The sequence below is a fragment of the Lacerta agilis genome, chromosome 15 (genome assembly GCF_009819535.1).
Source record: "Lacerta agilis isolate rLacAgi1 chromosome 15, rLacAgi1.pri, whole genome shotgun sequence".
Taxonomy (NCBI): domain Eukaryota; kingdom Metazoa; phylum Chordata; class Lepidosauria; order Squamata; family Lacertidae; genus Lacerta; species Lacerta agilis.
The window spans coordinates 14,546,604-14,790,396 of NC_046326.1; the positions used below are offsets into that span (position 1 = coordinate 14,546,604).

The following is a 243,793-nucleotide window of genomic DNA, read 5'->3' on the forward strand; positions in this document are numbered from 1 at the left end:
AGGTGAGACTTCAGGCTTGGCCAGCTGAGCGGTGGCTATCCTGTCCAAGTTCTCAGAAGCAAATCAGGAGGTGAAGAGGCCTCCATTGTAATTTGTTAGGGAGCAGATTGCTGGAATGACCCATTACCTAAAGTGCTAAATGGCGAATTTCTGCCTCTGGGCTCATAGATCTTATTTTATGCTGTCATATTTGAATGTGGGTGGTGTTGCAGGGTGAGGAGGACACCAGACTTTCATTTTACATGGGAGTTCCAGACAGAAAGAGTGAATTCTAGCAAACCAGGGATATTTTCAATGCTGAAGTCACACAGACAGACCACGATACCCTGCCAAGGGTTCTCAGGTTGCATTCTCAGGTGCTGAAATCTAAGTGGTAATTACATGATGAGAAAACCCAGGAGACATAGTGGGAAAGAAGGATCAGAATAGCTGATCAGGATGTTGCATGTGTGAACACCTTGTTTTGTCTGATGCTTACCAGATGGAAGCCAGCCTTCAATGCAGTTATAGTTTTCCAGGAAACCAGTGCTATGCCTTGGAGCAATGAATGCAAATGGAGTTGAGGTTGATAACTCCATCAATCAAGACCAACTTTAGTTCGAAGTAATATGGAACGTTTGCTTCAATCAGTAAATTGGGGGGGGAGGGGAGACGCATCAAGGATGTTCATTAGCTCTAACCCAAAGGGGTGATGGGATAGGATCAATGCAGATATGTGCATGTGTTGCACAGAATATCAAATCTGGGAGGCAGTAAACCTGAAACTTAGGGCTGTGCGATATAGCAATGTATCATCCAAAACCGGTTTGAAGTCCATATCGTGATATCGGTTTCATAATTTTTGATCTGGCAATATATTGCGAATCATGGTGTGTGTGTGTGTGTGTTATGCAAAAATCACCATGTCCAGCCTTTGCTCCAAGACATGGGATATTTAAAATATAGTCAAAACCAACAATTCATGTTTTGCTAGATAGGTACATGATAGGAGCTGAAGCTCACAGAGTTTTTCTATAGGTTTGCTAGAGAAGATTCTGTGTGAGACACTCCTGTGCCCTAATATTCCCCTACCTGTCTGGGCATGTTCTTCCTCTCTTCTTCTTTCCATCTCTTTCCACATTGCCAGCAATGTGGAAACATCTGCAAAGTCTGAGACTACATTTTAAGCTAGACTTAGGGTAAGTACTTCTTCATAATTGAATTACCATTTTAAGCCTGCCTGAACAAAGCTGCTGTATCTGTTACTCTTCAACTCTTGGTGAGTAAATGTTAATTTTTTTTACTTTTTACAAGAAGGTTTGTGTTGTCATTGTTTTAAGGGGCAGAAAAGAGGGAAATACCAGGAGAATTCAGTCTGCCTTAAAGCATCCTGGATTACTTACTGGTAAACTAAAAGGCTAGAACAAGCCTAAGTTACCCTTTAAGCTGCAAAGGGATGGCACTCTGCTGAACTCACAAACATGAAGAAGGAAAGACAGTATCTAATAAATAACGTATATCCTCTCCTAGCATCTATTTATATCACAACACAAGACCTCCAGGGTGGGAGGCAAGATTCCAAAGGAAGGACATGCCACAGTTGAGGGGCAATAATTCCTCTTCATATCTTTGCAGTCTTAGCACGGACCAACATATTGAAAAGTGCTATGTCTCCAAGGACTGTATGGTGCAGGAGCTGGGCAACAGCAGATTCATTCATGTCCTGTCTATAAGCTTTCCAGGGACTTCTAGGTGGTCTGCTGCTAGAATCAGAAAGTTGGACTTAATGGCCCTTTTGTCTGACCCCAGCAGAGCAGGACATATATTTAACTTGCCACAGGAGGTGAAGAAGGCCTGTGCACTATGCTGGTGCCAAGATTTTTATGGCTTTGGAGGTCATAGACCATGCCTTGAACTGAGCCTGGATGGCAACAGGGCACCAGCATAGCAGGTGCTGTCTCACATACTGTACACATTGTGCTGCATGTGACCCACCCCTGTTGTGAACCACTATGGATGCCCAACTAGCAAAGCCAAATACTGAGGAACTTGTGCTGAGTTCTGCAACGTCAGTACTCTTCAAAGCTGGCCTGAGATAGAAGTTGGCTATTGACCCTGCTGCTGGACCTGCCAGGTTCCTCTAGGCACAGTGCGATTTACCCTTGCTCTCTGCCATACTCTCCATCCAGGGTGGTAGTAGTGTTGGAAATAGTCTTTATTGAAAACAAAGGTTGGTAATCCTAGAATAAAGGTCCCAGTGTGTTTTGCTCTTGGTGGAGGTTCTGTAAAACACATTACAGCAGTTGATGCTAAAAAAAAGCACAATTAAATTCAAAAGCAGGGGTGAGGAACCGGGGAACCTCCAGCTACTGTTGGATCATGACTCCCATCATCCTTGACAATTGGCCGAGTTGGCTGGGGCTGATGGGAATTGTAGTCCAACAGCATTTAGAGAGCAACGAGTTCCCATCCCCTGCTTAAAAAAACCCCAAAGAAACCCTGATCACGCTTCTGCAACAGCTGCACCACTCACACTTTGTGCTCCTGGATCAACAACAAATCTGTAAGCGTCAGAAATGTTCCAGCAAGCAGGTCGGGTTCAATGAACAGGCTCCCCTCAGTTCCTCTACACCCCCGTTCCTCTTCCTTCTCTCAAATGCAACCCAGTTTTTTTCTCATCAAGACTGTGTGGTGCATTTTTTTTTGTTCTGAACAGAGTTTCCACTGAATTTTGCTGTCAGAAAAGCATGCTGCAAATTGCATCAAGTGTAGGTGAAGCTCTGAGCAATCCCCCCCCCCATTAACTTCTATTGCTTCAGCATCAGAATGTGACAACAAGTGGGCCATATATTTCTGCTGCCCAGTCTCTTGGGAAACAAACTTTGGTGGAAAATCTGGACATTCTTGTTTAGACAAGGCATTAAAGGAGAGGAAGGAGAGAAATTAAATGCAAAGAGAAGCAAACAAGCAAAACAATCATCTTTGGGTGATGAGAGAGAGAGAGAGAGAGGAAGGGGGAGGTTTTCCATCCATTCTACAGTGACAGTAGGCATCGGACATTTTCTGCATCCTGCGTCAGCACCTCAGCGGGCAAACCAAATGAAAGAGTTCCTATCCAGGCCAGGAATAAAAGGTCCATTGAGCCATCATTCTGACACCAGACACGCTTTCCTGCTGCTGATACCATCTTGTGCTCCAGCCCCGGCTGCAGCTGCATTGCAAACCTCTCCAGCATGTAAACACTTATTATTATCGCTTCTGCTGAGCAGCCCATAATGTCTGTCACTCTCTAATCCCTTCCCACACTGCTGCCTTCAATCCTGCCAGGCGCTGACTCTTTATTCTGGGCATGATTGGTTTTAGAACCCTATACAGCCATGCATTCCTGTCAACATCTATGAGCTGCAAATATGGTCCGTGATTTAGTCAGTCCATAATATACAGGCCGGCACCAAGGGATGGAAAGAACCACCATTAATGTGCTGTTCAGATTGTCACCTTTCCCATTTTTATTTTTATTTTTTTACTAGCGCTGCTGCTGTGCCTTTAACAGAACCCCGCCACACAGAAACAGAGCATGGGAAAGTAATATTAACATGGGAACTGCAGATTTCAGCAAGGGAAGGGCCTGATGCTCAGCAATGTATAGAAAGGCCTCCTCTTCAAAATTTAGCTGCAAAAAACGGGAATAATTGTAAAAGCATTTATTGTGATTGCTTTTTCTCATGGAAACAATTGCAGTGTTATCAACACAGATCAATCCTGTTCCATACTCTATTTCTTATCTGATACACACACACACACACACACAGAGAGAGAGAGAGAGAGAGAGAGAGAGTATATTTAAAAAAAAAACCTAAAAGGATATGCATTGTTTGCATGCATTATATTCTACACAGTTTAGTTTCATTGTTTGGAACAAGGATAGCCTGGCTGGTGCCCTTCCGATTTTATTGGACTCCAACTCCCATCAGCCCCAGCCAGCACAGCCAATGGCCAGGGATGGTGGGGGTTGGTGTCCAATTCCTGAAGGTGCTGGCTACCCCTGGTTTAGATCAATAGTCACCCATTGAACCACTGGTCTGGCGAGAGAGATGCATGCGCTTTTGAAGCATGGTCTGAGGGTAGCTGATGCAGCCACCTTGCACAGCTCTGCATCTGGTCAGCACCTGGATGGGAGACCACCTGGGACCTTGCATGATGGGTGAATGGGGGAACCTAAATGTACACCAAATAAGCAAATGATCTCTGAAACACAAGGGGAGAGGACTCATCCTCTTCAGCCTAGAAGGCTCCTGTCTCGTGGGTTGGTAGTCTGACTTGCCCAGCCAATTTAAATGGCTGGACCAAAAGCGCCCCAATGTCATGGGTACCAGTGAAGGATGAAGGTCTCTTTTTAATAATGAGGGGAGGCAGAGATAAAGTCAAGACAGTGGTTGGAATGAGGAAATCCAGGTGTGCCCTGTTCTCCTGAATACTCCACAGAAGGAAACAATGGAGAAGCAGGCAGGTACTGTATCTATCCTGCTTTCCCTGTCCTTGAGAAGGAACCTTTTTCAGGCAGAAGGGATGGGAAGGCATCAGAAGGCAAATGAAGAGTTATCATCCCGACAGCTGTCTTTTGTGGACAACTTGAAAATTGCAGGGGGTCATGGTGAACCACCGCCAGCATAAAAACTAGCAGTTTCCGGAGAATCATGTCCCTAAGCCTGGTACGTGTTAAATCCAGGCCCAGTCACAATGAACTCAATCTCTGTTATGGGGGGAGTCAGTCCCGTGCAGTGCCAAGTACAGATATCCTTAACCTTTCATGGAGAACTGTGGTCTGCAAACCATTGAAAGCCTCTGGGCCAGGAGAAACCGCACCAAGCTCTTTTCCCTGTACCATCTCATCAGGCAAGTGTCTCGGAGTACCTTGTGGGCATCAATCCGTCTTGAAAGACAATGGAGTGCGCCTCTGGGGATGAAGTCAAACCACTGCATTAGCAGCACCAAAGTGACCTCCCCAGGGCAGTATGTATGCAGGTCTTTGGGCTGCCCAGACAAGAAGATCCCACTCTTGGCCTCATTGATGTAGTCCAAAGGAAAGCAGAGCAATGCTAATTAGAGGTACTGTGTCCTCTGAAGCAGCCTGCAGGTTCCCTCGCAGTTCCTTAGGAAGCTGCCTTATGCTGAGAGTACTGGGCCATTTGGCTCAGTATTGTCTTCACTGACTGGCAGCAGTGGCTAGGTCTCTCTCAGCCAAATATGAGGAAGCTAGAGAGTGAATCTAGGGCCTTCTGCATGCAAGCAAAGCAGATGTTCTACCACCAAGCTATGCCCCTTCCTGCAAACGTAAGATTTACATACGTTTTTGTGCTGCATCTGATCCGTAAAATTTTGCACTCGGCAATAAGTAAACATGGGGTACTTACACAATGCTGCCAGTATTCTGGACTTTTATTTCAGAACTAGCCTTCTGGAGACTGGTATGCGTGCTTTTGCTATACATCTGGGGCAACAGAAGCAGAAGAGGGCCTCTGCCCCTTTTGAGGCAAGCTGATTTCATGTAACTCGAAGGACACGGCGTGACGGTGTCTTAAGGGCTTCTGAGCGCGAGTTCGTATCTTTCCTCGGACTTTATCAGGCTGTGTTCCTTTTTGCTCCAACCTCACAGCTCCCAGCCCAGCTGGCCCCTTATCTGATCAGCAACTGTTTCCCCAAGAAAATTAAACTGACTTAGCCTGCTAACCTGAGATTCTTGGCAGGGCCAGTCAACTGTCTGCAAGAACTTCCTTCGGAAGCAGGCTGGACAAACAAAAAGATCTGAATCTGTGCAACAATCGTTGGTTTATATGTGGTTCTACTGCCACCTGGCGGTAGCATGTTGACAGATGCTGCTCTTTCAGGGCAAAAACATTGAACGTGGGGTTGTTAAATGCAACCGGAACAGATTTTTCGCTTCTGGTGTGAACCCAGATTTGCAGTGTGCATTGGAGGGAGACATACTAGCAAAGCTTTGTGAGCTTGCCCACCCGCTCATGTATCAGATGCCTTACGTTTTGTGTTTGTTTTTTTAATGGCAGATGCACTCTTATCTTTGCTAGGGGGCTCTGCCCCCCTGCTCAGTTTGCTGAGCACCCCGTTTTCTGTAGAGAAGAGAGATCGTCTGTTTCAAACACACAATATATTGTGAATGCAGCCTTTACCGTGAATTATTGCGCACGCTGAAACACTTCTTGAATGCATAGGAAAGGCAGGAAATGAGTTGCAGAAATTAAAAAAAAAATGTATTTATGTGTGCAGGACAGGGGGAATGTTGGGTGTGTTTAAGGGGGCTTGGTGATGAGCTATGGAGCCTCAATGGGGCAGGCAAGAGTGGTGGAGAGGGGAGGCGGAGAGAAAGAGAAAATATGTGGGGTGTAAAATCCTCCTGCTCTTGAAGGGAAAATGTGAGGCTTGTGGGGAGAGGAGAGAAGCGGCTTGTGATGCAGCCTCTGTGTGGAGAAGGGAACATTTCTGTTCAAGTGAATTGCCGCCTGCCTGGCAGTGGTAGTCACGCCACAGACGCCTCCCCTCAGTCTTTCGGGGCTTCCCAATGCGGCAGCGTTTGGTTCTCCCCTCTCTCGCTTCCTTTCAGGCCGGCTGGGCCTAATCAAAGGAGGCAGTTGAAGAAACTGTCACCCTCTCTGATTTCCTCAGCCCTGGCAGCTGCTCTGGGGATGTAACGGCTGGATGTGGGCAACACTGCCACCAGCCCAGGCCCTGTCATTGAGCCCCAGAGCTGGTCATCCACAACTGCATTCCAGACAGTGGTGAAATGGACTGGGTTGTCCAGCCCTCAGCTCAGCTGCTAAACCAGGATGTGCTTTTGAGTGAGTCATGCAGGGAGAGACTTCACGGAAGTAATTCTGGGGATCCAGGCTGTTTGGTGCCAGCGAAATGGGGAGGGGTGTCGTTTTTTATAGGGCTTTCCCATGGGGCTTCACACAATACGTACCAAGCATCTTGGTAAGAAGGCCTGCCTGAGCTCTTCCCTCTGTGTGTGTGTGTGTGTGTGTGTGTGTGTAGAGAGAGAGAGACTGACAGGGAGGGCCAGCTTCGAGTTACACATGCACACAAGAGCAATAATGTGATGACATATCAGAGCAAATATTATATAGATGGAAATTATTTCACCTTATCTCCAAAATTCACAAAGATTATTATTTTTTAGGCTGCAAAACTGCATCATCATCATGTCAGGATTTGCCAAAACTCTGTGAGGGTGGGGAAGCTATACTGGTCCTGAACACAAGTCGGGACCCTGAAGGGCCGCCCACAATACTGTACACTTTTTAATGCTTTGTGGGGCAAATGTTTGCCTTGCCCCGGGCTCTGGCAACCCACACTATGCCACTGGTGCTCTGTAAGAGCCAATGCTTTTTTCCTTTTTTTAAAAAAAAATGTTTAGGGTACTCCCATTTTCCTACTCATATTGAAAGACTGCCCCTCAATGAGGCCAAACTTAGATTCACAAAATGTTTAGGGGTATGCGTACCCCTGCACCCCCCCCCCCAGAAAAAGCACCTGTAAGAGCAATAAGTCCCTGGGATGCTTACTGCTGGTGCATCTCCATGACTCCTCAGCCTTGTAGCTCCAACCCTTTGTGGGCCAGCGCGCCTGTTGGGGAGGGGTGGAGGTATGTAGGCGATGAAGTGGACCCCAGCCAATGTCATCACCTGCAATGTAGGGATCAGCCTTATAATGAGTGAGACCATTGGTCTTCCTGCCATAGTATTGTCTGCACTGACTGGCAGCACCTCTGCAGGGTTTTAGGGAGGAATCTCTCCCAGCCCAACTTAGAGATGCCTGGGGTAGGAGCTGTGACCCCCCCCAAGCAAAGCAGATGCTCTACCACCGAGCTAATTTTCCTTTCAAGCTCAAGTTGAAGCACTGCAATAACTTTCAGAACTGCCATCTGTGCTACTCTTTTATTTATTCGGTCTGTGATGTATTTTTAACATTTTAGAATTGTGTTGGGATATTTTTGTTTGGAAACGGTACTGCAAGCCACCTTGAGGGTCCTAACGGGGTTGAAAGGTGGGATAGAAATCTCTTAAATAAGTAAGTAGATAAGTAACAAGCTTTTCCAGAACTGCAGGGGAAGGAAAATGTTGACTGAGCAGACATGTTGTCATCCAACTGCCTGCTAGTTTGCAGGTGTGACACTCACCTTAACCCTCAACTAGTTGCAGGCAGCCTTTTATGTGCAGGTGCCTTTGGCAAAAGGGCAGCCGGTGGTGTCTGTGTGATGCTCTGGTGCTTTTGCATTTAAAGTTGTATACACATGTATGAGAGTCACTCAAGTATAAAGCAATAATGGTGAGTTGCTGTTGTCCACGTCTGCCTGTCTCGAGAGACAATGGAGTGCACCTTGAGAGTGCAGATGAAGTCAAACTGCTGCATTAGCAACACCAAAGTGGCCTCCCAAGGATTCAAGGCTGGGCGGTGTGTCTGGAGGTCCTGGACTGCCCAGAGGATAAGACCCATCTCTCAGACTCACTGATGTGGTCCGATGGAAAGCAGAGGAATGCTTTTGGCACAAACCTACTGGTAGCTGTAGGAGTTGCTGGAAGGGGATGTACAAGAAGACATCATTCAACTGCCTTAGGGCCTCCGCTCTGAATTTGTGTAGGGTTTACTCCTTAGCCTTTTCTTCTCCCGAAGATGTCCCACAAGGCAGTGGTTTAGGATCAGGGTTTTCCTTCTTCTGTAATCTAGATGGGCTACCTTCCCAGGTTGACAAACCTCACTTTCCTCTACAGCAGGCCCGTCCAACTCCCAAGAGACTACGATCTACTCCCAGTATTAAAAAAATCTGGTAGTGATCTAGTCAACAGCTTTTTTGGGGGGAGGGGGAGAGATTGACCAGAGTTGTTGAGCTTTTTAAAGGGGGGATTACATAAGTCGCTCACCTAGAACTCTGCTGCTAACAAACACGCATGGCACTAAAGCCAATCATCGTATTCCCAATCGCCAACAGAAATCGCCAACCACCCACGGAACGCAAAGGAGGGACAGAGAGAGGTGGGAAGAAGAAGAAGAGTTTGGATTTGATATCCCGCTTTTCACTGCCTGAAGGAGTCTCAAAGCAGCTAACATTCTCCTTTCCCTTCCTCCCCCACAACAAACACTCTGTGAGGTGAGTGGGGCTGAGAGACTTCAAAGAAGTGTGATTAGCCCAAGGTCAACCAGCAGTTGCATGTGGAGGAGCGGAGACACGAACCCGGTTCCCCAGATTACGAGACTACTGCTTTTTAACCACTACACCACACTGGGAGGGGGCAGAGACATTCATTCCCCAGTTCTTTTCATCCCACGATCGATAAGGATCGCCAACAGAAATCGCCAACCACTCACTGAACGCAAAGGAGGGACAGAGAGAGGTGGGAGGGGGGCAGAGACATTCATTCCCCAGTTCTTTTCATCCCGCAATCCATAAGGATCCAGCGATCAATCAGAATCACCCAGGGATCTACTTGTTGATCACAGTTGACCAGTTGAACATGTCTGCTCTACAGCATGTGCAGAAACCGCCTTCTTGAGCACTGGACCCACTATTAGTTCCATCCACTCAATCCACTGGAGCCTGTCTTTGCGTGCAGGGGAAATCCCTAACTCCCTGAGGATTTCAGACCCATCAGCTACCATTACCTGATTTAGCAGTCCAGTCAAAGCTGTTCCTGGGAATAATCATCCCTGACTATTGACATCATCTGAAGGGCCACAGGTTTCCTATGTCTGCTTTACTGGGGTTATCTATAGTATTTATTTCTCTAACTGCCACCAGGTGGAGATATTGCTTTATTTAAGTAGCTCCATCAGCAGACAGTTAAAAGAATCATATAACACAATTCAAAGAAATTTCAAGACACCATGAAGAATCCTAGGTGAGTCTTGGTTTTTCAGCAGCACCTAGGGATGAGTTTAATGAGAGTTATTACCATAATTAGCATGTCACTATGTAGGTCCTCTAAATCATTATTTACTATGGTTTCAGAATTCCTCTCCTTGGAGTCAAGGCAGCTGATGAAACTGGCCATCTGGCCTCAACCTGTAAGTTTTGACAAGGGAAAACCATCAAACACCCACAGCCATCACAACAGTTACACTTGCAGTTTGAAAACTATGAAGGCTCCGCTATGATCGGCACCAAAATGAGATACTGGCCAGCATGAACGACGGCAGCGAGGGTATTATATGCACAAAAATAGGGAGACAAGGCTATACTTACAAAAGAAGAGTGGCAGTTGAATTGACAGAATATGCCGAATTGGCAAATCTAACTGTGAAAATTAGAGACCAAGAAGTGGCAGATTTTAAGGAGGACTGGAAACTTTTTGTAGAATATTTAAAGAGTCATTGTAAACATGTTAAAGGACAAGTAGGGTTTGAATGAAAAACAGCAGTAAAGTATATATTTGGGAATAAACAGAAAGGACAGGGCATATTTCCCCTTACTTTTTAGGAGGGAAAAAGTGCGTTTTATGGAGCAAAACATATGCAGCAATATTAGAAATTATGGGGAAACCATAGAGGGGAAGTCAAATGGTAATTGATTATTAATTGGAAGTATGTTTTTGGTATTAAATCTGAAAACTTTTGAAATTTATAAATAAAATTCAAAAGAAGAAGAGGAGAAGAGATCCTGGCCAGCATGGTTAGAGCTTTGTTCATTTAATGTCTGTTAAAATATCCTACATTGACCAGCCAGTGTGGTGTAGTGGTTAAGAGCGGTAGACTCGTAATCTGGGGAACCGGGTTCGTGTCTCCGCTCCTCCACATGCAGCTGCTAGGTGACCTTGGGATAGTCACACTTCTCTGAAGTCTCTCAGCCCCACTCACCTCACAGAGTGTTTGTTGTGGGGGAGGAAGGGAAAGGAGAATGTTAGCTGCTTTGAGACTCCTTCGGGTAGTGATAAAGCGGGATATCAAATCCAAACTCTTCTTCTTCTTCTTCATTATATTGCATAGATATTCCACTAGATGGCAGCTAAGCCCTTCTGAATAATATCCCCGTTTCTCAGAAGAGGTTTATAGAAAATCAAGTTTTTTTGTGGTGGAAAAAACCTCCCTTTTCTACTTGCTGGTTCCTTTATCCCAGTGGCTGTTATGACATTAATTATGTCCCAGATCTTATACAGTTTCAAGGCCTGCTTTCCCTACTTTAGTAATTATGCCACAGGCTACAGGTCCATTAATCTGGCACCTTGTACCACCAATGGGACTGTGTAAGGATATTAGGCTGCTGATGGCCTAAAAGCTGCAGTGTTTCCTGGCACATGGCCATGATCAACAGGAGAGATGTTTGGATTGCAGGCAGAAAGCTCGGTCCAGGTAAGCATACCCTCCAAATGTCCCGCTGTTCCAGGGACAGCCCCAGAATTACGAAAGCCATCCTGGTTTCTGATGTGATCTTGGAATGTCCCTGTTTCCCCTGCCGAGCTCAGGGAGGAGGAAGAGCGGGTGCTTGTTCTGAGCATCAGTGGTGGCTTCAAGAGAGCATCCCATGGCCTCCACTGCCGGCCTCCTCCCTTGCGCAGCTCATAGCAGCTGCTGGAGAGCGAGCAAGGAGGAAGAGAGGCTGCGGCCACCAAGGTCCAGCCCTGTGTGTCACACTGGCTCCGAGGGCCGAGCAGGGGGAGCAGAAAGGGGGGGACACTGCTTTGTGCAGCCCCATCCAATCTTGCTGCTTTCTAAAATTGATATATTGGTGTGTGTTTTGCTTTTTGTAAATCTACCAAAGGGGAAAAAAATAATAAGTAGTTTTCTCTAACCCTCACCCACTAACCCTTTTCACCTACTCCTCTCACCCTCTCCACTAGCAGCTGCTGCTCTCTAATTTGTTTGTTTTTAAAAAATAAAATATGATGCCAAAAGGTTTACTGCTTTGCTGTCAGTCTCCTGGGGTGCCAATCATACGGAAGCAATTAGTCAAAACTTCATTAAAGGAAAGAGGGGGAAACATTAAGGTGATTGTAGCACTCAAGTGATGCATAAGCTGGAACCATAATTCACCAACACTTAATGGCGGTTCCCCTGCAGATGTTCTTTTTATACAGAAATATCAGCTTACCACTTAGAAAAATTAGCCCACTGAAGGCTATCAAGCTTGGGGCACACTCTGTGGGACATTATAGGTTGGCTGAGCAACAAAGGGATGGCAAGCAGAGATGGAAATGGCTTCATAGGGTTGTAAGGAATTGGATTTTGTTACTTGCAGATCTGTGACTTCCTTGCATTTCAAAACTGCAAGTGAAATACTAAAATACATCACAGTGGTCCCCTTGCATGCTGGGTACTTGAAGTCCTCTGCTTAGCCCTTTGTCACTCATTCATCATTCGCTTTTGGGGATTTGTCACAGCTTCAGCGACAATGCTAAATGCTGTCACTAATACTCAAAAGTGTCCATCCACCAACAAAATAAAAAGGGAAATACACAAGCGTGCATACCGGTATTAATGCTTCCTTACCAATTAAGATACATTAATGGCACTTAAAACAGCTTAATTTGGGTTGGACTCTCCCAATGATTAGGCTGTGGAGCAGACAGATCCTGACAACAGGCAATCACTGGACGAATGTTTTTAACAGCTTTTAAATTTTTTTTAAAGTATTTGTATTGATGTGTTTGTTTCACTGGGCTCCTTTGGGAGGAATGGCAGGACACTAATTGAATAAATAATAGTAATATTGTACTGAAAACTCAAAGAGTCTCCATCATACTTTTGGAAATACATGTTCTCCAGACTCAAGCATGCTTTTCCCTTGGGGAAACCCAACATGTTGTAACCTCTAAGATTCACCATCAACCTTCAGCATGGGAGTTTATGAGAGGACTGCAAGCTGAAGAAAGATCAGACTTTTCTCTTTTAATGCCTTTCATTTACGAGGCACAGGGCTCCTTTGTTCCTGCAGTTCATGACTTTTCCTGTGCAAAAGCTTAGATCTTGTCTTCCAAATCTCTTTGAAGAACAATAAAGCACAATATATGTTTATAATGCACATGGATACATATATCTGAAGGGGGGCAAATGTAATCTTATCTGGAGCTGGCCTCACAATAAAAGGAAAAGCAAGGAGGCCTGGTATCTGAAGGGCTGACCCCAAAGGCTTGTAATGGAGACATCTTTGAACAGAGGTCGAGTGATGAGTTGGCACATACTATTCTAAGTTCACTTTGAAGATGAAGGGAGAGGAAAGGCGATTGCATATGGACAGCTTAGGAGCAAGAAAAGCAGCCAAAAATTGAAGGTGACTTGGCCTATTAACCTTTGCTGAAGCAACTGGGTGGGCCTTGAGTGCAAGGAAAACTCATCAAGCGACATATTTCCCATGCTGTTATGCCATGTTACAGCAGAGACTCAGGTGTTGGGAGGTCAGGTAAGTGCCGCCACCCCCACCCCCATGCCATCTGCTACTGGGTTTACAATTTACTGGTCTTCTCCTTGTTTTAAGCCTAGGATATGCTTTGAGAAGATGCTCTAATCCACTACAGTTTTCAACAAGAGTTGCTTCCATTTAGTCTTTTTATAAACGGTTCTTTTCTTCTTCTTCTTCTTCTTCTTCTTCTTCTTCTTCTTCTTCTTCTTCTTCTTCTTCTTCTTCTTCTTATTCTTCTTTTGCCAGGATAGGAATAACACCCCCTATGTTTTCCTTGGGGATAGTCTGCTTCAGTTCCCCCATCCAGTTCTCCTGACCAGTGCTTATCATTGTTAATAACCATTTTGCCGGTTGGATCAATTGAGTTCTCCGAACAGAATGTTTGGGTTATTTTAAATTGTGTTGCTTTAATAGCTAGGTTCATTCATAACGGCGTTCCCTGGTGGACTGAAGCCCCGGCCTTCTCCTATTTTTCCGTGTGGTTTTACACAAGCGTAGGCCGCTACGTGAAATCTTTCTCTTCAATTCCGCCTGAAAACATTCTGCGTGTATTTAAACCCAGATGGCCTTTTTCCTGTCAAAAGTATTAACTGTCAGAGCAGTAAATGCAGCTGCTTGCTACATTAGGTTTTGGATTCTCTGCACTTAGAGATGGAACCTTTAACCCTCTGGAACTAGGAGGAAAACATTTAAACAAAATACTTAAAGAGTTGACTCAGATTATCCTTTTTGTAGTGGAAATGCTGCCTCCTTCCCACCACCACCACCATCGGGTTGCATTCAGCATTCTCTGTCCGCTAGCAAGGGATCTCATGCTTAAGAGGGAGTTTTAATGCTGAGCGACACAGAAATCCAGTGCAACAGCTGCACTAATAGTTAAAACTCATGAACTAAGTTACCAGGAATTTGCTTATGCGTTCTCTTGCACAACTACCGTACTGGCCTGAATATAAGCCACACCTGAGCCGCGCCTTTAAAATTCAAGGGGGTGGGGAGAGAAAGACAATACAGTGGTACCTTGGGTTAAGGACTTGATTCGTTCCAGAGGTCCGTTCTTAACCTGAAACGGTTCTTAACCTGAGACGCACTTTTCGCTAATGGGGCCTCCTGCTGCCGCTGTGCCGCTGGCGCGCGATTTCCGTTCTTATCCTGGGGCAAAGTTCTTAACCTGGAGCAACCACTTCCTGGTTAGCGGAGTTTGTAACCCAAAGCATCTGTAACCCAAGGTACCACTGTACCCAAATATAAGCCGCTCCCTTAAAATTCCGCAGGCACTCACACCCGTTCCGTTTTACCGTATGTCTGTTTCAGCAACGATATCGTAAAAGCCAATTTTTGTAAGGTTGCAAATTTAAGCCACACTTTAACTTTTTCATGGTTGGAATTTGGAGAAAGAGTGCGGCTTATATTCAGGCCAATACAGTACATTCCACTTGTGCAAAATATTTCAGCAGTGGAACAAATATACCTGAAATATACTTGGAGTCCAGTGTGAATTTCATGCTCTTTATTCAGCTCATAGTAGTGAGGAATACAGTTCCCCCAAAACGTTTGCTTTATATACACTATTTACACAATGGGCCCCACGTGATTGGCTAATTCCGGGATACTCCTGTATGCCAATCGGAGTGCGGATTCACTTCCACCTGGAGCTGGATTGGGTGGCTCCTGCAGACCAATCAGACTGCTGCAATCTCAATCCTATTGTTCTGGGACCACTCAGACTGCTGCAATCTCAATCCTATTGTTCTAGGACCAATCAGACTGCTGCCTTTTGGATCCTATTCAACTCAGTACATAACAATACCACTTAGTGAATTTAACTCAATGCTACATTGTGTCTAGAGCAGCTGTCTACCAGCTCCATCTAGTATGCCGACTGAGACCCTACCTGCCCGCAGACTGTCTCGCCAGAGTGATGCATGCTCTAGTTATCTCCCGCTTGGACTACTGCAATGCACTCTGCATGGGGCTACCTTTGAAGGTGACTCGGAAACTTCAACTAATCCAGAATGCGCCAGCTAGACTAGTGACTGGGATTGGGCGCCAGGACCATTTAACACCAATCCTAAAGGACCTTCACTGGCTCCCAGTACATTTTCAAGCACAATTCAAAGTGTTGGTGCAGACCTTTAAAGCCCCAAATGGCCTTGGCCCAGTATACCTGAAGGAGCGTCTCCACCCCCATCACTTAGATCCTCCTCCTCCAAGGGTCTTCTGCTGGTTCCCTCACTGCAAGAAGAAAAGTTACAGGGAACCAGGCAGAAGGCATTCTCGGTAGTGGTGCCTTCCCTGTGGAATGCCCACCCTTCGGATGTCAAGGAGATAAATGACTACCGTGTTTCTCATAAAATAAGACATGCCTATAAAATAAGCCATGGCAGGATTTTTAAACGTTGAGAAATATAAGCCATACCCCAAAAATAAGCCGTAGAGATACCTGTAGGCACAGTTCCGGTTGGCTCCTGGAAGTGGGTGCTGCCGCTGCTGCAAACCCCTCCAAAACGCTCAGCAACACGTGCTGCGTGAAGCCCTGAGCCATCGGAGCTCGGCAAAAGCAGGAACAACGTGCCGCTTTCAGCCCCAAGCCCAGGAGCAGCAGGAAAAGCGCTCCACATCGAGCCCCAAGCCACGTGGAGTCCCAAGCCGGCAACAGCAGGAGGAACGCTCTGCTTTCAGCCCTTAGCCAGCGGGACCTAGGAGCAGCAGCAGCAACACCCGGGAGCCAGGGATTTGCATAGGTATTGTGTTTTGTTTGCTTGCTTTTGTTTCAAAGGCTTTCCCTGAAAGGCTAAATGGAAGAGCTGGCAGAACCATTAAGAAAATCCTTTGCTGCCTCACACTGCATAATGGTACAGCTGGCCCTGGGATTCCTTGAATGAAAAGGGGGATATTGTGTTGGAAGTTTAGCTTTTAACCTTCAGGCTGACTTGTGAAGCCCAGTTGCAATTGCATGCAATTGCTTTAACCTCCAGGGTACCGATATTTTTGCTTGATGCAAGCTGTAACTGCATGCAATTGCTTTAATCACCAGGGTACTTTTGCTTGGTGCAAAAGTAATATTTATGCATGGTTGATGCAAGCTGTAACTGCATGCAATTGCTTTAATCACCAGGGTACTTTTGCTTGGTGCAAAAGTAATATTTATGCATGGTTGATGCAAGCTGTAACTGCATGCAATTGCTTTAATCACCAGGGTACTTTTGCTTGGTGCAAAAGTAATATTTATGCATGGTTGATGCAAGCTGTAACTGCATGCAATTGCTTAATCACCAGGGTACTTTTGCTTGGTGCAAAAGTAATATTTATGCATGGTTGATGCAAGCTGTAATTGCATGCATGAAAGTAAAATTCTGTGTGAATAAATGTAGTTTGCTGTACCATGCCAATGCTTACCAGTAAAAAAAAAAAAAAGACATCCCCTGAAAATAAGCCATGGTGTGTTTTTTTCAGGAAAAATAAATATAAGACGGTGTCTTATTTTCTGAGAAACACGGTACATAACTTTTAGAAGACATCTGAAGGCCCTGTATCAGGAAGTTTTTAATACAGTCGTACCTTGGGTTACGTACGCTTAGGGTTGTGTACTTTTCGGGTTATGAACTCCGCTAACGCGGAAGCGCAACCCAAAGCGTGCGCGATTCACGCATGCGCAGACATGTTTTTGCGGTCTGCGCATGTGCAGAAGCGGTTTTTCGGTTTTCTTCAGTTTGGCACGCACAAACCAAATTTTTCAGGTTACGTACTTTTCGGGTTACGTACAGCGACCCGGAACCAATTAAGTACGTAACCCGAGGTACCACTGTATTTGACATTTTACTATGTTTTATATACGCTGTAAGCCATCCAGAGTGGCTGGGGAAACCCAACCAGATGGACAGGGAATAATAATAATAATTACATTGGAGGCCAATAGCATCATTGTCATCATCGTCTAAGATAAAGTAAACTTACAAAATTATTCTTACTCTTCCAAGTAAGCTTACAAAATCATCCATTTAGGTGGAATAACACAATGCCACAACCAGGCGGTTTGGAGGGGAATTGTCACTACTGAACTGGATATTTGCAAATAGTTGAATTATTCCCATATTATCCCATTCAAATTGGAAATTCTGAATGCAAAATTGTATCACAAAACCCAAGACCATATAAGAACACTCCACAAACTTTCCACCATTAGTTATTAATATATTGCATGCCGTCAAATATATCAGAAATTGAATGCCAGCTCAAGTCACTGAATATATCAGATACTAACCACCATTGCATGTCAACAGACAACTAAGGTCAAATTTTGAATGTTGTTGCCTGGTTAGTTTCAAATACTGTCCAATACCTAATACCTGTTGCATGTCAAGCACTGCCAAATAGCCAATATTTAATTTAAATATAACTGAATATCAAATGCAGATCCTGTATATTCAAGTTATTCATAAACTATCCAGCCAATATTTGACATCAATATTCACTGTGTTTTTGGAGGAAAGAACTTTCTTTCTACTGTAGCCTTGTGAGTGATGACCAGTTTCCTTAAAATCTTTTTGTATAGGCACCTTTAAAAGACATCTCCAATCCTTATACACTCAGTCCAGTATCTCTCCCCCCGCCCCACCATGCTGGACTGTTTCTTTTTAATGAACCACAGATGATTCAATAGAACCAGTGTGGTTGACCCACTGCGGCCCTCTAGATATTGCTGGACTACAACACCCATCATCCTTGTCTATTGATTATGCTGGCTGGGGATGAGGAGAGTTGACCAATAACTTCTGGAAAGCCAACCCTGCAGAAAGAGGAAACGGCAGTAGACTTAGGCAGGGAAAACATTTGCTACAATGGCCCCCTGGATCCAGTTGGTTTCATCAATAAACTTAACCCCATCAGTGAAATTTTTTGATGACTACTCAGCACTCATTGCACTTTGGAAGTCGTTATGTCGAATGAGAGTCAAGAAACCACATGAATATCCCTCTGGAGAGCTTGTGTGTAGGGAGCATGGACCAAATTAGGTGTGATGCAACCATTACACTGTGTGAATGGCTTTCAGAAGTGAAGGGGTGGGGAATCTGGATCAGAACCACAAACCTGCCTATCTCCCACCACTTTGCCTGCAATTAACTTTTTTTTTTAAGTGTTGATTGCATGAATGGCATCGCATTTCATTTTGAGAAAATCTGTTTTCAAACACCTCTTTTGTCACATTCACACTTGTAGGTGTAAACTTCAAATAAAATACGATTAGGTGTATAGCTTTAAAGCACATGCACTCTAGGAAGAAGCCCTTGGCAGCCTAGGGTGGTGATGAGCAATGCATAAATGACAGCAGGGAATGGGTGCTCATTTGAGCGATCAAACACTTATGTTTGATCAAACACCAGTGCCCATTGAGATGTGCATGGTGAGAGGCAGAGACAACTCATTCTAGTTTTGTCCCCATCCTCCTTTCTGCTGAAGTCTACAAGGGCCACACGCACACTAAGAACGGGGAAGCTGATAGGCAGTGCCAGCCCCTGGGTTGGTTGTAGGAACAAAACCAGGAAAGTGAGAGCTGCCTGAGGTTGTTGGGCCAATGCCCCGTTTGCCCTAATGGAGCAGCCTCTGCTGTCAACCACTCAAATGCTTCACTGTTGAACACTTTCCCGTTGAATATTCATGCACCTGTTACCATAGCCACCTCCTCTGACCAGGTGCGTCTGTCATCACTGCTTCCTCGCTACCTTGTCCCTGCCTTCTGCTGCTTCCAACTGCATCATTACTGGTTCATTGAGAGGAAAGAGGCCATAGAGGGTGCTGGGAGTGTCAGATTCACATTAGGGATTCGGCATCTTGAGGAAATACTCTGCTGGGGACTGGGAATGCCCACCTGCAATTCAGTATGTTATTTTCACTGATGAATGCTTTTTAATGCACACTTCACCCTAATACACACGCTTCCATCTGTCTGTTTTGGTTAGAAAGAACGGCAGATTTCAAAGGGTGGCTGAGTTTCAGTTCCCATATCATTTCCGCAGTTGCCATATAATTTCCACGCTGCTGCTGCTGCTGCCTTCGTTGCCTCTGCCATCAATGCCAAGGTATGTTTTTGGAGCAGAGAGAGATGGTGGATGAGGGGTGCAAGCACAATTAAAGTAGCTGGGGGCAGGGGCAGAGGAAGGGTTGTGTGGTGGGGGCGGGCCACCCCACTCCAGATGTCACCACTGGGGGTGACAAAATGCCGGGCGGCACTCCTGGGAGTGACATGGTGGCTTGGGCGCCCACAGGCTCTGCACTGCCCCGAACGGTCCGCCCATCGCCTCCCCCTCAGCTGTAGGGCGGCTGAGTGGAAGGAGGCTGGCAGACTCCTCAGAGGCCCCACAGGGCGTCCTGCCCCAGCTTGCCCCACCCCTGGGCGCAGGGCACGCACGCTGCCCCAGGCGCCCAATCGGCTTGCTCTGCCACTGGTTGGGGGGGGGGCAAGCATGGGGAAATGGCGGAGGTTATGCTGGATGAAGATGGGAGCAATCAGCTTGATGTGGCCATCACCATTCCACTCACCAGAAATTAAAACACATACATAGGTGATTACACACCTTTCTCAAATTCTCCTTAGTACCAGCAAAACTATATCCTCCAGATGGAAATACTCCGGCATGAGTATTTCAACAGATGTCAAGAAGCCATGACTCTGCAGCACATGACTTCTCAGTGGTAAGGACGGGGGAGAAATTTTGGTTTAGTTCCCATTTTAATGTGAACCTATTTCATTTGCACTTCTGGAAACTCAGCGCTTTTTTCAGGGAGTACTCAAGGGTACATAGTACCAGCACCTCTTTCTTGTTGTTAAAAAGTGTGGAACTTACTGTAACAACTTGTGGTGAGTACTGGCACCTATTTTTCTAGGAAAGAAGCACTGCAGAAACTATATGGGAACTGAAAACCAGCCACCACCTGAAATCTGCAGTTCTCTCTAACCAAAACAGACAGATGGAAGTGTGTATATTAAGGGGAAGTGTGCATTAAAATCAAAATAACATGCTAAATTGCATTATATTGCATTATATTAGGGTGAAAGTTCTTACAAAACAGCACTGGGGGAAACTGCATATAAAATGTGTATATTAGAATATATATGCACTAAAATGCTGGTGAGAATTCATGAGGACTCTTTAATGAAATGCAAATTGTGGGGATACGTGGCGAAAACTTAAGACTGGGAAAATAAGAGTGAGAAATCAAGTGTAACTACAGCTTGTTTACTCACTGCTGCCGTTTGGTGGCATAATAGTTTAGCTGCAGCCTCTTCCCAAACAGGTTTAGAGCAACTGATTGGATGTTACATCCCAAAATAGCACAGGAAAATACCTACTTCCACAAATCGCCTGTATTTCAGCTGAAAGCTTCTTTTGCACAGGTGCATTTGATAAGTACAAGCCATGTGACAGATTCCAGATGTTCTTGTTTTGATTATGTATCGTGTGGTTTTACTGTATATCGTGATTTTATCCTGTGAACCGCCCTGAGACCTTTTGGTATAGGACGGCATACAATTTTTTAATAATAAGGAATAAGTGATTCTAAGGTGTTCAGTGTCCTCTTATATTAAAACCGTGCCCCCCTTTGCCAAATCCACAGCCTGCATGTTTGTGACTCATAATAAAGTACATAAGCTTCTGCAACCTTCTGCACTGTATCTCTTTGTGTGATGCTCTCTTTGGCCCTCAGGAACTGTTCTAAGACTGAGAGCAATGGAGAGGATTCTGAGGGTTGAAGGTCAGAGTAAAAAGGAGCCATTTGTGGAGAAGAGAGTAGCAGCTGCCTTCTGCACTCAGGCAGAGCATTTGTTCATCAGCGGTTCCACTGCCACAGTGTGTGGCAGAGCCCTAGACACCCAACACTTACACCCCAAGGCGTATGCAGAGTGACTATGAATGTTCACCTTAGCCTAACTCCATCCAACCCTGCCCTTTTTATTTATGTAGCACCATCTCTGTATAGGGCATTTTGCAAAGATAAGTTATGAGAGGCCAGCAACATACCATGAGACAACAGAGGAAGGGAGAAATGAAAGCAGCATGTGGTAGGCAGGGGAAGAATTTGCAGTCAATTCAACTGCACACACTTTGCCTTCACTATGGTGATGGGGGTAGCCTGTGACCCTTGTCCAAGTGTGGTTGAACCACAGCTTCCATCACCATCACCATCACCCATGCTGGAAGTCAGAGAAGAGACCCATCACATCTTGAGGGCTACTGACTGCCCAGCCCTGGACTTAACTTATGGGGGGACTCGGAGGGTGTGGGAAAAGAAGATCCAGGGGAAACAGAAGGGAAGTAACATAGGGGCTTCGGCTCCCCAATAAAATATTTAAAGGAGCTGGATCACCCCCTCCAAGTTGATGGGCACTGCCATTCAAGTGGAATGCGTGCACAGTGCCATGTGATTGATTATGCAGGGGCTTACCTGGGACCCCCGCAATATTTTATTTAAGTTGGCACCCCTGGGAAGTAGAGAGTAGGCAGGGGTGAGGAGAGAAACAAGGAATAGGAGTGAGAATAGAAGAGAGAGGGGCCATCCTCTCCTGCCACATCCTTTGAGAGCCACTGTTTAGGGAAGTTTTTAATGACTGATGTTCTAATGTATTTTTGATTTTTTGTTGGAAGCCGCCCAGAGTGGCTGGGAAAACCCAGCCAGATGGGTGGGGTATAAATATATTATTATTATTATTATTATTATTATTATTATTATTATTATTATTATTATTTTCAGGAGCGTGGAATATTTTGAGACAAACCGGGCATGTACCAAAGGGATGGGCTTCACTTTGAATCATTTCTAGACTGCAGGTGCTTAAAATAGAAATGGGGCGGGTCTCATTAGGCACTCTAATAAGGGGGCGGGCTAATGAGCCTAATTAGCGTTAGGGTTTGTTTTTAATTACGACACGGCGCTGCTGCTGTTGCTGCTGTGCCACAAGCCTCTGTACCCAAGCAGAAGTAATAGGTGCCTCTTGTGATCTCTCGGCTGACGCTAATTAGCCGGATAGGCCGCAGCTGCAATTACTACAAACCTTGAATCAGCTCGGAGAACGGAGGCACCTAATTAGCCCTGAATCAGATCTCCCTCCGTGGTGGAGGAGCAGCTTTTCTCTCGCTCTCTCGCTCTCTGACGTCTCGCGGCGTCGCTTTGCTGGTCCCAGAGACTACAACTCCCACAAGGCCCTGCAGGGACCGGCGGCCCTTCCCGTGCTCCTTTTCGGCCAATGGAACGCCGAGCGGCCTTGTTGCCAAGGTTGGATGCCGGAAGTGAATCCGGAGCGGTGCAACTGCCCTGGGTAGCCATGGCAACTGCAGAGCCGCGCGCCTGGTTGCCTGGGCCCGGCGTTCGCGCTGAGGCCCCGCACCGGAGCGGGGTGAGGAGGGGGGACGCGGAGGGGGCCGGCAGGCGGGCGGAGGGCGCTTCGTGGGGCGGGGAAGGCGCTGCAGGGCCGCTGTCGGAGGCGGTTCCTCTCCGTCCGCGGCGCGGGCAAAGGAGCTCGCCTCTGTCTGCTTTTCGTTCCTGGGCAGCCCGGCCTTGAGGGCCCCCAAGCAGGCAGCGAGGATAAGGATGAGGGTGGGCAGGAGGGGGTGGCCCGGTGCCTTGCTAAGGCGGGAAGCAGGGCCGCTCCCTGATTAGTGGGCTCGGTGGGAGGGTGGCCCGCTTGCCCGCCTTCCTTGCTCTGGCAGACGGTGTCTTTCTTCTTTGCTTCCGGGTGGTGCCTTGCAGGTGTAAGCAGACTCCGCTCCGGGGATGGCCATGGCTGCGCCTGCAATACGGATCGGCGACCAACTCATTCTGGAAGAGGACTACGATGAAACCTACATCCCCAGCGAGCAAGGTGAGCGAGAGCGCCATGAAGGAGAGCAGAGCACCTAGAGAGGGGCCTGTGGCTCCAGACAGGAGCAGGATGACGCACCTCCAGGTGGTGATGGAGGAGGGTAGCCCTAGGTAGCTCCTGAGCACGGTTGTCAGCCTGGCCGGCCTGATGCTTCTTTTCTCCTCTGCAGAAATCAATGAGTTTGCTCGAGTGATTGGGATCGACCCGGAGGTTGAGCCAGAGCTGATGTGGCTGGCCCGAGAAGGCATTGTGGCCCCTTTGCCTGCTGAATGGAAACCTTGGTAAGGCAGAGCTGCCCGTCCATCCCTATGCTGCTCTCCCCCCCCCCCGCTGCTGCATTTTGGCTGGCTCATGTTACACTCCACAGAGCCTGCTAAAGCAGGTGTGACTTGATCCAAGCTAATGTTAGGTTTGGAATGGTGAGGAGCAATATTTATTTCAGCAGTGGAATTAAGGCCCAGTCTGTATATGTTGCAGAATGAGATGGCAGAACATGGGAGGAGGGTGTCATTTTTGTTCATGTTCATCTATATCTCTGTGGCATAAAGACCCCCAAAGCCCACAGTCTGTGAGTGTAAACGAATAGTGTATGTGCAAATAGTATGTGTGCATCACAGAGCAAGGTTAAAATTTAGTCTGCTTCCTTCCTTTGGTAGATCTTTTTCTTTCTTGCTTTTTAGCAGTGAGACTTTATGTAAGGGGACAGTCTGAAAAACAACAATCACCCCTCCCTGCTGTTTGAAGTACAGAGTACCATTCTGTTTAGTTGTTCTGCTTTGTATAGACCCGATTTCACTTGCAGACTACACACAGGCTAAGTGGGAATCAAAGCTGAGTTTCTACAGTTGTGATATGTTTCTATAATGTGCATCTGGGTGGTGGCTCATGTAGGTGTTGCGAAGGGATGATGCTCAAATTTCTCCAATATGGGTTACAGATTATCCTAAGCCATAAGCACCCTTTCAAACAAATCTTTTCTGGCTACATTTCTAGAGCATAAACCTTCCAAACACTGTACTAGCTGCTTTGGACCTTCCTGATAGCTGTGGGGAGAAAGTGTAATCACATCACGTATTCTTCCTTGGGAAGAATAACCATTACATTGGGAGGCTCAAAGGCAACTGTTAACATCTAGCTTTTCTTACAATTTCACTTGCCTCTCACATAGGAAGGGCCACTTCCAAACTATTAGTGGGTTTGGGGGGGCCTTGGCAGTCCCTTCAGATTAGGAAGGCAAGGATATTCTTGAGCCTGTGTATGTATGCGTGCACACACATGTATGCATGTATATGCGGCTGCTTAGATTCCATGTCCATCTTCAGCCAAGATATCACAGGGGACATCTATTACTTCAACTTTGCCAATGGTCAGTCAACGTGGGAACATCCATGTGATGAGCGCTACCGACAGCTTGTTGTCCAGGAGAGGGAGAAGCTCCTGGATCAGGGAGGTCTCAAGAAGAAAGAGAAGAAGAAGAAAAAGGAGAAGAAAGAGAAAAAAGAGAAAAAAGAGAAAGACCTGCTGAAACATCCAGTTGTGAGTACCTTAGTTGGATACAGGGCCGGATGGAACTGGGTGTTAGAGGAAATGCAGACTACTTGCATGATTCCTGCTGTTCCTGCTTCTTTCCCACCCCTGTATCTTTTCTCTGTAATTGGTGCCTGTCCAAGTTAAAAGAGGGCCACCTTATTTACAGCACAAGAAGAGGGATTTATAAGTGTCATTGTTATTACAGTCATACCTCAGGTTGCGAACGCTGCAGGTTACAGTTTTTCGGGTTGCACTCGCACCGAACCCGGAAGTACCGGAACAGGTTACTTCTGGGTTTCGGCGCATGCGCAGAAGCAGCGTTGCAAACGTGTCTCCCGCACAGATCACATTCGCAACCCGAGCGTCCACTGTAATTTTATTCCACTCTTCCTTGAAGGAGCTCAGGATGGTGTACACACAACCTCTGCCTCCCCATTACCCTCGCTGCAGCCCCACTTAGGCTGAGATAAGTTAACTGTCCCAAGGTCACACAGTGAGCTTCTTGGCTGAATGAGGATTTGAACCGGGTACTAGTTGCTTGGACTATTGCTGTGCAGAGTGTGGCTTGTGAATTTGGCTAGAGGTAGACTTTACCTGTTGCAATCACACACAGCGAGTTACTTCTAAAGTAAGAAAATAACAAAGCTGTGTCTTATAGGAAATACATAACTTGGATTAAAATGCTTCTTGTTCTAGCTAACTATCTAATCTAGAGAAGGCAAAGGTAGCTATGCTTGCTCCTTTGTTTTCAGAGGACATTTCCAAGGTGACCTCTCATTTTGAGGTTGTGAGAAAGAGATGGAAGTTGGGAGGAGGATGCAGCCTAAACTGATAGAGAGGTCAGCATAGAGATCAAAGGTACAGGGATAGTTTGGGAATCTGGAGGTCTTTTAATCTATCTGTTTTAACCCTATGCAACCCCCTCTTTGCAAGCTGAGTTTCATCTAGACTTCTGGCACTACTTCAGCACAGGAGGTGTGGGTCAGTAGTCAAGGCCAGCTGTAAGGCAGCTGCTAAGGTAGCACTGCCACCCACCCTAATCAAAACATGGCTTGTTTTGTCTGCATCTTTTCAAACATAGCTGAGCAAATAAATTGTTTTTGAGCTCAAGGTTCAACAGCGCACCTTTTTCTTAAGTTTCTGCCCTTGTGCAGCTCAGTGAAGATGGCTGTCAGAAAGCTGCTAGCCAAGACTTACTTAGGATCCTATCCGTATTTTTGTGTGTTTTCTGCCAGACATTCAGGGGTTAAGTCACATTTGATTACAGCATGTTTTCTCCCATAATCCACACTGTAGCAGTTGCATGTGATGATTTCCTTCACCCCATCCTGGTTTGCCATTGCAGCTGATTGGGGAGTCCAGGTTGGAAACAACTAGGCTGTCAGTAAGAACAGCTGGTTTCTGTGAAGATCTCTGAAGACCAACCACATTTGGGGCAGCAGAAGTGCAGGGGGAGGATATGCAGGAAGAGTCATATTGTTGGGAATTCTGCCATAGGTATTCCTACATGTAACTTGTCTTCCTTGGGAGACTCTGTCCTAGGGAGAAAGACCGGCACCTGTACAAATTATACCAATCTGTAAGTCTGCTTAATGGCCTTTGTCTGCTTAGGAGACGCAGTCAGAGCCGGGGATTCTTCCTTCAACATCCTTTTATAGAGTGTCATCCCCTGTCCTGTCATCAGGCCACGCAAGTCCTGAGCTGGAGCACCAGGGCAGCTTCATGACAAGGAATGAACTCTTCCTGAAGAACCGCAAAGGAAAGGCTTCAGGGATGTCTCCTGATCCAAGTGACCCACCCCGGCTGCACTCGGGTCCTATCCCTAGTAAGCTGCAACCTATTCTGCCAGCCAAGTCAACCCCACGGACTCGCCAGATCCTGGCAGACGTGGAGAAGATTCTTGGAAGAGCTTCATCTTCTAGCAAACCAAACCAGTCATGCCAAGATGTGACAGCAGAAATCAGAAGTACAGCTGCTTGTGTTTTTTCAGATTCAGAACCTGATTTAGATGGCTCCAAGATTGCTGTGCCACTTTTCCAAGCGCTGAAGGAACCTACTGATGATAGGACTGTGCTAGCCCTGGAAACACCGAAGGTGAGAACCCTGTTCTTGGAGGGTGAAAATCTAGGCAAGGACCAAGAGAATAGTTACATGGAGGAAGGTGGCCTCTGCCAGTCACCTGATTCTTCACCCGGAGAACGTGTAATGGGGCCTTTCAGCAGCATAGGACGGGATATAGGATTCTTGCATACAATTGAAAGGGAAATTCAGCGGTTTCCTCCCGCTGCTGTTTCCCTTGTGTTGGCTGGTGAGACATACGAACCCAACATCATGGAAGAAGGTGACATCCATTCTTTGCAGAACGACCCAAGGCCTTTCTCTAAAGTGAAGGAGAGCAGAAAGGGAAGGAAATTCCAAGAGCAGTGCCATGCCACAGAGCTCAGCATGAGTGGAAGAGGGGGCACCCAGCAGCAGACTTCTGCCTTTGGGCTGGGAGCAGGGATTGGAACGGGTGGGGACGCTAGTCCTCTGCTGGCTGCTGCAGGTTTATCAGTTCAGCTCAGGGGTGAAAGGAGACATGGTGAGCGGCTGCACTCTGGTGGTGGTGGTGGCAGTGGCGGCAGCGTGACAAGCAGCTTGGCTGACCATCTTGATTCTGAGATCTTGGGAGAAGTTGACAACTTCTCCTGGGACCTACATAGCACTCATGGATCTGACCGCCCCATGGGGCTTCTGGCTGTTGCCAAAAGAACTTTCTTGGAAGCTTCCCATACCCAACCACAGAGCATCCCTAATGAACGTTCGGAAAGCGAGTGCTACACAGAGGATCAGAAGTTTTATCGGCATATGGTCCATATGGTGAAGAGATCCAGAGGAACAGACCTGGCTGTACCTGAACCACTCAAGCAACTGCAAAGTGGCTCTGAAGAGTTTGTCACTGGCCTGAACGTGGAGCTTTACATTCCTCAGGAAGGGGCTGCGGAAGCAGAGATGAGGCCTAGGCCAGGAGCTGCAGTCTTTAAGGCAGGGGTACTCCAGAGTCCAGTCGAGGGTCAGGTGTTCTTCATTCAAAATAGGGAGGCAGAAGGCGAGCAAGTGCAGAGCAGAACACTGGCAAAGAAAGACAGCTGGCCTGAGCTTTCACCAGGAGGAGATGGAGGTGAAGAGGTAGGCAGCTTAGATTATATGTGTTTATTTTATAGTATCTCTGCTCTTCTGCGGAGTTGAGGATGCTGCATATGCCCCCCCCCTTTAGTCCTTCCACCAACACTGCAAAGTTGTTAGGCTGAGACAGAGTGACCAGAAGTAATCCAATAGGTTTTGTGGCTGAGTGGAGATCTGGATCCTGGTCTCTCTGCCTTAGCAGCAGGATTGCCTCTAAAGGCCCCTGCAAGATGAAAGGAAAGATTATCGGACAGCATTCCCTGGTATTGACCCAGTACTGACACTAGATTGTTGCTCATATTGCCAGTCCCTAGGAGACTGTGGATAAAGAGATAAACCTATCCCACTTATAAAAGAATAATAACTGAAATAGTTGAGTAAATTAATATTTATGCATATTATCCTGCTGTTCCTCTCTGAGGAGGCAGGGAGGCAGACAATTTATTTAGGGCAGTTTTCAACAACATAAATTCACTAAATTGTTGGGGAGGGGGTTGCTCCTCTCCTCCCCCTGCACCATCCCCAAATCTGCTGTGATGTGTTGTGGGGAACCCCCAAAACAGCTTTGGGAGAGAGCAGAGGGGAGAGAGGCTACAAAGGTTTTTTTGCACAAGGAAAAATCATTTTGCTGCAAGAACATTCTCATTAGTGCTACTACATTGAGTACAATCCTTAATAATGGTCTGTCATAAAATAATATGGGAGAAGGAATGGTTAATGGCTTTTGTGTGACAGTTGTTGAGTAGAATTGCAAGGAATCACTAGTCTGCTTACCCAGATCTCCTCTGGTGTCTTAAGGTTGCACCTTTTCCCATCTTTGGGTTTCCCACATAATTCCTAGTTATTGTGTCTGAGGAGCAACTGAAAATAATCTTGTGGCTACCCAGTTGCATTCATGCACCACAAGGCCAGTGTGTTATCTAACTAGTGTTTATTAGAACACCTCTGGGGGAGCCAACCTGTGTTAGTGAAGACAGGCCCTTTTTGTAGTGGGACTTCCTCCAGTCAAGTTCTGTTGGAACATATAGGCAGAAAGAAGTCGTGTGCCTATAGTTTCCCAGCACATGCTTCGCATCGGTAGGCAGCACAGGCTGGTATGTAGGTTTCTCCCCTCACAGAGTTGATTGGTGGACTTTATGCATCTTGCTCAGAAGTTTGTTTGCTTTTTGTCACTCTCACAGTGCTGTGATGTAAATTTGATTTACTGTTGTTGTGGTTTGATTTTTTTCAGATTGTTCTGCTTTGTTTTGTGTCATGTATTTTAACATTGCACTCAACTCTGGGATTGACCATAATACAGGATGAATTATAAATCTCCTCAACAAAAAATGTTCCTGTGTTTTTAGTTGTCTGCCTGGTATAAACTTACAGAATAAATAAGTGGAAGGGTTAGCCGTTTTGTTTCAGTTCTTTCAGAAGTGAACTGAATGTCTTGTGGTGGCCAAGGCTGCCATCTTCTGCAGGTGGCATAACTAGTGGCTCTGGTGGTAGATGTAGCCTTTTAAGGTATCTGTAGCATTTGCCCACTGCTGATTCCTCTAAGCTTGTAGACAATCCCTTTACATGCTGCAAATAAATAGATGTTGCACAGTCTGGCTGTGTTGCTTGGGCATGTCATTTTAATGTGGAAGTGAAGATAGATGCCTCCCTGTTGCATTGCTTATTAGTTCCTGAAAGAGCTCTTGACGTTTGAGTGAATCAACCTGATTTGACCATTGGGTTTCATTATCAGCTTATTTCAAAGGACAACTTTACTGCAGTCTTTTCAGACAGGTGTGGTTTTTTGTTTTGTTTTTTTAGACCTTAACACAGAACCTGAGTCTCCAGTTGTTGTCGGACTACAGCTCCCATCATCCATGGTCACTCCTGCTAGCCAGGGATGATGGGAATTGTAGTCCAACAACAGCTGGAGACCCAGGTTTGAGAAACTCTGCTAACGCAAGCCACACACTTGTGTGCTTGTGTTTTTGTCCCCACCCCAAAATGAGATCAGCTCATGCTGACTCTTCAAACTTCAGTCTGTTGTGATCCAGGAAAGCAGTTCTGTTATTGAGGTGTGAGGTAGAGAAAGAGCATGTAAGAAGCCATGTCAAACTGCTGTTGAACTTCTAGCATAGTCATAGACAGCTTCTGCTTACCTTGTTACTGTGTCTTCCCCCTCCCTGAAATCTTCCAGTCTCCAGGACCTATACTAGCCCCTGTCCAGTCTCCCCTGGGGAGCCTTGCTCCATTACGTGGGTTTGTGGATGCTCCAGTCAGTGCACCCTGCAACTTACAAAATACAAATGGGAGAAGTGCCGTGGAACCGAAGGCACCAGCACATACTATCACAATGGTAAACAACTAAAATCTGGCTCGTGTAGGTGTGCCTATGAACATGCAGTTGTTTGTGTGGCTTTTTGCCTCTTTTGCTTTGCATTATCTACTTAATGTCCTTCTGATGTATGCATGTTTTTGTCTCCTAAAGCTTGGCAGTTGCAAGAAAAGTCTGTTTCAATCTGTGGACGAAGAAGAGGAAGCATCCTTAAACCAGCTGACTCCTAATGGGGCAGAAAAGGAAGATTGCAGCAATGAGGTAAGTAGTGCTTGATAAAAGGGTCTCTCACAGAGTTGCTCTATGAGATGGGGATGGAGGGTAGGGCGTATTCCTTTCTGATCTGATAAATGGGGGACACATTGGAACATAGAAAGCTGCCTTTATACCAAGTCAGATCCCATGAAATTGAGGGCTGCCAGCTGAATGATAACAGCGCCCCCTCATAATTAAGATCTCATTTATTCCTGTTTTAATTGTGACTAATCCCAATTCAAGAAAATCTTTAATTTAAAAAAAAATTGTGACGAATCCCGATTTAGCTCATTTTATTGGTTTATATAGGGTTTTTACCAGTAGCTGTAATATGTGTCTTTTTGATGCAATGGCCTGTAGGCTATGCAAATAAAGTTTGTTGTTGTCCAAGTCAGATCATCTATCTCAGTACTGCCTGCACTGACCACTTGTAGCTCTCCGGGGTTTCAAATGGGGCATGTTCTGTACCCCACTGGAAATGCCATTGGGGATTGAACCCGAGTCCTCATGCAAAGAAGATTATCTGCCACTGAACTATGATGTTTGTCTATTTCAAGTCTCCTGGCTTTCCTGCACAGAAAGAAACACAGAGTTGATGCAGTGCCTATTTTACTGCATGCTCCTAAGTGGAACGTGCACCAGGACAGATACGTCTTTGTATAAGTGGCGGTTCTTGCAGTTTTAAATTCTTTCCTTCACAGAAGGGCACAACTCTGGATGAAGTAATCAGACTCTGGCTTCATTATGCCCATGTTCCTGTAGGCTTATCAGCCTTGAGAAGGGGCCAATTTGCACCTATAAATCCAAATCCACACTCTAGTTCTTCTAGCCCTGGTTCCCCCAGGGATCCCTACACTACATTGCTTGTGGTTAGGGTGAGGGAGCAGATTGGGACCCTCTCTTGTTGCCTTCTTTGTCCCCAGTGTCAGTTCTTCAGGTATGGCTTTGGATGCACAGCTGAACATTTCTCTGCTCCTTGTTGCATGTCCAGAGTCCTCGTGGGACAGGTGGGCTTCTCAAGAACCTGCATATGGATGTTAGTGCCCTTGGTGCCAGCTTTGACAATGAGGTATGTACTTACTATTTGGCAGGGTGGATTTGGTTTAAATCAAATTGATTTAAATCATGATTTAAATCACTAGTCAGTAAGACATCATTTAAATCATTTTTTGTACAGAAAGACTCATTCTTGCTGGTATAATATTAATATTTACAACCAGATGAAGGTTTCGTTTTTGGAATAATAAATTTTCAGAGTAGTTTTTACAGTTATTTCAAAAATTACTGATTTGGTTATACTATTAAAAATACATTGACAGATAATTATGAAATTATTGTGAGGTTTAATAAGTTAACTGTTTATATTTGGACAACTTTTCTGCTGTACTTTATTGAAAGGAGAAAAATAATCATTTCCTTAATAACAATTTAAACTATTTATTTAACTAAATCAGTAACATTATAGCATATATATCCTTGTTTGTTAACTGATGTGATTAAATGATTAAAAAAAAAACTTAGACTTATTTCCTGATGAATATATAGCCTTTGGACTATAGTGTAACTTAAATAGAAAACTACCTGTAGAAAGATTTTTCCTCCAGAAGCATTTTATTTTAAAAATCCAATTTAAATTTAAAAAATCTGATTTTTTATTTTATTTTATTTTTAATCGTTGATTTTTATCCACCCTGCTTTTTGGATGATGTCAGGAAACCCCCCCTCGCCCAGGCAGGTAGCGTTCCCGGGTCATTTGCGTTACAGGGAACCACACTCTCCAGTTCGTAGTTTGTAGTCCTCCTCCCCGAGCGGAGGAGGCTATTGCTCTTCCAGTGGGGAGATGGAAGCAGGAAGTCGGGGCAGGGGCTGTGACAGGATCAGAGAGCCTCAGCACTAAGCAGGAAGCGGGGAACAGGGACCTTTTCCTGCACCCCGATTTTGCAGGGAGGAAGTACGTGGAAGGGGGAGGCGGGGGTTCAGGATCCCACGCCTCTTATGTTGGACTAAAAATTGGAAACAGACATTCCCGGACTCTGCAGAGGGATGAGCTGGATGTCTTTACTGTAACTCCACTGTAAATATTTGCACAATAAAGAATTTAGTTTGTAGAAGTTCAGAGTCAGCCTGTTTCCTCAGGAGCAACCACTGAGAGTCCTTACAGATAGTTTTCTGGTACTGGGGGCTTAAAGTGCCTGCTTCCCAATAAAAGCCAATCCTCAGATCATCTTTAAAAGAGGAGCAGCATTTGGGGTATAGTAAACACATCAGCCCCCAATGCCATGGATGTGATGTTGGATGACCAAGAGAGAAATTCCCTAGGAGAAATCTGGCAGGGTCTGAGAGCACTTTGATATCTCAGATACTTTCGCTGCTACATTGGTGGTTTGTGTATTTTTGTGGGCTAAAATATTCAAGGCATTCACCTTAGAATGCTGTGAATCAGTCACTCCTCACTTGTAGCATTTTCCCTCCCTTTTTTAGTTTGCTTTCCAGTCAGTCAAAGTGTGCAAAGCTGGTGATGGGTGTATGTCCCTTTGCTTTTGAAGGTTTCTGAAGGCAGCAATGCAATGAAGGAATGGCAGGTTTCTGACCACTTGGACCCTGAGCCGCATAGCACTGTGGTGAGTCTGCCATTAACATGGGTAGTAAGAGAGTTGGAAGAAGAAATAGAAACTTCTTTGAAAAAATAAAAAAATGGAGTTCTTGGTGAGTGCATAACTCTTGCGCTGGCACTTTTAACGGCTTTCTTACCAACTCTCCTGGTCTGTTTTTGTGTGGATGAAGTTCCAAGTACCATTGCACCTTGCTTTGTACCCAGTATCAATATCATTGCTGGCTTCGGGACCAAAGCCCCGGTCTCTTGGCCTAGAAGAGGGTCTAGGATACCTAATGGGACCGCACACTCTCCCACCCCACCCACACCCCAAGTTCGTTAGCCTTGGTTGTCTGGGTAGATGACTTCTACCATCTCCATCCCCATACTAGGTCTGATCCAGGCAGTGAATATCAACAGCACTGCTTGGAGCTGACCGGTCTTCACGCCATTTCCCCCTAAGAATGGCACATTCAAGACTGGCTGATAGCTCAACTCAGGCTAAGATGTCTAAACCAGATTTCTTGAACAGAAGCCTCACTGCTGCCATCTTCAGAGCAGTTAGAACCACTCCATTCCCCAAGGAGGCATTGGTAACCTCCAAGGTCCCTATGCCCAGCTCTGTTCTGACAGATTTAAGTAGATTAAGATGAGTCATTATCTGCTCCCCCAGTCACAGATCACCCCCTTACACACCACCCTGTTCAATTCAGAGGATCAGGTCTCAAGTCCTGCTCTGTGTATTGGTCCAGTGTTCATTTGAGACAGGGTGTCATGGTTGTCGCAGAGTCCTTGGTCGTGAGCTGCTCCAGAGAAGGTAGCCTCAGCCTGAGTGCTCAGGACCCCCCAGACTATCAGCCTGAGGGTCCTCAGCACCACATTCAACGCTACCTTTGAGAGCTCAAGCAGGGCAGCCTGTTGGAATGCCAATCTCTCCTTACCCCTTTGTTTCTGGGGGCTTTGGTTTCCAGAGCCCAAGCTTGGAAAACATCATGGATGTGTTGCCTCCAGTCCCGGGAACTCCAAAGTTTGCAGTGAGCAGAGCCATGGTTGAAAGCACTTGGAAGGAACAGGTAAGTGGCATTGTGGGGCTGCATGGGCTCCTCTTCGAAAATGTTGTCTTGAATTTGACTCCTACAGCTGACTTGCTAGGAGAGTGGAAAGTAGTGTATGAAGCAAAGGGGCAGGTCTCATAGAGGTTTAAGCTGGAACAAATGTCCGCTTTTAACAGGCAGTGCTCCCAACCACCCCAAAGTTGTGAGCCTGTCTCTCAGAAGACCTGCTATATACCCCTGCTCATCCAGCAGGTCATTTCCAGGTATGCAGAGAACTGCTGGTGAGGAGGCCGCAGAGACATAAGATGTGCCTATTCCCATAAGCCGGTGGTTGAAACTTGGATTGCAGAAGCTTGTGGTTCTAGGATAGAACAGGAGTGAAGGAGTGAGGTGTCCTATACATGGCGGTCAGCAGCTCAGCATTTACAGCTTGCCCCACAGGGATTGGCTGCGCCATGGAGTTCCTGATCATGCACAATCAATACTAGGGGTGGCTTGCCGCAAACCTTGCTTGCCAAGAGCCATCAGAAGAGTACTTCTGCTGTTGTCTTTGCAGCCACATTTTTAGCTTCCCATATATGGCAGCAGGTGGGTGTGATTTGGGGGGAAATGGTCTTGTAGGCCAGATTAGAAACCCTGTAAAGCCTAATTTTACCAGTGGGCTGGAGGTTCCCCATTGCTGTATCTGAATAATAAAAACTAGTGTCTTTCCTTTCTGCCTCTTATGTTGCTGTATCCTTTTCCCTGGTGATTTGGAGTAGAAGGTAGGTCAAGGGCTATTTGGAGTGAAGGCAGTGTGTTATGGCTGCGGAAAGAGATTGCATGGGATATCCATACAGAATCTGGGGGCACATCTGCAGACGCTTAGCCTTGTGTTTCTGGCTTCTCATCCTTGCTTCTGCAGTCTTTGCATTGCCTTATTGCAGATTTCATGGAATCTATTGCATCACAGAAATTGTTTGTGTGTGTGAAAGCACCCACTATTTAATCAGCTGGCCAAGTGGTGTGTTAGGTCTCTTGTGGGGTAGTTCAGTCATTCCCGGTGTGCTTACCATCTTCCCAAATTCATTCATTCTTTCTCACACACAGTCAGTCATTCTCTCTAGACACAGATAGCCTTGGCCAGTGAAGTAATCCTGTCCCATGGAAGATAGAGCTGTAGGCTTCACATCTTGTCTGTACTCTGGAACTGTCTTTCAGCAGCACTTACTGTAGGCTCAGCTCAGAAGGATCATTTCTATTCATGACTCTAGCTGTCTCTACCTTCCATTGAAATGGCAGTGTTGTGGCAAACCCTTCTTTCTGCTTTTATTTTTCTGGTAGACTAATGACTGGTCAGGACAGGAGAAGGACCAAAGCAAAGGCAGCCTAGCAGAGGAGAAAAGCCAAGGATCAGCTAAGAGGTACAGCTCTTTTGCAGCACTTCTCACCTGTTTCACACAGTATTGTCACAAAGCTGCCAGTTGTCAAAATCCCTGGTTCTCGGGGGCACATTCTTGCTTTATTTCCTCATTCATTCTCTCCCCCTGCAGAATCCCTTTTGTGTCTTGACAGCAGGTTTTGCTCTGTTCAGGGTGGGATGTGCTTTTTTATATAGCAATGCCCTAGGTTTGTCAGCACCCTCCTTCCCTCTGTTACAGATGCCACATTAAGGAGGCAGAGAAATAACCTCCCCTCCTTATCTGCACACAGAAATTTTGGATCCAGGGATCAGCCCCAAGCATCAGTTTAGTTGGGCCTGTTAGTAATGGCCTTTAATTTCAGTGGCTCTACTCTTGAGTGCAACCCCATGTTTGCTTTATTTAATAAAATTAGTTGAACATTGCAGAAGAGGATAAATGAGGTTTGTCAGTAGCATAAGAACATAGCAAAATACAAAATCAAGGCATTACAGATTTAAAGTATTGATGCAGAGTTGAGGTACAATTAATTACCTGCCTGCAAGCTGTAAGCTTCGTAGAAGGAGAGTACTGAGTAGATGTTTAAAATAAAAGGATGTTTATACTAAATTTTCCTTTGAATGTACATTTACAGTACATTATAAATTGCCAGCTACAACAATTACTGGAGGAAAACAGACTATTCTAAATTATTTCAAGATGATAAATTCCACATGATATCCAGATTCTTGAAAGAAATGCATTAAATCCCAGCTTTTGGATATCATACATTGGGTTGTCTCCAACTAAGTTAAAAAATTGTGCTATGCATAATTAGGGCTGCATGGCAATGGGGCTCCCTCTCCATGGTTTCCAGGCACCCAATAGTGAATGCCCCCCCCCCCAATCTCTCTTGTGTAGAGGAGGACCTTTCTTGCCTCTCTGGCTGCAGAGCTGCGTGCCAGGACTGCACCCTGTTGCTAGAGGCTCTGCCCTCCATAATTAGGCAAGCTGTAAATCCTTGTTCTTTTGCATTTTTATTGCCACCAAGGGAGAGGTGCAAAAGCTGCCCGAGTGGTTCTGAAGCGTCTGAAAAGAAGGCAGCCTTGGTAGGTTCTGGCGCCTTAGAAACGAAGATGAGAATTGAGCACCGGCTGGTGAACCTGAATGAGCGAGACCCATCCTGCAAAGAGTAAGGGGATGCAATGGCATATGCTTCTGTCTAGGGGGCCCTTTTCTGCAAGAGGAGGGAGGGACATTGAGGTGCACACCTCTTGGGTTCTGTCATCCTCCCAGTAAAGTGTCTGGACTGGATTCATAGGAAGCTGCTCATCCTGATGCCGGGGATTGAACATGGCAAAGCAGACGCTCAGTCACTGCCCTGTGGCCCTTCTCCAAAAGCAGCTACTTTTAAATACAGGGAGGGGAAAAGGGTTTCTAGAAGAGAATGTGTATTTTACAATCTTGTGTTCTAATCCATTTCCTACTTGATACTTAATGGTGGCAAGATGGAGGTGTGCTGTGTAATGTTTCTAGAGCTCAGGCCAACCTGTTCTAGCGTATTTCTTCACTATGAAATGGTTCACTGGGATAACTAGGCAGTGTGCTCTTCAACTCTGATGGCTCAGCTGAGCCCCTTCTTTGCTCTCCTCTTCAAGGTCCCACCAAAGCAATTTATGATGGTTATCACAGGTTTTGTTTCATAAAACAGCATGCATTTGATATAAAGCAAGTTAAGTGGGTTTTGTCTAAAAGCATCTCTTTTTGGCTTTCCATGAATTTTAGAAAGAGAGGAAAGTTTTCTAGCTGCACACAGTCCAAGTGGTCCTGTGCAACATAGTCTCTCCTCTTGGTTCCTAGCTCAGAAACCCAGGTGAATGCAGTGTCACTAGTAAAATAAACATAACTAGTCATGGCCTTGAGTTTTGTGTTGAAAATGTAGCAGTCCTCTAAAAGCCTGGGAACATGGCAGGGATCCAGGCTGTGTACCATGTGGACAGTTGCCTGCCCTTTCTGAGCCTGGTCCCTGTTCCATCTAGTGCCTGACATTCCAGTACCATCAAAGCAGCTTTCATGGATATGCCTTAAGGCAGCAGAATTAACAAAGCTCTGGACTAGGAAATGTAGCTGTGTGGCACCATTATGTTTTCAAAGTAAGTTCTGAACTGCAAGGAGCTGCTATGGATTTGGAATTCTAAATTCTCTTGAATGCTCTTCTATTGCTGTGATGCCTAGTAGCCTCCTGAGATTCTGAGAAAATATGATCTTGAAATCTGTGCCTTGCTGTGCATGCTAGATGAGATTTATTCTACCTGTGGCAGGCAGGCAGCATATGGTATGGCTGTAAGTCCTTCATGCCATACACAAAGCTGGCACAGTGGGTGGAGATAGTAGTGTATTGGGAAGAATGACTTCTCTTGTGGAAGAAGACGGCTTTGTGAAGTGTGCTTGTTGCTATATTGTTCCCTGCTAATCTGATTGTTTAATGTGGAAAGTTTCTCTTAATGGCAGGAATTTTGAGGCTGAGGGTAAGCAAATGCCCTGGGAAAAGCATGCTGGGGATTCCCTTGAGGAAATAACCAAAGCGCATCACACTTTGCTGGAACAAGCAAAAATACATTTGCTGCAAGAAAAACAGACTCGAATCCAGCAGCTGCAGGAAGAACTACAGCAAGAAGAGGAGCAAGAGATCCAGATGCTCCATCAGCAGAAAAAGGATGCTCTCCAGTGAGTTCCATCCACATACGGCTGTTTTGCTTCTCTTTCTCCCTGCAGTTAATAGAGGGTGGAAGGCCTTTTGAAGAGATGCTAGTCCATGGGAGTGGTGTGTCTTATAGCTTGCAAGTATTCAGTGCTTTTTAGGCACCCCCACCCCCCCTGTGCAAGGGTACAAAAAGTCTCTGCCACATTCAGGTTTGGACTCCAGATTCCCAACAAAAAAGTTCAACAGAAGCTTCCTATTTGGAGTTCATTAGGAAGTTCATTTGCTCCTCACTAGAGAAAGTTGCATATTGCTTTCTTGGTGCTAATCTATGCAGCTATGCCTGAAATCAGTTGAATTAAAGGCGACAGCATAAAGTATATTAGGAGAAGTAGGATATAATTGCTAGAATTGTTAAGATGTATTGGAATGATATAAGTTGTTAAAGCTAGAAATAAGATGATATAAATAAGGTATAGATTAGTTATGAATGATGATATTAAACTGTTATAAAGTTGCTAAAATTAGATTCACAATGAATGCAGCATAGAAGATGGGAGGAAGCTCATTAAGTAAGATTAAATAAGTATAAGGATGTTTAGAATTTATTTTTGTTGTTTTTGTATTTTCCGATTTTGTAGTGTTTGTATTTTGTTCATGTTTTTTGTATTTTGTCTTTTTTTCTTTTTCTCTTTTTTCTTTTTTCTTTTTTCAGTCTTTTTTTGAAATATAATAAAATTTATTAAAAAAAAAAATATGCAGCTATGCCTGTTCATCAGCAGCTGCTACTTTGGAGCGAGTCATGACAGGATAATCTCATTTGATTCTCTACTCACTTGTGCTCTGTATAGGACTGTAACACACCTGCAATGGCCTCTCTTGCATTGCTTGACCTTTGGGGACAGGGTCAGCAGTTAAGCTAGGCATAAAAACATTTTCTGCCACATACAGCAGAAGACTACTGGATAAAACATAGTTGAATAATCAAGGGCAGACCACTTAAACAATGACTTTAGTCAGGAAGAGAAAGAGGCTGGGAGTAGTAGGACAAAAATACGGAAAATGGTGTGTGTGTGTGTGTGTGTGTGTAATTTTGAACAGGATCCTCTGTGGCAAAGGTGTAGAGGGGGATCCTAATCCTAACCCGAGCCACTGAGTACAGCTGGTTGTTCAGTTTTCATGGCGTAGGTCCTAGTGAAAGGGCTTCCTGTCCCAAGCCTGCATGGAGCAACACCTTCATTTGTAGCAGTCTTAAAGCAGCAGATTGTTACAGGTGAAGCTTGAGCACCTGGCTGACATCTAAAGGGCAGGGCCAGAGTTGGGAGTGAGAATGTGGAGAAGTCTGAATCTTAAACTTATGGAAGATTTCTTTTGTAGAATCTTCTGCATATCACAGTTACTTGGATCACTCTCACACTTGGAATGCTTGGGAAATTGCGAGCAAGTTGACTTCACTTTTGCTGCACACTACTGAGGTGGTCTACTGGACTTCAGCAGTGCTCCCATTGCTGCAAGGAGATCTACCCCCCCCCAAATAATAATAATCACTTTCTGCTTTTTTCTTAGATCATTAAAAGCTGAGTTGGAGGCTGCTAGGCAGAAGGAGGAGGAGCGCTTGAGGAAGGAGCTGGAAGACGAACTTCTGAAACTCCAAACCCAGATCCATTCTGAAGCAGAGGCAGAGAAGGCGAGAATCAGGTGCTGGTTTGAGTAGGCAGGGTTTTCTGCAAACATCATCCTTTGCTGTGGAGGTGGAAGCTAGTGGCCTTGGCAGTGCAGTGATTAGCCTTGTGTTTAAACCAGCTTTGTGCAATGAGTGTACCCTTTCCAACCTAGGAGACATTTGAGAATGGACACTGTTTACAATTTGTTGTAAAAATCACTGGAGGAAAAGTGACTACCAAGGTGGCTTTTGTTCCAGACCAATGACTTTGGAGTTATGGCAAGGTAGTGGTGATTCTGCAGGTTCAACATTTCCTGAGACTCCAAAAAAGTCTCAGGTGAAAATGGTAGGGGTTGAATGAAGGATAGTGATACTGTGTGCTGCTGAGCACTCATTGTCTCCCTACCATAATAGTTGTGGGCTGCCTATCCCTTGCGACACCATAACCTTTTAGCAGTCAATGCTGGGGAGGTTTTTACAACTGAGAAATTCAGGGCCCGGGTGCAGGCCTTTGCCATCTCTCCAGCTGTTGCTGGGGGTGGGGGGGGGTGTCCTTTAGCACCCTTCTACCTTGATGCTATTTTTATGCTCTTAAAATACAAGAAGGTGCAGAAAGGGGTGTACTTTCAGTGATGACATGGGAGAAGGCCTTCTCTGTGGTGGTGTCCCATTTGTGGAATTGCCTTCCCCATGAATCCAGCTGGCCCTGATACTACCTATGTACTTGCAAGCGTATTTGGGGATTATTTGGCTGCCATTGCAATTGGAGGCCACAGCAGGTTTCATGAGTGCTTTTACAATGGAAAACTTTTGTGGTCTGTTTGTTTTAGTAATGCTTGGGGATCATATCCAGCTACGTTGATTTTTCTTTAGAGACAGGTAGAAGAATTTGACCCTGTTGTTGGGTCACATAAATTATGAGGGGGTGCCACAGTCCATCTGGCAACCCGGAAATTGGCAAACTTGAGGGCCTGAGGTTTGCCACCTCTCCTTGGTTTGGTTCATGGTTTGGCAAAGGGGAAGGGAGAAAGTGTCTGCTTCTGTCTCACGCTTACTGGCTGCTTTTCAGGCTGGCCCAGGAGGCTGCTCTGCAGAAGCTCAGAGAGGAACTGGAATCCTTTCAGAAGTCTGAAGAGGATGAACTGAAGGTGCAGAAGCAGCTTTCTCTGGAAAGGGTGAAAAAGGAAGCAGAAGCTGTTGAGCAGGCAGAACAAATGGAACTGGAGCAGGAGATCAAAAGAACCTTCAATGAGCTGAAGAAGAGGCTGGCCAAAGAAAATGAAATGGTGAGGAGGACGAGGGCGGCAGTAGGATCCTGTAGTAGCAAGCGCATGTATTAGCTCTTAATTCTGGCTTTGCTGCTGTTGTTAGCCCATGTCTACAGTATATGGAGATGGGCATCAGGGGTTGTCTGTTCTCTCACTCTCAAAAGGATGGCTTGCAGGGTAAGTGTTGGTAGGCACACTAGCATGAGATCTTGGGTAGTCAGCATTGACTGTACCTGGTGCAAATGTTGTTTACCTGCTTGGGAGTAGCTGTCACACCCACAAACACCTGGTTTACACGTTGTCAAGCCCATAGTCTGAAACAAGTTGCAGTTTATTGTGAATGAGACCAAAGTAAGGGGTAAATGATTAGCTAAGAGTACTGAAATTAATGAGGTTCAAGCCCCCTCGGGCAGTGGCAAAAAAGCAGTGTGTCATAGTGGCTAAAGTTTGACTAAGATGGGGAGATACAGATCCAGATTCCCACTCAGCCCTGAAACCAGTCAGGGCTGTGGGCCAGTCATGGTTTTTCAGTCTGACCTGTTTCATGGTTTTTGAGAAGATAAAATGGGGAACAGAACCATACTGGCTGCACAGTGGAACTTTCCTGCCTTTTCTCTCCCCACACGTCCCCTAAAGATGTTCTGGGTTTTGCTCCCAACCCTCTAGAGCAGATTAGGAGAGGGTTCCAGGTTGGGGTTGGGGGTTGAATGTGCAAGGGAAAATACTACCCATAGACACTGACTGAATGCGTGTCTTGGATACTGCCCCTAGACACTGTCTGACTACTTTATGCTTTTCCAGGCTATGCAGGAACTAAAGGAACAGTTTGCAGAAGAGATTCAGCTGCAGAAATCTGCAGCAAAAGAAGAACACGAAAAGGTAAATTATCGGGAGGGAAGGTGCTGCCTGCATGCCTTTTTCTGCACCTGCAACATTTTCATGACCGACAAGCCCGCACAGCCACTGCTGAGTTCAAGTCAGTCTAGTAACCCAGACAAGAAACCTCTTTCTTCCTTTTGGCTCTCTATTTTTTTTTTTTAAAAAAAACCCTGTAACTTTTCTGTTTTTCTTTCCCACTTTTCTCCCCTTTCTACCATGAAGGGGCCAGCACTCATCCACTTGTTGGCAAAGCACACACGTCAGATGATGTGGGCCAAATATTTATTATATTTATTATTTTATTTTTATTGTATTTAAAAAAAATTATACCCTGTTTTTCACCACATCTGGATTTCAAAGCAGCATTTCAGACAACTTGACTGCAGAACAAACTGGCAATCAGTCATTTTCCAATAAAAGAAGACTAATTGCTGGAAGAATTACAACAGCCAATATAGTCAGCGATCAACAGTCCAGTCTCTCACTTGAAGGAAACTTCTAGCTTTACCAGCTTAGAGCATGTTGGTAGTTCACATCAGCCTGCAGAAAACAGCAAGCTGCCTGCTTTACACATTTGGTGACAGTCCAATAAAGATTTTCATCCTTTTCTGGCAGGTTGTCTCAGCTCTCCAGATGCAGATAGCAGAAGCCCATAAAAGGGAGGAGGCAGAATTACAGAAACAATTGGAGAGTTCAGAGCAAAATGTTCAGCAGAAGAGGAATCAGGTGGCCGAGTATGAGCGAGAGGTAATGAGGAAGAAACAGAGCCTGGATTTGCTGAGCGTCCCACATGTATACAGAGTCCAAATTACTCTGAGCCAGCCTGTGCTATCTGCTTGCAAGGGTGGGGCATGCTGAATGGTGTGGAGGAGCCATTGCATGAACTAACTCCAAACATGATTAAGTGCAGCAGCATCCAGAGCCAGCTTTCTGTCTGCTGGTGGACACAGAGTCCTGCCATGAAGGCTCAATCAGGCATCCGAGAGGAAATGCTGAGCATTCCTAGCCTAGAAGTTGCCAAGCACTAGGAATAGTTCTTTGTGTATCCTCACTTTTATCTTGGGGTGCAGAGAGTACCTCCAGGAGGGTTTCCCTTGTGCTTCTCATCCAGTGAAGAAAAGCAGCCAGGAACGCTGGGCATTGAAACTGCCTTGGCCATTCTGGTTTGTAAGAGGCAATGGTGGGGAGTGTGACTCTGCCCATTCTTCTCAATCTCTCGGCCACTTTTGAATACTGTTGAACATTGTGTCCTTCTAGAGCATCTCTGGGAGTAGGGGGCACTGTTCTTCCACACCTGCCTTGAGGCCCATTTACAGAAAGTTATGGGAGGCTACTGTTCGGTGCCATGGGAATTGTACTGCAGGGTTCCATCTTGTCCCCTGTGCTATATGAAGCCTCTGGGAGCTGTCATTAGCAGATTTTGAGTGACGTATGCAGATGCCATCCCAGCTTTTATCTCTCCTCCATTTGAATCAGGAGAGGCAATTGAGGTTTTAGACCCACAAGCTTCCTTTCTCCAGCTACTGGTCCTTGCCCTTTACTGACCTCAACCGAGACCAGAAAGGCAAGAATCAGTCTCTGTGCTGGCACCCCCAGATCCTCATGGAGGAGGCAAGACAACTTGGAGATCTCTGTGCTTCACAATATCCAGATGAAGCAGTTGGATGGTGGTGTCTTGTCCACATGTACAGAGCCAGCCATTCAGAACTTTATAGGTAGCAAGTAGGATCTTAGATTGTGTCTAGAAGCAGCACTCTGGCTTCCCACTCAAGCTCAGAAGCACCACAGGCAAGGGGCTCCCAGCAGCCCATGTCCGCTGAAAAGTGAGCCACTGCTGGAATGGTAGCTTAACCACTGGGAATGTTGGCTTAGCCAGGGTTCCTTTGACATCCCTACAGCTTAGTGACCTCCTGAAGGAGAAGCGCCAGGAAGTTGAGCGCAACCATGCGAGGCAGCTGGAAAAGATGCAAGAGGCACACAGGGAAACCATAGCCGAGATCCAGGCACAAAACGAGGATGAGGTAAGCCTGCAGCCAAACCATTTGGTGGGGAAAGTGAGCCGCTGCATGTGGCAAGCATGTGGCTGTGTCCTTTTTGCACACCAGTAACCTAGATGTGTGGGTGAAGGCGTTTGAGGATTGGAAAGAGCTCCGCTTGTGAGTGTGGCCTCCCTTCCTCTGTATTGCTAGAGCTAACTCTTGTGCTTGATGTGTGGCAGGAGAGGAAGAAGAGGACTGAGCTGCTGGCAACCCTGCAAAGCGAGCAGGAGCGTTTAGAGCTGAACCATAAAGCAGAGCTGGATGCCTTGCAGAAAAAGCAGGCCGAACAGTTGAAGGAGTTGCACAAGAGTCATTCGGACCAGGTAGGGAAGGGAGGTGCTGGTGGAATCGGGCAGGGGAGAATGGACAGCATGAGAGTCCCTTCAGAGGGGCACGTGGATCTTATTCCCCCACTGTAGTGTTGTGTCGGGGGGGGGGGCAGAAACATAACGACCCATTGGAGCCGCTTCCTCACCAGCAGTTTAAATGACTTGCATGCCCACAGCTCCCAGCCACAGAATCTGCACTCTGCTGGGACACAAGACTGCTAACTCCATGGAAAGCATTCCTGGAATTAGGTCTTTAAAAATTGCCCCAGCTGTGTGGAAGCTGCTCATTAGAGAACAGTTCCCAAGATGTGGCTCTGAAATGGAAACAGCCTATGATATGGTGAAGGAAGGGTTGTGGGTACTGCTTCCCCCTCTTAGATATTGCGAGTTGTTTTGTCATACTGCTAGAAGTTTTCCTCTTCGTTCCATCCCATTTGACATGTGATTGCCATATTCTGTGTGACGTTATTGACTGACTGTTGCTGAATATTGTGGAAGACTTCAGTACCTACCTGCATGTCCGATGACTCTCTTTGTACCAGGAGCAAAAGGTCCAGAGCATGAAATCAGAACTGGAGCTCCAAGCCAAGGATATGGAGGCAAGACTCTCCCAGCTCCATGCCCAGGTGAGCACAGATGTGCTGCTAATTGCAGTGTTGATGGTTGTGAGACTGACGTCCTTGAAGATTGGAACAGGAAAGGTCCTGAACGTTGTGGGAAAGCTTCCTACTCTGGATTCTAGCCTTGCCACCAGCTCCTGCATCTATGTACATTTGTCCTTCTGTTCTCAGCAGAGGATGGGAGAAGACAGGAAAGTCTGTAACGCACTCCTGGTAGAGGAGCCACCTCCCATTCTTGACTCATCCTTCTACAGGAGATCTAATTGTTTGCTCCTGGGCTTCTCCAGAACTAGATGAAAGACCACCAGCCCTCTCATGCCAGAAGAGGTTTCAGCCAACCTTTCTATACATCCTAGACCTTTTTGAAGTACTTGGCCCTCCTCAATCTGGTCTTCACCCAACATTTTTCACAACCAGCTGACTATCTAGCACTCCAGTTAAGGAAGCCAACAAAAAAGGTCAAGTCATCCTCAACATGACCCAAGGCTTTCTCTCATGGAGGGAAGCTTCAGCATCTGTCTTCAGGCAGGTGGATCCTGTGGACCAGAGGTTTTCAACCTTTTTGAGTCCATAGTTCCCTTGACCAACTAATTTTTTTTGGCGGCACCCCTGTGGGGTTCAGAAGCCCAGTTATGTCACCCCTTGCCTGCAGAGCTGGCAGCCTCTTACCCTTTTTCAAACACCTTCCTTTTGGGAGTATTCCCCAGCCTTCTCTCCTCTCCCCTCTCCTTGGGAGTCCTCTGGGGAGCTGCAGTTGCCACCCCTGTCCGCTCCACTCCCTGCTGAGAATGGGAAACTGAATTTACCGTGCTCTGGTTAGCTTGGACAGGAACAGACAGACCCACTAGGGAGTTCAGTGTTGTCTCTAAGTAGTTGAGTTTGGGGGGCACCACACAAACACATGGAACAGACGTGCACACCACCAGGAGCCCAGAGGATTCCTGGGTGGGTCTGTCTGCTCCATTCTCAGTGTGGCAGGCTGCCATCAATTTTGCGAGTGTGTGTGTTCGGCTCCAGAAAAGACTTATCAGTTGTGCCAGCTGCTGGGCCTTCCCCAAGTGACCAATTTGCCTTCTTCATTTTCTTGTTCTTTGTCCCCATGCAGGAGGAGAACCTGAGGAAGAAAAGGCAGCAGGTGCTGGAGCAAGAAAAGGAGCTGGAGCAAGAAAGAAATGTAGGTGTTGCCAGCTCTGACAAGGACTGAGAGCCCCCTTTCTCCTATGCCAGGGCTGTGCTAGTCATCTTCTCACATTAGTCAAAGTAACAGACATCAGGGAGGAGACCAACCTTCCGAATGCCTGCTTCTGTCAATCCAAGACTGAAGCTGGAGTTTGGTTTCCTGTTCTAAGCCACTTCATATAGGGCAGAGGTAGGCAAGGTTCCCTGACTGGCCTGGCGTGTACAGTGGTGAGCTGCTGTCTGTTTTAAGTAAGGCCATGGGTCCTTCTAGCCGAGCTGTGTATACACAGAGTTTCCCTTGTTCATCAACATGGTGGATCGCCAGCCACTTGGAGTTAGCTGCTGTGTTGGCCAAGCTACCAAGGCCACTCTTCCTCGCCTCCCCTTCTTCTCATCATTGATTTGGGGGTTGAGGGAGATAGGGTTGGGTTTGTTTCTTTCCTTGATAAAACAGTCATGGCCATTATAGAAGCAGAGAATGGCTGCTGTTGGGTTTTCACTTCCCCAATGGTCTTTCCTTTGCCATGACAAGTGCAGTAAGAGCTGCATTTCACCACCTTTGAGGATTATATGGTGGCACATCAGGTTCATAATGACCTTCATATGTGTGACAAGAAAAACAACAAATGCTTGGAACTTTCTCAGGAAGCAGCTTTGGCAGCTCAGCGCCGCCTCGAGGAATCCCAAAAAGAGCAGGAGGATCTTGCGGAGACAACACGGCAGCTGCGTGGGGATCTGGCGGAGCTTCAGGACCAGAAATCAGAGCTGGAATCCCAGGTGGAGATGCTACAGCTACAGAGTCAGCAGCTGCAGAAGAGGGTCAGGTGTGTGTGCTAGCACCAAATGAGTCTGTTGAGAGATTACCTTATGAGCCACAGTTACTACCAGGTCTTGAGAAATATCTGGGAGTGGTGATGAGCTCCTCCCCCCCCCCCACCTTTCTTTTTGTTATATAAAAAATAAAGTAAGTAAGATTTTTATTAAAGTTTTTAATAGTACAATAAGATCTAGAAACCTAATGTAAATAAATATTTTTTTAAAAAACAACAAATACAAAGGTACGAATAAAGTAAGTGGAAAAAACTTTCTCAGAGAAACTTAATCTGGAGTTTGAGTTTACAATTTGGCAACTAGTCAGTGGTAAACTCTGTTACAATGACAAGACTCAAGACTAACTGAAGCAGATTATACAGTTTATTGATGATAAATAAATGCAGTAATATTGAATGAGTGGGGAACCCATAGGCCTGCTGCAGCCTGTAGCTGGATTTCATCTGACCCTCTGAATCCTCTCATGCCCATCTACTGTTGAGACAGGTGGGAATCAGCTGAGGGAGAAGATGGTTTTAATATGCACAGTGTGCATTTCCAACTCCTTCCTCTGCAAGATCTGTGGCAGGCAGATCAGAGGGAGAAATGTCTCTGGAGAAAAGTAAACGTGGTGTTTTAGTGTATTTTTAATATTTTGTTGGAAGCCAAAAGGTATTCATTCCCCTTCCTGCATTCATGGGATGGAGCTGCTCCAAGGCATCTCCTTTGTGTTAGTGTCATGTCCCCAACCTTTAGCCCACAGGTTTTGAGTGAGGATCTACCAGAGCTCAGTGCCAGGTGGAAGGCTGTTCTAGCTGCTGTGTGCTTGTGCTTTATCTCTCTCTCTGTGCTGTTTGTAGTGAACTGGAGACAGCCATCGAGAGCAGGCAAGAGCTGCTGAATAAGGTGGAGGTGGGAAGCAGCAAGACGTCTCCAGAGAAAAAGGAGGAAGCCCTCCGGGTTGAGGACCTGAAAGAGAGCGCCCAAGCGGTTAGTGGAGTATTGCTGGTGTGTTGGGTGGGGAAGTGGAGCAAGTCCTTACCATTGACCCAGTTTTCAGTTCCAGAACTTGGACTTGGATTTGTAGTGGGAATGAATGATTCAACAGTTCATCATTAGCTGAGAAAGATTTGAGATATTTTAATTAGTTATTTTATTCATTAGAATGAGCAGTTATGAGAGGCCAGTTCAGAGTTTTCAGCAGAACTCAATACTATTTTGATTTGGTATCGGTATAGAACTGATGAAATGTTTGTAACTAATATACTGAGCATATGGCATAATGATATATAGTTGTTATAAAGAGATCAAAACAAATGCAAATTTTAATAAATAAATAGCAATAATTGCTCACTAATGCCAGTATTCTTAAAATGTGTCCGTTTCAGTTATCAGTGACAGCAGACTTGTGAACTCTCTGAAAATGAAATTTATAGTGGCAGAATGTCCTATCCAAGGGTTTTAGTAGTGAGATCATTATTTATGTGCCATCATTATGCATGGATTTTTAGAAGTACCAAGGAAGATTCCGTGTAAATGTGTAAAGTATTGCTAAGGAAGAGAGGGTGTTTTCTCCATCCCTGAAAGGAGGCAATTTAATCCAATTCTTCACAGGCACCAGAGAGTTGGGGCTCAAATGTGATTTACAACTGCAATGATGGATAGAATAGGATGAACTTTAGGAATCGGCTGTGTTCTCAAATAATTGTTGGCCCAGTTTGAAATCTAGGTCCACCTTGTTGTTGATGATTGCATAATTTTGGTCCCAGGTGCCATCATGTTCTGTGGGCAGAATGGGGTTCAGCATTTATTTGCCTGTTAATTAACAGACTTTAATAATCATTAAACCCTCCAGCCCTCCCCTGGAGAGATGTCGACTTCAAAGGGCAATGAAGAAAGGAGTGTCCTCCTGGAACAGTAAGTGAAGGAAACCTGTGATGCTCCATGAGGAGCCTAATGTGCTGCTTGGACAGTTGTTGAGGGCAAAGCAGTGGGGTTTGGCTGGTTGGCCTCCCCATGGGAGGCTGATGGCGCTGTTCTCTGAGAGCCCCACATAGCAGGGGCTATTTCAGAGTTGAAAGAAAGTGGCTTGGCGTTCCTTGGGACCCGTCAAGAAGCCTTGCTCAAATCTTCCCTCCCTGCAGGGTGCAGCGCACCGTTTTTGCCGAAGGAGCTACCTTGAAGACAGCCAAGGAGTTCTTGGTGCGCAATACTCGCTCCATGCACAGGAGGCAAACTGCCTTGAGAGCAGCAAAGCAGCATTGGTCTTTCGACCCGCAGAAGGCACCAGGGACCGCTCAAGACTTTGGCCGCTTCCAGCGGCTGGATGGCGTACGCAAGAGCCTGGAAACGGTGAGTTGCAGCCCTGGAAAAAATTGGCCTGATTCTGATTAAGCCTGCTGGGTAGTGGTGGCCAACCTCGCAGGGTGGCTGGGGAGACACAGGCTGACCCTCCCTCCTGGACTCCAGCACGGTAGACAAGCTGGATTTGTGCTATTCTCCAATGAGAGTTGGTTGGAAGGGAAGACTGTCTTACAGTGTGATGGATGTGCACACCTGTGCCCATTTTGGCATTTGCCTCTTGGAGAAATTAAAGCAGCTCTTTGGCAGTGGCCGTTCTGCTGCAAGTCAGGGAAGGATGGAACAACAGCAGCAGGTGGAAGCAAGCCGTAGAGCAGGGGCTGTGTGGGTGTTTGCACCCATAGGGCTCCCATAAACCTTGTGTGTTTCATTTATTGGCATATAGACAAAAATCTGAAAGGTTCAGTACAATAAAATCACTCTGCAAAATCTGACAATTAAAGCTACTGTTGTATAACATTCACGAATCCTCACTGTGTGTTGCAGAAACCTGGCTTCTCTCTCCAATTTATCCCGATCCTGAGTAAACACTGTGTGTTTCATTTTGGCCTTGGTATTTCACCATTCTTGTTTGTTTGTTTGTTTGTCCACTCCCAAGGCACAATGCAAACAATACTAAGTGAAATAAAAAAAGGAGCAGAAAATTAAAATTGCAACAGAGTTAAAATTAGCTCAAAATGCACTTTTAAAGGCCAGGGAAAATCAAACGGCCTTTGTTGGTTCTTTCATCGCCATTGTCAGCAGTAGTCAGAATGATGCTGAAAAATAACGAGATGCTTCCTCCTCCCCAGGAAGAGAAGACGCTAGATGAGATGAACTCCACCATGCAGAAGGGGAAAGGGCTGGTGAAGCAGACCGAGGAGGTGCTGAGCCAGCTGATGTCCTCGCTGGAAGAGGTATCTCCACATTGCTTGAGCCATGCCTGTTCTTGCAAGCCAGAGTGGAGAAGAGGAGTAGAGCCCACTGAAGCAACTTGTCCAAGATCTTGCCAGGATTGTCCTGGGGAGGAACTGCTTGCCAGGGTGTAAATCCCCTGGGGTGCTTGAGCCACTCTGCTTCCATTTCTGCTCTCCTACCTAATAGGGGTGCCTGCTATCTTTGGACCAACCAGAGTGGCCATCTTTGTCTTCCAACCTGCCTGGAATAGCATGGAGTTCAGCTTGTGCAAGGGGTCTCCTCACAGCTAATAAGAACTGGAAGAGGCCAGTGGCCTATCTAGTCCAACATCCTGTTCTAACAGTGTATGACCAGATGCCTCTGGGAAACCCAGAAGCAGGACAGGAGCCCCAGAGCACTCCTGCTTTGTGAGTGTGTCCTGGAAAAGGCCAAAATGGGGAGCAGCTTGTACGATCTATCCTTGGGTGGGAGTTTCCATCCCTTCTTCTGCCAGTCACCTGGAACGGGGACCCCATAACTTCTCATAAGGAAAAGTAGAATTTGTGAGTAAGGGACAAGTTAAGCTGGTTATTTTATAATGGTTTTTATAGAAAATATTTCAATGGAGCAAAATAAAATGGAAATATAAAGTGAATTAAAAATATTTAAATAAAAAGGAGCAGGGGAAGGGACACGTTAGTTGTGAGAACCTGGGTTGGCATCCTTTTTCCTGACTGCCTGGAAAAGATGGCCCTGGTGCCTCTGCTTTGCCTTCTAGTTGGCAGGAAGTACTCACTAGAGTAGTAAGGAAATCCTCTTTCCCTCCCCCAGCTCTCTGATGAAGATACACTGAAGGGAATGGCCTGCAAGAAGGTGGTGACCTTTGATGTCACTGACTCAGAAAACACCAGCGGTGTGATGAACACGGATGAACCTCTCCGCAAAGGTAAGAGTTCGTTTTTTCGAAAATGCTCTTGAGTGGGATCACAGTACCAGCATTCAGTGTCTTTTTGCCCATTTTACACCAACCTGCCACCTGTAAGGTGCCCCCTAACTAGCTGTGTTTTAGAGGGAAACGTGTTAGAAGTTCCTTTGGTGGTGAAATGGGTCTGGCGCTTTCCCTTCCTCTTGCCCTTCTCCTGTTCTTGGCCTCTCAACTGGGAGATGTTGCCTTCCATTTTGTCAGCACTCCATCCCTTCTGCTCTCCTGGGGTGACCAGAAATGCCATGTGGAATTTTGGGGTCAGCGCATTGCGTGATGTGAGGTGAGAATATTCTACGGAGAATATTCTTGAGAATGAGAATATTCTCTGCTAGAAAATTCTCCGGAGAATGTTCTCCACAAACTGTAAACTCTAATGTAAGAACCAGTTTTACAACCCACATTTAAAAAATCAAGTAAATAATAAGTCAGGTTGTGATCTTGCCAGTATAAATAATGAATAATGATTTTTTTGATCCAGTTACATTACTGGGTTTTGTGTCATTCACCATTGGCAGTTCTGAAATGTCAGCTACAGAAACCTTTTTTTCTAGTTTTAAAAATGCTATTCATTTAATTTGATGAACATTTGAATTCGTATGTATTTCAACTGTGTGTAATAGCCTTTTTTCTATTTTGGTGTGACCTTATTCTTAGCAATTCTATACCCTTGGGCATACAGTGTGGTGTTGTTGTTTTTTTAACAGAAAGTAGCTTTAATGCTTTATACACTTAAAGTACCTAGGCCTATACAGTTATGCGCAACAGCATGTGAGGTGGCTTTGATTTAAACAGTTGATGTTTTTATATTTTATTTAGTGCCAGTAATTGGTTTTTGCAGTGCCATTCAATGGTACAAGGCGCCATTTATCAGAGATTGACATACAGTGGTACCTTGCAAGACGAATGCCTCGCTAGACGAAAGGCATTCGCTAACGAAAGGGTGACTTGCAAGACGAATTTCCCTATGGCCGCGACTCGCAAAACAAAAATGTTTTGCGATTTTTTCCCGTCAAACCGCGCTTCCTCCGACTGCGCTTCGCAAGACGAAATTTCCGCTGTACGACAGCACTCGCGGAACGAATTAATTTCGTCTTCGAGGCACCACTGTACTGAAATATATTATCATATAATGATAATATATTTAATGTTAAAGGCTTCTTTTTATAGTATGCATATAGTTTTGTTTATCAAACTGCGTTTTAGTCACCAACAGTTATTAAGCATGAGAGCAGGGGTCAGCAAACTTTTTCAGCAGGGGGCCGGTCCACAGTCCCTCAGACCTTTGTGGGGGGGTGGACTATATGTTGAAAAGAACGAATTCCTATGCCCCACAAATAACCCAGAGATGCATCTTAAATAAAAGGACACATTCTACTCATGTAAAAACATGCTGATTCCCGGAACGTCTGCAGGCTGGATTTAGAAGGCGATTGGGCTGTTAGAGCTATTAGAAGCACAAGATAGCCTATTACCGGATTTACTTGTATCAAACCTTAACATGCCAGTTGTATTTTTTGACTAGTCCTATAACATCTACCTGCTCTAATGGAAGAATAAAATATGATTTAACTACTGAGTTTCCTTATACCAAACCTTAACATGAGAATTACTGGTGCCATCACCTTAGAATGGTTTAACTATAAGACATGTTTTACTTTTTAATTTGATACTTGCAAGTGACAAGTCGGCTTGTGCTTATTTTTTTTCACTGTGGTTCCTTTACTAAATATACGGTTAGTGGCAGGCTTAATGTGAGTCATTCATGTTGAATTTTCAATTTCAAGTTTGGTGCAAAAAATCAAAGAATGTGGATTCACTGCATTGCCCCATTGAATAAAAGTATCTGTACAGTTTTTGGTTACCATCTGAACAAGTTTACCCATGAATAAACATGTATATTATCTAATTATATCATTTTCAGTGCATTAAAATTATATTATTTTCACTGCATTAAAATGAATATTCTCCTATTTTAATTGAAAATTCTGTAATATTCTCATTAATCGAGAATATTCTCCAAAAGATTATTCTCGAGAATTTAACATTATTAAGCACATTCTTCCTTAGCTGCTGAGCTTTGCACGCCTCCTATCCTAGGAAGCCACGATAAATTCTGACCTCGCCTCTTTTGTCCAGGGATGGGGTGAATTACTTGGACTTGGCCTGTCGTGTGTGAGCTCTGGGTTGGTTTCAGACTTGCAGGCGAAAAGGTTCTCTACTGCATAGCCTCTAGCTATGTCACTCTTTCTTTCTTCCTCTCTCCCCACAGTGGCTGACATGAAACCGGACCACCAGTTCCTTCCCTTTGATGAGATCCAGTACCTGGCCAACTCGCTGCAGCGCCTCACCAGTGACCTGATGGTTGTCCTCCAGCACCTGAGTTCCTTCTGCAACCAGCCACTTCCCCTCTTCACTTCCACCCAGGGTCCCGCCTCCACATTGCCTAGAGATAGAGTTCCCCTTGCTACCTGTAACCCTCTGGCAGATTCCCATTCTGCCACACCGTCTGCACCCAACACTCTCCCCCAGTGGGTCTGGGCTGGCTCAGGTCCCAGCCCCTCTGCTCCGGCAGGCCAGTCAGTGGACGCCATGCTGATGGAAAAGTGGCGCAAGTATTTCCCAGGTGAGAATCTGTCAGCATTTTGTTCTTTTGCAGTATTCAGAAGGTCCTAATGGCAGTTATGAGCCAATGGGAAATTACATGGGGTGGAGGGGGCTTAGGGCAGAGTTTCAGTGAGAGAGAGGTATCTTTCTTTGGTTTTTGAATGCAGCAACAACACCTAATGGCCTGAGATCTTAGTTTCTTAAGGGGATACTGGCTTCCTAAGGGGATACTTAGTTTCCTAAGGGGATACTGGCTGTTTCATTTTTCAGTCCCTTTGCTAATGCACCCTAACATAGAATTTGCCTTTTGCACGGCTCCTGCACACCACATTGACATCTTCATTGAGCTATCCACTATGGCCCCAAGGTCTCATTCCTGGTTAGTTACTGCCGGTTCAGACTCCAGAAACATGTATATGAAATTAGGAATTTTGAAATTAGGAAAATTGAATTTTCATCACTTTACATTGGCTTACATTGAATTGCATTTGCCATTTTTGATGGTTTTTGCTTTATTGGGTGACCAACTTGTTTGCGAGAGACGTTTTTGCTCTTTTCTGTTCAGACTGGGAGTTTGAGAGCCCCTCCCAGACATAGGAGTCACTTGACAAGCCAGCCCTGCACCCTGCAGGGACCCTTGGAGGTCCTTGAATGCTTAAGAGGGAAAGCAGGAGTTGCTTCTGACCCATGCGCATGCACGGCAAGTGGCAGGGCAGTGGTAGCTTGGCAGTCCCATGTTGGGCTAAAAACTGATGCTCTCTTCTGTTCCAGGCAGGTTCCCTTTGTCCTGTGGAAGTCCTGGACCTCTGGACGGCACGCTGGGCTACGTATCACCTGGGTAAGGCATCTTTATACTGCTGACAACTGGCCAGTCAGGCTAAATAGTTGGATATTCTAAGGCCGGGGTGGCCAACTCTCAAGAGACTGTGATCTACTTTCAAAATTAAAAACTGGCAGTGATCTGCCCCGTTTTTGGGGGGTTCAGCTCATTATTAGGGTGCTCCTTAATACGTACACTTTGAGGGCGCTTGATTGATTCTTGTTGGCTACTGTGAGGATGCCGGACTATGTGGGCCACTGGCCTGATCCAGAAGAACCATTCTTCTGTTCATTATTCATTCCCCCCACCCTTCTGCTTCTCGACAGTGAGCAAGTCCGCCTGCTCCAGCGCCGTGGGGCGGAGAAGCCGAACATCCAGAGCATGATCGAAGCCAACAAGAAATGGCTAGAAAGCTTCAAACAGGATTCCAGAGTGTATCCTTTTGTTCTTGCCTCACCTCTCTCTTAGGACCAGAACCTCAAAGCACTTAGTTGCCTGCTCAAACTTAAGCAACCTCCCCAAAGAAACAGATAGCTAGCAGGAATGACTTTTGAACCCATCTGTATGGGTGGCTGGGTCAGTCTATACTTGACCACAGTTATCCATGTACTATATTGGTAACCTCAAGGTTGAATTACTACAATGAACTCTGCGAGGCTACCCTTGAGGTTGGTTTGAAGACTGCAGCTGGTGCAGAACAAGCTACCCCCAGCATATAGCACGTTACTTGCGGGACTTGCATTGGCTCTCAGCCTGCTACTGGGCCAAGTTCAGCGTGTTGGTGCTAACATGTAAGGCCCTATACAACTCAGGACTAGGCTACCTGAGAGGCTGCCTTATCCCTTATAATACCCAGTAGGTCACTGCTGTCACTGCAGGAGAGTTTTTCTTTAAGGTTCCCAAGAGATCAGCAGTCTGCTCCACAGTAACTCACAGCAGGTCTTTTAGTGTGGCCCTGTTCTGTGGAATGATAGGTTCCCACGATCTGCACTTTCTGAAAAGCAAATGTAGACATTTTTTGTCTTTCCCAGCTGGGTATCTACTTGGTATTGTTTTAAAGTTAAACCATTTTTATGCACATCACCTTGAGCCTTCTAAAGCAGTATGGGGGGGGCATGTAGCAGGGAATTACTTGCTTGGCAGCAGAGGGTGCAGTCTGAGCTGCCTCTCATGGTGTCTTCCTGCAGCAGTTTCTGGCACTCCTATGCAGTCAACCACTGCTGTTAAGGATTGCTGAGCTACATCACCTTTGTCATGAGTGGAATGCATCCTCAGCCTCTGGCCCCCTCTGCTATGTTCTTGGGCTTTTCCTTCACCCAGACCGTCAGCCCTCTCCTGCCAAGTCCCTCAAAGCCCTTGACCAGCAGCACTGGTTTGCTGCAGCTCAGACTGGACAAGAGCAACCGACTCGAGGTCTACAACTTCTGAACAACGGGGCGCAGTCCAGCTGAAAGGCAGTTCCCAGCAGCAAAGACTTGGGAGTTCTCCCTGCTTGACAATACATGGCATTTCCCCTGTACCTGGCAGCCTCCTTGCCTGCTTTCTTGAGCCGTGTCCAGGCCATTGAGCCTGGCTCTTTGAAGAGAAGGGCAGCTGCAGGAGATTTGCCTGGTCCAATTGCACAAGACAGGCCATGAATTCAGTGGGGGAAACAATCAAAGCGTTACTAACCAGTAGCTTTCTGGTTGGTCTTCTGTTAACCCAAGGAAGTGCCCGGGAGGTGAAGTCACTTTCCTTGAGGGAAGGAGGTGATGGTTTCTCAGAGGAGGACAGTGCCTGAGAGCATGAACAGCAAAATGGCAAAACCTTGAAGCCTTGAGCTGCTTTGCCTGTGCTGCTGCTTCTGCCTTTCCCAGTCCTGAATGCAACAGTGTCTTCTGGCTATTGGCTTCTATTCCAATAGATTTTTATCTGAAGCAAGTCTTGTCTTCCAAAGCTGCAACACACACACACACTCACAGCCAGCCAGCCAGCCCAGATATCCTACTTTGGGCTTGGGTGAGCAGTTTGCAACTCTTATGATTGTGGAGAGCAGCAGATGCTGAAGCAGGCAGGAAGAGCTGGTTGCACTTGAATTTCCTAGTTTGTTGAATCTTCCAGTTTTCATTGGGTCTCACAGGCTCCCTTCCCTGCTCAGCTTTCCAAGCAGCAGAGCTGGCTGGGCAAATGCTGCTGAGAGCTGTAGCAGGGACACTCCTGTATTCCCAGCTGGTGCCAGAGCCACGTGTTCTTGTGCTGGAGCCACAAAATCAGGAGGGCAGCGGCCACATGTGAACTCCAGTGTACCTACTGAAAGTAGTGGAAACTCTTTGCTGAAGCTGCCTCCAGAAAATTTAATCTTGTGTGTGTCCCTCATTTTTTTTTAGGCCAGATGTCTGGCTGCTGTCATACTTTTGAGGTTCCAGCTGGCTCTGGCTTTTAAGGCACTAAGAGGGCAGCATGCCCCTAGAGCTGGTGCTGCAGCAACAGCCACGCTCGGCATGCCCAGGGGCTCCTCTCCATTATCTTCCCTACATTCCTGACATTTCTCCATGCAGATCTCTGCTGCGAGTTGTCCTGCTGCTCTCCTGTGGTTCCTTCACAGCACCTAATAGCTTTATGAGGGTCCCCTTCTGGAGTGTACCCAGACAATAGAAAGGGCTTACATCCTTGTCTTGTGTCAAAGTGTGTGTTATGGCAAGAGAACTGGTGTAGGCCGTCAGCTACTGGCTGTATTTTGTATACCAATTAAATGGATGCTTATACATCTGTGTTGGTTTTGCCCCTTTTTTTCTCCACTGCATTAGATCTAGTGGGTACTTGCTCCCCCCTCTGCCCTTTCACCTGGTATCCCCCATCCACTCACTGTTTCTTGAGCCTTCCACTTTTCCAGCTGCCAGATTTCTGTTCTGCAATCAGTGCAGAAGCCCTCATGGAGGAGGATGGTGATGGAGGAGCAAGTCGCTGTTACCGATTGCTGCACCCACATACGTCTGAAAAATGTGAAATGCACTCAATAGACAAACCACACTGCCCTTTTGCTGGCTACGGAATTCTGCCTTCTGATAAGCCATAGATAGAGAATCCCTTTATTGACAAAAAGGTTTGTACGCTTCCTCTGTTTTCAGTGGCAATACAGCCCCTTGCTCAGAGTGCAATCCCCGGGAAAGCAAATAAAATCACAAGCCTCCCTCTTGACTCCTAATCCCTGATCTGCGCATCTACCCCTGCCCAGTGCTCTCCATGTGTGTGCGAGACAGAGTGAATGGGAACATGACGCTCTTTGGGCCTAAGTGTTGGAGATTAGAGGCTCCCAAGGGCGGCAGGTTTTTCAAATAGGACAGGCCTGCTCTCTTAAGCTCATTAGGACATTTGGCAGCAGCTTGCCCTGTTGACGCACCAGGAGTGTGGCTCGTCACAGACTGACCTGAGGCACGCTGGCCTTCTGCGGGGGGCTTCTTGACTTCTCTCACCATGCTGGGGACACTGATGACGGCACTCTATTTCATGGTGAAAGCATTGGATCAGGTCAGTATGTCTTTCATTCCAGAGCAAGGCCTTAGGAAGTAATGGCAGAAAGCAAAGCAGAAGATGGCTCCCTTCCCTGTAGTTTATTTGGGAATGGAAGGGGGGAATAGTTTTGCTGTGATGTTACAAGAAAGGAGGGTGCCGGTTCCATCCAGCATGGCATTCCTTAAAGCTGGAGCTTGAGGCTTCATTCTAGGACTTCTATGTATTGCAAGCTGGGTGTTGCCCAGCAGCACCATGTGTGATACCAGCAGAAGAGCAAGCAGGCAGCTTGATTTGGGCTGCTGAGGTGGGGGCTCCAGCAGCTGCAGGGCCATGCCACCTCTTTACTGGAGCTTTTGCACAATCTGCAAGCCTCTGGCTGGCCCAAGCAGCACCTTCCAAGTTGCAGGAAGCAGAGTTTTCTGTTTCCCATCTGGATGACTTGCTTGGGGGTCCTGGCGCTGCCTTGGGGCCCAGCTTCCCTCTTGTCTGGCTCTTGCTAAATCCTGTGCAGGTGAGCTTGCCTCTGTGGCCCAAGAGGAGGCTCTGCCAGGGAGGGCTCATGAGGTGCTGGGCAATTCCTTTGCTGTCAGGAATCGGTGCTGAAATTGCACTCACGTAGATGGTAGGACTGCTATTTTCTACTGCACCAGGAGATTTATGGAGTGGGCATTGTGGTTGCTTTGTTTTGGGGGGGTCCCTCGTGATAGTGACATCTGTAAATGGATAAAAGTGTAGGGGGTATGTTGGGGGTGAAGGGACAAGGTGGAGCCCTGGCTTCGCTTAATATGAACCTGTACTCTTCTGCCTTCTGCCCAGCTTGGCAACAGCCTGTTCCAGGAGGAGCCGCTGCCCTACCTTGTCCACCAGCCCTTGCCATGGCAGGTCCAGTGTGTGACTCCAGGTCGCCGTACCAGCAGAGACAGCGGGGTATGTGTCTTTTCCTACTAGTGACGGCCACTGGAGGCTTTGGAAATGAGCATCGCTGTTCCCTTTCAAACTTGGGTTGGCTCCTCTGTCTGATGAAGATGGATGCAAAGGGAAGGGCAAGGGATACAAAGGCTCAGTTCCTGGAAAGGTGTTGGAATATTTGGAGGGCAATGCTGCAAATGAAAGCCAAGAGGAGGAGGAGGAGGAATAGGCAAAGGGGTGGGGGGGCTACAGAAGAGAATGCTGCTGGTTGCAGCACCGTGGCTATTGCGGTTACCCCCCCCCCCCACCACCACCACCTTAAGGCAGTTCTTAAGGCAGAATATGGAACTGTTCATGCATGAATATGCATGAAGACTCTTTTGGTCCATGTTGCTGCAGCAACAGTGATTTTTAACCCCGAGCGAAAACCAGACCAAACCCACTTGGGTCTTGTTTCCAGCTTGCTTGAAACTTGTACTCAGCAGTTGATGCTGGGATTGCTTCAATAACCAGACTTAATAAAGGGAAGTGCCACCAGAGGCCTCTCCCCCGGGTCCCTTTGTAACGGGGTCAAACTAATTCATGCTCAGGAACATCTGTTATCAGTAGTTACTACCCAGGCTGGTGACATGCAGCTTTCCGGTTGCTAAATGCTGTGGGGTCATACAGTGGCGGTGGGGGTGGCTCATTTCATCTTGCTCTGCTTGTGAACTTCTCTGGAGCATGACTGGCCAGCAGTGATCATGCTGGCCCCTTTGGCCGAGCACCACAGTGTCCCCCCCCCCTTGTCTGTCTGTTTAGACTATGCTTCTTCTTTCCAGAAAGGTGGGTGTTCTCGGCAGAACAGTATCTACGGGGTCGCAGGACGAAGAGGTGAGATGCTGCAAACTCAAGGTCAACAGGCACCGATTGGGGGAGGGTGGGGATTTCTAACTAGCCTGCCACTGTTTTTGGTTTATGAAGGAGCCTCTCATGAGTCAACAGTGTGATGCAGCAGCTAAAAAAGCCAATGCAATTCTGGGCTGCATCAATAGGAGTATAGCGTCTAGATCAAGGGAAGTAATAGTACCACTATATTCTGCTCTGGTCAGACCTCACCTGGAATACTGTGTCCAGTTCTGGGCACCACAGTTCAAGAAGGATACTGACAAGCTGGAACGTGTCCAGAAGAGGACAACCAAAATGGTCAAAGGCCTGGAAACAATGCCTTATGAGGAACGGCTTAGGGAGCTGGGTATGTTTAGCCTGGAGAAGAGAAGGTTAAGGGGTGATATGATAGCCATGTTCAAATATATCAAAGGATGTCATATAGAGGAGGGAGAAAGGTTGTTTTCTGCTGCTCCAGTGAAGCGGACACGGAGCAATGGATTCAAACTACAAGAAAGAAGATTCCATCTAAACATTAGGAAGAACTTCCTGACAGTGAGAGCTGTTCGGCAGTGGAATTTGCTACCAAGGAGTGTGGTGGAGTCTCTTTCTTCGGAGGTCTTTAAGCAGAGGCTTGACAGCCATCTGTCAGGAATGCTTTGATGGTGTTTCCTGCTTGGCAGGGGGTTGGACTGGATGGCCCTTGTGGTCTCTTCCAACTCTATGATTCTATGATTCTCTTTAAATAAAAAATAAAAAAGCAGGCAACCCCCCCCCCCCTGCTTTCCTCCCAGCAATCAGTGGATCTGTTCGGAACCATGCTGGATTCTCTCCCCCCCCCCACACACACACACACTTTGTGCATTCAGATGCTTCCCTCCTCCATGAGTCATCTCCCTGCCCCCCAATGCCCGTAGCCACACCTCGCATCCCCTTTAGTATAACTGGACAATTTGCAGCCATGGTTCAAAGTCATGTCCTGAGCAAATAGGCTTTTCCTGTTGCTATTCTCAGTGCCTCTTGCATGATAATCGGATTAGAGGTGGTGAGCTGGAATGGCGGGTGCAGAGAATGCACTCTTTTTCTGCAAGTGACCAAATGGGATTAAATTTGTAATGTCCACAGAGGAAATTAAAGAGTAGGGCTGTTGTTGTTGTTTTAACAAAACACTGGTGAACAAGCTAGTCAGGTCTCTCTGAGTTGATGCTCACTAAATTCCATATTTTTACTCCCCCCTTCCTTCCCCCTTGATAGTGGGTGATTACTTCTGCTCCTCCCATGCTTTGGCGTGATGGGCTTTTTGTGAAGTCACTTTTTTTTAAGGGAAGGGGAGAGCTTGGCCTTGCTACACTGATAACTACATGGGTGCAGGAGGACTGATCTGCAACAAGGCAGGGCCTGGAGTCGAAACACTTTGCAGGAAACAACCTTTGTCCCCAAAATGATACAGACCTGGCTTTGGGTGATCACTCCAAATTGGAGTGTGGCCTTTAGAGGAGCCTATTCTACTTTGGCATCCTGCATTGCACAGCTACCTTGTACAAGAAGCCAAGGTGGCAGCCCTATGCCATGAACTAGGCTGCCCGCACCATAGTAGACTTGAGCTCAGAATAGGAAAAGGCGAGAGGAGCTTTTTTGCTTGGCCAATTGCAGCGTAGTCTCTGCACTAGGTGGAAGCAGCTATACTGCTGAAGGGCTTTGCCAGAATGTCTCCTTCCCAAAATAAGCCTACCTTCAGACACTGGGAGTTTACTATTTTTTTTGCAGAGTGTTGTCTTTTAATTGATTTTACCTGTTTGTTTGTTTTCTGGTTATTAAATTGCTTTGAGATTCTTTTGTGAAAAGCGGCAAATAGATGCTTAATAATAATAACAACAGTAATATATTCTGTACAGCTGGAGGTGGGAAGACACTTAAGGTATTGCATTCCAGGCTCCCTCCCCCCTCTCGGGGGGAAAGAGCAGAGAGCACCTGCTTTGCGTTTTTGCTTCTCTCAGCAGCACCATCTGCTCCTAATATGCATGGCTGTGCAGTTCATGCTGCAGATCTGCATTCTGGCGGGGGTGGTCTCCAGTCGCCTGCTGGTATTAAGAGCCTTCCTCACCTCAGGTGCCAAAGTTGGAGCCCTCCCAGCCCCACAGATCACACATGAGCACATCACATTTTCTAGCGCTGTCTCTGGGGCCTAGCTATAGCCTAGAAAGACGCCTTCAACCATGACGTTGAAGCGGGACTTGGATAAGCACCCATTCTTTGCAAGCTCAGCGACTGACGTAAGCGTTACACTAAAATGCTCTTCTGTCTGCCATCTCCACAGGCACACATAAAGAAGACCTTGCTGCTTTGCTACCTCTGTTGTGTCGCTTGCAGCGGGAGGGGGAGTTCAGCCAACCTCTTCCGAGCCACACAGTTTTAGGCAGAGAGCAGCTTTCCAGTAGGGCAGCTGGCTGGGAGATGATGCACACTGATAATTGTGTAAGGCAAGAGTAGCGCCTTGGACTTTCAGGGACATCTCAGCAGCAGGGGCAACCTACTGCATGCCCTCAGCATTTCAGTTTACAAGGACAGCCTGAATGCTCCAGGTGTTGTCTCGCAGGAGCAAGGGCGGTCTATGATCCTTGGCAAGCTCTCACTGCAGACATGCTCCCAAGCGCACGGACACCATGGGTGGGATGAGCGAGCTCCTGCCTCCCGTAATCATTACCGTGAACATCCAAATAGGGCAGGGACCCACACTGCATCTCTACTCCCAGCTGCACTTCACCTCTTCAGTTCTGTCTCGTTCTCTGCCTTCTCCATCCTGGCCCAGGTGGTGTTGGCTGCTCTGGTTTCGCCGGCAATGCCCTTTCTCCTAGTGAGCTGTTCTTCCTTTGTATCCCTAGGTGACTCCAGCCCTGTATCCAGCAGCAGGAGCAAGGAAGTGAGTGATCCAACCGAGAGGGCAGCTGTGACCATCCAGACTCACTATCGTAAATATCAACAACACAAGCATGGAAAGTAGAAGCCAGCTTCTGCCATATTTGGAAGCAAGAGAAGCATGGGTTTTGGAGAAAGGGGTGGGTGGGACGAAAGGGGAAAAGACCCTTGTGTGCTAGCAAAGCCTGTCTTTACTCAACTTTTGGACAGCTTTTCTATATAGCAGTGTCTTGAAGTTTTCTGCCATCCTCTAAATATGCGTTGCAGTCTCTAAATCACATATGAGGGGCCCTGACCACTTTGTGAGTAAGACAACTGCTGGATGGGGATGGCCTTGTGCCACATTTGCTGGTGGCTTTCTAGGTGAGGTTTTATTGCAAATTGGTGCTTAGGTGCAGAGCTTTGGTTAATGATGGGCTACAGCAGAGTGATAGAAGAGGCTAAATATTTACTCTCCTTGAGTGGAGGATGGCAGAGCGCCACATCAGGGGCAGGAGGTTGGCCCTCTGCTATGAAACTAAGGGAAACTCTTCTAAACTTGGTTTTTGGAACATAGCCCTGTTCAGTTTGACACTGTCTTGCACCACTGCCATCTTGTTGTGTGTGAACCTTCATGCCCCATGAAACTTGGTTGCTAGTAAGCAGGACTAGCTTAATACAGTTTAGGTGCCTGCTGTATAAACTCCCAGCTATTTTTTCCCCCTGTACCTTCTGTAGAAACAAAAAACCAAGACTGATGGTCATTTGCCCTTTATTGGCACCTTCCCGTCAGAAGAGCTGGCTCTATTTCCAGGAAGCAAATAATGGCATGTTGCCTCTTTGTGCTATATAGCTAGCCCCTTTAGACAAGCTGGATTTTACTTGCTTTGTATCTTAGAAACGGAAATGGCATTTCTAAGGCAGGTGGAATTAAATCTGAGCTTTGGAATAGCTGGTAATGTTTAAGAGAAGGTGTTTGTATAAAACTATGAACAGCTTCATGTGTGCGAGTTCACATGCTAACTTTGTGCAGTGACATGCACTGCCTTTTTAATAACTGTGCAGGTAAAGAACTCCAGGGCATACCTCTGGGTCAAGTAAACTCTAGAACAGTGAGAGCTCTTATGCTATAGTGTCCCTTCTGACAGTTTCCTTCTCTTCTGCAGACATTACTGCTGTCATAAAAGGGAAGTTATTTTTTCCCGTGTAACTCGGTGGATAGCCCACCTTGTGTGATCTTTTTCCACATTCAGGAGAGTTCTTGACTGCCCTGCGTTACATGCCATTATGGATCTGGCCCCACCGCAAACAAAGGGCTCTGATGTTATAGAAACATAACTTTTATTGCACACTGCTGGCTTTTTGTTTTTATATAAAAATGTATTAACACAGAGGCAGATGCAACTTGAAGCAAATCCTATGGTTTTCCAAACAGTAAAACAACATGCAGTGTCTCAAAGGAGTCTCTTCAAAACCAACAGGGTTGCTTGATAGGGGGAGAGAAGAGAGCCACGCACAGTCTACTTCTGTGCCCTCTTCAAAGACAATGTGAAACAGCAAAACCTTCAGTGAAAAAGATTACCAAATGCTTTGCACCCTTGGCTGATTTCCCCCCTCAGGTTTGGAGAAGAAGAAAATAGTTTCATTTATACAAAAAAAGTCCATTCTGTACAAGAGCTTCTTTTATTTCAATATAAATAACTCAGGAAAAGAGTAAAAGTCTGTGTTGTCTTGTGTCCATTGCTACACCAGTGTATAGGATTTTGAGTAGGCGCCAGCTCCCTGTTTCTGGGACCTCCCTATACCAGAGGTGCTCATTTCTAGTAGCGAGTCTCTAGACCCCCCCATTTTGGTGTGGGAAGGCAAACGTGGCTCAGCACTGGGAGCCGCAGCAGGTTCAGTGCTTGAGGCAGGGGCAGCTACGGGCGCGGTAGCCGTGGTGGTAGCGGCAGCAGCGGCAGCGGCAGCAGGAGGAGGAGGAGCAGCACTTGCTGAGCCAGGCATGGCCAGAGTCCGCTGAGGTAAGGTAGTCGTGGTTGCACTCACGTGGGGCACAGCCAAGGCTTTGCTGCTGGGGTCTAACGTTAGGTGCCTGGCCTGCGTGTGGTAGGCCCGGGCCAGATTCCGGATGGAGGCCTCGCGGGGCGGCACTACTGGGCATGGGTCATGAAGGTCTGGCTTGCGGAAGAAAGTTTCGGATTTCATGTACAAAGGCAGGTTGCAGTATTCGCCTGCAGAAAGAAGAGGGTGAAAGGAAATGCAGCTTTCAGTCGGAACGTGCTCTGTCAAGTGCTTGGAAGCCTGCAAAGCCAGACCACATTCAGGGAACACAAGCGGAAGGCAACAAGCAGCCCAGTCCGTCAAGACCGGCTGTGAGTGAAGGAATAGTGGCTGCCAAGAAGCCCCTTACTTTGGTGCAAGGGCCATGGTAGCAACTGGGGGCGGGGATCTTGCTGAAACGGGAAACGCTACCCTAAAGAAATGTTACGCCAGAAGACAGTCTATTTGAGAACGGCATCCTCTGCCTGCTTGCAGCTCTGAGAATTATGGGCTACACAGCTACCCACAGCTTTCTCTCATTCAGTGCAGCCATCTCTATAATGCTCTCCATTTCAGGACAGGACTGCTGTTGCCTAATACTTACTTTTATTTGCTCGGTGAGGGATGGGCACAGCTACCCCCTTGCCACGGTCGCTGTCCTGCGGCTTGGGCGGGGAGGCCGTGAAGCGGCAGATGCCGGGCTCCGATGGGGTGCTCATGGAGGTCATGCTGTCGGCGTTCTCGTTGGTGCCCGTGGTCATCTGGTCAGAGGAGCTGTCGGAGATGAAGCACTCGGTGATTTCAAACTTTGCATGCTGCAGCTGCTCCTCCAGCTTGGCATGTTCATAGGCGCGTGCCAGCTCCTCGTAAGTGGACGAGGCACTCTCTGTGGACACCATGCTGTTCCGCCCTTTGTCTAAGGAAGCAAGGAGAAACTGGGAGTTGAGAACCAGTGTGAAAATGGGAGGCCCTGACAGTGCATCCATGGGAAAAGTTCCAGGGCACTCAAGTCACCTCTTCCTGGGTGTGGTAAGATTATTTGGAAACTGAGGAATGCATCCCTCAGAGGTGGGGGCAAAAAAGCCTGTGTTTCTTCAGGGCTGGGCAATATATCATCCAAAACCAATATATTGATATATCACAATGTTGAAAACCAGTTATCACCCAACCCCCACTCTCTTTGGAAGTGCTGAGATAGTGGGGCTTGGCTCCAGAGCCTGTATTTATTCCCCAGAAGAAGCAAGCTACATGAGCTTGAGAAGGAGCATGCTCTGTAGTCCATGTGCTTCTCTTGACTCACCTGTATCCTGGGATAAGCTGGCACTGTAACTGTCGCTTTCTGTCACCGTGATGCCATGCTGGGAGCCAACTGTCCTCCAGTCAGAGGTGAGGGTCCGTGCTGGGGTGGAGGCCTGACACTTGGTGAGGGTCCATTGGCTGGAGTATCTGTTCCTGGTACTATGTGCGGACTTCACACTTTTCCTGGAAACCGGATCTGGAAGAGGAGAGAATGAGCACCACTTAGGCTCTGCAAACACAGACAGGTACTACCAATGTATAACTTGATTCTGCCACTGCGCTGCTGTTGCTTCCATAGTCTGCCGCTGCAGTGAGATCGTATTTATGAAAGTCTGCGGTAGGTGATGTTCAATTTAACTAGCTTTTCAGCAGGCCCAAGAATTTGTGCTGCACTATCTTTAAAAGGTATTTCCTACACTGGGGTGGGGAGCCTGCAGCCCTCCAGATGCCACATACTCCCATAAGCCCTGGCAGCCAGCATGGCCAATGGTTAGGGATGATGGGAGATGTAGCCTAGCAAGAGCTGGAGGCTCCTCACAGATCCCCAACTCCTGATCTTGCATCATTTTCGAAAGACTTAACTACAGCCACCCCATTTTTCCTGTACTCTTAAGGTCTCGTGTACAGCGGGCTAACAACTCGGGGGGGGGGGTATGTTCCAGGAGGTTATGCGCAAAGCCACAATCATGGATAGAGCAAACCTGGAGCTGCTGCTGTGCAACCGCCCCTGCCTTGCCCCCCACACAAGGCAAAGGTCTCCTGGAGCCATCTGAGATCTCACAAGAGCCTTCCAGAGCCCAGTAAGCAAGGCAGACAGCTTAAAAGCTTTTTCCACACCAAGAGGGCTTTTAAGCTTTCAGTCTTGTGTGCATTTAATTTGTACAATTGCAGCTGGTTATGAAGCTGTGATCCCGCAAGCTGCGAGTTGACTGAATTCGATTTCTTACCACAAAGTCCCAGGGTGGATCACGAGGAGTGTGGCTAATGCATGCATGAACTTCAGCCTGGAGTTCTGGTTAATATGCTTTTTGGACTAGTTTGTCACTGACATCTGATATGCCTGCTCCCGTCTTGTAAAAAGCCATTTGTGCAGAAGCTGTATTAGGGATTGGCAACCTTCCTTAGCCTGGCTACCTGAAACCTCCACCTACCTGGCTGACCTCCTGCAGCAGCATTAGCGAAGTGCCACCCCAGTGATTCCACCCTGGAGGAACCATGTTAGGAACCCAAGGTGCAATATACAGACTTAATATACAGTGTCAGAGGCACTTCCTTCCTCGCTGCTGACATTGCCCCAAGTCCCTAATGGTGTCTGATCTTGGAAACACTTGAACTGTGGCCTACATTTGCTACTTGATATGACACCGTGAGCCTTTCTCATGTTTGGGCCAGCTGGGGCAGAAGAAGTTGGCTGTTGAAGATGTCCTCCAGTACTTACTGGTGCCAGGGCGAATATCAGACATGTCTATCAGAGGTCCTGTGTTCTGAATGAGTGCTGGATGGTGCAGGGAAACGCCAGTGCAGAAGCTCTGTGGGTTCACAGCCTGGTTGAATTCTGTGTCCGTCACTGGGATGGTTGCCTTGTCATCGCCTATGGAAAAGGAGTTTGGAAACTGACCTTGCATCTTAACATTGGTGTTAGAAAGCCCACTTTCTGAGACTTAGCTGGCCTTATCCTGTGTATATCTCAGCCACATGCAAAGATCCACTGCAAACTGCTGAGCCTTGTCTCTTCCCATTACCCAGGGTGCAGTGTGTGGCTTTGCCCACGCCATCCTATAGGTTTGGCTGGAGGGGAAACTGCAGTGCTACTTTCAAATAGCCCTTGCTTTGTTGGGGCGGAGCCTGCACACGGGTCAAAGGTCATTGGCCTCAGACAGGGCTTGGCCAGAGGAAACCATACTCTGGACCAGGGACAGACACTGGCCAGAACAAGATGCAAAAAAGGGGAACTTGCAGTCCAGCATGTAACCTTTCAAGACCTCACCAGGGAAAACCTGCCGCAAATATGGCTTCTGAGGTCTGGGAGCTCACCTATCTGCTTGATTCCTTCCTTGTCCTCAATGAGGAGTTGAACACGGGGAATGTCAATGTGCAGTCGAGGTCCCTGCGGGGGACCCTTCACTGGCGTGTCAAAACTCCGGTTATTCTTACTGCAAAGAAGAAACGCAAATCAGGTGGGGTTGGGTAAACCTTTCCTGCAGCCTTGCCTTGAAACATCTCATAGGAACAGGAGGCAGCCAGCTTCCTGACTGAGGCAAGAGGCTGCAACAGTCCCTGTTATGCTGCTCATATGGTGTTCTTCAGACCAGGAAGAAGGCCTGATTCAACTGTGGGGAAAACTTGGGCCCATGCAGGTAAGAGGTCCTAAGTGAAGTGGGACTGCACCCTCGCCCCATGCAGAAAAGTTTGTGAGAGCATCAAGTCCAGAAGCTATCGATGTATGTGTCTTACAAGAGTGTCATGCTAAACAGATTCCTGTCAATACCCACCTGATGAGCATTTCAGCCAAACTTTTGGCATCTGCAAAAAGGGGGAAAGAGTAGCTGTTTATGAGTGGAGACGCTGGCAAAAAGGCAAAGTCATGTCTCTTCTCCCACCCCAAACCCCAGCTGCTCCTCTAGGGCATGAACCCTTTGCAACTTGGCAAAACTAAGCCCCCCCCCCATATTCTGCCTGACATAAACCCCAAAATACTTTACAATCATTTGTGGGAGGAGCGCTGAGATCCCTTAGTGCTTTCCGGTCCTGTGGGGGCAAGTGACATCACACTTCCCCCTACCACACAGCTGGGCAGCCAAGTTCCAGCCCTGAGCTGGTTACTGCTCAGCCTCGTTTGGCTTAGCCTTGCATGGAGTTGGCAGGTGGGAAGTCCAACGCAAACCCCTGTAGCTTCCTGCTCGGGGCTGCTGACAGTCCACAGAACCTCCCCAAGGGCTTGGGCTCTAGCCCATGTGCTTTGCCACCTGCAGCAACCAAGCAGACAAGCCACGGACGCTTCTGGCTGCCGTGTGTGCACCCATCTCCCTCCCATGGGCCTCTCTGCTGCTGCTACTCAGTCCCTCTCTGTTTCTGGGGGGACCCCATGAGAGCCTAGGCCTCACCTCGCAAGCGTTTCAGGCGCTTCTCCTTCCGCTTCTTGCGGACGACAAAGAGCAATGCCACGCCAAGCGTGGCCAAGATGACAGGACAGGCAATGGTGAAAAGCTTCTTCACGTCATCGCCCTCTCCCTGGGCGGACTTGATGGGTGGGATGGTACCTGTTGGGGGCAGAACAGGCATTCAAGCCCTGGCTCAGAGGGAGGCCTCCCCCACCCTGCCCCCAGCCCCTCCCAATTCCCCCCTGCCCCACCCCCACTCACTGCCATCGTAGTCCAAGGTGGCAAACTGCATGGTCTCGTTGCCACAGCCAGCACTGTTGCACGCCTTCATGCGCAGCTCGTACCACGTGGCTTCGCGCAGCTCCGTCAGAAAGACTTCATTGGAGTAATTGGCCCGTAGGCTTTGCCAGACCCAGGTGCCCTTGGGCCGGTATTCTAGGACGACGGCCAGGATGGGGCAGCCACCACTGTTCCAGCCTTGCAGGTTCAGCCTGGCATGCGTGGAGTTAATGTGGGTGAACAGGTGCTGGTCTTTGTTAAAGGAGGGCTCTGGAAGGGAAATGATGAAGGTTTCCAAAGTCAGAGGAGACACTGGCTCTTCATGATGGGTGGGTGCTGCCTGTTGAGGCCAGAATCCAAGAGCCAAGCTGAGCAAGCACATCAGTTGCAACGAAATTTGCACGGGTCAAATTTTCATTCGTGCCTCACACCCTGCATTTGTTTTACAGTATTCTTAAAATGGCCTTGAAAACTATGCAGCTGACTTGGAGCCAATTAGAAGTTTAACACACAATATATAATGGACTCGCCTTTTTACTTGTCTTGCTCTTGAACCTCTGGCAGCTTTGCAATCACAGTTTTCAGTCATCTGTTTTCCATTCACTCGCATTGATCAAAGTGCTGGTCTCCACCTTTATAGCCCTTAGTTAATAGATTGGGATATGGAACCACCTTTCCCCCCACATGTTCCTCCTTGCACACTCGGATCATCATCTGAAGCCTGGTCCCAAATCTATTACCCTCGTAAGGGGAGGCTGGTGTCATTTTCCTGTTGCTGTTGTTGTGACAGCACCTATTCTGTGCTGAGCAATGTCTGTTGGCCCCTGTCACTATACCACTTCAGGTAGTTAACCTGACTTTTAAAAACGCACCTTTGGTTAATTGCTGGCTCAACTGTGTGTTATTTTTGTGCTGCTGGAATTTCTCGATGTACACTGTTAGGTTACTACAGGTAGGGCATTGCATTGGGTGTCATCCCCCCTCCCCCCGTTTTTCATTACTGTTAGCTGCCTCTGGAGATATAAGTGGGGTATAAATGTTTACAATAATTCGGACTTCCGGCGGCGACGCAATTGAATGGTGGTCGTGAGTTGCCTCGGCTGCGAGGCAACTCAGTACATCCCGGGGGTTAGGAGCCCTGTACCCGCATATCGGGGCTCCGGTTGGGGTGGGGGAAGAGCGTCCCCCACCCTGGGCTCCCCGGCTGTGCCCATTGTGGCTCCGAACCCTTCCCCCGCTCCCCCTGTAAAGGGGGAGTGGGGGTGAAGGGACGACGGAGCCGGGCTTTAGGGGACATGCCCCAACCGGGATGTAAATGCGGCGGCAGAGCCTTTGATGAGCGTCTAAGTTCTACCTGTCTTTGATGAGCTGATAAGAACCCAGTGACTGTGAGTAGTTGAATGACTCTTTGTATTCTTGGAACGATCTGGGGGAAAGAAGAAAGGCAGCCCGCCTTCCCTCCCTTCGGCATGAAAAGAAATTAACTCTTTAAGTGACTGCTGCTACTACAATCGATAGAAAGCATTGGGAATTTTAAAACTGAGACTGCAGAGATCTCCTTTTGGGGGTTAACTGAGAATAAAATATCTCCTTTTGAAGTTTTGGGCTCTACACCTCGGCTTCGGAGAAATGGCGACCGGGACTGACGTGGGAAAAAATTGAAACAAAGGGAGGAAGAGACAGGAACTGAAATTGGATACTCACTCTCCCTCTGAAAATGCTGGACTTTGCGATTGCACTGTCGCTGAATTTGGACTTACAAGATGAAGAAAGGCTTACTGTTTTGAGGCTGGAACTGATAAATCGTAAATTACAAGCTTTGTGTGGAATTCTAAGGGAAAAGAATTTACTTTCCACAGAGGAGGCTTGGAAAAAGATTGATCAAATGGAATCATGCCTGTGCAAAGAGCTAGAAGGGGTGATTGGAAAATATTTTGAAGCGATTGGGCAACTCCGGAAACAGGAACCGATCTCTGGGGGTGGCAGCCCCAGGACGGGGAAATTCAGAATATCCAGACGCCGAGATGGCAGCTTGGCGTCGAGGGACATGGAATTAAGATTTTTACAAGAACAAGAATGGCAAGAAGAAACGGAGGAGCCCAGAAGGAGAATGCTGAACACCCTGAAGCTCGATGCAAGGTTTGTTGTGAATGCAGCCTGGACTTGTGGACGTCTGGAAGGAGTTTATTGGAGAGCCAGTTCTGGTGAAAGACAGAAAAAGATAATGGACAGAAGGGGAGTGGGTTGAAGTATTAAATTTACAATTTAAATGGTCTGTCATGGTATCCGAAATCGGTGTGTGAAGTCTGTTAAGTATAAGTTTATTCTAAGTAAGAAAGGAGATATTGAACTTTAAGTTAAAAGCAGCATGTTAAAGGATAGAAGAAATAAGTTTAGTTATAAGAATATTTGATTATGATTTAGGTTATAATAGTAAAATTAAGATAATTGTGTTATTTTCAAGTAAAATTAAATTTTTATAGAGTGAAGTGGTTAAGGAATTAAGTATATTGATTTAAAACCGAAGGTGAAAAGGCGGGGGAAGTCAAGCGTCAAGATTTGAAAGTAGAAATTTTTTCTTTGTTAGGCATATAACTAAGAAGAAAATCCTGGCATTATGTGTGTTTGTATCTGTTTTTATATTTGTAGGTGTGGGGTCGGGTTTGTGTTTCTTTTTTCTGTACGAAAATGCTAATAAATTCTGTTAAAAAAAAAAATGTTTACAATAATTCAACATGTTGCTGATGCAGGTGTGGGTGGGGCAGCACCAAGTCTTGGAGGAGGGTTGTGGGCATTTGCTCATTTAGGGGAATGGACTTCCACCAACGCTAGCCAGATAATGTCAAGGTGGGATGGGCTCATCAGACACCTACTTTCTCTTAGCTGTTTCCCTTTTTCAGTACAAACACCCCAGCCTTGACTGCAGCCATGTTAAGGAATGGAGGAGGGAGCCACATCCAGGAGAAAACATTTCTTTCTCTCCTCCCATCCACCCGCTTGCCCAAACCAACAATCCACACCTAGGCTCAAACCCTCCAACCTTCCTTAAAAATAAATAAACCCAATTTCTTAAAAATCTTCACATCCAAGTGTCTTATTGGGCCCTTCTAAGGCTTTCATGGAAGCTTTGCTTCATCTCGACTTCAGGGCTGACCTCCTTGCCTGGCCTGGCTTCTGATCCTCCAGCTGCCCACCCCCCAACCTCCCCGTCACCCCCCTCATCACCTCTGCCGTGGGTCTTGGCCTCGATGATCTCACTGATGCGCCCAGCGCCAACGCTGTTCTTGGCCGCCAGCTTCACCTTGTACCAAGTCCCACATTTCAGGCTTTCCAGCTTGAAGGAACGCTCCGTGGAAGTGATGAAGACGTCCTTCCACTCCTCACTGTTGTCAACAGAGTACTGCAGCACAAACCCTGCAGGGGTGGCAGAGAAGGGTTAATGGGCATGCCAGGGGCCGGGGTAAGGAGAGTGTTCACAGAAAGAGTTGAAGGTAACACCAGCCAGAGAACCCTACTAAATGGAAACCCCCAGAACACTAGGTTTATTATTTATTATCTTAACATTTATATTGTGCTTTTCCATGAAACCCAAAGCAGTCCCTAAACTGCCATTTCCTCTGCCCCACACCCCCACTCGTCCAAGGCACTGAGTTTCAGAGCATCCCTGATGATCCCACCAACTTGTCCAGGAAGGAAAAAGGTCGGTGCATGCAGGTATTTCTTCATTTCAGGGTAAAGGCTCCTCAAATACTCTGCCACTGCTGCTGCCTTGTGAAAAGGCTGGGCTCAGCCACCCAAGCAAGCCAGAATGTGTCAGGGCTGTCTCAGGACAACCCCAACCCAAGAGTCGCAGCGAAGAGCAGCAGGAAAGAGAAGGAGGCCACCTGAAAAAGCTCCCCTCCCCCCACTTTATATCCTGTGACACGGGAGGAGACAGCAGGTGGGTAGAAGGTCCAGGATCAGTAAAAAAAAATGCCAAGAGGCACAGCAGAAAACAAATAAGGTACCGTGAAAATCCCTGAAACGAGGGGGAATGGACTTTAATAATTATGTAAAAAGGCTAAGCGCATGAAGTGAAGAGGAAGAGTTTTTATACAACCGTAGGCCTAATCCGTATTTTGACGAAATATTAATATATAAGAGATTTGTTGATGATCTTTTCCTAATATTCAAGAATGTCAGTAATATCAATAATTTTTTTACATGGTGTCAGAATATCCATCCTTATATTAAGTTCACTACCCATTTTCACAACCAACAAATAACATTTTTAGACACAATAGTATATTGTGATGGGGCAAGTAACCTTGCAGTTTGGCCATTTAAGAAACCAACAGATAGGCCATTGTATCTTCATTACAAATCATTCCACCCCCTTCACCTCAAATGGAATTTACCCTACGGGCAATTCCTAAGAATAAAACGGAATTCCACCACGCACGATGACTATACTAAAATTGTGTACAAATGGCACGTGATTTTGCTAGTAGAGGCTATCCACAACAAGTGATAAGAACAGCACAGATTAGAGCACACAACAGGCCTCGCCATACCAGTTTTGAAGAAAGATCTAGAGCACAACCATCTGACCTGGGTTCTAGACTATACCCCATTATCCAGTTCAATAGCTAAGACAATCAGGAAATATTGGCACCTTATACAGGACGTACCAGGTTGCACTTCTATACCTCCACGGATAAGTTTCCGTACAACCAGGAACATCAAAGACATGCTGGTACACGCAGACATGATTGATAAGAAGCAGCCTCCATGTTGTGATATAAAGGGGCACTTTAAATGTGGAAGATGTGCAGCGTGCAGTTTAACGATCGAGACCAAAGAATTTATTATACCTGGAACCAGCAACACTATCAAACTTGAAGCATTTACAAACTGCAATTCCCGTGGAGTAGTATATGTGATTCAGTGTACTTGCGGCCTATGGTACGTGGGCAGTACTACTAGAACAGCTAAAATCAGGATACTAGAATCGCATTTTGAATAAGATTATAGAAGAACCTCTTACATCTCACTTTTTAGATGCTAAACGTAAGGCAACGGATTTCAGATGGTTTGTCATTTACAAACATAAGACTCAAGAGGCAAAAACGGACAGCTTAAGAAAGAAACTATTGGAAATGTATTGGATTTTTAGATTTGGCTCTTTGACCCCGTCGGGTCTTAAAGCTTGTATTGACTTTAGCCCACTCTTATAATAATTTTCTATAATCCTAGCTCCAAACTTTACCAGCCCTGTCTATCACCTGAATAAGATGGCTTGTCAGAGTATATAACCCTGTGATTGGAAACAGCCTCTAGCAGTCTTTAACACCAGCAGTAACATATAGACCATGGGAGCGATTCAGCCCTTTTCTTGAGTTTGTTCATTATTTAAAATAGTTTAGTTTGATTTTTTTTTAATCTGTGCTTTCTAGGTTTTCAAACCCTTTTGTAAAGACAGTGTTAGAAGTTTTCAGTCAAGTCCTCAGTCTATTATTATTGCATTTGCTTCCTTTAAGTTGGGCATTGTTTAAAGCTTTGTTCAAAATTTGCCATTTAGGTTTTCAAACCTTCTTTGTAAATGCAGTATTAGAACTGTTTCAGTCGAGTTTTCAACCCTATATTACTGCTCTTTGCTTCCTTTAAGTCGGGCTCTGTTTAAAAATTTACATAGCTCGTTTTGAATTTGTGCAATCTAGGTTTTCTAACCTTTTTGTAAATACAGTATCAGAATCTTTATTCTTGAGGCCTTAACCAGTTAGGTTTTCAAACCTTCTTGGTAAATGCAGTACTAGAACTTTTACAGTCATGTTTTCAACCCTATACAGGTGAAACTCGAAAAATTAGAATATCGTGGAAAATTCCATTTATGTAAGCAATTGTTTTCATTAGCTACTGGAGTTTAATATATGAGATAGACTCATGACATGCAAAGCGAGATATGTCAAGCCTTTGTTTGTTATAATTGTGATGATTGTGGTGTACAGCTGATGAAAACCCCAAAGTTGAAATTGTTAATTTGTATGCCATAACCATCACAATTATAACAAATTAAGGCTTGACATATCTCGCTTTGCATGTCATGAGTCTATCTCATATATTAGTTTCACCTTTTAAGTTGAATTACTGAAAGAAATGAACCTTTCCACGATATTCTAATTTTCTGAGTTTCACCTGTATTACTGCTACTTTTTGCATTTGAACCTTAGTCATTTAAATATCTTATTTCCTTCTGAGGAAACTGAATAGTTCAGTGAAACAAGGTTTGCTCTATAAGAGACACAGAAGAGCTGGATCAGCTGCTAATTTTCTCATGCAGGGAACCGCTTCCTGCCTGAGGGCCACACTCCCTTCTGAGGGACGCATGCTGTTGGTGGGCAAGGGCAGAAGCAAAAGTGGGCAAAAAAACAATGAGAAAGCCTCTTCCCCACTCCAGCAGGTGGCATCACTTGGTCATCTCCTGCTTGGCCCTGAAAGGCTCCTCCCTCTGCCTGCCCCACACAGCCTGCCTGCCTCCCTGTGGGAGCAGGCGGGGCGACCACAACCAGCCTCTTTCCTAGTGCATTGCTGGTTTCCGTTCCACAACCTGGCTGTTTTCAGTAGTTCCAATCCAATTAAAGGAAATGTATCAAGCCACTGGAGTGAGAACTGCTGGCTAGGGAGACGGGCTTGTAATTACTTCCATGCTTTTAATTAATTGCAGCAGGAAGACTCCATCCTCTACCCTCCCCACCCCCTTTCTGGGGTTGCAGCTGTTGCCCTGGGAGCACTCCAGAGCGGAGGGAGGGAGGGGGCAGGGGACACTCACTCGCACCAGCTTAGAAAAGAACAGAGGCTGCTGCTTCCCATGGAGGCATGAAGCATCCTCCTCCATGAAGGAGTCTGCCGGAAATGGTTAAGAGGCAGGGTGATCTCCTAAGCAGGGCACTGGGCACCGAGCAGGGAGGCCCAGCTTCAAATCCCCACCTAGCCACGAGGCTTGTTGGGTCAGGCTCTCTCAGCCTGGGAGCCTAAAATGGGTTGGAGGTGGGTGGAGAGAGACTCCTTGGAAGGAAGATTGGAAGCAAATTAGTAATCCTCCTAAACATAGACAACGGTGAGTAGTCATTACCGGCCAGTCACCAATACCCAGTTTGGGGGAAGGCGGCAGAGAGGGTGGTTGCAGAGCAACTTCAAGTTCCTGGATGGCATTAATTATTTTGTACCCACTTTGGTCTGGGTTTAGGCCTGGTGTCAGGACTGAATCAGGCTTAGTTGCCTTGGATCGGTCTTGGCTACGGCTATATCTAGATCAGGGGGAACTTGGCTGCTGTAGACCACGCATTGGGAACCTCGAGACTGGACTACTTCAACGCACTCTGGGTGGGGCTGCCTTGCAGTGCAGAATGCACCAGCCAGACTGCTGATGGGGTCAGATGGCCGACAGCATGTGACATCCCTTGCTACGACATCGGCACTGGCTGCCCACCATATGCTCCTGGCCGGCTTCCAGGCTCTTGTCCTGATACAGAAAAGCCCTGAGCAACTTGGGTCCAGGATGCCTTCAGGATGCCCTTATATCTCAGCCTGATCACTCAGATCAACCAGAGGAGAATGTTAGTCATCCGCTGCATTATGGAGGCCCAACTAACCTCATTCAGAAGTTGGGCATTTAGTGTCGCTGGTCTCCTGCAGTGGAACATTATTCCAGCAGAGATTCAGCAGAGGCAGCCTCATTTTTTTCTTTCAGCTGTCTCTTTTTCAGCCCGACAAGCCATGCAGTTGTTTTAACATTTTCCTGAGTAGTCACTGAGTGTTCTATACTGCTTTTAATGGTTTTCTGCTTTATATAGCTGTAAACCACCCTGATATTTATGAGAGGGCAGTATATAAATACTTGTATCAATAAAATAAAACAAACCAGACTCAACACGGGAGCCCTTCTGCTTCAGCACTTCCGCACAAACAAGGACAGTGGCGGGACCGGAGCTCTTCTGAGGTCCCTGGGCCCCTTGCTAAGCCCCTCTTGCCCTCCAAAAACCAAATATAATTCAAAACTTCTATTTACCCATCTGTCTCCCGCTCACATACACAACTGTCCTCCAAATGAATGCTCTATGGGGCTCTCAGTTGGGAGTTTAGGAATAAAAATATTCTCTCCCACACCGCAAAAAAACTTTTTGAGAGGGTCTGGCAAGCCTGACAGAACAGCTGAGGTGCCCAAGTTATTTCCTTCACCACCCAAGCCTTCCTGATGCTTGGGGAAAAGAACCACCTCACAGACCGACAGAGGCACCCTACACAGCCCCTGCCTCCCCCCTGTGCTTACCTCGGATGGAGCTGCCACCATTATCACCAGGGATCCAGGCCAAGGTGATGGAGGAGGCCGAGGTCTTTGATACAGTCAGCCGGGGCTGGTCAGGAGGGACTGGAAAAAAGACAAGCAGCCTGTTGGCCAAATCCAATTCTAGTACTCTGTTCAGCATGTGCTCTGTGGAGCTTGTGAGGAGGCCTGTGAAGGTGGACCCACAAAAAACTGGCAGGACAGCGTGGGAAATGGTGGTGTGGGCTGATGGCACCTCTATGGAAAGGCCTAAAGAGGATTGTTTCAAGGAGAGAATTCCCCTGCAGGATGGTGACAGGGCCGAAAACAGGCTTGCCACTCTGCCTCTGGCCCAAACACATGCACACACATGTGTAGAGGCAGCCCAGAGCTTATGAGAAGGAGGAGGGCCCATTCTTTGCACGATCTCTGCTGGATGGGCCAGTAGACCCTTGCTGATCTAGCGACATCACCCTTCCTCCCTCTGGCTCACCTTGCACCAGCAAGTTGACAATGATGGTGTCAAACCCCCATGTGTTGGTAGCAGTGCAGGTGTAGTATCCAGAGTCCTCTGCTTTCACAGAGCGCAGAATCAGCGTGCCGTTGGCCTGGATCTGGCGGTGCCCATCCACGGCCACTGGAATAGCAGAGTCGTCACTGCAAAGGAAGAGTCGTGTGTAAAGCAGCTCTAGCACAGAGAGGGATCAGCAGCCGGGCCAGGGACTCCCTCCTCCCCTTACCTGTCCTTGGTCCATTTCACTGCTGGGACAGGCTCCCCGACTGAATGGCAGGGCAGGCGCACATCCTTCATCCACGGCGTGGTGACAGTGCCACCAAACGAAATTATCTTGGCTGGGGCTGCAACAGGAGGAGCGGGAGGTGAGGTTAGGTGCTTCCACCCTCGAAACGGACGTTCCCCAGCCCCACCCCTGGGGTGTCCCCCACCTCCTGGGCCAAACCTTTTCCAGCAGGCTCAATGGTGACCTTTTCGCTCATGTTGCCACGTCCCGCCGAGGTGACGGCTGCAACCCAAAGCATGTACTGCTGCCCACGGTTCAGGTGCGCAATGCGATAGAACAACTGCTCGGGGCTGGTTTCGTACTCGCTGGGAGCCTGGGAAAGAAGACCAAAGAGCAACCTCTCATTGGGGTCCTGCTCAGCCAGCCAGCAACCTTGCATTGCATTTTAAGGGAACTGGCTTTTCGTGTGCGCGCACACATGCGTGAGGAATCGCAGGTGGATATAATTTGGAAAACGCTCTTCTGAGCTTTTACATGTGGCATTTCGAGCCCAAGTGCACATCAATTACTGCAACTCGGTTCATATTTAAACTGCCCTACTCAGTATTTTGGAGAAAGGTGTGACGTATGCGTGTTTGTGTGCTTTATCTGCAGCCAGGCCGTGCATCAGCAAGAAGGGAGATTAGGAACAAAAACCCCACCCTGCTTTATGAAGCCCACCGCAGGCAAGAAGAAGACAGCCCCAGGTTCAATGCCAGCACCTTCAGCAAAGCAATCTGGGAGAGGCCAGTCAGGTGGGCTTAGTCTAAGGCTGCTGCTGGCTTCCAACAAGACACTGAAAGGCTGTGAGGAGCAGCTTGTTTTCTGGGCTTCAGAACACAGAGATGACTCTCTGCAGTTACTCCAGACATCATCCCTGACTGGCATGCATGCATTTTATTCATGCACTCATCAGGAGACTTGCACTTCACACACACACACACACACACATTGTGAGTATATTTAAAACCTAACCAATATTTAAATATGCAAACATAAATATTACATTGCATACATAATTTTTAAGCCAAATGACAGTCTTGACAAGATGCCAAGGAAACAATATTGGGTCCCAGCGGTTTTACCAGTTGCTTTGATGAAAAGATTATGTTGCCCTGGAAACCAGCAGTTCAGATATTGAAATGAACCTGAGTAGGAGGTTTTGATAAGCAGACCCTCCTGCCCAGGCTGCCTCCCTTGCAGGACTTTCCTTGGGGGACTCCTGAGCACAATGGTTGGGGACAGCAAAGGAGACTGCAAGCACCACACATGGATGCCCCTGCCCCCTGCAAGCCTGGGGAGGAATTAAGATTTACCCCATGGTGGGTGGGTGCAGCATTTCTCCTTGCTGCCCCCGCCATACTCCCCCACTGCATGGGGGGGGGCGGCAGCGCAGTGACACCCACAAGGCAGAAATGGTGCCAGGTCGGAGGCCAGGACTGGTAACTGGCCTCTCCCTCTCATTCCCATCCAAAACAGGTTTGCCGGTGCCCTCATGCCACCCAAGCAGTTCCTGTTGCAGCTGCTGACTCTAAATCTCTGCAAGGTTCTAGCAAAGGAGCCCACGGCTTTGCTCGCTGCCAGGATTGCACCACCACCTAACTGGTTACCCAAGGCAGCCCCAGCCCTTTACATCCCTCGGCCTGATGGGAGGTGGCCCTGAGGATGCTGCCACTGTTTGTCAGAGCTGGGGAGGGAGCAACCTGCAAGGGTCAGCAGTGGTCGTTGTCGTTCCCTCCCCCCTGCAAGCCCATCACAACATTGTGCCTCTTCCTCATCCCAGGACTGACTGAGAATATCTTCTTGAGTAGGTGTGCTATCTTTCCATCACTCATGCATCTCTCACTCAGAGGAACATGGCATTGCATGGTCCTAGTCACACCTCCCTCCCTCCCTCCCTCCCTCCCAAAAGCTCATTGTGCTTAACTCACCGGCTGCCCAGAGCCTGGGCTAGAGCAGAAGATGGTGTACTTCCGGATGATTCCGTTGGGTTTGGTGGGGGGAAGCCAAGAGACCACCACGCTGCTGGAGGAAGAAGGGACCGCTTTGATCCCAGCAGGAGGACCAGGAACTGGGTGAGAAAGAATGAGAGAGGGGAGAGTGACTCTTGAGGAGCAGTTTGGATCACAGCAGGTCCTTCCTTCCCAACCAAGCAGTGCAACAGCCTACAGGTGGAAAAGGGAGGTTCTGCAGGCTGAACAGGTCGCTCCCAGAGAAGTCTGCATCTTCTGAAAATTCCTACAAAGGTGGCCCTGTGGGGGTAGCACACCTGCAGTACCTGGGCAGCTAGAGGGCAGGAGAGCTTATCGGTTCCTCTAGGACAGCCATTGCCAACCTGGCGCTACAACTCCCATCATCGTGCAGCCTTGATGGCTGAAGCTGATCAGAGCTGTAACATCTAGGGGGCACCCCATTGACCAAGGCTGCTCTAGGAGGTGCGCCTGTTTGGATTTTCACACTCCACAGGTAGTTCTGCATTGGAGGCCAAGGAATAACACACAGAGGCACACACCCTTTGCATTGACTTTTAATCCCCGTGCCTTGGATCCTTGTTCCCCCACACCCCCCACACCATCCTTGCAGGCAGCCAGAAGGATCTTCCTTGCATCTGATGCCTCCATGAGGATGGCAGGTCTGAGATTTCAAAGCCACTAGGCTGTTCCCTGCCACAGGACTAGGCAGGCTGAGGGGCACCTGGGAGCAGCTTAATGGACTCCAAAGTAGGCCAGGCAAGCGGTGTAAATATTTAAGCAACGAGGGGCTCCAACAAGGGCTTCTTGTGCTGCTCCTCGCTGATGGTGCCAGAGGCAGCTGAGGAAGGCTGACCTGGCCAGTCAGGGTGAAGGAAGGGCTCCTAAGCCCACAGACCTGGGGGAAATGCATGGAGCAGGGCAGATGGGGGAAATGGTGCAGCTTTAAAGACGTAATAAATGAACAATACGTCAATAAGCAGGTTGGGAAAGTGATTTATGTACTGGATATTCAGAATTTTCAGCTTGTATCTAACTATTTTATGTTTAAGTTTTGTGTACCAATTTTATATTGTATAATTTAAAAAATGGGGAGGCATGGAGGGGAAGTATTTATATTACCGTATTTTTCTCTCCATAAGACACACTTTTTTCCTCCTAAAAAGTAAGGGGAAATACCTGTGCATCTTATGGAGCAAATGGTGGTCCCTGGAGCTGAATTGCCCGGGGGCCAAAAGCAGATTGTGCTTTTTATTTTAGAAAGAGAAAAGGGAGTGTTGAAAGGACCCCGCTCAGCAGCTGATCAGCAAGAGATCGGGAGAGAGATAAGAGTCCCGGCTCCCTTTCAGCCCCGCCCTCCTTTGTTGAATGTGCTGCAGAGGGAGGTTGTTTGTTTCCCCAGGACATGTGACTGGCTGATTAGATTATCTGTCTACAAACAGTAGAAATGGCTCCCTTTCCTTAAGATTTTTTCAGAAATGTGAGTTAAACCCCATAAAAATGGGGCTTTTGCTTTCCCCCCTTTGCAAAAAAAGCTGCAAAACCTTTAGCTGATCCTAAAAAAAAACACCCAGGGCTTTTCCCTTTGCAAAAAAAGCTGCAAAACCTTTAGCTGATCCTCAAAAAAAAACCCAAAAACAAAACAAAACAGGGCTTTCCCTTTTGCAAAAAAGCTGCAAAACCTTTATCTGATCCTTTAAAAAGGCCTTTTGCCTTTGCAAAAACAGCTGCAAAACCTTTAGCTGGTCCTAAAAAAAAAACCCCAGGGCTTTCCCCTTGGCAAAAAAGCTGCAAAACCTTTAGCTGATCCTTTAAAAAAAAGGCCCTTTGCCTTTGCAAAAACAGCTGCAAAACTTTTAGCTGATCCTCAAAAAAACAACAACAACAAAACCAGGGCTTTTAGAGGAAGAAAACCAGAAAAATGATTTTTTTTTTTTCTTGTTTCCTCCTCTAAAACTGAGGTGCGCCCTATGGTCCGGTGCGTCCTATGGAGTGACAAATACGGTATTTAATTTTTATACCACCCTTCATCCAAAGATCTCAGGGTGGATCTCAGCACAAAAACACAAAAAATGCATAATAAAAGCAAGAACAAAAGCAAAACCAACTCAAAACCACCACCCGCTCCTATAAACACATTTAAAAGGACATAGAATGTTAATCAGTCGAAGGCCTGGTTGAAGAAAATGTTTTCGCCTGGCGCCTGAAGTAAAATGGTTAGGCCACCTGCCCCACACCCACCCAAGGCCACTGCAGAGGCAGGGAACCCTTTCCCCCCTAGGAAGGACTGTGGAACCATGGCAAATGTCAACTGGGACCATGCCTGGATATGGGCAGAACCAAAGCCTAAAGTGGAAGGGGCCACCTTTCTCTTTCATTTCCTCTTCCCCCTCCCCATCCCCACCCCACCCTGCACTCCACTCCACCCACCTCTTCCCCCTCCCAAACCCAGAGCAGGACGAGAGGGACCCTGATCTAACTGTGATAAAGGGCCTGAGGGCCATGGGCTTCTTACCAGTGCTTCACTGGTTGCTGCAGACCTCTCCCCAGCCTCCCAAACCTGAGAACTATTTTTAGAGATGAAACAAACATTGCTAACATGTCCTAACTGGGAATTCAGAGGTCGGATGTCAAACCTCTCCACAAAAGAATGCCAGAAAAGGCCTGAAGCTGGATCAGACCGACAGGGGCATTTAATAAATAATAATAATAATAATAATAATAATAATAACAACAACAACAACAACAACAACAACAACAACAACAACAACAACAACAATAATAATAATAATAATAAACTGGGATAGCTCAGTCGGTAGAGAATCTCAAGGTTGTGGGTTCAAGCCCCACATTGGGCAAAAGTTTCCTGCATTGCATAGGGTTGGACTCGATGACCCTCGTGGTCCTGTCCAACTCTACAGTTCCATGATTCTAATAGTCCAGTATCCTGTTCTCACAGTGGCCAAACAGGTGCCTCTTCCAAGAAGCCCCCAAGCAGGGCCTGGGTGCCACAGCGTTACTCTTTCCACATATGATTCCCAACAACTGATATTCAGAGGCAGGCGGCCTCTGACCGTGTCCCAACTTGCCCTGCACACTGCCTGCTTTGTGCTGCTGGAGGAGGAAGCTGAAATGATACTGCTGGTAGCACAGAAAGGCAACTTCACGAAGCCTGGCAAACGAGAGAAACACAGGGAGCTGCCTTACACAGAGTCGGAACACTGGTCTGTCTAGCCTCACTGCTGTCTACTCGGACTGGCAGAGGCTGCCAGGGTTGGAACTGGAGCCTTTTGCATGCAAAGTGTCTGCAATGCCGCTGAGCCACAGCCCTTCCCCAAAAGACGGCACTGGCCAAGGCTGTAAGAAGGGGGAGCCCAGCAGCCTGGATGTGTCTACTCCAGAAGGCAGAGAAACTCTGCATGCAGCAGCCCAGGTCAGAAGAAGGTTTCAAATGCTGGCTTAAAACAAATTACGTAAAAACCAGTACCTCACACAAGGCCACCATGTCAGCAACTGGACAGCCTCAACTGTGTGAAGAGTCAGATTCAAGTGCCAGAATGTGGAGCTCCACCAAGAAGATGCCTGTTTTCAGCAGGGCACTGCATGCATAAGCAGTGTCACAAGATGCTCAGGATGCTGAATTCTGACTGCACAATCCGCTCCCACATGATGCGTCGCGGATGTGCAGAGTACAAGCACACCAGAGCTCCCCACTTCAAAAAATGCATCTGTGCACCAGCTGACCTGGGCAAGGAAAGGAGGCAGGGAATGGCCAAGTGAGTGAACAGCTGCACTCTTGGATCTCTTCGTGCCAATCAGCCACAGACCATCTGCTTGTCCAAGCAGCCTTTGCCCCAGCAGAGACCCATTTGTGGGAAAACAGTACAGATGTAGTTGCTCTGGCAAAGGATACAGGGAGGCTGGAACTCTGGCGGGACATTCCTGAGTCTCTGTTGGGACTGGCTAAGGAAACAGGGGACTGGGAATGGGAAAACATCAGTGCCTTTCCAAGTGGGATGACAGAATGATCAAAAAATGCCCTTCCTAGCTGCTTCTCTAGCAGAAGGACCCTTGGCAGCATCCAGCAGAAACAAATGACAGGACAGGAAATCATCCTCACCTCAAGGGCACGAGACAACAGCGGCTGCACCCCCAGAGTCATCCACAGGAGCTGCAGGACTCATTTCCCAGGCCCTTCCCCAAAGATTTTATTCCTGGCTCCCACCCCATGCCACATGCCCTGGCTTCTTGCAAGGCACACCCTTAACACCCATGTGTTCCAGGAATTTGGCCCTGGTGCCAACATCAAGCACACCCTGACCTTTCCTTCCTGCAAAACCCAGGAAAAGCAGGGGGAGGCAGCAGAGCGCCCCTCTGCAGAGATGTCCTCAGCTGAAGTTGGTGGTCATCTACTTTGGTCTACAACATACCCCTGACCATCTGCTTGGACCTCAAATGGTGGATCCTGCTAGTTTTTCCTGCTGAGCTTCTTGGTTGTTAAGGAGGATGCTAGGTGTTTAAAGCAGCCAGCCGGGGGGGGGGGGGCTGGGAAGCACCACATGCCAGGGACAGGGTCTGCTTTGACTCCCCAGCAGCTCCACTAAAGAGAGGACCAAGAGAAGAGTACAGCAAGGACAAAACCCTCTGAGCTCCAGCAGGAGGCCTACAAAGGGATGCTTGGCAGGTAAGGGAGGGCCACACCCGGTTACTCCTGCAGATATACGGTACCTGCAATCATCCCTGCAATATGCAAAAGCACCACTACCCATCTACTTTGTTTTCTTTTCTTTTTTAAAAAAAGACATTGCAGGGAACCCCAGAGGTACACATGGCAGAGATGCCTGTATTGTCTACTGTGGGCAATGTGTTCCTGTGAACCCAGACAGTCCTCGCATCCCTAGTTGTCGGACTAGGAGTTGCTCTCAGTGGAGCATCCCCTGCCCTCCTCTGCTGCTGCTCTCTCCCCATTGCTGCCCCATGGTCCCTCTTTGGATGGGGGAAGAGACTCTGAAGATGCAAAGCATCTGGTTCATGTAGCCCCGCCACCAAGTCCGACTTCCAGCTCAGCTCACGCACCTAAGCTCAGGCTTGACAAAGCAGAAGCCCAGGAGGACCAAGGGCAGAAGAGGGGGTGCAGAGAGAAAACAGTGACACAATTTGTTCTGGCAGAAGCAGGCGCTTCAGTCTCATGGCTGAGGCTGAATGAGACAGATTTTAATTTTAAATGAGGGCACTGAGACCTGAGCTGACTGGGATGATCCAGCTGGGGAGGAAGGGGTGGTACTTAAGCCACTCAACCACTCCATGATATGGAGATGTGGGCGGCGGGGAGGGGGTGGCAGTGGAAGGGAGTGAGTCTGGCGCAGACCCAAGACAAAACCTACAACTCCAGTCTTGCCTGCCATTTGGGCGGAGAAAGGGGCCAGAGAGCAGCAGAAGGAAGCCAAGACTTCAGGGCTGAGCACTCGTTGCAGCCCACTTGACAAGAGACTCCAAGCAGGACAAAAGGAAGCACCTGGCAGAGCCTCTCATCCTGCAGAAGCGGGGGGGGGGAGCCCTCCTCCATTTGGCATCTTCCCCACTATAGTGGCTCAGACCAGGAACCAGGCTCATTTCAGACTGCTGCTCCCAGGGCTCCCAAGCAAGGGCTCCCAGGCTCCTCCCTTTGGCTGAAGCCCCAAGGAAGGTCCCTGTGACTTGTCCACAAGGTGGATCATCCCCACTTGAACAGGAAAAGAGCAAAAAACCAGAGCCATGTCTGGGTGAGGAAAAACTCTGCTTAGCCCTTCTCAGATACAGCCAACCCCTCTGCGACACACAATGGGTTGATCTTGCAAAATTCAAAATCATGAAAACCATGGTGCCCCACCCCATCCCCATCCTCCTGCCAACGATGAATTCTAACCACTTATTTCCCTTCACTATCCCACCCTTCCCTCAAGGCCTTCTTCATTCTGCCCTGCAGGCCAGAGTCTCAGCTGTCCTGAAGAAAGCAAAGGCATGTGCCCTCTGCTTCCCCGCAGGGTGTCACCTGCAGCCAGCAGAGGCAACTGACCTGGCAGTACTAGGAGAGCCCCAGTGAGGCCCTTTGCCAGAAGGAGATCCATCCTCCATGCCTGGCAGCAAAGGTGAGTGAAATGGCAATCAAACTTTTCCCCTTTCCTGGATTCAACCTGCACCAGGCTTCTGGTACTTCCATTCACAGTCCAAGCTCAACCCTCTTACTTCTAATTAACACACACTATTAGCATAAAGTTGCTGGGGTGGAGAGCACATACTAGCCAAGGATGGCAAAAAGCTTTGTCCACCTATGTCAGGGAACTGTCCCCGATGCAGCGCAAGGTGGTGGAAGGGCTCTCCGGATGCTACAGAGAGCCCCAGTCCCACCTTGCCAGCAGCACCTCCTCTGGTAGCGAAAGAAGCAGTGAGACGTCCAGCAAGGAGGGGCAGAGTTCACAGGGGAAAGGGAATAGAGGCTCTGGGGATGCAACAGAGACCCAGCACTCCCCCAGTTCCGAGGGGGATACAGGGGAAACGCAATTTCTGTCGCCCCAAAGACTTCGTGGGGTGAAAAGAAAGGATGGAAGGTGGGGTTTTCGTATACCCAAACTCTTTTGTTGGGGTCAGAACCGGAAGGGGCCATTCCCGGATTCTGACACCCGCTTGATACAGACATGAACTTTTAAGCTCTGCACTGTACATAGTTTGCACAAGAAAATCTTTAAAGGAAAAAGTGGAGTCCTGGCTGCTTACTCATGAGCAACTAACCAAGAAACTTACAACCTGCTTTGAGGTTTTCTGAAAGAAGTGGACACTGAAAGCTACCTGAAATTTCCCATTCTTTCCTGGCCTGCAGAAAATTAGTAATAATCATAGTAGTAGCAGTAATAAGAAGCAGCATCTCTTCAGCAGGGGACAGGTTGGGGCAAGAGGGAGACAGAACTGGGCAACAAGTCACACACACCATACCCTCTAAGTGTCCCTGTTTTCTAGGGACGTCCCTGATTTAGAGAAGCCATCCCAGTTTCTGATTTGATCCCAAAATGCCCCACTTTTCCTTATTTTAATCAGAGAAATGTTGGCGGGTATTGAATAGAACGTCCCTATTTTCATTGGGACATTGTTTTTATATATGTTGGAAGCTGCACAGAGTGGCTGGGGCAACTCAGTAAGATGTGTGGGGTATAAATAGTGAAATTATCATTATGGAATGGGACATCCCTATTTTCATCGGAGAAATGTTGGAGGGTATGACACAAGACACATACAGAGCAAGGAACCATTGTCCACTTCTAATAAACAAGAAGCTGCATGGACAGGCAGCAGCCAGCAGAGGGCAGCAGGCTGCCACGACTTTTGTATGAAGGCCAATGAAGAGAAGCTATGGCCACATCCAGGAACCTCTCCAATCTCTCTCTCTCTCTCTCTCCCACACACACACACACACACACACGCTCAGAGTCCAACGCTTACTGTCTTCCTTGGTCTGGATGTGGAGCACGTTGCTGCGGACACCGTCACCAGCCTGGGTGTAAGCCAGGACCTGCACGCTGTAGTTGGTGAACTTCTCCATGCCACGCAGCTCTGCTCGCTCCCGGACGGTGGTGATATTCTGCATCTCTCCCCACTCTGTATGGAAAGTAGAAGAAAGTCAGGCCGGCAGACGTTTCAGGGGCTGGGAACACACGAAAAGGCAGGTAGGTCCCCTATTCCCTCCCCGCCTCCCCTTGTAGCCAGTTCTACTGGCACAAAGACTGCAGAGCCTAGAAGGAATGAGGGCCTTTGTGTATAAGAATCATACTAGGGATGATAGTCATGCGCCATCACTATTGTTCTGCAGAACCTCTGAAAGGCTCTGAGAGCGTGGCATTGCCAACTTACCTCCATCCATGTAGAGAGACCAGAAGATGACACGGTATCCCTTTAGGACACCGTTGAGGGTGCTCCTTGGAGGCTCCGACCAGGAGATCACAGCCACATCAGAGGTGATGGACAAGGCCCTCACATTTTCAGGCGGTTGGCTGGGCACTGAGAAGAGAAAGGCGGGTCAGGGAAGGGAGCGCAACCCTAAGTCACCATTGCTGCTGCAAACGCTGCACAGGCAGCTCCTCCTCCTTGGCGCCCGTCATATAGAGGAGAGGGTTGCGCCTGCCGGGCTCCTCCTGCTCACTCATTCATTTGCAACAACAGCCCCCCAAAAGTTCCAGAAGTCCCCTGTGCCAATGTCACAGCTCATCCGCTGGCGTATATATTTTTACAAAAAAAAAAAAACCAATTTTTTTGAGAGAGAGAAACCTCGAGAAGGAAGAAAAGAACGAAAGACGGAACGAGGAAGGCAAGCAAGCGGGATAAAGGTAATGAGATCCCACTGCCCCCAAAGACAGAACTCTAATTTTTACGAGCATTTAAATGATGATACATCATCCTAATGATCTGCTTTGAAAATGATTATTGTTTCATATTACTTAGGTGTAAAACTGTAAGCACCGTGTAATTAGGGGCCGGGTGCTATAAACTAATAGAGAGTCCGTTTGAACAAAATGAAGGTAATATAATTATGGAAAGACACTATTGCTAAAACAGGGACCCTTGAATACCCCAGGAGGAGTGCTAATCTAGCCAGGAAATGATCGTGCTCTGACAGGCTAATGAGGGCCTTAATTAAGTATGAAAAACTGCTGAGCAAATGGAGGAAGAAACTTTTATGTTGCTTTTAAAATGACTCCAAGGCCAGTGCTGATCTCTCCCTGGCGAAACCCCGGAGGAGGTGCTTCATGGAAGAATCCTGGGAAGAAGAAGAGGAGGAGGAGGAGGAGTAGCAGAGGCAGCAGCTGCCATGACTCGCCCAGCTGCAAGAGCCGCCTTTCCCAAAGGCTGCGCCACTGATCAGCATGCCCAAGAGAAAGGAGGAGCCATTCAGCTCAGGAAGCCCAGCCACCAGCCAGTCAGAAAGAAGTACACACGCGACAGTCAGAGATGCCTTCTGGGGTCCAGGGGCCACAGAAAACTAGCCACAGTACTGGAAACACATCTGCCTCTGAGCACCATCCCTTCTATGCTCAGAGAACTGACAACCATATGAGAAAGGAGTTATCTGACCACAGTGAAGACACAGGATAGTTTATAACGTGATCAAGCTTGGAAACAGGCAGGAGAGCTACCACTTGCTATTAAGTGCCCCCCCCCACACTCAGCCATCCCAGCAACCTCACTGCCCCTGGATTTAGAGCAGCATTGGCAGGGCAAAGAGCCGCCTGACCAGATGGCTATTGCAGCTAGTGAGACCAACCGTGTGGCTTGGCTTGCCCTCCTGGTTCATTTTTCACACACACCCCCCACCCCACACACAAGGTAGCAGGGAGGGGTGCCATACATTTGCAAGAATCTGGAAGCCCCCTGCCAATCAAGAGTGGGTTGAGAAGTCCAAGTGCAGTGCTCCCCCAAGCCCCACCTTCTTCAAACAATGGAACAAAGAGGAGGCTTGCACATGCTGGAGCTGGGAGATTGGAGTTTAGCTGAAATCTGAGAGTCGGCGCTTTGATGTGTCACTCGGCTTGGATGAAGGTGTGCGACCGACTACGGAAACCTTCGGCGGTACTGCAACATCTGGTGCAAGTGGGAAAGTGCTGTGACACCTCATACAAACCCTGGCCTTTCCCAAGACAAGGAGAAAAAGATCCTCAGAGCAGCCTGGGGACTTATGGGCACTCACCATCCTCCAGCGTTGTGGCGTTGATCTCACTGGACGAGGGGCCAGTGCCTGCACGGTTGAAGGCCTGCACCACAACACCATACTGGGCAAATTTCTTCAGGTTGTCAAGGGTGTAGACCTCGCTGTCCCCTGTGGCCTTCATCTCAACAATGCTGTACTGCCCGTTGCTTCCAGGGCTGTTCTCCCGGTAGCCAATTTGGTAGCCGCGGATCACCCCGTTCTGGAGTTCCTTCTTAGGGGCCTGCAGAGGTAGAGAGTGCATAGAAATACTGTGGGATGGGGGGACAGAGGGCGGAAGAGTGTCCCAGGACAACCTGCAAGCCTGCAGGTTTTGGGTGGGTAGGAGCTTCTCTTTCCAGAACCCAGTCTTGACTTAAAAAGTTGGAAAATAACCCAGCCTCTGCTATGAAGCACCCATAATAAATGCATTCTACAAATTTAGAATTGTTTCCCCCCCCATTCCAGTTTCCTTAACCTGACACAATTGCTTTGTGGACTGTATGCCTGCATGTGTGTTCAGAGTGGAGGGGACACACTTATTGCTCTTGTGTTGTAGCCTATATTTGTAGCTCTAGACAGAAAGTTGAAGGAATAGATGAGTTTTCAGAAGGTGTTTAAAAACTGAAACAGAATCCCTGTTGGCAGAATATTTCATAAGACTGGGCTGATGAAGATAAGGCTCCATTTCGTCAGAAGTTGTTCCAAAACTAGATGATTTGGATTGGAGGTGGAAAAACCCCACACAAAATCCCAAACACAACCAGGTCTGCCGGCCTTAAAAATGCAGAAGACCAGGTCTAAATCGATCTTAACAATATTTCTTTGAAGCATTAACAAATCAATAGGGCTGATTGCAAATTTATGTTACAAAGCTGGAGTGATCCATCTTGTTGAAACAACCTTAAAGCAGAGTGACTTATGCTTCAAGTGAATCTTATTTTTCATTAATCTGTTTTTCATCACTGGAGAGGCGGAAGCAAGCAAGAGATGCTGGGACCCTAAATTTACCGACTGGCTGCTTCATTTTGATTCCTAACTCGCTAATCAATTTTATTTTTCATTATACAGCTTCTGGAAAATAAATCAGAGCCTAAATTTTATCGACCTTTGCCTGAGCATGTTGTAGGCAGGCAACTCGAAGCTTAACATTTCTGTCCTCGCCTCCTGCTCCATCCTTGCCCTGATTTCACATGCAAAATAAAAATAAAAATAAAAATAAAAATAAATAAATCTGTGGAAGAATGAGAATCTGGCAAAGGTGAGATACCTGCATGGTGGCTTACCTCCACAGTGAGGTTACCCAGGCCAAGCCTGCCATGAAGGCAGAGTGCAGGGCTATGGTCCAAAGAGGCCCTGAGTCCAAATCTCCACTTAGCCATGAGCTCAGCGGGTCACCCCCGCATAAGCCTTAGTGCTTGGGGGGACTTTTGCCCCAGTCCTGGCCTCAATGCAGACAGAAATGGCACTGGAACCTTCACACACACCTCTAGCCTGGCTTTCTTCTTGTCAGAATAAGCCTAGCCAGCATAGGAAGATGGCACAGCAAAGTGCCTCCCTTTCTGCTTTGCAACAGACAATGGGAGTTCAAATAAAGGAAGCATCCTGCAGATTTACTAGTTGCTTTGTTACCAAGGTCTCCTTTACACTTAAAAACAAAAACATAAATGCATTATATCATTAACATTTCATATAAATCATGAACATTCTCATATGAGCACATACAATTCACACACACAAGAACAACCCCAACACCATCACTATAGCAGCCAGACTTTGTCAGGGAGTGGCTAGACAATGAGGAATAGTGGGAGGCTCCATCCAGAGAACCCTCTTGGGAAGCCTCAGAAGAGGAAGGCTCTGAGCCAGGAGAGTGGTGGTGGGATACGGAAGACAGATCAGAGGATGGGGGAGGGGCAGAATGGTTGGATACTGAACAAGCAACAGGCTTGAGTGAGAGAGAGGAAGAAGAGGCAGAAAGCACGGCAGGTACAGGACAGACAGCTGAGGAGGAGGTGGGGGCTGAGGCTGCAACAGATTGACAGGAGCCTGCCAGTCCTACTGTATTCAGCTCGCCTCTCCCCTTGACTCCAAGGTCTCAGAGACTTTTGCATGTAGCAGAAGAATGAACACAGAGGGCACAGGGGAGCCCTCCCCGAAGGAGTTTAAGACTGCAGGGGAAACAGCTGGATGGAGAGGAGACTTAGGGCAAAGTGGGAGGCCCAGATCCCCAGCTCTGGCAACTTCTTTACCAGGGCAGTCTCACTTTAGGTTTCTCCGTTTCCTTGAATAAAGAGACAACTTTACTGCTCGTCTCTGAGTTTCCGTGCTGACATGCAGCTGAACCAGCCCTGACATCCACATAGTAAACGATTCAAATAAGTAACTAGCATCTGAACATGCACATACCTTCCAAGTGACCTGGATGCTCTGGGATGTCATTGGCTGCAAGGTGACATCCATGGGGGGACCATCTGGAGCTGTGAAAGTAGAGGTGGCGTCACAAAGATGCCTTGTTTTTTACATCAGCATGGTTTTACTTTTTTATGGTGCTTTGTATTGTTGGTACACCGCTTAGAAATTTGAAAGAAGAAAAAAACATTAAGCAGCTGAGAAGTACTTTTATTAAGGCACAATGAACTTCGGTGAACTAGAATCTGCTTTGTCCACAAAAGGCTCTGCCATAACAAGGCGCCACAAGAGTCTCTGTTACTGTTTTTCTGCAGGCTTTACTCTGTATGGCTGAGAAGCAGAATGCCCTACTAAATATTATTTGCACAGGCAACAACTGCCACTGGACGTTTAGGCACTGATGTGTTTGCCTCATGTCACATAATTTGCAAGCATGACCAATGCGTGCCAGAAAGTGGCAGGTGGTGTGTACACACACACAAAAACCTAAAAAGTAGATTGAACATTCCTACATAGAACGCTACTGCTGTAGTCTTGTGATGGAGCTAAGACTTCTCAGGGTGACATCGTGTCCCAGGATTCTTAATCAGAAAAGCAATGGTGATAGCTCTGTTCAAAAGGAGAGTGCCTCCTTTCAGCATAGCCAGGACCATGGCCAGCATCCCACAGGGCCAGGAAATGTGCTCTCCAAATGCTGATCCTTCTACAGAGCAGGAAGAAGAGTTCTCAGGCTAAAGCAGGAATCCTGCTGAGGTCCAGCTCTGAGGTTCTTCTGGCGGCTCCCTCACTGTGAGAACAAAATAGAAAATTCCTTTCAGTAGCACCTTAGAGACCAACTGTGTTTGTTCTTGGTATGAGCTTTCGTGTGCATGCACACTTCTTCAGATACCTGTGATAAGTGAGGTTACAGGGAACCAGGCAGAGGGCCTTCTCGGTAGTGGCACCCACCCTGTGGAACACCCTCCCAACAGATGTCAAGCAAATAAACAACTATCTGACTTTTAGAAGACATTGGAAGTCAGCCCTGTTTAGGGAAGTTTTTAACGTTTGATGTTTTATTGTGTTTTTAATGTTCTGTTGGGAGCCGCCCAGCGTGGCTGGGGAAACCCAGCCAGATGGGTGGGGTATAAATAATAAATTGTTGTTGTTGTTGTTGTTGTTGTTGTTAATTTTGGGTTCATCTTCCCTCTTTCCCACCTTTTCCCCATCACCAGGGTCACCGTATTAATTACCTGTTTGAGTTTACAGCAAGCTGTGCAGGATGGGTGGGTGGGGGTTAGAGAGTGAGCTGCAAGCTGAAGTCAGGCAGGTTGAGGCCTGCCAAGGAGGCATGAGGAAAAGTACCTGCTTCCTCAGTGCTAATGGTCAGCTCCTTGCTGGGTTCGCTGCGGCCAATCTTGTTGAAGGAGTACATGCGGATGCTGTAAACGGAAGCCGGGTGGAGGTCCACAATGTTGGCTTGGTTAATAGTTGGGGAAATGTTGCGAGTCGATTGCTTAAAATCCCAAGAATCTGGAAGGAAGAGGGAGCTAGTGAGGGACGTGCAGCCCACCATTCACACCCAGATGTATAGCAGAATTGTATGTGCTGAGCTCCTTGCCTTCCCCTATGACCAGAACTCGCGGTTTGAGGTGATGCACTGGGGGGGGGGGTGAGACTTGGCAGTGGCCCCTGCTTCTCCTTGTGTTTGCATACAAGGAGATCCAAAACTGTGATATGGTAATGGTCAAATGCCTTTCAGATTTGTTGCAAGGATTAGAACAAGGATGTTGTGGGGGTTTCTTGAACATTTGAAAGTACCATACACATTCTTTTTGTTGCTGATGTTATTAATTCTGCTTATTTGAGGGCGAAGGTGTGAAGTGGGGTGTCTGATCCACTCACAGCCCTGATTGTCCTAGATCCAACACAGCTACTCATCCTTACTTTCAACACCCTCCGTGGCCTTGCCACCCACTCATTCTTCGCCCTCGACTTCTCCAGCTGCCCCAATGCACTCTTTGCTTCCCCCCCCCCCATGGCCCCAGCTACCTCCCCTTGGGTTGGCAATGGCATTGGGGAGTGGGGGAGGTAGACACTGGCTATTGTTGTGAAGGAGGGTGTGGTGCCAGAGCAGATTAATAGGAACCAGCAGCTTTGGTAAAACAGAGGTGCTGCTTTTAAGACACAGGAGCCTGTTTCTGATGGTTCCTGGGCAGCAAGGGCTTGGGTTGCAAGGCCAAGTGCCTGTTCAGCTGGAGGTATTCTTTGGAAAATAGAAGCGCCTTTTCCTGACATGTCACAACAGTTTTGTCAGAGACAGTACACTTTGCTGGGGGTCGCAAGTGAGGAGAGCGCTGTTGTTGCGTTCAGGTCCTGCTTGGCGGCTTCCCAGAAGAGGTATCTGGTTGGCCACTGTGAGAACAGGATGTTGGACCAAATGGCACCATTTGTTTGATCCAGTTTATGTCCTATGGGATGAGGGGGGTGGAAGGGGGCTTTCGCTATGCAGTTTTCCAACAACACTTTTTTTATTGCCAACGTTATTTAGTTGTCCTCATCTTACTCAGCATCCTACAACACCAATGCAAGGCAAGAAGCCCCCAGTTCAAATTGCACTTTGGTCTCAAGACAAGCCTCTCTCTCTCTGAACTTCACCCCTCCCTCCGCAGCACATTACCAAGCCGCTGCTGCTAATAAATGTAACAACAGCATTTCTTCCAAATATTACTGAGATGAGGTTCGCGAAGCATCCTGAAGTGCACACGAGTCGTGTGCTTGGCTCCTTCTCCAAAGCAGAAACGAAGCTGCTCATTCAGTGCTGCCTCCCTTTGCACCCAAGCACACTCATGGCTCTGCAAGAAGCAGAGCAGCTTACCAGACTTGTTCTTGTACTCAATATCAAAGCCGGTGATTATACTGTTGCCGTCGAACCTCTGTGTCCAGCGCAAATTCATGCTCCGGGCCTTCACCTCCCGGATCTCCAACTCAGGAGGGTCTGGTGGCTCTGTGAGGGGGAACATGGGGTCAGAAAGAGAAATACAACCCATTCAGTCCCCCAATCCCAGAACAGCTCTGCCTGCTTGCTAGGCTTGCCTGCCCATCCGCCTCCTGAAAAAGAAGGGGGTGGATCAAGCAATATTAGCCTCCATAGAATAGCACCACTTCCACCACATTAATTAAGAGGTTCTCTCCGCCCCTTGACTTGTAGACTACTCATTCACATCTTGCTTTGGTATGGCTCTGGGTCTACGTAAAAGGCTGGGGACAAATACACACACACAAGCTGTGCTCAAGTTCTTCTTTCCACAGGTCACAGAGGAAAAAGAATGTGAGCAGGAAATTAGAAATTGGTATTCCTTGATGTTTCTCATTCTGTTGAATAGCCAACAGTAGCACTACAAAACTACTATCAGTAAAGGACTGCAATGGGTGGTTGCAATCTTGATGGCCTGCGCAAGAAGAACGTGCTATTTTCTTACTGGTGCTCTTCTGAAAGTCTTTTTTTTTTAAGTATTCTCTCTCTCCCTCTCATGTGAATGCAGACATATATAGAATAAATTCACACTTCCCAAAACAATATATGTTTTGCACAACAGTTTTCAAACCAAAAACAAGTATATTAATGGACAGCATGCATAAACATGCATAATTAGTGAAAATAATGTACAAAAATGCCGTGTATTAGGGGAAATGACTTGCATCAAAATGCTGATGAATTTTCATGAGGACATTAAAAAATGAACCATAAAGAGATGCAGAAAGTCAAGTCAGGACTGGAAACATGCAAAAATGAAGATGACAGATTCATCCCTCCCTCCTCCCCCTCCCTCTCACACAAATACCCACTAGAGCAGCTCTACTGGAAACACAATACCTTGGACAGTGAGCTGAATGAGACCTCTGTCTTCACCATACGAGTTGATTGCATGGCAGGAGAAGAAAACGGAGTCCCCACGGTCTGCTGGTTTGAGCTGTGGACAAGACACCCTCTCTCAGAATGAGCCCCAGTCTGTGCAGGGCAGGCCTGAAAAGGCTGCACTCTCCTTCCCATGCCCCAACTCATAGGTACACTCGTCCTCCCAGCAAAGCCCTTTTCCTTCCGACTGGACCAGAAAGGAACTCTTCCACATTGTCCAGGGAATGGCAGCACCTTGCAGAGGACTGGGGTGGTGGGACGCTCTCAGCAGCCACTCCCAGTTTGCCATGGGAATCAGCCAGGATCATCAGGCCCTACACACAATGACAAGATACCCAACACGACCCACCCCACAACCCATTGCTCACTTTAAGTGTGGAGATGACCTCGTCGCCATTGTCCTTGGTGGCGATGGCATATCGGACGTTGCGATCTGGGTCGATGACGGTGTCCCCTTTCTCCCAGCGGATGATGATGGGCCGCTCTCCGCGGGCCGTGCAGTTCAGCTCTTTGGCCTGCCCCTTGATGGCGATGGTGGTGTTGGGGTGAGAGGTGATCATAGCAGGGACTGTGGGAAGAGGAAGAAACAGAAGACCAGGGCACTGGTGTGAGTTGTACAACTAGAGAGGGGCTTGAGGACGGTGGAGCAAAGGGGTGCTCTGTCAAGGTGGGGGGGGGCAGGGAGCCAGGGGAGAAAGGCAAAACCCAGTTCCAACAAACCAGGAAAGAAGGATTGATCCCGGATTGGCCTGTGCTAACCAGCAAGACTAGCTTTGTCCAGAGCTGCTCTCCAGCGTTTTAGGCAGACCAGAAACCCATTGACTATACTCAGCTGCTCCACACTCACAACCTGTAGTCTGGCTCAACCCCTAGCATCACCACCACACTCCTGGCATATTCCAAGCTTTTTTTAAAAAAAGAAAAGGTTAAGTCCAGTGAAAGGTGACTATAGGGTTGCGGCGCTCATCTCAATTTCAGGGTGAGGGAGCCGGTGTTTATCCACAGACAGCTTCCCGGGTTATGTGGGTAGCATGACTAAACCGCTTCTGGCACAGCAGAACACCGTGATGGAAACCAGAGCACACAGAAACGCCATTTACCTTCCTACTGCAGCGGGACCTATTTATCTACTTGCACTGGAGTGCTTTTGATCTGCTAGGTTGGCAGGAGCTGGGACAGAGCAACGGGAGCTCACCCCATCGCTGGGATTCGAACCACCAACCTTCTGATCAGCAAGCCCAAGAGCAGGAATTGGCAAAAGTTTTTGTGGCTTGGGCCGGTTCATGGTCCTGCAGATGCCACGGTGGGCCAGTGTGTGTGTGTGTGTGTGTGTGTGTGTGTGTGTGTGTGTGTGCACGCACGCGCAAATGCCATTTCCTGCAGCAATGGGAAGCCGGCCAGCATTGCGGAAGGTGGTCCCTGCTCTGCTCCACGCCAGTTTAGCGTGGGACACAGGAGCCGACAGAGCGGGTGGCGGAGGTCCCTGAGCAGGCGGTGGGGGTCCATGGGCCGGTTAAAGGACCCCCATGGGCCGCTTGTAGCCCATGGGCCTTAGGTTGCCGACCCCTGCCCAAGAGGCTCAGTGGTTTAGACCACAGCGCCACCCACATCCAAGCTTTACCCTCTGCTATGTCACCATTCTGCTTCCGCAGGCTAGCCAAGGCAAGACTGGGGAGACACTCAGGCCCTAACATGGCCCAAGGTGTGTGTGCGGGGATGGAGTCCAGGGGCAAGAGCCCAGCAAACAAATAGGGAGGGGCAGGATTCCAGCTGTGGACTCTCCCTCCACTCCCACTCCCGGCACAAGCATTAACTGCATCCATTTGGCTGAGCACAGGGACCTGGGAGTCTCTGCATTTGCCTTTGGATATGCACAAGTAAACAACTAAGACTTCATTCTAATTCCCAGTTGGGCGGGGGGGGGGTTATTACATGTAGGGGGGGTTCCTGCTCCTTGGTCTCCATGATACAATATCACCAGCTTTGTCAAGGCGGCCAAGCGCCTCCCCAACAACCAGAGACTTTCAGTACTGAACACTGCAGCCAGAAGTGGAGACGTTGCCTGGCATTATACAACTAGGGATCATAAAATAATGAAGCAGATAAATTTTATAATGCATAGTATTACACCCAGATATACAATAAAATGTGAAAGACAAATAACCAGGCGCAAGTTATAATGAAGAAAAAGCCGCAGCCAGAGACAGGCGAGTATGAATTATTGACTAAGGTTTTACACTCTCAAGGATGTGCCCTGGAATATTTTTCCATCAGAGATTTGCATAATTCACTCAGAGGAACCTGGCCAGAATACAGAGGGAGATTTTCACAGCAACAAGCCAGCCTGACTTTGCATTGCAGATGCTGGAGATTTAATGTGCAGGGCCATGATTTAAATAAAAGCCAAAGGAGGGACGCTTCCAAATCTGTTCCACCCCCTCCAACACCTGATAAGCAAGGAGGAGGATGACGAAGAGGCTGGGGTGTTGGTGAGGGGAGGAAAGGAGCAGGAACCAAGCAGCCCCTAAAGCATCATAGAATTGAAGAGTTGGAAGGGACCCTGATGATCATCTAGTCCAATGCAGGAATAGGCAGCTGTCCCATACAGGGGTCGAACCTGCAACCTTGGCAATGCTAACTCTGGCATCTGCTGGGCCCCCTCCTCTGTCATTCTGATCAAGCAGGGCTACAGGACAGAGCAGCAGTGGAGCATGCTCCCACCGGTCCCTGGGGCGCGTATCCTCACTGGGGGTGGAGCGCAGAGGGCAAATAGAGCCCACTACACCAGGCCAGCCCTGGCTACCAAAGCGCTACCAGCCACCAGAATGACACTGCCCGGGACTGATATTGCATCAGTAGCGAGGACTAGCCTGGGGCAGCAGGCTCCACTCTTGCCCGTGCCCCACCATGGAAACATCGCAAGGCAGGGCACAGAGGGTGAACGGAGGCAGCCCTCCCCACCGAAGCAACACCACACAAAGCAGTGCAGGGCTGGCTCGGGGAAGGCAGTGTGAGCAGCGCACCCCCTATGCTCAAATGCGCCCTGAGCAATCACCCTGGAAGGCCCCCCATGCTCCGCCTCCAGGACAGAGAACCCTGGTAGGTGCAGCTTCTCTAACCACCACCACATGCCAAGAGGAGAAGCCACCTTTGCTGCCGGTGCTTTTTCTGCAGCAGCTCCCCCTAGCCACAGTGCACATAGCCAGCCTGGGCATGCCAGTTGGGATGAAACAGCAGGTGGATCAAGTTCCCATGCTCCATCACCTGGCAGGGCCGGGACAGACTCCTGGCTGAAACTCTGTCAGCGCAGACTGTAGATAGGAAACCTTTTTGGCCAGTGGGCCAGTTCTTCCTACCCTGTGGGGTCCCCACCTGTCAAACCTGACCCATGGGTGTCTGCTTCACCCCGTAGGAGATGCACTGGTGAAGAAGCACCCAGCAGGACCAAATCCCACCCCCCTTTCGCCCACCAGGTGACGTCACCCTGTCCATGGGCGGGGGGGGGGGAGGCTCCCCACCCCTGGTGCAGACATTTCTGAGCTAGGTGGCACTATGGTCTGACTCAGCAAAAGGAAGCACCTTATGCTCTTCTTCTTCCACATGGGTCACCACCACCTGTGCAGGAGCAGATAGGAGAGGTGCTCCTCTCTAGCCCAGCTTCCCTCCCTCCCGAATCCTTTCCCTGCTGCCAAGGAGCTGCTCCTTGGAGCCGGCACATCAACAAGCACCCCCCCCCTTGGAAAGGTTCTGCTGAGGAGCAGCGTTCCTGGCAGTCCTCCTGGAGTAACGAGCCTTTAATGACCCTCCTGCTCCAGTTAATCAAGACGGAGCTCGGCTGGACGCCACACACTGGCGGGCAACCCAATCGATGCCGGGGTTCCCAGGCGCACCCACCTGGATGCTGCCTGCCAGCTACAGAAACTTTCTGCCCAAGAGGGAAGGAGAGTTCAAAGAGAGGTGGCTGCAGCCCAAGAGCAGGGAGAGCCTCGGCAAGTGCAGCATTTCATTTGCTTCATTTTAAAAGGGTTGCAATGGATTGCTATAACGGCATGGTGTCAGACAGACAGCACGGTGTAGTAGTTAAGAGTGCTAGATTGGGATTTGGGAGCGAATTTGTCCTCTAAGCCAATCCTTCCTCAAAGGGATATTGTGATGGTGAAATGGATAGATGGAGAACCATGTACTCCGCCTTGAGCTGCTCTGAAGAAAGGTGGGGTATAAACTGACAAATGAACCAAGTATTGCTGCTCTTGACATTTAATTTCTATGGGTATAGCTAATGTTGTGAGCTGCACTGGGTGGCCTATACCCCCCCCAAAAAAGGCGGCAAGTACGGTACGTCCCAGGCTAGCCTCCTGCCCTCCTCCTCAGTGGATTTCCCCTGCCTGACCTGCAAAGAGGTAGAGATCCAAGCAGAATGGAAAGCCAGGCCCAAGTCTGCTGCTGTGGTGGGTGTGGGGGGGTGAGGCAACACCTCCTCCTCCTCCTCCTGGCCCACAGCCCCACTTCTTTCCTGCCTGCTTTGGGGAGGGCTGCATCCATGGGCTCCCTGCTGCCCACCCCCCTCGACTCGTGCACCATCAGCATCAGGGGGGCTTCCTCTGCCCACAAGGCCGCTTCAGCCCTTCCAGTGCCTGGAGCATCACAGCTGGAGCTGCCCTGAAGCTTCTCCATGTACTTGCAGTTACCCACTAGGCACCACAGCCATGCACGAATGCCCCCATTGTGGCTTTTGCTCCTGGCTCTTGTTTTGCTGAAGAGCACTGGGGTGGGGAGCTGAGCACACAGCCAAGCAGGCTCAGGGAGCAGAGATTTAAAAATGCACAGCATACACAAACAGTGCCATAATATATGGTAATGACAATCCGCAAAGGCAACACACACTGTTCTAATGGGGCACAAGAGGGTTTAATGAGCTACGGCTCCTCTGCTTTCCCTAGCAATGGAATTCAATTAGCAGCCAGGGAAAGCTTGGCTTGCAGGCAACTCCCATTTGTGACGTGTGGACACCGCGGAGGGCGTATCGAGGAGCTGTATGGACTCCCAGCCTCAGAAACTCCCCACACAAAACTGGGCCTGCAGAGGGAGATGCTGCATGCAGCCGCAGACTGTGCAGAGGAGCCAGAAGGGGTGGGTTGGGGAGGAAGCCTCTCACAATGGGAAAAAGCCACCAGCTGGTTTATGAGAACAGAAACAAGCAGCAGCCTCTGGGTGTCACAAGGAACACAAGGGAAAATAAAAATGGCTCTGTGAAAGTCACAAGGGACCAGAATCAAGGTGGGAAATGGGAGGAGTCCCTTTGGGACTGATGGGCAGAGGAGAATGCTCCTGACAGGTGCCTGGAGAATGTCCTCTTGACGGTGGGCAGCTATTGCTTTGGGGCCACCCCACTCTGGACCACAGACCTGGGTGACTTTGAGGCACCAAATGGTTTTAGTTTTCCCACACTTTTAATGGGATGATTCATTTCACTTTTACTCTGCCTCCTTGTTCTTTTACTGATGAGTAATTACTCCTTTGCTCCTGCTTTGGTGATGCTTGCTGGGGGGTTTTAAATCAAAATGTTAACAAACAATTTTTGGTTAGCTGGCTTCCACAGCTGGAGTGGCTAACTGCAGGGTGCATGTGGTCCCCTAGCAGGTTCTTTGTGGTTCTTTAAATCTTGACTGCTTCTATGGGTTACCTGCAGTGATGCCATGAAGACAAAACGAGTTTTGTGTCTCCCATTTTGGTTTTTTATTTATCAAAAATATCTATCTATCTATCTATCTCTGACTGATCTCATAGGTCTCCACTGCAATATTGTGATGCCAACAGGATTTTGTGCCCACCTACACCAGGGCCTCCAAATCAGTCCATTTTATGTATTTATTTAAATATAGATTACTCGCTGGTGCAAGAGGTACTTTCACTGCAATACCGCAATACTATTTTTTTTCTTGTCCCCCAGAACCCTCCCAAACCTGCCTCTCCCTTTTTAAAGTTGCCACTCCTGCTGGCCCTCTGCTCTGATTCTGTTATATCAAAATGTGTTTTTACCCCTTTTAAAAATAAGTATCCACGCTCTCTTTTATACTTTGGCCGTGCCATTTTGGGCAAGTGGCCCCAGGAAGGTTGATCATGGATCAATGTTGCCCTCAGCCTGAAAGAGGCTGGCTGCCCATTGTACAATGTCTGCATCTTGCCCTTTCTCTGGGCAGCATCCAGGTGGAGCTTTAGAAAATGGCAAGATGTAAATATTCTAAATTTTGTTAAGAAAAAAGGCAGAGAGGGAAAAGGTCAACAGAAGCAACTTAACCCACAACACATGCAACCACCCAGGAGCATGAACGGATCTGGCATTCCTGCCCCCCGCCAGGCTTGTAATGGCAAGAGAGACACTGCCCACTGACAAGCATGAGATGTGATTTAAGGAGCAGGCGAGAGCTGGCATGGATTGGGCAGGGTCCAGGAAGCTGGGGCTGGAAGCCAATTCTACTCCCCCCCCCCCCAACCTTGATTTGGATGGATGGAGGCATGAAGAGGACAAAGCCACCCTTCATCCCTCCTGGTCTTGAGAAGCTCTGAGGCCCACAGTGCCACCTCAGCACTGCCAGAGGAGAAGAGAGGAGCATGGCAAGCAGCCAGCCAGCTGCTCTCCTGTGTGGGCAGACATACCTGGAGGGGGCAGGCCAGCCTTTTGCAGAAGTCTCTCTCCCTGCTTGGATCTGCCTGAGGGCCACAGCCACTCCCCCTTGGAGCTAGGCCTCACAACAGTTAAACACTTCAAGTGGTCCGAAGCAGCAGCCTCCCTTGGGAAAGACGCCTGGCCTTGTCTCTTCGGTGGATGTCCCACCTCCCAAACCCAATTGGCTTGGTAAGCAGACCGTAGCATGATGGGTTGGCTCTGGTCTTTTAACAGTGGAGCAGCAAAGGGGACCACATATCAACTGCTACTTTGGGTGAGGTGCAATTAGTTGCTTACAATGCTCCCAAATAACTGACTCATTGCAATCCCCACACATAACTGCTTTCAGCCTGTCTGGTGCAGAGGAGCTCACTATAGAGTACATCCACAACAGCCTTCTCTTCTTCCCTGGCCAGACATGCTGCCCAAACTTCAAGTTCCAAATGTCACAGCTACAGCTGCTACCAGCTCCTTTCCTTCCCTATAGGACACCTTAAGGTCTACCACACATGTTACACTTTGAAGGTGCAAGATCTCCAGTAGTTCTAGCAGCAGCAGCAGCTGCCGCCAGGTGAGAGAGAGAGAGAGAGAGAGAGAGAGAGAGAGAGAGAGAAGGAGAAGAAGAAGAAGAGGAGGAGGAGGAGGAGGAGGAGGAGGAGGAGGAGGAGGAGGAGGAGGAGGAGGAGGAGGAGTTTGGATTTGATATCCCGCTTTCCACTACCCGAAGGAGTCTCAAAGCGGCTAACATTCTCCTTTCCCTTCCTCCCCCACAACAAACACTCTGTGAGGTGAGTGGGGCTGAGAGACTTCAAAGAAGTGTGACTAGCCCAAGGTCACCCAGCAGCTGCATGTGGAGGAGTGGAGACACAAACCCGGTTCCCCAGATTACGAGTCTACCACTCTTAACCACTACACCACACTGGCTCTCAGAGAGAGAGAGAGACTGTGTGACAGACAGCTGTCTCTGAGTTAGTGACTTGCATGAGGAGGGCAAGCAAGACACTGCCCAGACAACAAAGCAGGAATGCCTTTGGGCACCGAGGAAATTGAGAAGGCTGGCCTTGGTGCTGCTGAACATCCCACATAACACCAGTCTTGAAAGACCTACATTGACTCCCAGTACATTTCCAAGCACAATTCAAAGTGTTGGTGCTGACCTTTAAAGCCCTAAATGGCCTCGGTCCAGTATACCTGAAGGAGCGTCTCCTCCCCCATCATTCTGCCCGGACACTGAGGTCCAGCGCTGAGGGCCTTCTGGTGGTTCCCTCACTGCGAGAAGTGAAGGGAACCAGGCAGAGGGCCTTCTTGGTAGTGGCGCCCACCCTGTGGAACGCCCTCTCACCAGATGTCAAAGGAAAAAACAACTACCAGACTTTTAGAAAACATCTGAAGGCAGCCCTGTTTAGGGAAGCTCTGAAGGACTATTGTATTTTAATATTATGTTGGAAGTCGCCCAGAGTAGCTGGGGAAACCCAGCCAGATGGGCGGGGTATAAATAATAAATTATATTATTATTATTATTATTATTATCATCATTCCCTAGACTATGGTCAACTATTACAGTAGGAAGCTGCACATGTTAATGGGCAGAGGGATGAACACCCAGAAAGGAGCCCTTCACTTGTCTGCTTTCCAGGAGAGTTGGGTTTTGCAGCACACTCAGCGAGGTTTCCATTTTGAAACCATGCCAACAATTATGAGGCAACATGGGCCGAAATGGACCAGGCCATTCCCACCGTAAAAGCTCTCTCCGCAAAGGGCACTCGCCAGAGCACTTCCCTTCACACCCGCCAAGCAAAACGTTGTTCTCCTTTCAAGCTCTTCCTTTCTGTGCCTTGTTAACATGATGCAGACAAGAGGCTGATCCCATTTGGTGGGCTGAGATAAGGCGGCTACAAAGGGAATTGTCACAGCTCTGGGTGTTCTTCCATCCTGAGCCCAGGCTGGAACAGCAAGAAAATGGAAACGGCAACAGAGGAAAGGGAAGGAGGGGAAGAGGGTGGGCTTTCTGAAGTGCCAGCTCTGTGATGTTAATTTGATTGCACCCATTTCAGCTTCTTGTCTACACTGATTAGCTGCATTTCACCTGAAGCATGAGATTAATTCAAATTGCATGGAAGCAATCAGTTATGCTTACAGAGTAGTGAGGGCACCTCTCCAGGCACACCCTGCCTTGTGCACCTGCTGACTAGGGGGAGCTCCTGAGCAAGGGAGTGGTGGGCCTGGGCCTTTGCCCAAGAGAGAACAGTCCATAGGGCACTGCTCAGGACCCTGTCAACGGAAACGTGAACTGGGCAGCAGCAGCCCTAAGGACCAGACACCTGGAGGTACAGTCAAAATGGCCCTGCCTTCAGATCCAATGAATCTCAGGGAAAGCCCTTCCAAGGCACTGTCCAGGAAAAAAACAACAACAGTATAATAAAACCACACAGTGCCTAAATGATAAAAAGCAACAGCAAAAAGGACAGAGCACATGTAACAAATGAAATCCAGCAACAGGGTCACTCAAAGTCCTGGCCCTCTCATTTACAGCAATCCCATACAGGTTTCCCCTCTGCCTGGTAAGTGACCCTGAAAGGGGTTAAGAAGCCAAAGGCCACTCCTTCCACTTCCTTGATTTGCTGCCTGGATCTTTTACCAAGTAAAAGATACAAAAGGTCTCCTGTTTAGGCACCTGTCTGAGCTGTGGCCCCTGCTTTTCATGCACATCAGCCTTCACCTCCCCCTGCCCGCTATCCAGAGAGCCTCATTAAGCAGCTGAAGCTTGTTGTCACAGGATGGCATTTCCCCCACAGCTGCAGAAGGGCCAACTCCTGAACCCAACATCCTAAGAGGCCTCCTCCAGCCTTTGGGTCCTCCTATCTTCACTACAGCAGCTCTGAAAGAAGCTGGAAACTGCTGAATCTGCCAAGGGTGGCCCAGGCAGAATCCGATCACGAATGAGGTTGCTTAACAACACTTCCAGGCCACCGTGTGGGGAATTAGCAAGACGGCTGCCCTGCCTCCTCTCTGCGCCACCACGATGTAGATTGATTGCCTGCTTTTATTAAGGACAAAGTGTTTTTTGATCGTGTGAGGGAATCAGGTCCCCAAGGGAACAGGAATCAATCCAGCGCTCCATTCCTTGCACATCGACTGCCGGGAGCCCACAGAGGAGAGCTCAAGCTCCGCAAGTGATGATAAAGGAGCTCACAGTGCAAACACAGGCGGCAATCAGAGGATATAGAGGCCGCCAATCTGCCAAGACACGCGGGGCCCACCGCGACAAGCCCTTGGCTCGCAGCCAGAGAGGCTGAGGCAGCTGCCAGCAGACGGAGCACGTTGGCAGAGGCAGCAGTGCAGGGTTCACGTGGAGGGAAGCAGGTAAACCTAGCAAAGAGCCAGTGGGAGGGACAGGGCTGGACACAAGGAGCTTCCTGGGTTTCATAAGTCAGGACTGTCAGACAGTGCAGGAGGTGTCCAATGCCAGCCTGACCCTCAGGAGGCCAGGGGTGGAGTTCCAGAGCCCTACATTAATCAGATGCCTCCACAGCATCTCAGGGGCAAAAGCAGCCCTCGCCCCTTGATGGGCACCAAGGTAGAGTATTGGCACCCATTTTCCATGGAGGGAGAAGGAGCTCTCAGGCTGTCCTGCCCAAGGCCAGGCAGAAGGCCTGTGGGAGACCTGCATCTATTTAGACTGAGACCCCTGATGGGTGAACAGACCCGGCCAGCATACTCACTTTTCACCGTAAGGAACATGGACTTGCTGATGTCTGTACCGACTCCGTTGCTGGCCTGGCACAGGTAATAGCCGATGTCCTCTTCTAAAACATGCCGAATGAGCAGTGAGCTGTTGGGCAGGATCTGGATACGGCCAGTGAGGGGGACTGGGTGGTATTGCTGGGGGTTCCCACTGCCTGGGAGGAAAGAGAAGGGTGAGAGATGCTGTAAGTGCTTTTGGCTGACCCAAAGATGCCATGGGGTCCTCTGGAGATCCTCTGTACTGTGCCTAGCAGAGCCTACACAATCTCTCTCACTGGCCCTTAAACACGTCCAACACTGGCAGAGTTGAACACCTCTCTGTCACTTGCACATGGCAGCTGCTGTACCTGAGCATGCCCCCTACTGAGGACAACCCTTAGAGAAGATGTGTTGCAAGAATGGTTTCAATCCCCACCAGTACAGGCTTCCCATTAACAAACCTGAAGGGAGATTGCATGGGTGGGTGGGGACAATATCAAAAGGAAATATCCAGCAACATACCTTTAGCATGTTTCCACATGACTTTGGGAGGGGGGTATCCATCCACAGAGCAGTTCAACACCCCTGCTTTGCCATAGATTCCATCCTGATTGTTGGGCTGGACAACAAAGCGAGGAGGGACTGTGGAGAAGGAGTGCAAAAGATAAGTAGGCCCTACCACCAGGAACAGCAAGCTCACTACCCACTGCAGACATGGCTTTCTTTTCCTTTCCACAGGCGCACACACACCCTAGTCCCATGCCCTCAAACCTCCTAACTGGTCTGAAAGACAAGATGTAACCACCTCTTGGGCAATGCCCTTTCTGCTTTTGCAGAACTGAACACCTGGGTGACCTTAAGCTTTCAATTTTGAAAAACACCAGAAGAATCCAAAAGCATCTAACTTCACAAGTTATCGTGAAGAAGACATCACACAATACTCCACTCTCCTCTTTAGTTGGCACATACATGTGTGCATGTACAGAGAGAGGCACCTCCACAGAAGTGTGGAGGAATAAGCCACAGAGTCACCACAAAACTGTTGTCATGTGCTTGGATATGGGAGGGTAGAACCAGAGTTTCTGAAGCAGGATAGCTAAGAATGTCAGAAGAGCCTGGCTGTAGCTCGACTGGTCCAAGAGGAGCCAATCTAGTCGAATGTTCTGCTCTCACAGTGGCCAACCTGAAGCTTCTTCTTGGCTCAGAATGTTACTAGAGAATAACAATATTGCTGGGTGAATTGGGGCTACTGCTGTTGTTGCCTTCTAACATACCAGAGTTCTGATAATTTGACATATTTATTTCTCTAGCAAGCTGTAGGTGGCTTGACTTTAAAAAATGAAATACAGAAAAGCCAGCATGGTTTGTCAAGCTACTCTAACCTGTTTTTGACTGGGTTACTAGCTTAGTGGATGGTAGGAACGTCGTGCACATAATTTATCTTGATTTCAGCCAAGCACTTGACAAAGGCCTCACAATATTCTGGCTAGCAAACTGCTTAAATGTGAGTTAGCTAAATACTACTGGAGCGGGTGGCGCTGTGGTCTAAACCACTGAGCCTAGGGCTTGCTGATCAGAAGGTTGGTGGTTCAAATCCCCGTGACGGGGTGAGCTCCCATTGCTCGGTCCCGGCTCCTGCCAACCTAGCAGTTCAAAAGCACGTCAAAGTGCAAGTAGATAAATGGGTACCACCCTGGCGGGAAGGTAAACGGCATTTCTGTGAGCTGATCTGGTTTCGCCAGAAGCGGCTTAGTCATGCTGGCCACATGACCCGGAAAAACTGTCTGCGGACAAACGTCAGCTCCCTCGGCCAGTAAAGTGAGATGAGCGCTGCAACCCCAGAGTCATTTGCGACTGGACTTAACTGTCAGGGATCCTTTACCTTTTTTTTTTTTACTGGAGATTTGGGGTTCTATCTTGGGTCTGGCATGAATCCCCCAATCAGAGTTCACATACACCAATCACCCTGCTTGCTAGTTGGGAGTGCATCACCCGCACTCTGAATGAATATTTTACCCCTTTCCCTGAACTTGGTTGGCATTTGACCCTGCACAGTAATGGGGGAATGCCTCTCTCTGGGTCACCAGGCTTCAATTTGAAATGCCCCCTGTGGAGAAAAAGATCTGTTTGTTCTCCTGCCCTCCGTTAATGCTGAGCAAGGCAAGCAGGTATCCCAACTCAGATCCTGAATTTACAAGCCCAGAAAAAGTTCATCTGGCAGAAAGTTTGAGAAATCCTGATGGTGATTTACACCAGCAATATCCATATCTGCTAGTTGCGGGGGAGTCAGCCATGTCCCCTATCCCCAAATGTGTTAATCCCCTTTATCTGATGAACATGACATGCACTCTGATTGATTGAAAAGATTCAGGTGCAGCTCAAACCTTAAAAACAAGCTGTGTTATGTAGCTTTTTGTCCCTCACATTCCATCCTCCATCACTGAGCATCAGAAAACCTGCAACTGACCACCTATGCTGTGTAATGCATGAGGAGACAAGAAGCCTTTTTGCAAGTAACTAGATTCAAGCTAAAAAAGCACATTTTATTTTCATTCTGCTTTGTCCACTTTTCTTCCTTTCCTTCTGTTCTCAATAACACCTCATATAGGTGAGCTGTTGGGGTCTGAAGTGTGTTTTCCCAACCTCTAGGATTCTGGTTATCCCTCATGAGCCTATATCATTTGATTAATGCTATGGGAGTGTAAGGTTGGAGTTGTTAAAGAACAACAGGCTGCTCTGGTCTTTTGCAGTGCGTTGTGTCAGGATCCCAGGCAAGTTTCCTTCCTGTTTGGGTGCTGTAAACTTGACAAGGAGTAATGGCAGCAAATACCAGACAGTTAAGATGCCACTGGCCAACACTGCAGGGCTCTTGTGTAGCAGTTGTGCCAGGAAGGGCACAAGATGGCTCTCCTAGTTGCCCCCCTCTGTTACATGCCCCGCCTCTCTCTTTCTGCTTCGGACATCTGTTATTCATTAATGAGCTACCAAAAGATGACTATGATGGTTCCCCCTTGGGAAATCGACACTCCCAGCTCTTCAGGCAGTGGCAGTGAATGGCCTGGCTTATGCAGGCAGTGTGTGTCTGGGACACCAAGAGTTGTGCTTCTGTGCCCTTTGGGAGTCTTTTGCCCTCAGAAGAATGTAAAGAGAGCATATCCTGTTCCCTACAGTGGCCAACCAGACACTGACAGAAAACCCTCAAGCAGGGCTTGGAGGAAGTAGAGGCTCACATGTGCACACACAAGCACGGTTCAGCCCCCAGCAACTGGCATTCAGGGGCCTGCTGCCTCTGGCCCAGCAGGTTCCATGCAGCCATCATGACTAACAGCTGCTGACAGACCCACCCGCCTTCCTTCCTTCTCCTCCATGAGTTGTCTAATCCCCTTTTAAAACTGTCTAACGAGTGGCTAGTGGCCACTACCTCTGGGGCAGCGAACTGCATAGATCAATTGTGAAGAAGTACTTATTCCCAAATAAAAGGTTCACGTTAGCAGCAGGTGCTGAGGAAGACTGCCCCCCCCTGCCTGAGACCATCCTGGAGAGCCACTGCTGCCTGCCAGAGTGGAACAAGCTGAGCTAGATGGACAAAGAGCATGGGCTAAAATAAGGCAAGGGCAATTTTCTGAGCTCCTCCCCCACTTCCGCCCCCTCTACTCCAATTGATTTCACTGAATGGGCCAGAGTGAAGGAAGGAAAACTCCTCCTACTTTCCATAAAGCTCTATTGGGTCACCTTTTCCTAAATTTCAAAGTCCCAAATGCTGAAGCTCTTCCATACAGGGCAGCTGCTCCAGCTGCCTGACAGTTCTGTCTGCTTCTGTGGGCAGAGAAACCTCATGATGCACCTTTGCTCCTCTCCTGCACCACAGAATTGGAATTTTCTTTCCTTCACAAGAGGACTTAAACCACCACCTTCCACTCAGTTCACGAAGCCAGTTTTCCCACCCCAACTGGCACTTTGTATGGCCCTCACAGCTTTCCACAGGACATTTTCTCTACTCACCTTTGAGATCAGATGGGGAGCACAGCCAAAGAGTGACAATCACCCCGCACTGGGCAACTCTGCCAGTGGCTCCTGAACCCCCCAGCACATCAAAGCCCAGGGACCAACTACTCACCTCGAACAATGAGCTGCCGCTCACGGCTGACAGTGGCAGCATCGTTGGTGGCAATGCAAGTGTAGTTGCCGTTGTGCTTGAGGGAGACACTGGAGATCTGCAGGGAGCTCATGAACTCCTTGCTCTCAATGGTGACGCCAGAGCCGGAAAGGATCACCTGCCCATCTTTCCTCCACGTGATGCGGATGGGCATGTCACCCGAGGAGACCACACATGGGATGTACAGGAGCTGGCCGATGGAGGCCGGAGGGAATTCAAAGGGCTGGATGAGAGGCGGGACTGCCAATGAGAGGAGCACATTGATCACACCTGTTCCCAAACGACTGGAAAGCCAAGAAAAATGAGATTTCATCCAGCTCAGCCTCCAAGGAGAACAGAACTTAGGCCCAGTAGACTCTGCAAAGCCCTGAGGAATTCCTTACCCTCAGCTCCCCATGTGAAGAAAGGATGAATTTATAAGTCAATTTGACATATTTCCTCTCTGTGTGTTTTTTGTGTTTTTTTAAGGTGTGGAGTGTGGAGAGTGTGACAAGGCTGTAATGGTGAGTAGTGCCTCTTTCTGGCCACCATCCCAGTGAGCTCAGGACAGATATTTGGACAGGTAGGTGGAGGTGTCTCCTGGTTCACAGAGTGGCCTCTTAGTTTCTTGTACTCCACTAACTCTTCATCACTCCTCTCAAACTCGTTTTTCTCTTCCAGCCTGCAGTACTCACCCACTTGAAAGGGGTTCAACAAGATAAAAGAACGTGGAGCACTTTGAACACTCTTGCCAGGTGAGCAGCAGGCATGCAAAGAGATCATATCTGCAAAGCAACAGTCGGCTTTCCTCACACCCCATCAGGAAGAAAATTCATTCTCTTCTACAGCAGCCTTAATACTCCCACTAATGCCATTGCAAAAGGATTTGGAACTGGTTCCTCCAGCGACCAGAATGGCTCTCAGTTGGGAGCCCCAGGAGCCCCCTAGGAATACTAGATGCACTAGATTCCCTCAAAGAAACATTGATGGCAGGCACTCAAGCAAAGTAGGAAGGCAACTCCTGACAAGCAAAGACCACTGGTGGTTCTGCCCAAAGTTTCCAAGTAAGTTGGGGACACTGCCCTCGTGGCCATTGGACCAAGAAAGATTTAAAGCCCTACCTCAGAAAAATAAGCAAAATCCCCATCCCACTGACTGGGATGTGTGAGGTGAGCCATCTCCTGAAGCAGCAAAGGACAGTTCTCGCTGCTCTTAAAGGGGGGGGGGGGACAACATCCTGAACAAGCAGCAAAGCAAGTGAATTGAAGGAGCTGAGGATCAGCTACTGACCTGAGTGCAGCCTCGGTAGCAGATGCCACATTTACAACTCAGCCCTGCCAGCCACTGAATTACCCTTGATCTTTAAGGGGCCCAAACAAACAGAGATGTCTGCTGTGTTAGCCTCCCAGCTTTGGGTGTGGGCTTTCTCAACAGTCCTGCCTCCCCTGCCAACTGAGGTCCTTTCATCCCTGTGCTACTCCAGTAACGAATACTGGTCACTCCCTTGCCTCTGCTGGTTCCAAAGGCAGGGACTTCCTCCACTGCTCTCCCATCTGGGAGAGAGGAAGGCAGCCGGGTGCTTTGTCCTTTTGCCACTCCCACAAAAACCCTCTTCCCTGCAGAACAGCCTTGCACCCTTGCAGCAGTTCGCACAGAGCAAGGGGCACCCGGGCTCCCAAGCAAAGCCTCTGCTCAGCACCATCCTCACTTATGTAAAGATCAGCCTGAAAAGGTTCCTACAATGGGGGAAGAAGGGCAGGAGCAAGTGTCCGAGAAACTTCTGCAACCAGGGAAGAAACACCAAAGGTTCTGAGAACAAAACTGCGAGTGCCACCCTGCTGACAACAAAGCTCGCCCTGAAAAAGAGAGGCTTCAGTTGCTGTAGTGGAGGGAGGTGGGCTCTGAAGAATCATTTGTAAAATAATCTAAGCTCCTTGGAGGAAAACTGGAGGGGGAGCACTGGGGGGGATTAAAAAAAAAAACCAAGAACATCTTGGCTGGCTTTCCAGTGTGTAAGCACAGGCATCGAGGTCTGCTGGCATCAAGACAAAGGAATAGGGAAAGCCCCAATAATCCCACTCCCACCTCCCACGCACACACATCCAGACAAGCTGAAGGAGCTGTCAGAGCCATCTCTGGGTCCAGGGGAAGCACCATCCTAAGCAAGAGTAAGAGCTAAGCCATGCTGCTGCAGCAGCAGCAAGTTTTCACAACAACCAGTGACCTCCCAGCCCACCCCCAGCCCATGCAGCCTCTTGCCCAGGGGTCAGCAAACTTTTTCAGCATTCCTATACCCCACAAACTTTTTCAAATTCCTATACCCCACAAATAACCCAGAGATGTGTTTTAAATAAAAGCACACATTCTACTTATGTAAAAACACCAGGCAGGCCCCACAAATAACCCAGAGATGCATTTTAAATAAAAGGACACATTCTACTCGTGTAAAAACATGCCGGTTCCCAGACCGTCCGCGGGCCGGATTTAGAAGGCAATTGGGCAGGATCCGGCCCCCGGGCCTTAGTTTGCCTACCCATGCTCTTGCCTGTCTCCAGGACACTTTGCACCCTTCGTAAACTGAGCAGGGCAGCAGCACATGGGAAAGGGAAGCAACATCTACACAGAGCAGACCACCTCGCTCAAGCTACCCTGTTTGTGAACCTTTAAAGAGGGCAGCGCCTGAGATGGAGCTCAATCTCAGCAAGTCACTGGGATGGAAAGGACGGGATTCTCCACTACTGCAATTCATTAGGGCTGATGGCTCCCTGAATGGGGCTGAATAATTGATGGGCTGGAGAAGCTTTTAAGATGTTCTGCGTGCTTGGAAGACAGAGAGGATTATTTTTTTAAGAGCTACACACTAAAAACCACCAACAAAGGTGCTCTGAGCAAAGGTTAGATGTTTTAATCTGGTATGTTTACACTGTACATTCTGCTCCGCTGCTTGTCAGGGGAAATGGATACTCCAGGGCTAGCGACAGCCTTCGGAGGGGGGGGCGCACCTGGGCCAGTAACCGAACTAATGTGTGGGCAGGGCAGGAACACAAACCCCACATGGTCCTCTCTGCTCAGCAAACTTGCCTTTATCGGGGGGGGGGTCCCTCTTCCCTGGGAGACAAAGATGCTCCTTCCATTTCCACCCCCATTCCACCAACCTGGAGCAGCTCAGAGGAGATATTGGTGGCAGGAAGTGAACCACAAGGTCACACTGCACACAGGGAGGATGAGTCAACACAGATGCCTCTGGCATGCAAAACACAAAGACTACTGGAGTAGAGACTGGTGGGGTGACTCTTCAGCAGGCTGGGTGGGTTGCAAAGGAGGACAACAGAATCAGCAGTGTAGCCTAGTGTTGTCCAGTCAAATTGCCCTGGGCATTGTTATTTATCTATTATCAGATTTTGATCCCTCCTTCCAAGGAGCTCAGCATGGCCAACATGGATCTCTTCCATCACTAGGCTGGCCTGAGACACATGGGCTGGTCCATCACAGTCACCCAGGGAGCTTCACAGCTGCGGGGGAACTGAATCTGGCTCTCCCAGGTGCTAGTCCAACCCTCTTAAAGAGTGAGGCCTTTTCAACAGGGCTGTATAGTTTGTGGTTTCCAATTCAGCTGAGCTCCTGGAACACACCCAACAGCAAAGCCTGGAAGAAACCTGTGTTCACTTGCTTACATCTGAGAGGAGGCAGTTCCCTCTCAAAGCCATCCAGTGCCAGAGAAGGGTTTGGTAGCTGGTTCAAAAAACCAACAGCCCACAGCCAACATCTGAGCCTGAGAATCCCACTTGGTTTGGCCCAGGTCCTGCTGTCTTCAGGCTCCCCTTAGACCAGGCAACTGCACAGCAACACCTGATCCTAGTTTTGAATCCCATCCTTTCAGCTGTGACTGCCTACCAGCAGAGAAGGCACAACCATAGCAGCAGCATGTCCAACTCTCCAGGAGCTGGCTGAGCCACTGCTTGGACTAGACGGATGTGGACAGCACTGGGAGGAGGCTGGAGCTCCACCAGCCCTGCTGTGGCTCCTGCCTCCAGCCACTCACCTTTCACAGTGACATGGACACTCTGGCTGATTGAAAGCTGTGGCTGAATGAGGACACTGCATAGGTACTCCCCTTCATCCATCCCCTTCTGGACGTCCATAAGCTTGAGAGTGCCATTTTCAAAGACCACTTGCCGGTGGTTGTCAGGCAGGAGCAGTGAGTCCTTGTACCATTTGATGGAATAATATGGGTAGCCAATCACCCTGCAGTTGATGAAAGTGTCCCTTCCTGCCACGGCTGTAATGTTCTTCATTGCGCGGATGCTGGGGGGGCCTAAAGAGAGGGAGAAGGGGGAGGAAAGGAGCAAGCTAGGTGAATTCCAAAGGCAAAAGGCTTTTGCACGCAGAAGACAGAACTGGAAGCAAGGTTGCTCAGCAATTGGCAGAAGGTGCAGCCTGGGTGGTTGTGTGGAGAACATCACAAAATGACTTTCCATTAAACCTGTACACATCCTCTGAGGGCCCTGCTATCCATGGGGCAGAAAGACCCACACAGTGCCACAGCCCCAACCCTAATACCTTGCAACGTTCAGTTCTGTCTTGAGAGCCCCTTCAGCCAAAGGACTCGGCCCTTTCACCATCCTCAGACTCAGAGGATGAGTCCACAGCAATACCTCCAGGCTTACAGAAGTCAAGGACATAAGAAGAGCCTGCCGCTGGATCAGGCCAGGGGTCCCGCATCCTGTCCTCAAAGTGGTCAACCAGATGCCTGTAGGAAACCTGAGAGCAGAACCTGAGCCCAAGAGAACTCTCCCCTCCTGCAGTGTCTGGCAACTGGTATTTAGAAGCATACTGTGGAGTCAGATCATGGAGATAGAGCTATCTTCCATGAATTTGTCTAATCCTCTTTTAAAGCCATCCAAATTGGTGGCCATCACTGCCTGTTGAGGAAGCAAGTTCTATAGTTTAACTCGGCATTTTGTGAAGAAGTACTCTCTCTCTTTTTTTTATCTGCTCTGAATCTTCCAACATTCAGATTCTCTTGATGAATCACAAGTTCTAGCATTAAGAAAGAGGGACACCAACTTTATCTACTTTGTCCATGGCACGCATAATTGCATAAGCTTCTATCACGTTACTTCTCACTCACCTTTTCTCTAAACTAAAAAGTCCTGAAAGCAGCAACCTTTCTTCATAGGGGAGCAACTTTAGGGAGGTGGAGCCACCCACACTACACGTCTTCTCAGTAAGCACAAAGGTTTAGTTCCCTGGTGGGATATCTTCCTACCACTATTTCAGTAGGAGAGACCTTCAGCCAGCAGGGTTCAACTGAAGCTAATAGAGGTCTTGTTTTTAGACTTGCTTTATTGACTTGGTTTCTCCTGGCATATTATGACTTGACTTCATCAGTTGCTACCAGCTTCCCTTGTGAGACTCAAGTGCCCACAGAACAGGATGCACAACATGATATGGACATGTTCTCTTACAGTGATCTCCTATTTTCCCAGCATATAGAAACCTACTTGTTGCTGGAAAGGGTATAACCTGCCCTTTCCACCCACCGTATCTGCCAACAGTGACCTTGAGTAATATGTAGAATATGAAGACCCCACAGTGAAGGCTGCCAGGATCTGCCCTCAAGGCAATGCCTTGGTTAGGAAAAGTTGGGTTTTGATTAGTTTTTTTTTATTATTATTACCAGTGTCTGTTGAGTTCTTTAACGACCAAGAAATCTGCCACTGTGCTTACGGAGCCCTTTAAATATATTTTAGGATACTTTGTTTAATTTATATAGCTGCCAATCAATAAATATTCCCTGTCTGCCTTCAAAGTAATATTATATAAACTATGAATAGTAGTTAAAATCAATAATAAAAGTCAGCAAAAAGAACTTCCTTACAACAGAGGTAGCAGAAAGCAACTTAAAGCTTGGATTTAAAACATACTTGATGAATAAAAATGTCTTCACCTGACACTGAAAAAACCATGGAGAAGGTGCCAGGCAGGCCTCTCTGGGGAGGCTAATCCATACGAAAAAGGCTTTTTCCTTGGTAGTCACCTGCTCCATTTCATTTGGTCAGGATCAGGGCCTCCAAAAAGACTATTAAGGTTTGGGTAAGTGTTTGCCAGAGGCAGCAACATTCTGTGTAATCTGGTCCTAAGCCAGGCTTCCTCAACCTCGCCCCTCCAGGTGTTTTTGGCCTACAACTCCCATGATCCCTAGCTAGCAGGACCAGTGGTCAGGGATGATGGGAATTGTAGTCTCAAAACATCTGGATGACCGAGGTTGAGGAAGCCTGTCCTAAGCTATCTAGGGCTTTCCCTGCCATCTCAATATATCCCTTTGCCTTCCTGGAGCTCCCATCACTTGTAACATGTCAAAATATAAAATCACCAATATATATGCTGGGATCCCTGCAAAACTGTTCTGGTGGCCAGGAGTTCCACCATCCTCTAGCAGCACTTTACTCTGTAAACTGCTGAATTGTCTTGTTGCCAAACAACACTGCAGAGAAAATAAAAGGAGGGGTGGGGGGAACCACAAAGAACAAAGGGGACATTCTACCAAACCAGAACCAAAACCCAATGCAAGAAGAACCTATTCTGATATTTAAAAGTAGACAGGCACCTCTTACGTTTATTCGCGCTTGGTATTCGGCGCTGCCCACCGAGTTCCGCGCGGCACAACGGTACACCCCTCCATCCTTGATCTGCGGGCTTGTCACGTTCATGTGGCTGACGGTGGTACCATCTGACATGGTGTACTGGTTGGTGCGGTGGCTGCCATCCCTCTGAATGGGCTCGTCATCCAGTGCCCAAGTGACAGTGGGCGGAGGGGCCCCCTTGGCAGCGCACATCAAGGAGAACTGTTCACCTGGGTTCACCACCTTTTCACTGAAGGATGAGATGATCCGGGGAGTCCCATCTAAAGAGAGGCCCACAACAGGGGGAGGGAGTTTAAATGAAGGGGTAAAGGCAAGTCTGAGCACCCATTTCCCCTCCCACCCACATATCTTCAGCGACAGGAAAGCTGGAGAATTCTGAACCTTCTTCTTAGGTCAAATCCAGCAACCTTGTCCAAGGCCTGTGGGGGTGCTCCAGCCTCTACATTTTGCAGTGGATATACCTTCTCAGGGAATTCTTCCTCTCTTCCCCTCCCCACATTTGAGCCTCAGTAGGAGAAGAGGGGAAGCACTGCAGTTCAGAGCTAGAGCTGCTGCTTTGCATGCAGAAGGTCCCACATTTAACCCCCAGCATCTTGAGGTAGGGCTGGGAGAGACCCACGCCTGAAACCCTGGAGAAACACTGAGAAGTCAGTGTAGTGTAGACAATACTGAGTTGGATGGGACATCGTCCTATGTTTCTAAGCATGCTATGGAGTTCCTGTAGTGACGTCCTATCCATCACCTGCCAGCTGCAGAAATGCACAGGCCCTGCTTGCCGAGTGACTGCCTTCTTCTAGCACTCCATAGCTATAAGAACATACAAGCAGCTGTACTGCTGGATTGGACCTAAGGGGGACCACCTACTCCAGTGGCCATCGGGAAGCCTGCAAGCAGGGTTTGAATGCAATACACCTCTCTCACTGTTGCTCCAGGTCAACCACCATCAAACACAACCTCTGAAAGAGGGTGCCTATTACCTTGAGGACTAGTAGCAAGTGACAGACCTCCAAGTTTCTTCCATGCCTAACAGCCCCCTTTATAATCATCTAAGCCTGTGGCCCCTACCACATCTCATGACAGTGAATGCCAAAGTTTAACAATATGCTGCTGCTGTGTGAATAAGTCCACCCTTTTGATTCTTCCCAGCCAGGAGCTACTTTGATATGTTCATCCACAGCAAAACATGGAATCAGACAGCCAACCTGCCAGGAGAGAATCTCCTTACCCGCTTTCATTCATTCTCTCTCTCTCTCTCTCTCTCTCTCTCTCTCTCTCTCTCTCACACACACACACACACACACACACACACACCAGTATGTCAAGGATACTGAAACCACCAAGGAGCCAAACTCACCCTCCAGCACAATGATGGCAAAGTCCTGAGCAGTTTGAGCCTTCCTGCTGGCAAAGCATTGATAGGCTCCTGAATGGCTCTTCTGGGCAGCTGTGATGAGCAGCGTTTCATTGTTGATTCCCCGAATGGAGATGAAGTCATCTGGTGCCACGAGCTCTGTGTTGCGATACCAGCGAAGAGTATATTCTGGTGAGCCCAAGAGTGTGCACGAGAGGATGACGGTGCTCCCGATGCCGGTCTTCAGCTTCTTTGGTGTGAGGGTGACGTGCAGAGGGTCTGCAGGAAAAGCAGGGTCCATGATCAGATCAACTAGCCGACACCATGCAGAGTAAGCGGCCATCCCACTAATGGCCCACAGCACCACCCCTCCAACATTTACCACAATGCAAGGCTCACAGAGACACCAACACAGGGTAGAATTGAAAAGATGGCAGTCCTCAAGGCAAGTACCAGCTGTTTATTGCTTGGTGCTAGGGATCACTGGGCACGGTGCAAGGGGCTGGGCTGCCTTGCTGCAGGGCCAGGGGGAGGGGAGCAGATGCCATTCAGAACCCATATGGGAAATACGCAAAGAGATACACTGCGATTCCCCCTTGAAATCCCAATGCCTGCCTCTGACCCAAATCCAGCCACAGTCTCTTCTTCCTGTCATCCATTTGCCTGAGCAATGGAAAGGCAGAGTGGCCTTCATTTTTTCCCCCAAGCAGCCAAGGCCCTCCATTGGGGAGTGCAGGCAAGGAGATGGAAAGTTGAGGGTGCCCTTGAGAAACAGAGGCTCCGCTCTCTCACACCCACCCATCTGCAGAGAAATGTCACTGAGTAATAAGGCAGGTGCACACAGTGCTCCCCCTGCCCCGCCTCCTGCCAGCAGTTTCTTCTCGGTGTATCAGTTTCCCTCCCAGGCGATGAAGGAGTTGTCAACTTAAGAGAACGAAGGAGCTGTCACACCAGGGCTGACATACAAGGTGTGACAGACCTGCTTGGAGCAAACACCACTTCCTTGCACGGCACATCACCATGCTGCACCTCAACTCTGACCCTTCATCTCCTCAGGCATGGAGCCAATCTAGGGGAGGGAGTGGGTCTTCAGAGGGTTGCCTGTCTCCACCCCATTTGCAACTGTTAAGGGCTCAAGAACATGGCAGCCTCTCTTGCAAAAAAAGAGAGAGTGAAAAGAACCCATCTTCTGGGCAAAACGCTGGCTGCCACGGCCCAGAGAAGCATACAGCGGGAGGGAGAAAGGGGAAGCACAAAGAAAAGCAGCCCAGCACAAAGCAGCAGAATCAGTCCTTCCCCCACCCCCCAACATAAGTAAAGTGGGAAATCTGAGGGTGGCAGCAAATGTTTGTTGGGAACAACTTCCCACCAACCAGGCTTTGAGTAGGAAGGAACGAGGCACTGGGCTCCAGAACCCAGTGCTGGCCTGTGGCACTCTTATCCATGCAAGGAGCTTCCGTGCACTGAGATCCCATGGATGATGCCTGCAACCTTCTTTCCTAGGCCAGGGCTGCCTCCTGCCAGCTTGGCAATGCCTGCAAGAGAAGGAGGCACCACACCACTGGCCTTGTACCCTGGAGCAGAGTGAAACTGCACTACATGAACGCAGTTCCCACATGCTTCCCATCTTATGAAATATAAGGTGTGTCGTTGTTCAGGCAGGAGTACATAAGAATATCTCTGAAGGTAGATCAGGCCAAAGGAGGGCACATCTCATCCAGCACTCTGTTCTCACAGGGGCCAACAACCTGATGCCTCAATGGGAAGCCTGCAAATCCAGCTCTTCCTCCACATACCTATCACTGTGAGGGTCCCAGTGACCTCAGCAGACCCAAAGGTATTTGTGACTTCACAGATGTATGTCCCGCTGTCCTCTACTCGCAGGTCACTGATCGTCAGCCCAGTGACACGTTTGGTCCATCGACTGTCAGCAGGCAGTGGCCGACCACCCTTGATCCATCGGATGGCTGGGTTAGGGTAGCCAGAGGCTATGCATGGAAGTTCCACCAGCTGACCTGCCTTTGCTTCCCGGGACTGGAAGCCATCTAGGATGGTTGGGATGGATTCTGCAGGGTCTGAAAGCAAAAAAAAGAAAGGGGGGGGGAGAACTTTCACCATCAAACACTCAAGCCCTGAAATTCTGTGAATGGAGCACATTATACAAGCTTGGAAATCTCAAATCCTTTTAAGTACTTAGTCTCCCCTCCCCTTAATCGTCTTTTCCTCTCTCCTCAATGGATTTGCATCCATTTGCAAGTTCGTATCCTTTCTGAACTGTGGTGCTCCAGACAGAACTCCAAACATGATCTTTTGAGTTTTCTCTCTGGGAGAACAAAGGGGAAGGAAGCTCAATACTGGGAAATTGTTCCAAATAAGGGGGACAGGATGGCTCCTACCTTCTGTAGGAGCTGGTGACAAATGGACACACAACTTAGAGTCCCTCAAGTCACCCCAACTGGTGTGACATTCACAACTTTCTCAATACATTCTGAAATCTACAAGTAAATCAGGCTACCATCGAGCGCAGAAATACACATGAAATACAGCTTGGTGGTGTGGGGGGGGGGTGTTTAGTAAGAAACCTCTCAAGTTGCTCCAGGTATGGAGAAGGGAGGAGAAGGGCCACACACAGGGGAGTTGCTGCTTAGGAAGAGGTCAAGCTCTGGGGAGGGCACTACTCCTTGCCTGGGGCAAGGTGGGAGGCCCATCCAAGGGCCTGGATGCCCACTGCCAAATGCCTAGCTCTTCCACAACCCTAGGAAAATGCAACCACATATACACACAAAACACTCAAGGCTTCTTTTCTCCCAGGCTTCCTCTAGCCTTCATTTGGGCAAAGGCCTGCCTGTCTGCTCAGCTGAAGGAGAGCCCTTTAGTATTTATTTTCAGAATCTAAGGAACACTATGGGAATTTTACCCAGACATGTTGTTATGGCCATGGGTGTAGCGGGGGGGAGGGGCAGCTGCTGCCCCTAAATCAATACAAATCTGAGGTTCTGCCCCCGCTCAACGAAAGCCTGCCCCCCCCCCACAAAAATCCTGGCTATGCCCATGGTTGTGGAATTTTCTTTTAGGTGCCTGAATTTACATCCCTGAATTTTATGTAAGACTAAGGAAACACAAGGTTCGATTAAGGCTTCCAGAAGCAATTCTTGCCTAGTTGGGCGGGGGGAGGGAGTTCTATGCCAAAGACAGTGGAATGGTCAGGAAGCACCAGAGTTTGGTCTGGGGCTGTCCTACAATCAGACTTGCTTACTGCTGCTCCTGTTCACTCCAGATTGGTTCTGAGAGCCATGAGGGCATTGGTAGTCCAGAGTGGACGCTGGGACAGCCAGTGCTGTGCTACACATTCCACAAATCCAATGCCTCTTCTTTATTATATCATAGGCTCTCATCTTTACCTGAGTGAGGGAATTAAGAAGCAGAGCAGCCTTTACAACAGAAACTGTGAGCCTTACAGTGCAGCCTTGTGGAAAGCCCAAGCACAGACAACCAGCTGTTTCAACAAACAGGATAAGGCCCATCAAATCCCAAGAGCAATCCTAAGCCATCCAATGTGCCCCGATCACACATGACCCTCTTCTTTTGGGAGGGTCACTAAGGTTCAGATCCACCTTAAGCGTCCTGGGAAACAGCCCAGCAAGACATACCTGAGACGGACAGTCGGGCTCCATTGCTCTGCCGCGTCTCGCCACTGTACTTGTGCTTGGTGATACACCTATAGGTGGACAAGGCATCTTCCTTCTGGACGTCTGATATGTACAACCCACCATAGAAAGTAATGAAAAACCTATTTTCTGAAAGAGATAAATAGAGAAAATGAATGAAAACACATTAGTGTTCTTGCTCATGTGCTGAGAAACAAAACCCCCCTCTGCCTGGCTATGGGTAGGGAAGAAAAACAGGGAGACAGCACAGTACTGCTAAGCTAGGCAGGTCCAGAACTTCCACAAGAGTGGTCTGAAGCAAGAAAGCAAAGCTCTTACTTGGAGGCCAGGCACTGCCAGAAGGAGGCACCCACATTTTCCTTTCTTGCTGGCTGGAGGTCTGCTTATATCGCAACAGTGGAATTTTTTACCAACCACTTCTATACTAATAAACGATTAACAAATTTATGGTGGCAGGATCCTCCTTTGCTAGATACACAAAGAGGGCAGCAAGAACTACTCTGTGCGCATGCACACACACACACACAAATTCACATATATACCCCTTGCTCCTTCTCTCCCATCCAATGGACTGTTTTAGCATTGGTGAGATACCGGCTGTAGGGCTTGCTTCACCATCCACCCACCTTCTCCTCTTATGACAGCAGCTTCAGTGTCATTTTGGTTTCCACCCTCCTTCTATGAATGGCAACTGGAGACCATTCAGGAGAGCCACTTCTGGTCTTGGAGCCCCAGATCATGCACAAAGAACGAGCCTGAACGGAGGAAGTAGCAACGTAAAGTTTGCTGACATCTCCTGCACACTACCCCAGCCCTCCGCTGAAACAACCACATTACAATTAAAAGGAAATCCATCCTGCTGCGTTAATAATTTGCTCAAATTACTGAGGAGCCTGTGAAAACAAATAGACCCTGAGGGAGCCTAAAGGAGGCAAACAAAAGCAGGCTCATCTGTGGCTTGCAGGCGGCAGCAGCTCCATGGCTGACCCGGCCAGATACTATCTAGTCCCCAGCACTGCCAGAAGGCAGGGCTCTCACATAATCACGTGCAGGCAAGAGATGCAGCCACCCCAGTGGTCCTCATCTGCTTTGAGCTCATCTGTCACTCGGAGATTGAGACTGGTCCCAAGCACAAAACTGGTACAGGACCCAGCTCTGACATACAAGGAGGAAAGGAAGTGCTGGAAACAGCCTGTAGGGAAGAGTGTGGAGAGAAATGAGACCAGGAAGGGAGATCTCCTCTCACTCACACATACCCTGGTGCATCTTGGTCTAGCCTACAAGCATCACATATGGAACTCCCCAAATACTTAGGCAGCCTCAAGAGTTTAAACCAGAGGAGCAAATCATGCCAGGAGGGAGTAGCAGGAAACCAAAAGAGGAGAGGGCAGAGTGGGTCTGCATGCCTTGTACTGTCTTGGCAATAGATATTGCAAAGGGGAGGCAGATATTGTGGTTGGGAGGGACACCCCAGCAGCACACACTGCAGACAAGCCGACCCAGAACCTCTCTTCAACCAATGGGCACGGGAGTTTGGCTGCCCTGGAATTTTAAGGAAAGGGTGGAGGTGAGGGATGTTGTTGCTATGGCAATGAGCAACTGCTGCTTTGCAAATTGCTGCTCCCCCCCTTTCCCATTTTTTTCTGCACATTTAATTGATGGTGCTTTTTCAGCAGCATCAGGTCTCTCTTCTAGGCACGAAGGGTTTTGCAAGCAAAAGCAGCTCAAGGGAAAAGACCCAAGAGAGATCTTTGGCAGCACCAGCTAGCTCAGTGCTCCATGCTCAACAGGAATCAAGCAGAGACCTACTCTAGAGTGATGGGAGAAGGAACTGAAAGGATTGGCAGCCGAGTATCACTGCTACAAAAGGAACATCAACCCAAACTCCCTCTACCAAAAGGGATGGGGGAGAGGAAAGAAATGAAAACCTTTTGCTGATCAGTCACCCTTGAATCTGGAGAAACAAGGTTGTCCCATAACCCCACCTTAGCCTACCACCCCTAGAAGACCGCATTAAAGGCTGGCTGGCTGGCTGGCTGGCTGACTGACTGACTCTGAGCTACCCTCAAGAGATAAAATTCAATCATATTATTTTGTTCTAGTAAGAAATACATGCATTTTGCTGAATAAAATCATAAATAATAAATAAATCTGACAAGGAGCTAGTTCACTTGCAGTTATTCCTTTCCAATGGCTGCACGCTGTGCCTCAGTTTCCCCATTTGTAAAATGGGTGTAGGGATCAGTTTCCCTGCTGTGTGGCTCTCCCTGCCCCTCTGGTGCTTGTACCTCATGATGTGCAGGGCCTCAGGCATAATGGAAAGGACCACTTTCCCCCATAGAAACCTGTCTGTCATTTTCTGGATGCCTTCCTTCAGAAGTCAGGCAGGCATGGATGCAGCTGATGGGGTGCAGAGGGGGGCAGCTGCCCCCCCCATAAAAATACTTAAGTAACTGACCAACTTGTTGCAGATAACTCAGTTCTGCCCCCCCCCAACATAAAGCCCCCTCCTCCCAAAAAAATAAATAAATTCTGGCTACACCCATGTAGGCAGCAGGCATGGTGGAGATCTCTCTCTCTCTCTCTGAGCATCAGTCTGGCATGCAGAAAGTTCCAGATTTAAGCCCCAGTGACATCTCAAGGTACTGTTGGGAATGTCCCCTGCCTGAAGAGCCACTGCCAGTCAGTGCAGACAATACTGAGCTAGATGGGGCAATAGTCTGACTCAGCATAAAGCAGCTGCTTTCAGAAAACCAGTAGCTTTTATCATCTTTACTCTCAGCATCTTTGCCTTATGTATCCTGTAACCTGATTGTGGTTAGAGACCTGTGGTTTTGTTTTTAATTATATCTGTAATCCAGCTAGCATGCTCTTACAGGAGAAGAGCAGGAGAGCGATTTCTCAAACAAGTAACTAAAATAAAATGTGCTGCACCACCGACCGGCCTTCTGCCTCCCACGCCGGGCAACCACCCTGGGTTGTGACCCCAGATCCAGTGTGGACATGTGCAGGAGCCAGAGAGGCGCAGCACACAGCCACCCTTCAAAGAGAGGAGGAGTTGCAAACCCCGAAAGAGCTGAGCCCTTCCTGGATACAACAACCACTTCCAATACGGGGGGGGGGGGGGGGAGAGGACGAGGATCGATGAGGGTTGCCAGTTACTGTGCTCTCCAGTATAGATTTATAAAAACAATGGCATCCGAGTCGCAGCCTCCGTGGCAGCCAGAGGAAGCATGTTTTATAGTTCGTAAGACTAATGAGGTAAGTTCCCCCTCATCCTCCAGGGCCAGGTTTCCTTACACACAGCACGGCTTCAATGGCTTGCGGGGTGGGGGGGATCGATACAAAGCCGCCGCCGTTTATGAATTGGCCGCCAGAGGAGCTTCTGCATATCCCGTCACCGAGGATAAACACGGCACTGTTTATAGAGCCTCCAGGTCTTGTTGAGATAAACTGATTGGGGGGTGGAGGGAGGAAGACAGAACGAAGGGAGAGCAGGAGGTTACAAGGGCCCCCCAATGCTAACCACCCAACTCAGGTGGCTTTAGAAGAGGATTAGACAAATCTATAGTAGGGCTCTTGATGGCAACTACTCATGATGGCTCTATACCAGGGTTCTTAATCTGTGGCCCATGGATGGGCTTCAGGGCAGGGTCCACAATCTAGGCACAATCCCCCCCCCCATGCAATAAAATAAATTTTATGCAAAACCTGGTGTGTGTTTATGTGCCTTGTGTTGGGGAAGGGGTCTTTTGTCATATTCTCAAAGGGGTCTGAGACCCAAAAAAGTTAAAAACCTCTACTCTATTTTGCCTCCAGGCTCCGAAAGTCACTGCTGGAGATCACCAGTAAGCAGGAAAGGCCTATTGCCTTCAACACAGAAGAGGAGCATTTGGTTGCCCAGTGCCAGGAAACAGGATGCGGGATTAGGCGAACTTTTTGTCTGATCCAGCTGCAGGGATCTTTTTAAAACCTATTATTGATTGATTGATTGATTGATTTGATTTGATTTATTTGCCCCATAATACAGAATGTCTCTTGTCCACTTACATACATTTTCTTAAAGCCATCAAGTGAAGCAATAAAACAATACTCTCCCCCCCCCCCGAAAAAACACAGGAACAGCAGTTAAGCATGATTACGTTTTTATAAAATAATAAATAAACACATGAAAGTAAATAGCACACATCATTTTGGTTCTGTGCTTCACAGCCTCAGTTTTGTCTCCAAGAGGCAATTATTTTAAAATGCACATAAAATGAAACAGCGAAGGAGTGATCCACCCGAGGAGAAAGGGTCTGCCCCGTAAGATGGCTGTGTGGAGGGGCAAAGCAAGCTTAGCTTTCTCCATCCAGCCAAAGCGCAGCTTCAGCTCCCCACCCCCAGCGAGGTGAGGTGAAACAGGGAGCCACAATTCAGAAGGAAAATATGTATTCCCCTCCTCCACTGCCGCCACAGCGCCACCCCCACCCCTGGGCTTTCCCTTCTCCGTGGTGGTGCCTCCTCGCCTGGCCGGCTCTCTTTCCTCCTGCCCTTAATCTCTTCTCTAAGTACAGCTCTATCTTCCCCCGTTAAAGGATTAACACCCATCTCTCATTCAACTATTGCAATGAGATTTTATTTCTAATTACGCCGTAATAAAACTGGGAGCGCTCCCAGGGTTTTCTCCAAATGACTTGTAGACACTCTGCAAGATTGGATCCTACTCGGCTGCATTGTAATAGCATTTCCCTGACATTCATTAGACATGCATGAAGGAGAGGTTTGAAGAATGGAATTGCATTTAAATGGATTTTCTGAGAGAGGGAGATGAAAACGGGCATGAAGAAAAAAGGGGAAAGGAGGAGGAGGAAAGGGCTGAACACAGGATGTAATAATCAGAGGGAATTGAAATAAAGCCTGGTCCCTCCCACCCCCACCACACAACCAAGCATGTGCAGGGACAGCAAACCATGAAGCTGCTGTTGCCTCTTGGGTGCTGCTTGGGATCCCTGGGGAGGAGGGGGGAGGGGAGAGGGGGAGGGGCAAAACTGACAAAACTGGCAGTCAGCCCATTATGGTGAAGGGAAGGGGATGGGGGGGGGCTGATGTTCCCTAGAACATGAAGATGGCTGTATTATTTCCAAATACTGCTGTTGTAAATGGCCACTGTCTATTTTGCATACATTTAAATTTAGACTGAATCGTCACAGGCTGTGCTTTCTGCATCCACGACACCCAACTGCATTGTTTACTTCCTGTTATCCTATGCAATTATATGTGTGTGTATACAGACACCTCCTGCCAACTTAGGATGACACGCCATGCATTTGATGATGAAATGGACTCTTGCCCACAAAATCTTCCATTAGAATAACACAGGTTAGTCTCCAGGGTGCTACAGGGTCCTCAACCACACATTCTGGGGCTCTGAAGTGCTTTGCTGCTACTCCCTGCACCTTCCCCTTTGCAATCATGACAGGCCTCCGGGTGCCCTCAGTGCCATCCCTGCCACTGAGCCCACCCAAAAAACTAGTGAGAAGCCAACAGGATGCAAGAGTGGACACCTCCAACACATCTGGAGTCTCAAAACACCTAGGACTTTTTATTCAACCAAGGAAATAACACGAACAAATAAAACAAAATCTTGCCAAGAGCAAGAGGCATATGAGTGTTCAAAGTTCACCATCCAGGCCAAGCTGAGCCTAGAGACAACGGGGGGGCATCTTCCAAAATGCAGCAGAACTGGCTGTGGAATCCAATAAGGCAGGGCCCTATACAGGAAGAACCCCCAAATGCAGGCAGGATTACACAGCAGACAGAGTTCCCTGGCAAGGGAAATGAGAAACAAAGGAAAATCTGCAGATTTCCATCAGACCCTCCCTCCCTCTTTGAGTTAATGTTATTTAGCAAGCAGATTGTTGAATGTTTCTGCTGCTTTGCCTGCCTGAGGTGACACCTGTGTCAGAATAAAGGCTGCCTCTTGCTTTGAAAAGCCAGAGAGGGGGAGGGAGAGAGGGAGGGAGAGAGGGAGCAGCTAATGGGTGCCAACTCTCAGGAACTCCAGGGAAGCAGGCACATACGCAGGTAGTCACTCAGAGCGGCTGAGGCTCACAGTAGCAAGGACCCAGGTGGGCATGCACAAGAGTGATGAACACTGGCTCCCTGCTCTCATCCAGTACCTGCAGCCAAGTCCTAGCCTGCACACTGTCAAAACACAAGGAGAACTTAAGCTCCCAGAGGTGGTCCAGAGGCGCCAAATACCAGCAGAAAATTACAGAACAGGATGAGGAATGTTACGAAATGAAGAGGAGGGGACTCGAGATTCCCATAGCTAATCTTGTTAGCGAGACAATTTCTTATCAAACTCATTATGTGTCACAGAGTGAGAGGGGGTGATGAGAGGGGGTGAGGCAGGCAGATGGGAGGGGAATGCCAATGTCTTTGTAAAGTGGGGTAATTGTGCCTTGAGCATGGATGGAGGTTCCCTGCTACAGGAGGGAAATCCATAGCATGGATTGAATGAGATTGTGCCAAAGAGCCCCATAATCTTTCTACTCTCTCTCTGTCTCCTTGTTTGTTTTCAACTGCAGCTTCCAGATTGTAAGATCCTTGGGGACAGAGACCTGTCTGGAAAGTATACACTGACAATGAGTTATTTATGCATTCAAGTATTATTTCTCTTTTAAACCACAGAGCCTAGGGCTTGCTGATCAGAAGGTCGGCGGTTCAAATCCCCACAACAGGGTGAGCACCCGTTGCTCGGTCCCAGCTCCTGCCCACCTAGCAGTTTGAAAGCACGTCAAAGTGCAAGTAGATAAATAGGTACTGCTCCAGCGGGAAGGTAAATGGCGTTTTCGTGCGCTGCTGTGGTTCGCCAGAAGCGGCTTTGTCATGCTGGCCACATGACACGGAAGCTGTAGGCCGGCTCCCTCGGCCAGTAAAGCGAGATGAGCGCCGCAACCCCAGAGTCGGACACGGCTGGACCTAATGGTCAGGGGTCCCTTTACCTTTAAGCTCTTTGGACCCCATTTCTTTTTGGTGAAGAATCATTCAAGGTGGCTTACAACAAAACTAAAACAGACCCAATAAAATGAGAGTTTAAAATAACAATTAAAATGCAGAACAAGAAGCACACAATTCTAGCTTATGCAGAGCCAAACACCTACTGGAAGCAAGAAAGACTGCGTAACTCGCCAAATTATAAGACCTGAGGGAGCCAGTAGGGCATAGCACGCCCTTTGTGCTGCTGGAGGGTGGGGGACAGAGTAGGGTCTCAGATGCTGGGTCCAGAAACAGACAGACAACAATAGAAACTGGAGTGCTATGCTCCAAATGGAGAGCGCTCCAGTTAATACCCCAACTGAAGTTTTCAGTCCCACCTGGGGTGTACTATGATAATCAAGTGTGGCTGTAGCTAAGGCACTGATGACCATAGTCAGGTCTGAACTGAGATGAACTAACTAAAGCCCTATGGAGCCCCCAAATCCTAAATACAATTGATGAATGTGAAAAGACTCTGGAATGCCTGTTTGCTAAGGGAGGCTAGGGGGAAACCAATGAGGAGTCAACTTCCAGGGCGGGTTCCACAAATTTGAGCTGCTCTTGGTGATGGACATCCTCCCTGTTGACACTGCTGTGTTGACACTGTTGTATCGCAGCTTCTACGGATGCCCTTATGAAAGGAGATGCCCTTTGCTCTCCTGCATTGCTAAGCAGCTTAGGCCAATGGTGACAAGAGTTTCCTGTCAGCTGCTTTCCATAATTATGCACCTACTTATGGGTGCATAAATATGCATTCTACTTATGGAGCCCAGGTCCTGAGCCTCAGGCCTGCACCTTGGGAGCAGAGGAGATGCTGGGGGTTGGGGGAGAGACTTAAGCATTTCTCCTACAAAACCCAGCAGATTCTTTTCAATGGAAGTCCAAAATTCTAATGGTTTGCATCTTTGCACAAATGTCTATTCATCCTGATAGCCACGTCTGACCTTCAGGATCAGAAGCAGCTTCAAGGGTCTTCTTATGTTTCCAAGAGTAGCCAAAGGAGCCATGCAGAAGAAAAGGACAGTCTGTGTCTTGGGGGGGGGGGCACGGCCTTGATGAGGAAGGGGGTGTTGAGATGCCTCCCTGCTATGTGAGAGGGATAAGGCTTAGTGCAAAAATCAGAGAAGTAGCTCAAAATCTGAATCCATTGTCCTCCACTACTCTTGCACAAGTCAAAATACCTCAAGTCACCTGCAGATCTTTCTTTCTTTCACGCAGAAACACAGAGGAAAGCCCTAAACGAAGCCGGCGGGCGCGGGGGGGGGGGAGCTTGCCCACTTTATATATGGGGTGTGGTTTTCACTAAGGAGGAAAGGGGGTGAACCGTCCGTCCACCAGGGTAGAAGAGCGCAACTAAATGCCTGTCTGCCTCCCATCATCAAAGTCCTTGGTTAAGAAACCGCCCCCATCCTTCAGCTCGTTGTTCGGCTATGCATAGGGGGGTCACGGGGGTGTAGTACACGGAGGCACTGGGGTAACCCCCCTTCTCCCCTACCCCCCTCACCACGGCTGAGCCTGCTGTTTTCAGCAAACGCTCCCCCCGCGGCGCTCCTCCCCACCCACCCCTTTTTAAGCTGAAATGTGGAACGAGTCAGATTTCATGCTAATGAAGCGAAAATCTGATCGGGCTTGTGCAGAAATTTGCATCTCAAAGCAGAAAACAGGGCGCCAGCTACCGAAGGAAGAAGGCAGCTCCCGCGCCGCCGCCGGCTGCTGCGGCTGCTGCTGAAGCGGCCAGCAGCTCTTGGGGTCTCCGGGACGCCGCTCAGCTCGGTCAGCAGCGGCCGCAACGCGGGAGGAGAACGGGCCAGCGCTCCCCCGACCGCGCTCCTTCTCCTACTTCGGCGCACCTGAGCTTCGGGCTCCTCGGTCGGTGCGCCACGGACGCCCGGGGCAGCGGGGAGCATGGGGGGGGGGGCATTGCGATCCCAGTCCAGCTACGGACTGCCGGGACCGCGATGCACGGCTGGCCTCTCCGGCACTCGCTGGGACAGGAAGGGGGCAGAGCGAAGCAGCAAGGCGCGGCGCCCCCCCCCCCCCGGCGGCCTCCTTACCCTTCGCGCTACGGGGTCAGCCTGAAGACCCTACTCTGTTCACACTGGGCGCGGGCCGTCCCGTTTCGAGACCCAGTTGTACTGGGCGACTCATCCCCTTCGGCCATTAAGAGGGCCGATTTGCAGCATAATCTGCTCCAAGGAGGGTCCTCGGGACCTCCACCAAGAGGCAGTCATGCCACAGGCCGAACCTCCAGGCTATTCCATCCTCCCCCAAAGCCCTCTCTGCTCGAGGAACTGCTGGGCACGGGATCTCCCTCGGCGGTCGCTTCGGGCTCTTCGATTGCTCACTTAAGCAAGGCCGGAAAAATTTCAAACTAGCCCTGCCTGACTTCCTGCTTAGGCAGCAGCCCTTCTTGCAAACGCACCACCAAAAGCAAATCTTACCCCTCCCTCCCCGTCAAAAAAAGTGAAAGTCAGTCACTGGAAAGGAAGAGAATGAAAAATGAATGAAAAACGGTTAAGGAACTCCTTTCGAGAAAAGCCAAGTGCGCACAGAAACACACGGTGCTGTTGCCTGCCAAAAAGTTGGCAGCTCCAGTCCCTACCATTGAGGTAAGTAAGGTGTGGCTGGCAGGAGACACACACCCCCTTCACAGCCAAGTAACAAGGGCTCAAGCAGGCTGCGAGGCAAGCAGCGCCCAAGGGAGCGGAGCATGCAGGCCATGCAGGATTTGGAGGGGGTGTATGTGTGGGCACGGTATTGGAATACAACCTTTGGTGCTGTAGGGTTCAGACAAAAAACCCAGGAACAACTGCTGTTCCTACTATTGCAAAACTGGTTTTTATTGCTATTGTAAGCCACCTAGAGATTTTGTTATTCGGTGGCATTTAAGTATTGTTAGTAAAACAAATCAATAAACTCAACTCAGACTGGCCAAGTTTGAGAAAAGGCAAAGGACACACGAGGGAGTCCTCTACACACATACACAAACACACACACACACACACACACACACAGAGAGAGAGAGAGAGAGAGAGAGAGAGAGAGAGAGAGAGCACCCCAGAACTGACGGTTAATGTCCCCAACAGTCTGTGATGTTGCCATTGTCCTCATCATTATATTTTCAGGAAGCCTGGGAGGAGCCAAAAGCTGCAGCTCCATCAGAGATCATCAACGTGTGTCAAGCGAGGCTTATTTTAGGCTCTTAAGTCCAGCAAGCAGGAGAATTACAAAGTGAGCAACCTAAGTGGCAGCTTGGCACAGATTTTAACTATGGCAGCTCATTATTAGAGAGAGAGAGAGAGAGTGAAAGAAGGAAAGGAAAGGAGAAAGGAAAGGAATGGAATGGAAAGGAAAGGAAGAACATGCAAAGGAAATTAGAAAGAACAACCCAATATGACAGCACAGTTGCTCCAGAGCCCCTGGCTAAATTATAAAGCAGTTTACTGAGGTGGAAAGCTGCAGCAAGAGCTGAGGACAGAATATGTGAAAACCATCTGCAGATTTAAAAATAATCTACTTCACAACAGCCCTGGAACATATTCTCCTACAGAAAATAAGCAGGATTCCTTGTTGCTGTGAAATGTTGGGGCACAGGAAAGGGAATTATTAGAAGCATTCCAGGATTGTTCTGTCCTCAAGAATGAAGATATCAAGAATCTAAAATAGCTTTAAAATAAATAAAAAATTTGTCTTCTTTAAATCCACTCTGCATGCTTGGGGGAAATGGACTGCAATATGAGCTTGCTGAAATCCAGGACAAAGCTGCTCTGGCGCTAACAAGCCCCTCTCAGTGACAGATGCCTCCCTACCTACAATAAATATAGGTTGTGTTCCCCACCCTCCCTCCCACCCCCTTGCACATGAAGGGATGTATGTCTTAATTAAGCAGGACACTAGCAGCATGGCTAATGATTTTTGCTGTTTGCTATGTAAATCTCCACTCCATGCCAGGGTTAACTTCCTACCCGGGGGTTTTGTGCAAGCACTGGGGTGCACGTCTGCTCATTATTTCACGCCAGGAAATCCATCTAACAAGGCAGAAAGGGTGCCCAGTCACAAACGCGCCTTCTCGCTTAGTTCTAAATTTAGCCAAGAGCTTTGCCAACAGTAGCTAGACCCCTACCTCCCCTAGACCCTGGCTTAACTGGGATATTTGGGGGGGGGGGTTCTTTGGAATTAGCTAGCTGGAAAGCCGGATACTCATTAAATGATGCCTTTCTGGTTTGGAAATCACAGGGAAATGAAAACTCTGGAGCAGTCTGGTCACCAACCGAAGCCCAGAAGAAATCTGACCAAAGAATGGGAGGTTCTACAGAGAAACTAAATAGATGGGCAGGAACCTAACTTCCCCCTCTCAGGAGGGTTCTCAAAGGTTTGCCGGTACCTGGCCGATGGAAGGCACCCACAGTATTAAATAGGCCATAGGTGAAGATTTAAAAAACACAATTTTTCCCTTGCCCCTCCCGGTGCATTTTTCCTACTTCAACCTTGCTACCTTGTAGGCCCACAAGACATTTTGCTGCCTGAAGTGGAACCCAAATAGCAGTCTTGCTCTGCCCTAGTCTTGCTACAGTATTCAGACACCAATTCCAGCATACATTCTTTCCTCCAATCTCCCTCACCCCAATTTATTGTTGCTGCCCAAAGCAGGTCAGTTTCACCCTGCTGCATAGCTGGGCTGGCTCCATTCAGCAATCAACTATCCTTCCAGTTTAGTCAGCTTCCCAAAGCAACAGCCCCTGAGACCATGCCAAAATTTGCTGATGCAACCTTGTCTGCAGGAGAAGTGTCATTTCTCTGCTGCTGTGGCTGCTGCTGTTGCTAAAGCAGTAAACTCTGGAATAATAATAATAATAATAATAATAATAATAATAATAATAATAATAATAATAATAATAATAATAATTTATTGTTTGTAACCCACCCATCTGGCTGGGTTTCCCCAGCCACTCTGGGCGGCTTCCAACAAAGATTAAAAATACATTAAAATGTCACAGGTTAAAAACTTCCTTAGACAGGGCTGCCTTCAAATGTCTTCTGAATGTCAGGTAGTTGTTTATCTCTTTGACATCTGGAGGGAGGGCGTTCCACAGGGCGGGTGCCACTACCGAGAAGATTATTGTGTCTGGCCAGGCTCCCAAATGTGGGGGGAATGACCCACCCCCCACTTCAAGAGGAAAGGAGTAGTTGGATATATTTATCCATTTTTGTAGAGAGACAAAGAATGCCTTACTTGATAGAAATAACACACACATGCCAGCAAGCACTTCCTTTGCAACAGATATTTGGACAGATTCAGCTATCATCCATGGCAAGAAGTCTTCATGCAGGCCTTGATGGGTCTGCACGATGCATCTTCTTGGGAGGCAATGGAACAAAATCTACCTTCTCATTGTGCTCTAGAGTTCTGTACAAATCAAATGCTTCCTTCCTTCATGGAACACAAATTCGCTTCATGGAACACAAATTCTCTTTAGAGGTAAGAGATGTCTGGCAAACATTGTTCCTGGCATTTTGCTCCAGGATCTGAAGAAGCTCAAGGTCTTAACTTCTGTTGTCTATGCTCTGGTAACCTCTGGGTTAGATTACTGCAATGTACTAAATATAGCCTGCCTTTGAAGATGGTCCAGAAACTGAAGGAAGTTCAGGTTTCTGCAGCCAGGTTGCTCACTGGGGCAAGACTGAACACAAAACACTAATCCTGGCCCAATTGCACTGGCTGGGAATTAGTGTCCAGGCTCAATTCAAAGTTCTGGTTTTGACATATAAAGTGTTATGCAGATCAGCACCCCAATATCTGAAGGTGCCCCATGAACTGACCCAGATCCTGCAATCATAATCACAGGCTCTTCTCCATGTGCTCCATCCATGGGAGGTCTGATGGGTAGCAACACAAAAATAGGCCTTTTCAGTGGTAGCTCCTGGCATGTGGGATGCTCTCTCCAGGGAGGCTCACCTGATGTCATCTTTGTCTAGTTTTAGGCACAAGGCAAAGACTTCTTTTTACCTGGACTTTTGGCCCTTAATTTGGTGAGCTGGGGGTTGGGGTTGGGGGTTAGTTTTTGTGGCTTCTTTTGGTGGGGCAGGGGCTGCTATACCTGTGCTTTATTTGTGGGTTTTTAACGTTTTTATTGTGCTTATTGTAACTGGCTTTAGTATTTCTACTGTGTTTGTAAGTTACTGTGAGTCATTTTCATGACCAAAGCAATATTATTATTATTATTATTATTATTATTATTCAACAAGTGCAATCAGCTGTTATTGGTGCTCACACTGTGACCCATGTGCCTGCTTTTCAAGAAGAGTTGACTGCCTTAGGCTGGGTCCTGCTTGCCAAATGACTCCCAGATGAGACCATTCAACCCACCTCATCCTTATCTTACCTGGAGATGCAAAGCATATGCAGCCCAGAGGGCCCCAAATGACCAGATACAAGTGACAGCAGGGCCGTTCTGAAGAAGAAGCCAGTTCCATGGCAACAGGTGAGCTGCTCAGCAAAGTTCCTGCAGAACCAGCTGACGCCACCACACCTGATCTCTGGCTTTGTTTCCAAGCGGACCTTGGAACTCTGTGTGGAGCCCAGAGGCTCTCTAAAGAAATGAAGAAGAAGGTGGCCACACGTGGCTGGGACTGCCTCATGGGTGCTTCACTGAGCAGCGTGCCTGCTGCTGAAGAACTTAGAAGAAAAAGGAATCCCTTTTCAACGGGGTGGGAGAGAAGAGCAACCCCAGCATCTATCGCCAGCACACCAGGAAAGGGTTCCTTGTTCTTTTTTCCTTTTTTAAGAAGAGTGCCGCAGCAGCAGCAGGCATCCTGCTCAGCAAAGCACCTGTCAACCCAGCTCTACCAGCCATGCGCACCTATTGCTTGGCTCAGCAGCATGCCTGCTGTCATGCAGCTGTTTTTCAAAATGACCAGAAAAGGAAAGAGGAACCCCTTCGTGACACCACTATAAGCTGGGGGGGGGGTGTAGAGTAGAGGGGACAGAGGTTGGGAGCGGGAGTTGGGTGGTGATGACAAGGCAAGTTGGCCGGCTGGCTGGCAAAGTGGAGCAGCAGAGTGCAGGATGTCCCTATGGGCTCCCAGCTCACACCCTAGAACACAAAAAAATTCTTTAGCAACACTCCACCTAAGCAAGAAAGCTGCATGAGGCGGTCTCTAAAGAATTTTGCTGCAAAAATGTATTCACTCAGGTTTTTGCAAAAACACCCACCCACCCACAACAACACCACAACAACAACTCCCCCCTCTCTTTGTTACACCTGCCCAGAGGCGTGGGGACGTAAACAGCAAGGGTAGATGCAACAGGCATTTTCCTACTCAGAGTGAATGAATTTTACATCAGACCAGCACATGCTTCCACAGAAAGTAAGGCTGAATTTTCCCAGCATGTCTAAAAGGTAGGAATCATGAAGGCGCCTGCACTTCCCTCCGGGGAAAAAAGAGCACAAAGCTAAGACCGGGGAGGGGATGTATGAGCGTGTGCGAGTAATTCCACATTTTCAATCATTCTCAAGAGCTAATCCGAACAGTATAGTAAAGCTCCGGCTGGCAACAAGCCACAAAGGGCTTCCCACAAAGCCACAAAGAGCATTGAGAGACCAGAAAGAGGCTCTTGTCATTTTGACCTGTTTCTTAGAGAAAAAGGCGGCTGCTGGAAGCGCTCAAAGGCTCTGGACACCAGAGCAGCCACTAGTACAGCCCAATAACCTCAACTAGAAAAGTTTCCTTTTATTAAAGGGAGCTCTTTCAATACGACTCCCCAGCCTTTAGCAGACAGGCACAACAGTAGCTGGTAATAAAAAGTCTTCTCTACCCCTCACTCAAGCATACAAGGTGAAGTGCCTCCCCATACACACACTGCTACCTGTCCCAAATTTGCACAGAAACACAATGCAAGCTACAGTATTCAGACCCCTTCTAGGTGGGAAAAAAACCCTTGTCTCTGCACCAGAAAATGCCTTGATTTCATGTAAGGCTAAAACCTATAACCAATTTAACTTGGTTGAGTAATCAATGGGGCTTTCCTTCTAAAAATGAGTAGTGATTTATTAGGAATAATCCGAAATTAGGATAGGGCTGTACCTCACAGATATCGAAGGATCTAACATGAACAGGTACATGATTAAGGCCCCCCAAGGGTGTGTTTGTTTAAATAAATTCACAAAACCTAGGGTCCTTTCTAATTAAGCTGCAAGTTTCCTCACATGTTCAAGCACCTTCATGGAGTTTTTGGAAATAGGAAAATTCATCTGAAATCAATCAAATTCAGAGAAGTAAAAACAGAAAGCAAAACAATAACAACAACAACAACCCTAGTTATAAGATGAAGGCAAGTGGACTAAAAGAGCTGAGAGATGGGATGTTGCCAGGGGTGACTAAATAAAAGAAGGGAAAGAGCAAAGATATCAGAATTTGGAGATCCAGCAAGCAGGCAGGCACTAGATAGATCTGAATCTGGAGCTGGGAGGTGTCACGCCTGGGTTCTTGCATTGTGTAATGGCATTTCTTGCTTGCCTCTATTTATCCTAAGAGCCAAACCATTGCACCACCCCCTAACAAACTATCCTGATTCCTAGAATACAGTGCCTAAATTGTCAACGGCATACCTAACCGGGTGCCTGGGGTGGGTGGCGTGCACGCCCTGCAACTAAGGGCGGAGTGAGTCACCCATGGGGGCGGGCCAAGCTGCCCATGGGGGTGGGGCAAGCCAAGGCAGGGCACACTTCATGGAGCCTCTCCGCAGCCTCCCCCTCAGCTGTAGGGCGGCTGAGGCGGTGGGCAGACACAAGCCCCACGCTGCTCAAAAAAGCGGCAAGGAGCTTGCAGGCAGTCCGCCCGCCACAGGCCCCACTGCAGGCCCCGCGGTGTGACACCCAGTGCCCCCCGCCTCACCTAGCCATGCCTCTGGATCAGGCAGATTCATAGAGGAGAGGGCAGTCGAAGGCTACTAGCCATAAAGGCTGTGCTCTGCCTACAAAGTTGGAGGCAGCAATGCTTCTGGTTTCTGGAAATCACTCAAGAGGAGAGTGCTCCTGCAGTGGCGTAGAAAGGGGCGTACGGTGGGTACGGGAGTTATTTTTTCAAAAATATATTTTTGCCATTTTGTCACCCCCCTCAGTGATGACACCCAGGGCGACAGCACCCACCGCACCCCCCTTCCTATGCCACTGTGTGTTGTAGGTTTAAAGAGCTGCTGAATGGAGGTAAAGTAGTGGGTGACTTATTATTATTTATTACTTAGCATCCACAGGCCTTGGGGGTGATTCCTCCTCATTCCATATATGGCAGTTTGTTCACAAGATGCCATTTTGTCACTGTGGGGCTTGGGATGGTGCTCAGTTGATAGAGCCCACAAAGAGAGCCCCGCAAGATAGGAACCCGGTTTCTTCAAAGCTAGGGCAGCGCTATGGAGGAGCTGCTGCTAAAAGCTGAGGCTGGTTCTAGCTCTGCAGCCCATAGTGCCTCTCTTCCCTGCCAGAAAGCAGACAGCTTAAGAGGGCTTTGGTGACAGTGATGCAGTCAAGAGCCCCAGCTGCTATCTGGACAGATGACAAGATCCTTAACATATATTTAAAAAAAACTTTTAAAAAGCCAGGAGGTTGCAAAATGAATTCAGTATCAATTATTCTGGGATATATATGCTAATGTGGGGGAAGGGGTGCAGGAGTGGAATCCATCTCAGCTTCAGCTAATTTCAAGCACAAAAACGCAACTGAGCCTGAGGAAGGGGTGATATTAAAAGAGAGAGACAAGCTTGCATATTAAAAACGATGTGGATGGACGGGGCTCACTGCTGCAGAGATTGCAGATTGGCCAGGCAGCATTAGAGGGGGAGGCGCTTGTTTATTAATTTGCAACCATCTCCTTTGTATGATGAACAGCAACAGCAGCCACCTCCCTTCGTGAGAACACCGCCCATGAAAAATGCATTTTCATTAATATAAATTGTTTGCAGTTGGTAAATTAATTCTGGGAATGGTTTCCATGCAGAGCAAATGACTCTTTCAGCAGAGATGAGGCAGTGCTGGGTGGGCATGAAAGACACCCCCCTCCCGCCCAGCTTTAAAATGATAAACACAAGAGAGGAGGTGAATATCTGCTGCCCCAGACAGATGCTTCCTTTAGGCCGCCTAAATCTATTTGGAAATGCAACAAAAGCCAGGGATAGCACCACAACACACCCTCTGGTGAGATAATGCTTTAAAATACACCGCAAGGAGTAGCTGAAAAACAGTGGATGCACAAGAAGCAAAAGATAGGTAGGTACTTTACACCCAAGCTGTGCATTGGTTCATCAAACCTAGTATCTGCACTAGCATGGAGGCTGGATCTGATTAGAGTTGTAGCCTGGGCAGTCTTTAGCAGATGCAGTGCCGGGGTGCAAATATCCGCCCAGCACCCCCAAATTACCACAGATAGTGTTGGGGTGGCTGTAGCTGCGCACTGCCAGCCATGGGGGGGGGGCGCAACTCTCCCCCATGCTGCTGCGGGAAAGCGATCCCCGCAGAGACTTGGGAGGGAAGTTGCACGCCCCCCAGCCTTATGGTTGGCGGGGCGCAGCTGGTGGGCGTGCAGGGAAAGGGGAGGCCACCAGCAAAGCCGCGCAGCTCCCTCACTTGCTGTGGCCCCCCTGAGAGGCCAGCGCCCTGGCGCAACACACTATTAAGCCCTATGGGGAAAAACAAAATAAAAAATAAAAAATTCCTTCCAGTAGCACCTTAGAGACCAACTAAGTTTGTTTTTGGTATGAGCCTTCGTGTGCATGCACACTTCTTCAGATATGCCCTATGGGAAAGACAGCTCTGGTTCTGCTCCAAAACATCTGAAGGGTGCAAGGTTAGGTGAGGCTCATCTTCACTGACTGGCAGCAGCTCCCCAGGACTCAGGGGGGAGTTTTCGCCAGACCTACCCAGAGGTTGGACTGGCTTCCAGGTTTGATGGGGCCCTGAGAAGCATGCCTCTAGTGCACTCCCCTTCCCTCTAGTGGGCAACTGTAGCGGTGGCAGCATACTGTGACCTAGCATTGCTCTGGGGCACCATGGCAAATCTGAATGGCAGCAGAATGCAGTGCTAAAAACAACAAACAAAGGAAATTATGGTGGTGGGAGTGGTTGTAAAGAAAGGAGGCTTAAGGCTCAAGCACTGGGGCGCAAGGGTGTCTCTAGCCCTGCTGGAAGATGCTAACAGGGTTTGAACCCAGGACCTTTGGCAAATAAAGTAGCTGATCAACTGCTGAGCCATGAACCTTTCCCTAAAGACAAGCATGGACTTCTGTTACCAGAGTCATGGCCCAGCTTGCAACTTCAGGTCTCCTCATGGTGGCAGTGAGTAGGGGATCAAGTTACCTTTTCCCCAGTGCTTTCTTAAAAATAAAATAAAACCTGTAGCATACAACCATCCACACCTCTTAGGTCTGAGAGTTTATGGAGAAAGTGCAATCCTCTGAATCAAGTCTGGTCTCATCACCACTGGGTTGACTGGTTTTTTTTTAATTGAAATGTCAGAAAATGTCAGCCACCATGAAACCATTGCTATGATTTCATTTGGGTCAAAAGCCTTTGTTTTTTCTAGCTTCCATCTTCAGGGGGGAAAGTAAAAAGCATTGGGGGGAATAGTACTCCTACTTTGAAATGAACAATGATATTATTATTATTATTATTATTATTATTATTATTATTATTATTACTACTACTACTACTACTACTACTATTAAGACCATGTGTGTGAGGCTTCCCTGCAAGGATCCCAGAACTGGTAACAGATTGGGACAGGACAAAGCAAACTCTCAGAGTCTGATGCACCAGAATCTTCGCCTGCAGCTGCCCCACTTCCAATGCGAGTACAATGAGAAACTTAGATACCATTGCCTCTGGGGCTGCTCACCTACAGTGTATATGGGGCAACTGAGCTAGCCCTTCAGATGCATTTTCCCAACAGCACACATCTGTGCTGAACGCTGAAGCTGCACCTGTTCAACAGGTGTTCTTTGTGGGTTATTTTTAGCCTGTACACAGCCAAGCCAGCCTAAAAATTCCAAAACCACACAACGCAAATATAGGCTAGGAAGAAACGGCCACATTTTAGGCAACTAAAGAAATCTGCTCAGCGAGAGGGCATAAGCTTTACATGCAAAAGTTCCCAGGTTCATTCCCTGGCATCTCCAGCCTGGAAACCTGGAAAATCACTGCCAGTCAGTAAACACAATACTGAGCTAGATGGACCAAAGGTCTGATTCGAAAGAAAGCACCTTCCTATGTTCCTATGACTTGTTAATGAATAGTTTCCTACACCATATGGTTTGTGATATACATGTGTACTCAGCAGCAGTAGCAAACACCTTTTGAAAAGATGCACCCATTTGGGCCTATCTTGCTACATAAAAGGGGCAGACTGGTTCAATGTCATTTTTAACACGTTAAAGAAAATCACCTGAGAGGGGCTGCTACTGCCCTGAACATGATAAATTGGCAGTTATGGCACTCAGGCGAGGTGTACGGAGCTGGAGGAACAGCAGCAACAGCCCACTCAGGCTACTACTGGCAAACTCCCAAGAGAAGCTCTTCTCACAGATCAGTAGACCCAAGAGCTATTCAATGCTCCATCCTTCATTCGGGGTTGGGGGACAGGTAAGGGAAAAGCACAGTGCAATAACTGATAGTTCTCTCCGCAACTCTGGCTTCCCAAGATGCTGCCTATGGACAGAGGAGGCCTCTTGCTTCCCTCTAAGTAGCACTTGGGGAAGCTGGTCAAGGCTGGAAAGGGGCCCACTTCACTGAGAACAAATAACGACCCCTGTCAGGACTTGAAAGGGTGTGTGTGTGTGCAGGCATATGTTCTTAGAGATGGTTTATTTTGGAGGAGGGATGAGGAAAGACACATTTTGATCTTTCCCTGCCCACACTCACCCACTTCCTGCTGTTTAATTACACCTGGGAGGGGCCACTACATCAAGCTCAATATAGATTTTCATCATCATCATCATCATTACTGGTTGGCATTGCCAACAGTTCTGCATGGAGGTTTTTCAGATGGAGGGTAATTACATTCGGTAGGTTTGCAAATAATGACATAACCCAGTCACCTTACTGTGGGGATGATTTATTGCAAATAACAAAATGTTATTATATGGAAATTAGTCTCCACACAAATGGCAGTCTGGAAAGTATATCTGGGGAATGAATTTAATCATATGGGCAGCAACCAGATGCTACTGAGGAGGATGGACAGCACTAAAGGCTCATCCAAACTTGCACTTGTCCCATACCTAGAAAAAACTGGTCTGAGCAGTTTTGCCCCAGAAAACCCAGTCTTTGGTGATAAATCGGAGCAAACGTCAATCCATAGAAAACCCAACTGAGATTTGCCTTGATTCAGTGGTAAAGATCAGGTTTCCTCAGGGAAAAACAGCATGACAAGGGCAAGTCTGGATGAGCCCTAAGATTGGGGGGCGGCACATGGCCTGACCCTTTGGCAAGGGACAGAAGGCCATTTTGAAGGGAATACAAGGATTTGATGGAAAGGGGAAGCACCCTAGCACAGAACAGTGGCTTCACTCTGAAGCCATATTCTCATCCCTTAATTGTCACTCTCTCCCTGCCAGGACTTGGGCACAGATAAGGCCAGGTCAGAGCACACAAGCCAACCATGAGGTGCAGGCATTATCCCTGCAGCCATCTGTCCCTCCCTCCTTCCTCTGCAGTGGTAACATGGATATATCTTCTGCTGCTGCTGCTGCTGCTGCTGCTGCTGCTGCTGCTGCTGCTGCTGCTGCTGTTCAAGAGGGACCCCAGTTCAATGGCTAAGCAAAGGCATTGAATGTCAAAAGCTCAGGAAAGGCTCTTCTTTGCTGCCAATCACAGTGCATGCACTATGGCTAGATGGGCCAATGTCTTGATTAAGTATAATACATTTTTATATGTTCATTCAGTCATCTGCTAGGATCCCTAACAGAGATGCTGACTTCATCCACCTTCAGTGGTGCCAAGCAGATGCAGATGTCTCACATGGTGGCTAAGGGCCACTGACTAGTGTGAAGAGATGTTCACATGTGTGAATGTGTGGCAATGCACATGAAACCAATAATCCTGCACATTTTAGCACACGAGTGCCACTAAGATGTTGGAGGAGAAGGAGGAGAAGACGAAGGGTGAAGAAAGAGATGTGACTGGAGGGGGGGGGATGTCCCCATCCTTTGGACCCCCTGGGAAACTTAACAAACCTGCTACACCTGGAACTGGGTGTGGAGAGTGTGGAACCAGAGAAGGAGCCAATCAAACTGAGAGGTTTCCTGTGGCTGCCATGTCTTATGCCAACTGAAGATTTTGAGGACACTAGAACCCATGGACAAACATGGCGCATAATTTTTGGCACTCACTCCCACTGTTTTCACATTTCCCCCCATTTAGTTTTTAAAACTGGAATCCATTTGTGAATGAAACCCATCCACTCTCCACAAGACCTTCATGGCAATCCAATTTGGTGATGAAGCCAATTTGGCGAAACAAGAACTGTAATCCAGATAACCTTGTCCTCTTTTGGTTTGGTTTGTTTCTTCGTGGCAACTTTACCTTTATCTCTTGGATTGGCGAGACTACAGGAACATTGCCAGACCCCACAACATTTATCATACTCCTTGTGGCAACTACACTCCTATGTTGTGGACTGGCAAGACTATATAAAACCTTTGTACCTTGGAACTTTTATCTGAATTATGTGGGTTGTGTGAGACGTGCTGACATTTGATGTCATAGATTTCAGTAGAATGTTTCCATCTATGTATATTGGTTTCTAGTTCTATATTATACTGTTTATATGTAAAATGATGCTATATTGAGACTAATTTATCAGCCGGTTACATTTGTTGTGTGTTTTGCATATTGTTGTAAGTGAACCTGAAGTAGCAACACAAACTAGCTCCTACAGTGGAGCAAAACCCTCCAGCCAACACCACCACCCAAATGTATTACTGCCACCTCACTTTACCGCTAGGCAGTGTACCTCATTCTAGCTCTAGGATCAAAGGCAGGCTGGCCTTCATAAAGGTGCAGAAAGTCTTTCTTCAAGTTCAAGGAATACATCTATCACCTGCCATTGTGGGGGACAATCAGTTCCCACAACGAAAGCTCAGCCCAGCCCATTTCTTCACCTGAACCCCCCCCCCCCACCTCTGATGAAAACATGTTGTGGCTTCTGTTGATCACAGCCCAGCCTGTTTGTCATAGGAGGGCAGAAGATGGGCACAGCAATGACAGCCAGTGGTGGCAGAAGCCCTATACTGGAGCAGAGTGTCAGCCTTTCTCCTCCCAAACAAGGCAGACTTGCACCCTGAGAAGCGAATACGACTCATTAGCACTGCCTGCTCCTTCCCCCTGCCGCCCCCACGGCACCCAGGCTGGGCAACGGCCGCAGCTGGCCAGGCAGCCCAAGCCCCACGATCTGCCTGTCACGTGGGCTGAGCCTCGCGGCTGGGCTCTGATGCGTAAAAGGATTTACAGATGTAAAGCCACATCTCGATAGTGCTTGGAACAAATCCCTGACATTCTTCACCCAGCACTGCACTAACCGGCCAGGCTCTCTCTCTAGCAGAGCGGAAAGGCAGCTCCCTGCTGTCCAGGGGCTGTGCTTCCCATTAACCATTTCAGGGCTCTTCCAGACCTCTACGATGACAGGGGGCTGAATGGTGACAATTATTTGCCAACCGAGATGAGTCATTTGCATGTTATTCATCTGTGATGCTGAGAAGCTTGAACCTGTCATTATCATTTGGCATCAGCGGCGGCGCACCAGGAGGTGAGAACAGTTGGCGCAGGCGCACACCATGCTGCCACCACCCTATTTGCTTTCATCTCTGATAAAATGACAACAAACTACCATATCTGAGGCCGACTCAAGGTTGCCTAATGAGCAGGATGCTGCAGCAATGGACTCCATGATCCAAAGCTTTGGCTTGTCAGGGGCTGAAGAGGAAGCATAGCAGGGGGTGGGGGTGTTTGTCAAGCAGGCAAGTATCAAACCTGGGCACAGGGAAATTAGCTGATTAGTGGATAGGCCCTGCCTTTTCAGCTGCCTTCTATTGTCTCCTGGAGAAAAAAATCAAATCTAGTTTAATGGCGGAAATGGCACATAATACTGCGGTTTCCAGAACATAAGTCTCATCTTCCTCTATCACAGACACACAGAAAAAGGCTGCGGATTGATAGACATCTGGGCCACCTGATACCCAAATCAGCTGCCATTTGGAAGTGGAACGTGGCAGGAAGAGCTCTGGGCATTGGGGTCAAAAGCAGATCTTTCTTCCCTGAGCATGGGCATGCAGCTTCTGCATCCTTGAAACATTGCAATCAGCTGACCAAAATGCAGACAAGTGCTCAATTACCAAGCAGAATCCTTTCTGCTGCTGTAGGCTGGAAAATGTCATAGAGTCACAGTTGCAACAGATCTCAAAAGTCAAGTCCAACCCTCTGCTGATGCATGAAATCCATCATAGCTTTGCCCAAAGAAGGAGAGTCTAACCCCCACCTCCCCCACAGCTGTCTGTCCATCCCAGTTCATATTTACATTAGGAGGTTCATCCTAATGATTGGTCAATTCTTTATCTTGTAATTTGAACCCACTGGTTCAATCTGCTTCATCGTCAGCTCTTCAAATATTTGAAGATGGCCATCCTATGAACCATCTTTTCTCCAGGCTAAATATATTGATCTGCTTCTGCCTTACCTCATATAAATTGGCCTGCAGCCATAACCCTTTGCCACCCTCAATATCCTTCTTTAACTGCCCAAAATTGGACAAGGACTCCAGGTGAAGAGAGACCGGAGCAGAACAGAGTGATACCATTACTTCGTAAAATCTGGACATTATACCTCAGCAGATGAGATGCACAAATGCATTAGACTTCAGCCAAAAGCTTGTCCCCGAGTTGAAGCTACTGTTTGGGACATGACGGTCTTCTTCACATCACAGTCCCTAAGTATGGTGGCTCAAATCTTGCTTGTGCTTTACTTAAACTTAAACCCCTAGGTACTTCTCACATGTGTTACTGTCAAGCCAGGTACCCTCCATCCTGTATTTGTGTATCAGAAACTGCACCTGAGTCTTCCTACCTAAATGCAGAATTTCTGCAGTAAAGCAGAGGTCCTTAAAATCTTTGAGAAATGCCAATCTGAAGAGGGCTAGCAGGCTGCCAAGCCCTGCTCTACAGGGAACAGGGAATGTGGGGTTTTGGAGGCTGCCAGAGGGTTTCTCCTTGCAAAGGGACATGCCCCCTCAAGGGTACAGGTCTTTTAGTAACTAGCCCCATTCTATCTCCAGTGATGAGGACACCTTGGAGGCGTGCAGTTCTGAACAACTTAGGACCAGTATACCGGGTGGCAGACCAGCTTTCCCTGGACAGACCCAGTTGACCATTATGTTAATTAGAGGAGGTACCCTGCTGCTCATACCGCAGCTAGTGGATTGCTGCTGAATGGCAACATAGCAGCAGAACTCCTTTCTGCAGTGGAACATCCCCGCCCCACCTTGCAATCCCAGGACATAATTTACACACCTATTAAAAACGTTATTTGTTCAGGCATTCCTGACTGTTAATATTTAGATTGCACCGATCAGTATTTTGATTTAGTATTTTGATTCTGTATGTTTATGGACAGTGTGTATTTTTATTGTATTTGTATTCTAGCCTTGTGGTTTTATTATTTTTGCTTTGCAAACTGGGATTTTTTTTTTATACAGTATATATTAAGCAGTCTATAAATTGATTAAATAAAACATGAGTGGCTTTCCTCCCTGCCTTGCAGGAAATAATCATCTTCCAAACAGAGTCAAATCTACCTGGAAGATATGCTTGGGGACAGCTGTGGATGTTCAGAGGTAAAGAATGGCACTATGCATATGCTCACCTCATGAGAAGAGAAGACTCCCTGGAAAAGACCCTGATGTTGGGAAAGATGGAGGGCACAAGGAGAAGGGGACGGCAGAGGATGAGATGGTTGGACAGTGTTCTCGAAGCGACTGGCATGAGTTTGGCCAAACTGCGGGAGGCAGTGGAGGATAGGGGTGCCTGGCATGCTTTGGTCCATGGGGTCACGAAGAGTTGGACACGACTGAACGACTGAACAACAACGAACATGCATATGCTCAGAGGGGCACAATCATGTCAAGTCCTGGTAGGTCAGCTGCAACTTAGGGACAGACTTGGATGCAAACTTCACAATGCAGACTCCAAATGCACATGATACATTCCCCCCACTTGCCAACCCGCTTCCCAGTCTTCTAGCCCATGGTCTGTTCAGCTGAAACAAATGGTCATTTTCTAATCAAAGCAAACTTGCTACAAACACATCACATGAAACATACATAGGATGAACTCAAGTAGACAGAACTATCAGCTACAAACTCGGTTCTCTCCCTCTTTCAAAGGTGAAAACTGACACAGAGGTTGTAGCCTCGCATCAGGATGGCTATGGGAAAAATTCAGAACTCTAAAATGGAGCAGCTCCCCACTGCTAGAGCCAGCCCTGTGCCAAGCTGAGATTCTGCAATGGGTGCTCCAGTTCATTCCTTCAGCCAAAATACCAAGGATACCAAATCCTGGGGCTGCCATGCCCAAAGGCCACCCAGGCACCAATTTGAGGCATGGGTGCCAACTCCAAGATCAGAAGATTTTGCTACCTTGTGCTCAAACTCATAGCAATCTTCATTTACCACCAAACCCAGCCACTTCCACTCCCACCTTTGTTGCTCTTGCTCAATCTTCCCCAACGTGGAGCAACACAGATGATTTGAATGACAAGAAGATCATTGGCCATGCAGACTGAGGCTGACATCAACTGAAGTCCAAAATATCTGGAAGAAGGCCCCCAGCTAAAAATGCAATGCAACTCAGGCAGCCTCAGTCACGGACAAGAGCTCTATAGGGCAAAGGAAAAGGCACACTGGAGCTAGTAGTGCTGCGCTGTACTTCAAAGGCAACATGGAGTCAAATGATCTGGAAATCTCAAAAGAGACTAACAGTTCCACATGGGAAGCTGTTTTACATGGAGTCCATTGGTGTATCTAGAACCATATTGTTTCCACTGACTAGAAGCAATGGCTCTCCAGGATTTCAGACAAGGAGTCTTTTCCACCCATCCCTGGAGATACTGAGGACTGAACCAGGGACCTTCTGCCACTGATCTCCAGCCCTTTCCCACAGAATAGCTGTGGGCTGCAACACCAAGCCTTAAAAGTAATTTCATATTGAGGCATAGGGCTAAACCAGGCTTGTGCTTGCCCACCACTTTCCCAGGGGAAACCAGATCTTTTTGGCTGAATCAGAGCAAATGTCAATCAGGTTTTCTCCAGATTGATGTTTGATCTGATTTAGCACTAAAGAGTGGGTTTTTCAGGAGAAAGTGGCAGGACAAAGGCAAAACCGCTCAGAAAGCACGGGACAAGTTGAATACCACTCAGACCCATGCTTTCTATGCATGGGACAAGTCGGAGAAGCCCACAGCATCAAGGAGGCATCCAAAAGAGGAAGTGGTAAGGCAGGGTATTGGAGATCAGGAAAAGTACCACCAGTGCCAAGAAGATGCCAATATGCTTAATGGGCATAGTCGAAGACGCTGTTAGAGACAATGTAGCTTCCTTCAGAAAATACTAATCTTGTCCAAATGAGAACAAAAAGGAGCGTCTACTTTAGTAAAAGGAATGCATGCAGACAACCAGGGACACAAAAAAAGAATATGAGTGCATTGTTAAAAACATAAAGGCCAACAACAACAAAAATACATTAGCAGCAAAAGACCATCTGGGGAGGTGGACCTTCGGATGGCAAGAGAGTCAAAGGTATGCTTAACAAAGATAAGAAGAATGCAGAGAAGCTGAATGAATTATTTGCATCTGTCTTACAACAGAAAATATATGGCAGATCCCTGTGCCTGAACTAACTTTCTTAGGAAGGGAGTATTTGGAACTAAGGTAAATAGTGGTGACAAGAGATGGAGTTCTAGGCCTTACTGACAGATTAACAATGAAAAAATCAGTAGGTTCAGGTAGCATCTTAAAGAATGCAGTTGTGAAAATGCTGGTCTTACAACAAAAATATGTAACATCCAAAACCAAAGGATAGAAAGAGGGGTGCTTAATTTGCAGAGGTTCATTCATACATAAACACAGCTTATGTGCTAGCAGAGTGAAGTGCAGAGCTGTCCACTGTCAGCCCTGAGATGTTCCATGAAACTCAGGCTGCTGTAAACCTTCAGCTTGCAGAGACTGGAGGAGGGAACCTGCTTCTTTTCGTGTAAGCATCAATGCCTACAACCCATCCAAGTGTGCTTAGCAGAAGTGGACGCTGACGCTGCTCAAGAATGCAGCTGCTCTTCTGCTCTGCCAGGAAGGAATACCCTCAAGCCGTCCCTTGTTCCAAAAACTTCAATGCAACCAGTGCAAAATTTATCACCTCTGCCTCCCCCTCTGCCATCCCCAAACACATGAGGCCAGACTAGACAAGATGCTGTTCTCACAATTAGCAATTGGGTCAACAACTTTTTCAGCCCTTGTGCTCCAATCTTGATTGCGAGCTCCAGGTCTGTTGTTTGCTTGTAGGAAAAGCTCACATTCGTGCCAAGGGAAAGATTCTTACAATGCAAATACCGGTAGTGCATCTGAGGACCTGATCCAAATCAGGACTGCAGTAAGTATCAAAGCCAACCTGCCCACTCACACTACGGACCCAGTCAAGCTCAGGGTCTCCAAGCCTGTTATTGGCTTTTTTTTAAAAAAAAAAAAAAAAGTCATTCACACAAATGTTAGCTGTGTCAGCAACGACTCTGCAAGTTTAGGCAGCTGCTGCCTTGTACATTTTTAGCACCTGTTAAGTTTAGCTCGCAAGAACAGCCAAATACTAAGCTCATTTATTTTCACCAATCCAGGAGAAAGGGGGCAGTTGGCTATGAGATCCAAGTCTCATTATACAGTTACTTTGAATGGATCAATTAATGGGAGAGCCTCATCACTATTTAATTTTCTGAAAGACACTATTCCTTCTCATATAAGAAAAATGGGGATACTGGGTCCCTCGATAGGGAGTTGGGGTGCAAAAGCCAACCCCAATTTTTTCTTATATCACTTCTAAAAAATATTTTCCCATTGTAGTGCAAGGGTACTGCATTATTTCACAAGGGAAAGAGGGACACATGCAAAAACATCAAGCTTTCTCATAACTCCCACAGAGATTTCTAAGCAGGACTTTAGAATGGATTGGCACTTCAAAAAAATAGCAAAAGCACATTGAAATGTGGTGTCCTTTTTTAAGATTCTGTAATGAACATTCTAATGATTGGCATCCACTGAGCTTACAAACAAGGATGTGACAGGGTTTGATAAACTGACCTTCTGTTCCTAGAGGAAGGAAGGGGGAGGGGAGTAAAAGAGGAATTTATTTGTTGTGCTCATAATATGTTGAAAATCAGTTTTTAAAAAATATCTTTATTTTAAAAGCTAGCAAAAGCATACAGAGGCTCACAACTTTTTCAGGCCACAGCAGATATAGCATTGTGAAGATGGCCAGTGGTATGGATGGGGTGGGCATGAAAAGCAAAACAGTGTCTTGCTATTTAATGATGCTAGGTGCCCAAGCATCTCGAATGGCGCCACCTCCTGGTCAGAAGTCATGGACTATCACCTGACAATATGTCTGGAGGTTGTGGGGGGAGGTTTCCATCCTCCCACAACAGAACTAGAAAAGGGATTTGTTCAGCCTTATCACCCAGAATATGTCATTAAAGGAAAAACATACTAACCAACTTAAAGAGAAACATATAACCTCTGGAGTCAAGAACAACACATCTAAAAGGACAGAATTGTCAGCTGGTAAAAATCATATTCTCTCGCCCAGAAGGCAATTTTTACATCTGGAACACACTCATGGTGGGACCCTTCAGAAAATGAGAGTCCTCTGTACACCTAACTCTAACTCTTTCCTATTTAAAGTAGACCTACACGGTTTCCCACCTTCTCAACATCTAGCAGCTGCACCAATCAAACTGCCAAGGCCCTTTTGCACATCTGACTTATACCAAGCAGCTTCTCATGGGATGCATCCAGGAACAAAAATTAGGCAGGCTTCTTCAGGCAACGGAGGGTGCCAGGACATATTCTGGCTTTCTACAAAGATGGGACCAAATATCTGGATATTTCCCACTTAAAGGGTGTTTGTGTTATGAATCCTACTGTCATACCACTAGAAGCAGATGAGAGGGGACAGGAGGAACAGCTTGAAATGGAAAATGTTTTTGTGGCCCACTTTAATCACAAGACAACAATGATCCATGGGAGCTAAAGAATCTTCCTGCCGAAAGGTTGTCTGTTCAAGACCATGGGCCGATTTTGCCAGTCGGAAATAAGGATATAACTATGTTGGGGCGAACGGGGTATGGTCCTGGCAACTGCTACTACTTAGGGGGTCTAAAAACTGATACATTTTTACTTACCTTTAACATATTGATACAACTGTTATTTTATAGTTCAGAACAACAGGGACAGCCGTGATCATGAGAGAAATGATTACTGTACTGGCTTCACGGTTTCCCCCATATTCCCACATGGTGATTCGCGTTATATCGCCATGTCAAATATTATGAAACTTTTATCACGATGTGGACTTCAAACTGATTTTGGACGATGTATCAATACCGTACGTCATCCAGCCCTACCTAGGACTTTATTATCCAGAAGCCTTTGCGCAAAGGGAAATAGTGATGGTGGTAGGTGCTCAAGCCGACATTCCTGATTCAAGTGAACCAGAACAGGATCGGGCAATGTTTGTGGACATATTTTGGAAAAGCCTTCTACTTCTCCCCCCATCAGATGAAACCACTCCAGCTGCACTATGTATGCCTTCAACGGCTCCTGGGGGCCCTTTTGGTTGACAGGTGGAGGCTCATTCCTTTCTGTCGTCCCTCCCTTGCCTATCTTCAGAAAGAACCAGAGTACGAAGGCTCTGAGGGCAAAGTTCTCCTGGAACAGTGCACGCAAATTACGTGTTGTGGCATTTTGTCGTTCTGTACCTCCCTCCTTTGCTTCCATAGTAACTGCCTTAGGAGCAGAGAGGGACCCATCCATTTTGCCTACATAACCCTGCAAGGTGCCATGCAAAGTTATGTTTGCGCCATGGTGAATGAACTGCCCTCTGGGCAATGGCAGGCCTTCCACTTCTGGCTGCTTCAATATCTTCGTAACTGCAAGAGTGTGATCTATGCCAAACTGTACAAGGCCAGCTCCAACTCCTGTTCTGGAAATACCAAATGCAGCAAGCACCATCACAACAAGCCCAGCAACAAACACATGTGTCTTCCCCTCTTCTAAAACTACTCAGTCCACCAGGAGACAAATTTTCTCGCTTTTCCAGTCAAAAAGAGGAATCTGGAAAGGGGTTCCTACTCCCCCTCCCCCTCCTCCAGACAGTGACCAGACAGACACTAGAGCCACAAATTATTCCCCAGAGTTTTGTGTTTGGTGCATTATGGGGGCTCAAAGCCCATCCTCCAAATCCTGCCCAAGCCTGCCAGCCACCAGCCTTTCCTGCCTGATAGGGCACTCCGACATTTATAGTCAAGAGTTTTATTCCCAGTGTAAATAACCTCTAATAGCATAGGTCATTACACTAATTACAGGAGGTAATTAATTTCCTAATTCTTGTTAGCCCACTGCATATCATTTGGAGTACACAATTCATTATGTTTCTGGGCAACTTTCACCTGCTTTCCCATATTCCAGACCCACCTTTCTGATTCAACTGCTCTGGAGAGCTCTCAGGTATGCCTCCAGGACTTAGCCCCAGTACTTATTTGCAATGCTGGGCATCCCCTCTCACAGAACAAATACGTTTTTGAGCACTTTCCCTTGCCACTTAGTACCTAAGGAGTTGTTGTGCTACAGTGGGGTCAGGGTACCCTGCACAGGGGTAGGAGAAAAACTTCCCAGCATGACTAAGAGCCTAAGACATTTATAACTCATTTTTTAACATCCATACACATTCTTGACCTAACTCCCAAGGGGGCCTTCCCAAGCACCATACACTAAAAATACTTACTTCTCCCTCTCCCCTGTAATCTTATTCATATTATTATTAATAATAATAATCTCTATTAATTTCCTTAATTGCTTTATACAAAAAGTCACAGGGCAATGTATCCCACAATCTAAGTCCTAGTGTGATCTTTAAAAAGTGCCTTCAATTTCAAGGTCCATCTTCCTCCACATCTTCCACGCCAGCATCTTTTCTCTCCCCTTGATTCTTCTGTATATCATCAGTGGAACTTACCGCTGTTAGCATCTCCCACTGACTTCATGCTTTATGCAGTCTGGCCAAGCAGCCGTAGCTGGATCCCCACCAGCCCACCATGCTCAGCAGAGCTTTAAAGGGCGGATCTGTGCCTGGAAAGCATGGTGCAAAAGGAAGTCTGGATGAGCCCATGGATTAATGTAACACACTCTACACGCAGGCTCTACCTTTAAAGAGCCTTTGGAAAGATCAATGGTTCCAGAATTCACCAACAAGGTGGCTAGTGGGCGCTCACTCCTGGGATCGTGCAACAGACACAGTAGTTAACAGTTTGTTTCCTGGTTCAATTCAATGGATTGATTGTCAGTTTTGAAGCCCTACAGGGCTTGGGTCCAGCATACCTCAGGGATCACCTTCTCCCATACATGCCTGCTGTCTAGGATCTGGGAGAGATGCCCTTCCCTGTGTACCATCTAGGGAAGAGGCTCCTTTGACTGGCAGGAGAGTGAAAGCCCCCTAGGTTGCCACACCAACACTGTAAATAACCTTGCCCTAGCAACCCTGGGGTGCCCCTTCGCTTGTTCTCTTCCAATGGCTAGTGAATGCATTTTTATTTCAGCAGGTTTTTTGCCTTGCTGAGTAGTTGATGTTTTATCGGCAGATATATTTTTTTAAATAACAAAAACCAGTGCTGCCTGGCTCTGTTTTATTGTACAGTATTTGACTTTATTTTCTCTTGTTATTGGAGTCTCACTGTGAAATTGTGATCTATTTGTTGTAAGTCGCCTTGAGAAAGGCAGGACAAAATATTCTTGACACAAACAAATAAGCCAGGCAGGCAGGCTTTGTTTCTGTCAAAGCAGAAGGAAGGAAGAACAGGCAGAGGAGTGTTTCCATCCCAAATCCAGCACCGGCTGCTTCCGGCTGCCCTGCATGCCCACCCTGGTTAGGAAAGGACAACCCACACCACCCAGAGGGCATCCCTGGCAAGTAACAAGACCAAAGGAGAGATTTACAACCCAGGATACCTGGATAACTGTGCTTTGTATTTTGCTGTTGTGTTTATCTTCAAAAAGACACCCATCTTTGCTGTCTCACAAGTCTTCCTTTATTTTACATTCACGTTCTATTTTTATTTACGTATTTATATACCCCCTTTTCTTTCTTTCAGGAAAGTTGAAACCAGCTAACAAAATGAGAGGAGGCAAGAAAATCTCCATGCCAAGTCCTGGTTCAAGCCCACCCGCTACCTACACAGTACTGCTTGCTTCACCTCTGAACCCTTCAACACCTCCAGCAGAACCAATGCATCTTAGCTCAAGTAGCCACACATTATTCACCCAGTCATCAAACTCATGGGATATGAAGGTCGATCCCTGTGCAGCTGGTACCCACCCCACCGTTAAAGAGAGAGGAGGCTGGCTGACAATGGAGCAATCTGGCAAATCTCAGTATCAGACAGGTTTTAGCAGTAATTGATCCTAACAGCATACAAGGATGGGTGATCTTTTAAGGAACAGCAGATGGAAAAGGGGTCCTTAATGCATCCCTGGAAGTTCTGGCGTCATAGTGACATGCGTCAGCAAATAGTTAATGCTACAGCTTAAATACACTCTTGCCCGCACTCTATTGCCCCCACCACAGGAGGCAAGCAATGGGGGTGGGGGGGTGGGCAGAGAGTGGAAGAATATTAGAGAGACTCTTTCCCAGCAGACAGAACAGCCAGGCCCAGAGAAAGCAGATGCTGGCATCCTTGACCTGTCTTGTCTCAAACGCTCACTGAGAAGGCTCCAAGTAGAGAGTCAGCCTTCCTTCAAGTACCAAGCCCACAGAGTGTGGGAGGTTTTACAGGATAATTTCCACCACTACAGCACCACTTGTGCTAGATCTCTGCTCTACTATGGAGCAGTTCCAAGCCCAGATATACAAGTAACAAAACAAGCTTGCAGCCTGTTCCCAGATCAGGAGGCACTCGCGGAACCTCAAAGAGACCACAGCCGTTTCACAGGGCCAAGGTGAGACCAGCGTTCAGGACAAAAGCATGGTGTGTTGGTGGGCACCCTCTTCCCATGGACAGCAACAAGCCAGGATGAGTGAGTCCCAGGACTCAGACCTCCAGTCATTTCCCATTCTTTTTTTTCTTTTTTTTTTAAATATCTCTTTATTGTTTAAAATCATAACTGGTAACATATCATCAAACATTAGCACACATAGTTACATACCTTACAATCATACATAAACACATACCTATATACAAACCTTACATTCATATCTTCAGACATCCTATAGAAACCCACCCATTCTAACTTGTCTTGCATACTTATGTCTTACACTACTTCATTCGCTCTCTATACTTCCAATTATCCTTCTTGTATTTCTTGTTTAGTTTATAACCTTACGTACAGTTTTTATTCTTTTTCTTTCCTCTTGCTATTTTCACATATTCTCCATTTAGTTTTGAGGTTCAATCTTGGTCTGCCTTTAGGATTTCGGTTAAACCACTCTCTACTAAATACTCTTTGAATATCCTCCATTCCCTCCAGACTACCTGCTTCGACTGTCCTCTTAATTTGCCCGTTATTTTGGCTAGTTGTAAGTATTCAATCATTAGGTTTTGCCAATCGGCTATGGATGGTATTTCCTTACTTTTCCAATTTCTAGCCACTAATATTCTCGCGGCTGTGGTGCCATACATACACAGTGTTCTCTTCTCTTTTTTAATCTCCTCTGGCAAAATACTTATCAGGAATATTTCTGGTCTTTTTTTGAAATTAATTTTTATCAATTTTTTCAATTCTTCATAAATCAGATTCCAATAGTTGTTTATTTTTGGACATGCCCACCAGATGTGTTTATAAGACCCAATTTCATTTTCGCACCTCCAGCACAATGGGGATCCATTCTTATACATTTTCGATATTTTTTCTGGGGTGAGATGCCACCTGTACATCATTTTCAGTGTATGCTCTTTTAAATTATAGCAGGCTGTAAACTTTAGGTCCTCCCTCCACAGTCTTTCCCATTGTTCCATCAGTATATTATAACCAAAGTCTTGCGCCCACCTCACCATTACAGATTTTACCTCCTCTTCTTTCAAATCCCATTCTAACAGTATATTATAGATCAACGAAATATGTTTCCCCTTGCTTTGGAGCACTTCTTTCTCGAATCTAGATTTTTCTTTTGCCAAACCATTTCTTTTATCTATTGTGAGTCTTTGGTAAATTTGAAAGTATTGCAGCCAATCATTTAGGTATTCCTTTATTTCTTCATATTTTTTCAGATGGAACTCATTCTCTTTTTCTTCTATTAACATCCGATAGGTGGCCCTTCCTCCCTCCATATTTGTTTTTTTGATTGTTATTACCTCTAAAGGTGATGTCCAGAGCGGGATTTTTGGCTCTAAAATCCCTTTATACTTTGTCCAAACTAAATATAATGATTTCCGGATCAAATGATTCAGGAAACCTTTGTGGACCTTCACCTTTTCGTATAGAAGGTAGGAGTGCCAACCATATCTGTTTTCAACACCTTCCAAGTCCAATAACTCATAATCTTTTAATAATATCCATTCTCTAATCCAATTTAGAGCTGCTGCCGCATGGTATAGTTCTAAATTGGGCATGGAGAATCCTCCCCTCTCTTTCCTGTCGGTCAATAGCTCAAATTTTATTCTTGGTCTTTTTCCGTTCCAGACAAATTTCGCTAGATCTTTCTTCCATTCTTTAAAGATTTTCATACCCCCCAATACCGGTATTGCCTGAAATAAAAATAACATTTTGGGGAGGATGTTCATCTTTACCGCCGATATTCTTCCCCATAGTGAAAGATTTAGTTTATTCCAGACCTCCATATTTAACTTTATTTCTCTCCATGCCTTTTTGTAATTATCGTCCACGAGATTGATACTTTTAGGTGTTATATTTATTCCTAGGTATTTGGCTTTATTTTTAATTTCCAATCCTGTTATTTGATGTAATTCTTCTCTCTCATATTTATCCAGATTTTTGGTCATCAGGGTGGTTTTTTGATAATTTATTTTTAGCCCCGCCACTTTACCATATTCCTTAATTAAATCTAATGCTATCGGTATATTCTCCTTTGGGTCTTGCGTCGTAATTATTAAATCATCGGCGAAAGCCCTTACTTTATATGTGTTCTTTCCCACTACTATTCCTTTTAGTTTTCTTTCTTTCCTGATGTTATTCAATAGGACCTCTAGTACTATTACAAAAAGCAAGGGTGAAAGAGGACACCCTTGCCAAGTTCCTTTTGTTATTTTGAAGCTGTCCGTTACATTCCCATTTATTATTAGCCTCGCTCTCTGTTGGTTGTAGATTGCCTCTATAGCCCTCTTCATATTTTCCTTTAGTCCAATTTTTTCTATTTGTCTTATCATAAATTCCCAGGAGACATTGTCAAATGCCTTTTCGGCATCCAGCAGCAGCAATGCTGCTTTTTTGTCTATTTTAAACTCTAAATATTCCAATATGTCTATTATATTCCTTGTATTATTTGAAATTTGTCTACCTGGTATAAATCCTGATTGGTCGGGATGTATTATCTCCTTAATCACCTTTCTTAATCTGTTTGCGATCACCCCTGCAAACAATTTATAATCACTATTTAGGAGGGAAATTGGCCTATAGTTTTTCATTAAGTCGAGGTCAGCATCCTGCTTGGGAAGAAGCGTAACGTATGCTTCTTTCCAGGAATCCGGTATGCTTCCTTTAATTAGTATTTGGTTCATTAGGTCCTTTAATGGGTCAATTACGATTTCCTCCATTTTCCTATAATATTCTGTCGGCAATCCGTCAGGTCCTGGTGATTTCCCGGGTTTACTTTTTCTCATTACATTTCTGATCTCCTGTGCTGTAATTGGGGTATCTATTTCTTTTGCTTTTTCCTCTATGTTAATCTCTAATTTATATTTCTCTAAATATTTGTTTATTTCATTACTATCTTCCTCTTTTTTTTTGTATAATTCCTCATAATACTTCAAAAAGTTTTCTACTATCATCTGTGGTTTATTTATATATTTGTCCCCAATCTTTATTCTATTTATCATTTTTTCATTTTTCCTTCTCTTCAATTGCCAAGCAAGGAATTTGCTTGGCTTGTTTGCAAATTCGAATTTATTTTGTTTCCAGATTTTTAAGTTCCAATCCATCTCCTGTTCTATCTTTGTTTTATATTCTGTTTTTAACATCTTAATCTCTTTTATTAACTTTTCGTTATTTGGGTTCTTATACAGCTCTTTTTCTTTTTTATTCAGTTCTTCTATTATTCTCTTTTTTTCTTTTTCTTTTTCTTTTTTCTTCCTAATATTCTGTTTTATGAAATAACCTCTGATGTATGCTTTCCCTGTATCCCAAATTGTTCCCTGTTCTATTTGTTTATCCTTATTCATTTTAAAGAATTCCACTAATTCTTTTTTTGCACCTTCCAAAAATTTTTCATCGTATAGTAAGTCATTGTTTAACCTCCATCTTCTTATACCTGTTACCCATTCTGATCTTATTTGGAGTAGGATTGCATTGTGGTCTGAGATTGTTCTTGGTTCTATTTTTATTTCCTTTATTCTATTCAGTAACTCTATTGATAACCAGATTGCATCTATTCTACTCGCCATTTTTCTTGCATGTGAATAATACGTATACTCTCTTTCTATTTCATGTCGAAACCTCCAACTATCTTTCATATCTAATTTCTCCACCATTTTGAAAAAGGTATGCGGTAGTTTCCCTTGTTTTTTCTCCTCTCCTTTCCCCGTTCTATCTAATTGCGGATTGGCTACCCCATTCAAGTCCCCCATCATCACCATTTTCCCTTCGGCAAAATCCATCATTTTAGATTCAATCTTTTTGAAGTATTCTACTTTTTTCCCATTTGGTGCGTATAGTCCTATGATATATATTGGCTCGCCTCTATAGTTAATCTTGAGAATAACCGTTCTTCCCTCTCCATCTGCAAAAATTAATTGTGGCTCTAGGCTTGGTCTTACATAAATTACTACCCCCCTCTTCTTTTTCTCATCTGCTGCAATGAATTCAATTCCCAATTTTGGGTCAATTAATAATCTCTTATGGTCTCTTTTTATGTGGGTTTCTTGTAGGCATATAATGTCTAATTTTTGTTTCAATAATATGTGTCTTATCCTATTTCTTTTTACCTTATTGTTTAAACCATTCACATTCCAGGATAGTATTTTGAGATTCATTTTATTGAATTAAACTTCAACCGTTAGCTTAAAACTCTCTATTCACTCTCGGAGCTACTTTCTTCTTGTGCTGTCCCTGGGTTGGGTTCTTTTCCTATTTGCAGTCTCTCTCCTCCTAATTCTGTCCTATACCTGCCAAAGAAGAGGTTAGCATCCTCTGGTGTATCAAACCTCCTCCTTTTCCCTTTGAAATTAAAGGATATTCCTTCAGGGTATTCCCACTTAAAGGAGATAGACTTTGCCTTCAATGCCTTCGTAAGGGATTGGTACCTTTCCCTTTTTCTCAGCAAACGTGGAGGAATTTCTTTCAACACTACTATGTTTCCTCCTTCTATCTTAAGCATCTTTCTCCTTCTAGTTTGTAAGATTTGACTTCTCAGCTTATTTGATTCAAAAGAAATCAGGCAATCTCCTGGCCACTTGTTTTCTTTTGCTTTCTTGGAGTTGACCCTGAACACAGTTTCTATACCCTCAGTCACTCTCTCCTCCTGTATCTCTAACCAGGTGGCTATCTCTTTAATAATTGTTTTTTGTAGGTTTTCTTCTGGCATTTCTGGGACACCCCTAAATCTGAGAATATTCCCCTTAACTTGCATTTGCAACATCGACATGGCATCCCAGGTTGCCTCCTGTGTTATCCTAAACTCCTCCCTTTCCTTCCTTGCCCTCTCTCCTTCCCTTTTACACTCTTTAATTTCCTTGTGAAATTTCTTAACAGTTTCTTCCAAAGACTGTATCTTGTTTTTATTTTCCTGTATTGTATTTACCAGTCCCTTATTCTCCTCTGTCAACTCCAATACTTGCGTCTTCAATTCTGCAATTGCCTTTGTATTGCTCTCTATTTTCCCGTTCATTTGATCTAGCTTCTTTTCGATTCCTTTCATGTTGTTATTCACTTCCAATTTCAGGTCATTGAATTCTTTCTTCATTTCTCCTATGTCTCCTCTTATATCTCCTCTTAAACTCAGGATTAGTTCTTTAATCTCCATGTCTTGTTCTGCCCCTGAATTTCTTCTTGTGTTGTATTTCTTAGTTGTTGTCATTATACAGTCCACAATCCTGCAGTCCCTTTTGTCCTTTAATTTCTTTTTATTCCTTTCCTTTCCCCGGATTTCAGTCCCCTACGGTTTCACCAGTTTTTCTCCAGCTGCAATCGCCTCTCTCGCCTCTTGTGTCGCTGTTTCCTTCTTTTATTTTCCACCTTTTTTTCCACTTCTTTCCTTGCAGTTCCGCTGGTGGCCACTGGTGTCGCTTTTCTCGGAGGCTCCCTCTCTTTGCTGGGTTATTCGCTTTAGTTGTTTCCCCTTGCTTCTTTGTTAATTACTTCCTCCTTCTTCTTCTTACAGTTCCCCACCCTTCATCACTCCACGCCGCTCCATCTTTGTCTCATGTAAGTCAATTGCTTAGCTTAGCTTTTTAAACCGGGAGTCTCTTTCCACTTTCCGATTTTTTCTAAAACCTTATGCGATCTGCGAGGCTCCTTGTCGTTTGCTAGCGCCAAATTCTCGGGTCTCAGAGAATAAGCGTCTTTACCTCTTCCCTTCTCTCTCTCTCTTCCCTTCTCCTTTCTTGCTTTTTTCTCATAATATATGGGGAAAAGGAGAGGTTCACAGTAGTATTATTTCATAGTCCATTTTCCGAATTGAACCTTTAATTTCCTGTACTGGATACAATTACACTAAGGATAATTTCCGTTTTCTTCCTGCTCCCCCCACGGTTTTACACTCGTCCTTCTAATCGGCTAGGTTTGATGTTTAATGTTCAGTCCAAAATTTCCGCCAATTAGGCAATTGTCTGGGGGTGGTAAAAGTTGGAAATTTTACCGCTCTCACGCCGCTCCGGTATCCGGGGCTTTTTCCGCCGGGAGGTGTTCTAATCCTCGCGCCGAGTTCCTCCGCTCCCTCGCCGTTAAGCCAGGGAATTCGGGGTTCTCGCCTGGCGCCGCTGGATCCTTCGGTTGAGGGTCACTCCCTCCAACCTTTCAGGGGGCTGTGCAGCCCTCACAAGCCCCATAAAAACCTCCGTGGCGACCGCTCCAGCTTGCAGCTTCACGGAGCGCGTCCGTTCGCGGTGGGGGGGTGGGCAGAGAGTGGAAGAATATTAGAGAGACTCTTTCCCAGCAGACAGAACAGCCAGGCCCAGAGAAAGCAGATGCTGGCATCCTTGACCTGTCTTGTCTCAAACGCTCACTGAGAAGGCTCCAAGTAGAGAGTCAGCCTTCCTTCAAGTACCAAGCCCACAGAGTGTGGGAGGTTTTACAGGATAATTTCCACCACTACAGCACCACTTGTGCTAGATCTCTGCTCTACTATGGAGCAGTTCCAAGCCCAGATATACAAGTAACAAAACAAGCTTGCAGCCTGTTCCCAGATCAGGAGGCACTCGCGGAACCTCAAAGAGACCACAGCCGTTTCACAGGGCCAAGGTGAGACCAGCGTTCAGGACAAAAGCATGGTGTGTTGGTGGGCACCCTCTTCCCATGGACAGCAACAAGCCAGGATGAGTGAGTCCCAGGACTCAGACCTCCAGTCATTTCCCATTCTTTTTCATTCTAATTTGTTTTTACTGTGCTCATAGAATTGCTGACTGCAACACCTGAGACACCCCATCAGCCAGCCACCATCTTAATTTGCTGAGAGGCACACTGCCATTTTTAAATACATGCAACGGCTGGATGGGGAAGAAGATTTTATACTTGCAAGTATGTACACATATTTTAGCTTAAATAAGTACTTAAGCAGCAGTTCTCGACAATGGATTACCATGGGGGAAGGCAGACGGCCCAATCCACAGGATACAGGGCCTAGAAAATCCTGTGGTCACCCCATACTTTACAGTAAATCCTGACAGCAAGAGCCAGAGCTTTCCCCCTTCTTAAAGTTGCCCTGAATTTTTTATCTATTCATATAAATTAGTATATTCCTTACTTTGTCATCACCCCCAAAAGACAACAACATACAGTGACTCTCACCAGCTAAGAGCCTTGGTTGGGTGAGCCCCAACAATGCAGCAGCAAACAGTTTGGTGCCAAAACAATGGAGATGCATAAGGGCAGCAAGCAGAAGGCAGCCTTCATGGGGTTAAAGGCGGCCCCTCGGCTCAGTTGTCAGCCTTAGAAACTGGGTTAAAATGGCTCTGTCCTACCTCTTATCTGCTTTGCGCTAAAAGCCCTTGAGTGTGGCAGGTTTTCCCAGAGACTTTCCGTGGCTAATCCCCTTGTGTGAGGTCTGATACCCGCACTGCACTACAAACCTTTTCCATGTGATTTAAGAGGGATTACGCGGCCTCAATCCTACAGCATGAGAGAGAGAAACATTTCCTCAAATCAAATTTTACAGAAAGCGATATTTAAAAACAATCAAAGCACCACTCCACAGCCCTAGAGTGAAAAGGAAGGAGTCAGCAGAGACGAGACTCACCACCAACGCTGGCAAAGCCAAACTCAAAACAGCCCCTGACCCCAATTCTGCTCAGACACATACACACACCATGCCCAGAGTGGGACAGTCAAGTCCAATGCCCCAGTGCTTACCTCACAGAGTATGCAAGGCTGGGCATGCAGTCACTGAGTTTCCAAGTAAACACACATGCACCTTGCCAACATATGTTCGTGCAACAGCTATGGAACCCAGCTGCAACCCAGATCCATCAGAATAAGCCAAGACAGACTAAGGACAGACTCTGGGCAAGGGCTTTGCAGCAGGTTGGGGTCCAAGGCAGCTGGAGAGACCAAACAGGGAAAAGTAAAACCAACTCTTCACCACTTTCCAAGGTCACTACAGCACAATTTGGGGTGTTATTTTTGAGATAACGGGATAGGAAGTGCCTCTTTGGACTCATCCACACTTACCTTTTGCCCCATGCTTTCTAGGCACAGGTCCATGCTTCCCCAGCCCATGCCCAAGCACTTCTTTCTTGCCCTGCCACTTTCCCCAGGAAAACCCACTCTTTAATGCTAAATTGGAAGAAATGGCAATTCCAGTTTTCCATGGATTGTTGAAAGCGTTAAAGAACAGGTGTTCATGGGGAAAGTGGAAGGTAAAAAAAGCACTTGAACTTGAATGGGAAAAGTGCAGACCTGTGCCTAGAAAGCATGGAGGAAAATTAGTGTATATGAGCCCTAAGGCTCAGCTAGACAGTGTCAAATCCAGGTTTTGCACATATGCCAGGGCCATGCATGGCAGCAAAGCAAAAAGGGTAGGGCAAACCTATGGGAAAGAGCTAAATAGAGTGAAGTCCCCTAAGGGAAAGAGGCGGAAGTGCCAGCTTGGCCCCATGACCGTAGGTGCCTGGGACCGTGGGTGCCATGTAGTGTGCACATCCCTGGCACTTAAATTTGTGGGTGCCCTGCCCCTTCATAGGGAATTTTGTGGGTGCTCAGGCACCTAGGGCCCCAGGGAGTTGGCACCTATGGAGAGAGGAGGAAGTGGGGCCCTTAGAGGGGCTCTGCTCTCATCACCTCCTTGCAGCAGAGAAATAGTCCAGTCCCCATAACACTTGGCAAGGAAATCTCATTATGTGTCCTTCAACCAGCTGCTTTTGCACTTCAACACTATCATCTCTGAGGCAGGGTGGAGGGAGATTTGCTGTTCTGAAGGCCTCCCACTTTTCTAAAAACCCAATTCCTTGCAGGTATTCTAAAGATGCATGCAGAGAAACAGGTGCAAACAAACAGATAATAGTGAATTGACTGGCTTGATGATGCCCCAGCACCAAATTGGCAAACTCTCTGGAAGCCACCAAGCTGAGCACATCTGGCTAGTTTGAAGCAGCAACACCATCACAAATATTATTCAAATGCACAGAGCAGAGAAAGAAATGTGAAAATCCACCCTGAATCACTCCCTCTACTGCTAACGAATAAGCATGAATTAGTTGCAGTAGAGCACTTTGCAGCACACAAGTCTGTCATGCCAACATCAATCCTTGTCCCAAGCCTTGCTCCTGTAATTCAGTTTGTCATCACTCAGTGAAGACCCCCATAAAGGAGCCAACAAAAACAGGAAGCCAATAGGATGCCATGTTCAACTTCTTCAGAAATAACATGGATGAGGTCATGGAGAGGAAGCTTATCAGATTGGCAGTGGACATAGCCTGAGCCACAATGAACCCCCTGGAAGTGGCAGCATAGCTAACTGAAGTGAATGGGCAGGTCTATAGGGGGTAAGCCAATCTCTAAGGTACACTTCATCAAACTACCTGGCTCCATTTTCTCTCCACCACCATCTTTAAGACAACATTACATTGGGAGTTCTGGAAGATGACATTCTCTTTTTCCAGCTGTGCCTGCTTTTTATATACAGGATCTACACATGCTGATCCAGCAAATCTGAGGTTTGTATAGACACAGGCACACAACCTCCTTGCTAGTTCCTGAAACTTTCTGATACTTGAATGCTAATTCATAGATAATTGCAATTTCATAGTTAGTGCTACACACCAATAGTCCTGATCCGATACGATGCCGCATAGCCAAATAAGCAGCACACTGCACAATAATGACATGGTGCTAGAAATTTTGTTTTTAAAAGTGGTAGGTTAATTGCAGCTATGTTTTCTTAGACTGTTGTATGCCGCCTTGATCCTTGGGGAAATGCCCAATAAATCTCATCACTAAATACAAGCAGTGGTGGCAGCACATCTACCTTTATTGTCTGCAAAAGACACAGTCCAGAGAAGAAGAAGTTGTGCCACATTGCAGCCGTCTTCAGTCACACTTTGCTGGTGCCGTTGCAATAATATAAATGTCACAGCTATAACCTGGCTGTATCGATCCTGCACAGCGGCTGGGATATCTGTGCTGGGATTAATATGTTGGCATCTCCAAGGAGTGGGGGGGAGGAATAGGTAAAGCCCATCTGACAGTTTCAATTAAGGGAGCGTGAAAAGCTATTTGCGTCAGAGACTCTGTCTTCCCAGGGAGAGCGGAGGGCAGCCCGAAGGCGGCCTGTCTGTACGCTTGGATCTGGCTAAGTGAAGTGATCGGCTACACGAAGTGATGGCCAACAGACCGATGCCTCCTCCACTGCCGTCTCTAGCTGACAAACCCCTCAGCCTTGTTTCCTTTGTCCGCCAGCTGCCTCAACAAGGATCTGACCTGACAGTCAGAAACAAGCTCTTGGGATTCTGTTCACTGAGCCCAAATTGGCAAATCAGCAGATGCTGAGACACACCCACTGGGTGTAGGCAAACACCAAGCTGCAAAGCCTAAGACAAGGCATGCCAAGCCATAAGAGGAGCCTGGCTGCTGTATCAGACCAAAGGGGGCCCATCAAGCCCAGTGTGCTACTCTAACAGTGGCCAACCAGATGCCTCTTCTGGAAGGTACACAAGTAGGACCTGAGTTCAACAGCATTCTCCCCACTTGTGATTCCCAGAACCTGGTATTCAGAAGCATACTTCCTCCAACAATGAGGACAGAGCATAGCAATCCTGGTTAGTAGTCATCAATTCCCTTATCCTCAACTAATGTTCTAATCCTCTTTTTAAGCCATCCAAGTAGGCCATCTCTACATTTTGTGAGAGAGAAATTCCTATGTGCCTTCACACAACTTTGTCTGCCTTAAATCTTCAGTTTTGCTAGATGGCCCTCAGCTCTTGTCTTAAAATAAGTCAGGTAAATGTGGGGCAGTTGGCTCCATCAAGGGATGGAATTCTTCCTTTACTGCCCAAAAAGGGTTCATATGGATCCCCAGAAAGGCAACAGAATTCCATCTCAACACCTGGAAGAACATCACTCATCAGCATTGCAGAATGAAGAAGGGCTGCCACATTCAGCTCCATGGAGAGCAACAGCTGCCTCTCCCTTCAGGGCAGAGGTCCACACATTAGCTTGCCACACTGAGCATCCCCCCCCCATGCATGCCAAGCTACAGCCCTCCTCCCCAGCTCTGAGCTGGAGAAGGGGGAGGGGAGGGGAGAATCTTCCTCACAGCCGTGCTGCACTTTGCATGACAGCAACCACAGTACCCCTCCCCAGCTCAAAGCATGGAAGAGAGCTAGGGAGCACCCAGGTGGTGCTCAGAGCACCTTGGACAAGTTCCAGCCCACCCTCCTGCTGAGCTCAGAGTTGGCAAGAGTAGGGGTCACATCTGACTTCCCCGCTTTTAGCTAATCATTGGTTTTTTTAAAAAAAAATATGTTTCAAATACCTGTTTTTACTGATGATTTCATTGTTTTATTCCTTTTGTAAACCACTTTGATGTCCCCCCCCCCCCGTACAATCAAAATAAAAAACATCCTCATGCATTCAGAATTAAACATCAACACATAAAACCACAAGAGGTGTCTCTGCCCTTTGGAGCAACATTATCTACACAGATCTATGCTAAACTGTCTCTATGTGTGGAACAATGAGTTGGGCTGAAAAAGCTGCTTTCACTACAGAAAAGCTCCCCTAGATGAGACTGCATGGAGTTCCAGGGTGGCAAAGACCTTGTTGCCACCACAGACAGAGCAGCCCTTCAAAACGGGCTCTATTTGCACTCAAGATGCTATTCCGGCAGACTCATTAACCACAACTCCTCAGTGAGCCAGGGAGATGCTTGACTAAGAGAAGCTTTTCTGTCAACTTCTTAAGTGAGTCCTAGCTGGCAGTGTCAGCCAAGCACTTCAAGAGCAGGCCATGCTAACTCACCCGCCATCCGCATGGAGCATAAAATGAACTGACCCCCACAGCAGCAGCACCTTCACCAGCTGGTGATCCCTTCAAGATAAAAGGAGTAAGAAAAGACTCACCCATAGACCACTCCCACTTTGTCCAATGCAGGAAGCAAGAACAGGATCATGAGCTGCAGCAAACACTGGGACAAGTCTAGGATTGCCATGACAACCATATAAAAACCTGAGCTGTACCTGTTAGGAGCCCTTTGCTGAGTTCCCCCATATTCTGTGGTCCGGGAAGCAACTTTTGGGGTGAAAGGGAGGGGAGAGGCTTTCCTGTGGTGGCACCACAGCTTTGGGATGCTCTCTCAAGAGAGATTTGCCTCCTTGGCACCTACTCCAATGCTTTTCCAGCGCCAGACAAGTACCCCCATTTTTATTTCCCAGGCTTCTTTACCACTTTAGTGGTTTAGATTTGTTGATCTGTTTTATTTGGATGCTGCTTTTATAGACTTGCTGTTTCTAACATGTTAGTTATTCCATCGTGTTTTTACATTTTGATAACAAATAAATCCATAAAAAAATAAAGGGAGGACTCCATGGGCATGCTGATAGTAATTGGGCTGGAGGAGGAGTCTTGAACACCACCTCAGTCAGCTTAGTCAAGGAGCCTGTCAGGCAACAGGAACTGTCCTTCCCTCTTATCACAGAACAGCTGCAGTCAAAAGAGCTTGTATTTTGAATCAAACACCTGGAACCCCATCTCCCCTCCTAGAAAATGTTCCCCAACCCCCCAACCCACTCCTGCAAGTTCCAAGCCTGTAATACACACCAGGTCAGCACTATTACACCTCTGTTATACACACCAGAGTCTATAAACAATTGCCACATTTTTAACTGAGCTGGCATTAAACAGGAGCAGAAGATCTCTCCATGGAAAGCTGACCAAGCTCTCCAGGAGCACAGAGTCTGGCAAAGGGAAATCTCAATTTCTTTTAACCCCAACCCTTCCCTTCAAAAGGGACCAACTATGCATATACTTTTGTAAAACAAGAAAATCCTTAATAAAAAATAAAAAGGGACCAACTACTATGGATTTCTACCAGACAAGTACTTTATTATATCTCTTATTTATTATATTTATTTCAAGCTGGAGAAGACTCCCAGAGCAGCTTACAAATAACAGTAATATGTCCCCACAGAACCCTCTACAGCACGGCTGGCAAGAGAGAAAATTGTCAAGCATACGGCAATGATACCAGGCCAGGCCAGTACCAAAGGCAGAAAGATAATTATGGGCCAGTCAATCTAACGACCCCATTCAGGTCACATGCATTTAACAGACAAGCTTAGCCGATCCCACTGGAATAAGCAAAATCCTCCACTTGCAGGCCTAACTAATCCAGCCCTAAAGGGTCTAGAAGCCTTTGCCAGAGCACAGAGGTGTCTAACAGGCACATGGGGTTTGCGCCCCATCCTCAATACACCTCTAAAAGATGACACTTCCCTTTAGAACATTGTCTCACCAGCCCCAGCAGCCTCCAACCACCAGAGACCAGCTGAGTAGGTGGGAACGACCCCAGTCTCAAAGGCAGGAGGGCTCTCACTGGGTCACTAGCAGGCTGGTGGAGTTCAAACCAGAGGTAAGCCACCTCAGGCCAGGAGGAAGGAGAAAGGAAAACCATCCCGAGAAAACCATTAGGACTAAATGCAGACACCTGCTCTTTGCACATCTCAGCAGCACAGGCTTGTGGCAGTGCTTAGGTAACCCTTGGCAGCTTGGAAATCCAGAGAGGCACATCCCCACACAGCCCTTTGAAGCAGCCAAGGGAATGTGGCAGCCAAGTGTCCCAAGAGGAAGCTTTGAGGCCTGGGAAGAGAGCAGTAAAATGTCCACACAGCATCCAGCCCTCATTTTCTCCACTAGATCTTGAAAGGAGGATAGACAACCCAAAAACCTTTGCAGAATAAATGAAAACAGCATCCACTAGTATTATGTTCATTATTAGCTTCTTTAATGTTCATTATTAGCAAGATGCCTATCACACATTAGGAAGTGTCTAGACACAAGACCCAACACAACTCCCTGCCTTGCCTGCCTTCTCCTGCACCACCCTTGCTCCAAAGCTTTCCCTTACCTGCCCACCACCACCATAATCTTGCCCCGCTTTCTTGCAAGTACACCCTTTCGCTCCTCAATGAAATCAGGAATGGCAGCCAAATCTCCCTGCATGGCCACTTGCTTGTCTGGACCAATCTTCTCCTGCGACACCCAGAGGAAGTTATTCCATCAGTTTGCTCTAATGCAGGGGTGAAGTATCTGTGAACCTTCAGGTGTTGCTGGACTCCAGTGCCCATCAGCCACAATTACCAGTATAGCCAATGATTGGGGTGATAAGAGTTGCAGTTTGACAACATCTGGAGTCTCACAGATTAGCCAACTCTGCTTTAAGGCCATGAGAGTCAGGGAAAAAGAATACAAGAAGCTGCCTTATACTGAGTCAGGTCTCTGGTCCATCTACCACAGTCCAGTGGTTATCCCAGAGCCTCAGACAGGCATCTTTCCAAGCTTTACCTGGAGAAGTGAGGGACTGAATCTGGGACCTTCCTCATGCAAATCAGGCATTTCACAATGAGCTGCAGATCCTTCCCAAAGTGTGCATGGCCCAGAATCCTCTGCAACATGCAGAGTTTCTTTGGCAGACAAGCTGGCATTTTGAGGAGGCAGAAGGGCCAAAAGGTACTACTCTGTGCCCAGAGATCTTGCAGACGGCGTCCTCCGACTCAGCTGTGGACCTTTCCCAAGGCTGTCTCCCTAGAAAATCTTCCCACTGCTGTTCTGCATTCTGATATAGGTAGCCTTGTACAGATCTCCCACAGAGGAAGCTATGCCCGAATGGGAAAGGCTGAGCTACCCCATCCTTATGCATATGCTTGTGTGGGTGTGCACGTGCACACACCCACACAACTTGTGAAAGATCTGGGCTTAGGAAATGAGGCAGTGGGGGGAGGACTCTGAAAGGGTGGCACCTGTCAAGCAAAATTGCAGCCGCGTCCATCTGCACCACAGCCCAGAGGCAGAGGTTAAATATTAATGAGTTCTGCCTTTCACATTAAAAGGTTCCATCACAGTCTCTCACTTCTAGTCCTGCTCTGAACAGTCACTCCTCAAGCCAAACTAGGAAAAGGAGCTACCTGAAGAAGCAAACAGAGCAGGTTTGATCCTGACTCTGAGCAGACCCCAAGGGGGTGGGGGGATGAACAATGGGTGCAACAGAAAGAACACACACAACCCCTTCCCTGCTTTCTTAGTACGAAGCCAAGTCCCCAGGCAAGGCTGCTGGATGAGGGCTGCCTGGCTGGCTGTGGCACCTCCTTGCACATTCAGGGCGCCAAGGTTAGGCAGTGGCTTTGCAGTTTCAGGTCAGGAGAGTGGGCAGAAATGGATTCTGGTGATTAGTCAAGGTACGAAGTGTAAAACAGTGGGAGAGAGGCAGGCCCTCTGGGCCCATCAGCCAACAAGAGGTAGAACAAGCAGGGCTACACACTCACCCCCTGCCCCACCTCAGCAGCAAGAGGGAGGCAGCAGCTGTGGGAAAGGAACCCAGTCCCAGCCTGCTCAGGAGTCCGCGGAATCTTGGCGTCCTGTCACAGCAAGGGCCTGGGTATCACACTTCGGGGGCATCATATTCCAGCAAGCTCCTTTTGAAGCATAAAGCCCATTGCCCAGACAATGAGATCCCTTCCAGGATTCAGTGGCAGTCTGCACAATGGGAAGGGGGAAGCACCAACTAGCTTAACCCACACCCTCTGAGCTGTTCCATATCTGGTAAAAGGGTCACTTGGATCCTTTCCTCTTTTTTAGAATAGTATGGATTACACACACACACACCACCACCACCACCACCACCACCACCACCACTACAAAACAAACAAATATCCAGACTTCTTTGCAAAGCAAAAGAAAATAAACAAATGAGTGACAAACCCTTCCAATATGGCACTTTGGAGCTGAGGCAATGGAATGTCTCAGAAAAGGGGCACACAAATTGGCATTTTTGTAGCTATTGTTGTTTAGTCATTTAGTCGTGTCTGACTCTTGGTGATCCCATTGACCAGAGCACGCCAGACACTCCTGTCTTCATTTTTGTAGCAGGAGAAGGCAAAAAGTGGGTGTCATCCCCCCTACCCGCTGTGCATCTGCAGAGAAGCTTAGTGCAGCACCAACACAGCCCCTTGAACCCAAGGTCCTACAGTGGGCAGAGTAGTATTTAGATGAGGACCAGATTCAGGCAACTTTCCCTAGAGAACCTTTCGTGCTCTGTCCCCTGCCCTCCCAGCCAGCCCTGGCAGCAGCTCCCCTCCTTCCCTTATAGAAGCCAAAGGATACAAAACTAGCGCAGGGCACTTTAAGGCACCCAGCTAGCTCCTTCCAGGAGGTGGGGCCTAATGCAGAAGAGACCCATTATTTTCCAGCCAGCCTAAGTTCACTGGGACCCGCCTGGAGTTCTGTGCTACGGTTCCCTGAACCTGGTATGGCTCGATTCACTGTGATCTCTCTGGATGTGACTTTGCCTGTATAGGATGAGATGCTTTGCTTCACCAAGACACTACCTGATGAAAGGCTTCTGTCTCCCTCCCTGTGAGCTTGGCTAAACAGGATCAGTGTCCCCATTTCAAAGACTGCACCAGCCTACTTTTTTGGTGCTGCAGTTCAAGGCTGGTAGAAGGTCAGCCTTTAAACACACCTATGCCTTCAGATCGTCAGGGTCCTCCTCCTCTGGAACTGAAAGGCTATATTGGTGGCAGCATAAAAGAGAGCATAGAAAACAGCCTTATTCTCCCTTCAGCCGTAGCAGCCAGCACTGCAAAGAGTGAGAGATTATGGGAATTACAGTTGCCTTGACTGGCAGTGGCTCTCTATGGTTTCAAGCCTTTCTTAACCTACCTGCAGATGTCAGAGACTGAACCTGGGACTACTTCTCTGGAAACCATGTCTTCTAACACCAGACAACAGGTCTTTCCCAGCATCTGCCCAGCTGCCAAACTAGGCAGATGTCCTGCTCTCTTCCCTACCACACAGCAGCTGCAACCAGGTCTTTTTGACAGACAGATCCTATTAAAATCTCTTTGTGAGACCATCTCTCCAGAAGAAACCCCCACCCACACACACACACACACCCTTCCGTGTTGGGCTTGGGCTGACCTGCTGTCTGAATATGTACCCGAGGGTGCTGGTCAGAGGAGAGAATGCTGTGAAAGATGGCAACCTTTATGTTCAAGCACAAGAAAGCTGGAGAAAATCTATGCATAGGAGAAGATGCAAAGAGGCTGGGTAAACCCTCTCACTCGCAAGTGACTCAGGACAGCCGGTAGGTGAGGAGCTTTCACAGGGTTGAAGGCCTGGAAAGAAGGACATTCCCTCATCCCAGCTCTTGATGAAACTCACAGCCGCAAACCAAATTTGGGCATCCGCTAAGTACAGCAGTAGCTACCCCACCCCCACCCCCCAGAAGAGAGGGGACAACACCAGGTAGAGGCCAAAACCCCTTGCACTCTCAGCCAGCCCTGGAGCTACAGAGCCACACTGGGTCTCTTGTAAACCTTTGACACTTTTCTGTCAGATTGATGCACAAAATGGATATACCAGTACCCTCTGGTGCCAGGAGAGCTCTTTGTCACTGTTGTGGATCATATAGAGCTGCTTCAGCTGTTAGCTCCATGTCACAGATCCCTGGAAATTGTAGCCTTTAAGGGGCTACTCTATTCTTTCATCATCATTATTATTATTATTATTATTATTATTATTATTATTATTATTGAAATGTGAAGATACTCAGCTAACTGCAGGTCCCTATAATATGAACCAGTGGAAGAAAAACAGCCCATGAGTCACACAACTCTGGTCCTCAAGATCTCCACAGGCAGACACTGCTTTTACCAACAAACAGGCATCCTGGCCTCAAGGGAATGGCTGGACTTATAGCCTCGCCTGTCCCCACCATGCCCTTACTTGCTCAGTTAAGAAAGCAACAGCAGCCTTGAGAATTGTCCTCTTATCAGACAGGGAGGGGCAGAGGAAGGGACGAAAAGCTGCTTCCATGGCCTCTAAAATGGATAGCCCTGACCTCAGAAGCCAGGCCACTGACTGGAGTAGCTTGCTGCCTTCCCAACTGAGGTGTTGCTTTCCCATCAGTCCCCAGTGTGAAGCCGTCTGTATTGGACTGGCGGGTGGGAGAAAAAGGTAAAACACAAGAAAACATACCTTCTGGCAAAACCCAGAGCACCACTTATACAACATCTTTACCCACTCCATTATTTATAGCACAACTGAAACATTTATTTCTCTGCTGCAACTACTGAGCACCCGGCTTTCCTGTTGAGGCAGAACAAGTACTATGGAGAGCTGCTAAAATGCTAGACGTCCTAACCCAAAACGCCACACAAATGATGGTGGAAGCACTGGGAAGCTGTGGGGAGGGGCAAGGAGAGGGGCAGTCTGGTTGCACACACAACTGCCACAGCACAACAGGGTGGGTACAAAGCCTAATGGCCAGCCTTCATTTTCACATCTGTGGCCCTCCAGATGTTGCTTAACTTCAGCTCCCACCAGCATGGCCAATGGTAAGGGATGGTGGAAGTTTCAGTCCCAACAAAATCTGGAAGGCCATACCTCCTGATGCAGACAAGGCTACAGGTACTAACATTATAAGATTAATTCCATGCTTCACACAAGGGAATCACTATGCTTGATGGCAAGTACAAGCCTCCCACAGACCTTTGCAGGAAGGCCTAAGCAGAAGAACTGTCAGGAAGAACTCACCCTCCTCAAGCTAACATTTTTGTACATAGTTCAGAGATCTATTGTTGTTTGCTAACAGAAAAAAATGGAATAAAAGTACAGAAATAAAATTTCCAGAGCCTTGGAGACAACTTTATGGAGTTGTTGCTTTGAGGGATATTGGGAACTCAAAAAATCATCATACAGGAACTAGGGACTCTGGACAGGCAGAAGAATGAAGTTTGTGGCCATCCCTACATCTTGTGGACTACATGGTATGGGCAGAAGAATTAATGTGAAAAGCACCCAAGAAGACTGGATAAATGTCTGAAATGTTAACAGAATCCAAACAAGTCAGCCTTTCCAGCGTTCAGCATACCACACTGGTGAACCTGCCTTTTAGTGAAAACTTGGGAGGGCATTTTAAGGGTTTTGTTTTGTTTTCACTGCAACATGCTTCACTGAGTGCTTTGAACCTTCAGCTGGAGCAAAATGCAGCTGACTTTTCAGCAATTACTCCAGCTCTGTTTCATCTCCACCAGTTCATTTCCAGGCACAAGTGCTTGTTCTTACCTATAAAGCCGTAAGCCGTCTGGGGCTATGATACCTGAAGGACTGCTTCCTCCCATATGATCCTGCCCACCCACTGTGCTCAGCACCTAAGACCTTGCTTTGTGCCCCCCCAGTCTCATTCATACTGAGGCACCCATGTTGTGGTACTTCCACCCCAGGAAGATGTGGCTGGCCTTTGCCCTTCTAGCTTTCAGTGAGCTGTTCTGACCTTTTAATTTTATCTAGCTTTTTGTTTAGTGCTTATTTGCTTTTTAATTGTCCATGTGTCTCCCACTTCTTGCTTATCCTGTTCTTATATTATTCTGCTCCAGAGGGTTTTTACTGTGTAGAAATTATTTTGTTATGTTTTAATTGTTTTACAGTACACCTTTTTAGGGCTGAAAAGTGGCAGATAAATCTTCTTAATAAATAAAATGCTGGCCACTGTTATGAAGCAATTTTACAGGATGACAGGAAAGCAGCTGACAGGTCACTCACTTCCTAGGTCTCCTCCCATCTGTGGGAATTTAATTAATTAAGGCATCCACTTAAACTGTGACAAGGGCATAGAAAAGGCATTGTGTGCCGGGAGCTAAACTCTTAGAGGTGATAAGCCTGTAGAAACTTATTTTTCAGTTTTGTTAAGGAAAACTGCTGAAACCCATTTTTAAAGATATAATTACCAACAATACTGAAGAAGCCTTGCTGAACCAGGTGCAGTTTGGCTTCTAAAAGGGCAAGTCCTGTCTCACTAACCTTGAGGACTTATTTGAAAGTGTCAACAAGCATACAGAGGTGATCCAACTTACATTTTGTGCTTAAACTTACAAAAAGCTTTAGTCCCTGAGACTCCTTAGCAGTCATGGAATAAGAGGAGAGGTCCTCTTGTGGATCAGGAACTGGTTAAGAAAGAGACACAGAGAGTAGGACTGGACAGTTCTCATAATGGAGGGCCATGTGAAATGGCGCCTCCATTGCTTTTTATCCTGTTCTTAAATCTTCAAGAGTTGGGGTACACAGTGAGGTAGCCAAGTTTGCCCCAAAATACCATATACTTCAGGTTGGTAAAAACGGAAAGATATTACAAGGTTCCACAAAAGGATCTCTCCAGAATGGGTGACTAGGCAGTCAAACAGCAAATGCAATTCAATATAAGCAAAAATAAAGCAATACCCACTGGGGGAAGAAATCCTAATTTCACATAGATGCTCATGAAATGGGAGTGACTGACCAATAACAAGACCTTGAGGCCGTAGTAGATAGCTTGATGAAGATGGCAACCCAGTGTGTGGCAGGTCAGAAAATGGCAAATTCCATGCTAGAGATTATTAAGAACGGGACAGAATATAAAAGTGCCAATATCAAAATGCCATTATACATTTTGATGCAACCACACTTGGAATGCTGCATACAGTTCTGGTTGCCTCACCTCAAAAAGGAAATTGTAGAGCTGGAAAATGTTTAGAAAAGGGCAACCAAAATGATCAAGGGGCTGAAGCAACTCACCTATGAAGAAAGGTTACACCATCTGAGGGGCTTTTTAGTTTAGGGAAAAGGTGAGCCAGGGTGCACATGATAGAAGTGTATAAGATGATGTAAAGTGTGTAACACTAGAACCCAGTGGCAGGCAATGAAGTGGTACATTGAAGGATTCAGGACAAACAAAAGAAGGAGCTACTTCATACAGTGCATAGCTGAACTGTGGAATTCACTACTACAGGGTCAATCATGAATTTGTCAAATCCTCTTTTAAAGCCACCCATATCGGTAGCCACCACTATGCATTGTGGGAGGGAATTACAGGGTGGTATTCAAGCAGTGTTAGAATTAGGACAGAAAAGCTATTCATCACATAGCTCCTGGAACCTAGGTTATGGGCGCAAAAACAGAATGTCTAGGCGCCATTTTGTCCTTTTTACAAGGGTGACTTATGCTGCGGCGGAGGAAGCAACATTTCCCTGCACACGCAGCAGTGATCTTTCCTACTCTGGAGTTGGGTGGAGAGGCATTTCTCCTCCAGCAGAGGCAATTTTATTCTCGAGTCAGTGGGCCTACTATAAAGGAAAACCTACTGAATACCAACCGCAAAGTTTAACTATGCATCACTGGGAATCACAAGTGGGAAGTCTGCTGCTGCACTAGGTCCTGCTTGTGGGCTTCCCATAAATGTATGGTTGCCCAGTGAGGTTGCTGGACTAGTAGGCCTTTAGTCTGATGCTACAGTTTTCCTCCCTCTATATTACAACACTAGAACCTGGGGGTATCCAATGAAGAAGCCGAATGTTGGAAGATTCAGGGCAGATAAAAGAAGACCTTCTTCACACAACAGATAGCAGTGGCCCCCAATGAATGGATTAAAAAAAAGACAAATTTATGGAGGAAGAGACTATCAACGGCTACTAACCATGACGGCTACATTCTTCCACCACTGTTGGAGGCAGTATGCTTCTGAACACTGGTTGCTGGAAACCACAGGAGTGGAGAACACTGTTGCACTCAGTTCCTCCTTGCAGGTTTCTTAAGGGGATCTGATTGGCCACCATGAGAACAGGAAGCTGGACTAGATGAGCCACTGGCCTGATCCAGCAGAACTATTCTTAGGTTCTTCCCTAGTCCCCTACAACACACATGCACACCTTCTCTAGAATCACCACTCTATAAAAACAAACCTCTTTATGAAATGACAGCAAGTGCAGCCTTGACGAAGGATTAGCTCACACACAGCCAATTTAGCAAAGAATAGGTTGCCTGCATCTCAACTACCTACTTCTCTATTTCACAAAGTCTGCAAAGCTGCTAGCATTAGGAAAGGGCTACTGTGGTGTCCCTTCTGCCCAGAGAGCCATGGAGGCAAGTGCAGAATGTGTGTGAAGTACACACAGCCCTCCATGATGACTCTGTTCAGAAGCACCCAGCCCCGCAACCACTGTGTTGGAGCATGCACACACATGCATATACAGCCAATTAGAACAGCTGTGACGACAGTGCTGGCTGAACAGAAGCCTGCAAAGGTGCCTCTGGGAATTCATTTCCCTTTGTTGAAGGTCACACGAATCAAATAAGAACAGGGTCCAGGAACATGGTCTCCCCAACAGCTGCTGTTGCTGTGGTCTTACCCTACTCCTCCATGCCTAATGAGTGAACCTTATCTCTAGTGCCAAGCGGCAATAGCATCTATGCTGGTAGGAAGCAAAGAGAGGTTTAAAGAAACACAGATCCTGGCCAACGGATTCTGACATGGGAAGTGAAGCAATGAAATAGACACACCTCTGTTTCAATTTCCAAGTGGCATGGGGCACGCAGGGAGAAGAGAAGAGAAGGGAAGTGCATAAGAGCTGCAAGGTCTTTGGCAGGGACAAAATCAATGAGGTCTCCTCTTCCTAGTTCCACAGATGGAGAGAAACCGCTTGGTGGCAACGCAAAGTGATTACAGAAAGATTATGCTCAAGATTCTTCCAAGCCATCTTCACATCACATCGAGCTAATCCATTCCAATCAATCAATACACTGATCAATCACTTGCTGCCAGTAATTTAATTTCAAGGAAGCACAAACATAATTCCAGATGTCAGTTTGGTTACAAGCAATGTAGCGAACATGTGCTAAAATGGTGGCATCTGCCATTCATTCATGCAGCTAGGCAGGCACTGCATTTCTGCCTCCCCACCCCACATCATGACAAGCTTTGACCTTGTTGGGGTAGAGTGGGGAAGGAAACAGGCACAGGGACAAGCTGTCAAACCTTACCTGAATCTGCCTGACAACGACTACAGTAAGCCAACCCCCCTCTTTGGCTTGGAGATGAATTACATTCTTGTTAATGTTTGGGGGAGACAGAAAAGCATCTGCAACTTCCAAGGTCATTGTAAGCAATCATGTGACAAATTATTGTCTTTTGGCCATCATGTGACCAATCTGGAGATAGGCCTGCCATGGATGACTCACTATCATTTGAGGATTTGGAAGAGAAGTTCTCCTAAAGTAAAAGTCACTGTGGACTTCCCAGTAAAAGCAAAAGGTCCCAAGAAAGGTCTTGAAGGCCAAAAAGAAAGCCCAAATTCCTTCCCAGGACAGCATTTATACTCTGATTTGGGCCCTAATTCATCAAAAAAGGCAGGATTCCACAACTGTGTTGTTTGGTTTATAGCCAGTCTGGACACTAGAGACCACAATGCCATGCCAAGCCCCACAAACAGAGTGGCATCTACAAGACCAGGGCACCCACGGAAATCCTGGCTACTATAAGGTAGACCAGAGTGTGTCATGAGTCCCATGAAGATGTCATGGAGGGCATGATTGGATTTGGAGGTGTTGGGGGATCTTGGGGAGCTGGTGCTTGAAGATCCTGGGGAGGCCACCAGCGGGTTAAGGGTCCTCTGAGTCACAGGAGGTGTCTGATCCCAGGGAGGAGTTGGATTGCAGAGAAAGCTCAAGTGGGCTAGCCAGAGAGCACTTCATCCTTTTCCTCTCCAAGACACCTAGTTCACTGCATTCCGAGGGGGAGCTGTGTCCGCTGCCTTACCTTGTCATGCAAGAGGCTTCCCCCTTCTGAGTGTAAATCTGATGCTGATCTGGCGCGGATTCATCCTCTGACACCACATACACAGAGATGCCAAGGTGGGTGCAACCCACTAGGAAGAGTGTCCGTTTACTTGTCCAGTCCTGGGATTTCAGTGCCCAACCAGCACTTCAAAAGTGGGGGAGGGGGGCATTACTTGTTGGATCCAGGTCTTAGTTCGTGCTTAGCCATGCATTTTACCTCTCATATATACATGCTGAGCTTTGTAACCTGTAACTTTCCCTATCATCTACACATTAAAGACTTTGGCAATACTGGAGCTATAAGTTTGAGTTCTTTGTGTGATGTGGAGGGCCAGGATAAAATGGGGGACATCATGCAGCCTCTGCTCATGTCCCACCTTGCAAAGCCATTCTATGGGCTCCTTTAGAGAACATGGTGGGGCAAACCTCCCAGAACTCCAGACTAGATGGGTCTTCTCATCAAAGCAGAGAGTGTACTATTCTCTAGCTTTTTTGTGGGAGGGGAGAGGAAGGGGCAGGAGGATTTACATTCAATCCAGGCAGGAAGTGTGTCGGAAGAAGCTTTCACAATCCCAGCACTAAGCCCCGGGGAAGCATGCCTATTGACTCAGGCCCGCCATGCCTTTAATAAGGCAGCTAACAGCCATGCCTTTATATTCATCCTTACAAGCTGAAGCTACAGCTACAAGCTCGCCAGTTCAACAGGGGGGATTAGCAGGCCTTGTAACTACAGGGAACGGCACTTGCTTGGTGCAAGGTCAACCTGGCTCTGCCCCCTCTTTTCTCTTGCGTTTTGCCATGGAGATCAAAGTAACAAGACTTCTCAGGGCTCACATCAGCATCCAGCCCCCTCCCCTCTCTCTTTCACACACACACACACACACACACACACATCACTGGCCCTCTGCAAAGAATTCAAAAGCAAGAATTTGCCATCCTCAGCAATTCTGCATTTAAGCAGAAGATGCAGATCACCTGGCCGGGAGCTTCAAATGGTCTTACCAGGCACACTTCAAGGGCCATTAGCAGAGTCAACTCTCCAAAAAGAAGAAATGGGTCATGTATGCAATGGCATAGCAATTGCTTTGCTCTGTGGCCACTGGATTGGTGGGGGGTTCCTTGGAGTCCCTTCTGCTGGCCATAATGCCACAGGAATAGAGCAGGAAGGGGCCAGTTTCTGTCTATTTATCAATCAACTATGTACAATGCTCTTCAATTTAGAATTGTCAATGTAGTTTACAAAACAACAAACCAACAAAGCACAGTGAACTAAAGTCAGATGTAAAAAAGGGATCTGATAGTAAAACTACTCAGATAGTAAAATCCTGGGGAAATAGAAAGGTCTTCTTTTGGCTGCAAAATCAAATAACCTGTCAGGTAGACCTCTTTGGGGAAAGAATGAAAGAAAGGCCAAAACAGAAAAGACTACCCTTTGTCTCCCCCATCACCACAGACCTCCATTTAGACAGGGAGCAGCATCCAAAGGAGACCCTTGGAAGATGATAAGAAGGGCATCAACAGCAGGTTGATATGGAAGCAGATTCTTCCTTCAGGTAGCTGGGTCCCTGAGATGCATTTAAACCAGGCATAGGCAAACTCAGCCCTCCAGATGTTTTGGGACTACAATTCCCATCATCCCTGACCACTGGTCCTGCTAGCTAGGGATCATGGGAGTTGTAGGCAAAAAAAAAAAAATCTGGAGGGCCGAGTTTGCCTATGCCTCATTTAAACTTCTAGTCTGAAGTAAGAAAATCCACCAAAGGAAAAGAGAAGTGTATCCAGCTTGCACTTGGTTATTTTTCTCACTCTCTGAGTGTGCATTGATTTTGGATATTTAGTCCCTTGCAATTCAAGGCAGCAGTTTGAAATATTAAAACTGAGAGCTTACCTACACTTACTTTTTGCCCCATGCTTTGTAGGCACAGGTCCTCACTTTCCCATGCCGTGTCTGAGCGCTTTTCCCCGCCACCACCACCACCACCACCACCAATTTTCCCAGGAAAACCTGATCTGCTGAACAAATGGCAACCCAAGTTTTCTACAGATTGTCGAGACAGCAGTAAAGAGTGGGGTTTCACAGGGAAAGCGGGGGGGGGGGGCACAACACTCACACTGACCTGGAAGGCTGGGACTTGTGCCTAGAAACATGGAGCAAAGATGAGAGTGGATGAACCCTCAGTAACTGAAAAAAGGTTACAGATCAAAAGAGAGGATCGAGTTCCACCCTCCATTTTGCCCAGCCTTATTATAAAGCTGGAATTCCGGCATAATCCAACTGATTAGATAAGATAACCAAACAGGTATTCTCCTAAGAGAGTGACTTGCTCTCTGTTCTTTTTTGAAATTGAGCTATTTATCACAAACAATAGTAAATATAAAAACCTCATTATCACTTCATTCACTTACCCAAGCCTATATGGAGGGCCTATTGCTATAATTTCCCTGGCCCAAGTCTATTGGGATATTTGGATATTGATGAAACCACCCCTCTCCTAAAACTCCAAGCAGTATCTCAAGGAGGACCAGGAACTACTGGAACTCTGTGCCCCAAACCACCGAGCATTCCATCCCAGAAAGATAGCATGACTGGTGGTACTCTGACACAGAACTTGTGGGCTTCATACTGTCTTGCCACCCAGATGGGAGGAGAGCGCAAGGCCAAAATTTGATGCCCCAGCCCAGCCCTTGCACTGTCTTCCCAAATCCAGATAAGTGAGGTGCCAGGCTTTGAAGAGCTGTACGAGGGTGGAGGTGTCAAATGTTGCCAAGGGGTGCCAGAAAAGGCCTTGAGGGCTGCATGTTCAGGCAGTATATTGGATTGCTCTGGCCTAAACAAAAATGTTTAAAGCAGGCACCAGAAAGAGTACAGTGAAGGTACGTGCCTGATGTCAATAGGCATGGAGTTTCAAAGTGAAAGTACTGCCAAACTAAACTATCGGTTTTTTACAAGTGCAGAATAAGTATTATGGGCTTCTGTAACAATGACAGTTCCACAGATCGAAGCAGTTGGGAGGGCATATATCGCGTAAGGCAATCCCACAATACAATTAAAGCAAACGCAATATTCTAAGATAATTAGAAGAGCAGCTAAAACACAGCAAATCGTCAAAAATAACAAACTTCCATCTATTGCAAAACCCATCTAGCCAGGCTCACTAATTATCCACTTCTCCAGTTCCTCTCCATAAGGATAGTCAAAGCCATTTTTATGTCAAAACCAGATAACAAGGTTCAGCAGAGAGCCTGGCACTGCACAGCAAGCACCTTGTCCTCCTGCCAGATAGTTATTGAGATCCTTGAGGCCCAGGAAAGTCTTCTTTGGGAGTAGCTAGTAACCTTTAATAGCATTTCCCTCCATTAATTTGTCTAACTCAATTTAAAAGTCATTCAAGTTGGTGGCCATCCCTACATCTTGTGGACTACCTGGTATGGGCATAGTTTGAGCAGCCACACTGTAAGCCACACTGCCCTAAGCACCTTGCCCATGTACAGCAACTGAAAATCTTCCCAGAAAATGTAATTAGATGCTGCTCTGGACACGTTAATGATCTGCAAAAAGCATAATGTCCAAGTCGAGGGGGATAAAAACAGTCTTAGCCTCAAAGTGCTTAGCAAACATGTCATTGTGCAATTCCAAGGCTGCCTCCACAGGTACCTCCACATTATACTGTTAGCCAAGCTGCTATCAGGCCCTGAACTACTTGGGGTCTGCTAGATGGCACTGCATGCAAGCAATGGTAGCAGATAAAAGTTCATTTTTTTGTAGCTGTCTCCTCCACCCTGTAGGCTTAGTAATGAGCTTGTATGTGTACCTGTTCAGATTCACACTGAGTTTTCCAACACCTGTGTTCCAACAGCCTCCCTACCTGCTTCATTGCCAAGAGCTCCATTGGAAACCAAGGGGCTGAATAAGCTCTGCATTGCAGGAGAGGGCTCTAAGGAGTAATGGTGTCCCTTGTGTGGATCATCTTTGCATCCCATGGAGCAACTAGGTCACTGACAGGAGTGATATTCATTTGCTGATGTTCCTTCCATGAATGCAAGCTGCTCGGGGCTCTTTTGGCCACTATGCAGCCAGCAGAATCCCAGTTAGCTAACCCTGAGTGCCTACAGTCGGGCAGAAAAGCAGAGAAATCAAACACACCTAAAACAAATGAAGCCCCAGCCCCATTTAGAAAGGGGGCCTTTGGCACAGCCTGGAGCCTATTAATATTTATTGATGTGCTGCCTGTTAGGCTAAGGAGTGGCTGGCGGCCCTAAATGTGGGCTTCGTCTTGCTAATAACAGGGGGCCAGGCGCTCGGCAAGCTCCTTCAATGTTCTGTGCAGCCAATTTGCTCATTTTCAATTACCCTTCCCAGCATGTCTGTGGGCCTTCCTGTAACATGCTTCCTGTGCCGTCTCACAGCCAAGGACTGCTGCTCAATATGATCTGTGGTAAAAGAAGAGCTCCCCCGTCGCTACAGGTGGGGCAAAGGGAAGCTCAGTCTTGGTCCCCCACCCTTCTCAAACACACAGGGAGGGTGTGACAATAGGTAAAAGAGCCAAGAACTGGATCCCCTGCAGAGAAATCCAACACAATACTGGGCAAAACAACAAGAAGTGATCGAGGCATCATTTGCCAGTCCAGCTCCATTGAAAACATACTGGTCCAAAGACAAGACAGAGAGGAATAGGTAACCAAAATTTGGTACAAGTCAAAGGGAGCAGGAGATGGTGAGGTGGATGGGAGTAACACCTGCAGCACAAGCAAGACTCACAAAGTTAAGAAGAAGGTGGCTAATGGTTACCATGATGAGGGGCACAGGGCCCCTGGGTCGCCCATGTGCTATTTCCATACCAACAGTGAATCTTCTACATGTGGGCCAGAGGCCTCATCAGGTTACAATGTGAGTGTGCACACGCGCACACATCCACTTGCATAGAAGTGTGTGATGCTGCAACAATAACAGAGGAAAAGCCCCCCTCGGAATATACCCCACGGGGGAGGATGACAACTCACAGTAAGCCTGACAGGCTGCTAACAAAGTACTCCTTGCTGCCAAATACCTGCAAAATTCTGCTTTCTCACCTGTGCCATCCAAGGGCAGACCACCAGTTCCTTGACATTTGAACTCCAGAGTCTGAGCTGATGAAACCCCCCAAGAATGTTGGGGGCCACAAGTCAGTCAGTAAAGACCCAAGAATTCAAATTATCAAGAACCCATAAACCAGCAGACCTATTTGCTGCAGCTTGTGAGGGGCAGATTCATTTCCTAATAGATACATGTACAAAGGGCATTTCAGAAAGAACAAAAGAAACTGAATTTTCAGAGCCAGAGAAGGGTCAAGAAGCAGCACATCATCAGGCTATGGGGAACAAGCCAGCCCATGCATGCACAGAGGAGCTGGAAGCCTCTGGTGGTGGTGGTGGTGCTGCTGCTGCTCCAGGTGATGGACATCCATCTTCCAACACTGACAGGCTCTGCCCAGGAGCATGCAGCAGACTGCAATACTCCGCCAGGCTGAAATACAACAGCGGGAAGTCCCCAACTGTTCTCCATGTAGCATTTAATCTTAATAACATTTCATCTTGGCTGACAAGCCCATGTAATGCGGTTTAAAAGCCACGACTGCCCTGACACCCTAACAGAGAGGAACAAAAAGGCTCTCTCCTCCCGTCTAATACATTTGCTAAGGTCACCGCTTTAAACCTTCTGACTGTATCTTACTTGCCAAGCTGGGAGGCTGCTTTATACAGCCACTCAGATGAAACTGCGGGAGCTGCTCGTGTCCCCCTCCTTTCCGTTCAGGATTTCAGCTTGTGCTCCCAACCACACATGCACACTCAGTCTCTCCGTCTTTTTTTCTCAGCAAAAAGTTCTTTATGTAGTACAAGTGCAAAGCTTTGAAGATGCAGCTGCAGAGGAAACCACTCGCTTAGGGGGGAAAGCGGAGGCCAGACTGAGCTGGCGAAGGGGCAGCTGAGCCACAGAGAACCGAGAGAGGGCTGGGAGAGCCTTGCAGATCAGAGACTGGCTTACACTTCATCCCTGCCTGTGACAGCCAGCCAAGCCTAGAGAGAAATTTTAGAAGTGAAATGAGTGCAAAAGATCCAGCAAGAGGCTATCCAGCCAACTGGCCAGCGGCAGGGATCCAAGCCAATGGCGCTCATCCAACCCTCCAGCCTGATTTCAGGTCATTGGAAGATGATGAAGATGAAGCCCCACAATGCCCTATTGTCAGGCATTCTAAGACCAAACAACTGGCAACTCAAGAACCTTTCCTCTTTGCACTGCACAGCAAAGAGTTGTCACTATTGGTCTCACAGCCTGAAGCTGAACCATCTTTGGTATTTCATGATCCTTGTTACTCTGAAGTCCAGAGCCTGCAAAAGAGGTCAGTGTTACCCAAAAGCTTGCAGCTAATGTTTTGAAGGCTACATTGCCACCACAGGGTTAGAATTTGTCCTGTGTAGTTAGAGCAGGGGTCAGAAACCTTTTTCAGCAGAGGGCCGGGCCACTGTCCCTCAGACCTGGTGGGGGGCTGGACTATATTTTGAAAAAAAATAAATGAACAAATTCCTATGCCCCACAAATAACCCAGAGATGCATTTGAAATAAAAGCACACATTCTACTCTTGTAAAAACATCAGGCAGGCCCCACAAATAACCCAGAGATGCATTTTAAATAAAAGGACACATTCTACTCATGTAAAAACAAGCTGATTCCTGATCCCTCCGCGGGCCAGATTGAGAAGGCAATTGGGCCGGATCCAGCCCACGGGCCTTAGGTTGCCTACCCCTGGGTTAGAGGGACACACACAAACAGCTGTGAGAACCCATATGGAGACAGGCAAAGTTTTACTTTGTACCTGTGACAATTTAAAGCCCACACAAGCTTCAGCCCAATCAGTTTCCATCCTCTGCCCTGACTTGCCCAATGCCAGCAGGGTAAAGAATTTGCCATTTAAAAGGCTGCAGTTTCCTGAACTTCTGCTTTAATGCACCCCAAAGATATGCTTGCAACTGGGGTAGAGCCTCTTCCGCCATTTGCTATTATGTGGGTTTTTGGGGATAGCATTTCTTGCTTACAGCCGCACAAGCCTGCAAATTCAATGGACTGGAGCCTCTGTCGTGTGAACCACAGAAAATGCAGACAACGCTCACTGGAAAGCAGATGCTGCTTACCATGCATGATCACACAATTGCTCAATTCTTGGGGATGGCGGGGAGAGATGCAAAAAAGATGGTGCTGATAAGCAAACCCTGCAGCAGACCCATCATCCCTCTGAATAACCTGCCTGCTATCCCAGATAGCCCAAGAAAATGCAGGAGCAGGAGCAGCAACAAGAAGAGATTGCCAGGCACAGCTGGCATTGTAAACAGTGCAAACAGAAGCTAGGCACATCCTCCTCCCCTCCTCTCTCTCTCTCTCTCAAACACACGCGTGTGGTGGGCATGCAACGTTTCCTACCATGCTCCAAGACAGGCATAGAAACCCCACTGGCTACATGACATTTTACCTCCCATCCACTCCATCCCACAGTGTTATAAACCACCATCCCTTTGAAACCAGAAGAGGTCAAGATTAAGAGCTGTTCAACAGTGGAACAGGCTCCCTTGGGAGATTATGGACTCTCCTTCATTGAAGGTATTTAAGCAGAGGTTGGCTGGCTACATGTCATGGATGCTTTAGTTGAGATTCCTGAATTGCAGGGTGATGGACTAGATGACCCTGGGGGGGTCACTTCCATTCTATGATGTTAAACAGAGCAAAATTTACTGAATCATATGCCACCTCATCCAACTCCACAGCAAGATGGCTGAAGACCTCCAGTGAGGGAGAATCATCAATATCACCATTAATTTGGTCCTTTTGTCCAATTGCTCTTACCAGAGAGAATTCCTGCTTCATTCTTAACTGAAATCTACTCTCCTAAGATTTAAGTCCTCTGATCTAGTCTTTGTCCTTCAGAGATATGAAAGATTTTCTCATTTCCCATCCCGTCTTTTTCCTCCAGGCTAAATATGCTCAGTTCCTTCAACCTTCCTCATTCTGGCATTGGCTGTTTTTGTGGTTTTTATTTTTTATGATTTTAAATGTACATTGTACTTAATTTATTTTTTAGGTTTTAGTAACCTGCCCTGGAAACATCTGGTAAAGGGCGGGGCTATAAATAAATAAATGAATAAAGCAAGCTTCCTTTGCAGGACTTGTTTTCCCTACCATCTTCATTGCTCTCCTCTGAACCCATTTCTAATTTGTCTGCAATACATTCTTAGAATACAATGCCCAGAACTGGACGCAGGACTTCAGGTGAGGTCTGACTAATGCATAATAAAGCAGAACTATTCCCATGACTTGGAAATTATGGTTCTATTAACACAGCCTAAAATTGCATCTTGCAGCCACATCCCTGCTGACTAATATTTTGTTTGTGATCTACTACAAATCCAAAGTCTTCTCCACACGTCCTACCGCTAAGCCAGGTATCCCCTATCCTATACCTATGCATTTTATATTTTGGCTAAAATGCAGGACATGGCTCTTTTCCCTGACCTTTTACACCTGAGATGAATATTTAGGGGGACACCCCCCCCCAGGTTCTTGTTATTTTAATTTGTTTTAAACTGTTTTAAACATTGTATTTTAAATTGTGGCCTGCCCTGGGACTTTAGGGTGAAGGACACGTAAAATAATAATTAATAATAAAAGGTACAGCTCTGCAGAAAGGTTGGTTGGTTTCCCCATCTTGTCTTTCCCTGCACATGGATGTTAGAAAAAGGTCCAAGGAGACTGCATGGCCAAATCAAGTCTTTACATCAGCTGGGGCCAAGAAAAAGAAAAGGTCAGTTCCCACAAACCACATTGCTCCCAGCCACTACAAGGATATTCAGTGTTAATGCAGGAACCTCTTTATGAGAATCAACAGCTAGCCAATTCCAGCCTGGCTATGCCTTTGCAGATAGACCTCCACTCCACTGGCACCACAGCTGAAATCTGTGCTGCTGACCGGAAGAGACTTCAGCCTTTTTCCATCTGCTCATGCTGGGCTGCGCAAAACGTCTCCCGCATCCCTACCCCATATCTAAAGCCAGGCAGCAAACCTAGGTCTTTGAGTAGCAGGAGAGCATCACATTCCCTCCTTATAGTAGTAGGATGGCAAAATCCCAACCAAAGAAGGTCTCTGTGTCACCACTGGTGACTGGGCGGCAGCTCCAACAAACACAGGTGATCCATTATTTACATATTCAGTTTCTAAATATTGATGCTAAAAGCACATTCCAAGCCCGACCCCACACTCGGCTTCTCTTCAGATGGGCTTTTCATGCCATAAGGAGCCCCTTTTCAGAGGAGCTATGTGGGTCCAAAGCTCTTGCCAGGACGGAGCCATTACGCACAAGAAACGGCGCCCTTTGCCCCCTCCTCCCCAAATCACTTAAAAGCTCAAGCAAGCTTAATCAGTCCAAGCCTGAGAGACCCAATGCACAGCATGTTGCAAGCTAAGAAACTTCACTTTACAGCGTTGGCAGGCTGATTCCAATTTTTTCATCCTGGGTACACACACAACCTAGCATTCCCCCACTGACCCATTTTACATTCAGATAACTTAGGCAGCCAGTTTGCCCAGCACCTCCAGTGCCTTTCCCCTGCTCTCCAGTGCTGCTCACCCAAGGCTAACTGGGGCACCCTAGACAAAGACAGCAATGACTAGGACACTGCTAGTAGGCCAGAGGAAACACCCACTGCCTCTGACACCAATGGAGAATCCCTCCAGTGGCAGAAGAATCTTCAAAAGCATGTTTCACCCACCACCAGCAGAAAACTATTTAGGAATAAAGGAAGCCTATCAGAAGGAACATACAGGATGGGCAGGTATGGTCGCCCTTTAACACTCAGGGGTTCCAAGAGCTCTGTCCCTCCAAACAGAAGGAAACAGAAGGAGGACATGCAAAGCCGTTCAAGAAGGACACACAAAGTACAAATGGCACATGCCTCCAAAAACAGCAACATTCAACCAATCAGCATGCAGCCCCTGGAGGGTTAGCCTCTGATCCAAATCACTGCATAAGTAGAGGGGATGTTTTCCTCTTGCACTACAATCCCAAGAATTCCCTGAAAATGCCTGCTGCAGAAAACTGCAGGTTGAGGAAAGTTGCCCTTGTCAGAATTTCAGTGCACGGAAACGCCTTTACCCTTCCTCCCTGGTGTAATCCAGATCGGGGATTCACAGCTACTACTACAACACAAACATGTGAAAATGCATTTAACAGAAGGTTTGGCGTGGCCCTAAGTTCACCCTACAACACACACACAGAGGGAGCCAGAGAGAAGTGGGAAGGCTCACATAACACTTTCTCATGTTGCAGAACTACAACTCCCCATCCCTGACCATTGGCCATGCTAGCTGGGAGTGATGAAAGTTGTAGTTCAGCAACATCTATAGGGCTAGAAGCTAGAGGCCTGCACGCTAAGAACTGCAAAGAATCCACAAGGTGCACTTGCTCTTTGCTCCTCAAAACCATCAGCGATAAATCCCCATATTCATTTCCCCTCCCTTGACAGCAATTTGCGGCTGCTTTATGGCAGACATCAAATAATCCACTTGCTTTCTCTTAGTTTATGCTGTCCCCTTGGGGGAGCAGCAGGTCAGTGGGTTAAAATCGCCCAGGAAATACCCTTGTGGCAGAACACAGATAAACATGTATTACAGATCCGGAAGCGAGCCACAAAGTTCACCTCTGCCACACGTTCAGTACATCTCATAGCCAGCCAGAGAGAGCTGAGTGGCAGCTGGAAACCAACAGCACATCCTATGGCAGCTCCTGTCTCATTTGTCAATGTGCAGCTCCCCTTCCTCACACCATTTCACAATAAGGTGAGAGAGCACCACAAGATCGTGTGGAGGCCTCTACAGGCAGGAAGGCATGGGGTAACACTTTCCCATTTCTCCTCAGGCAGCAAAATAGGGTGGGCTGCCCCTGGTCGGTGAGGATCTGGTTGCACTACACTGAGCAGGATTTCTGGCCCAAGAGATCTCATTGTATTTAGCTTGTGGAGTGGCACACACAATGAGCATCTGAGCCCTCTGAATGATTCAGAAACAAGCTGGGCTCAGAAGTCATCAAAAACCAAGTTTAGAGCACCAGGCTTACAAGTATGAGGACGCCAGCAGTGCAATGAAATACCTTAATGAAGCAAGACAGTCCAGCACTGAAATTCACTAGTGCTTGTGGTAGTTAAAGCAGAGAAAAGAAATTAATGTCAATATGCACAGCAAAAATGAATTTTCTAAAAAGCCATGGAAGGTTATGTGTGGGGCTTGTGCAGAAGTGATGGATCTCTGACAGTTGCAGACTTTGGAAGTGGGAAATGGGTCATGGAAAAATCAGTTCTGCCTCAGTTCTAGACAATACTTAGGTGTCTTGGGTTGCTTCCTTCTTATACCTTCCAGCTTTATATGGCCTTGTTTATTGCACTGATACTTAAGTCCTGCAAGATTTGGCTTGGATCACTGGGAAGGCTCATTCCCTGACTTGCTGAAATGCCTCCACTTATCATAAAAAGCTATGTTGCAATTTTGAATTAATTAAAAGCTATAAATTTCAAAAGGTAGCTGCGTTAGCTCATACCCGCACCTTCCAAAAGAAAGGATGAAAGGAAGGCTGCAAACATTTGTGCACTATGGCTTAACATTTCCTTCAAGACAGCACATTCAGCGCCTGCCAAGCTCCCCTCCACGCTCTGGGCTGGTGCAGAGAAGGGAGAGCCCTACTGAGAAACAGATTGTGTGCCCAAGGTAACAGAATCACAACAAGTTTTGCAGGTATTCCAACAAGAGTCTCAAACTCTGAAGTACACAAAACTGGTGCCAGAAAACTAAAAACATGTGCTTGATCTTCACTCACAGATATAAGTGACCAGTGTGGGATACAAGTGGAGAGGCAGCTTCTCAGATACCCTGGTCCAGAATCCTACAGGACTTTATACACAAGTAGTAGTAAAACCTTGAAACTAATTGGGTAGCAAATTGGCAGCCAGCACAACACTTTCAAAAAAGGAGTCACATGTTGTCAGTAGGTTGCCCCAGAGAGTAACCATGCAGCAGCATTTTTCATTAGCTGCAGCTTACAGAGCATATTCAAGGACAGCCCCTCATAAAGCACATTACAGTAACCAAGTCTACAGGTTACCTATGCAATGGGCCACTGTCGCCAAACTATTCCTGTCAAGAACAGCTGTGGCTGGTGAACCCTCCAAAGGTAGTAAACACCACTCCTAGACACTGAAGGCACATGAGAATCCAGTGACAATGCTCGATCAAGGATATTTCAGCCCAAGTTCTGAGAAAGCACAATGCACACAGCTGTGGAGCTCACCTAATTGGCATGTGCCTCTTGTCTTCTTATCCTCTAGATCAGTGATGGTCACACTTGGCCCTCCAGCTGTTTTGGGACTACAATTCCCATAATCCCTGACCACTGGTCCTGTTAGCTAGGGATGATGGAGAGGGAAGAGTTTCCATTCAAAGGGGTGATGGTAGGGATGGCGGGTCTCCCAAACCTGCCTTCTTTCCCCCAATGAATGAGTCAACAACTTAAGTGGAGTCAGATGCTGGCACTGACAACACCTCCTCCTAGGCAGGGGTCCATCAGGGACATCACCCAGACTGTCCAATTTTACTCCTTTTCCCTGCCCCCATGCAAATGTGGAGTGAACCCTGGGCATTTCTCAGTCACTCTCAGTTTAAGAAAGAGTCACCTTCCCTTACACTGCAGGCTCTGACAAGGTCCCTTTTTGTACAAGAGACACGTCCCTATCCCATTGCTAGCATGCATGCAGGAAGCAAAGCATTCATTTCAGGATGCTCACCTTATCCCCTTATGGCCTTGTCATAAGCACAACAAGGCAAGCAGAGCTAGGAAACACATTGCAATCTATCCCCTATGTTCTGAGCCAGCTCACAGCTGGTTGGCTATGAAGGTTAATGAGAATCCGATTATTTTCTCCTCTCCTCCTTTATTCCTTTATCCATTTGCATTGCAGAAAACTGAAACAAAAGCTGTGTTTTGCATCATTTGTTAATATCTTTATCTTTAAGCCAAGAAGAGAAGAGTTATCAAGGTGCATAGAGCTTCAGGCATTACAGTATGTATTTAGAAACCTGCTTTCCTGAGTGAAAGCCAAGTCACAGGCCACCGGAAGCAAGTTGCAAAGACCACTTCATTACCTGTTGCCATTCCTCACACCGGGTGACAAGTGTAAGTTGAACACTCAAAATATAAAAAGGTCCTGGGCAATGACAACTTCACCATCATATTCAGCTCTTCTTCTATACCTGCCCACAAACTAAAAGTATAGAAGTAACAGGGTGAACCACAGAGGCGAGCACCAGCAACGCCTGGGGTTCAGTGGGGAGGGAAGTGGTATTCCTTTTGTGGAACATACTTCCAAGTGAAAGTGTTCAGAAACAAGACATTCCATTAAAATCAACAGCATTTTAATCCCAAGATTTCTGGACTTCAGTATTACGAATGCTCTGCCATTTGTTCAGCTACATAGGAACTGAGGACTCACTTAAGGAAGGCCCCTTTCCCTTATGAAGAGAACAGCAGGAACTAAAGATGTCAATAGCTCACTGGGATAACAAAGCACAAACAAAAGTTTGTGTCTTCAGTCATTGGGCCAAGCTCCACCCAAGTCCCCTGGCATCGTGGCTGAAACAGCCAAGCCATAACCCTGATCCCTGTCAGGATAGATTGGGATCATATGCAGAGGAAGAGGTTGACTCCTGGACAGAACCATGTGCAAGAGATAAGTTCGCCATACATGGTGGGGGCAATTCCAAATGAGTGGTTTCCTAATAATTCTCTCCTCTTCTGGTGTATGCCTTGTCTTGCTACCGTGTTTCTCCAAAAATAAGACACCGTCTTATATTTATTTTACTTAAGAAAATAAGCCTATGGCTTATTTTCGGGGGTGTCTTATTTTTTTATTAAGTACCGTATAGTTCTGGGCACCTGCCCCCTCCTGCTGTGGCCGGCGTTGCTGCTGCTTGGTCCAGCTGTCTCGGGGCACATGGCCCTGCTTGGCGCCGACCCGGCAGGCCACCTCCTCTTCCTGCTGGCTCCCGGAGGCTCGAGGCGGTGGGCGCCGACCTGGCAAGCCTCCTCTTCCTGCTGCGGCTTGGCGCCTGGAACTGGCTGTTGCTGCTGCTGCTGAAGTACTGACAAAGTGCCCAGCAGCGCCGCACGGAGCACCCCGAGCCGCGGCAGGAGGAAGAGGGAGGAGGCGGCTTGCCGGGTCAGTGCCCAGCAGCGCCGCACAGAGCGCCCCGAGTCGCAGCAGCAAGAGGAGGAGGCTTGCCAGGTCGGCTTTCAGCAGCGCTGCGCTGAGCACCCCGGGCCTCCGGAAGCCAACAGGAGGAGGAGGAGGCTCTTGCTGGGTCCCGCTGGCTCGTGGTTCCAGGCGGCGCGCGCTCCGGCTCTTGCTGGGTTGCTGGGCGTTTTGACGGGGCTGCACCAGCAGCAACATCCGGGTCTGGGTGCCAACCCAACAGGCCTCTTCCTCTTCTTTGGCGCCCTCTAGAACTGCGCACAGCACTACGGCTTATTTTTGGGGTATGTCTTATATTTTGTGAATGCTTGAAAATCCTGCCATGGCTTATTTTATAGGCACGTCTTATTTTGTGAGAAACAGGGTAGTAGCAGTCTTTCATATCAGTTCTTAATCAAGCAGTCAATAAAGGCCTGTTCTGAAGGGGTGGCAGCCGTCTCACCCACTCTCTTGCAGCAAAAACAAGGAGGAGTCTTGTGGCAGTTTAAAGTCTGATGGTTTTATTTCAGCTGAAGCTTTTGTGGGCTACTCTATCAAATGCATCTGGTGAAACAGAATCTACCGTGTTTCTCCTAAAATAAGACACCGTGTTATATATTTTTCCCCTCAACAAAACAAAGTATGGCTTATTTTCAGGGGATGTCTTATTTTAACCGCATCACATCGGTATGCTGCATAGCCACACCTCTCCAGGCTGTTTTAATGGGAGGTGCCGCATCACTATGGCTTATTTTCGGGGTATGGCTTGTTTTCGGGAAACGGCTTATATTTCGCAAATGCATAGAAATCCTGCTATGGCTTATTTTATGGCTATGTCTTATTTTAGGAGAAACACAGTAGTTCACAAAAGCTTATGCCATAATATTTTTTCTAGTCTTTAAGGTGCTGTAAGACTGTTTGTTGTTTTTGCTAGATTTAGGCTAGATCCATACGCTGCAATAAAATTATGCGGGAATCTATCAACACCAAGGAAAAGGCTTTTCCTAGAGAAAATGGGCTTGACAGTTTGGATCCAAGCATCAGAAAACAAGCTCAAATGTGTGAAGACTGGAATCTAAGGGGGAAACCAATGTGTCTTGTTTACATTGGTTCAGAACTGATCTATTGTCACCTGGACTAGAAGAGAGAGTCTCTGTGCAAGGCCCAATGGCTCTGGAACAGTTCCCTCCCCCACCTGAAAGCAGCCATAAGGAAATCCACCACTAGCCCAACGCAAGTGAGTAGGTTGTACATTTTCATAGGAGGCCAGTCAATGCCACTCCAGGCTCCGGAGTGGGCCATGTTGCAGCCATCATGGATCTGACCCAGGGAATATGCTGTGAATCCATCTATGCCAAGGCCATTTCTTTCAAAAATGTTCCAGGTATGCTGGTGCACAACATGCAAGAAGCATCCGGTTGGACCTAGAAGGACAACAGCTGAGCACCTTAGAGAGGGAGAGTGGCTCTACCTGAGAAGTCAGCAATAAACCTTGCTGTTATGGAATGGCACCAGTGTCAGCAAACAAAGGGATAAAGGCAGAGGCCCAGCACCTTGCAGAAAATGATCCCAGAGATTGTTCTGAGACTCATTACCAGAACTGCTCTCATTACAGGGCAGGGGAGGAGGACACAGAGGCCTCAATGTGCACTGAAGCAAGGGCAGTGAGCATTCTCTCTCTCTGGCATCACCTGTGGTTGCAGCGCATTAGCACGCAAGGCCTTGTGAGAAGGCTGGAACAAAGTCAAAACTGCAAGACTCGGCCAGAGGAAGGAAGATAATATCTGCCAAAGGAGGCTAACTGTCTTACAAGGTAAACAAAGGTCAAACACACTCCAGACTGTCATATGCAAAGTGCACTCAAGCTGCCTTATCAACACTCTCTTCCTTAGCAAAGGGCTGCAATATGTCAGATGGGGAACCTTCTGAACAGCCAGCTTCTTTTCTCCACATACCCCTATCCCAAAGACAGTAAAGGTAAAGGGACCCCTGACCATTAGGTCTAGTCGTGTCCGACTCTGGGGTTGTGGCGCTCATCTTGCGTTACTGGCCGAGGGAGCCGGCGTACAGCTTCTGGGTCATGTGGCCAGCATGACTAAGCCGTGAAACAGAGCAGTGCACGGAAACGCCGTTTACCTTCCCACCAGAGCGGTACCTATTTATCTACTTGCACTTTGACGTGCTTTCGAACTGCTAGATGGGCAGGAGCTGGGACCGAGCAACGGGGATTCGAACCGCCAACCTTCTGATCAGCAAGCCCTAGGCTCTGTGGTTTAACCCACAGCGCCACCCGCATCCCTATATCCCAAAGACAGTAATTCACATTAAATTGTAAGAGAATAGATGAGCTGCACAGTAGGAACTGAACTACCAGCTTCCTAAGTGGACAGGACGTGGCTTGGAGAACAGAGCCCCTTCTTCCAACTCAAGCTTGGAGGCCCAAGGGGATGCATCTGTAAAGGTAAAGGTAAAGGGACCCCTGACCATTAGTAACCCCTGCTAAATTCAGCTTCCTCTCTTTGACTTAGCTGCAACAGCCACCACCAGCATGGATTGGGCCTGCAGAATCTACCAGGATCTAAGTCAGAAGCAGAATAATCCCTGAAGACAGGCCAAATATCAGGGAAAGGTGCTTTTCCAATGTCACACTTCCACTTGCAATCCCAGTAGAAAACTATCTGGTTCCCATTAGAACTATTCCCCCACCCATTTATTTTAATAAAATATTAATTAAAGAAGAAGAAGAGCCATCCCTTCACCCAGGCAGGAGGTGTCTGACAACAAAAACTGCATTAAAGAACAGGCACAAGGAGCAACAGGACTACTAGAACAAGCCCCAGTTATCCAGAGCAAGCTTTGTGCCCTGGAAGGAACCACACCCAACTGCTCCTGCACACAAACCAAAACACACCCAGCTATGACAGCTGTATTTCCATCTCCACTCCCTACATCCTGGTTGCTGCCTCTGACACACAGATCTGCCAGGCCAAGGGCACCATCGCCTACCCATATGGTGCGGATGTTGTCGATACCACCATTACCCCCCCCCCTTGCTTATTTGTACAGCTCCTCCCTAGGCATACAGAGAGGCATACAAGCCTGCAGTGAATGTTGGTACTTCATTTCTCTCCCAGATGATGTTAGAAAGCACTTGCTGCTCCACCTGTGTGGAGTTAGAGAGGGGAAGTGTCAGGAGGAGAGGGCAATGATCCATATTCCAAGGAAGGTGAGGTGCAACATGCACCAAAGTCTACAAGTTCTGTTAGCTTTCAGTGAATCTGAAAGAGCTAGGACAGATCTGGAGATTGAGCAAACCATTCAACCCCTCATTCAAAAAGCACATGAAGTTAGGTTAGCAGTGAGAGGAGGGAAATGGGATATTTGCATCCAGAGAAGGAAGGGGCAGAAGTTGATGTTTATGAAATATTACCCTGAAGCACCGAGAACTAAAGACTTGCTTCACTTACAGTGATAGCTCCTAGATGCAGCACAGCAGCACAATCACATGCTCCTCCCTCCATTTTATATGAGCAGCTGTCTCATTCCCCCATTCGGTTCTTCTTCAGACATAAGAATTGAATCGGAACCACCAATTCAGAAGGAGATACCCTTTCTCGCTTTTAAGGTTTTCACCTAGAAGCACATTCAAACCACAATCACAAACACATGCACACACATGATCCAGCCCACACCAAGAACCAGGAGAATATGAGATCAGCTTTGGTGAGGCTTTGCCGCCAAAGTTTTCTCATACATGGAGAAAATGGACAGCTGCTAAAGGAGTGATGCTGAAACTAGGTTGGCAATACAAAGGCAGAGAGAGAACAACTGGCGGAAGGAGCCAAAAAGGGAAAGGGCCAGATGTCACACATGCCTCTGGGCTCCGGCACACACCCCTGGCTAAACACACTGTGCAGAACACACTCATCCAATGGACATTCAATGACAACACGCAGCCAGCGATTCTGCTGGTGTCACCAATTTTCAAAGCCTGCAGCAGAACATGCCTCCTAACTGCAACTGAAATCTACATTTCAGAGAGAAGCTCTCCCCACCCCCCACCCTGCCTCAGCACCAGTCTGAAAAGAGGGTCACTCTGCTGGGATGTAATGCAAGCACCAGCACAAAGTGTTAGGTGCCAGTAAGAGAAAAAGAGAACAGTCACCCCGCCACATCACCTTGTTCTCAGGTCACATCAGTCCCTGTAGGCTATCAGCCAACAAAACCCAAATCCTAAACTGTATTGTGCCTTCAGGATGAACACCTTCACAACAACCAGATTTTGCATGAAAAGCTTTAAAGAGCTAGGGAGGGAAACAACCTATATTAAGCCATACAGCAAACACCCCAGAATTTCAAGGTGCTGATCCATTTGTAAGTGTTGCAAAAGGTTTCATGCCTTGCACACAAAATGCAGTTCTCCACAAGGAAGCAAGAGCACAATTTCTGCAACATATTACCAAAGCTCAAAACAAAAGCGCTGCCATCTATGGCTTTCACCTGGTGAAAATCCTATGCTCAGGGGGCAGCAAGGTTTTCATGGTCCAGGCGAACAAGACTTTCGTTTGGAGGCTAAACTGTGTTTGAAGGGTCTTGTGGCACCTTAAAAATGTTAACCAATTAAGATAAAAGCTTGCAGGGACTAGAGTCCATTTCATAAAAGGGAAGTTTGGCCAAGGCCTCCCAGCAAATGGACTCTCAGCAGAACCGTAAGCACCCCAGAAGCCTAGGTGCGATGCTGTTGTGTCTCAGCCAGGAGGCCAGTCCACGTGTTCTCTCCTTTCCTTCTTCAGCAGCAGCATCTAATAGCAGGTGGCACTACTAGCCCTACTGCCAGCCAAGCCCACAGAGAGAAGGAAAATTAAGAAACAAGCAGAGCTACCAAGGGTCACCAGGAGTCAAGCACCAAGCAGCTGGCTAAGCACCTTTTAATTTGCTGTTGCCCCATGAACAAATTTTCCCCTGAATTTATTTCACCTCCCTACACATGAGAATGGCAGGAGCTTACGTGAATGGATGGAAATTCCACCAGACTTGGCTGGCACTTCCCAAAGTCATCCACTTCCCCCCCCCCCATAGAAAAGAACTGTGCCACAAACACTTTGGATCAGCCGAGCTGCTGCTGCTGCTGCTACTGCTGCTATGCCTCCTACACACTCAAAGTGTTGTCAGGATCATTTTTCATGGAAGGGACAGGGGAAGAAGAGGCACAAGCGTTAACAACTCTGAAGTCCACAGCCCTGCTGTAGCAGCAGCAGCAGCAGCAGCAGCATTAACTCTTTTGCCCCAAAGGCCAACCAATGAGATACTTGTCAAGAGATGCCAAGGAGCAGCAGCTGCTGCTGCACAGCCCCTTCAGAGCAGCTTTTCAAACAGCATTGCTCGCCCCACAGTGGGTGCTCATACCTGGTTCTGAAAATTTAACTAGTGCAGCCATGGCAGCATGAGCAGAATTGTGCACCTTGTTGGCAATGGTGTCAAGGGCATGGTGCCTGGAGCTGTGTTCACTTAACGACAGCAGTTGGGGCCAGATTTAATCTGCAAGGCCAAACGACCATTTGAGGGCTGGGCAATGGAGGCAAGGTTGACTGGGAGACGCCTGAATTTGCCCACAACCCAAGTGCTAAAGAGCACAGTGATTTAGCCAGGAAAGTTCTGCTCCACTGTTTTGATGGATGCAGCTGTTTGTTTCTCTGCCACACAGAGAGACGATTCAATGGCAAGGAAGCTACTGCATTTCCAGAGCAGAGTACTGAAGGGCAGCTGCAGAGAGAAGGGATTGCTCAAGAGGAAACATAACAAGGCTGGAGCCCAGCATGGAGCTGCTTCAAATGAAATGCAGATGAGATTCAAATGAAGAGCTCTCTCTTAAGGAAGCCACTGCCATTTCAAAACAAGAAGGGAACAGTCACCGCCTCTCCCAGCCTCGCCACCTGGGTGCCACATAGGGTCTTGGGGAGGCACCCTCAAACACCCTAGAGGTTCTACTCTGGGGCCACAGGCAAATTCAGGCTAATCCTCTGTAAGCCACAAAGCCCCTCTTGTGCAGCACAGTTGTAGGGATGGGAGCAGTTGTGAAAAAAGTATTAAAGGTACACAAAAGACACCCACATTTCAGATTACATATATGGGCATATATGTTTGATTTTTGCTGTGGATTTACAATGTGAGCTTTACACAGCAAGGTATTTCCTTTCCACTTTGGAGAAGAGCACAGATGAGCTATTATGGACAATTCAGCACTTGTGCAAATAATGGTGATTTCAACGTCCTGCTAACCTAGCAGTTCAAAAGCACGTCAAAGCGCAAGTAGATAAATAGGCACCGCTCCGGCGAGAAGGTAAACAGCGTTTCCGTGCGCTGCTCTGGTTTGCCAGAAGCGGCTTAGTCATGCTGGCCACATGACCCAGAAGCTGTACGCCGGCTCCCTCAGCCAGTAAAGTGAGATGAGCGCCGCAACCCCAGAGTCGTCCGCGATTGGACCTTACGGTCAGGGGTCCCTTTACCTTTACTGTCTTTGGGATAGGGGATTTACCGGCTGCAAATCTCTAACTTTGTTCTTGCCTGAAACTTTTGATTGAAGAATGGAAAGGTTAATAATGGGGCATAATTTACTTCTTCAAAACTAGAGCTGGACTTTCATTCAAACTGGGAGCTAGTTACATGGAACTGCTGCATCCCACAGCTGATTCATACGTAACAAGCAGCTTTGAAGCCTGAGAATCACTGCTCACAGCAGTGCCCTACTTGTCCCAGCAGTGCCATGTCGGCAAGGCATACTCACAGAAGATGCAGCATAGGGACAAGCCAGCCCTGTGCATGGAAGCTGCTGCGCCTTCTGCGAGTCAGCTTTGCCAGCGTGGTACTGCTTGCAGAAGTAGAGCACCGCCATGGGCAGCGATTCACACCTGTGAAAACAGGCACTCCTCCATAACACATAATGATGCAGCTCCCAAAAGTAAAAAGGTCTTGGGAAGTTTTTTCTGGATTTTGCATTCATACAGCACTCCTCTGTAAATGCACACAAGCACAGCATCTGAACAGTCCATCCTATGTCCTCAGTTGTCTACAAAACAAAGCAGCCGAGAAGAAATCCTACACTAAAAAGGAGGGCCTTCTCCCAGATTCATCAGAATGACAAAAGAAGCAATAATTATAAGTTAGAAAACCTGCAGCCTGGTGGTGCCTTGTTCTTCAGGCCTTATAGAGCCGGAGCTCAAAAAAAAAAAAAAACCAAGCAATTATTTAGGCTGCAATTAAAAGATGTGAATTTTTATGTTTGGAAGTGGGAGTATCAAAAGCACAAGTGAAATGTAAGGGGCAATGAGGAGGTTTTGAGAGAGCTCCACAAACAAGCAGTTGCTTCCCAGGCAGAAGAGGCTCCCCAGAGGGATATTAAAGGACAGGCAGAGGCCCCAATCCAAGATCAGAAGGCAAGTGTTCTGGAACTGCAGTCACAGGACAGCTCAGTTATTTTAATTTCATGGCCTTTACTGACCAAAGTCTACTGCACAAAGAACATACTTCTGGGGAACATAGCTCCCAAAACAAAGCCCTTCTCAGCCTCAATCTAGCTGAGAAAGAACACAACAAAAAATTAACTCTGATTCAGCATTGGCCTCCTAAAGCTTGCCAACCACTGGCCCCCAATGCTGGTTGTCTCAAGAGTTGAAGACCAGCAGTGAACAGTAGGCACTTCCTGCCTGTGACCTCAGTTTCCTTCCTCAGGCCCCTCCTCAAGAAAAATGTCTGCCAAAGGAAGAGTGATGCTCTCCATACCTGCTACCCAAGCAGTGCTCTTCAGCTGGAAGCTACAAAGCAGTACACTAAGACCACAACATACGCACATTTAATTTGTGCGCATTCAGGTTTACATGCGTCTGGCGGAATGGACTTTGGCAATCCCACCTGCCATTGAACCCAATGTGTTTTGGCTATACGTCGTTTTGGCTATAGGTGCAGTCCCCAAAATAACCCACACACAAGTTGAGAGCTTACTGTACTGCCATTGACTGTCCACACTACTGAGAGTACTGAGTTCTTCTTGGGGGTGTGCCTCAATATTCTCTGTCCACCCTAACTGCTGTCCAATTCACCTGAGCAACCACCTAAGCACACATTCACTATAGCCCAGGAATAGGCAAACTTGGCCCTCCATATGTTTTGGGACTACAACTCCCATCACCCCTAGCTAACAGGACAGGTGGTCAGGGATGATGGGAGTTGTAGTCCCAAAGCATCTGGAGGGCTGAGTTTGCCTATGCCTGCTATAGCCTTTGCAGTGGGCACCATTTTATCACCCTGTTTATTCTTTTTAAGGGCAGTATATAAATTTAATAAAATAATAATCTTTTTATAAAGCAGAAAAAACATTTTCTGATTATATTTTCAAATATATGAACTCAACAATTCTCTATTTCTTTGATACTAAAAGAGCAAAATGGATCTTAAAGGAAATAGTGTTACTGCTCCATCAGGCCTGCCACTGAACTGTGCAGACTGCTCATTATGACAACTGCTTAAGAATCAATGTCAGAGTTTGATCCTCCTACCTTCTTTCCCTGCCTGTCCTTTTCCCTTTATGTGCCATGTTTTTTAGACTGTAACCCTGCAGACAGGAACTGTCTTGTTTTAATTTATTGTACATTGGTTGCCTTTTTGGCTACAAAGCTGAGAACAAATGCTATACAGTAAATAAATAAATTTTAAAATGACAATCTTGGGGGAAACAACTTTCTGGTCCCTATAATTTTAGCAAGGTGGTTAATGGCAGTGACTGGAAAGATTTTTTTTTAATTGATTGGCCTAGTTTTATGGCACTATTAACACTCTTTCACTTAAGTGGAATTCTGCTGTTTTAATTACTTTTCGGGGGGCGAGTTACTGACTTACAGTCATAACCATATCAACTCAGCAGTAAGCTCTACTATACAGGTGGTACTTAACCCCCAGAAAGCTGACAATGATCCATCCTGGCATCACATTGCTGGAGGGAGGGCCTCATACCCAGTTCAAATTTCCACATGGAGTCCCCTCCAATTCTACAATTCTATGATTTGATGTGGTCGAAATGTAGAAAAATCCAGCCTTTCTGGAATTTGATACTTCAAGAAATGAATAAAATAACAATTGGAAGTCAAACCAGAATTAGCTTTATTAAATATATTTCAAGGCAACAATCTGGATATACATAATAAAGAATTAATAAGCCATTTATTACAAGCAGCGAGACGCAACATAACCAAAGGTACTAGAAAGACCTTTCTGGCACAAAGATAGACAACTGGTACAAAAGTTTCAGAAACAGCTCTCCTTGAGAGATTAACAAATAAACTATATGGTTGATACGCAGACAGATCAAGAAATATGGCTTTACCCTGGTGTGGTTTAATTTTATAACATTGCCAAGATTCCAGAAAATGCACAACCACAACCCCATCATTTGGCTCAATCTGGTTGATCTAAATTTAAATTTAAACATAAATTATTATATTCACTTTGAAACCCCCCCCCCACACACACACATTCATCATGGGTAACGTAAGAGGGAAAATGACTATTATTCATACTCATTCTAAACACAACCACAAGGGCTTCTGATTAGGCGTTTAACTATGGAATGTTGAATGTTATCTGCTAACTCTGTTCATTATTGTTATTGTTTTTATTTAAACCACCCCATGAACCAAGAACCATTAACAATTAGCCATATGCTGTAGAGATTGCTGCCTATTTATTATGCTATTATTGTGATGTACAAAAGACATGAGAAGACTTGGTCTATTTATTCATAGCATTTATTATTCCTATGATCCTGGTTTATAAGACCCTATAAAAGTTATTTAATTACCGGTAAGTCCTACTGAGTTCAATGGGCCTCACTCCCAAGTAAGTGGGTTTAGGACTGCAGCTTTACTCATTTTCTATAGTTGTATGGCGGCCCAAGAACATAGTGGTCTGGACAGTTCACAAAAATGAAAAGGTGAAAAATGCAATACAAAACCATAAAAGCAGTATAAAACTTGGTTCTGGCAGATATACACAAATCAATAAAATTGGGGTGCCACCACCCCAAAGGCCTTCTAGGAACCACTTCAACCTCACTTCATTTGGCACTCAGGACAGGACTTGTGAGGAAGAGTAAGATCTTAAGTATCAGGAGAAGGCAATATATCAAGTAGCCTGGTCCCAAGTCATTTAGTGCAATAAAGGTTAATACCAGCACTTTAAATTGGGTCAGAAACACATTATAGCTGCAAAAGCATTTCAGCACTAATCAGCTTATTGACTAAAAAAAAAATTGAATGGGGTGATAAAATAAAACCCATTGTAAAGGTTATTGGGGAAGCGGGCAGAGCTGTGATAGGTTTATCACCAGATACATCTGTGACCAGATCAAAGCCCAACCTGCTTAAAATAATGGCAGAATACTGGTAGTACTAAGGGCATCTACACCTTTAGAAATTTGTGCAACTTGTCCTTTTCTCAGAAAAATGTCAGACTTTCTGAAGTCTAAGAAAAGATGGAAGAAAACAATGGGAAAATTCAAAATGATAGTATCATGAGGGTGCCCCATAAAGAGTGAACAAAGAATGACAATTCCACACTAAAGGCCTAGTGTGGAAGCACCACACATTACCTGGCACCCCAGGACACCAACGGGCCGAGAATTCCAATGCGTTCACTACAGGCCAGATCAAACAGCTGCTCTCTGCTGCTCCAGAGAGTGGGACCAGATTTGGGGGGCTTAAATTACAAGAGGGTCCATCTCAGTCAAACACTAAATGCACTGTTGTCAAAAGTTGTTCAGCTTTCTTTAGGGAGGAGGAAAGCCCCATTTGGGGGGAGGGGTGCAGGCCAAAAATGTTGAGCTTCTTTTAGGGGAGCCAAAGTTGTTGAGCTTCTGGGGGGGGGAGCCTGTGATCTACCAGTGATCTACTACAGACATCCAGTGATCTACCGGTAGATCACAATCTACCCATTGGATGGATATGCCTGGACTAGATGGCTTACTACACCTCTCTCTGCAACTCTTTTGCGTATATGATTTCAGCTTACAATTGAAAAGCAGGAATGAAGCCATCCCCTGTGGGAAAGAAAATTAAGTGGAGAGTCTCTCAAGATGGGCAAACTTGAAAATTAAACTATCAAGGCTTGGAGCACAATAGGTTATTTTGGCTATGTAGTGTCAAAGCCACAAACTGGAATTTTAAGTAGGAACCTGGGGCCAGCTGACTGTGTGATGATGCTGAAGGGGCTTTCGCATACATCTGCCAAACACATACCCCACATGAGAAGCACTTTACAAATGTGTCAAGGTGGCAAGGAATATGTTTCTGTGGCATCCACAAAAGGACACCTGCCCTTGAATGTTGCAGCTTTAGCAGGTACCTAACACGGGTCTGCAACAAGGGCTCATTGAACTCTTACCGTGGGAAACATCCCTTAGTCCCATCATCTGATTCCTGCACCCTCACACCAGGACAGAAACCTACACAGGCATCCTGGGTCAGCTTCCTGCCCAGGAGAGAGTCCCTTCTTACTCGAGGAAGAGGGTGCATTTCATGAGACAGACAGAGAAAGGGCGACCATTGTCCCCAAATGTGCAGAGATGAGGATGTGAACAACCAGCCTCTCTCTTTGGGGACTAAAAGGCCTGCAGCCTTTCACATCTGTCTCTCATGCAAAATGAAAGAGAATTTGAAAGCAGAGGCTTGGGAATAAAGCACTGCCTGTTCTGGGGGGAGGGGAGGAGGCTGGCATCACTGTGCTTCTGCTGCCACCCATGTCATGCTCACTAACAACCAGGGTGGGGAGGAATAAGCATCCATCCAGCAACTGCCTCAAAGTCCCCAAACACCTGCCTTGTCCCATCACAAGCCTAAGTCTTCTTTGCCCATCTAAGACAGGGGGAAAGCATCCCCGTATAATGCATGTGCTGCGGCATGTGCTGCTGTTTATTTGGTTGCTGTCAGGAATGGTTGCAATTAGCACTGCAGACTTATGAAGAGAGCAGAAGCCATACAGCAACTGTTGGAGGTAGAAAAGCTCCTCCAGCAAGAGCCTGGCATGAGGTTCCAGAGCAAAAGCCCTTATTTACCTCCAATGCCCACATATGCTGCATACTGCCCTGCAAGTTTCCAAGAGGTTCTACTGGGGTAGGGAGCAGGATGGGTGGGGGTGGTCATGTAAACTCAAACTTTTAGGGGTTGAAAAGAGGGAAGGACGGAAGGAAGGAAGGGCCAACAGATGGGGACGTCACTCATTGGGTGTCCCCCAAAGTTCCTGCCCGAGAGTGGCCAAATGCCGCTGAGCACAACGTTCCTCTGCGTCTACACAGTGCACAGACGTAGGGAATTTGGGCCGCTGCAGTTTCTCCTGTCATCCCAAGAGGATACATATGCTCAAATCCGCCTTTCCGCACAGCCATTAAAGGCACAGACCTCCCCCCACCCTACCCCATATGGAACCTGGCAGGCTTTTGCTTAGAGTTGATGCCATCAGCTGAAGACTGCTAGGCAGATTTAGGAACTACTCCTGAAGGGGGCTTGAAACATTTCGTCTCCCCTGCAAGACAGACAGAAGGTGGCAGACAGGAGATTTACCGGCTGCTTGGCTTTTGCTTCAGCTCCCTACAGTTCCACTAATCTATGGCCACCTGTTCCTGGCTCAGCATGTCACTCCCCTCACCATCACTCTCCAGCCCTTGAAAGATTTACACACACAGGAATTAAGGGAGCCCAGCAATTGGCCTTTAAGTGCTCGGATTGGTGAGGGCAGGAGAGAGCACTAAGCTTATCTGGTTGGCTGCTGTCCCTCGCAAATGGCAAAGCTTCACACATGCACATACCCAGCCCCTTTCTCTGACTCACATATAGCATGGAGTTTGCTAAAATGCATTCAGTCACAGGAAGCTGCCTTATACCCATTTCAGATCTTCAGGTACATCTAGCTCAGTATTGTCTACAGCTCTGCAGGATGTCAGACAGGGGCCAGTCCTAGTCTTACCAGGGATTGAACCTGGGACCTTCTGCATGCAAAGCAGATGCTCCAGTTTGGACCTACTCTCTCAGCAGCCAATAATCCATTGGCTGAAAACCTCAGCCTCTCAAGAGAAGTCACTGATCCCTGTAACTGCCACAGGAGGACAAACTCCTAGCAAATGGTGAATGAAAAGGGAATCCATGCACCATTTATTCCAAGCCACACACTAGTTACCAGCAAGTGCCTCACCCCACCCTTGTAAGCATGGACTCTTTTGGGCATGGACTACAAGGCAACTCCCATCATTCCAGGATAGTCCATCTCTTCTCCTCTCTACATACACTGGCCTGGTTTCTGGCCAGTGTGGTGTAGTGGTTAGGAGCGGTAGACTCGTAATATGGTGAACTGGGTTCACGTCTCAGCTCCTCCACATGCCGCTGCTGGGTGACCTTGGGCTAGTCACACTTCTTTGAAGTCTTTGAAGTCTCTCAGCCCAACTCACCTCACAGAGTGTTTGTTGTGGGAGAGGAAGGGAAAGGAGAATGTTAGCAGCTTTGAGACTCCTTCGGGTAGTGATAAAGCGGGATATCAAATCCAAACTCCTCCTCCTCCTCCTCTTCTTCTTCTTCTTCTTCTTCGAGAAGGAGGCCTCCTGTGGTCACTCTGGAGGACTGCCATCATCATCTTCATCTGCAACTCACCACAGGAAATATGTCCAGTTGACCTGACAGGGCCTCTCAGCGGCATTGAGCACAAAGGAACAGAAGTTACTCAGGTTAAAATGCCAGAAGAGAGAGATGGCAGGAGCCCCAGAATATGATTGTCTTTTCTGTGGTGGAACCACTCACATTTTAGGCAAAGATAGACTTATTGGCTTTTCAAGTATTATTGTTCTTGAATAATGTTTTGTTGAACTTTTAAACTATGTATTTTAAATCATACTGAAGGTCACCTGGAGTTTCCTAGCAAATAAACACAACAAACAGCAGAAATTGAGTAGCCTTTCAGGGATTACACAAGACGCAGCTTGAAACCACGGCTCCAATGCTAACAGAATGAATGGACAAAATATAGCATCATCTGAGGAAGCAACAGAAGCTAGGAGAGGGGCAAGACCCCTGTTATTCCAATACTTCCAGGACAGAGGGACAATATTGTCACTGTTTAAGAACTATGGAGGGAAGAAATAAATGTGAGTGAATTGTTTAGGTCTAAAGATAGCAAAATTCTGATAGGGAAACAGTATATACTGTATCCTGGGTATACATTTCTAGGGAAATGACAAAAGATTTAGGCAGGAATCAGACCAAGGCAATGGATTTGAAATAAAATTCTACTGAATTTAGTAACAGCAGACTTTTTTCAAAAAAAAAGTCTTTAAAATTCAGTATCATGGGTCTGAGTGGTTGTGTTGTTGTTGTTGTTGTTGTTGTTGTTGTTGTTGTTGTTGTTGTTGTTGTTTTGTTCTGCTGTGTTCCCCAGGAAAACCCGCTTGCTTACCAATGAATCAGAACGAACGAACGTCAGTCCACAGAAAACTCGATTGACATTTGTTCCAGTTCAGCAGTAAACAGCAGGTTTTCTCAGGGAAGGTGGTGGGACAAAAAAAAAACCTGCTTGGATCCATGCTACAAATCAATGACCTGTGCCTAGAAATTGTAGCACAAACAGAAATATGGATGAGCCCTCAATGGCATTTAACACCATGCAGATTGAACCACATTTACACAATAGTACAGGCATATTTTTTAACATATATTTTGAGAATACTCTATAATCTGGACTTTATGGAGTATAATTCAGAATCTAATCAGAGTAATGACTGGATATCTTTTTAGCATTAGATCCAAATATATTGTTATTAGGCTATCTAAAGAAATAAATTATTGATGTGGACTTGGAATTGGTAGTTAACCTTCTTATAGCTAACCTTCTTATAGCCCCCAATTATAAGAATAATACTGACCCACTGGTTTTGTAATGGTATTAAAATAATTTGAAATACAGCAATACTATCTAAATTAATATACTACAGAAGAATGAGTAACAGCTTTCAAATGTATTTGTAAAAGACGGGTTTCAGTTGTGATGTTTTGGGTTAAAAAGCATCAGGATACTATTCAACCCTATACGTCTTTTGTTTTATTGCAATCATGAATATGTATGATTCTTTTGTGAATATAAATATGTATTACTTCTTTTTTAAATGCAGGAAAATAAGCCACTGTTCTTGTACTGGTTACTAGACATTCATTTTATTCCTTATTTCACACTTCCACCAAGCAGCTCATGGCAGCAAACACACTTCCCCTTTTCTCCTCACAACAACCTTGCAGAGAGCAGAGTATCTCAGCAAGCTTTGTAGACGAGCAAAGATTTGAGCCAGGCGGCAGGCCTCCATGGTTAAAGCCAAACATTCTAACCACCAAACCAGGGATAGCCAACATAGTAGCATCTGCAGCGAACCATGTTGAGCCCGGAGTGAGAATCAACATTAAAACTAATAAATACAGAAATCCTGGAAACAGAAGGGGCCCTTTACATGTGAAGTGGACTTGTAATGCCTGGCCCTGCCATAGGAAAGCAAACAGGAGTTAATTGCCAATTAAAACTCTGGGAGCAGGAAGTACTAATGGGGGGTGATGGCTCTCTCTACAAAGGACAAGAATGGGTGACCAAGGAAAAGGAGCAAGATGGATTAGCTGGCAGGAAGGAGCAGAAGATATTGGCCAGCAACAACCACCTCATACTTTATAACACCTGCTCCAAACAGGGTCTCTTAAACCCTTCCAGACCTTTCAAGAAAGGCTGGCTGCTGTCTAGCATCTAGAAGTAGTAAGCAATCCCTCCCCGAGAATGCTAACATGCATTTTATTTAGGTTACATTTCATGTTTGCATCAAAAATGTAACTGGATTATCAGGGCACATTTGACAAATTAATTATATTTCAAACACACCAGCAGGAAGTATGTGTGCATCCCATCCTCCAAAAGGGCAGGATCATCACACACCAGGGCCCAGAACAGCAGTCAACATTCTGTTGTTCCTCTTCCATTTGAAATCTTCAATCTGATCTGAATATCTAAATCTGAATTATCACAGCAGAGAGAGAGGGAGATGTGGTGCTCACACCTTTTTTTATCTGTTGCCATGGTGATTAGATAAAATTCACACCAAGACTCCGGGGAAGGATGGGATTATTTCAGACAGAATCTCACCCCATTTGGTGAGAACAACGACAACACCTTCAGCTCCTTCCCGCTGCCGTAACTGGCCTGAGCACAATTTCTCAGGGGGCTGGGAGGGAACTTGGCAGGAGGCAAGATGCCTCAGGAGGGGTGGGTTTTGTAGGAAGCAGGTGGAGTGACGAATCAACCAATCAGCGCAATACCAGGGAATATTTACCGGGTACGGAAACAGCTCCCATGCAAGACCCCAAAGAGATTCATTTAATGCATCAAGCACAAGCAGGAATTCCCAAAGAGATGTGCTGAATATATTCAAACAAAGGGAGCAGATCATTCACATTGCACATCACATTCACCACGCTCTTACACCAAGGACCAGAAGAGCTATTTTTTACATACATGTCAAGACTTGCAAGGTTTGGTAGGAAGGGAAGCTAAATCAAAAGCTGCAGGTTGCCTCCAGACTTCCAAAAGATTGGCCTCATTCAACAAGTGCAGCTTGCATGCCGTGGCAAACATTTGAAACAAATCCCTTCTGCAGAGTAACCTGGGCCAGCTCACAGAAGATCCTAGCAAAAACTAGGAAGGGAGACTGGTCTGGGTCACCTTGCAGGACATGCTGTGTGTTCTCACATCCTACAGGTCTCTGATTCCATAGACGTGCTCTCCACAAGGCTTTAAGTCCTACCACCCCAATTCTGCTTCCAGTCATTATTGGGTAGGATCTTTCCTCTTCTCCAAGCCAATAAGCTTTGGCCTATACCAGGCCCTGGGAAACCTGTGACTCTTCCTATGTAAATGGCCAATAATGTGATGGAGTTGATCTTGATGGTGATATTTGAGTCACAGGAGGGAGTCAATCTGATGTCTTCACAAAAGCAATACGGTTATATGGTAAGCTTTTGGGAAAGAGTCACAGGTATTGTTCCCTGCAGAGGTCTCTCCCTTTTACACCAGAGCACAACAGCTGCTTTGTGAAGAGGCAGAGGAGAAAAGCCAGGCAAACCTGTAGCAAGTGTTCACTAGGACAGCTGCAATTGGCAACCACTGTTTGTCCAGGTGGAAATGGGACGCCATTAGTGCCAATGTTACCAAAGAGAACATTGTAGAAGGAAGCCTTTATGTGCAAACTTTCCCCCACCCAGGGAGCAATGAATAGCTTGTACAAGACACCCAGAGATGGGTGGACAGTTTACCTGCTGCTGGCAAGTGAGGCTGGAAGTCCTTTTCACTTTCTCAGCTGTTTACATTTCCCAATGCACCTGCTTTCAGCTGGCAGCTCCCAAGAGGAAGCTGCAGTTGCCTTCAACACAGCCTTTGTAAACTGCCTAAGAATGTTAATTTACATATTTATGGCATTTCTGTCCAGCCCATAACCAAAGCTCTCTGGGCAACAAAAATCTGCAGTTGAAACCTCAGGATCCCCAACAGCTAGAGGAGGAAACACCTTTGTTGGTGTTTCCTCCTCCTCCACCCCGCCCCACCTCCACGCAAGAACTTAAGACAAGCTATGCAGCTGGATCAGACTAAAGGCCTATGTAGTCCAGTATCCTGTTTTCAGAGTGGACAATGAGATTCCTATGGGGACCTGAGTATAAAAATGGCATTCTCCATACTTGCAATTCCCTGCAGCTTGTATTCAGAGGCACAATGGCAGTGGAGATAAAACCGAATTATCATGGCTAGAAGCCCTTGATGGCCTTCTCCTGCATGAAAAGGCTGGTGTCCATTCTCACTTGCTCTCTTCTCTTGCAAATGCAAAACATCACAGGCACTCTTGGGAGCAACCTGGGAAGGCATGCAAATTTGCTGCTCCTCATCCTGACATTACAAACCTCAGGCAGCAGCTCGCCACAGAAAATGATTATATTAAGCCCAACTAGTCCTGTTCGGCAGGCAGGCAGGCAAAGAGTTATAAAGCCAGCAGCTGGAAATGTTCTGCCACAGATTGCTGCCTGCCCCCTCCCTGAAGACATGCAAACAAGAATCATCTTTCAGCCCCCATTGTGGTGATCAGCACCCCAGCCTTTTGTGGTAGCAGGAGATCACTGCCCTCTAAAGAGAATGCTCATTGAGGAAGGACAAAGCGGAATTATCTGTGCCCAGGCGAGGCCGTGCCTTGGATCAGCTTTCAGCTCTGCCCGCTAGGCTGTGCGTAGGCATTGTTTGGGGGCCTGTTGACACCACCTGGCTGGGGCTGGCAGCCAAGCCGCGATGCAAAGGCTCAGCGCAGGCAGCTGAATATGAATGGGAGCACAACAACCATAAATATTCCTGGTAGCTTTAATTTTGGGTAGCCTCACGCTGAGTCTCCAGGCACTCATTATATTTGCAGAGAAAATAAAATGATTTTTTAAAATATACAATTTCATTTGCTTCCAGATTATTAAAGACTAAATGTTAGCACATGGCAGAGACAGAAAAGAGAGTGCAAGAAGATCTCATGCAGAAAAAGGATTTTTCTTTGTGAAGTTATGGGTTAACCGTAACCCCTCCACCAAACACACAAAGATGAGCCAAATTAACTGGATCCATCTTTCACCTCATAGGAGGAGAGCAGACAGGCACTCCTGTACTATTTATTATGGTGAGGTTTATAATTAAAAGAGCGGAGGGAGGGAGGGGGAAACTCCACACTGGGGTACAAGAAGGAGAAAAAAGCTCTGACAGGTCAAAGGCTCCAACCATGCTGGGTGTCTGAGCAAGGATTCTGGAAAAGCCCATCTCAACCAATTTCCAATAAAAGCCTCTCGCTTTCACTGAGGCTTTTATTCTGCTTTCCTCACATGAAGAAGTTTTCAGATTCACACAATTGACCTTTTATCCATATCTGACTCCAAAGTGCATTGTTGTTCCAAGCCCAAACAACCTGCTCTCTGTTCATAACCAGTCAGTGACGGACCATTTACCTATTTCATTATTCTAAGCTTTCTACCTAACCATTCTCATGGCAGCGATGGAGGGAAACAGTGTGCAGGCTCTTCTTCTTTGCAAACTCATTGCCCTATGATGTCCTCAAATTGGTGATCAATGGTGGCAGAGGGCACAATCCAGCATGCGACTAAACTTCACACTCCTGACCTTCAGTACCAAAGCAAGCCCAATTCTGACATTCTCACAGGGGGTTGGGACAAAGAGTGTATTTTTCAAGCTGCCCACTGACATCTGGGCATATTGAGGCCCACAACCTCCTACAATAAAATATCCACAGCCTTCCCTTTCAAAACTGGGGATCAGGAACCTCCTGACTCACCCACACTTAGTCAAAGCACTGCCTGACAAAGGGGCAGAGCCTCAGCTCAAAAGATCCCCCTTTTTTGCAAGCTGAAGATGGCATATTTTACAGAAATGGAACCTCATTCCCTTGGGCTTCTGAAACAGGAAGATAAAAAAATTCAGTTGAATACATCCCACTCAAGGTGAAGAGCTGACCCCAATATAAATAATGGATTTTTAAACCACAACAGATCAAGATCCATAGCCAGCCACAAAGTTCAAAACCATAACCTTAAAGCACAGGACAGCCTCACTGGCTTAATTCAGAATTAACATGACCCTTCATTAAATGCCAGAACCGAGGGAGTGGGACCTTATATTTGTAGGGGGAGGGAGAACTAACAGCAAGATTGATTTTGATGTGAGGACCTACAAAGCAAATGGCTTTTTGAAAAACCTATAATTTCTCTGCAACCCTTGACTTGACTAAACACACATTCTTAGACAGCAGCACAGTTAGGCAGGCATTAAACAAAAACGAGGCAGGCTAATGGTGATTTATGTATAGGATAACCTTCTATAAGAGAATTTATATTTGATTTCAGGGTAAATTTCAATGTTACCAAGTTAACCAAATAATGCAGCCAGCAATTTAACAAATGCTGGGGTGGGGGAGAAACCGTTGCAGCTGCAGCAGCCTGGAACCAATGCAAAGCAGGCAGCTGCCACTGTGCAATGATGGGCTATTAAAGACAGGTCCTCAGTGGGTTCTTCACAATATACATACTTCTGGGGAGCTAAAGAAGAACAGCCACCTACACTCCCGGCAGAGGCAACTGGGGAAGCACATTGTCTCACAGCAAATCACATTCCAAAGCTGAACTTGGAATGGAAAGCTGAACTCGGCCACTGAACTTCATTAAAACAGACCACGTACTGCCTTGAAAGACAAAGGGCTCCTCTTCTGACAAACAGCCTCCTTCCCACCCACACCTGAACATCACACCTGGTGCATGATTCACTATTGGGCAGGTTTGTTCTAGTTTCCATTCATGCCATGATAGGTTCCTTACAGAAACCTTACAGAGGCCCCAAGGTGACCCAAGGAAAATTGAGCAGGGGCAACCAAGAAACCCAGAGGCAAGAACCAGCCTTCATAGTGGCCAGGGACAGCCTGGGCCACCAGGAGTCTCTACAGTAGGGTGTGCGGATCCTCCAGATGTTGCTGGATTACAACTCCCACCATCCCTGACCATTGGCCCTGCTGGCCAGGAAGCTGGAGTCCAACAACCTCTGGAGGCCCTCGTTGTCAGTCCCAGGTTGCCCTAGACACTGTTTCATCACACAAGTTCCTGGGAACAGAGCCAAGCATTTATTTATTTTAAACGTATTTATACTGCCCTTCATTCTTTTTGATTGAATGTACAAGGACAATGTGCAATCAATAAACAAAACAGTACAACCGTAAAGCAATAAATACAATCCATAAAATTAATTCACCGCCGATTAAAATGCCCAGGGAGAAATAAACATTTTTGACTGGCACTGAAAAGATAGCAATGTTGGTGCCAGGTGAGCCTCTCTAGAGAGGATGTTCTGCAGCTGGGAACCCACTGCAAGAAAGGCCTTTTCTTTTGTTGCTCAGTTCCAGATCTCAGAGCAAGGAGGCCCCTAAAAGAGGGTTTTGGCAGAAGTTCCCAAGACACAGACAGGCTGATAGGGGAAGAACCACTGTTCTGCAGCTTTGCGTCGAAAGTCATTTAGGACCTTAATAGTAAGCACACCACCTTGAATTAGACTCGGAAGCTAAAAGGAAGCCAGGGAGCTTCTTTCAAATTAATGTAATGTATATAAGTCAGATAGTACCACCTTCTGCATTCAGCCGCATTCTGCAACAGTCTAAGCTGCTGTGTCATCTTCAATGGCAGCCCCATATAACAAATTGCAGTGATCCTTCCAGAAGGTTTCCAGAGCATGGATCAGATGTGTTCACAGTTAGTGGACCAACCAAAGCTGGCCAAAGCACTCTGTCACAAAGGCCACCTAGGTCTCTAGTGACAACATTGATTCTACGAGTACCCCCAAAATGTGCACTTGTTTTTTCATGGCCAATGCAACTCTGTTCAAAAGAAGGCAACCATGGATGTCCCCAGCCTGAGAACTAACTCTTCACAGTGCCTCTATCATGTCAGCATCCAGCTTATGATGATTATTTAATTGATTTACATACTGCCCTTTAGCAAAAGATCCTGGCTTCAGTTTCTTACCCCTCATCCAGCTCACTAATGCACCTAGGCATTGGCTTGGTATCTTCATAGCCTTCACCCAACAAGAGGGAACAGAGTTGAGGGCCATCAACATACTGAAAGCACTGCATTCCAAATACCTGAAGCCCAGAGGCTTCAAACAGATTTTGAGGAGTGTGCAGGATAAGGTGGATCCCTGCAGATCCCTCATGATACAAGGGTCATGGTTTCAAGCAGAAATCCTCCATCACTAATTTATGGAACCAACAGTGCATGTAGGAGCAAAAACACTGTATCACCATGCCTCCCACATGATATCAAAAGGTGCTGAGACATCATGGAGAATTCACAAGGCCACACTTTCCCTGTTTCTCTCCTAAGTAGTGTGCATCAAATGCTCTCAACACAAAATGGATTAAAACCAATCCTGCAGAATGCGCTTTAATCAGTGAATAGTGTGGAACAAGGATGGCATGGAGACAATGTCTTGTGTACAGCTCCCCCAAAATGTGTCTGCACCTAGCAATGAATGCACATTATCATGCAATGAGTACATACACACTCCATGTTGTGGAAACTTCATACTAACTGCTCCAACTGTTAACAGGTCTGACTGGATATGAGTGGTTTTATCTTCAAATAGCCACATTAGAGCAATACCTTTGGCCAAACAAAATATCACAAAATTGTGTGCAAACTTTCAAATTCTCCAGAACTCTACATCGGGTTAGATGGTAAACACAAGGATGGGGATGAATGTGTGTGTGTGTGGTGGTGGTGAAATCCACTACTCCTCCATCTTGTAAGAGTCTTAAGGAGGAGTAAGGGATTGGAAAGACAGCATTCAAATAAACCTGAATTACAGTAGGTGTTTCTCATGCAGAAAAATGCAAACATAAATAGGGGAGCAGCCACTGTATGTTTCTGCTTCCAAGAGGCTTCATAGCAGACACTACAGTATGATGTCACCCCTTCCGCCACAAGCCCCTCTTGCAATCCCACTGCTGTTTGGAAAACTGAGGACCCTAACAACTATGAGAAGCACAGCCCACCCAGGGATAAGGAGGAGATTGTTAGCAACTGCTCAAGTTTACTGAGCAGAGGAAAGAAAGCAGGCTTCTCACTCTGCAAGGAGGTCTGCTCAACCTCCAAGAACAGGAAAAACCTGAGTACACTGCCTGCCCAGGGAAACACCCACAGTTTAGGTCTCCAACAAGAGAAAGTGTTGAGGTCTCGGGCATCACATCCAATACTCTCAGCTTCCGCTGCAGGCTTCTTCAAAGCAGCTTTGAAACCAGAGGCATTTCTTGACCCTTGCAAGGACAAACATCCAGCAGCAATGAACAGGCCTTGGGGCAAAGCCCTTGCCAAGTCTTTGCAGGGTTGGCCAAACACTACTTGCTTACAAAGGCAGGGCTCTCTGGATAGCCTGTGTGGCCCTATCATAGTTTCAGGTCTGCTAGGGTGCAGCAGCCTATTCCCCCAGGTCCTTCAGGCTCCTCTGAGTCACCAGTACTCAAGGCTCACAACAGCAGCCTTAACCACTTCAGCTCAGGAAGATCTAGCAGGGGAGTCGAGAAAGGAGCTTCACAAGATGGTTTCACACTAGAGAAACTTAGAGGCAGCATCAGATAGCACCTCAATGTCTGTAGCTACATCATCCAGAAAAAAGTCCTTATATAATAAGGGAACAAATGGACACAAAGCAGTCATGAAACACAGCAACAGAGAGGAGCATTTCAGCTGCCCTCTCCTACCCACTGTCCTTATGTCCCTCTACTCAAATGGCAGTCTTCTCGAAGGGAAGATGCAACACAAGGTATAAGACAAGAACTTGCTGATGAATCTCACTGCATTTCTAAGGCTTTGAACCATGGCTAGGTGGTTCTTCCATCAGAACAGATCAATAGTTTCTCTCTCCTAGTTAGTTTTTGTAATCATTACACGTTATGCACTCTGGAAATCAGGGCACAGTTTCCATGCCTGTTCTCTGATTGGGTTAGTCTTCTAATATGGAACCTCAACTCCAGAAATGCAACCAAAATAACAGCATATCACCACATGGTGTGTGCTCCCCAGAAAGCTCATCCCAGCTTTCGGGAGCCAACACAGAAGCTGCGCAGGAGCATTATCCAACAGACCAAAGCAGACGCTGCCTCAGGCAAGCACTGCTCACAAATCAATGAGCAATTTATAAAATCAGTTTTCTTTTCCTTCTAATAATACAGAGTGTGCACTGAAAAGGTCAAAGAGGGGGAGGAGGATCTCCCTTCGCAATCCTTGGTGCACCCCCCTCTCCTTCTTCTGGGTCTGCCCAAACCCTTGCAATCTCTCCAGAAGTAGAGCTTTGAGGCAGGCTGGTCAAATGTTCTCTCCAGATAGCCCTTAAAGACCAATTAAAGTCTTGCAAGACACAAGTCAGATTCTTTGATTTGAGTGTTAACTTCCAATAACAATTCAAAGTAACATCCCCAACCATTTGATGGATTTCATTCTAAGGCACTTCCAGGCTAAACACAATATTTGGTTCTGTGTGGCTCCTGTTTGGCTCAGGGGCACTATCTTGAAGGGAGGAAGGCATTAGCCAATGCATGTCTCAGTATAATAATACCAGTTGCTGGGAAGCTCTGGCAGGGAGAGGAGCTCAAGCTGCTGCATTCGGGTCCTGCCTGCAGGCCTCCTCCCAGAGGCATCTGGTTGCCTACTCTGAGAACAGGATGCTGGCCTGGATCAGCAGCCAGTCTCTTCTTGGTGCTCTGAACAAGACTATCACCTCCTCACATTCACCTCATCTCTCAGCATGAGCGTGGCACCAGCTAGTCCACCACCATAGCCCCCAGATCCAAGCTCTAAGGAGCCTTACAGAGCTGACTAAATGCAGAGGCAGCCCAGCTCTGGGAAGGAAGGAATCCACCCTGGCGCCCTGTTCCTAAAAAACAGGGGGGGGGACCACTCTTGTGGCTCCATTGGCATTGGGATTTGGCCAAAGGGCTGACAATCCTCAGCCAGCATCCATTGTGCCCCTTGGCCAGGGATCACTAGAGAGAGAATGACAACAGATATCATGTGATAGAAGAAAGGAAGCAGCAGGACCAGGGGGTGAGGGGCAGCAATGCCTCCTCTCTTACCTGGGATGATAGAAACCGTGTCTTTCTCCCAGGACACAACACTGACGTATTCTTGCACCGAAGAAGGGATGAGGCACTTGAAAACAGCCACGTTTCCACGCATTGACCTTTGATCCTCCACCCGGACTGTGTAAGGTTCCCTGAAAACTGGGGAGAAAGAGACAGGGAGGTGGTGACTGGGACAGAGTGGCAACCAGAAGCCATTGCTGCACTTCAAGCAGAATTTCACCCCCTTTGTTCACAACCCTGCACAGTCATCCATCCTACAGCGCACACGCACACACGGAACGACACCAGGTTCGCACGTGGCTTTAAATTGGGAGCACTCCTCCAACAAGCGGCCAGAGGGTTTGGCTTCCATTGTGCATTGGGGCAGGCTGTATTACCAGCTGGTTTTCCAGAGCCAACAAACCTCCACCTAGCCTAACACAAAATAAACCCAGTAAAACAAACAAGAACCTCAGTAAAACAAAGGCACAAAGTATCACAGTGCAGAAAATAAATTATCCTGTCATATGCTGAAAGCTGGTCGAAGAACGAACACCAGCAGTTAAAATTTATTTTAAGTATATAATGCCCTACAGCCAAGTTGCAACAGGAGTAAAAATTCAAAACACATAAAATAATAACTATCAGCCACAAAACATATTAAATCAGCATAAGACAACCGGGGGGGGGGGGATAAAAAAACACAATTTGAATCTAGAAGAGATTAAAAGGCCTGGGGAAATAAGACCAGGAGCCAAAACGATAGTAAAGTAAGGTGAAGGCAAGACTCTCTGTGCTGGTGTCTCCTTTCCTCAGGAATCACCTGCTGCACCTTACTCAGCAGGAGGACCAGAAAAAGATCTCCTGGTGTGCAGACTGGTACATGGGGAAACAGTTGATCCTTCAGGTCCCAAGTTATCAAGAGGTTTAAAAGGTCGAAAACAACACTCTGAATAGGGTCCAGAAGCAGGCTGAGAGACGGTGAAGTACTAGTGTGGGACCTGTTCCTACTACAGCTCATGGGCAATCTTGCAGCTGTATTCTGAAGTTTCCAGACAACCTTCAAAGGCAGCCTACATACAATGTATTAAAAACATAAGAAGTGTCCGGCAGAAGCTGGATCAGACCAAAGGGGGCCTATCTAGTCCAGCATCCTGCTTCTAGCTACAGCCAGAAAATGCTCCAAAGCAGAACTGTACCTGGGAGGAGGGGGCTAGATGGGGTTTTTGCCCCAGGTGAAGCCTCCAGAGGGGCGCCATTGACAAATGTGCATAGGCGGGTGCCAAACTGGGTCTTTGACCCAGGTGAAATAAAGGCTACAAGGAGTCCACAAATGTTACAGCCTCCTGCTGATGCTGTGCCCCAGAAACTGGCATTCAAAGGCACACTGCTTCTAATACTGCAGGTAGCATATAAATACCGTTACTTGAGAGATTTATGCTGTATAAATATATCTAATCTCCTTTTGAAGACATGTGTTCCAAAGTTGGTGGCCATCTCTACATCTTTTGGTAGCAAAAACCATAGTTTTAACTATGCATTGTGTGAAGAAGTGGTTCCTCTTGTGCCTGTCCTCTGTTTAGCTTCAATGGATCGCCTCAGGTTCCAGTACTATATGAGAAAGAGAGAAAAACTTTTCTCTTCATACCTCACATAATTGTATAATATGCCACAGGGAAAGAGGGATATTTGACCCTCAAGTTAGCCAGAAGATATGGTAACTGGTAACAAATGTTAGGGGAGTTAAGGGTTCAAGGATTCAAGGATTCAACCCTTCCCCTCCCATTGGGAAATATGTGTTGGAATGCAAATTGATATTTGGCATTCAGAAATGGGTGGATTTCCCCAACAAGGCCCCTTAAGATATTCAGAATCCAAATCAGTCTTTTAGAAAGTCATACATTACAATGCTGAAGCCACCAAAAAGAAACTGCTGATCAACGCTTGTCGTCCTAAACATGCAGTTTAAACCAAGGGCACCAGCAGCAATCACCATCAGAGACAACTGCATGAGAAAGAGGTGGTGTTGCCCAGGCCCAGGCCCAGCAACAGCCAACAGGGGCACTCTGGGGGGAAAGTACCCATAGCAGAAACCACAGCCTGCCCGCCCACCTCCACACCTGGGAGGGTCTATTTCCGGCTGTGGATTTGGAAGGAAAAATTACCAGTCCCATTTCTTCAGAGTCACAAAGGTAAAATGTCAACCAGAAGAGAGTCCTGACTGGTTTAGGGAAGAAGCAAGCATCTGCCATAAAAAGGTCCAACTTGTACCCCTCCCACATTGCTCCTTCAGCACTCACAGGTGTGAGCCACAAGCAGGGAGGTAACCAATGCATAAAGAGAATTCTGAATGCTCCTCTGGCCAAGTGCAACCCGTGCCCTTAAGTTCTGTCCTTACATTCTTCTCGCCCTGCACCTCCCCAATATTATAACCAATGCTGTAATTCGGGTAAATAATTCACTTCTGGATATTTAATGTCAGTCTACACTGCTGCAAGGCAATGAAGAAAGAAAGCTCCTTTGGTCCCTGGGATAGTATGCACTTTGCTAGTCGTTTGCTTAATAGGTTACCTAATGGAACCACTGGGGGTTCTCAGCCCACCCAGTCTCTGTCAATCATTGACCAGAAGAGCTCTGCTAGCTCATCACTTTCCTCTGCTTAATTAGCCATCAGCTTGTTTAGGCTGCAGCTCACAAAGCAAGTAGGATGGCTGCAAAGGAACATTTCCTATACAGGTGACAGGAGTTTGGCCCAGCTCAGACCTCACCAAAAGGTTTCATTTAAAGTGTCTAGAGAAGCCAGTATAACGAAGAGTTCTCTGCAGTTCAAAAGTCAGCATTCAGACACTCATCCAACAGACACTCATTTACCTCTCCTAGAAAATATTCCTGATTGTCTGGACCAAACACAACCACAGCTGTCTATGTTCAGCTAAAAAATAACTGGGCACAGGCCCAAAGACTGCCACCATCCTCCCTCCACTACAAGTGAAGTCAACCATACTGAAGACAAGACCCAGAGCAGCTAGTCAGCCAATACCTGCTTTAACCCGGATATTTGGGCTCCTGATTTTCCCCGCAGAATTCTCTGCAGTACAGAAATAGTCGTTGTCGTGGATAAAGCTATTGAAGGCAGATGGCGAGAAAGGGTAGAGCTGCAGCGTCCCATTGGCATGGACGTGACGGATGTGTGGGACATCATAGATGTCATCCCCAGTGGCGAGGTACCAGCGAAGGGTGGCACTGGGGGACCCTGCTGCTGGACAGGGGATTACCACCCCCACAGTGCTGGAGAAGGTCACCTGCTGAATGGAGTTGTTCACAAAGTAGAGGCTGGTTCCAACATCTTCTGTATGCGCTGCAGAGGAGAAGAGAAGAAAATGGGAGATCAAGCATTATGAGGAGTGGTGCCAGGAGCGTCCTCATGCAAACCCCAAAAGACAGCCCAGTCATTGCCACTGGGTACTCCCACTACCCTAGCTCACCCAAAGCACCAAGGAAATGAGCCAGTGGCTCTTTCCTAGGAATGCTTGCTGAGAAGCCTTCTCCAGAGGCAAGGCCAACAGAGGCCTGCTAAACTTCCGTTTCAGAGCCCAGTGCAAATTTACAAGACCCTGGCTTACAAGCACCAAACAGACCCTTAAGGCCACATCAGAATGCGGCTGTTTGGCTATGCCAGGAGGTCTGCCCTCTGGGGGCAGGATTTACAGCTCCAATAATTTACAAGAACCACAGAATCAGAAGCTTCAGCAGGCATCCCTCAAACCTCAAAGACAGCACATAGCTGTCAACTTTTCCCTTTTCTTGTAAGGAATCCTATTCGGAATAAGGGAATTTCCCTTTAAAAAAAGGGAAAAGTTGACAGCTATGAGACAGCAGCTTCTGAAATGCCTTCAAATGAAGTATCTGCCAAATGTTCAAAAATCAAGAGCTGACTGGGTAGCCAGGACTTCATGAGGTACGTACTCCAGCTCCCTGTGAGCTTATATGTTTTCCATCAGCCCTCTTACAGAATGAATAAATCCATTAAAAAAACTAAACATTTCAGCAAACAATGGAATGAATCTCACATAACAATGAGTGGTAGAATTGAGCTTCCCATTTATCCAATTTGTCATGTTGTTGAGAACATGTGTAACTTAGCACATATACCAGGGGGAGGGGAGAGAGAAGACTGATGAAGATTTTCAGAAGAATCACTGCTCAAGGGTACAGTAGCTATCAAAGGAGGGAAACATCTACAGCTGCTCAGGTAGAGGGTAGCTTGGGAAGAGATAATGGAAGGAGCTGAGGGACAAGGACCTTCCCACCCCATTCTTGTCAATCATGCACAGGGATAAAGATCTGGGTTAAGTCAGTTCAGCCAATTACCAGTACATGCACATCTCCCTCCACTGTCTTTTTCAAGATCTGCCAGGCCTCTGTGCTGCCCTCCAGTGCCCAGTAAGAAGCCTCTTGAAACCACCACCACCCCAACAAGGAAGGCTCAGTCAGCTGCATTGGTGTCACTTCTACCATATACTGTGCTATTCACGGGGTAGAGGGCAGAGTGCTTAAATCACAGATATGGGCAAGAGCACCCTACTTGGGGAAAAGAAGCACTTTTGTCTTCTCTGCAAGGGGCACAAGCACACCCACCCACACCAACACCTATATACATGCTGGAGGCTGCAACGTGCTTGGATGGGGCCAGATATTTCCTGAGAATCAGCTGGAGGCCCCCAAAGCCATTCAGATTTGACTCCTTTTTTTAGCTGTGCTACTTTTAAGTAGGTGGAAGGACAAAGATCGAGGACGGAGCAATCTGTGCCAGGGAATTAGCAGCTCCTCCTCGGGCTCAGAGCCCAGCCACCTTCCCAGCTGCGCCTACAACCATGCAAAGAAGCAAAAAGCACTACCGCTTTGGACAAAGTCACAAGGGACTTCCACAACCTCAATTTTCCCCCAGCATTATTATTTTATTTTATTTTTTTGGCTTGAGGCTTGCAGGAGGGGCGTAGAAATGGTAGCGAATGGCAAAAAAATGGCTCATCTATTAATATTCTTAGCAGAGCACTTTACCACCACCAGCCCCTCCAGGGAGGATGCCTCCATCCCAACTGCTCATTTGAGGAAAGGCTATTAAAGCCTTATTGGGCACAGCAATTCACATCTCAACACAAAGCAGGGATGAGACCGTAAACGCTAAACAAGATGGGGAAAAATATTTGTGTTTTCATCATGATGGTGAATATTCAGAAGCCGTCTCCTCTTCTAATACCATGGGTCCAAATACCACACAGCTTTCTTGGGCTGGCATTAGAAAAATAATATCTAGAATGTTTTAATTACTTCACAGTACAGGCACATTAATGTGCATCTCTTAGAAACAAGGAAGCAGTTAACAGAGCTGCAAGACAGCAAAAACTGTCTGAATGGAGCCACAGGAGGCGATGAAAAGGCTCTTCACACACCCGCCCCTCTTTCAGAATAAGCTCCTTGCTCTGGATACAAACATCTGCCTGACAAAACTGCTGGGGTGGGGAGGCACTCTGCTGCAACAGAAGATTTTGGGGGGACAAGATGCACCACACCATTTTCTGCTATTTACCAGCCCACAGGAGGCACTTTGTTATGGACCAAACAATGCTTCTGCTAGATTCATCCCAAGCCTCCCCAGGACAAAACCCAAACACAAGGATCCCCTTCTCTGAAACTCCAGGCAGACAACACACACTCATCATAGGCCCTTGCCAATAGGGAAGAGGCATAAGCCAGCTTCCCAGTTACTGCCACCACCATACCTAAGACATGCCACCCATTGAGTTCCTCCGTCTCTCCTCCCCATCAACTCAGGGTCATCACAACTATATAACAACAGATTTAACTAGAAGAGTGCCAGAAAACAACCATCCAGTCCATTATTGTGTGAACACTGTCTGGCAGTCCCTCTCCACTCCAGGATGTCCCCAGCTCTGCTTCAACCCTGAGGTGAGGGAACTCCATCCCTCTTAGGTGCTTTGCTTTCTTTTTCCCCCCCTTTTCTCTTGCTTTTTCCCCTACAAGAATTTCCTTGGCCCGCCAACATGTGTGAAATTTACAGAGGTAGACTGAATACTCATTATCCTTTCAATGGCTAACAATGTATGCCCTCTTTCCTAAGACCAAAATAAGCACCTTCATAGATGAAATCTTGATCCACCTAGTCCAGCATTTCTGTTTTCTTAAAAAGAATACCAGTTGTGCAAAAGTGGGATTTGGTGCAAGACATAAAATTCAGCATCCTAAGAATTGCAGATTTTTTGTAAGAGTGGAGAGGCATTTCTAGCAGATAAGCTTGAACAGAGGAGGTGGGAAGAGCTGGACTTTCAGCAATCAAAGCTCTGAAGCTTTGTTACTTGATACAGCATTTCATCTTGTTGTTTTACTATTGTGTTTGTATTTCAGCCCTGCTAATAAGCCACTATGGATATATTATAGAAAGGCAGGATATAAATCTTCATAACAAATAAATAAATACACAAGCCCTGCATACCTCCTGCCAGAAACAGAATTATGCCAGCCAAGCAAATATTTGCATAATGTATTCGGGTCACAGAACTGGGAAGAACAGACACAGCCATGGTCCTGGCTTACAGAAAACTGGGCTCACTGCAAGCATGGCTTTAAGGGTCAAATTGGGGCCCTTAGAGGAGGCAGCCATGTTCATGCAGCTGCTAGCAAAGCCCGTACAGGTCCAGTGGCAGGGCCCCCGTTCTCTCACCACTGCATTCAGTGCTCCCATGAGCAGCAACCCCTTGGAAGATAACCATTTTCTCTGCAGTGAGTCCCCCACCCTACTCACCGTGTTAAGGTTAGTTGCACAGATATGGGGGTGGGGAGAAAGAGGGGGGAAATCCACATAAATGAGAGGAATTCAAATTACTAGTAAAGCTTTTGCAGGTCAAAAGGGGCGGAATGGATTTTTAATAGAAAATGGAAGTTATGGGATTGGTAGTAGTTATGAGACAGACGCATAGAGTTAAATCCATCTAATCTCCTTTACCATTTAACGGTGAGCACCATCCTAATTCCATGTTTCATAAAACTGCCTCCAAATCACCAGGAGAGATTAAAAACATAGAAATAGCCTTGCAATATTTTTAAAACAGAAATCACTTCTGGCATCTGGTCACAATCCTTGGCTGTAACCTACATATCAAAGGCATTAATTTAGACCCAACCTTCGGCACTGGTACAGAAGGGAGGATGGGATGGCAACAGAACAGCAGCACCAAAGCGAAGATGCACAGTCTGTGTTCCCAGCACTGAAGAAAACACATTTCGAGTTCTCACAGAGCAATCTTCTTAAATTGTAGGAAATTGCAACCTAGAGGTATTGAAATATTAATACTTCTGCTTTGTCCAGGGAAAGAGATTCATTTTGTCATCATTCTACCATAATATTTACTCATCTTCCTCACTGGACTTCTTCAAGTGTTGCACTGCTAGAAGGAACCTGGCAAAGAAAGGTGAAGGTCCCTTTCTGTCAAAGCAGTTGTCTGCATCCAGCACACGTCTTGGGGGCAAAGCACAGAGAGGCTTCTGACCCACTTCCAAGCTGTCATCTTCTCACCCTTCCACATGTTACCACACCCTCTAAATATCATAGACTGAGATACTGCACTGGCCCAGCCTTTGGTCCACAGGTGAGACCACAAGGAAAAATGATCTTGCATGACAAGAACATTGCTCTTCTTTTCAAGGGTCAAAAGACATTTATGATGGCTCAAACCTACTGAAAAGATGTGAGGGGAAGTGGGCTATTTTTTTTTTTTTTTTTTACAGTCCACCAGTTAGCAGCCTTTAGTGGAGATTTTATATTTTACAAGTCAGATGAATTTAGCAAGGAATGCCGCAGTCAATAGGGGCCTCACCTATGTCACAGGCTCCTGATAGGTCACTGCCAAATGCAGCTGCTATCCTCAAAAACAAGAGGTAAAAGATATAGATGCCACCAAGAGTTGAGTAGGAATCAGCAATGATGGCTGCAAAAGAGGGGTAGATGTCCACTCCATCAGACTTCAAAGGATGCAGTGGTTTACAGGTACAGAAATTTCAACCTCACCATGAGCTTAGAAAGCTGCTGCATCCTTGTTGCCCACCCTACTGATCACAGGCTCTTACTGTGCACAGGTACTGTTCATAGGTAGGGGGTAACAGGTCAACAGCAAAATGTGCAGAGCATCTCTAGGGTAAGTTGTCTTTTCCAGGCAGCAATTCCTCCTCCACCCCACCTTGCTCCCCCACACCCAAGTAGCATTCTCTGAAAGCACACTGAATGGTGGAGTTAATGCACAAGATGGACTTGGATAACATGTTCAGTGGAAAAGGGGGAGCAAGAAGAAGCAGGAGAACCCCCAAACCTGCCTTGCCATTCCCACCTAGAAGCTAAGTTAACAATAAGCCACAAACAGCTTTTTGACAAGAGGTGCAAGAAGCTGCCAGCAACTTTTGCTTCCTCAGAACTTGTTTATGCCCTCTTTTTTAAAGAAAAGGGGTAAACTGGACTTCTGAATACTGCAGGGCCAAGGACACCTTATTTTCCCCTTGTATGGCTTCAAACACAACCAGCTATTACACCAGCCACCCTTCAACTATGTTAGGAGACTTATTCTCTCCTTAGATGCAATCTATCTGCTGCAAGTGTAGAGCTTAGGAAGAATTTAAATAACTTGCTTCTTAATTATTATTTTATATATAAAAAAAACCTTAGCAGCTGTCAGAATAAGTGAGTGTGTCAGGGACAACAGTGCCCAGATGACAAGGCAAGCAACCAATTCTAAGGGAAGGATCCACCTGCCTCTGGGAGCCATCAACCCTTACCCCTTTTAGCTATCACTCCCAATGGCTCATTATCAGTATCTGAATCGTAAGGAGAAGAGAAGGGTTTCACCCAAAATCACACAAGCCAACCATTGCCTCTATCTACCCTTTGGCTAAAATATTGGAGGGCATTGCTTCATGGCCCACTTTTTGACAGAGTACTTCCTTGCCTCTAGCTCCAGAGGGCAGCATGCTTCAAAGTGCTCTGTGCTACAGACTCTACATCCATCAAGAGCATCCAGGTTAACAATTCCCTGTGTGGGAATGAGGAGCTGGCATCCTTCCTAAAGTCTTGACTGGGACAGAAACAGCTAAACACTGGAGATCGAGTGGCAGCAGGGAAGAGACTGTGGTGCAATTGAAGCAATTACAGTAGTGTATACAGAAGCCGAAGCATCTCCTTTGCCACACCCAGAACACCATCTGCATAGCCATGCATCCAACACATACCTCACCCCAATGGTCCCAATGAGATCTCCCTTCCCTGCCACAGATATCTCATCCCACACCCCTTGCTAAACACACACACACACACACACACACACACACATACACCTTGGAAAACTCACTAACCACCACATTAAATTTGCAGGGATAATGTGGTGAATCTGTGGAGTGGGTGTTTTTGCGTTTTAAAGCTTTGTTATGTTAATGACTCTGGGATTTTTTGAAATAAAGAAAGGTATACAAGTTGAAAAAATAAAATAAAAAACATACAGGGAGAGGCTATGCACTGCTTGAAATCGGGCTGATCAGCCATAGGAGGGAAGTGCACCAATTTCTGGCACCCAGTGTGAGTTTTGTTTCAGCTTCTCTCAGTTCCATTCCATTTTAGGCAATGGGCAATAAGCTGTTTGCACCATTCTGAATACACAAATTACTAATTGCCACCACAACTTCCCTTGCTGGGAGAAGCTCCGACCCAGCTCCATTATTCTGCAAGTCTAGAGAAGGCAGGAGCTTTCAGAAATCTCTCTCCAGAGTTCTGTTCATCTCACACAACCGCCATGTCTACCGGGCACTTCAAGATAATGCACACATGGTTCAAATGCACACACTCACACACCTCCATCAAGGATAAGCTAAAAGTGAGCTAGTGGGGACATTACAGCCAAGCAATGCTATTCAGCACATTGGCAAAGGCCACCAAATCATTTTTTAAAGGAAAAATATTTAGCTATATTTTAAGGGAAAACCTCTTTGCATGATTTGCCACAAATTGAAGGCTTATTGAGGATGAGGAAATACAAACAACAAACACAGATGGAAGAAAAAGCTGAAATCCAGCAGATTTTTTCCACTTCCATTCAGATACAATAAATAATTTTGCTCCTTTCCGATTTCTCAAGGAACTGAAATTGAAGAGGCCTTTCAAACTGCTTTTCCTAATATGGAAAACTGGCTTCCCAATTGCCTCCTTCTCTGGTATAGAGTGGCAGGTGGTTCGTCCATGCTGTTTGGAGAAGAGAAGAAATCACACCTCCTGGCACATTGCAGAACGTGTGGGCCGCCATGTTGGGAGGATCTGAGCCACAGAATGTGAGAGACGTCTCAGCTCTTCCTCTCTCACAGAACTCCTCCGCTGCTGGGAATGAGACAGGGGGGCTCAGGCAGCCCCTCCAATGCCAGCCTAGCAGGGGTAAGATAATGACAAGAGAAGGGTATGGAGGGTGCTTACAAAACAAATATGAAATTCTCACCACTCTCACTGGTGCAGTTAACACAGGAGGGGAGAGAGATGGCTACGTGTCACTGAATTCCATCACCAAGCCTGGAGCCAAGTTGTGCCCATCTTGCTCTCAAGAGCGCCACAAGCTCCAGCCGAGATAGATAATGGGGGCAGCACCCCCTAGATTTTAAAGGTATGCTGCTTGGCAGCCAACATGGGGTTTAGAAGACCCCAGGCAATGGGTCATCAAGGCTTAGCAGTCATGCAGGGGTGGGCAACTTCCCCTGCCCCCATCCGTTAGCTTCCAATGCCGCTGCTATTTAGCAGAACCTGGAACATGTCAAACCAGCCCTTTTTCAACAGCTTAATGAGGATCCCATGTTTAATTTCTAAGACAAACAAAGCACAATGAGGGGGAGGCACAAGGGAGGGAACAGAAGTGGTGCAAATGGGAACTAAATAGCTGCCTGATTTTAATATGAGAAAAGCTCCACATAAATAGGACGCAGCAGCCAGAGGTGGGGTAGAAACAGAATTGCAAGCATCCCCCACCACCACCACCCTGCGCCAAGCCATGGATATCCAGCCTATGACACTGGACATGTCTGCAAAGCAAGCAGAGTTGCTCACATCCCTCTGCTCTGCTCCCAAGTCGTAAAAGCAGTGACACTCTGCCCAGTGAGATACCCACATACGCTTGTTAGCCGCCTGTATATAAATCTGGAAAATGGGCTCCAACCCATTGACGGTTTTTTCTCAAACTTTAGTGTTCCCTTGGATCAAATATTTATTTGCTTTTTTGTTATAACAGAGCCCTTTTCTACAACACAAGCCCATTAAACTGTTGTGCTTAGATGCCCAAATATATTAAGTATCCAAAAGGCTTTTCATGCATTAAGCAATATCATTTCTCACCCTAATATAATGTAACCTATTATATTGTTATTCACTTTCTGGAACTGCTCCATTTTAACACTTTCTAACAAAGAAGCAGTTAGGGGTCCATTAAAAAAAATCATGGCTTCCAAAAAGGGGGATGAGGCTGTGCGAGATTCTGTTGAGGAAGACTCAATTTGGTCTTCTCAAAGACTGAACAGCTGCTACCACCAAAGACACTTCCCCAAACCACTGGGAATGAAACTAATCAATCAATCTAGTACAAACAATTATTATTTTGCCAGTGAAAAATCAAAGGGAATATAGCACACATTGTGTGTGTTTCCCCCCCCCCCCTTCCTTTTGCACAGTCAAAATGCAAATGCAGGCAAATCAGATGCTGGCATGGATGACAGAGACAAGCAGAACCTCAACACTGAGAGATCTGGGGGGATGCTCCCCCCACAAAACAGACTAGCCCTAGCTTTAATTAAAAAGTTACTTTATGATTAATAACTGGTTTTCACATAACTATTCTGCCCAAAACAAACATTTAAAATGTGCTAAAATAAACAAATAGGTATTTATTCTACAGCAACCACCCAATTTCTGTATGTTGCTCTCTTAACAGTCTGTCTGATTGGAGCCAAAAGAAGGAGAGACACTTTGCTTTGCTCACAAGGCATGACAGGATAAAATCTCACAGTGGAACCTGTGAAAGGGAAGGCAGGCAGGCAGGCACCCCCCAAATTGCAGCGCTTGCATGATTGTTCTTGTGGATTGTGCACCAAACAGATGGCAGAAGCTGCAAATTGCCCATCCTTTTATGCAACACAGATCGATTACACTAAACCGGGTTGTAATTTCATCCGATGCAACATCCAATTGCCTTCTGGTTACTATGTCTTCATTAGTCGGGGCCCAATTTCTGTACAGAAGACCCCCAAACCCCAGTTTCCAGTTCCAAACAGAACCTTGCTTCTTAAAGAATTGCATTGCCCTGACAACTGAATTGGCTCATATCCCCCCTTTTCCAAATCTGATTCCTTTCCAACTGCTGGGCTAGATTTATTAAAGCACTCCTAGAGGGGAGGCTGTTATTTTAAAGGCATATCAGGGTTTGAACTATCTTATGGGATTAGAATATGGCTCAGCGTTGACTTTGACAACTGGGGACAGAAGAACAAAGCTCTAAAAGTATCGCTGGCAGCTTTAAGCCTTGGAATTCTTGCTCGAACACACAGGGAGATGCTGCCTTGGTATCTATTCAACATTCACGTAATTAAATACATTTCTGCAGAGATAGGCTGAGGAGAGGTAGGGTGCGTTATTTTTAATTTCCCTGATGAATGAATTTCAGAGGCTACAAAGAGTTAATGGCAATAATTGCCAGCTCAGGGATCCAGACTCGTTCTCTGCCTGCCCAGCCTGTGCCAGCCCCTGCTAACCCAAAATTCACATCCACCCGAACAGAAACCTAAAAAAAGACAACACCAACATTCCCCAGGGTTGGTGTTTCTTCTGGGAGAGCCTGGCAGAAGGGCTGCCCTACACACACATGCACACACACACACACGCACACATATTTGGGGGAATGTGGGGGGGACACACAAAGCAAAGCAAAATATAGGCCATCCCCACCTCAAGATGGGGGGGACAGGGCTAGCAGAATAACAGCCCTGACAAATCTGAGAACTCCCCGTGCAAAAAAACAAACAAACCCTAGAGTTCAGGGTCACATTAGGATCGTTTTCCACAACCCCCGCCAACCACCTTTGGGGAAAGAGGACCTACACACTGGTCAAAAGCAGACCAAAGTGCAAGTCTGAACTAGCCCAACCACCGGCGACGGGAGGGAGCCCCCTCCGTCGCTGGCAGGTCAGGAAGCACCCTCTTCCCCGAAGCTGAAGGACGCTTCCACCGCGAAAGAGTCAGAAAGTGCGAGGGGCTGACCGGGAGGAAGAGCTCCCTGGAGCCAGGCGCAACTGGCGTTGGGGAGCCGCCGGACATTCCGGAGCGGCTCTGCTAGAAAAGTTCCCGACCCGACGGGGCGCCGCCGCCGCCGCCGCCCTCGCCTACCTGGGCTGGTCCAGGAGTTGAGCAGCAGGAGGCAAGAAGTGACCAGCCACATGCCATCCAGGGGGGCCGGTGCCGCGGGCGGGCGGGCGCCCTGCCTCTGCCGCTGCCCGTGTCCCTGGCCGGCCCTCGCCAGCTTCCCCCGTCGTCGGATGCTCCGCGCTCGCCTGCCCTCCTGCTCGCTCGCCTGCCCGCCTAGCGCTGCGCCCAGCTGCTGCTACTGTCAGCCGGCGAGCGAGCGAGCGCGCAGGAAGGGAGGAGCGGGGCGGGCTCCCACATCCCCGCCCACACAGGCCGCGGGGGGAGGCGAGAGGGAAGGGGACGCCTCCCTCTCTCTCCTCGATCGCTAACCTCCGGCCAAGCAGGGGCAGGTGCGGCGGCAGGCAGGTGCCTTCCCGGGGCTGGGCGCGCGCTGCCTGCCTGCCCGCCCGCCCGCCCGCCCGCTCTCCCGCGCCCTTCCGAAGACCACCCCGAGGAATGCCCGGAGGAGGGCAGCCCGGGCCGAGGCGCACCCAACAGCCCTCCTCACCTGGACGCTCCTAAACCACCAAGTCGGCGCTACCACGCCAGGCAGTTTCCGCTTCCAGCGGGCAGTGGCAAGAGGTCATCCCGGCGCCCACCCTCTGTCCGGACTGGCTCAAAGGCTCTTATCCTGTGGACAGGTTGACCTAGGGCTTGGAATTGCTCCAAGTGAATATGCACGGGGAAGGGGGTTTGCATCGCTGGCAAAGAGCTGCCTACTGGGTGCACCTCAGCTCTCTTCTCTTTGCTCTAGGAGAGGGGCACTGGAAGGGGCTTCCCTGCCCCACAGGGGCAATTCAGTTATGCCCAAGGATTCCCCCAGCAACTCTGCAGCTCTTGCAGTGCTCACAAGCCTACAGAGCTGAGGAGCTACCTCCAATTCATCAGGCAGACCTCCCTGTGCCAAACTGAGCTAGATCAGAGCCTGGATGGTTGTGAGAGAAATCTGTTGCAATGCTGTATACATTCTAACACAGGGGTGGGCTGAAGGTAGATCTAGATCCAAGGGGTTTCTGACTACCAACCGGTTAACAAAAGCAACAACAAAAAGGCTTTATAAAATACAATAATAATATTGCTGAAACAAAGCTTGGGGGAGAACCAGTATACTAGTAAGTGTGTGTGTGTACACTAGTATACTGGTTCTCCCCCAAGCTTTCTTTGTTTCAGCACGCAGGAGCCCACACACACATATAGTCTGAAGTCTGCATTACCCCTGTTCTTAAATATATGAATTCTGGAATCACAGAATTGAAAGTGCCCCTGGAGGCCACTTCTGCTTACCTCAACTGAGGGAAAACCCCTGCTGGTTGCTGTTCTGATGTAGAGGGCAAAAAAGGAGATATGTCAAGAGGGCGATGGAGGGAATGGACATGTAGAGGGCAGGGAGAGGAATGAACAAAGTTGCCCTGCATCCTAACTCCCTTCATTCACTTGTCTTGCCTGCAGAACCAGGGTTGTGTACATATTCCTGTTCACTCTGCATCTGGTGTGCTCCAACCACTGCTTTTGGAAGTGGTGTCCACACATTAGACATGGTCCCTGTCCATCCTGCATGTTTCCTGTAGTTTTCTATGACATGCAGCATTTTGATGTGCTTTTCCCCAAACCAGTTTCAACCCAAATTTGAAAACAATAACCTAGCTGCATTTTAAGCTGGTAATGTGTAAACAGTGTTGGTGTACACCACCCAAAAACGCAAATGTATCTTAAATTCACCCCATAGGATAGGCAAAAAATAAAGATTTATACTGTTTCCATCCCACCCTCTGGCCAGGAACAGCTAGAATATAGCTTATCTTACACTGGAGATGTGTTGTTGCATCGAGGATTGCTCTGCCATTAAGTAAATTCTTCACAGCACCATGATGGCCACGCATCCTTTCCTGACCAATCATCACAATTTTTCTAATAGTGTCTTGCCACTCTAAATCGACTTAACCTTTGGATGGGCTGTTTCTTGTCTCCCTGCCCACCAACCCCTTGAGATACATCCAGTATTCATGCCTTGCATCCTGGCAAGCTGTGCACGGAGCTGCCTCAAACTCACTAATTGGGAGTTACCAGTTACTGGATCAAAGGCACTTAGCCCTAGAGATGCATTTCAGGTAAAACATTTCTAGCCACAGGATGGGACTGTCCAAGCAAGCCTTACAAGCCTGTCCGCTGACCAAGACCAGAGGAAAAGTACATATTCTGCAAATGCTTGCTCTTTCTTAGGGCTGGGCAAACACTTGCTCCAAGGACACAAGAACACCCATGCACCATTTCCCAGCAGCACCAGAATTCCTGGCTCAGACCTGCAATCTATGCATCTGGTGTGCAAAGCAGCCTCTGAGCTCAGCCCCATCTTTAAGCCACAAAAGAGTCTGCCTATATTCAGCATTTCCCCATCAGTGGCCCTCACTTCAGCCTAGGCAAAGAGCCTGTTCTAAAAGCAAAAAGTCATCTGGATCTTTAATAAGATCCAGAGGTCAGAGGGCTGTAAAGTATCCTTTGACCTTGGCTAGTACTTTCTCTTCTGCCTACTATATTCTCCAGGACAAGGAGTCACTATTCATCTTGCCCAGCAGGAAACTGAGGCAGAGTGATGCCAAAGATCATGCCATAAGAAAGACACAGAACCAGGCAGTCCAAAATGCTCCTTCCTGCCTCCCTCCTCAGTTTCACTCTGCCTTGCTGCTCAATGCTTGCCCTCCTTTTAAGGCAGGGCAGGGGAGCCCTTGGCCCTATGGAAGAGAAGTAGCTCAGTGGTGGAGCATCTGGCTTGTACATGGAAGCCCCAGCAGCATCTCCAGGTAGGGTGGGGGACATTACCTGAAGCACCACACAGGGTCCTAAGTTGAAGGGGCACATCATCATCATCATAGGTATCTACTGAGAAGATTTATTTAAAAAGCAGCTGTATCAAAAGGAATGAAAATCAAAAATACTTGGAGGGGGAGGTGCCAAATTTTGTTCTTGCTCGGGGCACCATATTACCCTGGTTCGCATCTGCCCCATTACCTGTCTGAAACCCTGCAGAGCTAGATGACCCAATGATTCTGACTCAGTACAAGACTGTTGCCCGACGCCATCGACCGTAGCCAGTTCAGCCAAGGGGCCCCGCGAAAGTCAGCGCGGTTTCAAGGGTTGCTGTCGACCGCCCCATACAAGAAAGGAAGGTGCCACCTTCCCCAGAGTTTAGAGATCCGCCATACCTTTTAAAAAGCCTTACCTGCAAGGCGCTAGCCGGATACCTGAAGTCCCCCAGCGCAATTCCCTGCCCACCGTTTCTCATCGCTACCTGGTGCACACACGCGCCCGCCCGATGGGCGGCGGCGACACGCTCTCCTGTGGTTAAAGGGGGGGGGGCGAATGAATGACTGAGTGCTGCACGAGGAGAAAGAGGCTCGCCTCCGCTGGTCCGAGACTCCTGCTGCCCTTCCTCCCTATCTGGGGTCCGTGGGGTTTGGGACTAAGGGGAGGCCTACACCCCACCCACGACTGAGACGGGCTTCCCAGAGGCGCTTGACGGGCCACTGTGAGAACGGCGCTGAGCGGGCCGGACGAGGCCCCTTTGTTCTGGTTCTGGGCTTAGGCTCTGAAGGCAGACACCACCCTCCCGCTTAAGAGTCGCCCCACACACCGGGGCCCACTTTCACAGGTCGGCGGGGCTCTTCCTACCGGCGTGGGAGATTCCAAGTATCTCTACTGTCGCCTCAGCGTCCCTCAAGGACAGGCCTCTTGGCAAGCGGCAGCCTCGGCCTGCGGCTCAGTTGCCTTCGGCTTCCTGGGCTCCTTTCCGCCACAGTTTCCCGCCACCGCAACCTTCCCTCGTGGCGCTTCCGGAGCGGGGGGTCCTGAGGGCCTGGCGAAACGGCTCCATCGGGCGCCGGCTTGTCGTTTACCTTGCGATGAAGCCCCATCGAGGAAAAGGGCCGAGCTTCATTCCGAGCACCGCGGCTCAGTCTATCGTCTCTCTTCCGAGGGCGGGAGAGTTCGCCCTCGCAGGCTCCCTCTCAGCCCTAGGCAGGGCCTGCTTTGCACACACCATGTTCGTTTTTGTGTATCTGATAACGTAATTTTTAATGGTCCCACGTGCCCCCTCCAAGCCATAACTGTCAAGTTTCGGATTTGAAAATAAGGGATCAGCACCCTCACCTGTCCCGGGACAGTCTACGGTTCTCAGGGACAATCCACGCTGTGGTAATCCCCCTAGGCTACAATTTCATTTACACCAGGCTACACACCATCATCTTTCCCCACATTCATATGTGGGATCTGACTGGAGTAACACATGACTGGAAAGGTTTGCAGTTCCACAAACATAGGTGTGCACTGCCTATAGCAGCGGGAAACGGCTTGGAATAAGGGAGTTTCCGCAAAAGGAGACTTGACAGCTATGCTCCAAGCATTTCAGAGTAACCAGGACAAATATCTATACACAGGAAGCGGCCGTTGAGGCTCAGCTGTACAGCTGCGCACCTACTGGCTATTGAGTTCTGCTTGCCTGACTGAAAAGCCTAGTACACCTTGCAATGCCTGGGACGCCCAGCCTGGTCCAAAATGAAGCCAAGACAACACTCCCAGGACAATGGCTTGTTTTGCTTTTGTGTTGCGCATAACCCTGTGCATTCTCCTCAGGGTTGCATTTCTGTTCTTGGGGTATCAGAATCCCTCAGTGCTAAGTAAGTTGGTGTATTTTTTGTCATGTGGGAAGTGATGGTAAAAGGAATATGGAAAAGTCTTTTTAACTTGCAAAGTAACGAACAGCACAACTTCCCCCTGATGGCTGCCAAGACACCTTATTAACAAATGGGGCTTTATTATTAATAATAGTAATTTTATTATTTATACCCTGCCCATCTAGTTGGGTTGTCCCTATAGGTTGCTCCCTCAAAAAACCTGTAGATTCTTACCCTCTGTTGATCTCTGTGTTCAGTATCTGTGATTTCTCTTTTCTGCAACTCCTTTGTTCAAGGGGGAACTACCCCAATATTATTGATTTGTATAAATCACAAACTTTTATAAACGGAGGCAACATGGAGGGGTTCCATCATCTGTCAGGAAATGTGTGAGATTCCTTTGTGGCACAAGAACTGCAGGGATCCCCTCGGCCAACCAAAAGAAGAGCATCCACCTCAGGTCTTGTCCATTTGAAATAAAAAAATATTTTGGGGTACAAGGAGGACTGAAACACTATTTACGGAGGGTGAAAGGAAAATTTATTACCAAGGAGTACAGCTTTTTGGCGGACACTTTGCTATTGATGGATAAACCTTTCAGGGACCAAAACAAAGGAAGGGAGAATCACATGTGTGGCTCCATTCCAGCTCAGCCTTGTTGTCCCTGCCATGCGAGTCTCTTCAGCTACATTTAGCATTCAGTGCTCCTACTATTGGTAAGTCATCAGAATAAACTGTATCCCAAGTTCTGCTTTCTTGTTTCTTCTTCAGACCCTCTGCACCAAACAGCTTTAGTGTGGCTGCCCCAGCAATCCTAAATCTGAGTGGGTCACTTCCTCTGGAAGTTTCTTCAGAACAGAAGACCTCAGGATCTGTGTGAAAGTGAAACATAGGGAGCTCCACTGTTATTAGATGATTTGTGGAATGGAGCCCACAGATACCACATGTAGGGCATTTGGCAAGTCATCAGCATTGTTCCTGGGTGCTCAGTGGATACAGGGACACTGCAGTCCATAGGCATGGATTAGAACCCACCTAGCTTTAGATTCCCTGTTAACAATGACTGGGCTGCACCCATGTTTATGTGTGGTGCAAAGAGGGTCCACCACACCAAATATCGTCTCACAATCAAGTCATAAGCTGGTTGACGTCTTTTGATCAAAAAGCTTCCCTAAACCTGGAAATAAACAAGAGCAAAACAGAATTTGGGCCACCAAATTGCCTTGATTATGTGCACACAAACGTCTCAGACTTCTCAAAATGGGACTTGGTGAAATGCAGTAAAACTTGCCTCCAGCAAAGCTGGGCCCTTCTTGGCCCTTCCTCTTGATACCTCACCATATGTCTAGGCTGCCTGTGTGGGCTGTCAGTCCTCTCAGCTCCCTTCCCCCTTCTTTTTCCCCTTTTGCTACAGGTGCAGGAGCATCTCACTACATGCAGCACAGTTGTGATAGAGAATTATATTGTCCAGATCAGAGGGCTGCTCTGTAAGAAGATTACAGGGCTGGATAGAATTCTCACCAATTTTCATACAGGTTTAGCAACTATCCAATGAAAGTGGTCCAATAGGCTTTCGTCAAAACTTTAGAGTTGCATACAACTGTGCGGTTTAACTCAAATGCATTTCCCAAAATCAATAATAGCCATGCATTTTTGAGATATTGCCCTTTAGTTTATTTAACCAAAGTGAATTGATCAGAAGCTGAGGTGGAAGGAACCATTTTTATTGTCAGATATCAGAATGCTAATCCAGGATGGAAGATGTGTGTGGCAGGTTGCCTGCCTAATGCAAGGAAAGCAGATCTCACACTTCATCTGGGTAGTGCTGGGGAGGAGTCTTGGCAGTTTTGGTGCCAACAACATAGGGAAATGTAGTTATGCAGCCTTGGAAACAAAATTTAGGTTGCTAGGTAGGAAATTTTAATCCATCATGTTCAAGCTGGTTTTTTTCAGAAAAGCTACCTCTTCCACACTCTGGATCAGCTAAACAGGTAGAGCTGAAGGGTCTTAATGTACAGATGAGAATGGTAGTGTCAAGCGGAGGAGTTTGATTGGTTAGGCGCTGGAGAATTTTTAGGGACATACTGAATAGAAGCTCCACTTGAACTGAAATAGAACCAGACTGCTGGTGTTCAATACCAAAAATGTGACTGTCTCCTAGGGGAAAGCCAATGAGCTGGGGAGTATCCAGTTTGAAAGAAACCATCCATAAGGGGTGAGGATGAAAATGGGGGCAGGATAGTTGTAGACTGTGAAGGTGCAGTAGGATATTATTGAAATTGATGCGCAGAGTTGTGAATCTGCTTAGAAAGTAGGTTTTCCTTTTGCAATCAACACATGAAATTTGTTGATGGAAAATAAATTGTTTATTATAAGCAGTACGCAACTTGGATAATATAATATTTTTAGTTCTAAACTAACCTAAGATGAAGAAAACAAAGATGGCCATGTTTTCCCCTTTGTTCCCTGAAGAGATAGTTCCAAGATGACCTTGCAGCAGGGGCATAGCAAGGGGGGGGCATAGGGGGCGGATCGACCCATGTTCCATAATGGAGGGGGTGACAAATTATCAAGGAACAATTACTGCCCTACTAGGGCGGTTCACAAAAAAACTTTTTTTAAATGCCTGCTCCAAAGGTCTTATCTTACTATACTACGGATTATATAGCTATATATGAAATTCCATGCATATCGTTTAATATCTTGACCCTCCTCCACCAAAATAGGTGTTTACTTGGCTGTTTTCCTATGTCGTGAAGGCTGAAATTTCAGTTCAGTGGAGCACTTACTGTTCCCAGCCCTAACCCTGTGGAAAGCCATCTAATTAGACTTTAATTTGATTTTGAGATGTTTTTAGGAGGTAATTTAATTATTGTTTGATTTTTATACCAATGTTATGTATCTGATGTTAGCCACCCTGAGCCCGACTTTGGCCGGGGAGGGCGGGATATAAATAAAAGTTTATTATTATTATTACTTGTTATTATTCCTTTATAAGAAAATATGAAATAACATAAAACCATTTTTGCAGAAAGGGGGGATCAATGGGGGGTGACAAAAAAAATGCCCCCAGGTACCAATTTACCTTGCTACGCCCCTGCCTTGCAGCTTGAGGTCCGAGAGAAGTGAGGAAGGGGAAGGGGAAGCAGAAATTAGAGAGGATGCAACTTGAGAATATCAGTCTTAGGATCAAAAGACAGGTCAGCATAGAGATCAAAGGGAAAGAGACAGTTGAGGGATCTTGAGGTGGTTTACTCTTATCTGTCTTAACCCTATGCAAACTCTTTACTGCAAGCTGTGTTGCATCTCTACTTCCAACAGATACGATAGCCAGTCAAAGAAGCCAAATGGGGAAAGAAAGGTGCCATAGACAGTGGAAATGGGACCTGTATTGTTGTTTTATATACTAATGCCAGAAGCCTCTGAGCCTAAATGAGGCAGTCGAAGAGCTTGGTTTTCAAAAGAGAACATAATGGAAACTGGAGAAATTGGTTTGGGGAGGGGCCGCCGAGTGTCACCCCCCCTCACCTGGAACCCAGGGTGCCCCGCCCCCTACACCCTGCCCTTCCTACGGCTCTGGCCATATTCAGTTCCCCAGCCACGGCCTATATCTTTAGCAACAGCAGCTAGTCAGCCCTTGTGGAGCAGCCTCTGGATGAAAGAGCAGTCCCTTTTACCATGCTATAATGTCCAGGACCTTTGTCCTCATCTCAGTGGACAACGAACTAGCATGTGGAACTCTTTAAGTCTTTTAGATTAAATATGACTAGGGTGGGGGAGCAGTTGAACAGGTGTGTAAGCTCTCTAGTAGTAGTGTAAATAATGGCAGAGATGGTTTTTTTTCCCCTCAAAAAATGTGGGATGGCCACCAAAATTTATTTTTGGCAGGTTTTCAATGGGGGGGGGGCCCACAGGGGAGTATGACTTCATCACACAACTTGCAAGGTTGGTTCACTATCACAAGATATTGTGATAACCACTAGCTTTTAGCTGCATAGGAGTTGCTGCTTGACATTCTTTTGTAGCCCCATGCCAGACCGTCTGTGTACCTTTGTCAAGAGAAGGAAGCCATTCCTTCCCGCACCAGCATCCCTGGCCCTGAGGGGAATGGGCAACACCAGAACAGTTGGAACATTATCACTTTTTGTATTTTTATTTATGTGTTTATTTTGACAGGTATCCCCTGCCTTTTATGATGAAACAAAACCCAAGGCAGCTTACAAGTAAAAGAGTAAGTCAGACAAACTAAAAACAATCCCAATAATAGCACACCTGCAGTAAAAACAGCAACATAAAAGCCATTATCAGCCACAAAAGCTATAACTAAAAACACTGATCAGGATAAAATAGTTTTAAGAGCCCATTTGAAATCAAAAAGTATTCTAAATGCATTTGTACCTCTTACTGGAAAAGTGCAGGATTAGACCAGAGATAAGCAGCTCCCACAGGACTCTGGCAGGGTCTGAATTGTGCCTCATATGGCTTTTGAAAAGGAAAAGACAAATTCCTGAGAGAGTCAATGTCTTATCAAAGGCTAATGGAGCCTCCATGTTCAGACGAAGTCTGCATCTAAATGCCATGTCTGGGGAACAATCAGTGGGAGGAGGCCTGTGGTCTTCATGCCCTGCTGGGGGGTTTCCCATAATCTTGTGGCTGGCCTCTGCTGGAAACAGCAACCTTAGCAAAATGGACCATCCTCAACCTGTTATGGCAAGGCAGCTCTCAAGGGTCAGGAAGGAGCTGCTTTTCTCTATCTTTCTTTGCTACTGCTCCATTTCCCCCTTTGCCTATTCAACTGTCTCCACTATCCTTAATAAACTCATCTTTGATTTACTATAATTGGACACAAAGTGTTCTGTGGTTAACAGGAGGAGAACAGAGATAAGCTGGTCAATTCTGGGCTAATGACTCTCCGGAGGCAGATATCTTTTTTCTCATTCTTCTTCTGCATGCCAAAGGTCTCTGAGTCCAGGACAGGCAGTGCCAGATATCCCTGAAGAATAGCAGCAGAGCAAGTTGAAGACTGAGAGGTGGTGCTCACCTGTGCCTTGACTGGGCTGCAAAGAAGAAGATGTGTTGCATACTGCTTTAGGAGAGCACAACAGTGCCTAAAGTGCTACAAGAAACACCACTCCTGTCTCTGAGGTTGTCCAAGAGATAGGGGCCTGGCAGAGTCCAGGAGCTGTGCTCAGATGGGAACATGGCCCGTCTAGTGCGGCTGAGAATAGAACAATATATCTTATAGAAAGAATGTTGAATGGCTATCATGTCTTCCTTCAGTGCTCTTTCATTGCCTAGTTCCACCCCACCTTCATTTGGACAATCATGAACATTTTTGCTCAATATCTCCTGAAGTGAATGCTCCCCAGATCTTGAAAGCATTTCCCTGGAGTCAAATTTAAAAGCTGGTCTGCTACCTTTTTTTGCTATTGAGTGCCAGTAGTTGGTTCCATTCCATTCAAGCAGAGCTTTTGTAGACTCGGCAGCCTACATTGGTGCTGACGTGTGCAACAACCAAGTCCTTCCCAGCCTATCAAGGAAAAGCATGACACTGTCGCCGTCGTCACAATTGTTTATTTATGAGCTGCTTTTCCATGTTAAGCCATGCTCAAAGCAGCTCGCACATCAAGAAGTTTTCATAAGATAATTCACTAACAATTACAAGGTATAACAAAATTTAAATAGTCATATAAAAAATATGCTCGTTAAATCACATATTAATGAACAGACTTATCAATGGATTATCAGTGGATTGTTTGATGTTAAAGAAGAAGCCAGATGAGAGTAAAAATCACACATTTCCAAAATTAAGCATCTTGACCCCAGCAACAGCCCTTAAACAATACCCCATCTTGTTGATCTCTATGCACCAGGATCAACCTTCATAGCTTGAGTTTGTCAGGACCCCAGAAGGTAGAAATGGGCAGGGTAGAGAGAGAAAAGGCCACAGAAAATCAGTCCAGAACATAGTCCAGAGACAAGATTAGGCAATGGTCCAAGCTCAATGCCACAGGGAGTCCAAACAATGTACAGCAAGTTTCAAGAGCCCAAGACCTGCATTGTTCCCTCCAAAAAAAAAAACTGCAGCTGAACAACCACCATCATCTTTAGCATCTTCCTCCTCCAATAGCACCATTGTTATCAATGAAGGCATAATTGTCCTTAATGGCTAGGAGTGCCTTTTACCTATTCTTGTTGGGAAGCTGCAGGTAATACAGAACGTGGTGGCTGGAGTGCTGTACGGAGTAGCCTGCCGCAACCATATTTGACCAGTTCTGAAGGAGCTGCATTGGCTGCCATTTTTTTAATGAGCCAATTTAAGGTGTTCTTGCTGACACGAAACTCTGTACAACTTGGAGGCTGGGTATCTGAAGGAACACCTTCTCCCCTAATAAAGGTAAAGGGACCCCTGACCATTAGGTCCAGCTGCACATGACTCTGGGGTTGCGGCGTTCATCTCGCTTTATTGGCCAAGGGAGCCGGCGTACAGCTTCCGGGTCATGTGGCCAGCATGACTAAGCCGCTTCTGGTGAACCAGAGCAGCGCACAGAAATACCGTTTACCTTCCCGCCGGAGCGGTACCTATTTATCTACTTACACTTCATGCTTTCGAACTGCTAGGTTGGCAGGAGCAGGGACTGAGAAACGGGAGCTCACCCCTTCACGGGGATTCGAACCGCAGCAAGACCTAGGCTCTGTGGTTTAACCCACAGTGCCACCTGCTTCCCTAATAGACCCAGCCAATTGCTAAGATCATCAGAGGTGGCTGTCCCAGCAGTGTAAGCAGCAATCCAAG

The 243,793-nt window shown here is 47.1% G+C and overlaps 2 protein-coding genes across 7 annotated transcripts; one reads left to right on the forward strand and one right to left on the reverse strand.

Annotated features, from left to right (window-relative positions):
- Positions 1-22,656: 22,656 nt before the first annotated feature.
- On the forward strand, positions 22,657-56,184 carry CEP164 (centrosomal protein 164). 5 transcript variants are annotated; one of them, XM_033171600.1, is made up of 31 exons: positions 22,657-22,775; positions 23,129-23,240; positions 23,410-23,521; positions 24,563-24,776; positions 26,382-26,864; positions 30,112-30,270; positions 30,403-30,510; positions 31,496-31,573; positions 33,051-33,125; positions 34,069-34,170; positions 35,476-35,555; positions 36,583-36,723; positions 38,043-38,258; positions 39,799-39,930; positions 40,965-41,181; positions 41,965-42,042; positions 42,658-42,789; positions 43,941-44,063; positions 44,261-44,404; positions 44,953-45,036; positions 46,136-46,204; positions 46,855-47,033; positions 47,880-48,009; positions 48,875-48,936; positions 49,164-49,371; positions 50,172-50,276; positions 51,088-51,202; positions 53,511-53,864; positions 54,617-54,683; positions 54,992-55,099; positions 55,994-56,184. In XM_033171600.1, the coding sequence occupies exons 2-31, from the start codon at positions 23,153-23,155 to the stop codon at positions 56,091-56,093; spliced, it is 4,263 nt and encodes a 1,420-aa protein (XP_033027491.1). In that variant the 5' UTR covers positions 22,657-22,775; positions 23,129-23,152; the 3' UTR covers positions 56,094-56,184. The 5 variants fall into 5 exon arrangements, with proteins under 5 accessions (XP_033027491.1, XP_033027494.1, XP_033027495.1 ...); XM_033171603.1 differs by lacking the exon at positions 26,382-26,864; XM_033171604.1 differs by lacking the exons at positions 26,382-26,864; positions 30,112-30,270.
- Positions 56,185-64,488: 8,304 nt separating this feature from the next.
- On the reverse strand, positions 64,489-232,521 carry DSCAML1 (DS cell adhesion molecule like 1). 2 transcript variants are annotated; one of them, XM_033171598.1, is made up of 33 exons: positions 232,313-232,516; positions 221,885-222,202; positions 218,857-219,003; positions 122,791-122,937; positions 120,937-121,215; positions 119,144-119,419; positions 117,753-118,049; positions 115,185-115,457; positions 111,125-111,403; positions 107,530-107,649; positions 107,007-107,183; positions 96,986-97,185; positions 96,576-96,672; positions 95,577-95,705; positions 94,064-94,231; positions 92,717-92,787; positions 90,311-90,551; positions 88,480-88,626; positions 88,072-88,227; positions 80,560-80,699; positions 78,809-78,962; positions 78,590-78,707; positions 78,343-78,506; positions 77,856-77,954; positions 72,773-72,961; positions 69,530-69,817; positions 69,272-69,427; positions 68,660-68,690; positions 68,202-68,320; positions 67,606-67,758; positions 66,169-66,363; positions 65,473-65,784; positions 64,489-65,059 (listed from the first exon to the last, which is right to left on the reverse strand). In XM_033171598.1, exons 1-33 carry the CDS (start codon positions 232,362-232,364, stop codon positions 64,572-64,574), a joined length of 6,180 nt encoding a protein of 2,059 aa, XP_033027489.1. In that variant the 5' UTR covers positions 232,365-232,516; the 3' UTR covers positions 64,489-64,571. The 2 variants fall into 2 exon arrangements, with proteins under 2 accessions (XP_033027489.1, XP_033027490.1); XM_033171599.1 differs by lacking the exons at positions 64,489-65,059; positions 65,473-65,784; positions 66,169-66,363; ... (20 more) ...; positions 107,530-107,649; positions 111,125-111,403 and having other exon boundaries at positions 115,305-115,457; positions 117,760-118,049; positions 232,313-232,521.
- Between the last annotated feature and the right edge of the window lie 11,272 nt (positions 232,522-243,793).

Bases quoted from the DNA above. Each gene is read 5' to 3' on its own strand.
- CEP164 (XM_033171600.1), top strand. From the start codon at position 23,153: ATGGCCATGGCTGCGCCTGCAATACGGATCGGCGACCAACTCATTCTG. The intron at 23,241-23,409 runs GTGAGCGAGAGC...TCTCCTCTGCAG, and splicing joins CTACATCCCCAGCGAGCAAG to AAATCAATGAGTTTGCTCGA. The intron at 55,100-55,993 runs GTATCCTTTTGT...CCAGACCGTCAG, and splicing joins TTCAAACAGGATTCCAGAGT to CCCTCTCCTGCCAAGTCCCT.
- DSCAML1 (XM_033171598.1), bottom strand. From the start codon at position 232,364: ATGTGGCTGGTCACTTCTTGCCTCCTGCTGCTCAACTCCTGGACCAGC. The intron at 68,691-69,271 runs GTGAGGCCTAGG...CCCTTTTTGCAG, and splicing joins GCGCCTGAAACGCTTGCGAG to ATGCCAAAAGTTTGGCTGAA. The intron at 67,759-68,201 runs GTGAGCTCCCAG...CCTTTTCCATAG, and splicing joins GGAAGGAATCAAGCAGATAG to GCGATGACAAGGCAACCATC.